Source organism: Stegostoma tigrinum, chromosome 25, assembly GCF_030684315.1.
Source record: "Stegostoma tigrinum isolate sSteTig4 chromosome 25, sSteTig4.hap1, whole genome shotgun sequence".
NCBI lineage: Eukaryota > Metazoa > Chordata > Chondrichthyes > Orectolobiformes > Stegostomatidae > Stegostoma > Stegostoma tigrinum.
The window spans coordinates 34,469,105-34,723,893 of NC_081378.1; the positions used below are offsets into that span (position 1 = coordinate 34,469,105).

Genomic DNA, 254,789 nt, shown 5'->3' on the forward strand with positions numbered 1-254,789 from the left:
TCTCTCTCATACAAACACACCATCACACAGGGAACACCACCCACTACGTGCACGGCAGATACTCATGTGACTCGGTCCACGTTGTCCCGCTCATAAACTGCTGACAAGGATGCCCTGAGGCATGGGATATTGGCGAAACCATGCAGACGCTATGACAATGGATGAATGGAGACTGTTTAACAATTGTCTGACAAGGATGTTCCCTCCCAGTGGGCAAGGTCTGAAATCACATGACACCAGGTTATAGTCCAACAGGCTTATATGAAAACACGAGCTTTTGCAGCCTCAGTCCTTCTTCATGGTGTTGGGTGAACACTTCAGCAGTCAAGGACATTCGGCCTCAGATCTTCAGGTAAACGGTCCTCCAAGGTGGACTTTGGGATACACAACAATGAAGAGATGCCAAGCAGATGCTGATAGCCAAGCTCGGTGACCATGATGATGGCCTCAAACAGGATCTTGGGTTGATGTCGCCCTACAGGTGACCCCACCAAATTATAGACCCTCACACATGCACACACACACACACACACACACACACACACACACATACAAACATACTCACTCATACAAACACACACACACATACTCACACAGATCCTCTCTAATACACACTACCTCTCAAATGCAAACAATACACACACACACATAAATCAATGGGGTGAATTTGTATTTGCAGATACATTCTATTTTGTTTGAATAGCACACAATTTACAGATAGTCAATGTAGCGTTTTATAAATTCCTACTATAGAAATATAACCAGTCTGACACTAAACCAAAATACAAACAGGTTCTAAACAAAGCCTCACAACAAACATGCATTGTCTGAACTAAAATGTCACCCCTTCTTTACACTGATAAAACTTTTTGTTCTCTTAGGACTGTGACTTGAAAGGAATTTGGGGACTTACATATACATATTAATCAATGAAAATCTCCCAACTGATTAAAGATTTAACAGCATTTAACACTCCAATACATTCTCATCAGGAGTGTGACCCTTTGATCTTTAAATTATAAATTCTGTGTCTGATACTACCTCTCTCACTAATTACTGAAGGAGGAGCAAGGCTTTAAAAGCTTGTGTTTTCAAATAAACCTGTCGGATTAGAAGCAGAAGTAACCAGTTCTGGGGAAGGATCACCGGACCCGAAATGTTAACTCTGATTTTTTTCTTCTCTGGATGCTGCCAGACCTGCTTAGCTTTTCCAGCTACTTCTGTCTTTGTTCCTGATTTACAGCATCCACAGTTCTTTCAGTTTTTATCCTGTTGCACGATAACATGGTGTTGTGTGATTTCTGACCTCATCCACCCCAGTCTAACACTGGCAACCCTGCATCATGGCACTGAAGGGTCTGCCTTGACTTTCTGTTCTCAAGCCCTGGGGAGGGACTTGAACCTTACACCTACAGAAATGACAGTGCATCCAACTGAGCCACAGCTGACACCGACGTAACATTTCCCCTAATGTAACCTCAGCCTCTCCCACAGTCTTATCTCCTCTTATCTCCCCTCCCACCACTGCATCCCAAAACCAGCCCAGCTCGTCCCCACCTCCCTAACCTGTTCTTCCTGTCACCTATCCACTCCTCCCACCTCAAGCCGCACCTCCATTTCCCACCTACCAACCTCATCCTGCCCCCTTGACCTGTCCGTCCTCCCCAGACTGACCTAACTCCTCCCTACCTCCCCACCTATACTCTCCTCTATCCATCTTCAGTCCACCTCCCCCTCTCCCTATTTATTTCAGAATTGTCTCCCCATCCCCTTCTCTGATGAAGGGTCGAGGCCCGAAACGTCAGCTTTTGGGGTCCTAAGATGCTGCTTGGCCTGCTGTGTTCATCCAGCTTCACACTTTGTTGTAAGTGAATCAGATGTTTGTCCTGAGAATTGACAATGGATTCACAGTCATCATCCCTAATTCTGGGTCCCCAGAACACTACCTGTGTCTCTGGATTAACAGTCCAGTGATAATATCACTAGGCCATCATGTCCCCTTACCTTCCCATATGTAAGTGCTAAATGCTAAATTGATTACAGCTTTAAAAGTGGTACCTGATAACTGCAGAAGGAAACAGAATATAAAAGATCTGAAAAAATATGAGGTTATTTCAGATTAAAAGCAAAAAATTGAACATGTTAAAACTGCCCCCTTCCCTAACCTCCACCCAACCAACCACCCAGAGCATAAATTCAGTACAAGGACTGAATAAATACCTACAGCATTAAAAATTCCATGACCCAAAATCCAGCCTGCTGGTGAGGTTCTGGCATAAAGCTGAAGTCCTTTTTTAGCACTTTGAATTCTTCCATGGAATCTGAGCATCACTGACAAGGCCAGAATTTGTTGCTCATTCCTAATTTCCGTTGAGATGTTGGTGACATGCTGCCTTCTTAAACCACTGTCATCCATCTGGTACATGAACATCCATAGTGCTATTAGGGGGAAGAGTTCCAGGATTTTCACCCAGTGATAAAACAAATAATAGATCCAAATCAAGACTGGCTTTCAGTAGAGGTAATAGGAACTGCAGATGCTGGAGAATCTGAGATAACAAGGTGTAGAGCTGGATGAACACAGCAGGCCAAGCAGCATCATAGGAGCAGGAAGGCTGACATTTCGGGCCTGGGCCCTTCCTGCTCCTATGATGCTGCTTGGCCTGCTGTGTTCATCCAGCTCTACACCTTGTTATCTCTGGCTTTCAGTAGAAGTTGTGTTATGGTGTTCTTGTGATTTGCTGCTTTGCTTATCCAAGGTAAAGGTAGAGGTGGAAGGCTTGGTTGATTGCTGCAGTGTATCTTGCATATGATACACACTGCTGTACTATGTGCCAATATAATGGGGCAGAGCCTTTACACACTCCTTACTCGGTCAGTGACACCGTGCAGCAAACTATTAGGAAAGCTGATGGCATGTTAGTCTTTACTACAGAAGGATTTAAGTGCAGGAGTAGTGAAGTCTTGCTTCAAATGAGTAGAACCTTGGTTAGACCACACCTGGAGTACTGTACGCAGTTTTGGTCTACTTATCTGAGAAAAGATATTATTGGTATAGAGGGAACGCAACAAAGGTTCATCAGATTTGTTCTCAGGATATTGGGACTATCCTATGGAAAGACTGTGGGCAAACTGGGCTTCTAATCTCAAGACTCAAGAGTGAGGCGATCCCATTGAAACTTACAAAATACTTCAAGAAATAGACAGGGTTGACGTAGGTCAGATATTTTCCCGATTGTGGAATCTAGAAGCAGGGGACACATTTTAAAAATAAAGGGAATGCCACTTCGGTCTGACATGATGAGATTTTTTTTCCCTCAGGAGGGTTGTGAACCTTTGGAATTCTGTACCCTAGACAGCTGTTGAAGTTTAGTCTATGAGTATCTTTAAGATAGGGATTAATAGGTTTCTGATTACCTGTGACACACAGGGTTAAGGAAATGGAGTGGGTAATAGGCATTGAAGTGTTTGATCACCTTGTATCATACTGAATGGTGGGGTAGGCTTGATGGCCTGAACGACATGTTCAAATGTTCCTATGCCTTGTGACCCTTCACCTGGTGTACGTGGGGATTATCCAGGGCACAGGTAAGGGGATTGAGAGGAGGCCACATGCTGCTTCTTAAACTCTGAAGTATTCCAGGAAGTACAGGTGTCTAAGATGGCATCCCCTAATATTAAATAGGACTGCTATCGGCCTGCAAATTAGGTGACCTTTCACTGGCACTGCATATTCCATAGGGACCAGTTGTGGATCTCTGTAACAAATGTAGTCTCAACGTAATTGCTGAGATAACATGCCTGAGGATATTTTTGGCCCTAGATTTTGATATTTGTTAATACTTTGAAGACTTATAGAGGATGTAATGTTTATATAAATTTGATGAATTTGTTTACAGTATCACGTTAGTCCAAAATATGATTGCAAACAAAATAATATTAAAGATTTAAGAGATGATAAATTGGGACTCCTGTTGTTTGGGTCATTGGATTTTATTATTCAGAAAGGTATAAATCAGTGGGCGAAAAGATCAAGGCAGAAGCTATTGCATAGATACATTAGTTTGGGATTCAATATGTAGAACCTACAGTCATTTACACTTTCTGATTGATGTACAAATGATGCATCAATCTCCATTATAGATAACTGTAAAATTAAAACAGCTTTCCTATGTGGCAGTTTTCTCTGATAAAGGAGCAGCTTTACCAGAAGAATCACAATGAGCAGGTCCAACAGGACTACAAGCATAATCTATACAACAGGTGACAGAAATGAGTTGTCCTCTTGACACTTTATTTCTTTAGATGATTCAGATTGAAAACTGTACAATAAGTTGTCCAATGATTTGTTTTTCGGACTTTTCTCAGCAGGCACTTCACAATTGTCATTTGGATTTTCTGTTATATCTTCTTTTGCAGAAGCCCTTTGAGTCCGTGGACACACTGTGAGTGCTGTCTGCTCTTCTAAATGAAGGTTACGCTAATTGCTCGTTTCATGAGAGATTTTGCCTGTTGTAAAATATAAAGTGTAATCTGAAAAATTGGCAAACTATTAGATTATGTTAAATTTACGAAGTTAGCTTTGATGTGATGCGGAGATAGTCATCACAAATCTACATGATGGGTGAAAATGTTCAACTGGTTGAGCAGATTGATGGCTCACCTACAATAGAACCATTCAACTTTTCATTCTATTGGAATGAAAATTGGATGGTTTCTATAATGGACAGGCAGCTATGCAGCCAGATTACTAGCTGGACTTTAAAAATGTTGGGTTGATTTTATCTTCAACAAAGTACTGTGAAGGGTTTTTTTTGGCAGCACTAGATATAATATGACATTACTGGCATATTATTAGATTGGGATGACACTGCCCAGATGTATTCTAATAACCAGCAGTGCCTGATTAATGACTGTAAAATGTTGGGCAACCATTGTCCAGGTCTGTTCAGCTAGCAGGTCCTAAACCTTTCTGATTTAGCTTTATCCAGCTGTGATCCACAAGTATTACATTCTTTCAAAAAGAGTACTTCATCACATGGGAGGGACAAGATTTCCTTCCATTCTGGTGGAATTGGCTTAGCGTAGGTTAATCTGTCCTTAAGCATGTTCCACAATTCAATTAGATAATAGTTCATTTGACCCTTAAGTTCATATATCTGCCTTGGTTCTGTAACTCTTAAGAGGCTTCCCCCAGCAAGGTTATCTGTCAATTAAAATATTGAAAAATTCAGTTATTCTCAAGCTTTTTGTGGGAGAGTCCAGCTTCCACACCCTTTTGAGGAAGAAATGCCCTGACATCACCCTTGAATGGTTTAGCTTTTACTCTGAGGTAATGGATCTCTGTTCTGAGCTCTGAACAGGGGTAAACAGTTTCTCTTTATCTGCCCTACCAACTCTAAAACACCTTTAGATCATCCTTTAATCTTCCTGAAAGGCTTTTCCTAATACCACACATCCACTGGTCTATATGAATAGGACTCCTTCATGTGAAATTGTTATGTGTTTCTATTTGTATTATCAATTCTTTTGTATTTAAATATTATTTAATAGCTGCTAATTTCACGATCTACACATTATTAGGAATAATAGTTACGTATTTCCCACTGGGGACCTGTGAGATTGATGAATCCTTGGAGTGAATTTTCTTGGCCTATTGGACACAGGCTGGGAAAAGGTTTCGGTAACAACAGCTGCTACCACCTCCTGTCCGTCTAATGACTCTGGAATTGCTGTCGCTCCATACAAAAGGAGCAATTATCTGGATGCAGACTTAGTGGCTGTGTAGTTCAGTGATGCATCTCCTCCAGGTTATCCAGGGACAGCAAGATGTCCTATTTCCCAGGAGAGCAGCAGGGGCCCTTCTTCCTGTCTTGTGCACACTTGATCAATAGAGAACTTTATATGTAGCAGTGGCTACAACCTGAAATAAAAACAGAAAATGCTGCACAAACTCAGTAGGCCTGGCAGCATCTGTGGAGAGAGAAACAGTCAAAGCTTCAAGTCCAGTATGACTCTTCCACACCACCTGATATCAATTGTCAATGCCTTCTCACCAACAGTTGATTTAAGGTTCTGACAGAAGAAAAGGCACCTGCTGCTCACTCTAAATCCACATGGAAGACAATCTCACTTGCTGTACACAACGTGTAATCAGTCTTGAATCTGAAGGAATGTTATTTCTCATCGCTGATTACTTGAAATGTACACTTAATTCAGGTAAGATGGCCTTTTAATTGGCATGCACAGCATGAAAATATATTTTAAAAAACAGGTACCTGATGCTTGTTGTCGAGGATTTCGATCTGCTGATGATTTGTCATCAACTTCATCCCCTTCTTTCATCAGAAAGCTGACTTTTGGCCTCCTGCACAATTTAGTGTCCCCACCCCAAGTGTGTCTCACTTCACACTTGTGGGGATTTCCCAAGATTATAGCAATCAGAGTGGATACCCAGTATATTCCCATTGCCATATTACAAGTAGTGGGACCTCTTATTAATATACCATCCTGGGCCTTCTATTCACCAAAGCTTCTTTGCCTCCTGTCACCAATTTGGCATGACTTTCAGGTGAATGATAAAATTCAGCCATTATCCCTTCTGGAAGTTTTTACCTTAAATTCATTAATGGAATGAGGGTGTTGCTGACCAGGCAGCATTTATTGCCCATCCCTAATTGCCCAGAGAATCATAGAATGCCTACATTGTGGAAACAAGCCATTTGGCCCAACAAATCCACACCGCCACACCAAACAGCATCCTACCGAGGCCAATTCCCCTACCGTTCCCGTGTCTAACCCACCTAACCTAAACATCCCTGGGCACTATAGGCAATTTAGCACAGCCAAGCCACCTATCCTGCACATCTTTGGACTGTGGGAGGAAACCAAAGCACCTGGAGGAAACCCATGCAGCACAGGGAGAATGTGCAAACTCACCCAAGGGTGGAATTGAACCCAGGTCCCTGGCATTGTGAGGCAGCAGTGCCTACCATGCTTCTAAACTGAGGGCAATTCAGAGTCAATCACATTGCTGTGGGTCTAGAGTGACACATAGGCCAGACCAGATAAAGATCCCTAAAGGACATTAGTGAACCAGATGGGTTTTTTTTCTGTCAATTAATTCATGGTCATCATTAGATTCTTAATTCCAGATATTTCATTAAACTCAAATTTCGCCATGTGCCATGGTAGGATTTGAACATGGGTCCTCAGAATGTTATCTGGGTGTCTGGATAAACAGTCCAGCAATAATACCACTAAGCCATTGCCTCCCAAAAGTTGATGTGAATTTGCCTCCAGGAAATATTTTACTGGATGCAGCAATACTTTGTTTTATCTCAATAGTACAAAAAGCTGGATAGGAATATTGTGGTATTGAAGAATCCAATAGATGCTATTACATTTAACTATCATGCACAAACATTACATTCAAAGGCACATAAGTCTGGGTTAACATTTAGGCATTAGACTATAAGGACAGCATACTTCCAGTAGTGTCATGCTTCAAGTGATTCCAGAATAAGATGGCATATAAGAAATTTATACTTTTAGGTCATTGGCTATGATATAGTGATGATATAATGAGTGTCTCCCTTTAAAATATACTGACCATGAGACGTAACTCACCCTAGAGGATCCCCCTCGTTCTCACACACCACCCTACCAACCTCCGGATACAACGCATTATCCTCCGACACTTCCGCCATTTACAATCCGACCCCACCACCCAAGACATTTTTCCATCCCCTCCCCTGTCAGCTTTCCGGAGAGACCACTCTCTCCGTGACTCCCTTGTTCGCTCCACACTGCCCTCCAACCCCACCACACCCGGCACCTTCCCCTGCAACCGCAGGAAATGCTACACTTGTCCCCACACCTCCTCCCTCACCCCCATCCCAGGCCCCAAGATGACATTCCACATTAAGCAGAGGTTCACCTGCACATCTGCCAATGTGGTATACTGCATCCACTGTACCCGGTGCGGCTTCCTCTACATTGGGGAAACCAAGCGGAGGCTTGGGGACCGCTTTGCAGAACACCTCCGCTCAGTTCGCAACAAACAACTGCACCTCCCAGTCGCAAACCATTTCCACTCCCCCTCCCATTCTCTAGATGACATGTCCATCATGGGCCTCCTGCAGTGCCACAATGATGCCACCCGAAGGTTGCAGGAACAGCAACTCATATTCCGCCTGGGAACCCTGCAGCCATATGGTATCAATGTGGACTTCACCAGTTTCAAAATCTCCCCTTCCCCTACTGCATCCCTAAACCAGCCCAGTTCGTCCCCTCTCCCCACTGCACCACACAACCAGCCCAGCTCTTCCCCCCCACCCACTGCATCCCAAAACCAGTCCAACCTGTCTCTGCCTCCCTAACCGGTTCTTCCTCTCACCCATCCCTTCCTCCCACCCCAAGCCGCACCCCCAGCTACCTACTAACCTCATCCCACCTCCTTGACCTGTCCGTCTTCCCTGGACTGACCTATCCCCTCCCTACCTACACTCTCTCCACCTATCTTCTTTACTCTCCATCTTCGGTCCGCCTCCCCCTCTCTCCCTATTTATTCCAGTTCCCTCTCCCCATCCCCCTCTCTGATGAAGGGTCTAGGCCCGAAACGTCAGCTTTTGTGCTCCTGAGATGCTGCTTGGCCTGCTGTGTTCATCCAGCCTCACATTTTATTATATTGGAATTCTCCAGCATCTGCAGTTCCCATTATCTCTGTTATATTTATCAGTCTATTTACCAGGCCACCCACATAACACCCAGGAAAACAAATGACATCAGAATCAAAGTCCAAGCAGAGTATTGATACTGAGTAGTAACTTTAATTTTTTGCAAGGCCCATGTGATGTATTCATTTCCATGACCTCCTTAGGGAATTGTAGAGTCTAAAAAGCAGAGTGGTTCAATTTCTGCAAGGATTTGGGATTTAAGGGACATAGTTAGAAATTAACAGAGAAAAATTATAATAAGTTTCAGGAAAGACGTCATTTTTCCAAAGAGTGATAATGTTTTGAATAATTCACAAAGCAAGGTGGTATAGGATAATCGGAATATACATTATGTAAGCTAATATTTTTGCCAAATAGGGCAGCACAGTGGTTAGCATGGCTGCCTCACAGCGCCAGGGACTCAGGTTTGATTCCAGCCTCAGACAAATACCTGTGTGGAGTTTGCACATTCTCCCCACGTCTGTGTGGGTTTCCTCCAGGTGCTCTGGACTGTGAGTGTTCCCACACTCCAAAGATGCGCTAGTTAAGTGGATTTTCCATACTAAATTGCCCTTAGTGTCCAGGGATATGTAGACTAGATAAATTAGCCTTGGGAAATGTGGGGTTAGGGTGGGTCTGGGTGTGATGCTCTTCAGAGGGGCAGTGTGGACTCAATCGGCTGAATAGCCTGCTTCCACACTGTAGGGATTCTATGAGTGCAGGCAGGAATTCAGATGCAAAAGTCATTAAAAATAATAAATGGGAAATCCTGAGAGCTGGGGAGGGTTTTTGACCTTGCCATCTGAATTCCAGTTATGCATTTCTGTCAATCAGATTCCAACTTAGCAGTACAATCTCAAAAAATAGGCTTTTTTCCTATTCCTGAAATCTATAACAAGCTTATTACCTGCCTTTGAGGGCTGTGCTTTTTTACTCGCTTGTTTATTGTTATTTTCAGTCGCAGGCATCACTTTCATTCTGAGACGTGATTTCTGTGTTCTGGATTCCTGAATCCATCTGTGTTTCATTGCTTCATCAGGAGTCAGGCGGTGTTCAGGATTCCACCTTAAAAAAGTATTCAAAATCATAAAGCTTACCTTTGAGTTACCATCAGCATCTTCAGTACCAATTGTAGCATCAATTCCAACCACACAGTCACTACCAATAGCACTTCTGCAGCAGCCACACTAATATTAGGCACTGTCAGTTGGATCAATGCTGTAAGCAAGTTCAGTACCATATGTATTGTCTGTGCTATCAGTAACATCAGTGCGACCAGCACATTACTAATTATCTATTAGGACTATTCTAATCCTAGGAACATCAGTACTCCCAATAATATGAACACCTGCTACATCAAATACACCTCAGTATCATTGGCACTGTCAGCACCAAAAATACAATCTGCACTTTTAGCACCATCAGCAAAGACAAAATGTAATCAGCATCACCAATACTATCAGTATCATTAATAAAGGAAACTATGTAAATATCTCTGCAACCATCTATACCAAAGTATCCATTTTCTGTGATTATAGGCTGAAGATTAGAAGTCAGTACAAAAACAAAGTTGCTGGAAAAGCTCAGCAGGTCTGGCAGCATCTGTGGAGGAGAAAACAGAGTTAATGTTTCGAGTCCAATGACTCTTCCTCAGAACTGAGGACTCAGAACTCACTGCTTGCTCAAAAATCATTTATACCTATTGGGCATAAAAACACAATGTGAGTTTCATGATGGATCAAGTTCCACAATATGAGCATATATTAGTAAATTTACCCTCCCGTGTTCATTTGAACAGATGGTAGATATCACTAAGACAATATTATTGCTAGATGCATGTTAAAATGCTAAACTCACATGAGACATCCTTTCAGGAAGTCTAGGAAGAGGTTATCATTTGTTTTTAATACACTGGCAAGTTCCTTGGAATTTGGACGCCTCTTCTTTCCTTTACTGTTTGTGACACTTTTAGGGAATCCTTTAGAATCTTCAACAGAAAATTAATTGTCAACTAAAATAATACATTAGAAATTTTAAAATAGATCATAAATTAAGAGTATTGTTAAAGAGCAGCCAGAAACAACTCTGCGGTCTTTGTAGCCTTTTATTTTAAAATTTGCAGTATATGAAAACTTAGAAATAGCAAACGAAATATCAAGTTGAACCCCAAATTACTTTTCAGTTAGAAAAACACAAGTGCATAGTAGTAGTGGAGTACATTAAAAACAAACTTAAGGAAAAGATTCTTTAAATGTTGAAGAAATTTTACAGCACAGCAGAAAATTCACCATTAGCTTATTTTCCAAAATTCAACAGAGTATCATAAACCCCACCTTCCATTACAATGTTATCTGGAAGTCACTATAACAGGGGAAATATACCCTTATATTATCTACTCTTTTAAATTTATTCTGCCTCACTGATGTTGCTGGGAAGGGAGGAAGACTAGAAGTTTGCTCCTATTCCAGAAAGCCAGCCAGATGTGAGCTCCTAATGCACATTAGTTATGTGCTGAACCAGCAATCAAGCAAACTGCGTCATCAGCCTGGACGTTCTGCTCTTTATTTGGTTGAGCAGCACGTATCCACCGTCAGAAATAACAACAATCATTTCCCAGCAGAAATTGTGTCAATGGGAAAAATTGGCCACCTTATGTTTCCTGAGGACACCTGGGAGAAAAGTTCATCTTCTCATTCAACATTTGGATTTTCTGAACTGCAGAATTAACTTTTCTCTTTAACTTTTCTACTGTTGATTCAGCAGCTTTTCTCCCGGAACTAGTTATCCCAGTTACCAAGGCTTTTCCTTTGGGAAGAAATTATTATGAAGAACCCAGAGGTCAAGAGCCCAGTACTTGGTTATTTTAAGGAAGGAAAGGGAGGATGCAGAATGCAGTCATTTGGCCCTTGAAACAGAAATTTTTTAGCAAGCTGAAATTGAATGTCTTCTGATCCAATATCTGGCCACAGTATTAATAGTCCTGTCCTTGTCTTCCTCCATGCATACATACATAATAAACACACTCCCAAGGTACATGACTCCTATTTTTACCACAACCAAACTATTTACACACCTAAATAAAAACAATATCTGAGGGCTCAACTGTCCTGACCAAAAATGTTTTGAAAAATTCCACCTGAAAAATTCCAGTGTGCTAGACCTCTGTTCAGTGCCCCCTAAATAAGCAGAGTGAAGTTTGTTCATCTCTGTTTTCATATGAGGCCATTGAGACTGAGATTGCAGAAGCTGAGGAAGAGGGATATGGATCTTCTTCAAGTGCTTGCCACTGCAAGATAAAGGACCAAAAGAGGAGTGGTGAATAGTTGAGCAACACTATACCTATGTAACTTCCATAAAATGGAATGCCAAGCAAATTGGTCAATATTTCTGAATAACAGATATGTACACTTCAGAAGCTTAAGAAAGAACATATGTTGAATATAATGACCAATCTTCAGGAGTCAAGTGCCCTTCGACTTCCACATTTCTTGTACCTCTCTTGTTCATGTGTCCAGTAGCTGATCATATTCATCAGAGTAAAACAATTCATATTGAAGAGAATTTATCTTCTGCATCATCTGTTATTCATAGATTTGTTCTTTAGTAAAAAAAATATAATGACATGTAATCCGATTCTGCTGTCAGAAAACATCCATTATGGGGATGGTAAATGCTTCCTTAACATAAGATTTTCAGAGTAGCAAATCATGTTGGAAAGTGACTGAAGGAAGAATGGACTTAAAAGGCATAAAGAGTCTTGCAATACCTTCAGTATGATGATATTATTTAACGAGCACTTCAATACAACAAAGAGAAATTGCTTGTAAATGTTGGAGATCACAGTGGGTCAGGCAGCATCCATAGAGAGAAAGCAAGCTAACATTTTGAGTGTAGATAACTCCTCAGCAGAGATGTGTAAGCTAGACTTGAAACGTTAACTTGTTTTCTCTCCGATGGATGCTGCCTTTCCCGCTGTGGTCTCCAGCAGTTTTGTTTTCAACTGAGCAATAGAACAATGCTTTTGAATACATGCTACTGAATAGCACCATGAATGTACGGCAAAGTTACACATTTTTCACTGTACTTTTACACTGAATACATGTGATGATAAATGATTTATTTCAATTCCTGAAGCTGTACAAATTATGCTGAGATATCTCCAACTGAATGTCCATCTGCAAAATTGACAATACACTAGCATTTCACTTTATTTGCTTTTATTCCCATTTCAGCTTTTCAACAGTATAGTAAAATATTTATTATATGGCGGGCATGGGAAATGGGTGGTGCCAGTTAATCGAAAGTAGTGGTTAACAGAGGGTTAAATTTACCAATGAAATACTAAACAAGTATTTGTAGCATGACCTTTCAAAGAATAAAATATAAAATATGCATTCAAAGAAAAGAGCAATATTCCTTTTACTTCTAAACCTTAATGATGTGCATTAAAATGTGAATTGTAATAATGCAGGACACAAGTACCAAACAGAACTAATCCTTAGGAAGATATAGAAGGCACGGGGGATGGACCTTGGTCAAAACCCTGAATGCTTTGTTGAACAGGTCCCTGATGTCAAGTTGCCAATGCTCCTTCTGCATTTTCTACGTGAAAGTCATGTGCAGAACGTGCAATTGCATAACTTCTTGTGCAGAGTAGAAAGTTCATCTTTCAGCAAATTTAATCAATTTATCAAAAGCTGAAACAGCATTTGTCAAAGTTAATTTTTCTGAAATCTTTTTTTCAGTGTTCTTCAGTTTTTGAGAATTCATAATGTTTTCCATAATTTCTGCAACAGTATTCTTGCAGTCCCTCAGAACAAGGAGGATGCTTGTATTGAGTCTCAGAATAAATGGTGTGGAGAGAGAGAAAGAAAGAGAAAGAGGAAAAGAGTGCAGCTATAAAAGACATGAGTGAACGAAGTGAAAAATAAAAAAGGTGAAAAAGCGAAAGTAAAAGATATTAAAAAGAGAGGCAAAATACACATTGGCAATTATTCATTCGTCAGCCTGTTGTCAATGAGGGGGTTGTTTATCTTCTTCAGCTTTCTTATTGCTCTCTTTATTCCAGTGTATTGTTTAAGTGTATTCCACACTTTTATCTCACTTTTGCGAAGTTTGTTGATTGTTCATATAGAGAGAGTGTCATTCAATATTTCCATAATTTCAGGAATGTATTTGTTCTAGGTGTTACATTAACTGTTTTAACATCTTCTTGCAAACAGAACACTGGGTAACAGTTTTCCGCAACACCACCTCAATATTGCATATTTCACTGATTTCCAGGAACAGGCCATATATAGAGTGAAAATACAGTATAGTGCCTTCAAAACTGATCAATTTTCTCATTAGGTCTAGGCCCGAAACATGAAGCTTTCCTGCTCCTATGATGCTGCTTGGCCTGCTGTGTCCATTCAGCTCTATACCTTGTTATCTCAGATTCTCCAGCATCTGCAGTTCCTACTATCTCTGAAACAATTTCCTCATTAAATGTCTTCAGCAGTATCATTTCACATTCTGAATGACACCCAGCTCCATAGACTTAATTAGTGAGGTTGTATTGAGAGCAGACTCTTGTTTAAATTGTTACCATTTGGTAATTTATATTCACTAAGGAGAGCTCAACAATTGTCAAGCAACAGAATTTGCTATCTTCAGGCTTTGCCTATTTTCTAAAAAGTTCTTTTATTTCAGGTGCAGTAACACTGAAGAAACCATTCTTGGGAAGTTTAGTTGCATTATTCTGCACATTGTAAATTACAGGTAACTATAGAACACCTTTAAAAGATCTTTGTACTTTCCAATTACCAAAAGCTTTACATTTTGTGAGCTTGTGTATTTGCATACTTAAACACTGTAACTCTAACTCTATCGCTACCTTTATTCCTTTTAGAACCAGTAGAATCAGATTCACTCACGCTGCCAGGACAGCATTTGCAAACATCGCCAACATAAGCCAGTTCCACCTGCGTTTTAAATTTATTCAAGGGACAGATTATGCTCAGCAACTAATTTGTTAATAAAATTAATAATGTTTTTCTGCAGCTTCATAAGGTGAGCTGATTTTTGTCCATCAGATACATATAACCTCCTAATGCCATGACAGATTTTAAAACATGAAATCCACACTTTGGAAAGCGGATATAGGAACACACGACTTTGGACCGCAAGTAGTTTATTTGGGCTTGCTGCACCTTTCAATAAAATCACAGCTGATCTGGTTGTGGTCCCTGCTTCTGTCTGCTCTCCATTACTCTGAAATCCCTTGTCAATTAAAAATCTAATTAACACACTTCTGAATAAAGTTCAAGATCACTGTTTTCAAAGAACAAGAATTTCACACCCCTAATGACACTTTGAGAGAAAACATTTCTCCTTGTCTGTCTTACAAATGAGACTCTTATTCTTAAACTATGTCTAATTTTATTCTCCACCACAAGAGGAATCCTCTGAGTACACTACCTACCCAGTCCCCTTAAGAGCTTTATGTTTATATAACACTACCTCTCAAGCTTCTAAACTCTGATAGATATAGGCCGAGTTTGTTCAACCTTTCTTCATAGTTGAGTTGGGTGAGCCCTCTCTGAACTGCTTCAATACAATTGTATCTTTTTACTCACATATGACAATTGAAACTATGCACCATATTCCACATGTTCTCACCAGTGGCCTGTACAATGTAGCAAGACAATTTTCTACTTCTTTATTTACTTTGTCTTATATTCCATTTGTCTTCCTAATTACTTGCTGTGTCCATTTACTAACTTAATGTGATTCATGCACTTCTTCCTTTCAACATGAACATGAAATTCTCCCTCTGGAGATCACCGAGGCTCCTTCACCATGAAGTCAATCCCTAATTCTGCCTGTTGCACGTTACCTGGACTCAAAAAGCTGTTCTGGTTCCAGTATATAATGCTCTAAGAAACTATCTTTAAAGACATTCTATGAACTAATTTTCCAGGCTACTTTGCTAATCTGATTCTCCAATGTACATGTAGATTAATGTCATCCATGATCCAGTTCGTTTCTAACATGCCCATTTATGCTACTGTTAGGACATCAATAAACTACTCCTTCAAGTGATCTCTTATCTTTACTACTTTTTATCTCTACCCAAATTGACTCTACATCTTGCCCTTTTGAATTAAGTTCATCTCTCAATAGTGTACTGGCGCTATCTTCAATTAACAGAGCTACCCCACCACCTTTTCCTAGCTGTCATTCAGAATTGTTAAATACCTTCAACATTCAGTCCCAACCTTGGCCACCTTTCAAATATTTCTTTGTAATACCTAGCAGTTCATCCATCTTTGTTAAAAAGCTGCACACATTCAAATAGAGGACCTTAAAACTCTGTTCTTTTACCTATTTTTAATAATCTTATCTTATGACTCACTCTTATGTTTATGTTTTATTCTTTCTCACGGCCGTCTGGTAATCATTATCCAAAATTTTGACCTGCTCCGTTCTCTGTTATCTCCCTTTATTTCACCATTTCTCCCCGCACTTGATCCCTTCCCACTGCAATTTTGTCTAAAACCCTATCCACCATGCTGATATACAGTTCACCAAAACACTGTCCTCGTGTGATTCAAATGCACACCATTTCAACATTATGGCTCCAACTTTCCTTAATACAGGTGCCAGTGTGCCAGAAATTTAAACCCATTTCCACCATACAAATCTTTCAGCAATGCATGCACCTTTATAATCTTGTTTACCCAACAGCTATTTGCTCACTGCTGAAATAATAATCCTGGTGTCACCCAAGGTACCTCCAATAGTGCATCCTTTCATTTTAATGAGCTGCTTCTCCTCAGTTTTCCCTGATGACAGAAAGGTGAAGCATGTTGCTAATACTCTTCTTTCAAACTTATTGCAATGCCACAGGTTCTCATCCCACAGAGGCATCTGTTGCAGGCTGAATCACATGCTCTTGCAAAGTAGCCTCAGCATGGCTGCTTTTGTTCAATACAGGTATCAGAGGAGCCTGGTAAAAACACATACTGTTTAGGAAAACTGCCTGATTAATTCTAATCAGATCATGGATGTCCTGAGAGACAAGGATTTGGATTCAAATTCCAGCCAATTAGAGCCTAAACTAGACATGCCTCTCTACTCAGCGCCAAGCCATTATTACTAGCAGTCTTATGTTCCATGCCAGTGCACAACTGGTTTGATGTACTGCTGTAACACTAACAGTCAAAATGAATCATCTTGCTCCCTACTTTCCAAATGATGACCTACCCAATTATGCTAATGTCGCCAATTACATATTGCAGAAATACCCTATTCTCAGCTCTTGACCAAAGATTACTTCAGGTGCTAAGAGCTCACCATCATTATTATATAATTTTGCAAAGGTTCCAAGAGCCCATAATAACCCATGGATCAATGCAAACACAAATAGCTAGAAACGTACCTTTCAATAAATGGAAATGCCATTCTGCTGGTCAAGTCTACTTCTAAAGGATTGTAATGACATCTTAATGGGCAGCTGTCTTCTCAGCTTGTTTTAGAGGGGATGATTCTCTGTGAAAATAAATTCTTCCTGACAGCTAAACTTATATTTACATATTTGACAGAGCGGGATTTCAGCCTGCCAATTATTTCCACCCTGGATCTCATTCTTGTCAAGTTGGGACATTTGCAAATTTTGGCCAAATGTTTTACAGCAAAACTAAGATTTATCTCCTGGAGTCTAGAACAAGGGGGCATAAATTAAAATCTAGAAACAGGGGTTTCAGGAATGAAGTTTAGGAAGTGCTTTGATATAGAAAGGGTGAAAGAAACCTGTAACTCTCCCGCCAACATAGTTAATGCTTGGGGTTTTATTCACTTCAAATCTGATATTTGTAGATTTTTGTTAACCAATGGACCACACGTATATCTGGCAAAGACAGATATTTGGTGTCAGCTCACATATCAAGTATGATCTCGCTGAATGGCACAACAGCTTGAGGGATTAAATGGTCCACATTGGTTTGAATTTTATGTGTTCTTTTGAGGAACTGAGCACTGTGTGATTTGCTGTCTGCAACCAGTTACTGCAATGAGATCTGCCCACCCCAAAGGCTTTGCAGAAATACTGGACCCCAGGGTCATAGATATTTTTAATCAACCTGTTCAGACATATTGTGACACACCTCTGGAGCAGGTCTTCTAGCTTCTAGCAGGTCTTCTGCATTCATTTCCAAAGTGAAGTGTGCCAGATAATATACTTGTCAAGAAGCATATGTGTACCTCCTAAAACAGCTGGTAGCATGCAGGTCTGACATTAATCAGGGTATCACAGCAAATTTGTACCATTGCTGCTATTTTGGAGTTCATGCTTCAACCTGTGCCCTTTCTTAACTTCAATGGCATGAAGTATCTGCCAACAGCATTATGAAAAAGGATCACCAACTATTAGCAGGTTAGTTGCTAGTTTTTTTTGTTTGTTGCTGCAATTTTCCACATTTTGAATGTTGTTCCATGATAATTTAAAACTGGATGGCTGGTGCTGCTGTAGTTTTTTGGTTTATTAAATGCTCATGAGCAAACTATTTCTTCTTTCCAAACACGGGTGGTCTAGTAAGACTTCCATTTAATGTTGAAAATGACTAGAAAGTGAGCAAATGTCATGGACAGCAGAACAAGCTGATAGAGGAGGGAGGAGACAGTTCGGTGCCCGATGGGTGTGCTATCATTTGCAGTATCCTCTCCCCCCAACCCTGGCTCCAATTGTGCCCAGTGTCTCATCACATGTAGAACATGTCCCTTCCCTCGCCTCTAAATTATGCAGCGTTTCAGTGTCTGAACTGGTGGTTGTTACTTTGCAATTGAATATTCCTTCATTTTCACTTCTTACTCTTTGACTGCTGTCTGGGTGGATTCCAGTGCTTGAATATCTGAAATGCTTACAGGGATAAGGGTCAAGTTGCAATGAGGGCAGATAATAGAAGAAAATGGTATACTTAAACCATCTGAAACTTGTCAGAAGTCAAGAGATTGAGGGAAAAGGAAAAATGGAATGGGTAGAGAATTACACATGAAGATACATTTATCTTCAATGGCTTCAGGTCCACTGAATGGCTCTGGCTTCAGCAATGGCCCTTCCTGTGATAATAAGCACCATCCCCTCCTAGGGGTTAGATCAGGCAAATGTACCTCTTCCCTTCCATCAATTACTGTTGCCTCCTGCAGTGTGCTACCTTTTCTTGCAAGAAAGAGGGAAGTGTATCATTCTTCCGAACCTCATTATGCAACATTCAATAATCTTGGTGATTAGACTGTCACAATTTAATGAAGGAAGGGTCACTGGAATCAAAATGTTAACTCTGATTTTTTCGTCACTTTTCCAGCAACTACATTTTTGTTCTTGATTTACAGCATCCGCAGTTCTTTTGGCTTTTATTCATGATTTAATAATTACCAGAGTGTTCAGACTTTGAGATGTGGATCTGAGGTTTGCAGCAGCACTAAGTGTGTGAGGGTGAGGTCAAGAATATGAACTCAGGGTGAGAGGCTATCAGAGTGGAATGAATTGACTGATGAATGAGGCTGGTGGTGCACTGATAGAATATGGTGCCTGAAGATGCAATTACTGACACTGCCCACACATTTGGGTTCAAGAAACTTCTTGCACTTCATCCTGATCCTTGGGGCCACAATCCTAGTATTGATCTCTTCTGCTAATTTTTGCCATTTCAATCTGACTATGTGTTTTGGTGGCCTTCAGCTTTCCTCATGACACATGATATCCGTCTTTGTTTCCAGCACTTCTTATACTAAGTGTAGCATCTGATATGTTTTGGTGCACTGTCTCTGTCATTTCAGCCATTGTTGATTCAGAATGATCACAGCACCCTTCCTTTAATAGATGCAGCTAACTTTAATTAGTGTGGGGTACTAACAACAAAGATGCCAAATTGATACATTCACCTGATGAACAAGCATTTGCCTCGTATAGAAATCATGGAAAAAGACAGCAAGCAAATTTTAAAACATGGACAGTGACAGTGACGCCCAAATCTATGTGTGCAAAGCACCTGTCCTAAAATTCGTAGCTAGGATATCCACGACTATTACAGACAAACAGATACAAATGACAGTAATTTCTAAATTCCACCCTTATTAAGATCATGACCATCAATCAGCAGTGTCTGCTGTATGCTCCTTCCATTACACAAGAGAGTAAACTTCCAAACTTGACCTAGCCGTGATCTTGCTTTTTCTTTTCTTTTTCTTCCTATCTCACCTCAAATTCTCTCTCAGCTCATCTGGTCCATGAGACCCATCTCCTGCTCCCTTGACTCCTCCCACTAAGGTACAGACCCAGAATTGTTAGGAATCTTAACAGGATCTGATCCTCTTTCATTCATCTTTTCTTCATCAAACCAATCCTATGTTGCATGTATGGGCACATCAGTTCACTGCACTGTATAATTTACCACTCATCATGAAGTTGACTGCCACTATTTTCTTCAAATCTAGGAAGCTACAGTTCTGAGGAAGGGTCACTGGACCCGAAACATTAACACTGTTTATTCCTTCACAGATGCTGCCAGACCTGCTGAAAGTTTCCAGCAACTTTGTTTTTATTCCTGATTTACAGCATTGCAGTTCTTTCATTTTGTTTTAAGCTACAGGGCCAGCTTGGTCTAGTGTAGGAAAGGAAAACTTTTTCTTGGTCAACCTTGAAGAGTTTGTTGTAGTTAACAAGATACAGTTTTATTTCATGTTAGCAACTAATTACAGGTTACATTGATATGAGAGAGTGGCCATGCTACATTTCCCATAATGCCCCGGAATGTGCAGCTCAGGTGGATTTGCCAAGAGAAATGCAGGACTACAGGGATTGGGTAGGAAATGGGTCTCATGGGATGCTCTTCGGAGGGTCAGTGTGGACTTAATGGGCTAAATGGCCTGCTTTCACACTGTAAGGATTCTATGATTCTATGCTTAGGGAGCTTATCAGGATTAACCTTTTCAGACACATATACAACACACCACCCAAGCTTTCTTATCTCATTATTAGTTACACATTTCTGTACATAATTGCATTACCAGTAGCCCATCTCCCCAACTAGTCCCTGACTTCTCAGGCAGTCTGGAGATTTCACTATTCTCTTGCAACATGTTCTCTTTAGATTTGGAACACTGTCAGCTTTCTTGCTTGAAGACAGTTGACTTTGATTCTGTTCCTGACAGTCTGAGATCTGTAGGTCCAATGCATTATTGAACTCCCCATTGGGTTCATTCCAGTCGATCATCGATGGGTAATGGGATAATGTTCCTGTAGTTCCTTCATATGATCCCTTGGACAGTACAAAGAACGCACAGTGTTTGAATACAGCTCTTTCGATGACTGTATCTTTTATATTCAGATCCCTGACCCACACCCGTTATCCCTGTCCTAAGCAAGACAACTGTCTCAAATAGTAGATCCTATTGTCATGTGTTTTGTCAAGAGCAATGTAACTGTCCTGACTCCATGCTCAGCTTCCCCATTCAGTTGTGGGTACATCAGCAAGCTTTGGCCTGTTCAAATCCAGTACAGACTGCAAATTGCTGAAGCATTTACTAGTGAACTGTGCCCCATTGACTGAAACAACCAGGGATATTGTGTGAATGTACAAACATATGAATTAGGAACAGAAGTCGGCCATTTGGCCTTTCATGCCAGTGCACCAATAAATAAAATGACGGCTGATATGTTTGCATTTTGACTTCCATATTCCTATTCATCCTTCATAATACTTGATTCTCTTCATATCTCAAGTATCTCATGTAACCCTCATAACTCTATCTATAACCATTTGTTTATTGCTGCTGGTGGAGAATGGGGTAAGGCCCTCCATCAATAAAAAGACAGAACTGTGAGCACACATCCCCACAGTGAGGTTAGATTGGAGTGGCTTTCAGTGGCTGTTGTTGCCCTGGCCTCTGGATGGTGCAGGTCTCCCAATTGGTATTGAGAGCCTCTGAGACATCCCTGGTCCCTCAATTGCTTCTATCAATCTGGCTAAGCCGATTGTAGCTTGATGGCAATGCTGTCACTTTGGATTGAATGTCTGACTCAATTTTGTGAGTTGACTCAATATTATACCTGTTAGGGCTGTCAACTGATGCTCTGGAGAGGGCATCTACCTTCGCCTGCAGTTTTTCCTGCATATATGTTATTAGGCGAATCGCATGAGGTAAAGTTGAATTTTTGCATTCTTGGAGGCATTCTTGCTAGTTCCAGCTCATCCAGAACAGAAAAGTACAACACCTGCCCCTACACCTTCCCCATCACCACCTCCAGGCCCAAAAAAAACCTTCCGTATTAAACAGATGTTCACCTGCATATTTGCTAATGTGGTCTATTGTATCCACTGTTACTGATTTGGCGTCCTCTATATCAGGGAGACCCAAGTGGAGGCTTGGAGACTGCTTTGTGGAGCACCTGCGGTCGGTTCATGACAAACGACAACACCTCCCAGTTGTGAACCAATTCAACTCCCCCTCCCACTCCCTGGACAACATGTCCATCCTGGGCCTCCTCCAGTGTCAGAAGAATGCCACCCAGAAACTGGAGGTACAGCACCTCATATTCTTCCTTGGAAGCCTCCAACCCAATGGTCTCAATGTAGACTTTACTAGCTTCAAAATCTCTCATCCCAAGACCAGCCGTCCCTCTCATCCCCACCTCCTTGACCTGTCTGTCTTCTCTACCACCTATCCGCTCCACTATCCGCCTGCTATCACCACCCCCACCTCTCTCTATTTATTTCAGAACCCCCTTTCCCTTCCCCATTTCTGAAGAAAAGTCCAGACCCAAAACATCAGCTTTCCTGCTCCTCTGATGCTGCCTGGCCTGCTGTGTTCATCCAGCTCCACGCCTTGTTATATCAGCAGAGAAACTAGTTTTGTGATCTGTTTCTATGATCACTTTCAGACCAAGGATATATTCTGAATATCTTTTGCATGCCCATATAACTAAAAGAGCCTCCTTCTCAACCATAGCTGATCATGTCGCTGTGTCTGATAATGATTGTGATGCTCAATAGGCTAGATTGCAGCACCCATCCAGTTGCTTCTGGAGCAGTACTATTCTTAAACCTGTAGCTGAGCATCAGCTGCTATGATAGATGGAAAGGATAGATTTTAGCATGTTAAGACATCCATGGACATTAAGAACCTCCTTGATCGTTTTAAATGCATTATCTTCATATGGATTCCAATTCCATCCTTGTATTTTCTTGAGGAGTTGTCTCAAGGGTTCTGTAGTAGATTCCAGTGAGTCAAAAGTCAAAACTGGATTGCCCATTCCTAAGATCCTCTAGTGATCCTTCACTGATTTTGGAATGGGGACGTGTAAAACATCTTTAGTCTTCAAAGTATCCACCATTATAATTTGTTGACAATGTGTCCCACGAACTGAAGAGTCCTTGGAGATTCACATTTTTCATTAAGGATAAGCCCTGATGCTTGTAAGTGCTGAAAGACTGCATAAACTCTCTGACTCTGCTCCTTAACTGCTTTGCTGTTTTATCCATGTAACAAATAACTGCATGAAGACCCTGTAGTACAGTGGATTCAATCTGTTGAGCAAACCTGAGGCCAAGACTGTCCAAAATTTTTTGGAACAGCATCTCCCAAATGGAGTTATCAATGTATTAAATAATCTTGTTTGCTCGTCCAATGGCACCTGCCAAGATCCATCATTTGCTTTGAGTTTTGTGAAACTCTATTTTTGGATTGTTTAACAAAATTCTTGTCAACTGTAGAAACAGTGTGGACTTCGCTTGCCACCTCAATTTTGAGCTGTGTAAGGTCGTCAGAAATTCAAACAGTACCATAAGGCTTGGGAACAGTAACCATGATGGTCACTACAATACTGTTTTCCTGACTGGGGAATTGATGTCTGTTCTTGTAATTATTTTAAGTTGCTTCTCAGTGTGCTTCCTTAAAGAACGGAGAATCTTTCCAGATGTATTGAAACACAAGGGTCAACGTCTTTCTTCATATTATGTTACATTCAGTATTCAGCTTTCTTAACCCATAATTCAGTGAACCCTTCTAACAACACAATGGGTCCTTGAAGGTGTGGAATTTAAAAAATTCTGACACAGAGAGTGTAAGAACCCTGTACAGGGGCTTCCAGCATAATTTAACTCCCAGGAAGATCTGAGACAACATTGTCAGAGAAGATAACAAAATGTGAGGCTGGATGAACACAGCAGGCCAAGCAGCATCTCAGGAGCACAATCTCATCGTCAGAGAAGAGAAAGGTTTGTTTCAAGATTGAACCACAGTTTTGCTGAAAGAGTCTAGGCAGTTTGCAAAATAATTGCAGCTGCTGAAATCTGACTTCAAGATTTTTTCAATCCCTTCAACTTTGGCAAGCAAGAAATGGGCTGCCGATGATAATGGACTGAACAGATTTAAAATTATTTATCAAGATCTACCTTTATTTTTTGTATCACTATTTTTCCCAGTAAGTGTGTCACACTTTTACTACATAGTGTTGTGAAGTTGGGTAGAATATTTGTGGATTGGAATGTGGGAAGTTAGAGTTTGGTGGAATGCTTTAGAAGATTGTGCTTTTTCTATGCTTACAGATTTAAACAAAATGTCTGTGAGCAGCTTGAAAGTTTGAAAGTACATAGAGAGCACCTGAATTGAAACATTTGTATCAAAAGGCCGTACAGTTAGCAGGCCAAGCAGCAGTTTTGTCTTGTCACCAAGACAAGTTTTGAATTTAGCCAATAAATTTGAACCAAGCACTCAGATACCAAAAACCAATTAAATGTAAATCTGAGATAACAAAGTGTGGAGCAGGATGAACACAGCATGCCAAGCAGCATCTTAGGAGCATAAAAGCTGACGTTTCGGGCCCAGACCCTTCATCAGAAAAACTGTAAATGTAAATCTGATGGTTTTGACAACACAGGACTGATCCTATTCTAAGAAACTGATGTGTCATCAAGAGTGTAAAGGAAGAGGGTAGTTAGACAAAGACAGGAAAGGGAACTGCCTTCTGCCAGAGTTAACTGCTCTCAGCTCTCGAGAGAATCACTGGCTCTCACAGTCTACTCTAAGTTTTAGAGAAAGCACCACCTAAATCAAAGGTACCTACAGCACAACTAGTTCATATTCCTGATAGAAGAATTGATAGAGAAGGCATAGAGCATTCTGGAAGACACGTAACCTGGCTGTAATTTTGAGAGACTGAATTCTAATTTTCATTTGTGTTTTATATTAGTGGAACACAAATTATTGAATTTATTGGAACAGCATACCATTAGAATCTTGTTTTATTCGGAAATATTTAGCAATTAGAAGGAGTTTATTCAGTTTGTTAATAGATTAGTTGATTTGTTCGCTGTTAAAGTTTGATAAATAAATTGTTACTTGTTGATTTTAAAGTGAGTGTCCAGGATTTTTTTTAGTTAACTACTAGGTTGCTGAAAGGCAGGTTACACCACTTTTCACACTCCTTTTATAGATAATACAATACTGACTTCTGCAATATTTCTGCAATAAGCTACCCTTTGATCTTGTATATATTCAAAATTGGAATACTCAAAAATGTAATGAAATAAATTAAAATGCTGAAATTTTCCACTTTCTGACTGGCATTCAATGATTGTGTCATATTACAAATGACTGCCATCAATACTTTGATCAGTTTAAAATCTATTTGCATGGGTTAGCAAGTTCCAGGGATAATTGGAAAGTGGAAAGCTTCAAAAGAAGGTCTAGATCCAAAATGTCAGCTTTCCTGCTCCTCTGATGCTGCGTGGCCTGCTGTGTCCATCCAGCGCTACACCGTGTTATCTCAGATTCTCCAGCATCGGCAGTTCCCACTATCTCTGAATTAAGTCAAATCTGACTCTTTTTCAGAAGAGTCAATGGACTGAATGTTAACTCTGTGTCTCTTTCCACAGATGTTGCCAGACCTGCTATGCCTTTCCTGCACTTTCTATTTTTATTGTTGACTGGTTCAGTATGTAATGATTTAAAAATTCTGCCAATTTCAAACAAATTGTAGTATTCGATGTGCCTCATTTAGTTGGTTGAAGCTATCTAAACCTTACAACTATCTCCAGAACACAGTAAACAGCACAAATAGATGACTTTAAGCTCCTCAAAGTATTGACGACAATCATTTGTAATGACACAATCTTCAATGCCTGTCAGAAAATGGAAATTTTCAGCATTTTGGGCAATTTCATTGCATTTGTTGTACCGTCCACAACATAGTGCACAAATACATTGCTCATTTGCAGTTGCCGTCCCCACCCCTTTTAGTGGTTGCATTAGATGTTAACAATTACACTGTATGAGATCTATGTGCAAACTGTAAAAATTTATTATTAAGTTAAACGATCTTTTCAAAGAATTTGGAAGTTCATGAATTAATTCGGGTATAAGATGCATGCACAGATGATATATGTTCAAATTCAGAAGAACAATGTTTGCTTTATCAAGTTTTTAATATGAAATGCTAAGCATTGAGGATTTAATAATAAAGCTAACTACATTCAAAGAAATTGCAAGGCACTTATTGATTGTTGTGTCTCCTCAAAATAGTTTGCGTACCTGATACATTGTAAATGTCACCTTTATAACTGACCTCAGTGACGCTGAAATTGCTATCTTTAAAAGATATGTGGTGAGTGCTACAGATTGGAGTTAAAAATTCCCAATGATCATATTTGTGTACTTCTATTAATTTCATTTAACATACAGCCTACTTACTTATCTTCTTCACCTCCCACCATTTGGCAACCTATAGTTCACCGTTAACAGTATCACCAATCCCTTCCTAACTTTTGTTTCAAATCAAATGGATACTGCTCCTTTTATTTGTGGGCTATCATATATTTAGAAAAGATGTGGAAAAAGCAAATGGTTGTGGGGTAATTTAATCAGAAAATGGCCATCGTAAAAAAATCGTTAGCGTGGCCTTTTTTACGATGGCCATTTTCTGATTAAATTACCCCACAACCATTTGCTTTTTCCACATCTTTTCTAAATATATGATAGCCCACAAATACAACTGTTGATTCCTATCTGTAGCCATGTTTGTGATATCCTTATTAGATCTGCTTTCTCACTTCCAATTATGATCATCCACTATCTTGTTCTGTTACTAAGTCTTGTACATTGGTTAGCTAGCAATTTAATGTGCCCTTTTTATCATGCTTGATTTTTTAAACAAATATATTGTTATTGCAGTATAATCTTTCCTGTTCCTTAAGTAATTGTGTTACTTTTATTTTGTTATTTTTGCACTCTTAACAACTGTTATCAACATTTATTTTCTTTTTCTTCTCTATTGGCTACTATTGTTTCCACACTTAAATGTCAATAAGTTGTGAAAACTAAATTATTTAAGTAATTTTAAAATATTGTGAACTATTCTCCACCATTATTGAGCTTGAATTTAACAATAAAACTCTTCCTCAATTCAATTCCAACTCTTACCAAAAAATAGACATTTTCTTTGTGAGGTTTGAATGATTTCTGCTGGTGGAACCCCAAATACCTTAAGAAATCAAAATACAAATCCAGTAAGGAGATAATCCAAAAATAAATGTACAATTAAAAAAAGGTGGAAACCTGATTTTTTTCATACCTCCATGATGCAAGCCAATTGCTCCACTTCGTTTTCCCCAGGAAAGAGTGGGTAACCTGTGTAGAGCTCAGCTAAAATGCAGCCAAAGCTCCACATGTCAATTGGTAATCCATATTGGTGGCCAAGAATTACTTCGGGTGAGCGGTAGAATCTGCTCTGGATGTATGTATAAACTGTCGTACAAACATAATAACCTTTTAATAATACAATAAAAGAGTAACAAATAAGGTATACACCTGTAGGTTCAACCTATCACACCTCTTTGCAGATTGCTGCAAACGTGAGTCAGATTTTGTAATAACAACAGTGTGTTATGCCAAATCTTACCAAGGACACTGAATTCTGAGCATTGAGGGTGACATGGAAATTGGTAGAACAAAGGATGGGACAATGGAGAGGCACAACCCAGATAGGATCTTACCACCCAGCACTGTTTGTGGGGCATCCTGTGCAGAATTCTTGGGTAGAATGATGTTGTCATCATTCTGCTTTCCTTGACTGGGTCTAAGGGCCCATTCAGTTTATGGTGGTAAAGGAATAACCATGAGCAAGAGTTAACAAGGAGAGGCTGTTGTCTTAAATAGGTGTTTCTAATAGCTACCTTGACATAAACTGCAATTTACATTCGTTAGTTAGATATTGGGATGAATCTAAACATGTTGATTTGGCTAAAAGTGTCAGTTTCCCCAGCAGATCCATGTTGAAATCGCTCTCACCAGCAGAACATTATAGGAGGTGGATTCAGTACTCATTGTTTTGGTGAGGATGGTGGGTGGGCCACTTAGGCTAGGTGCCCCTATCAGATGGGTTGCCCTCTAGGATTGGTGTGTACTGCCGAAGCAGGCTTTCAATTATGGGGGCACATCAGTTGATAGCAGAAAAGTAATCAAAATAAAAGCCCCAAAGCCAGTAAGGCAGTTAAGACGGTGGAGAAACTCTGCAGGACTAGTGATGATTACCATTTATCCCTGCAACTTCTGTATTGGTACAAGCAGCACTCAGTTCTAACAGCTTCCATTGAAATGACAGTCTTCATATTTGTCAGAGAATCAGCCAGACAATGGGAAGATAATGACATCATAGCAAAATGGCCCCAAAATGGGGCCTCATTTTCTTTGGTTACCTGCTTTGCTCTGTGCAAAAGTCAATAACCTCTTCCCAACCAATCTTGGTAATGACTCTACCTCAGGTGTAAATGCACCAGGAGCTACCCTGAAATGATTTCTCTCTATTTTTCTTGACCCTCTGTGCTGATTCGCCAATCATATCATTACATGGCAGGGAAAATTCTTTGTTTTCTTTGGAAAGTGGAGCACAACAGAAAATGTATGGAGTGAAGATTATTTCATTTGCACAAACCTTTTTGATTCTCAAAGCAGCTTGATCCAAAATCAATCACTTTGATTAATCCTCGGCCTTTGGGGCAAAGTAATATGTTCTCCTGGCAACAAAGAATAAACAAATTATTGCATTGCGTAATGTGTTTTCATAGTAAAGGATAATATACATTTGATTAGTTAGAAGGCCCCAATGTAGTTGACAAGTAATCACAAACAACTGGTTACTGTATGAGAGTAGTATGTATTCTTTATACATGTTTCTTCTGTTGTCAAAATTGTTTTTTGTCAAATAGTCAAAATGTTCTATACTGCCTATATGTGACAGGCTGAATGGATGGGAAGATGGGGTTGTAATAACCATGAGAACTGAGCTGAGGATAACTCCTGCTGAATGGAGGGGAAAGGTGAATATATGGAACAAAGACGGATGTCCACCCACATATTGTCGTTGGAACATGGAATTCACAAGGGCTGCACATCTTCCCAAATTTTTTGTGACATCATAGACAGCATGTGACATTTTGTGATATGTACACTTTGTCTAGGCACTTGGTATAAGAAAATGCTGGTTAGCAATAACTAGGCAGAATTAGCTATCAAGCTACCCCCAATTCTACTGAAGGCTTAATATCACATTTACCCATTCTGCTGCCTCCTTTGATATACTTTTCATTGCTGTCTTCACAGAGGACAGCTTGGTGTGTTAAACAGAGTGTTTCCTCAAGGAGCAGTTCCATTCTCTACTGCGAAGTGCAGAATCATTATTCATTTGGGAATATTTCCAGGCTTCTGGCTAGAGTAATCCTTTTAAAGCTGTAATAACACTGGAAATTCTACCTGTATTAAGTGATCTCCCAGCCTAAGATTCAGTTCTGATTTAGAATGTGACAGGATCTGTACCTAGCACCAAATCTGGGGAATCCGGTGGAGTCAGTTATAAAATGCTTGTGCAAAACTTCTGCTACCACTTGAACAGTACTGCAGAATATCAGCTGTCAGATAATTTTATCTCATTGCCACTAGATGGCAGCCCAGCACAGATGTATTTTATTTCTATGAATGGAAGTCTGCACACACTGTGTTATCTGTGATAAAGCCATTGTTCACATTGTTCACGTTTTGAAAAGCAATACAGAGCAAATTACGCTGCATTTTGTTCCAGATCCAAATATTATTGAATAACTATCTTTGCAGCATTCCATTTATATAGTTAAAAACAATTTACAGAAACGTTTTGCAAATAATCACAAATTGAATCAACACAAGACAATGTTTCCAAATGTAACAGTAGAGACATCAACAAAGTGCGACATAGAACTGTTCTGTGCTCTTTTGGGCCCTCTTATGGCTAAATGGCAATGTCCCAACCCCGGGACCAGGATGTGCAGATTCAAGTCCCACCCACTACAGAGGTATGTAAGAATATCTCTAAGCAGGCCAAATAGAAAAATAGGTTAACAAAAAAAAAGTCTGTGAGCTCATTAATGTTGCAAGTCTATAATGGTATCAGTATATTACAAAGTTGCAAAGAATTTATAGATCAGAAACAGGGCATTTTATTGAACAGGTCAATGCTGGTATTTATACCCCAAACAGGCCTTCTCCCATCCTCTCTTTATTCAATCCCATCAATGTTATCCTTTTATTCATTTTTCCTTCATCAGCTTATACAGCTTCCCCTCAACTGCATCTATGCTCTTCACTCCAACCATTCATTGTGGTGGCGACTTCACAATCTATCCATCTTCTGGGAAAGAAATCTCCCATGAATTGCCTATTGCATTTCTTAGTGATTATCACAATTAACCTAGTTCTGATCTTGCTCACATGTGGAAATTTATTTTTACCTACTCAATTAACGTCTTACATAATTTGGTTTTTTAAAGGAAAAAATCAGATCACCACCCCAGTATTCTCTTTAAAGAAATGATTTCCAGACAGTTTAAACTTTTCTGATACATATAAACTCTCACTTCAAGTATCATTATAGTAGATCATTTTTATCCTTTCTGAGTGGCACTACATGGAACACCACTTCCCATCATTTAGTAATTTGAGTATCTACCCTTTAGTCAGCTACTTGACCCCTAATTGCATGTTCTGAATTAACCATGATGCTACTGATTGTTGTCCAACACACTCAGACCATCTAAGTGAGAAACATGCATTAGTTTTGCTATCTGAAACCTCCAGGTTACTTTGGTTTAATATTTTGATTGATTTCTGTTCTCCTGGGAAATTATCTATTGTTCTGAAAATTGACAGGTAGTAAACAAACTATGGCATCACATGTCAGATGTGTATTTAAACATGAAATTCGGGGCCGTGATTAGTTTTTATGGGAATGCACAAGCACAACACAAATGGTTTACACTGTACTGCCCAGCGCAGTAGAATTGGTGATATTAAGTACACATAAAGCTGCAACATATTTTTTTACTTACAGGTTTCAGGTCACAGTGAATTATTTTTTCTTTAAAGAGCATTTGTAAACTCTTTAGTAAAGTGTGTGCAAATCGGCAAATAAGAGATATAGTAAAACCCTGGAAGTTGTTCCTCTGGATAAGTTCGTACAGATTCATTCTGTGGAAAAAGTAGATTCAATTATCATCTCACATCCTTCATGTATTTAAGGGTGATTTTATTTGATTTTATGCATGTTCACAACTGGGAAGTCCTCATAGTCAGAGCACACATGATTGTTTGATTTATTTATTGTCATTGGGAAATTGTGCACATGCTGCCCATGCTTTTCAATTGCTACCATTGAAAACTATCATTGGTCATCCTCATGCAATGTCCTGGCAGGTCAGTACCGACAGCAGAACACATTAAATTTATCCTAGCAGAAGATGTTGAATATTCAATCAATTCTTAACCAAAAAGTAACTAACAAAGAAAAGAGGTGACAGCATAATTCAGTTTTTGCACGTATATCTTCGGCTGCAGCACTACAGGCCATATCCAGAATAAGTGACTTTGGTGGGGAGTCTCACCCACTGGCATAACATGTACTGAGATCTCTCATGATACAAGGTTTGTGGTTGATGTTTACTATTCCTAACAAATATGCGTAAAATTGAGTTTTAAGCATACTTTTTAGATGGCATAAATGAATTAAAATGTCTACCATGACAGTTGTCATATTAATCTTGAAGTTTTTAGCCAAGCTCTTTGAACCCAACAAGTTCACAACGAGTACACTGGTAGTCTCTCAACGTATTAATAGTCTATTCTATTAATCTGCTGGAGTACAAATGATAATAGTTTATGACATCAGCTTCCTGAGCAGAGGTCCATCCGACTGGATCAATTAACACCATTTGTGAAATACGCACAAGATCACAAGAATTAGGAACAGAAGTAGGCCATTCAAATCTTTTGAGCATGCTCTCTCATTCAATAAGATCATCACTGATCTGATTTTGACCTGAGCACTGCTTTCCTGTCCACACCCACTCCTTGACTCTGTCGATCAAAAATATATCTAACTCAACCTCGAATATCATCAATGACCTAGCCTCAATTGCTCTTTGTGTAAGAGAACTCCACAGGCTAATGAGCCTCTGAGAGGGAAAAATTCTCTTTCCCTCACTCAACCTTAAATGGGAGGGTCCTAAATATAAAGCTGTGTCCCCTCCTTCTGGCCTCCCATTTAAGAGATAATATCATTGCAGCCTGTCACATCCCCAGTCGATGTTGTACATTCCAATAACATCATGACTCATTCTTCTAAATGCCTATAGGTATAGGCCCAATCTACTCAACCTTTCTTTATAAAATAAGCCCTTCATCTGAGGAATCAATTGTGTGAATCTTGTCTGAACGACCAATTATATCCTTTCTCAAGGTCACTAAAACTATGCAGAATACTCCAGATTAAGCCTAACTGAGGCCTTATACAGCTTTGGCAATATTTCTCTACTTATATACTCAATACCCCTCACAAAAATGCCAACATTTCATTTACTCATGCTGCACCCGCACACTAATTTTTAGAACTGCACACACCAGGATGCCCAAAACTCTTTGCACTGTAGACATTTGCAGTCTCCCTCCATTCCAATACTGTTTTTCTATTCTTCCTGTCAAAGTGGACAAGTTCATATTTTAGATAACAAAGTGTAGAGCTGGATGAACACAGCAGGCCAAGCAGCAACTTAGGAGCAGAAAATCTGACCTTTCGGGCCTAGACCCTTGATATTTTTCCCTCATTATACTCCAACTACCAAATTTTTGCCCACTTAGCTCATCTTTTCTTAATCACTCTGTAGGCTCTTCATGTCCTCTTGGCAACTTACTTTCCTGTCTGCATGTCATGAGCAAATGTAGTAACCATACATTTGATCCGTCCATCTAAATCATTGTTATAAATTGCAAATAATTTGGGCCCCAGATATGATCCCTGTGGCACTCCACTAATTAATGCTTGCCAGCATGAAAATGATCCAGTTATCTCTATTTTGTACTTCCAGTTAGTTAACCAATCCTTTCTCTGTTGTGCACTCCTAAGAACATAGAACATTACAGCACAGTACAGGCCCTTCGGCCCTCGATGTTGTGCCGACCTGTCATACTGATCTCAATCCCATCTAACCTACACTATTCCATGTACTTCCATATGCTTATCCAATGACGACTTAAATGTACCTAAAGTTGGCGAATCTACTACCGTTGCAGGCAAAGCGTTCCATTCCCTTACTATTCTCTGAGTAAAGAAACTTCCTCTGACATCTGTCCTATATCTTTCACCACACAATTTAAAGCTATGCCCCCGTGTGCTCGCCGTCACCATCCTAGGAAAAAGGCTCTCCCTATCCACCCTATCTAACCCTCTGATTATTTTATATGTTTCTATTAAGTCACCTCTCAACCTTCTTCTCTCTAACGAAAACAGCCTCAAGTCCCTCAGCCTTTCCTCGTAAGACCTTCCCTCCATACCAGGCAACATCCTAGTAAATCTCCTCTGCACCCTTTCCAAAGCTTCCACATCCTTCTTATAATGCGGTGACCAGAACTGTACACAATACTTCCAGTGCGGCCGCGCCAGAGTTTTGTACAGCTTCACCATAACCTCTTGTTTCCGGAACTCGATCCCTCTATTAATAAAAGCTAAAACACTGTATGCCTTCTTAACAGCCCTGTCAACCTGGGTGGCAACTTTCAAGGATCTGTGTACCTGGACACCGAGATCTCTCTGCTCATCAACACTACTAAGAATCTTACCATTAGCCCTGTACTTTGCCTTCTGGTTACTCCTACCAAAGTGCATCACCTCACACTTGTCTGCATTAAACTCCATTTGCCACCTCTCAGCCCAGCTCTGCAGCTTATCTATGTCTCTCTGCAACCTACAGCATCCTTTGTCACTATCCACAACTCCACCGACCTTAGTGTCGTCTGCAAATTTACTAACCCATCCTTCTATGCCCTCATCCAGGTCATTTATAAAAATGACAAACAGCAGTGGACCCAACACCGACCCTTGCAGTACACCACTAGTAACTGGTCTCCAGGATGAACATTTCCCATCAACTACCACCCTCTGTCTTCTTTCAGCAAGCCAATTTCTGATCCAAACTGCTATATCTCCCACAATTCCATTCCTCCGCATTTTGTACAGTAGCCTATTGTGGGGAACCTTATGGAACGCCTTGCTGAAATCCATATACACCACATCAACCGGTTTACTCTCGTCTACCTGTTTGGTCACATCTTTAATATGAGCTGTTATTTTATGTAGGAACTTTTTGTGTGATATGTGAAACATTTTTTTGATCCAGTCCTACTCAGTTCCCCATATTTATTTCTTTTCCTGATACAATGGTGACTGTATTCTGACATCTTCTGTCTTGCCAATTAATGGAAAATTTCATCAACTTTTCTTCTAAATTAAATCTTCTTTCATCTTCAAATAGACTGACTCTGCTCTTCCTTTTTTGACTGTCGCTGTTCCAGACCATAGACAATGATGTTGGCATTGGATAAGACATTCTAAACCATTCTTTACAAATCTAATTTTGTTTTGTGATTATCATTTAACTGAGATCTACAGTTTAAATTCAAAAGTTGCCTGCCTTTGTAAGGGTTTTAACAAGATTTCTAATGTAAGTACAACTGGGCTTAGTTAACAAAAGAAAAAAACAGAAAATGGTTTATCTGTAACTGGATCCTTTGAATCAGGAATATATTTAACTACCCAAATTAGCGTAACTTAGTACTTGAAGATAATATTTGAAAAAGTGCTGGGATGGAAGAGAAAGAGATACCATCTCTTTGTTTTTGTTTTTTATTTAACTTCTTCTGCCTCCTGGAATTGGTTCGTACACTGCTACAAGAGAAGTTAGTTATTTGATGAGTACGTAGTAAGTAATAACATTTATTCTCTTCCTAAGATACGAAATAATTTAGCAACTTATGGCAAGATTATCAAAATATATAAAAGTAATGTTATGATCCCAGCTGATTGTAATATTGGACAAGTCTCAGCTGACCTGGCTTGGTAGCTCAAATGTTTAACATTTGCAGTTGGTTACTGTGGTGGCTAGTCACTGAAACATAATAAGATTATTTCACAAGATTAGAAAAAGCTATACATGTATATAGCTTATACACAAACAGTAAAATAAAGTTTCAACCTGTTCCCAAACACAATCCTTTTACAAATATTCAATTCTAGAGGAATTTAATTCCCATCTCAAATCTAGGTTTTTATTCAACTAACTCCTGCTAGCTTTGTTTCCTTAAACTGTGAAAATAGTTTACAATTCTCTTCGAAGTTGGCTGGCATGAACGTTTCACAATAGCGATGATCTAATTTTTTCAGTTCTAACAAGTTGGCTGGGAAACCCCATAAACTCAAGAACTTCAACTAGAATGACTGATGGTTCTGAACTAAAACTTTGATTCTCCTGCTAGGACAAACAGCTCTCTCTTCTGAATTGAATTCTTCAATTTACTGAATTGAGGCCATGAACCTTATTTTGTGAAGTGAAAAATCTAACTGGTGTTGAGCAAATCAACAAGTGAGATGGCGGGCTGAAGACTGGTGTAGGGAAAATGGATTCCAGTTCACGGGACATTGGCACCAGAGATGAGGAAAGTGGGAAATGTACTGATGGGATGGTCTCCACCTGTGCTAACAGCAGTATTCTTGCAAGCTTCATAACTAGGGAGGTAGAGATAACTTTAAAGTAAAATGTAGTGGAAAGCAATCAAAGTTGGTTAGATGTGATTAGACTGGCCGTTGATCAGACCAGAGGCCTGGCCTGCTGTGTTCCTCTAGCTCCACACCGTGTTATCTCAGACTCCAGCATCAGCAGTTCTTACTATGCCTGAATTTAAAGAAAGCTAACTTTAATGGTATGAGGCATGCAATGGCCGGGACAAGCTTACCAAGGATACTTAAAGGGTTGAAGGTAGCTAGGCAACGGCAGACATTTAAAGAACACATGGATAAACTTCAAATATTGTACATCGCTGTCTGGTATAAGAGTAGAATAGGGCAGGTGGCTTAACCATGGCTAACAAGGGAAATCAGGGACAGTGTTAAAGCCAAAGGGGAGGCATAGAAATTAGCCAGAAAAAGCAGCAAACCTGAGGACTGGCAGAAATTTAAAATTCAGCAGAGGAGGATAAAGTTTAATTTGGAAGGGGAAAATAGGATATGAAAGTAAGCTTGTGGAAAAACTGGCTACAAAACTTTCCATAGATATGTGAAGAGAAAAAGACTGGTGAAGGCAAAAGTAGGTCCTTTACAGTTAGAGTCAGGTGAATTCATAATGGACAACAAAGAGATGGTAGACCAGCTGAACAAATACTTTGGATCTATCTTCACTGAGGAGGACACAAATAACCTTACAGAAATTCTAAGGGACAGAGGGTAACGCATGAAGGAGGAACTGAAAGAAATCCTCATTAGTCAGGAAATGGTACTGGGAAAATTGATGGGATTAAATCCCGTTATGTCTCTAGAGCCTAGTTCTCTGCATCCAGAGTACTTAAGGAAGTAGCCCCAGAAACAGAGGATGCACTGGTGATCATTTTCCGGTATTCTATAGACTCTGGAAGAGTTCCAACAGATGGAAGATAGCTAATATCAACCTACTTTTTAAAAAATAGAGAGAGAGAAAATGGGGAATTATAGGCCAGTTAGCCTGACATCAGTGATGGGGAAGTGCTGGAATCAATTATTAAGGATGTAGTACCTGAGCATTTGGAAAGTGGTGACAGAGTCGGTCCAAATCAGCATGGATTCATTGAAGAGAAATCATGAATGACACATCTTCTGGAGTTTTTTGAGCATGTGACCAGTAGAGAGGACAAGAGTGAATCAGTAGATGTTGTATATCTGGACTTTCAAAAGGCTTTTGCAAGGTCCCACACAAGAAAAAAAGTAAACAAAAAGTAAAATCCATGGTATTGAAGGTAATGTACAAAAGTGGATAGGGAACTGGTTGGCAGGCAGGAAGCAGAGAGCTGGAATAAATGGGTCCTTTTCAGAGTGGCAGGTGATGATGAGTGTAGGACCACAGGGTTCAGTGCTGGCATATGCAATATAATGTGGACAAATGTGAGGCTTTGGTGGTAAAAATAGGAAGGAAAATTATTACCTGAATGGTGGCAGTTTAGGAAAAGGTGGGCTGCAATGAGACCTAGGTGTATTTTAGAAAGTTAGCATCCAGGTGTTGCAGGCAGTGAGGAAAGCTAATGGCCCACTAGCCTTGAGAGCGAGAAGCTTGGAGTGTCAGAGTAAGGATGTCTTGCTGCAGGTAAACAGGGCCTTAGTGAGGCCATGCCTTTAGTATTGTCTGCAGTTTTGGTCTCCTTGTCTGAGGAAGGACATTCTTGCTATTGAGAGAGTACAGTGAAGGTTCACCAGGCTGATTCCCCAGATGGTAGAACCAAGATACGAAGAAAGACTGCATTGATTGGGTTTGTATTCACCGGAATTTAAATGAATGAGGGGGGGATCTCATAGAAACATATAAAATCCTGAAGGACTGGACAGGCTAGATGCAGGAAGAATTTTCCCAATGCTGGGGATGTCCAGAACTAGGGTAACAGCCTAAGAGTAAGGGATAAGTCATTCTAGACTGACATGGGGAAGAATTTCTTCACTCAGAGAGCTGTGAATCTGTGGAATTCTCTATCACAGAAAGCTGTTGGGGCCAGTTCAGTCGATATATTCTATGGGGGAGCCGGAGGTGGCCAAAGGGGCTGAAGGGATCAAGGGATATGGAGAGAAAATGGGAGCGGGATACTGAGGTTGCATGACCTATGTTCCTCCATGGTAAGGTGAAAAGAAAGACAAGAGAAATGAGAAGAGTATCAATATGGGGAAAGACAGTCCATTACAGGAAAGGATCAAGCACACATACCTCAGAGTAAATAAACATATAAGGGTAGAGGATACAAAAATATTAAAAATAAAGCTAAAGACTCTGTATCAGAGTGCAGGTAGCATTCTAAGCAAAACAGTTGAACAGTGCAAACATAAACTGGTCAGAATCTTCTAGCAGCCATCACAGAGACGTATCAGGATTACCGAAGGTTCAAGAATCCAGGATGTGGAAACATTTTGGGTAGAGATGAGAAATAATATAAGCAAAAATTCACTTTTGGGACTGATTTACAGGCCCCTTAACAGTAATAAGCTCTACAGTGGAGCATAATGGAAAAAATAATGGGAGCTTGTTAGAAAGGCACTGTCATAATCATGGGATATTTTAACCTACAGATCAACTGGAAAAGTTACATGGGATACAGTATCCTAGATGATGAGTTCATAGAATATTTTCTGAATTTTTTTAGAACAATATAGTTCTGGAGCCAACCAGAGAGAAGGCTATGCTGGACTTTTTAAAAAAATTACTCATAGGATGTGGGCATCACTATCTAGGCCAGCATTTATTGCCCATCCCTAATTGTCCAGCGAGGAGTTAAGAATAAACACATTGCTGTGATTCTGGAGTCACATGTAGATGAGACCAGATAAGGATGACACATTTTCTTCCAAATAGGATATTAGTGAAACAGCTGAGTTTTTCTGACAATTGATAGTTTGGCAGATACTGTGAGATCCAAGCAGTGAGTGAACACCAAGAGTACAAACAAGCAGCACAGAGATACAACTTAGTCCAATCCACGAGCTGGCTGCTTGTCCCTGTGAGGAAAGTGTTGTGGCAGCTGCACTACAGTGAAGGGTGCTGGCACACTCCAAAATGCAGCATTGAAGTGCAGAACTATATTGTAAGTGGATTAGAAATGGTGATGCAGTGGCTGGGAAATCACATTTAACCAATCTATTGGAGTTCTTTGAGGAAATAAAGAGTGTGAATGTACTGTACTTAGATTTCCTGACGGCATTTGATAAAGTGCAGCAACAAAGGATGTTGCAGTAAATGACAGCATGTGTATGGGGCATGTGATATTGATGAAAGATTGGCTAGCTCTGTCAGGAAGCATTAATGGGTCTGATTCGGGTTGGCAAGATATAACAAGTGATGTTCCACAGGGATTGGTGTTTACAATTGAGATAAATTATCTGGATAAAAGGATGGAAGATATGGTTGTCAAATTTACTGATTACATAAGGAGAGGTAGGAAAATACTTTTGAAGAGAATGAAAGACCATGAAGTGTAGGAGCAGAAGTAGGCCATTCGACCCATCAAGTCTTCCTCTGCTATTCAATGAGATCATGGCTGGTCTGATAATCCTCAGCCTGTACTATCCTACCTTTTCTCCATTACCCTTGAATCCATTACTGATTAGAAATACATCTCAGCTTTGAATATACTTAATAACCCAGCATCCACAGCTTTCTGCAGTAAAGAATTCCACATATTTATGACAGTCTTAAAAAAATCCTTCGCATCTTTCTTAGATGAGTGATCACTTACTGTGAGATGATACCTTCTGATCCTAGACTCTCCTACAACGGGAAAGAAAAACTCTCCACATCTATCTTGCACTGTCATGATCCCTAGTAATCTTGTATGTTTCAAAAAGGTCATCTTTCATCCTTCCATACTCCAATCTACGGGCACAACTATCTTCATAAGAAAATCCGTTTACACCCAGGATCAACCTGGTGAACGTTCTCTGGACTGCCTCCAATCCTTAGATAAGGAGAGTAAAACTTACATATCAATGTTTCTGATAAGTATCCTGCCAACAAAACCCTCAGCTTCTCGTCAACTGTCATTTTAATTCTCCACCATGCTCCCACTCTGACATTGTTGTTCTCCTGCTACAATGCTCCAATGGAAGGCTACACAAACATGCATCTTTCACTTCAGCACTTTATAGCCTTCTGGACTCAAGATTGGATTTAACAATTCTAGATCATAACGTCTGCCCCATAGTTTTGTATTCTTCTTTGTTCTCTCTCTTACTTCCCTCTCACACAGTTTTCTGACAGCAATTTATTCAGGCTACTGCTATTCATATCTTCTCTAAATAATTCTTTAATTGCCCATTACTACTCCATTTTGCCTTGCATCATGTAATCTTTTGTCATTTGGCTCAGCGGTTAGCACTGCTGCCTCACAGCACCAGGGACCCAGGTTCATTTCCAGCCTCAGGATACTGTTGGTGTGGAGTTTGCACATTCTCCCTGTATCTGCATGTGTTTTACTCTGAGTGGCTCTGCTTTCCTCCCACAGATGTGCAGGTCAGGTGGATTGGCCATGCTAAATTGCCCATTATGTCCAGGGACGTGCAGGCGATGTGGGTTAACCATGTAAAATGTTGGGTTAAGGAACAGAGGGTTGGTGTTGACTAAATGACCTGCTTCTACACTGTAGAGATTCTATGATTTAATGTCTCCTGCCTTACAACCAATCACAGACCAAACTCATTATTCTTCCCGTACTACCCCTTTCACATTCTCAAAACCTATTAAACTTCTAACCAATTCCAGTTTTGATTGAAAGCCACAGACCTTGAAATGTCAACTCTGTTTAACTTTCCTCACAGATTGTCAGATCTGCTGAATATTCCCCTTTTTTTTGTCTTTACTTCATGAACACTGAACTGTTCTGGGAATCTGTGCATTATTTGTCTCCAATGAAAGATGCTTGGATTATTTGTGTTACGAAGTTTGCTGTTTTATGGCTCAACTTGCCGCAGTTTGAAATAAGGTACATTTTCCGAATGTCTTCTCACCATACAGCCTCACTTCCCAGAAGTCTATCTCGAAAAGCTAGTCATGCAGAACTGTGATGTTTAGTTCAATATAGATGGAAAACCATGACTTGGGCTTGTGTGATTTTCCCAATAAGTGCTTCCAAAGGAGGACAGCACATAACTGCAAAGCCGACATTTTTTTATTTCATCATTTTGAAAAGCAAGTTACAAATAAAATAAATAGACGGTCGGTATATTTTAGTTTCTTTACTAAAATTAGGATATAATCAGTTGTACATAGTCTTCCAGATTAAAATTATTTTGGAATTTAGATAATTAGCTTATGTGCAATTCAAAACCTCAAAATTTCCTACCCAGCAAAAGAACAGTTTGTACGTGTATTTCTGAAGTTGTGTTGATGCCATTTGCTGTGGGAACATTTTCAAATAACCTTTAGGGGTCAAATATTTCAAAAACTGGTGACATAAATCATGTAGCCAATCACATGACAGTGCTATTTAATTTCTGTAATGAAACTGCTGAAAGATAAGATAAATTATGGAGATCTTACTGCAAAGAGTGCACGTGCTACCAGGCTTGAGACAGCTGCTATATTATTCTTTTCCTTTCTGTGTTGTTCAGAGTTCCCATAATCTAAGAGTTTGGCTTCCATCACTCTCCAGGGACTGTAATTCTACATCATATCAGTTAGCAAATGCGACAGAGTGCACGTTCTCATATTTACCGTTAAACCTTTCTTCTTGTCAGTATGCTTTTGTCAATGACACTGAGCCAGTGCAGCATATCTTAAGTACGTGAATGAGTAATGATAAAATACCTCCAGAATGGTGCCTCAGCGCAACTAACAAACTCTGAAAATGCATTTCTTTAGGAATTCTCCTGTTTTCCATTGTAACTATCGACCATGCAAGAGTACATCTCTGTTTGTATAATACCTCATCATATCTCTGAATATCTTCTCAAAGCTTTACAAATAAACTAACCTGGCCAGGATGTTGGAATACATGTTCACATTCACTGTCTGGCTTCTAATCTGGCAGAGTGAATCTCCCATCTCTCCTTCCCACACTGCTCTTCCCTCCACAAAAACAACCCTTTGAATTCATGGGAATGAAAATCTGGCAGGTCCTGCAACCAAAGGCTGATTTATTCCATCAAATTATCACCTGCAAGCAGTAAATGGAAAACAGGAGAATTCCTAAAGAAATGCATTTTCAGAGTTTGTTAGTTGCGCTGAGGCACCATTCTGGAGGTATTTTATCATTACTCATTCATGTACTTAAGATATGCTGCACTGGCTCAGTGTCATTGACAAAAGCATACTGACAAGAAGAAAGGTTTACTGCACAAGCAGTAAAGATAAAAATAGACTGCCAGGAGAAGTGAAGTTCTTTTTCCAGAGTGCCATGGAATTATTCAAATCAATCTGAGAAGTCCATTTAAATATTGCATGTGAAGGCTGACACCTCCAAAAGCAGAGCCTTCCTTCAGTGCTGTCTAGATTGTTTACTCAAATGATGTGGGATTTGAATTGAGACATTCTGACTAGAATGCAAAAGTATTATCAACTCATGTCTATTAAAAATCAATTTATAATAAAGAATATTAAAATGTTTTAATTATAAACATACGTAACATATCGGTGAGTACTACATGGTTTCACTTCAGTGCCAAATGCTATGCTTACGTTTGATTTATAAGAGTTCTGATCCAACTAAGTTAGGAACTTGGTTGCACAAGTTAGCAGATTTCTGGCTAAGCGGATAGAATATATTGGTCTTATTTGTATTTGGAAAATTATACAAAATTCTAGAAGTATTAGGTGCAATATTTATAACTTTACATTTACTTTGATCTGTGATAGGCATATAATCATTAGACTGTCTCATTTTTAGGTCCAGTGGGAGCCTCTATACTGTTTATCTTGTATTTATTTTACAGAGACTGGTTTATCATTGCCAAAGACTACAGCAGTGATGCTTTCCTGTCCGAATGAATTATGTCCTCTTCATGGACTATGGTTTATATTAGTCATCAGATACATAAGGCAAACAGAAAACTGCAAAGTGAAATTGATATAAATGAGTGATGAAACCTGTAATCTGCTGTATGGAAAGAACTCATTTGGAGGCAAAAATCCCTTTATTCATAAAGGTTTTTTTTTAGAAAAACTGAAATGGATACTGGTTTAAAAAACTCATAGAGAGAAAATGTTGACAAGCTGACAATACATCCATTTGTAATGTTTCGCTGAAGAATCCTCCAAAATAGATTAATGACATTGGCCAAATATGTGCTTAATCATCAATTACTGAAGTTAATAATGAAATTTATGCAGAACTATACAGTATTCAAGGACTAAAGCAAGTTTGAGTTTCTAAAATGCCCTACAAGAATATTTGCTAATAATTTTAACTCAACACCTCCATTTCACCCATTTGCAACACGTCCACGTTTTATTTCGTCCTCGTGATTTCCTATTACAATGAGCTGACTCTTACTTTGTTGGTTAAGTCAAGAGTTGCATTGTGCTTTTGGAGGATTTTTTGCTGTGAGGCCTAGCATGTTTTCTTGCAGTACCAAATTTGCCTCAATAATTCATTACCACACTCCTATGGCACTCTCACATTCGATTTCTGCCTCATCTTATCAGGTTCCTGAAGTAATTCCCCAGTAGCCAGTATCCTGCCACCGTCACCCTTTATTTAGACATGGAGAATCCCTGACGATGATCCAACTTCTTCAGAGCCAGCTCTCAGAGTGACCAGGATGTCTAACACTCCTGTTCTTATCTGCTAGACAGAGCTCCCTGATTGGACCAAGTCAACAGCCCAAATCAGGGAACTCATACTCTATGAGAGCTGCCTGGCTGACCTTGTTACAATCACTACAGTCCCACTCCCGCAACAACTCGTCAATTAGCAGATATCCACTGAATGACCAGCATCCCTTGGTGCTGGGCCATCTTTGAAAGGGTACTGCACAAGCATGGGCATCCATCACTGCCCCTTTACTGGCATTGTCATGGCACAGCAGCAAATCCTCACTGATCACAGCACATAGTCTACATGGCTAACAAACCTTTACATGTACAAACCCATTTTCTCACCTAGTTATCCTTAAACTACCAGACCACACATTTTATTTATCTGTATCTACACCCCAGCTGAACACCCTCTAAGCCAGCACTACTCTGACCCTGGTGCTCACTGTTAGAATGCACATCCTGTCACTGTCCAGTAGCAGATCATCACACTGGCAAGCAATTGGACAATCACAGAAAGCAAAAGGGAGACAAACAAAGCCAACATGAGCAGAAGTTCATTCTGACCAGATTGTGGCATCATGACTCAAGATTAATTTACAGTTTACAATTGTCCTGCAGCCAACTCTTATCTGCTGGAGCCGGGTATCAATCACATCCCTGTTTGGGCTGGTAGTGCCTGACACAGCTGAGCTCTGTCATGGACAAGGAATGGTTTCTCCTCCCAGTGTGCTCATCTTCCTCCTTGGAAAACTGGACTTGCTCCCCCATGTCCTCTGCACCCAGGATATTGCCTCATTGCTTGCTCCAATTGTTCAGAGTGCAGCTCACTAGGACAACTACAAATTATGTGTTTTTTGAACTAAATAGAATGTACAGTATTTGCAAATAGACAAACATCTTGGATGAAATAATTCACCCCATAGATTTATGTGCATGTACGTGTGTGCACGTGTGTGTATGAGAGATAATGATGAGCATTTCACCAAGATCTTCCTACACCTCCTCTTCTTGCCTTCAAATAACCGCCAGACTTTAAAAAAGGCCATTGTTCACAGCCAACTACCCAGCCTTCAGGACATCTACCACAACACCGTACAACACTGCCATGGCAACCTCTGCAAGACATGTCAGATTATTGACATGCATACTACTGTCACACGTGGAAACACCATCACCATGTTCACGGCAGATATTCATGTGATTCAGTCAATGTTGTTTACCTCATATGTTACGGGCAAGGATGCCCCGAGGCACAGTATATTAGCGAGACCGAGTAGATGCTGTGACAACAGATGAATAGACACGACGCAAACAACGCCAGACAGGAATGTTCCCGGCCAGCAGGGAACACTTCAGCGGTCAAGTCTCTGATCATCAGGTAAGTGTCCTCCAGGGCGGACTTCAGGATAAACAAGAATGTAGAATCACCGGCAGAGACTGACAGTCAAGTTCGGTACGCATGATGACTGCTTCAGCCATGATCTTGGGTTCATATTGCGCTAGGAGACCCCACGACACAGTTCTGTATCTGTAAAATCTTCGTTATTTTCCTGTTTGACAGGATCTCCTCCGTCTCTCTCTCACACACACACAGACACATATAAATCTATGGGGTGAATCATTTCACCCAATATATTTATCTATTTGCAGATACATTCTATTTTGTCCAAGAAACACACGATTTGTAGTCACAGTTAGTCAGTGTACCACTTTATAAATTCCTGTTTTCGGAATAAAACCAGTCTGATTCCAGGTTAGAACTTGGAGACTGATTCTGAACGAGGCCTCACATCTACAAATCAGTATCTGACCTGAGATGTCACCTTTTGTATTTCTGTCTGACTGAAGTTTAGAAAGTTAGGCAGACACTGATAAAATCTTTAATTATCTTGGGGCAGTGACTGGAAACTGATTCTGGAATTTACATCTCAGTCAATCAAAGCGTTTGTCTCCTTTCTAACAGAGTTCTCCATCAGCCATTTTATGTTTGTTCACTCCACTCACACCAGTTGTATGATCCTTTGAGCTCTCTGCCTATAAACTCTGTGTCTGTGTGCCCTCTCTCACTGCACCTGACAAGGGAGCAGTGCTCTGAAAGTTTGAGATTTCAAATAAACCTGTTGGAACATAACCTGGCGTCGTGTGATTTTTGACTTTGTCCACTCCAATCCAGCACCAGCACCTCCACTTCACAGAAAGCTGTTGGGATCAGTTCTTCAGATATATTCAAGAGGGAGCTGGATGTGGCCCTTGTGGCTGAAGGGATCAAGGGGTATGGATAGAAAGCGGGAATGGGACACTGAAATTGCATGATCAGCCATGATCATATTGAATAGTGGTGCTGGCTTGAAGAGCCAAATGGCCAACTCCTGCACCTATTTTCTATGTTTCTATGTCTCAACACATTGGAACATATGAACAAGGAATATGAGTAGGCCATTCAGCCCTTCAGCTTGTTTCACCATTCAATAAGATCACGGTGGATCTGATTGTATCTTCAAATTCACATTTCCACCCAGCTTAATAACTACTTACCTCTCCACTCACCAGGAATATATCAACCTCTGCCTTCAACATATTCAACAGGCAGAATCTTTTCAGTACCTCACAGAGTCACAAAGATATACAGTACCGAAACAGACCCAATATTCCAGCTCATTCATGCCAACCAAATATCCTATATTAATCTAGTCCCATTTGCCAGCATTTGGCCCATATCCCTCTCAATCCTACCTATTCATATACCCATAAAAATGACTTTTTAAATGTTGTAGTCATATCAGGCTCTACCACTTCCTCTGCCAGCTTATTCCATACAGGACCACCCTCTGCATGAAAAAGTTGCATCTTTTTATATCTTTCCCCTCTCATCTTAAAACTACACCTTCTAGTTTTGGACTCCCCTAAACTGAGGAGAAGACCTTGCCTATTCACCCTATCCATGCCCCTCATGATTTTACAAACCACCATATGGTCACCCCCTCAGCCTCTGACACTCTAGGGAAAACAGCCCCAGTCTATTCAGCCTTTACCTGTAGTTCAAATCCTCCAATCCTGGCAACATCCTTGTATATCTTTTCTGAACCCTCTCTAGTTTCACAACATACTTCTTATAGGACAGAGACCAGAATCGCATGCAATACTCCAAAACTGGCTAGAACAATGTCCTGTACAGCCACACCATGATTTCCCAACTCCTATACTCATCGCACTGACCAATAAAGGCAAGCATACCAAATGCCTTCTTCACTATCTATTTGCGATTCAAGGAACTATAAACCTGCACTCCAAGGTCTCTTTGTTCAGCAACACTCCCCAGGACCTTACCATTAAGTGTATAAGTCCTGACCTGAACAACTTGGGCAATGGCAAAAAAGTTGAGTGTTGATCTAGTTCTACATTCTCCCACAGGGGATGATATGCTCTCCAGATTTACCCTGTCAAGACTCAATAGGGTTTTATATGTTTTAGTCAAATCACCTCCTACTGTCCTTAACTTCAGCGGTACAAGCCTAACCTATCCAATCTTTTTTTATAAGGCAACACACCCATTCCAGGTATTAGTCTGGTAAACCTTGGAATCCCTATAGTGTGGAAGCGGGCCATTCAACCCATCAAGTCCACATTGACCCTCCAAAGAGTATCCCCACTTATTCCCATCACTGTTTCCCATTGATATTCCACCCAGCCTGCACATCCCTGGGCGACACTATGGGCAATTTATCATGGCTAATCGACCTAACCTGCACACCTTTGGACTGAGAGAGGAAACCAGAGCACTCAGAGTAAACCAACGTAGATACAGGGAGAATGTGCAAATCCCAGTTAGTCACCTGAGTGTGGAATTGAACCTGGTTCCCTGATACTGCGACGCAGCAATGCAAACCACTGAACCACCATGCCACCCAAAAAAGAAGAGACACCTTATCTGAACTGTTCCAATGCATTTACATACTTCCCCAAATTGTGGGATCAATACTGTACATAGCATTTCAGATGTGATGCCACCTGAGCCCTGTATAACTGATGCATAACATCCCTATTTTTGTATTCAATTCTACTCACAATGAATGATACCACTTCATTAGCTGTCTTAATTACTTTGATGTACAGCTGTACTGTCTCTTATGCAATTCTCATACACTAGGACTCCCAGATTCCACGGCATTGCAAAGCCCTGCAATCTCTCATCACTTAATTAATTTATTTTTATTATACTTACCAAAATGAACAACTGCATTTTTTCCCACATTAGACTCCATTTGCCACAATCCAACCTGCTCCCCCGAGGTGTGCTTGACATTTCAGGCTTAGAGCTGGATTGAGTTCTACAGAGAATTCAAACCTATAAAGGAGAATAGATCTGTGGAACTGTAAGCCTTCTTTCCTTTCCTTCCTGCTCAAAAGGGTTGTTCTGAACAGACTCAATTTAAGTGACATTGCCTAGACATCCAGAGATTCAAATCACCCCAGATGAACAATTCAGTACAGGTTCTGCTCCTTTGCCTGTTTTCTAATTAATTACCTCAACTCCTTCTAAAAGGATTACAGATTTTGCTTGATTAATGGTGAGTGGCAAGTATTCTGCAGTTTAACCATCTTCAGTACAGCAACCAGTCTTTTTTTAGTTCATCACACAATCTCATCAGGTTTTACTCCCAAAGAGTTAAAACACATAAAGGTACACTGAGATTGATAATTTAGTTTGTAACTAAAACCTTTGCTGAGGTAACAAAGGCGATACCAACGCCTGGTTAGTTGAGGCATTCCATCACTGTAACAAGAAATGAATTGTGTTAATTTGTTAAATTTAATAGCTTATCTTTTAGAACTCATTTAACTCGGCTGTAATAGAGATTAAAAGCAATGACAAAGTGAAATGCAACTTACCCTAAAAGTTCAAAGGAAATACATAGATGGTTTCTGAAGTAAAAATATTCTTTCATATGAATAACATTATTACTGCCATCTTTGTCCTTCTTATGCAGAATATCTAATATCTTCAGTTCCACAAAAGCTTGTTGCTGAATCCTATTTTAAAAGTATAAACATGTATACAATGGTTCACAATCATGCATTTTACTGAGCAATAGTTATGTATTATGGTTCTTTATAACTGAAATTTTATCTGCAATTCTCATGCCCAGTACAAGCCCAAAGCTAGCACAAATTTTAAAACTCTATTTTAAAAAGTGAACGTAAAAGCTGACTGCATGTGACTTTTGCAGTATTAGCTCCAGGCATTCCCGATATTCAAGAATATACCCAACAATACATGGCCATTCACAGTCATGTAGGAAATTTACACATCCCTTTGGTTAGAATAGACTGCCAACAAGAATAGTCATATACCAGCCAACTAGTCTTTCTGCTTCATTGTTGACAAATGAACAATCAAAACTCCATGGGTGTTAGAGGAATGTGGATTGGATTCCATTACGATACCCCCTCATTGAAATCCAAACAGGCTGGCTGTGTCAATCTCTTGAAGTGTAAAAAGTAGAATGTTCATCGGCCTAGTGCACCTGCTGATTTGGAAAAGGGCGTCAGACTTCTAGCATGTCACATGGGTAAGACAGCCATGTTTGCACCTGCTTTTAAATTACATCAAAAGCTGCTCTGAGTCAGAGAGACCATCACAGCAAAACAGTTATGCAGCCAAGGTAATAAGCAGCATGACCTTGAAAATAGAAGAATTCTCCAAACAATTCCAACTTCAAGTCATGTGAGTACCATTATCCCAACAATTAAAGTGAAAGAAGCCTAACAACTTACTGAGAGTCTTCAAATTTTCAAGACCTTCACTCAAGCTAAAGCATTAGCTTACCCAAGAAACAACAGGCCTATGACAAATAAAACTGAAATAATTCCAAATTGTTTAATCATATTATTTTTGGCATCATCTGTATCCAATAATTGTGACAGTGATAATGTGTGTGAGTTGAGTGAGTGAGACATTAAGTGTTTTCAACCTTTGGGAAGAGAGTGGGATAGCAAATAACCTTTTTAAATTCACAAAGCTTATACTTCACTGTGGAGGTTAGAATATACACTTATCTTGAATGTAAATATGTTTTGATCACAGGCAGTAAAGCAAAAACATATTCTGTGACTATGTTATAATTGAAGTGCAGTGACAGAATTTAATTGACAATAATTTACTACAGTCTAAAACTCCGCTTTGCAAATTTTGGTTTTGCTTTATCCCACGCATACTCTTTTACTTGAAGATGTTGGTCCTTATTGGGGAACAGTCCAAAAAGTACAGTCGAATAAGAAAAATTGCACTCTTCAGTGTAAGCAGTCTTAAAAGGCGGATTAATGAAGTTCTGGAACAATGCAGGACACATGTAGTAAAGGATAAGTACAGTAGGGAGTGTGGAGTAAAAGGTCAGGAGAGGAACAAAGTAAACGAGGATTGCAGCAAGGAGAGGCTAATGTGAAAATAGAACAGGGGTGGAGGTGGGTAGGCCAGAGGTGGAGACAGGAGAACAGGAGGGTAAGGTGTAAAGGGGTGTTGTTAAGTATTGCAACAAGGACAAACACAGAAACATTGAAAACAAGAAGCAGAAGTAAGCCATTCAACCTGTCATGCCTCCTCTGCCATTCAATATGATCATGGTTGGTCATCCAACTCAGACCCTGTTCCCAATACCCTTTGATCCCTTTACAGCTTCTGATGTAATTTAAAAGCAGGTGGAAATATGTCTAATTCCCTGTTGAAAATATTCAATGTTTTGTCCTAAACTGCATTCCGTGGCAGAGAATTCCATAAACTCAACATTCACTGAGTGGAGAAATCTCTCCTGTCAGTCCTAAATGGCCTATGCTCAGGGAAATGATGGCCTAATGGTATTAACACTAGACTATTAATTCAGGCACCCAGATAATGTTCTGTGATTATGGGTTCAAATCCTGCCATTGCAGATGGTAGAATTTGAATTAATTTTTTTAAAAATCTGTTATTAAAACTCTAATAATGACCACAAAACAATTGCCAATTGTCAGGAAAAGCCCATTCCATTCACTGATGTCTTTTACGGAAGGAAATTTGCTATTCTTCCCTAGTCCAGCCTACATGTGACTACAGACCCACAGCAATGTGGTTGACCCTTAACTGCCCTCTTGAATGAGCAATAAATGCTGGTCTAGCCAGTAACGCCTACATCCCATGAATGAGTAGAAAATACCTGTAACTTTAGACTATAACCCATAGCTCTGGACTCCCTGATCATCAGGAACATTGTGATTTCTCTCTCTGGTGCTGTTAAAAGTTACCCCTCATTCTTCCGAACTCCAGTTAATATAGTCCTAACTGAACCAGTCTCTCTTTAGACATCAGTCTTCCCATCCCAGGAATCAATCTGGTAAACATTTATTGCACTGCCTCCATAGGCAGAACATCCTTCCTCAGATAAGGAGACCAAAACTGAACACAATACTCCAGGTGTGGTCTTATCAAAACCCTCTATAATTGCAACAAAAAAAAACTTGCCCCGTATTCAAATTTTCTCACTATGAAGGTCATACTATTCACCTTCACTGCCAGCTTACTTTCAACAACAGATGTACAAGGACACCCAAGGTCTCACTGCATCTCCCCTTTCCCAATATATATGATAATAACCTGCCTGATTTTGCTACCGAAGTAGATAGATTCACAAGTTTCCATATCATACCTCATCTGCCATGTATTTAGCCAGTCACTCAACTTGTCCAAATCGCCTTGAACCATCTCTGCATCCTCCTCACAGTTCACCCTCCTACCCAATTTTGTGTTGCCTGCAAAGAGGAAGAAGGAAAGTAAGAATGATAAGGAGTAAAGAGAGAACGAAGAATTGAAAACAGTCTGAGAATAAGGAGAGGAAGAAGAGAAAAGAATGGTGCAGCAAAAGAAAGATTTTGTGATCAGATTGAGATGTAAGGTAGTTTGAGCGAGGACAGCAGAGCAATATTGTGTAAGAAAATAACATGGTGTGCCATGAAGGATCCCTACAATAAGGTACACAAGATGCAGAAGATATTAATGGGTTATTTCGAGTGGTATTCAAGCCTGGGACTGCAGCAAGACAGTAAGAAAATAGAAGAACAGTGATAAATTAGAGCAGGGACTAGGTCAGGTAGTCAAAACCTGTCCGTGAATGTACATAGATGGAATTGAAGAATCATCAGCATGATATTTTGCAGCTGCTTCCCCAAGGATACAGAGTGTTGCAAATATCAAAATAATTAAAGGAACGAGTAGTAGTAATACCATACAGAATAAATGTAGATAAAGAGGAGGTTATTAAAAAGTTGGCAGGCCTCAAAATAAAAATATCACCTAGTCAAAATGGGATGCAGTAAAACAGAAGATGCTGCAGAAACACAGCAGGTCTGGCAGCATTTCTGGAATGAGAAGTAGAATTAATATTTTGAAGGGTGGGTCCATTTCTTCAACTCCACATTCTACCCTTTCTGTGTTGGATAGGATTCTCAACTGTATTCCCACCCATTTCCTGCACTTCTCTGCTCAGTCTTTCTTTTCCATTCCAGAACTGCAACAGGGATCCCCTCGTCCTCACTTTCCAACCCACCAGCCTCCATTTTCAAAGAATCATCCTTCACTATTGCTGCTACCTTGAGCATGATGCCACCACCAAACTCATCTTCCCCTCTCCTGCCTATCAGAGCTCTGAAGGAACTTCCTTCCAAAGACAACCAGGCCCATTCCTCTATCACCCCAGTACCTTAATCCCTGCTGGAGGCACCTTCCCATGCAATCAAAGGAAGTGCAACACTTATTTTTATCTATTCCTTCCAGACGGTCAAAGGCACCAAACACTCCTTCCAAGGCAAGCTATAACTTGCCAATATGTCTTTCAATTTTTCTATTATGTTTTTTGCTCACAATGTGATCTCCTTTACATTAGAAAGACCAAAAGTAGATTAAGTGACCAATTTCTAGAACACCTCTGCTTAGTGCATAAGCATGAACCTTATAAGCATGAACCTTATAAGCATGACTCTTGCCATTTCAATACGCCTTTGTGCAGTCATGCACACACATTTTAGTCCCCCTTCCTGTCGCGGTGTTCCAATAAAGCCCAATGCAAGCTGGAGAAATGGCACTTTATTTTTCACTTGGGAACTTCACAGCCTTCTGGACACAATACTGAGTTAACAGCTTCAGAACATGCCATGTCTGTGGATTGTCATAAGTTGTGTGTTAAAGTACCATGTAACAAACCTGTAAAGCAACAGGAGCAGTGTAGATACACAATTGCTTGAAGGATAGAAAGCAGTGGTGTAGGAATTATTCAAAACAGAAGGAAATATACCCTGGTGTTCTTCAGTGGTCCACACCCATTTTGATGTATATATTAATTTCCTGAACCCAAGGCAAAGTTTACAGATGATGTGAAACTTAGAAATATAGAAAATAATTAGAAGCATAGCAACAAACCTCAGGAAGACATAATCTAAAAGCAGAATGCTCTGGATACTGGAAATCTGAGATAAAACCAGAAAATGTTAGAAAGCATTCAGCAGGCTTTACAATCAACCTGTTCAGATGTGTTACACCGCTGATACACCTCTGGAACAGGCGGTCTCAATTCTCGAACTCCTTAACCTGAAACTTTGATTATTTCTCTCTTTACACAGATGCTGCCAAACCTGCTGAGTTTTTTGCAATGTTATTGTTTATCTGAGGAAAATATAGATAGACTGGTAAAATGGTAATATTTGTGGACCCCACAGCCAGATTTCAATGAGAAGGAAATATTAAAATAAAATCATTTTAGTAGTTGCAGGAGCAAAGAGACATATGGATGGAAAGACAAGTTGGGAAGACTATTAAAAAAGCAAATCGATTCATAGCATTATTAATAGAAGCATCAAGTTCAAAAGCAAGGAATACTGATTCTTAACAAAACAATGTTCTGGCAATCAGTTGCGAAACAGATGAGCAGAATTGGCTTGTCCTCCTTCGGAACTTTTGTACTCAGCAGCACCTCTGTAGAGGCAATGGCTGCTGCTAGTACTGCATCACTCACAATCTCAGATCGAGGAGGGACCACTCACAGGTCAGGGATGGCTGGAGGGGTTTTGTGAGGAAAGGACTCAGGTTGGCCAGCAGGAGGGGAAGGGAAGAAGCTTTGAGCAGACCCCACTCCTCTTTCCAATGCTGGGTCCCTTAATGAGGCACAGCCTTTGAACAAAGCAACCTCTGCCCCAGTTCTCCACAAGCAAACAACCCAGTATGCCTGTAGTAACAGCAACGGACTTTCTAATTCCAGGAGCAGCAATGCAGGAACCAATCTGGGGTGCACTGCACTAACGCAAATGACTTGAACCCAAAAAAAACACAGATAAGTTCCAAAAATACGTAGTAAAGTGGGCTTTGGATATTGTCTCCCTCATTACATATCCAGTTCCTGGGAATTAAATAGAAACAATACCATAATGGAAGGACAGATAATGGGACTGTAGAAGCCAAATAAGTAAAAGAAATTTTCTTTGCTGCAAGGTCAAGACAAATGTTAAAAAAATGCAATTTACATTGTTGCAACAGTATTTACCCGTGACAAGTAAAACTTCATTTTATATTTTATAATTAGTTTGATCTTTATGTTTTGTAATGAATTATATTATTATACCAACTGTATTTTGTATTATATTTACTTCAGAACTCAACAGCATCCTGTTTAGCAAAGTTATTAATGTAAGTAGTGGCTTGTCCGTTTATTCAAGCTTGGAGGGAGATCCTAAATTTTTATATCATTTACTGAAATGTATAAGGCTAAAAACATAATAATGAATGTTTTAAATTATTGCATACTAAATTAACTAAATTAAATATAAAACTGCTTCTGTGGGTCATTAACGACTGCTTCATTAATGCTCTCATTTAAAGTCTTTTCCCTTTCAATAGACTGCCATCGCACGTTTTCTTTGGTCCGTCATTTTATCTATGGGAGTTGCAGTTATCTAAGTCCACGTGTGCCCCAGTTTCCAACATCCACCAATTAGTAGAATTAACTGAAAACAAGGTGACAGATGTATCTGAGCATAAAATTCATAAAATGACATGCAACTCACTTCTTTTTATTCCTGATTATCTTGATAGCCACAAGTTCATTTGCTTTATGGTCCATACATTTTACCACTTGTCCAAAGGATCCTTTACCTATCACTTCAAGAATTTCATACCGGTATGCAATATGGTCATTCAATACCTAAACATAAAAGCAAGAGCACTTTTAGTGTCATCGAGAAGTACAGCACAGAAACAGACCTTTCGGTCCAACTCGTCCATGTTGACCACATATCCTATATAAGTCTAGTCCTATTTGCCAGCATTTGGCCCAAATCCCTCTAAACTCTTCCTATTCATATACCCATTCAGACGCCTCTTAAATGTTGTGATCATACTAGCCTCCACCACTTCCTCTGGCAGCTCATTCCATATACACACCATCTTCTGTGTGAGAAAGTTGCGTCGTATGTCGCTTTTCTATCTCTCGCCTATCACCTTAAACCTATGCCCTCTACCTTTGGACGTCCTCACCCCAGGGAAAATACCTTGCGTATTTACCCTACCCATGACCCTCATGATTTTATAAACCTCTATTAGGTTACCCCTCAGCCTCCAACGCTCCAGCAAATATAGTCCCAACCTATTCAGCTCAAACCGTCCAATCTTGGCAACATCCTCCATAAATATTTTCTGAACCCTTTCTAGTTTCACAACATCCTTCCTGTAGGAGGGAGACCAGAACTGCATGCAATACATCAAGAGTGGTCGAACCAATGTCCTGTACAGCTACAACATGACCTCCCAGCTCCTATACACAATGTACTGACTAATAAAGGCAAAATATTACAATGAAAGATCTATACTTTTTTACTCCAATCAATGAACTCACATATAAACAGCCAATTTGATGTGTTAGTTTATACAGAACATTCTGTAACTTCATCTGTGGCCAGTTTCCTTAGCCATTTTTGGTTAATCTGTCCTTTTTTCACATAATTTATTCTAGCATTTAGAGAGTCATTGTTCCAAAATCCTAAACTCCCCACTCTGCTTCTGGATGCATTTTGACAAAAGCTTGCATACTCTTATGCAAAGAAGTCCTACAGTCATGTAAAATGATTATTGGTCAAATGGAAGCAGTTGCAAATCCCATATGCAATCTATTACCTAGTGCAGGAAAGCCCAGGAAGTTACACCAGGGAAGCTGAAGAAAGCAGAGGTCAATTCCCCTGTAAGATTTCAATATCTGCATCAGGTTAAAGGAACAAAGTGACTGAAGAAAAAATAAAATCACCACAATAATAATAGGCAATATGGAAGGGGACAAGTTTTATGGCTACAGGCTAATACTCATGTACAGAATATTGACAACAAAATTACCATGGGAGGGAATTATATTTTTGTTCATGCCGACCAGAATATCTAAGAACAGTCATTTTCAAGAAAATTATACAGAAAAATTGTTAATGAAATTGAGTAAAGAAGAGAAATCATTCTTAGATCTGACAGTGTATAACAGCTATTACAGATGCAAAAGGTCAATGATAGTCAATGCACATCCATAACTCTAAAGACACTTTATAATAGAGTAAAAAGTCTAGTGATCAACATGTCAGCAAGGTAAATAACTTGCTAACTAATTACCACAATCACCATGGAGAGACTTTCAGAGAGAAACCATCATTCCCTGCACTATGGTCATTCACAGAACATACTGTACCACAATAAATCTTTAACCAAGGTCCCCCACTCAACACATTAATACAACTTGAAAACATCTTTGTCATTTTCCTCTCTCCAAGTTCCTTTGTTTTATTTTCCTGCATGTTGTAAAAACAGGTAGTTATTTAGATTGGAGGTCAGAGAATGCTGCTGATATTTATCTTTTTTACAAATAGCCTACAGGAGATATTAATACACAACTAAGAGAAGGGCATTCGATTAGGTTACCATTGTCCAGAAACATAACTTGTCCAGCCATATAACCATTGTGGACAAAAGTCCAGGTCAGAGACTGGACATTCTGCGAAGACTGACCCATCTCCTGACTCCCCAAATCATGCCAACCATCTACAAGGCACAAGAAAGAATGCAATAAATCCTCTCCAATAGTCTGGCTGATTACAGCTCCAGCAATATTCAAGAATGTCAACGCAATTCAGGTCAAAGCAACCTTCTTGACTGGCAATCCATCCACCACCTTAAGTATTCACTCCCCGACTGATGCACAGTGGCAGACTTGAGCACTGTATACAAAATATACTGCAGCAACGTTCCCACGTTTCTTTAATAGCACTTTCAAAACCTGTAATTTCTACCACCAGAAGGACAAAGGCAATTACGCATTGGAACACAACGTCCATTAAGCTCCTGTCCAAACCTAACACAGCTCTGACTTGGAACTATATTGCTGCTCTTTCACAGTCACTGGGTCAAAATTGTAGAATTGTGTTCTGAACAGGACTAAGGGTGTACCCATATCACAGACTGCAGTGATTCAAGAAGGCAGCTCATGAATACCTTCTCAAGGATAACCAGGGTCAGGCAATAAATGCTGACTGGTCAGCAAGCTCCTCATGAGGATTGACTCAAAAAAGAGAGGCGCAAAGTCTCCAATCATCCAGTCCTTAATTAACCAGGAGGAAAAGACAATCAGAATAGTGGGCATTAATGTCTGCTTCCGAAACTGTGAGAATGGAAGAGTTTGAAGGTCCTGGCTCAGAACTGGTTTGTGTTGGCCAAGTAATATATCCAAACTTTGATTATGGAAACAGAAAAATGTTTGCCTAAAGCTGCAAAGTAGGATGAGGATATTATCAGTGACGGGAGACCTCAAATAAGTTTTGCTTTATCTTTTATATCCTCAGAATAAGCAAGCAAAGAAATAGCTGATCAGATACCAGCCGATCTAAATCTGGCACCAGTTGCAGACACTAACTCAGCTGTCGCTCTCATTCTCACGTGCTTACCACCCCAGATAGAATCACTAGAAATTTCTGAAATAGTTTGGATGAGAAAATGTTACTGGGAGGGTCACTAAGTACAAGGAAGGCAGAGCAGTTAAATAGGGAAGGCAAACCAAAAGATCTGGGCCGCACCCAAACTCCTGACCCACTGTAACCTCCCTAATCCCAGGAAGTAAATGTATGTGGAATTTACCCCACAGGAGGAGGCCATTCATATCATCATACCTGTCTCTGTTAATGTTAATAATTGCCATTGAAATTGCCTCTTCTTAATTTCTTTTTCCTCCCTTCTTTCTTTATACTCTCCCCTTTCCTTAACAGGCTGAATTTTCCCATTTTCAAATAAAGCATTTTGTTGAGTGAGAATCATAGCACCTAGCTGGCCACGTCCCAGAGGATATTTTTCACATGCTATTTCCACTTTCAATAATTATGCAACTAGGCTCTTGGGTGCATTTCTTGGAGAATTGTGTGGGAAATGTTCATCACTTCTAAGATGTTCCGGCATTCACACCTTGGGTGTCATATTTAATGCTGAGCTGCATATTATTTCAGGTGCTACAAGCCAGGAATTGTCCTCACATGACTGTTATTAAGGTCATGTCCTGGAGGAAAGGAAAGCTTGCCTCCTGCTCTGCGGACAGGGACCTGGAGATATTGGTGGGCAGCATACTTCTTTGTTTTATGGTCTTGCTTACTCAGGACACCTTACTACCACTCCTGTTCCTGAAACACCACTAACTGCTCTTCCTTCCACTTGTATCACAATCATGACATCCCTTCGTCTCATTTTATGAAAAATTGTCCCATTACCCAAACTAATGTCACCGTAGCAACCTGAGAGATTTAACTCTAATCCCAGGACTAGTTGCACTTGACCTGCAGGACAGATTGTGGTACAATCTCCAGACTGCAAGGTTATGGATCCCCAGACTCTAATTGCATCAAGTGCCTGACTGACTATTGCCAACCCTTGGACTGGAATAGAATGAGCTTTGTTACACACTGTGGCAGTACCTTATGTTAGTCCCCTTCACCCCCTATTGCACGCTCCCCTTTGACTTTTACACATGGATTCTCATGCAATGTGTTTGCCATGTAAGTGGTATGATATTGATTTAGCATGGTACTTTACAGCAATATGCCCACACCCTTAACTTTTCAGTGCTCCCCGCCAGGGCAATTGCTTACCTCTTCTTCTGCACTAAAAAACACACAAGTCACAGATGCTGGCTTCCTGCAGCTGAGCACTAACCCTGCATGTTAAGAAAACAATGTGACCAAGAGAGAAGTAGTGCAAAGTGAATATGTGCTAAAAAAGGAAGCTAACAGTCATAAGATGCATTCTGTGTATGAGATGCACGTTTGCACTTGCAGAGACCTGGCAGAAGCAAGCAAGACATCAATCCCTCTGCTCCAAAATGAAGTGTTTAAGTGCTGAACCTACAGTCTCAGCCACTTATCTGAAAACAGCAAGTAAAATCTTTAAAAAAGAGAAATTATGTAAGTTACACAAGGCCATTTTAAGTATATTTTATTACCTTACTATAAGAACCATGTTCATCATCAAAGCAAAAGTTGCGCTGTTTCTCAGGAGAACATTCAAACTTTTTGGCATTCAAACCAAGGAACCAGATTTCTTCATAATTTAGAATTTCTTTGCATTCATAATTTGTCAATCCATTCTTAAAATGCATCAGAGCTTCTATTTAAATAGGACAAAAAAGACATCATTAGACTTTACAGCTGACTTTCCTCCAAAGTAATTTTTACCCTATAATTTTTGATGAGGTTCTGCATAAGAAATTATCAGAATCTGAGAGCTTGAAGATAACTTTGAGCATGGGTTAATAATTGATTGAGTGGTCAGAGGGAGGGATAAACGAAAAGTTAACATCCATATTTGCAAGTGACAGTAAAGTAGAATAGCAACCTAGGTAGATGGGAGCAGGATGTTACAAAAGCACATAAAAAGATTAACCCAGTGGGCAAAACAGAAAAGCGAAGCTCAAATGTGGAATCAAATAAACCCTTTTCTTTCCTAAGTGGTGAGGGTCTAGAGCCTGCAGAAAAGCAATAGGATTTTCTAGTCCATGCTCACAAATTGCTAAAATCTAGCTCACAAGTACAGAAGGTAACAAAAAATCTTGGAGAATATCTATGATCTGTGATCCATGATTAGGGGTGCAACTTGTGTCTTTTTGGCTAAGTCCAAATTGCATCAGTATATTTTGGAGGGATTCTTGTCATGAAGCCTAGTAAATTTTCTTGCTATAACTGAACAGACTCACTTCATTTCTAATCTACCACACCCCTACGGTGTCATTCACATCCGATTCAATCGCCACCTTATCACAGTGATTTCCTGGGACAACTTGTCACTGCTGGGATATCCTGGAATTGACCAGTACTCCAAGCAGCTAACCAGCCATGTCCAAGCCCCTGGACTGGCATTGGAAGCTCTTTACTTACTGAGCCAAGATCCCATGAGCAGAAGCTATCCCTGTTGACTTGACTGAGGCCTACTGACACCATGCCAAACTTCCTACCTTTGTGTCTGTACTGACTGGTAAGGCAAGACAGCAGGGATGATCTAAGTATCCAGGTAGGGTCCAAGTGAGCGAGGACTATGGAAGTGAGTGAAGAACCTGGAGATATTGTCTGGTCCCGTCCTTGAGTTCAGTGTGTATCCCAGAGTGCACAGCGTCCTGGCTGTTGCATTACATTGGTAATTTTCAATGCAGCACAGAAGCGCAGAAACATTCCATGAGGGGATCAGAAAAGTGCCATGAAGGTTCTTAGAGACTGGAGTGTATCTGTTGCCAATGTTCAAGGAAGTGCAGTGCATGTGCCAGTGCCTATGGAACCTGCCCACAGTCCACCAAGAAGGTCCTTTGAAGCAAGCGGCAAACAGTTTTCGCCAGCTAACTGCACTAATTCCTGTACTCTCAGCATCTAGCTTGTTTGGCACGTTTGTCCAGGTAGGGAGCAAAATGCTTATGAAGCAAGTGGGGCCATTAACAAGGCATTTAGCAAACAAAAAACCCACATAATTGGCAACTCACCTCTGCCTAGCAAGAAACATGCCATGCTGTTTGTCAGGAGCGTTAAAGATGGAGCAAGGTGCTCCTGACGTCAAGTTAGACATCATTATATTTATTGTCCGATTCTGCCACAAATCCCATCATAATCCACGTCAGTCTAATTTAGACTGAGCCACTAATCACTGACCCGTTTTAAGGGTCATTTTAATATCACACTTGAGACAATGTAAATTTTTCTGGTGGGTTGGATGAGCAATTAATGCCAAAAAATTACTGTGGGAAAAATAGAGTTCATTTGACTAGAAGGTAGCTTTGCTTTTGTGGCTAAACTTTCTGCAGTTATCAAATACATAAGAAGGTCAATTTTAACGGCAAGTAGATAATAGGTGGACAATGTGGCCGCACTTGGTGATTGCACATTTTTGATGGTGTCAACCAAGAGCCAAATCAACAGCAACTGCATGATTTTTCATCATGTTGTAATGATAGCTGTTGTAATTCAATTTGTGTGTGTGAAAATTTACTCAAAATTGCAGTTGGGTTCTGTCACAGAAAAGATTAATCGCTTAATAACTGCACACAAGTTAACATAAAGGGGAGACTCTCTTCACCTTTTTCCACACCCCTGCAGCAAACAGAATAAGTCTTGTAATTTTACTGTTAAGTATCGTACCTTCAGGTGTCAATGGCAGCTTGAAACCTTCGAAGATCCTCCCTTTATTAGATTTCTTTGCGTGGACATTACAACTGGTCTGTGGTTGATTCTCCTTTGAGCCACATTGGATTATCTGCTGCAGATCATTGCCATCAGTGTTCACATCCTAGTACAAGGAAAATAATGTTATTTTGCTTTTTTGTCTAAATGTTTTTGTTGACTGGTGCATTATCAGTATTTTTATTGTTGAACACTAAAAAGTGTATCCATTGCTCTGTTCCACTATGTAATAAAGTAAATTAATCTTGTTTGAAATATCATGACACAGCAATGGGACAGGTGGAACTTGAATTTGGAAATTCTAGCCCACTAACATTGCTAAAAAGCCAGAAGGTCAGGGTTCAAGGCCCACCTTTCCCAGACATATGCCATAGCATATCTGAACAGAATAATTGAAATACCTACCTCAAATTTTGTTCTTATGCATTCACAGGATGGGGGCATGGTAAGCTGGACCAAAATTCACTGCCCATGTGACTCAACCACGTTGCTGGGGGTATGGAGCCACATGTAGGCCAGATCACGTAAAGATGGTAGTTTAAGATAATGAAGTGTGGTGCTGGAGGAACACAGCATTCCAGGGAGCATCAGAGGAACAGGCAAGCTGACATTTCGGGTCTGGACCCTTGTTCAGAAAGGACGGTAATTTCCATCCCTAAGGGCATTAGTGAACCAGATGGGGTTTTCCCTGACAATTGACATAATTAGACTTTTAATTCCAGAATTTAACTGTATTCATATTCAAGCATCCGCCATGGCAAGATTCAAACCCAGGTCCTACTATCCCCAGAACATTACCTGGGTCTCCGGATGAATAATCTACCAATTATACCTCTAGGCCATTACCTCCCCTTATAGTAACTAGTAAGACTTTCTTCACATCTGATGGGTATCCAAGCAAATTAGCAAGTTGCAATGGATACATGCTGCCATGCTGCATGAAAAACAAAGAAAACAAACAATCTGATGGAACATTTCAATACTATTTCCATGTGTTGGCATTCACATCCTGTAACTTTCTACTGCCCTCACAACTGCTTTTTCCTTTTACTGCTGCTGTGCTTCAACAGGGTACCTTGTCAAGCTTCCTGACATCCTCAGAAACTTTCAGTTTATGAGGTGAAGCACGCACTAGAGCACTGATGCTCACCTTGCTTGAGAGCTGGCAAACAACCTAAAAGCATCTGTAAGAGCAGGAGGAGATCCTGCGCACTGTGAATTTTGCACTAATGCAGTAGATGTCACAGGCAGAGTGAGGGCATTCAACATCTGAGATTGCCAAGCTGAAACCAGGCACTGTTTGAAGTTTCATCATTTGTCATTTCCATTCTCTAATTCATGGTGCCTACAATAAATTATTCAAAAACCACTTGTGACAGACACTAAGTATCACACTGGAGTTGTAATTAGTGTCTGAACACTTACATAAGTAACAAACATGACAATCTACTTTAAAATCTTTGTGAGCAGAGAATATTCCTGCAGTAGACAGTTCTGGTATGTTTGTTGATACAAGAATCAATGATCACCTTTGGGTGGATGCAGTTTATTGTAAAGTAAAAGGCCCATGGGAGATGTTAGACCTGACGGTTAAAGCAATGTGATGAAATCCATTTCTTGGTGTATCCTATTGTACTGAGAAAGCCAACTATCTGTGAATTGTAACATTCTGAGCAAACCGCACTCAGTCCCAAGAGTTGGTAGGTACCCACATTCAATTCTGCCGATCAATGGGAGACAGGCTTATTGCAAGGTTTTCAAGGGGTCACTCTGGATGATTTGGTGACTAAAGAGGATTTTAAAGGTTGCAGGCAGTGAATGAGGATGTAGGAGAGACACAAAAGCAGATTCCATTTCAGGAGTGCTGCAGTTAACTTCTGGAAAGGTAACTGATCTGTACAGATGTGTGTAAGGGACTCTGTGAGGGGGTCAAGAGCAACTGGGTGGATCTGTGCTGTCAGAACTCAGGAAGAGGATTTAGAAATGATTAAGTTGCTGGGAAGCAGAGAATGTGGGATGGTCACTGGTTTTCTGTTGGTGGGAGTCACGAGGGGTTTGGAAGAAGCCTGCATACTTCAGTGCAGCTGAGAAGGTGAGGTCTGAAAAATCTTACAAGCAAGATTTGCTTGATGCAACTGAGCAAGATTAGAGCTTGGGGAAAAACCCCGAGGAAGATTTGTTTGATGAAGTTAGCTGTCAGTAAAAGCTGGATTTATGCTCTGTGAGAGTACTAGAAAATAGGTTCAGAGAGTAGGGGAACAAACATCCACGAGAGAGGCCAACTAACCAGAATGGGAGCAATTGTCAAGGCAGTCCATTATATAGTAGCTCCTGAGGGGAACCTCAAGGCTAGATTAGCTGAAGAAAAGAATGAAGTGGAATTAGATATTACATAACATTGATGTCTTGGGCATGGAGTGGTTGTTGAGAAATCCATTGGATTTGATTTGGTTGCACTTAATACTTGCCATGTGTTGTGAGGTGTTTGATCACCGTCTATTACCCATATTTACCACATATTTGTTCTGGATGTGTAGTAATTGTAACAAGGTCAACCAGGTGAATCTCATAGGAGTTCCGTGATTGGACCAGATTAACAGCCCCAATCAAGGAACCCTGGCTGACAAATAAGCACAGGAGTGTCAGCCATTCTGTTCACTCTGAAAGCTGGCTCTAAGGGAGCTGGATCAGTGTCAAGGGCTATTCATGTGTGGCAGTTGTTGTGTGGTATTTTGTAAACCACATTGGTTTGGCATGTTGTGGGAATGGGGTCTGTAATCCTTGTAAGTGTTTGCTCGAGGGTGACTGTGGGCCCCCATGATTCCTAGTTTCCTTAGGAGTCTTATTGTCAGTTCTGATATATTCTTGATGTAGGGCAGTGTGGCCAGCGTGTTAGGGTGTACTGTGACCTCCTGTTGTTCATTTAGTTGATACCTGTGGATGAAGTTGCGGGGATATCAAAGCATGGTGATGAAATATCTGAACGAAAATAAGCCAGCTCAGCGAGCACGTCAACAACTGCATGACCATGATATCCTGAGCACGATAGGTGAGGCCAGACCACACATTCAGGATTACCCATATATGCTTTGCAAATTGTAATTTAAACACAACAGCGCTGGTGAAACAACAATTGCAAGGGCTGTAATTTAGATTCTAATTCTACGTTCGTCTCTCTTTCTAGTTTTATTAAAAACTTTTGATTTTCTATATCTATGAAATGGTTACAAGTATTTTGAGAAGTTTGACAGCCAAGAGCTTTTTTTAAAAAACTCATTCCTATCTTTTCAGGTGACACTGGAGAGGCCAGCATTTATTGCCTGTCTTTAAACTTCCTTCAAAGGTGGCTACAATGCATCAAGATCACCTCAAAGGTGGTGAAACAGTGTCTGTGGTTAGCAATGCTGCCTTACAGCATCACGGACCTGAGTTCGATTCCACCCTTGGGCAACTGTCTGTGCGGGGTTTCCATGTTCTCTCCACGTCTGTGTTTGTTTCCTCCCACAGGACAAAGATGTCCAGGTGAGGTGGGTTGCCCATAGTGTCCAGGGATATGCAGGCTAGATAGATTAGCCATAGGGTAAAGGGGATAGGGAGGATCTGGGTGGGTGACAATCACATTGAGCTCAGCACTATTTGGTCTAATTTTGTGGTCCCTTTCTGTCTTTGATATCTGAAGGTTTCTAAGGTATCAAAGGATATAACCCTAACTCAAAATAGCATGCTCTTTTAAGCATGGTATGCTGCTGGGAGCACAGAATAAACTAACTGTAACAAAATTGCATACAATTTCCTTAAAGCTGGAAATAATGATATTAGTGAATGGAAGTCAAGAGCCATCATGCATCATTTGACTGCTACTTTAATAAACAGATTTCCCAAACTAATTTCTAAGTTTTTGAGGATGCCATTTGCCTTTTTGGTTGATTTGGGTCTCCCCTAATATGCCAGCTGGGACTGGAGGAGGAGGGAGAGGAACGAAGGGAGAGCAGGAACAGCTGGGCAATGAGAGAGGGACACAGCACAGAAGGCCATGTTCACAGGGGAATTCAGGGGAATATTCCTCTTCAATTTCACCAAGGAGTATTTTGCTTTGTTTGAGTTAGCACAGAGGTCAGACACTTGGTTAATATTCACAGGAATTGAAGAATTTATTTCAAGTTATGTTGAAAGAAAAGCTATTGAACATGAGAATGAATATTTGGATTTCACTTTTTTTTTCCTGTAGAAAACTCAACAGAAGAAAACATTGCTGCCTTTTGCCATAAAGCAATTATCTTAATTCTGGTGCATAAATAGGCATATTATTTATCAGTGAAGCTACCTCTCATTCATTGATCAGATCCAACCAAATGGACAAAAAGAAAAACTTCCTTTCAGTTTGGAAAGGACCTCAATATTTAAACAACTAACTAACCAACAACTTAGACACTACAACTTTATCACTGCAAAATTAAAATATAATTTAGGAATAAATACTTCTTAAAAATATTAATATACTGTAACACATGACTAAATATACTATCCAAGGAAACTACTTCATTGTTAAATTAGTTTTAAGTATTCAATGAAATTGCTCCCAAAACTACAAATATGATGAAATACCTGTAACCAGGGCAGACTGTACAAGATAAGCCATGTTGGATATCTTATCCTGTTCAGTGATTCTCCAAATTTATTTAGTTAAAACTGCAAGCAGGATTTCAGGAAGAAAGAAGCAGAACTAGAATGACTTTTTTTTAAAACATCAAAGTAATTGAAAAAAAATTAAAACCAATTTATTTGCATTTGGTAAACATTGTTGCTTGAAACAAAAATTAATTTTCAGAGCAATGCTATGGCAATATGAAATGTTTTCTGCAAAGTCCTCAAAGTTCCTGAAATTTGCCTACCAAAATATTAAAGGTCAAAAGTAATAATAATCATCTTGTCATTAGCCACACACCAAAAGTGGCCCTTAAAATTAAAGCAAGTTAAAAGGTTAAAATTCTAAAATGCCTTGTTCATCTATTTTCCTTGTTTGGTGCAAAGTCAGCCTTCCCTTTTAACTGTTTCAAGGGGGAGATTAATACACCACATGCCCTCAAATTACTCATATCATCTATAAATGACTAGGTGACGTTCCAGTGAAGATGAATCATATAATTGTTTGTAGACCTACTCTTAGGATTTTCTTCAGGTCTATATTTTGAGTTTTCAGGGCCAATTTTTGATTTTCAATTACTCTGTTCTCAAAGCCACTAACTCCTTGCTTAGGTGATGCAGTCACATAGTAGATGCAGTCACCCTCTATTCTTATATTGTAAGACTCACACTGATGATTTTTTCAAATTCTACTTCTGTGTCTTCAATTACCTATTAATCTTAAAGCTACAACATTCAGGGAAAGTATCAATTTCCCAGGCAGCACAGTACTTAAGTTGTCACAAGACAACAGACATACATTCATAACAAAATGAATTATTTTAAAGAAAACTGACACATGCTTCTACTAAACTTCACCCTAAACACACTTTCTGCAGATCAGTGAAGTCACACTGCTAAATAGGAGCATGTTTATGTCTAAGACAGTAACTTGATTCAATTAGATAAGATAAATGCCTCAAATTAATATAGACAAATCTTTAAGAAATGGAACTTTAATATTAAATTTTCAATTGACATTATATTCATTATAAAAGCATCCATTGCATTTTCCCCCATTGCAGCTCCTAAACTTCTGCAGCCTTAAGCGAGAGATTCCATATTCTTCTGCAAGGAATTAATTACCTCAGTGCTTTCACATTTTCCTTGGCTCCCAGCCAGTGGAGTATTAGTCTGTTGAAAAGTTTAAATCTGTTCTCTTCTATGTGTAGACACTGCTCTTCTTAGCCTCTTACTCCAACTTTCCACCCTCACATACACCCCCAATCCCACAGTCCCTCTCCACCCTTTGTCGCCTCATTGGCCCTAAATGTCCCATAGCCCACCAGTATCACTCATCTCCAGCCCAGCAGCCTTGCTGCCTGGTCCCAGCCTCACTTCCCACTACCCACTATCCCCTATCCATGGCCTCCGATCTCATTTCTTGCTCCACCATCACCCCTGGTCGCTGGCCTCACTTCCTTTGACCTCAGCAGGCTCGGTTACTTCTGCCACTCACCTTCTACATGCCACTCCAAATTTGCTTTTCTCCCACGTTGGTTACTTATAGGCTCTTGATGCAACCCTAGTGTATTTTGAGTGCCAGCGTGAGAAATGGCAATACATTTAAGTATTTATGGTTTGTAAAAACAATTTTAGGTATTTATTGCTTACTTTTCAATTATTTTATTGCTTTTCTAATTCATCAAGATAAACCTGTAACATTCATGGAATTGTTTAATGCAATGGGTTAGGCAGTGATCTTCCATATAATTTCTAATCAACCTGTTCTGAGATATTATTACACACCTCTGGAGCAAGTAGGGACTTGAACCTAGGTCTCCTAGTTCAAAGGTAGACACCATTGTGCCACAACAGTCCCAATGACCTTTCAACTGTCTGACCAAAATTCAAAACCAGTCCAAAGTAATCTCAAATACATTTGGAAAGACTTTGTTAGGTTACAAGGGGTCGGGCATTAGCACACAAACTGCCCATAACTGGAGCTATCATTAAGAAGGGCCCAAATATGATTGGTGTGAGAAATTAAAATAAAGGTAAATTGACTGGGTGGTTTGCCATGATTGTAGATTGTTAATTGTTTGTTTTGAATAAATATTAGTGAATGGAGTTGATTTGTGAAAACATATTTAGCAAACAGGTATTGAAGTCAATTTGTGAAATTTATTTAACAGACAGTTCTTATTTCAATTTTTTTGCCTTTCTGATGTGCTTACGTTCTGTTAATCACTTTTGATAAATACAGCTTATAAACAAGATTGATTGAAGGAGATAAAAGAAGATCGATGAATCGAAATAGATCAATCGATAAAAAGAATGAGGGTTAGACTAGCCAAATTCACACCATCAAAATCCTGTTGCCTATTTATCTAAAATTAGTGCAACTTAATTAGCTAATGAAATTAAATAATGGGAAAATAAGGGGCAAGTATGCTAACATGTGACCTAGTAGAGGGGCAGTCAATGGCTCAGTGGTATTATTGCTGGACTATTAATCGAGAAACCCAGATAATGTTCTGGGGACCAGGGTTGAAATCCTGCCATGGCAGATGGTGGAATCTGAATTCAATAAACATCTAGAATTAACAATCTAATGGATCCATTGAATCATGAATCCACTGCTGATTATCAGGAAAAACCCATCTGGTTCTCCAATGCCCTTTAGAGAAGGAAACTGCGATACTTACCCGGTCAAGCCTACATGTGACTCCAGACCCACAGCAATGTGGTTGACTCTTAACTGCTCGAAGGGCAATTAGGGATGGGCAATAAATACTGCCTAGTCAGCAATCCCCTCATCCCACGAATGAATAAAGAAATAAAAAGTTAGGTGATTTTGTAAAATTAATTCTTTAAAATCACTAATAAGCTGCTGTTTCCTGAGCTGTAAATCCTGAACAAACATAAAGATGTCCTTTATTCAGTATTGCAGTCAGATCAGAACAAAAATATGCTTCATGTTGGAACAGCTTAATTCTCATAAGCACCACACTGGTGACACAAAACACAATAGCAAGGCTTTTTCCTCATTACAAGTAAAAGGAAAAAGCTGATATGTCACTTTATCCTTTATTGATATTTTTAATAATATTATGAATCAATACTTACAAGTCACTGAATACCTTATGATGAAGGGAAGTTCATTGATGAAGCAACTCAAGATACTTGGGCCTAGATCTCTACCTGAAGTGATGTCCTGGAGTTGAGATGACTGACCTCCAAAAATTTCAATGATCTTCCTTTGTTCTGCATATGACTGCAAATAGCAGAGAGCATTCTTCTGTCTCCCATTCACAAGTTTTACTACCCTTTCTACTAGCTACCCTCTTGCTCCTAAGATGAGTATAAAGTGCTTTGGGATTCTTCTTGATCCTGCTTGCCAAGTACATTTCATGGCCCCTTTCAGTCTTCCGAATTCCTTGTTTACTTTATTTTCCTGCTTCCTTTGTATTCCTCAAGGGCTTGACTGATTTCGTTTTCCTGAATCTTACATATGCTTCCTATTTCTTATTAACTAAACTTTTAATATCTCTTGTCATCCAGCATTCCGGAATCGTGCCATCCTTGTCTTTCACGGTCATAGGATCATGCTGGTCCTGAGAAGTCTCCCACATATCAGATGTACATTTATCGTCAAACAGCCACCCCCAACCTGTGGAGTATCATGTGCAGTGAATCAAATTGCCTCAAGGCTGGCATTTGTGATGTTGGGGTCCAGAGTCAATGTTGATGTCTTGTGGGGGAATTCTCTCCCATCTGTATAGCACTGTGTTATGTGCCCACAATGGGACAGAACATACCCAGGTGATGTGATGGTGGTGTCTGTGACATTGCAAGGTGTAATTCAGTGAGTATGACTATGTCAGGTTTCTGCTTGGCTAGTCTGTGAGCTGGCTCCAAATTTTGACACCAATCTCCCAGGAGCACTTTTCATACAGGACTGAGTTTGCCATTGTTGTTTCTGGTGCCTTAATCACTGCCAAGTGGCCCATCTAGTTCCATTCCTTTTGACACTTTTTAGCAACTTGATACAACTGAGTAGCTTGCTAGACCTTTTCAGAGGACAGTTGAAAGTCAACCATTTTGCTGTGCATCTGAAGTCATCTGTAGGCCGGCCCAGGTAGGGACAGTAGTTTGCATTTTCTAAAGGACATTAATAAACCAGCTGGGTTTTTTTCAACAATTGCTGATGTTAATATGATCATCATTAAACTTTTAATTCCAAGATTTCTTGTGAATTTAAATTTCACCATCTGCTGTGGTGAGATTCAAATCTGGATTCCTCATAGCATTACCTGGGTCTTTAGATTTTTAATCCACTGAAAATACTATGAGACCATCTTCTCCCTCTGGCTTGGGTGGTGTGGCCTGCTCTGCTCCAGCAGCCTGTCCACCAGCATTTCTAGGTCTCCATCAACAAAAGGAGAAACTAACTTGTCTTTCTGGGCCATGTGTTCTATATTGACAATGGAGAGGCACATTTTGAGAGGCAGTTTCTACCTTGCAGCATCTGAAATGGCATGTGGCTGGGCTTTAAATGTATAGCTCCAGTGGTGTGGATTCTGCAAGGCCCCAGAAACAGTGAGCACTTCTGTCTCTGCTGCCATGTGGTTCCACAAAGATGCATAACTAATAAGGCAAGGGGCGTAAATATGCATGAAAAGGGGTAGCTCTAGGCTATAGGAGACTGGCCGCTATGAACCTCATTCAACAACACACAAATTCAAAATGGGAAAATCCAGCCCACTGATGTGAAAAATCATTCCCAGATTGTTTGGGACATCTGGCAGCATATTTCTCTCCCCATGTTCTGCACAATCTCCTGGAGCTGTTTCAATCAGATGAGCTGAGACAAAGATCAATGTATTTGCTATTTGTTATGTGGAGAAATTGGGCCGACAATTAATCTAAGAGTTCCCCTTTTCCTTTTTATTCAGTTGACTGCCGCTTGTCCATGCCAGCTTTTTACAGAGTTTAGCACTACAACTGATCAAACTGCTGCTAATAGACCTCACTGTCCTGGGTCTGAGTTCCAGTAACATCATTCACACAAAGTGTGGGCAGCTGTGCAAGTTGAACATTTCATACAAACAAGTTAAACATCAGCTTCAATGTGTGTCATCTGTAATAATTGATCTGATTTTCTCTTGTGATAAGCTACAGAGCCAGAATTGACTTCCTTCTTTTTACCAAGTGACAGCCATAAACATGGTAGTGTTTATTGATTGGAAGGGGTACATGTGGAATATTTAGAACTCTGGTAGTGCTTTTAAAAGCAAAATGATGGAGGACCCCTGCTGCAAACAACAGATGAAGAATCCACCCTGACATTCCATCAGAACCTACTTATCCACTCTGCTCCTTCATTCTCAGCACACAGTAGCATAACATCATTCTCACGGAAATATTTGAAACCATTATATTACTGTATGGGTAGGATTTAGAATCCATACATTGTGGAAGTAGGCCATTCAGCCCTTGAGTCCACACCACCTCTCTAAAGAGTATCCAACCTAGATCCACTCCCATACCCTATCCCTGTAACCCTGCATTTTCCATGCTTATCCACCCAGCCTGCACATCCTTGGACTGTGGGAGAAAACTGGAGCACCTGGGAAAATGCACACTGAAGTGGTGAGAACATGCAAACTTCACATAGACAGTCACCTGAGGGTGGAATTGACTCCAGCTCCCTGGTGTTGTGAGGCAGCAGCACTAACCACTGAGCCATAATGCTCCTCACACTCTGACTAAATTATATTATATACTATAATGCGTAAAGGTTAACAGGTTAGAGACAATTTTTACGTTATAACCTTAAATTGGTTTTGAACTATTTTAAAAAGTGTACATTTAATTGGTGTTGGGTCTCCAAAGCGCGCACAGACAGCACTGCTGCAAGAGATTTGACAGACGTTTTTTGTTTTTTGTATATTCCTGCTCAGTTTCACATTTAATTCCTGTCATACACAATCATAGAATAGTACAGTGCAGAAGGAGGCATTTGGCCCATCCAGTCTATGTCTGCATTTTTGAAAGATCAATCTATATAGGTCCACTGCCATCCTCCTTTTCCAAATCCCTAAATTATTTTCCTTCAAGGATTTACTCAATTTCCGTTCAAAGGAAATCTATCAGACTGTGAGTTAAAATCCTGACCAGCATTGTGTGTATAATTGTTTCACATCAATGTTTTTGAAAATCATGTTAAATCTGTACCCTGCCCTGTACACATCAGTCATTGAAAAACATTATCTTCCTTTACTTTCTCTGAAGCATTCATGTTTGTAAACTCTTCAATGAAATTTTCTCTTCACCTTCTTTGACCTGAGGACAAGAATTTGAATTGATCCATTTAACTGTAATCCATCATCCCTGGAATAATCCTAAAAATTCTGTTGGGTACTACTTCTGACACCTTAATTTCCTCTGGCTTCAGAATGGGATATGTTACTCCAGCTGGGGTCAAAATAGTGTTAAATGTAGGTTTTCACATCATCCTGCTTTTCGTACTCTGTGCTTCTATATATTTAGTTCAGGATTCCGTACAATTTATTAACTATTTTGTAAACCTGCCCTGCCACCTTCAAATATTTGCATACACACCACAGACATACCAGACTATTCATCATTCTTCCTCAAAAACGTGTCACCTCACGCTTTTCTGCATTGAATTTCATCTGCCATGCATCAATTCAAACCACTAGCCTACTTATATCTTTTTGAAACTTATAGATATCTTCTTCATTGTTTGCTGTATCATTCCCATTATTTCTTCACTGATCTATTTTTTAAAATTGGCTCAAAATTAACTGATAAATCCTAAACAAGAAGATAAGAAAAATTAGAACTACGACTAAAGAACTGCCAATTAATAACTGTTAAGGGCTTATGAAGACTACCAGTGCTGAATGAACAGTCATGAGAGCCTACCCTTAATTTAAAATGAGAAGGACAACTTGAGCACAAAAGATTGTCCAACCTTTTTTCTTAGTAATTGAAGTTTCTATTTTCCAACATACGGTTTAAAAGAATAAAAATATCAGAAAAGGAGGAGTGGGCACTGGCAAGAAATATGTACTGTAATCTTGTCCATCAACTAACCTGAGAAGTTGATGGAAGTTGGTCAGGTGGCCCCAAAATTATTTATTTTGGATGACTTGGAGATTTCTGTAATAAACCAACTATGAATTTTTTAATAAGTGTTACTAGAGTATTTTGGCCAGCTATAATTTTTTGCCATAAATTTCTATAAATTGATTGACACATTGGAAGGGACTTAAACGTACTAATTAACCCTTTCAAAACGAACATTTGGAGTTTGAACTGAAGAATTGTCTTTTAGTAACATTTACAATATAAGAAGGGTCATCATCCCATTTTTCTGAAGTCATTCAAGAGTTAGACTATCAAGACTGAGGAACCATACAGTTGGCCTACCAGTAAGGCAGTTAGGCAAACCAGCTGATGCCCAGACCAGCCAAAGAAAACAACAGAGCAAGTGATCAAAAGATCTGAAATACATTGTAACAAAAATCACCACTGCAATTCGTCTGAGCATGTTGTTAAACCTAGATTGTTGTACTGTACTGAGGAAAGTGTACTTGCTAGTTAGCTGAGCCAGGACAGTCAAGTGATGGAATAGCACAGAGACTCCCCACAGGCATTCCCGAAGAGAAACAGAACATCCAGATTCAGTGAACCATCATAATGTCAGTCCACTGAAGGACCAGGTGATAAATGGAAGTAATTTCAGCTTCTGGTAGTCAAATCAAACAGGTTATATTATGTAGATTGGTCATCCATTATACATTCCACCATTGAAAGTCAAAGTTATTCTAATTGAATAATGACTGGTCAGACAGCAACCTTGGATGAAATATTCTCAACTAGTTTAAAAAAAGCAAGATGTTGACAGCCCAATAATTTTATAGAATATTATGTTTAAGAGTCTCTACTTAAATTTTGAATTGTTATGACTGCTGTACAATTAATTAAAAATATACATCTGATCATAACTTACAGTTAATGGAATATTTGCTCTTAAGTAAATGATGACTGAAATACGTTTTTGCTTTCATATCTTTTATCATTCAGTTCACCATTAGCCTTGACAAAACCGAACTACAAACGATCCAGCAAATACTTGACTTTAAAATTATCTTTGTTTTCAAATATCTCCATGGCCTCGCCCATCTCTGTAACTTCTTTCAGCTTTATGGCACATCATGAATTTTGTATTCTGCCATTTCCGGTCTCTTGCCTATCTCATGTGCACTTCACTTCATTGGTGGCCATGCTTCAGTTTTCCCATCTGCTAGCTCTGGCATTCACTCCTTAAAGCTTTCTACTTCCAAGCTCTCCTTCTACCTTTAAGATACTCATTAAAATCTACTTTTTCTTCCGGTCCTACTATCTACTTATATGACTTGGTCTTATATTTTAGAAACACATAAAATTATGAATAAGTCACTTCACCCATTAACAGTGATCCACCGCCATCCAATGAGATGAAAAATATCAATGGCCCCTCTCCATTGTCCGTCCATGGACCCACATCCCATGCATCCCAATTCTCTTTGGTTTAGTGAGCACCCCGAAATACACGCATTGCAGCATAGGTATTCATCATTATAACAGAAATGATGACGCCACATTGTCCAGCAAGGTTAGAAGTGGAGGATATTGTACCTTTCTGTATATGCCTTCTTAGAAAAATGGGATAAGAATTTTAGTTACTCATGTAGTGTATTGTCTGTACCACATAATAATATGTTTTTATGTTATAAAACTGAATTTTATCATAATTATGTTTTACATGGCATAATGCTCTCAATTATACAATGATTTTTACAAAGTATAATGGTTTTTATTAAATATTAATAGTTTCCTATTCTCTATTAAAATAAAGCAAGATATAAGATGCTCCATCAGACAACATAATAGTGTTACAAGGCATAACGTATCTAAGTGTTATTAGAGCACATTACATATTGTATTAAAATATTCTGGAATTGGGGATCATCAATCACAAATGGTAAGTTTTAATCAAATTGAAAATTCCAGATTTTTCCTAGCTATTAAACTAGCAAAATCTACATTTTTTTCTCTCTGAATTTGAGGGAACTCTCATCTTGCAAGAAAATGCTATTCTTCCTACTAAATGTTTGGTGTGAAGATGGACACACATTAAATCTGTGAAGCTAAGAACTATGCTTTGTACTTGCAGCATTAGTGTGTCCAGTGATATGCAGGCCAGGTGGGTTAGCCATAGGCAATGCACACTTACAGGGATAGGATGGGGGTAGTCTGGGTGGGATTCTCTTTGGAGGATTGGTGTGGACTTGATGGGCCAAATGGCCTCCTTCAGCACTGTGGAGATGCTATGATTCTATTATCATACATATGCTGTACATGCGTCTCTGGATTTAAGTTTTGTGCAATTTGTTTTTTTTTAAAACAGAAATTGGATCATCAAGGTTATTCCTTTAACAACAATATTCATAGAATCACACACACAGAGGACATGCAAAATCAACACATATAGTCAGTAAAGGGTGGAATTGGACCCAGGTTCCTGGTGCTGGCAGGCAGTGGTGCTAACCACTAGGCCACCATGTCACCCCCTTCTTTATGCAATAGAATTGATTCCCAGTTAGCTACAAATTAAGGACATCACAGCAATAAGACCATAAGACATAGGAGTGGAAGTAAGGCCATTCGGCCCATCAGGTCCACTCCGCCATTTAAATCATGGCTGATGGGCATTTCAACATCACTTCCCTGCACTCTCCCCGTAGCCCTTGACTCCTTGTGAGATCAAGAATTTGTCGATCTCTGCCTTGAAGGCATCCAATGTCCCGGCCTCCACTGCACTCTGCGGCAATGAATTCCACAAGCCCACCACTCTCTGGCTGAAGAAATGCCGTCTCATTTCAGTTTTAAATTTACCCCCTCTAATTTTAAGGCTGTGCCCACGGGTCCTAGTCTCCCCACCTAACGGAAACAACTTCCTAGCATCCACCCCTTCTAAACCATACATTATCTTGTAAGTTTCTATTAGATCTCCCCTCAAACTTCTAAACTCTGATGAGTACAATCCCAGGATCCTTAGCTGTTCATCATATGTTAAACCTACCATTCCAGAGATCATCCATGTGAATCTCCACTGGACACGCTCCAGGGCTAGTATGTCCTTCCTGAGGTGTGCGGCCCAAAATTGGACACAGTATTCTAAATGGGGCCTAACTAGAACCTTATAAAGCCTCAGAAGCACATCACTGCTTTTATATTCCAACCCTCTTGAGATAAACGACAACATTACATTTGCTTTCTTAATCATGGACTCTAGCTGCAAGTTAACCTTTAGAGAATCCTGGACCAACACTCCTAGATCCCTTTGCACTTCTGATTTGCGAATTTTCTTACCGTTTAGAAAATAGTCCATGCCTGTATTCTTTTTTACAAAGCGCAAAACCTCACATTTACTCACATTGAATTTCATCAGCCATTTCCTGGACCACTCTCCTAAACTTTCTAAATCTTTCTGCAGCTTCCCCACCTCTTCACTACTACCTGCCTGTCTACCTATCTTCGTATCATCGGCAAACTTCGCCACAATGCCCCCAGTCCCTTCATCCAGATCATTAATATATAAGATGAACAGCTGTGGCCCCAACACTGAACCCTGCGGGACACCACTCGTCACCAGTTGCCATTCCGAAAAAGAGCCTTTTATCCCAACTCTCTGCCTTCTGTCAGACCACCAATCCTCAATCCAAGCCTTTAGCTCACCTCGAACACCATGGGCCCTCACCTTGCTCAGTAGACTCCTGTGAGGCACTGTATCAAAGGCCTTTTGGAAGTCTAGATAGATAACATCCACTGGGTTTCCCTGGTCTAACATACTTGTTACCTCTTCAAAGAATTCTAACAGAACAATAACAGAGCTACTCATGTACCTTAATTAAACACCGACACAGGACACTAACCAGAATGACATTTATAAAATTAAGATAGTAATTGTGCAGGTTAAGTAGATTGACTTTGCTAAATTGCCCACAGTGTACAGGGATGTGCAGGCGAGGTGGTTAGCGGGGAGTGCAGGGTTACAGAGATAGGGTAGGGGATGGGTTTCAGAGGGATGCTCCTCAGAGGGTCGGCGTGGACTCAGTGGGGCCTGTTTCCATGCTGTAGGAGTCTTATGATTTTTGATTTTCATTAACTGGATTGATTCAAATAAAGTTCTATAGCAGAGACAGATCTTAAAGACACAACTCTTGCAGATGGTGTACTCAAGGGCCTTGAATATAAAAGGTGTAAGGTGGGGCAGTAGTTAGAAAGCTAAGTTGATTGTGGAATGTTGAAGGCTTGAAGGATAGCAAGTTAATTTTGAAAGCAGACAAAAGTTATTCAAAGAAAATAGGTAGTCAGAAAGAGTGGAAGTGTTAGGGGATGCAGTAGAATTATGTCTGGCTTCTTACACTGCTCTTGGGGGAGTAAATGCAGTTAGGTGAAAAGTCAAAGATTAGATGGGTAGCAGTGAAAGGAGTGGGTAGGATGATTACAGGGACAAAGTGGGCAACTGAAGGTTAGAGAAGTAGGAGTAATAATGTAGGTGGAAGTACAGTAGCAAGTGGAGTGGAGAGAGTGGTGGGTAGCAAGGCAAGAAACAAAAATATAAGGGTCTGGAAGAAATGAGCGTTTTGGGGAACAGATTAGAAAGGATATGCAGAACCTCATATTTCCCTGCAACCTCCTCCAAAAGTGCAGCCTTTACTTGTTGATGTTTCCTTTCTTGGCCACATTATGCAGTTCAATTGCCACTGCACGTCCTGATGAGAAAAACTAAATGCAACAACAGAAGCAAACAAAATTAAGAAGAAATATAGAGAGAGTTTGAATCAGCTGAGACAGAGAAAGTTGAACAGGGTACCAAGTATGTTTATTGTCTCTGTGGTTATATTCCCTGGCCTTGTACATTATTCGTTGATCTAGATCTTTTAATTCCATTAAAACTCTATTTTATTTAACAATGTACGGTGATTTAATGCATGTGTAGATTAAACAATGTTTACTGGCAGCGGGGCTGTTGCAGTGAAATTGGTCTTGTACATTGGCATTCAGTGTACAGGCAGCTTGGTTTTCTGATTTCTTTGTCATTGAATGTAGCATAGACAATCAACAGGTTATCACCTGTTTTGTATTAAAACCCCAAACTAATTTCTAAAACTAAAACCCCAATTTCTCTGTTAGAGGCCACAACACCATAGCTTTGTCGTTCCTCTAAATCATTGTGACATCTCAAATCTTCCATCCTTAACATGCACCTTTATCTTAGCAAATCTACAGAATATCAAAAGTGCTTTCCCTTACCTGTGCAATTAATGAATTCTTGGAGTTTCCTACTTTCGAGAAGACTGGCAGGATACTTCTTTCTTTTTTAGGTTTCTCTAATTTCCGCAACTGTGACTTCCTGTAAATTAATGTTCACCCGTGTTATTAAAGGTTAACATGTTTTGTTGGTTCTATGCATTTTCACAATATCATTGAATAATATCCCTACAATGTGGAAGGAGGTTAATCGACCCTAAGAGCAACGACCCTCTGAAAATCATCCTTCCCAGACGAGTACCCCCCCCTCCCCCATTTTGTAATCCAACATTTACTATGGTTAGTCCACCTGGTCTACCACATCCCTGAACACTATTGAAAATTTCAGTATGGCTAATCCACTGCGTATCTTTGGACTGAGAGAAGAAACCAAGACAGTCACGGGGTGACTGCACAAAGATAACAAAGTGTGGAGCTGGATGAACACAGCAGGCCAAGTAGCATCTCGGGAGCACAAAAGCTGACGTTTCGGGCCTAGACCCTTCATCAGAGATCATCTTTCTCTACATTGGGGAAACCAAGCGGAGGCTTGGGGACCGCTTTGCAGAACACCTCCGTTCAGTTCGCAACAAACAACTGCACCTCCCAGTCGCAAACCATTTCCACTCCCCCTCCCATTCTCTAGACGACATGTCCATCATGGGCCTCCTGCACTGCCACAATGATGCCACCCGAAGGTTGCAGGAACAGCAACTCATATTCCGCCTGGGAACCCTGCAGCCATATGGTATCAATGTGGACTTCACCAGTTTCAAAATCTCCCCTTCCCCTATTGCATCCCTAAACCAGCCCAGTTCGTCCCCTCCCCCCACTGCACCACACAACCAGCCCAGCTCTTCCCCCCCACCCACTGCATCCCAAAACCAGTCCAATCTGTCTCTGCCTCCCTAACCGGTTCTTCCTCTCACCCATCCCTCCCTCCCACCCCAAGCCGCACCCCCAGCTACCTACTAACCTCATCCCACCTCCTTGACCTGTCCGTCTTCCCTGGACTGACCTATCCCCTCCCTACCTCCCCACCTACACTCTCTCCACCTATCTTCTTTACTCTCCATCTTCGGTCCGCCTCCCCCTCTCTCCCTATTTATTCCAGTTCCCTCTCCCCATCCCCCTCTCTGATGAAGGGTCTAGGCCCGAAACGTCAGCTTTTGTGCTCCTGAGATGCTGCTTGGCCTGCTGTGTTCATCCAGCCTCACATTTTATTATCTTGGAATTCTCCAGCATCTGCAGTTCCCATTATCTCTGATACTATCAAAAGAATAATGTTTTGTTGTGCTGTGTATATTTGGAGGTTGTTAAGAGACACACAACCGTAATTTGTATTGCAAGTTTTAAAACGAAATAAACACTCAAAATTTTCCATACATCGTTAGGTAATATTTCTTGTTGAGCATGAGAGATGCAAATACTACGAGACAACCAAACTGCACTGACAAGTTAAATTGAAACATGCCTGAATGTAAAACGGCCTTATGCCGAAATGATGGGAAAACCATTTACTCAGAATTTTTTGACAAGCCCTACCCTGGACTTGTGGGAAACAAAACTCGATATTTTGTCATGAAAATCGTGGAGAGGTTGTTATCCTAAGGCGGTATCCCGCAGACCAGGGATAGGGTAAATACAGTGGTAAGTACATTTTGAGCACAATTCACCCGCCTTGCTCCTAGTTTACACTGTTTTACCGCCCCCGCCCTCCACCTGTATTAGGGAAATTGAAGGACCGAATTGCTCTGCTCCGATCAAATTTCACATGGTGGTCACCAATAGCTCGTTTTGTTTGTCAGGATGTGACAATCTCCGTGCTGAGCTTTGCCCTGCTGGAGCTAGCTTCAACATTCCTCATCGGACCATTTCTCACGGTCGCGCCACTTGTCAAAAATTACTCGGGAAGTTGTTGAATTCAACTTGAGGTGCAAAGAAGAGCTGTTCCTGTTCTTCTCTCTTGCACGACATTCTAAAACTAACATTTTAATTTAGGAAATGTAATGACAACATTATCAGAATCAGCAAAATAAGTTCTTACTTGCTGCCATGTGACATGTTACTCATTTCTAGTATAGGTGGGGCGGGACGGCGCGCTCCGAACTTCCAACACCGCACCCATGGCAACGTTGGGCCGTAACCATAGCGACAGCGCAATCGTTGTGACATCGGCTCCGTTCCTTCCAATTGGTTCAAAGCGTGGGGCGGCGAGGACCAATCGGTGTGCCCAGAACTCGAGCTTGTGCTTTGTTATCGAGACTCGATACACCCGGTGGCTGGTTTATGCTGGAATCCTGCCGCTATCTGATCCGTTCCTGTCCGTCTCTAGGGTGGCGCAAACTTTGGAAGCATCAACACCACAAAAAGTTAGACCACCAATATTTGAAAGCACCTGAAACGCGCGCAGTTTCTTTCGCCAGAGCGAGAACCAACATAGGTCTCTTCCTCGGTGAGTTCGAAACATATTAATGAAGGTCGCAGATAACAAGGTGCGGAGCTGGATGAACACAGCAGGCCAACCAGCATCTTAGGAGCAGAGAGCTGACGTTTCGGGTCTAGACTCTTCTGATGATGCTCCTTGGCCAGCTGTGTTCATCCAGCTCCACACTTTGTTATCTCGGATTCTCCAGCATCTGCAGTTCCTACTATCTCTTAACGAAGGTCGCAGTTTGGGAACAAGCCTTATTGTGAGTTTAGAGATAACAATGTCTAGAGCTGGATAAACACAGCAGGCCGAGCAGGAGGGCTGACGTTTCGGGCCTAGACCATTCTTCAGAAATGGAGGAGGGGAAGGGGATTCTGAAATAAATAGGGAGAGGGGGGAGGCAGATAGAAGATGGATAGAGGAGAAGATGTGTATAGGAGACAGACAGGTCAAAGAGGTGGGGATGGAGCCAGTAAAGGTGAGTGCAGGTGGGGAGATAGGTCAGTCCAGGCAGGACAGACAGGTCAAGGGGACAGGATGAGGCTAATCGGTAGGAGATGGGAGGGTGGGGCTTGGGGTGGGAGGAAGGACAGGTTTGGCAGGCAGGGACAAGCTGGCTGGTTTTGTGATGCGGTAGGAGGAGGGGAGATTTTGAAGCTTGTGAAATCCACATTGATATCTTTGGACGGCAGGATTCCCAAGCAGAATGAGTTGCTGTTCCTGCAACCTTCAGGTAGCAGTGTTGTGGCACTGCAGGAAGCCCAGGATGGACATGTCATCTGAGGAATGGGAGGGGGAGTTCAAATGGTTCCCGACTGGGAGGTGCAGTTGTTTAGTGTGAGCCAAGCGTAGGTGTTCTGCAAAGCAGTCCCTAAGTCTCTGCTTGGTTTCCCCTATGTAGAGGAGGCCACAATGAGAACAGCAGATACAGTATACCAAATTAGCAGATGTGCAGGTGAACATCTGCTTGATGTGGAAAGTCTTCTTGGGGCCTGGGATGAGGGTGAGGGAGGAGGTGTGGGGGCAGGTGTAGCACTTCCTGTGGCTACAGGGAGAATTGCCTGGTGTGATGAGGCTGGAGGGGAGTGTGGAGCAAACAAGGGAGTCACACAGAGAGTGGTCCTTCCGGAAAGCAGATAAGGGTGGGGAGGGAAAAATGTCTTTGGTGGTGGGGTTGGATTGCAGGTTGCGGAAGTGTCGGAGGATGATGTGTTGAATATGGAGGTTGGTGGGATGGTATGTGAGGATGAGGGGGATGCTGTTTTGGTTGAGGGATGAGTTGCGGGAAATGCGGGAGACACGGTTGAGGGTGTTCTCAACCACTGAGGGGGGTAATTGCGGTCCTTGAAAAACGAGGACATCTGGGATGTCCGGGAGTAGAATGCCTCACCCTGGAAGCAGATGCAGCAGAGGAGAAGGAATTGGGAAGAGGGGATGGCATTTTTGCAGGAAGGTGGGTGGGAGGAGGTGTATTCTAGGCAGCTGTGGGGGTCAGTAGGCTGGAAATGGATATCGATTTCTAGGTGGTTGCCCGAGATGAGACAGAGAGGTCCAGGAAGGTGAGGGAGGTATTAGAGATGGTCCAGATGAACTCAAGGTTAAGGTGGACGGTGTTGAAGTGGATGAACTGTTCAAGCTCCTCGTGGGAGCACAGTCATCAATGAAATGGAGGAAGAGGTGGGGTTTAGGGCCAGTGTAGGCACAGAAGAGGGATTGTTCCACGTAATCTACAAAGAGGCATACATAGCATGGGCCCTTGTGGGTACCCATGGCTACCCCCTTTGTCTGTAGGAAGTGGAAGGAATTGAATGAGAAGTTGTTGAGGGTGAGGACGAGTTTGGCTAAGCAGATGAGGGTGTTAGTGGAGGGGGCCTGGTCGGGCCTGCAGGACAGGAAGAAGCGGAGTGCCTTCAGGGCATCTGTATGGGAAATGCAGGTGTATAGGGACTGGACGTCCCAGACCTCAAGAAGACTTTCCACATCAAGCACATGTTCACCTGCACATCTGCTAATGTGGTATACTACATCCGCTGTTCTCGTTGTGGCCTCCTCTACATCGGGGAAACCAAGTGGAGGCTTGGGGACCGCTTTGCAGAACACCTACACTCGATTCGCAACAAACAACTGCACCTCCGAGTTGCGAACCATTTCAATTCCCCCTCCCATTCCTCAGACGACATGTCTATCCTGGGCCTCCTGCAGTGCCACAACGATGCTACCTGAAGGTTGCAGGGACAGCAACTCATATTCCGCTCATATTCAATGTGGCTTTCACAAGCTTCAAAATCTCCCCTCTCCCTATTGTATCCCAAAACCAGCCCAGCTTGTCCCCGCCTCCCTAACCTGTCCTTCCTCCCACCTATCCCCTCCTCCCACCCTAAGCCCCACCCCCATCTCCTACCTACTAATCTTATCCTGCCCCCTTGACCTGTCAATCTTCCCTGGACTGACCTATCTCCTCTCTACCTCCCCACCTGCACTCCATCCCCACCTCTTTGAACTGTCTGTCTCCTCTCCACCTACCTTCTCCTCTATCAATCTTCTATCCACCTCCCCCTATCTCCCTATTTATTTCAGAACCCCCTTCCCCTCCCCCATTTCTGATGAAGGGTCTGGGCCCAAAACGTTAGCCTTCCTGCTCCTCTAATGCTGCTTGGCCAGCTGAGTTCATCCAGCTCAACACTTTGTGATCTCAGATTCTCCAGCATCTGCAGTTCTTACTGTCTCTTGCTCTTAGTTTATACGGTTTTACACCAACTCCCACCAACCTGTATTAGGGAAATTGAAGAATCCGATTGCTCTGCTCCCATCAGTTTTCACAAATGGAAAATTATCTCAAATTTACTCCTTTATTTTTCCCTTCCTGGAACTCTACAGTGAACAACTAGCAACAATAGCTTCCTTCTTGTTCTTTGCACCAAATAACCAAACTGATTTTAGTCTTTGAATTCAAAGTCTATTGCCTGTCTTCCTTGATTAATATTACCCAGCCCCCACTCCACACCCGGCCATTATCCTTCCCCCACCCCCACACCACATCACTTCTGATACTAATAACCAAGGATGTTTACTCCCAACTTGTGGGCATGTTCAAGTTCAATCTATGTTGCAGCTATGACCACAATCCCATGTGACATAGGTCTGCAACGCATCAGCCTTATCTGTAAAACACCTCATATTTACACAAATGAATCCCAGCACCATACCGGTCTGCTTTCCTTTCTCTGTTCATCTAACTATATCTTTCAGCACAATTTCATTCAGTTGCGGTTGGTCCTTCCCAGTGTTCTATGCACATGATCTTTCTTTCTGTGCTTCATTCTAGTTCCCCTCTTCCAAAACTGCTGAACCATTCCACAATTGGGCATTGATCCTGGTCCTGTTAAAGGGCAACCCCTCTCACTGCTACAGCCTCCTCCTCTCAGAATTTGTCCAAAATATCCAAACATCTGAAGAACTTCTTTCATCACCCCATCTTCAGCCATGCGTTCATTCACTTGCACTCTGTTCATATTTTTGTACTCACTAGCCATAGCATTGGGATTAATCCAATGTTTATTATTTTTGAGGGTATGGATTTTTTTAACCTAGCTCCTCACTTCTGCTGATAGGACTTCAACATTTTTTGTACACTACAGATCACAGCTTTATTTCTGTTCTCTCTTCCCCTTGTAAGATCACCAGAAAATGAACAGCTGTATGTCAGTGAAACTTAGAAGGCAAATATTGAAACTGAATTGTAGCAGAAGAGTAAAAGTGAAGACAGCCAGTGGGAAAAGCAACTGAAATTAGGAACAGAGGTAGAAACATTTTCAAGAGGATAATGAAGATTGTTGATAGAGAGAGTGTGCCAACCATGGGAATGGATAATAAGATTTATCAACAAGATAAATGAGTCCATGAACCTAGATGTAGTTTTGAAATTACTTGGTGTGCAGTGTACTTGGAAGCTCAGTACTGGGTTTACAGCTTGCTGATATGAGTGCAATCCTATATTTTTAAGGAAGAACTTCATGTCAGACTTGATGTCTTCCCAGAGAGAATTGTTGAGGGAATGTTTTTCTCTTCCTCAGAAGCAAGTGCTGTAGATTTGCCTGCCATCTTTGCTGAACACATACAGGGATGGTAAAGGAAGAAAATGCAAGTGCATTATGTCCTTATAGGAACACCTGAATCTGTAGAAATGAGATGAAAGCTTCCTAAAACAGTGGGGAAGTTATTGACATGGGAAAACTGTTTAGTTTTTAATGTTTTAATGTGTTAATAGTGAGGTATGTATATAATCGCTTCAGTACATTAACAAATGGCATTTTACTGTCCATTTTAACGTGTCTATTTTTCATTCAGATGTAGTAATAAGCTTCATGACTACAAGCTCTTTCTATAGGTTTGACAACTTCTGGTGGCATTTTCCACACCATCAACATGAAATGAAGATAAGAAAAGTAGGGTGAGGGGTTTGGCAAGGAGGAATGGAAAGAAGAAGGGAAAAGCAAACAAGGGAGGAAAGTAGATGGGAGAAATGTGGACAAAAGAGAATGTAGTGTTATGTGGAAGTGAAAACAAGAGAATTATGAGGGAAGGAGGGGAATGAGAAGAGAAAGGGCATGAAATGAGGGTGAAAATGGAGAGGGAAAGGAGAAGAATACTGGCAAAAGGAGGGAAGGGGAAATCGAGTGAGTGATAAATGGGAAAAGGGAAGAGTGAGTGTAAGGGAAAAGTTGAGATGGGTAAATAAAAACAAAGAACTGTGGATGCTGGAAATCTGAAACACAACTGATGTCGGGTCACTGAACTCAAAACATAGACTCTGCTTCTCCTTCTACTGAAATTGAAATGAAGGAGAGTGAAAAGGAATGGCCAAGGTCCTGATGAAAGGAATAAAGACTGTAGTTGGTGATAGAGGGGTGGGGAGCAGAAAGAGAGGGAGAACAGTGATGAGGAAGCAAACAGGGAGATATTGCAGTCACATTGGAGTCAATTGGGTTTGGGATTCTTTTGTTGGTGAGGGGTACTTGATAGAGTATGGGGTCTCAGTGGGGAGAACCTGTCTCAGCAGGTTGGAATGTTTTTTTCACACTGTCTGGGGTTTTGGAGTATGGTAAATGAAGCATCAAGTGGCTAATTATATTTCTATATTTGCCCCCCGTAATTGGATCTTCCATCAGCCACAAACAAGACTGAGGTTTTAACTGACCATCTTTATACACAACCCAGGAATCAAACAAAGTAGGCTGTCCCTGCAGGTATCAATTCTTGGATTATAGAGGTTAATAGGTATAATCTTATAACTATTAGAGATTTTGTGCTGAATCTTACTTTTTTGGATAAGTCTGGGTTGTTTTGAGGTTTTTGGAAGGTTTTCAGGATTCTCCATTTGGGCTCAGGCTCATGCTACAAACGAACAGAGAAAATAGGTTCATATTATGTGTCAGTTGATAGCAGTAGAGTCACTAAGTCACAATTCAGTTTGGTGTATGGGAGGGGAGAGATTTACTGTCATTGTCCACGTTGGTACTAATGACAATGGCAAGACTGGATAGGCAGCTCTGTTGAAAGAATCTGAACAGTTAGAAAGCTGATCAAAAAGCAGAACCTCCAAAGTATAGTATTGGGAGTACTACTGGAGCCACTGGCAAACTGGCACAGGGTAAATACGCTCAGGGAGTTAAATGCACAGCTCAGAAAAACTGGTGAGTGGAACTGGTTTCAGTTCATGGGGCACTGACACCAGTTCTGAGGTAGAAGGGAACTGTTCCAGTAGGATAGACTTCAGTTGAACTATGCTGGGATGAGTGTCCTGGTTTATTGAATAACTTGGGCTGTAAAAAGGGCTTTAAACTAAGAGGGAGCAAGGATTTGGGTCAGGAAAAATCTGAGCTCCAAAGCAAAAGCATATGGGGGCATTACAAAGCAGGTGTTAGTACAGTGATATGCAGTGGGGGACAGGAAGGTACAGAATGCACAAACATAGAAAAACAAAGCAAATGGATCAAAGAGGAAAATGTAATAACTCTTTACTTAAATTGATGTAGCATTCAGAACAAAATATAGAGGTTAATAGGTATAATCTTATAACTATTAGAGATTATGTGCTGAATCTTACTTTTTTTGATAAGTCTGAGTTGCTTTGAGGTTTTTGGAAGGCTTTCACCATAAGGTCAAGTAGATTTGTTACTATATCTTACCAAACTCGCAGCACTAACTACTGATCTAACCTTGCAATATAAAGGTCAAGTATTATTGTAATTCCTTTATACTATTGCTGACAGTTGAATTAGCCTACTTGCCTCAAAGGTGCTAATTTAATCCTGTCTAAACCTAGCAGCAAAATGGACCAGTCTCCTGGTTCTTCTTTCTGATTGAGAAAGATCAGACAACATCCCCAGCCAGTGTTTTCTGCAGGCCTTCCCTCCCTTTCCAACTTGCCAGTTGGTCTTCTCTCCCTCACCTAGGACCCACTCTTTTTAGCGCCTGCTGATGTTAATTGTAGTTATCAATTTGTAGTGTATTTCTTCCCCTCCTTTTTACCCATCTTCCAATTCCACTACCACTTTAGTTCGCCCAGTGATTGATTGATTTTATTGTCACGGGTACCTATATACAGTGAAAAGCTTTGTTTACGAGCAGTACAGGCAGATCATTGCAAGCAAGAGATGTACAGATCAGAGACTGCAAGGTGTACAGTTACATTGTTTGAGGCGAGAGTCCTTTCTACTGTCTCATAATGGCTGGAAAAAGCTGTTCCTGAATCTGTTTGTGCGTGTGTTCAGGTGTCTGTGTCTGCTGCCTGACAGAAGAGGTTGTAGGAGATCATTACCAGGGTGTGATGGGTCTTTGATGATGTTGGTTGCCTTTCTGTGGCAGCAAGCTATGTAAATAGAGACCATGGATGGAAGGTTGTCCGTGTTGGTCTGGGTTATGCATGCCTTTTTCTGTAGTTTCTTAGGGTCCTGGGCAGAGCAGTTGCCATCCCAGGCTGTTATGCACCTGGACAGTATGTTTTCAATGGTGCATCTGTAGAAGTTGGTGAGGGGCCTTATGTATATGCCAAATTTCCTGAGCTGCCTGAGGAAGAAGAGGCATCGTTGTGCCTTCTGAACTGTCGCATTTACATGGGAAGTCCTGGCCAGCTCGTCAGTTATCGTCACTCTGAGGAACTTGACGCTCTTCACTCTCTCAACCTCAGTTGATGTAGATGGGGGCGTGGGAAGTCAATGATCAGTTCTTTAGTGCTGCTGAGATTGTTTTCATTGCACCAAGTCACCAAGCCCTGTACCTTCCTTCTGTCGTTTGAATTGTTGTTGTAAGATATCTGTCCCACTACGGTGGTGTCCTCAGCGAACTTGTAGATGGCGTTCATTTAGAATTTGGCAACACAGCCAGAGGTGTACAGGGAGTACAGTAGGGAGCTGAAGATGTATCCTTGGAGTTGGGGGGGGACAATAGTGTTGAGTGTTAATGTGGAGGAAGTGCAGTTACCTGTCCTTACTGAGTGCAGCCCAAAGGTCAGAAAGCTGAGGATCCAATTGCAGAGGGCAGAGCCCTCTGATTTCTCAGGCTCCTGGATTTGTTTTGTATGCATCATGTTTCATGCCATGAAGCTATCAACTCACGTCAACTATCTTCCCCACTTCAGTGCTGAGTTGTGTGTAATCTGCCCATGATCAGGTCACGGATACCAGCTAACTTAGGCTACCTTGAACCACATTCCAATTTCACAGCCTTCAACATTGGAAGAGTGGGAATCTGTGCAGAGGAAGATGCTGAAAGGGGCGATGAGATTTATAGGAATTGAATTGAGTGAAATAAAGAACTAAGGATCAGGAGAGAGAATGGGGATTTTTATTCAAACATGCAGTGCTGCAATTTTGTATGTACAGACTCTCCTCACAGACAGTGGCAGTTTTGAACTGTTAACTTTATTAATGAATGTCCAGACACAGAATTCAATCTATAAAGACACAAATTTATTTGAAAATTGATATGTTGAACCATCTCTGCTTTAGTGTACAATTACCTAGTGTTTCATGTCTGTCCTCTTGACTATGGTTTTCATCCCTGGTGTCACACTAGTAGTTAATCCAAAACTCCAGCGTAATACAGCTGTGGCTTAGCCATAGCCTCGTATGAATTTTATATTATTCTTTCCTGCTGAACTTTTATTCTGTGCTCGTATTTATAAAAGCCAAACTTATGAATGTTTGGGGTCAATCATGTTCTTCCTCATCCTGTGTTTTGCCTGAAGTCTAGTCCTTGGCTCAGAGTAGCCTTTCAATATCTCACTATCCTGCGCCATTCTTTCCATTTGCCAATAACGCCCTTCAATTTTCAAGCTGTATAATACTGATTCTCTTCTCTTTCGCTTTTCCCCTTGAAATCTTCCGTACAAATCAGTTTCTTCTTAAAACTGTGTCCCACCTAACTTCTCTGCCATTTCCAAATTACGTTCAATTAATGTCATTGTTCACATTTCTAATCAGGAGCAGGAGGAGGGTGTTATGTGCTCCAAAGAGACTATGGTTTTGAAATAGTTCTTCAGTAAAGTAGCTGCATCACTCCTCCCCAATCTCTGTCACAAATTCTCTACAAACACAATCCCCCGCAGCATTGTGGAATAATTAAGCAGCTCTGTGCTGCCACCTTATGGTCAGAGTTTATATGTGGTCAGAATTGGCTGTCAGAACAGAGGAAACTATACAGCAACATGATGGTAAATTAAACTAATCCCACTGCCTGCCGTTGGTCCATATCCCTCCGTTCCTTGCTTATTCATTATCTAAAAGTCTCTTATACACCCCTATTGCATTTGACTCCACCACCATCCATGGCGGCGCATTCCACACTCCTACCACTCTGTGTACAAGATTTGCCCCTCACATGTCCTGTGAACTTTCCCCATCTCACCTTAAATACATTCCCCCTAATTTTAGACATTTCAACTGTAGGAAAAAGATTATGACTGTCAACCCTATCTATGTATCTCATAATTTTATAGACTTCTATCAAATCCCACCTCAGCCTCCACCGCTCCAGAGAAAACAACTCCTCCCAGCCTCTCCTTATAGTTGCTACCCTCTAATCCATGCAGCATTGTGGCAAACCTCTTCAGCACCCTCTCCAAAGCCTCCACATCCTTCCAGTAATGTGGCAACCAGAACTGAACACAGTATTCAAAGAGTGGTCTAACCAAAGTCTTGTGAAGCTGCAACATGACATCCTGACTACTGTACTCAGTTCCCCGAACAAAAAGGCAAGCATGCTAGATGTCTTCTTTAGCATCCTATCTACTTGTGTGATCACTTTCAGAGAGCTATGAGCTTGAATCCAAAGATCCCTCTGTACATCAATGCAATTCAGAGACCTGCCATTAACTGTACATTTTTGCTTAACATTTGATCTCCGAAAGTGCAGCACCTCACATCTTAGAAAGATGTCTAATTTCTGATGGTGGCTTTTCCGTTGAAATGAATAGTATTACGGTGTTCATCTCCATTTACTGCTTTTCTCTGTAAGATTTGAATTAATTGATTTGAAAAATTATTTCACTTGGAATAGGTTTTTTAAAAAGTGTTGTAAAAGCAGTAAAATGAAAGCAAGGGCCATAAAAACCCCAGACAAATAATCTTACTATCATTTCTCCCCCATGAACGTAAAATTGACCCAGAGTTAAATGCAGAAGCAGAACTGTGAAAATCTTAGAATGTTCCCCATCTAGGTGAACCTTCCACAGCAAGGTCTCCTCACTGAATAAACAGGTCTTGTATCACCAGTAGTTCATCTCGGATAAACACCAGAGCAGGTAAGGCTAAAGGTGCAGCAATTCCAGGTGGAATATGGTGTTTCCCTTGATTGTAAAAGAAGGTCCCTGGGCTTGTGTAATTGGGTTGAAAGATTGAGTGCAAAGTGTTCAGGACTTAGGTCTAAAACTTTAGGCCTGTTTTGGGCAACATATCAACCATTAGTGTTGGAAATGAGGTAGTTCCTAGCACGGATGTCCTCTCACTCACCAGCCACAAATTCTCTGAAGTGAGGGCGTGTTTGAGGCAGATAAGATTTTATTCCGGATAAGGCCCTGTTGAGACATAGGCAGAGTATTTTCTATCCACCTGTCTAATTTCCATTCCTCCTGCATTCCAATGTGATTGGAAGCACATGTCATAGGCCATGAATTCTCTATTAGAAGCACCATTGATAGTCAGGACCAGAACAACCTTCTGCACCTATGGTTTTGGTACATTTCCCTAGAAGTCCTTTCTGAGTACTGATATCACTACAGTGTGATTGAGAATGTCACTAGTTAATTGACATCATAAAGTACATTTCTGGTACCTCATAGATCTGGAGCATTCACTGAAGAGGTTCTTCTCCCACTGCCCCAACAATCACTTACTTGCCCATGTTTCTCGGGTTTCTTCCTCAAAACAGCTTAGCAGAAGGCGGCTCAGATTCCTCACTTGTTACAGATCTGCCTCATGTTTGGTGATTACTTCCCAATTGATTAGGTAAAGGTAAATTCACCATACTCCCAGAGGACCATAGAGCTGTTCTCTCATTAGAGAGAAAGAGAGAGAGAGAAAGATGACTGGTTTGACCTGAGGATCAGCACACCCTCAGGCAAGACAGACAGGGCCTTCATGTTAACTTCAACGGGTACAGTGACTGAACTTCCCTTGCTGACATCACTCTGCATTGCAAACCAGTCAAGTGAATTAATCAACTCCCCCTGAAGGAGAAAACAAGCTCTCCATTTGCTATCTTTTGGAATGTAACCTTGGTGTTTATTTTGAAGATATCTGTAAAAGCATAAGAAGACGACTTACATTTATTTAGTACCATTCACTATCATTAGCATCTCAAAAATGCTTTACAGCTAAGGTAGTACTTCTGAAGTTAGTCACTATTGTAATGTAAGAAATGCAGCAGCTACATTCTGAACAGAAAGACCACACAAACAACACCCAATAACAACCAGATTATGGTTTTATGATATTGATTGAGGGAGAAATATTGGCTAATACACCAGAAAGAACCTTCCTACTCTTCTTTGTGTAATAGTACTAATGAGATCTTTTATGAGCAGGCAGATAAACCTTGTTTTAACATCTCATCCAAAAGATGGCACCTGCAGCCTTAATTTTTAAGCTCAAGACCTGCAACAGGATTTGCAAAAACAACCCTTGTGATTCAGAGGCATCAGTGCTACCAGGTGAGTTACTGCAGGCAATGTGCGTGGGAGATAAAAGAAGCATTTGTATGGAAGCTTGTTTGTTTGAGTCAATGGAGATAGGGAGGGTAACAGGTGTTTGTGTGTGAGGGAGAGATGATCTGCTTTTCAGTCTATTCAATATGATCAAATTCACAGAAGTAGCTCACTTGGGCTGATTAGGGCAAATAACATTCAGACCATGCACATGCCAGGAAATTACCATCTCCAGAAAGAGATAATCTAACCAAACTACTTTGACATTCAATGGTGTTACCATTACTGAACCCCCACTATCAACATCCTTGACCAGAACCTCAATTGCACTCACCATATAAAAACAAGATTCTTAAGACACTACCTTCCAACACACAACCACTTCCATTGAGATGGACAAGGGCAGCAGATACATGGGAACACCACCACCTGCAAGTTCTACTCCAAGCCACTCATCATCCGGATTTGGAAATATATCCCCATTCCTTCATTGTCGCTGAGTCAAAATCCTGGAATTCTCTCCCTAACAGCCTACAGCAAATGGACTGCAGTGATTCAAGAAGGAAGATCACCACCACCTTCTCAAGGGCAACTAAGGACAGGAAATAAATATTGGCCACCCAGAAACTGCCACGTCCCACATGAATTAAAAAAAATACATTCATCCTCCATCATACCGATGTCTTTTTGGATCAAGAAGCATGTAGACACGAATCCATTTCTGGAACTTGTATTAACAATGTGTTTTTGACAAGTGATGAAACATCTTGAAATACTGATGTTGCTTGAACTAGCTATTCGATTGACGTCAGTGCTGTACAACAGTTGACGAAGTTATGAGTGAATTTCGATTACATTGCTTTTATAGATGTCTGAGTCTTTCTGCATATAAACAATTTATTAATCATGCTACTTTCTGTACAGACAAATATGCAAGTTCTTCACATAATAAACAATGCTCATTATTTATTACTCCCTGTATTGTGAAAAAGTCCTGAGGGAAATTTTGGGAGATTTTGTTTTTACAACAGGATCTCATGGCAATCTCATCATCTACCACGTAAAGACATGCTTTCTATCTTTGTTATTACATTAAATTTATGTTCCCTTGTTATGGTTTTGCCCACCAGTAGAAACAATCCATCATTATTGACTTTAACAGAATCCTTCATAACCTTAGTGACTTCAATTGGGTCAATCTTCTCAGCTTGGAAAAATACATCAACCGTTTAATCTTCATGTCAAGGAGGTAAATAAAAGGGAGATGGTGGTAGTGATAATGTCACTGGATTAGCAATCTAGAGACTCAGGTTAATGCTTTTGGGTTCAAATCCCACCACAACAGCTGGTAGCATTTAAGTTTAATTAATAAATCTTGAATATTAAACTAGTCTCTGGTGGCAATGAGGCTGTATTTGATTGTTGTAGAAACCCATCCGGTTCAGCAACATCCTTTGGGGGAAGGAAGTCTACCATAATTACCAGGTTTGGGCTACGTATGGCTGCAGTCCCACAGCAATGTAGACGCCTCTTTACTTTCTAAATTGGCCTAGTAAGCCTCTCAATTCAAGAGCAATTAGGGATAGGCAACAAATATGAACTTGCCAGCAATACCCATATCGTTTGAAAGAATAAAAAATAATTTTTAGAATGAAGAAGATAAAGTTAAAGCTATTTGGTTAAGCCACCTGCTTGCATTGGGTTAATGTAAAACCATGAGCAGTGCTTCTTAAACGTTTTCCCACCATAATCTTATTTGAAGACTTTAAAGTTCTTGCAAACCCTAGGGTGAACCAAGAGCCTGTTCAAGCAGGAACAGAACTAGTCTAATTTAATTGAAGTTCCAATTAAACTTGTGAGCTCAAAATCCCAAAGTTTTACTTGGCAATTTCCCTTGGGGCCTGGACCCACACCTAGGGAAGATCTGATATAACACAGGAAAGCAGGATTTGGCCTTTCAAGCCTGTGCTGCTATTCAGTGTGATCTTTACCTCAACTTCACCCTTCTTTGTGGGACATCTGGTGAAACATAATGGTATTGTACTGGAATAGTAATCCAGAACCCATGCTATCGGTCTGAGGATGTGGGCCCAGATCACACATTGCCAGATGGGGGAAAGTTGAATTCAATAGAAATCTGGAATTAATCAAAAAACTGCCTAACAGTGACCATGTAACCACAGCCTATTATAGTAAATACCAGTAATATCATAAGAAATAGGAACAGCAGTTGACCTTTCGCCCCCTTGAACCTGCTCCACCATTCAATAGGATCATGACTGATCCGACACCCCTCATATCCACTTCCGTACCCCTTCCCTGTAACCCTTGATTCACGTACTGATCAAGAATCTATCTCAGCATTAAACATGCACGAGAACTCTGCCTCCACAGGTCACTGTGGCAAGGAATTACAAAGACTCTTAATCCACCGAGAGAAGAAATTCCTCCTCGTCTTAATCTGAAATTGGTGCCCCTTTGTTCTGCAACAATGCCCTCTGGTCCTAAATTCTCCCATGAGGAGGAACATCCTTTCAGCATTTACACTGACAAGATAGAGTCATACAACGTGGGAACAGACCCTTCAGTCCAACAAGTCCACACTGACAATGTTCCCAAACTAAACTAGACCCAATGGCCTGCATTTGGCCCATATCGCTCCAAACCATTCCTATTCATGTACTTATCCAAATGTCTTTAAAATGTACCTGCATCCACAACTTCCTCTGGCAGTTCATTCCACACACTAACCGTTCTCTGTGTAAAAAAAAAGTTGCCCCTTGTGGCCTTTTTAAACTTTTTCTCCTCTCAACTAAAAAATTTGTCCCCTAGTTTTGACTCCCCCAACTTAGTGAAAAGACCATTGCTACTCACCTTATCCATGGGTCTCATGATTTTATAAGCCTGTAAGAATTCATCCGTCACCCTCCTATGCTCCAGTGAAAGTCCCAGCCTGTTTTTATAACTCAAATAATTCATTCCCAGCAACATCAGGGTAAATCTTTTCTGAACACTTTCTAGTTTAATAATATCCTTCCTATAACGGGGCGACCAGAACTACACACAGTACTCCTGAAGAGGACTCAGTGTCCTGTGCAACCTCAACATGATGTCCCAACTCTGAAACTCAAAAGTCATACATTTCAATGAGTTCACTTCTCTTTGTTCTAAACTTCATTGAGTAGAATCCCATCCCATGAAGCCTCTGCTCATGAGACAATCCCTCCAGATGAGGGATCATCCTCGTGAACCTTCTCTGAACCACCTCTAATGGAATGACTTCTTTCCTTAAATAATGGGTCCAAAACTGGATGTGAGTTTGCTCACTGAGCTGGGAGCTTAGTTTTCAGACGTTTCGTCACCATTCTAGGTAACATCAGTGAGCCTCCGACGAAGCGTTGGTGTTATGTCCCGCTTTCTATTTATCTGTTTAGGTTTCCTTGAGTTGGTGATGTCATTTCTTGCATTGGTGATGTCATTTCCTGTTCTTTTTCTCAGAGGATGGTTGATGGGTTCCAAATCAATGGGTTTGTTGACGGAGTTCCGGTTGGAATGCCATGCTTCTAGGAATTCTCATGCGTGTCTCTGTTTGGCTTGTCCTAGGATGGATGTGTTGTCCCAATCAAAGTCAAAGTCAATCATTCAACATCAACCAGCCACAAAACGACATGACCCACTATCACTAGTATCCTTACATACAGATGAGAAAGGACACCACTTTGATGGGGACAACACATCCATCCTAGGACAAGCCAAACAGAGACATGCACGAGAATTCCTAGAAGCATGGCATTCCAACCAGAACTCCATCAACAAACACATTGATTTGGAACCCATCTACCATCCTCTGAGAAAAAGAACAGGAAATGACATCACCAACGCAAGAAATGACATCACCAACCCAAGGAAACCTAAACAGATAAATAGAAAGCGGGACATAACATCAGCGCTTTGTCGGAGGCTCACTGTGGATGTTACCTAGAATGGTGACTGATTATCTGGGAACAAACCTTCCAGCTCAGTGAACCAGCTTACATCTGGAACAAAATAAAGACCCACTCTCTTGTGGACCGAGAGGAGGAGAGCGCTGTGTTGGAGGTGGAAGGAAGACGTCGGGTTGGCTGTGTACCCTTGCAACCGGTGGATCTTAATGCTGGCTTCGGCCTAACACTGATTCAGGGGAGCAGCCAACCTGCAACGATGGCTGCGGCGAGTGCTCGTGCCCCAAGTCAGGGGATCCGGAACACCATCCGTGTTTCCGTGAAGAAGGTGGATAAAGGCGCACCTGTGGACCGCACCTTCTTCGTGAAGAGGGTCCTGTTGGACTGTTGTGGGTTTGCTGCTGTGGACATTTACTGCCTGCAGGATTTCCCCGGAGGAGGTTTTTACAATGTAACCTTCAGGAGTGCCAAGCTTTGCGAGCGCTTCCTGGAGGTTTTCAAGGAGAAAGGAGGTGAGGGCCCTCTCTCTGTATTGACCTCTGTCCCGCTGTTCGTGATGCCAGTACAGAGGAGCTGTATGGTGACTGTACACATGTACAACCCGCATGTGCCAGCAGTTGATGTCCTGACTTTCCTTGGAAGGTACGTGAAGGTGGAAGGGGACCTAACTGACATCATGGACCCCTTTGGCATCTGGACCAGTAAGAGGTAGGTCAAGGTGATGCTGAGGATGGGCGCGGACGGGAACATTGTACACTCACCGTCCAGCTTCGCAATCGGCGGGAGTAAGGGCTACCTGACCTGTCTGCCATGCCTGTGGTAGGTCAGGTCACGTGGCGGCCGACTGCAAAGCCACCATCTGCAGGGAGGAGGGACACCTTGCAAAGGATTGCCCACAAGAAAAAAGCTGCAACCTTTGCGGGGAAGCGGGCCACCTCTATAGGGCATGCCCGCGGCAGAGGACCACCTACGCCGGCAGGGGCAATGCAGGGTCAGCCCCCCCCCACCCCCACCGGAGGAGAGGAAGGCACCAGGGCCCTGCAATGACCCCACTAATGTGCAGGAGGGCCAGGTCGTGCAGGAGGGCCCAGCCCTGCAGGATGGGCCCGAGGCCAGCAAAGCGCCCCTCCAGGCTCCGCTCCCCCCCGACAACCCGGAGTCAATGGAGGCAGCAACAGGCAACCCAGGGGAGTGGATGACGGTCTGGAAAGTGAGGAGGAAGGTAAGTCGGCGGGCCCAGGAACCGCAACCATCAGGCGGGAAGAGGCAGCTACAGGAGGGCTATACGAGCTCCTCTGACGAGGGAGATTCGGAGAGGGCCTGCCCAAAGCAGAAGCTAAAGATCTCAAGGGAGAAGGAAAGCAGCATCCCACTTCCAGGTGACGGAAGGCATCCTGAGGCTCCCTCCGACACCCAGTCACGTGCCCCTGGGGCCCTGGAGGGCCCCCCGGAACTTCCAGGCGGGAAGGAGGAAACAGCGCGTCCCCAGCCTGACCCAGAGCCGGACTCTCCTGCCTCTGTACCCCCAATGAGGGGATGCCACCTGGAAGGCAGCACGGACTGTTTCCTGAGCCCGGAGAGCGTCCAGCAGTTAGCCCGGGCATTGGGCATGAAGGGACAGATGGAGGGGCTGGACTTTGGACTTGGGGAGGGTACTGCAGTCACTGCCCACAATGGGGGTACGAGTTGCGAGCATTAATGTGCGCAGCGTCAAGTCGACTGCAAGATGTGTGTCCACGTTGGCCTACCTGACCACCGTCAAGGCGGAACTCCTGCTTCTGCAGGAGTGCGAGATACCGCACCTCAGCAGGTACGGGAAATGGTCCGGCGCCTGGACCTGTGGGTCTTTGATCTGGTCGAGGAGGTAACAACTGTCGCTCCTCGGGCCTGGCTGTTCTGCTGTCGGGGTGCGAATTCACCATCTCGCAAGTTCAGGAGGTGGTGGGGGGGGGGGGCGCCTCCTAGTGGCTGACGTCACCTACAGGAACGCTCCCCTGAGGCTGATCAACGTGTACGCCCCAGCGGTATGGAGTGAGCGGTTGGCCGTCCTGCAGCGGCGTCCACCCCTGCTGGCTACGTCCAGGCCGGTCATCCTAGGCGGAGGCTTTAACTGCATCATCGATGCGGATGGAAGATCCGACGTGGGGAGAGTCAACTGGACGTCACGTCCAGATTCCTGATGGGCACGGTGAAGGACGCCAAGCTGCTCAACGTCTTCAGCGCCCCTGCAGACAGAGCGCAGCGGAGGTACACCTGGTCACGGCCAGACGGGTCTATTCGCTCAAGGATAGACTTCCTGATTGTGTCACAGGCGTTCTCGGTCAGGTCCACCGGCGTCGAGCCGGTGTTCTTCTCTGACCACTGCCTCCTGCTGGCCGACTGTCACTTACAGGACGACCAGCCAGCCGGCAAGGGGACGTGGAAGCGCAACACAACTCTGTTGACCCCAGAGAACGTCGAGGAGCTTAAGAGGGAGTATGCCGGTTGGAGAACTGTGAAACCCCTCTTTGAGTCTCCGGACGACTGGTGGGAGATGGTGAAGGAGAACATCAAGAGGTTCTTTGTCCTCAAGGGTGTTCGGAAGGCGAGAGAGAGGCAGGGAAAGCTGTCGCGACTCCAGAAAAGGGTGCAGAACCTGCTCCTTCTGCAGTTGATGGGGGTCAATGTCACGGAGGACCTCCGCGAGGTGAGGGGGCAGCAAGCCTCGCTCTTCGCCGCGGAGGCCTCCAGGTAATCTTCCGGTCCAGGGTCCGCTCCGTGGAGCAGGACGAGACGTGCTCGCGTTTCTTCTTTCAGAAGGTGCACAAAGACAGCTCTGTGCTTAGCCGGCTGAAGGAGGACAACGGCTCGGTGACGTCGTCTCGGCCCGACATTTTGAGGATCAGCAGATCCTTCTATGCCGGACTGTACGACACGAAGCCCATGAACAGCACGGCCTCCGAGTCGTTCCTGTCGTCTATCACGGAGGTCTTAGACAACGGCACGAGGGAGTGGCTGGACCGGCCGATATCCCTGGATGAGCTGACCAGAGCCCTCAAGTCCTTGGAGAGGAATAAGACTCCTGGGAGCGACGGCTTACCGGTCGAGCTACATTCCGTTCTGTGGGACCTGGTCGGCCAGGACCTGCTGGAGGTGTACGATAGTGCGCTTCGGGCAGGGGAAATGTGCAAGTCCATGAGGAAGGGCATCATCACCCTCATTTACAAGTGGAAGGGGGAGAGGGAAGAAATTAAGAATTGGTGTCCCATTTCACTACTGGACGTGGACTACAAAATCCTGGCCAAGGTCATAGCCAACCGGGTCAGGTCTGTCCTGGAGTCAGTGATTCACCCTGACCAAACCTGTGCTGTGCTGGGCAGGAAGATCGCTGAGAGCCTCGCGCTCATCAGGGATACGATCGCCTACGTGCAGGACAGGCGGGTGGACACCTGCCTCGTCAGCCTGGACCAAGAGAAGGCCTTCGACAGGGTCTCTCATGCTTACATGAGGGACGTCCTCTCCAAATTTGGGTTCGGGGAGGGCATCCGCAATTGGATCTGGCTGCTCTACACCAACATCGTTAGGGCAGTCTCGATCAACGGGTGGGAATCGGACAGTTTTCCCGTCAGATCTGGAGTCAGGCAGGGCTGCCCGCACTCTCCTGCCTTGTTCGTGTGCTGTGTAGAGCCCTTCGCTGCATCCGTCAGGCAGGACGTGAGCCTGAAGGGCATGACTATCCCAGGCAGCGGAAGCCTTCAGGTCAAGACCTCCCTGTACGTGGACAACGTCGCCGTCTTCCTCGCCGATCGTCGGTCGGTGAGTAGGCTGTTGGACATCTGCGGCCAGTTTGAACTGGCTTCGGGTGCCAAAGTCAATAGGGGTAAGAGCGAGGTCATGTTCTTTGGGAACTGGGACGACCTCTCCTTCATCCCCTTCACCGTCAGGACAGACTACCTGAAGGTGCTGGGTGTTTGGTTCGGTGGAGCTGGGGTGTGCACTAAGACTTGGGAGGAGCGTATCACCAAACTGAAGCAGAAGCTGAGCAGGTGGATGCTCCGGTCCCTCTCCATCGCGGGCAAGAACCTGGTTGTCAGGTGCGAGGGGCTTTCGGTACTGTTGTATGTGGCACAGGCCTGGCCTATTCCCTGGACCTGCGCCGCTGCAGTCACCCGGGCCATCTTCCACTTCATTTGGGGGTTGAGGATGGACCGGGTCCGCAGGGACACCATGTACAAAGACCTGGGAAACGGGGGAAAGGGCGTACTGAACGCCACCCTCGCCCTGATGGCTACCTTTGTGTATGGCTGCATCAAGGTGTGCGTAGATCCTCAGTATGCAAACACCAAATGTCACTACTTACTGAGGTTCTACCTGTCCCCAATGTTGCAAAGGATGGGCCTGGCCTCGTTGCCGCGGAAAGCTCCGAGTAGTTGGACCGTCCCGTACCACCTGTCCTTCGTGGAGAAGTTTTTGACCACAAGGCCGTCAGGCAGTGGTCAGCATGTAGTATCCTCGAGACCCTTCGGGGAAAGGAGAGGGTGGATCCTGTCGTGTGGTTCCCCGCGCAGACTGCCAAAGTCGTTTGGCAGAATGCCTCATCGCCAGAACTTTCAAACAAGCACAAGGACATTGCTTGGCTGGCGGTGAGAGGGGCTCTGCCAGTGAGATCTTTTATGCATGCCCGGAATCTCTGCACCACCGCACGCTGCCGTCGGAGGTGGCTGCGTTGGGCGGGGGGGGACAAGACTGTCGATCACCTCCTTCTGGAGTGTGCCTATGCGCAGGAGGTCTGGAGGGGGATGCAGTGGTATTTGTCAAGGTTCGTCCCGAGCAGCTCCGTGACGCGGGACTCCGTGCTCTACGGGCTGTTTCCCGGGACGCACACCGAGACCAACATCAACTGCGCCTGGAGGACCATCAATGCGGTGAAAGACGCTCTTTGGTCTGCCCGCAACTTGCTGGTCTGCCAGCTGAAAGAACTGACCCCAACCGAATGTTGCAGACTGGCGCACTCTAACGTCCAGGACTACGTGCTGAGGGACGCGCTAAAGCTTAGGGCAGCTGCCGCCAAGGCGCGGTGGGGAAAGACCACGGTATGAAACCCCTTGTCCAGAATAGAAAAAAGAGCCCTATCTGGTAACTGGGCCCAGCTGGCGCCTTCCCCAACTGGTCAGGTGGTCAACTGGGACTGTGTGGGGTGACGACTGTCAGGGTATTTTCTTTGTTTTTTTTTCCCTTTAGTTGGGGTATGTACCCCCTGGGTAACCCGGAGTGGCTTGCATGACTGGGTAGGTGTATAAATATGTTTTATTTTTTGTACATCTTATGGATAAAGTATATTTTTTCAAATAAAAAAAAGCTGATGAAACATCTGAAAACTCACCTTCCAGCTCAGTGAGCAAACTCACACCCAGAACTTCAACCTGAGCTACAAATCTTCTCAAAACTCACTAGGGTCCAAAACTGCTCACAGTACTCTAGATGTAGTTTCACCAGTACCATGTATAATTGCAGCAAGTCTTCCATACTTTTGTACTCCAATCTCCTGAAATAAGGGGGCCAACACTCCATTAGCCTTCCTGCTTACCTTCTGTACCTGTTAGCTTTGTGTTTTTTGCACAAGTACCCTCAAGTCCCTTTGTATTATAGTTTTTTCCTATTTAATTAACACCCATTTTTTCTCCCTTTGAAAATGACCTCCCACATTATACTCCATTTGCAAGCTTTTTGCCCAATTACTTATCAAAATCTCTCTAAACTGTTTGTATTCCTCTCACAACTTGCTTTTCCATCTATTTTTGCGTCATCTGCAAGTTTGGCTACACTACATTCGCTTCCTTAAAGTCATTAATTATTGTAAACAATAGCAGTCCCAGTACTGATTGTTGAAGAACCCCACTGGCTATAGATTACCATCCTGAAAAAGAACTCCTTCTCCCCACTCGTTTACTGATCACATTCTCCACACCATTCTAGTGCCTCCAACATGGTGGTTTCTTATCTTATGACTTAACATTTTGTGAGGTACCTTATTGAACATCTTCTAAAAGTCCAAATACAACACATATACTAGTTCCTCTCTTTTCACTCTGGCTGAGACTTCCCCAAAAACCTCAAATAAATTAGTCAGATTGATTTCCCTTTCATGAAGCTATGCTACTTTCATGAAGCTATCTCTACTTGATTTGGTTTTGGTTACCTACTTTGTGTCTCCCTTCCTTTTTGGCATTGTTTCTACACCTCTGGTACTACTTCAGAATCTAGGGATTTTTGGAAAATTACAACCAATGCACCCTCCAGCTCTGTAGCTACTTCTTTTAGGATCCTGGGATGCAGGCCATCAGGGCCAGGGGACTTGTCTGCTTGGCCTGCTGTATTCATCCAGCTCTACACCTTGTTATCTCAAAATATTTCATTTTTGGATGGGAGGTTGCTCGCTGAGTTGGAAGGTTAGTTTTCAGACGTTTCGTTACCATTCTAGGTAACATCATCAGTGAGCCTCCGGTGAAGCGCTGGTGTTATGTCCCACCTGTTTCCATCCTTTATTAATCTATTCTATGACTTTACCCATCTGGTTCACTTCTGGTCAGTATTTTGACCAAACTTACTCAATCACTTAGAGGTAAAGAAAATCATTAGTGCTGGTAAGTTGAAGAAACAAGAAATGGAAACTGATTTCTCATGAATGGTTACATCAGAATGTTAACCTGCCTGTCTTCTTTAGCTGATAATCAAAATTCCAACAGTTCTTTCTTACAGTGGGGAAGGAAGATTATTTTGCCATTTCCCAGCCTTTGAGAATTGCAGTTTCAAGTTTCAATGTAATGCTGATGGAGTACACAATTGTTATAGACACTGTCTTGCCAATGAGATGTTGAACTGAAGCACCATTTCCCTTCAGGCAGATGTAACAGGTCCCTTGACATTATGTGAAGAAGGGAAAGTTCTACAAGTTACCTAGCTAACATTCTTTCCTCAGTGATAACAAAAAACAAAGCATCTGGTTATTTATCTTGTTTGTGGTTTATCCGCCCTTGCCATCTGCAAATTGGTGCTTTTGTTCACTAACGTAACTGGTGGCAGAGAGGAAAAAAAAAATCTATTATGTCATGACTCACTGGGTAGCATGCTGGAAATCAAACGTTGCAATTTCTAGATTCATCACAAAAGTTGAAGATTTTATAGTAAGAGCACAAAATTCCCTAATTCACTTAATTTTCAAAAAGTTTCTTAAAGTGCAGATAAGCTTTTTGCACTCAGCAAGACTTGCTATTCATTACATGTAATACGGGTACAGGTAAACAGCATAACATGACTGATTAGAACTCTAACTCCTCACACATACACACAAACTTCATGGAAAAAACACATGAAGAAAGGGGAAAATCTGGAAAGTCATTCCAGTAGTCTTTGTCTACAAATTCTCTTGAGCTGGTTCTTGCAGATCCGAAAGTTTACTCCTGGCTTCCATTTTCTGATTATTTCCACTGGTTCACTGAAGGAACAGAGTGCTGGTTCACTTGTAAAATGTCTTTGATTTATTAGAAGTCACAACTTAGAACAACTGCTAAAGGTAAGATTAACTTTTTTTTCCAAGTTTCAAGTGAGATTTGATTTTTCAGAACAGAGACACAGCACCTGAGATGGAGGAGATCAAAATTCTTCTCTATAACTTATTCCAAATCCAAGCTATATGGTTAAGAGACTCAATCACATGACTGTTGGCAATCAAAGCTCCCTTATTATCAGTAACTAATCACTAGTCCTTAGACCAATCAACTTCTTATTGCTACTCAGCTGCATCTGTAGAATGAATGTTTTGGCTCCAATTTATCTATAACCATTTTAATTACTGCCTGCTTAAACAGCTGTACAAATACAATGCTTGCCACGGGCATCAGGTTACTTACTTTCGAACCATGCACTATCCTTCCAAAACACTGGTTTTAATACAGTTCTGTCTAATTTCAGGTGACAATAAAAAAAAACACAAAATAGAAAAACACAGTCTTTACAGCAATGAAAGTAATTCTTTAGTTGCAACATAGCTTTATACATTTCTCATATATATTGGGGTACTATAAATTCAGGTACTTGTGCAATATTAAAAAAAACTATATGCCTTGCATTTGTTACAAATGGCTGTTTATTTTTAACTTACAAAAATAATTATTACAAATCCGACCTTTAAATTGCCTTAAATGCATATCAAATCTTAACAACATAGTTAAAAAGTAGTTAGGGATAAATTTAGATCAGGCATGAACAGACTTCTAATGTTATTGAATTTTATTAGCTTATTAAGGACAACCTTATAATACCTACCAATTATGAAGCAACAACAGTCTTTCTTTAGGCATTCAAATTCCTTAGAAATAGAAGGTATAAAATATTGCCAGGCTGTGTGATGCTTTCAGAGCAGCTTTCAAGCTAAGTCAATCTACATGGATAGAAATTCCAACTTGAAGCCAATGTTACCATCACATAGCGCACTGTTTTGGTAAAGGAAAATTTACTGTGTGCACCTAATACTGCACACGTGCCTATAATCAAAGTATTTGCAATTCTATTACACTGAGCGTACAGATGACATTATCATCCAACTACCTTAAAACAGAAGTCATAAGAGCACACCACAAAACATCAACATCCCAACGGTCTCAATAAGTGAGTATTTATATCTCAAGTTTACTTAAAAACATTCTCAAATTGTCAATGTCAATTGAAAGAAATATGGAAAAATAATTTCCTGGGCTCTTTGGGAAGTAACGTTGTCAAAACATTTCCTCCAGTCACTGTTTCTGCCAAGATTGTTAACAGGTTCCAAAAAAAACCTTCTTAAAGAAATGCACAATGTGATTTGAAAAGCAATCTTATGTAATATGAAGTGGATATTAATCCTGAAGCTTAGAGGCAAAGTTTCATCTGTCTTGAAAACAGTTTTAAATTATGTTCAATCATTGTCAGAAATGGGATGCAAAGGTTTTACTCTGGCTAGTCGAGACAGGCCTAACCGAAGGCCTTGATATGGACTTCTGACAGAAATTTGTTCCTGTGGGTTACCACTGCTTTCTTTAGGGGCTGTAAGAGAAGATCAAAATTTTCCCTGTTTTAAAGTGTAAAAACAGAAATGATTGAAAGCAAAATGATAAAAGTATTTCAATCCTTAGGCTTTCCAATTTTAAAACAAAATATTATTTAATAGTATTTTTGACTTAGAAATTCATGACCTCCATCTTTGCTTGATACAGTACACAGGCAAAAACAAAACATGCAATATATCTCATTGAATACAGGACTGACTGATCCAATGAAATAGTGCTGAAAAAGGGTTTGCCACCATTCTAGCACTCATTATTTGTGGGACACTTAAGTATTTTGAATTGTTTAAATCAGTAGATGAGAACTTTATTCAACTAAGTAAGGACCTGTTAGCCCTTGCAGTCAGAAAGATTACAGTAAAGGATGACTGAATATAAATAGGTTAACCCTCAGAGATAACAAAGAGAATGCATTTTTTTCTTTCAAAGAGTTGCACAATACTCATACAAGCTATACAATTCAAAGATTGCATTTTTCTTATTTAATTTCTCTGCACTTTTTGATATAAAAGACATTCGTACACATACGGTCAACTTTTTCCATTACAAATTCCTCTCCCCTCAACTTTAAAGTGAACTGAATCTATCACACTCCTCAGGAACAACAGTGTTATCAAATTTTAGACTGTATTTTCTAGCTTCTTAGAATGATGTGAAAAGAAACTCTTTTGCTGCAAGTTTTCATAATGTGCCACAGTAGTGATTGGGACCAAGAAGATCTTTTGACTGTGAGGTCTTCGATTAGGACACTTAACCTGGGCCAATCAGGAAGCACTGGCTGACCAATATTAACAGGAGATTTAGAATCCCCTCAGTTCAGGGGGCTGACTCTGAGCTAGCGGCCCAGCTAGTGTACTGTGCACAAGTAAATAAAAGGTGGCTTGGTGACAGGATACCGACCTCTGTAACATCTTTTGCTATTTAACCAGCAGTTGATAAGATAATCATTTTAGTTTTGCAAATCTAATTTTCTTTGTATTAATAGTAACTGTAATGTATAATTTATATTCAGAAGTCTGCAGCTGTAAGAAAACTTTCAACATGGACTTCAGTGGAAGAGCAATTAGATTTTGTAATTAAAGCAGCAGCTGAAACTTATTCCTCTGTAACTGGGTCAGCCATTCTCCATTGTGTGAGGAACATAAAACTAGCCAATTTAGTGTCACTTAGCACTCAACTGTGACTTACAGTAGATGCTAGGAATTGAAGAGGAAGGAAACGAGGCTCTCCTTTGATTTTGCTTTACTATGTTGTTCAGCTTTTAGGAATCGATTCTTGCTCTGCTATAAAAGAAGCTAGTTCTTTGATAATGATCTAATAAGTGACCAAGATTTATTCTATTTATAACATTCAAAATAGTGTAACAACTAGTGATAAGTTAATAAAATATACACAAAGGTAGACATATAATGGAATAAATTAGTTACTTAGAACATATTAAAAATTGGTGATGTGTCAAAGCTACAGTATGTAGGAGCCCCTGGATGCCAATGTGATCTAGGACTAATATGTCAACATAAGTGTTTAAGTATGAACAGCTTCTGCTCAGAAATTTTCAGTTGGAGGCTGAATTAAACAAGCACTAAGATACATTTGGGATAGGGGGGTTATCTGGATTCTTTGCATCAGGAAGCAGTCTATTACTTAGGATAGGGTTTTCTGATTTTGTCACTGTTCAGGGACAGAGGTGTTGACTCTGAGTGACACAGAAGAAAACCCAGAGGGAAGAAGGATAGGAGCCTGAACCTTTGCAATGGAGCAAGTTGTATGAGGTTATTGGAGTTCTTTGAGGAAGTAACATGCTGTGAATGAAGCAGAATCAGTAAATGTACTGTAATTGGATTTCCAGAATTCATTTGATAAGGTGCCACATCAAAGGTTATTCTGAAAAATAAAAGATCATGGTGTTGGGGGTAATAATATTGGCATGGATAGAAGTTTGGCAAGCTAACAGGAAACAGAAAGTAGTCATAAATGAGTCATTTATTAGTTGGCAAGGTTAATGAACACTGTGCTACAATGATCAGTGCTGGGAACTCAATATTTTGCAATTTATATAAATAAGATAGATGAAAGGACAAAAACTATGGTTGCTAAATTTGATGATGACACAAAGACAGAAGAAAGCTAGGAAAAAAAGTTGTGAAGAGGACATAAGGAAACTACAAAGGAATACAAATAAGTTAAATGAGTTGAGCAAAGATCTGGGAAATTGAATAAAATGTGGCAGGAACAATAAAAAAAATTATAATATCAAAATAGTGAAAGGTTGCGAACTCTGAGATGCAAAGGGATCTGTGACCTAGTAAAAGAATCACAAGAGGTTAGTATGTAGGTACAGCAAGGAATTAGGAAAGCTACCTGAATATTGTCATTTATTACAAGATGAACTGACTACAAGAGCAAGAAGGTTATGCTTCAATTATACAGGCCACTGGTGAGACCACATGCAAATTACTCTGTACAGTATTGGTCTCCTTATTTAGGAAGGTTGTAAATGCATTGGAAGCAGTTCATAGCAGGCGAACAAGATTAATAGCTGGAATGAGTGGGTTGTCTTATGAGGAAAGGTTGGACAGACTAGATTTGTACCCTCTGGAGTCAATACAGTGTGGAGCTAGGGGAAACGCTGCAGGTCAAGCAGCATCAAAAGAGCAAGAAAGTCGACATTTCAGGTCACCAGTCCTGATGAAGGGTGTAAACCCGAAACATCAACTTTCCTGCTCGTCTGATGCTGCCTGACGTGCTGTGTTCCTGCAGCTCCACACTGTATTGACTCTGACTCCAGTATCTACAATTCTTGCTATTTCCTTTGTACTTTCTGGAACTTAGGTGAGTAAGCAAAGACTTGACTGAAATATATGAAATCCTGAGGGGTCTTGACAAGGTACATGTAGTAAGGATGTTTCTGTCTGTGAGAGAATCTTGAACAGTTGGCCACAGTTTGAACACAAGGGGACAACACATGTAAGACAGTGATGAGAATTCTTTTCACAGAGGCTGGCATGTCTGTGAACTCTCTACCTCAAAAGGCTGTGGAAGCAGAGTTCTTGAATATTTAAAAAAATAGAGGTAGATAGATTCTTGATAAGGGGGTGAAAGGTTAACAGTGGTAGGTGAGAATACATGTTGATCATATCAGTCATGATTTTGTTTAATGGCGGATCCAAATTGAGGGGCCAAATGGCCTACCTTCTTGCTTCTTATCTGTGTGTTAGTAAGTTTTAGAAAAAGCTAGAGTGAAGTCATTGGAAAATGATGCAAAAAATTCATAAGAATGGTTCTCAAGAAAAGGAATTTAAGTTATGTTGATAAAATGGAGAAGCTCAGACAGTTTTATTCAGAGAAGATTGGGGAAGCAATTTGATAGAGGTATTCTACACTATGACAGGTTGAGAAAGAGCAAATGAAGAAAATACGGGAATTGCATTTGCATGGCAAAAGGTTTTGACGAAGAGGACACCAATTTCAGGTGACTGGCAAAAAAAAAAATTTATAATGAGGAAAATGTCTAATGCACCTTGTAGTTTGCAACTGGAATGTACTGCCTGAAGCTGTGTGGAGGCAGAATCCATTGTGACCTTATAAAGGAAATTAGACAAACCACCAGAGGAAAGAAATTTTGCATCTTGTACGGAAATGGTAGGAGAGCGGGTCTAACAATGTTGTCCATGCAGCAATAGGACATGGACATGATAGGCCATTCTGTCCTATCATGTAACCATCCTGTGATTCTGATAGAAATTAAATTATCCTCATCACTGCAATGCCAAAATAAATGTTAATTGTACATAATTATTCTAACTTCACCAATTTTGAATTTTTGGTTGAGAGTCAAGTTTGTCACTTGAAAATTCCTAATGTTACTTATTTCCCTTGAGGCTGTCAAAGTTATTAAAATCCTGAATAAAAGTTAAAGGTAAATGAATTAAAATTGATCTCATTATACATGTGTTTCTAGATATAATTTAGAAATTAAAATCTGTTTTTTGGATAACAGACATACCTGGTGGAGTCCACTGTGGTTTTTTGATTCCAGTGGAAAGACATGATTCCTGTAACGATTTAGGTGGTGAAGCTGCCAGCATCTCTTCCAATAACAAAGGCTTGCTTTTTACCGGAACCACTGCTACAGGGAATAATGTAAAAATATTATAAGTTCCACTGTTCCCTTTTGTTGTTATCCTTTGGATTCATACAATCAAATCACAGAAGTGCACAAAACAGCACCAAATATTGCTGCTTTCTGTCATTGTAAAGAAGTGGCTGGTCCATGCAGAATATACCTGCAACAACATAACTGAAGTTGGTAACTCTATGTAGTAGAGCAGCAAAAATGAACTTCAAACAAACCGCTTAGTGCAGTACATCAAAACCCCGAAAGGTGGATGGTGATTAGAATTAGAAGAACTGATGTTAAAATTTCAAAAAGGGTTCTCTTCTCCTACACACATTTCTCAACACATCAATCAAGGCGTTTCCTTTCAAGATTTCTTTTATACCCTTAAGTATACCACCAGAAAGTTCAGGAACAACAAAGATTGACTTGCCTTTTAAGTATCCTTACTTCTTATCTGTAAAGAATTCTACATTTCACTAGGACTAACTCAAAATGCCCATGATTTATTCTTGGGAGGATTGGGAAGACATCAAATCCGACAAGTGTTCTAACACTTTAAGAAGTTTACATTCATTCAGCAGGTTTACTGTTTGTTCCCTACTCCATAGAAGTGCTCAAACATTTAAATGGAACAAATAACATTTATAAAAGATGTCTGAAGAAATCACCCAAATTTTCCATTACATATTCTAAATATGGTGATATCAGTCAGGCACAATTTCTAAATGTCTCATTTTATCTATACTTTCAGCCATTACTTAATAGTTTGCAGGCCATTCCAAATATAACTTTGATGGAATGAACTCATTGAGCACATGGTCTTCTGTCTATATAGTATAAGTGGCACACTCTAGAATTAGGGTAAACGTGGGATTTACAAGTCGTATTTCTGCAGTCGCAAATATCAGAACGCAGTTTTTAAAGGACTTATTACTAACTTCTAAGCTATTAATTTTACAATAAGGCATTCAAAATTTTTGCTTTTCTAAAATAAATCTGCATTTTACTTAACCCTAAAATGTAATTAAATAGTTTCAGTTAGAAGTGAGGAGTTTTTAAAATCTTAATAGTTTTGACAGGAAACTAATAGATCAAGTCTGAAAATTTTTAAAAGAATTGACTGTAACAAATATACTTTGCTTCATTTTTGCTAAATGTCATTGAAGCAATTAGACAGAATGCTCCAAATAAATGGGATATCTCTGATAGCCTAAAGAAAAATGTTGCACTTCATACTGGAGTCTGTTAATTATTGCTCATGTACAAATATTCCATAATCATTCCACTGTTAACTGCATTACAGAATTCACAATGACCTTGCTCTCTAATTTACAACACAAGTTTTGTAAAACACAATTATTTGCAATGGTCAGTAGAACCTACCTGTAGGAATGTTGTCAAGTTTCAGAGATTTTTTCTCCTTCTTGGTTTGTGCTTTAATTTTATCCTTTTTCTTATTTTTATTTGACATATTTTTAGAAGTAAATTCCTCATCCTCATCTGTACTATTTTCACTGCTTTCTGATTCTTCAGCTACAAAAAAAAGTTGAAAATCTAGAAATATGAAACACAATTAACAAAGCAAATAGCCAAAATAATGCTTAATTGTTCCATTTTTACTCTCTGCCCTTCTGCAGACTATAAATGCATGGCATTTTAATAGAGAATGGGATCACTTAATAGTTCTGATGAGCAGGAATATGCCTGTTCTAACCCCAGTTCCCTGCTCTATCACTATATGCTTTACCACTTTGTCAACTGTTTACCCAATTCCCTTTTCAACAGAGCATCACATGACTATTGAAGCAAAGTCAATGCATTCCATCACTACTTCTTCCACTTGTGTTTTTCTATTAAAGCTTATATTTGAAGTTCTCTGTGTTTCCACTTTTAAATCTCTCTGTTACTTCACTAAATTTCTGTTCAGAATGCCACATTTTCCTTATCCCTTAAAATTGCCAGAATTGAAATGCATTCACCACATATCTGTCCATACCCTTGCTGCATTTCTTGGTTTGTTTATGCAAACTCACCAATCACTGAAGGAATGGTTCAATATAAGTATACTTTATTTATTTGAAGACCAAAATAGATATACATACAGAATAACTCAACAAATGGATCTACTGTAGGGATTCAACAACCATCTTTACTCAGAAATAGCTACACTCATGAAACTCAATGTTGGTCACATGCCACTTCACTGTACAAGTACAAGTACACCATCTGCTTATTCACTTAATGTGACAACCCCACAACCCTATCCTCTCTCTATCTTCTTGAAGTTTCTTGTATTTTCCTTGGTTTGTCATGACACTAGATTGGTATTTTCAGTAAACGTCGTCATCTTCCTATCATGTTCAAATTATTTGTGTGTATAACAGTAGAAGTTCCAACAATAACCTTTTCAGAACAAGTAATAAACTGAAATTCACATTTTCAATGCAATTTTGCAAATGCCAGCACCTTGATTTAAGAACATTTTCATAGGATGTGTTTTCAGTGGTGCAGAAACACAAAATAGGTCAGGTAGTTAGCTCACAACCTTGCCACTCATACCCAAGATGACCCACATTATACAGAGAACTGAGTACTGCCAAAATCAGCAGCCTGCCATATTTTTATACATATAGCTAACATTTAAATAAATAATAATTTAACATATTCAATTGACCCCAATATTATGGTGCCAGTATCATAAAACAGTTGACATACACAAAAAGGCAGGAGTGGAGTGGGCAGCTCATCTAAGAAAAGCTTTTAAAAGGGCAGGAAGAAAAGTAGGTATTATCTTCAGAGGTGTTCTTTGTCCCTCCTCCTTTCTTTCATCCACGCTTGGATTTTACAACTCAATTTACCCTGCCTTGCCTCAGATCTCAAACTCTCCCTGTCCAATTGGCCTGATTTACCTGGCCCAAAATTCATCCAGTGGCACTACCTGCAGTTTTGGCAGCACCCACTATTGTACTTTAGTGCTGCTGGGACTGCAAGAGCTGCCTTGTAAGCTGATTGAACAGTCCACCTTAACCATATAATGTTGCCCACAGATTGTCACAATACAGCTTGTGTGTGAAGGGTATAATGTCTGGAAATAAGACGCAGTAAAGAAAGTCATGCCAAACTGCTTTAAGTGTGTTCTAAAATTCAATTTATTCTTGTGTGGCTATTTCCTGTTTGAGTATTTCCAGACCACAAAACCCCTTGCAATAAAATTTGCAGCTGTTATGCTACCCACACAGTTTTCTGAAACAGCTTATTCATTTAAATAAAGTTTATGGTACTTACACGGAGTGTTGTCACATCACATGGTCTTGTCATATGCCAAAAGGCAACAAGACTAACGTCAGAAAAGAGTTATGGTGAAAGGTCAGAAATTATTTTTCATAGTCTAAAGAAATAAACTTAGCTAATGGATACAAGAACATGAGAAATGGAAGGTGTAGTAAGCCAAATGGTTCATCAAGCCTGCTCTATCACCAAATAAAATTATGACTGATCATCAATCTCACCCCCGCGTTTCCCACCTGATCCCCACGTCCCTTGGTACTCAAAGAATTTTAAAAAAACTATCACTCACAAGGTTGACACACTCAACAACTAAGCATCCTCAGTCCTCTAGAGTAAAGAATTTCAAAGGATTCACAACAATTCTTGGATTGGTCTGGGAGGGCTCTTGTAGTACAAATACAGTCCAGGCAGAGTGTGCTGCATGATCCTTGTACACTGTGCTTATACAACTAGAGTAGGGAAAGAGGGCATGGGATGGGCACTGAAATGTTGAGAGAAGAGCAGCAGTCTTTTGAGGAGGTAGACAAGGACAACGAGCAGGAGAAACCTCATCTGTCGCATGATTGAGCAGTGCGCCAGCAGGAGCAATAAGCTAAGCAGGGTTATCTGATACATGGTTAGAATAGATATGAGTTGGGTGAGTTAGCTGATAGAGAAGTGGTAGATAAAAATAAATCTTCAATATTTATAATATAATTAAAATATTTAAAAATTAGTGAGCTTCTTTGAGAATTGATCGTAATAAAATGTGTTGCAAAGCACACAAAGTGAAGCTCAGGAATTGGGCGTTTTTTTCCACTTTGGGTCAGAAGGAGAGATCTCATGTGGCTTTTCAAAATAATAGAAGGCTTTGAGAGAGAAAAGAGCGAATTCAGCAATATGGAAACAGAGATGGGCTGTCCACAAAAAAGCATATTACAGGAATTGATTTCTAATATTAGTAGAAAATTGAATACTTTACCACAAGTGTCTAATCAATAAGTTTATAATGATTTAAGAAATTGGTCTGAATGTTTAAAGAAAAATGTGAAGGATGCAAATAGGATTAGAGTAGATAATAACAGCTGAAGTGCCAGCACTGGCACAGTTATACAAAATTTCTAAAATTCTTGCTGAATTTAATTAACCATTTCAGAGATGACAGGAATCCAAAAAAATGAATATTGTTCAGTGAGTGAAAACCCATTTAAGAATGCATAGCACAGAAAGGTATATTCAGTGATAATGGGAACTGCAGATGCTGGAGAATCCAAGATAATAAAATGTGAGGCTGGATGAACACAGCAGGCCAAGCAGCATCTCAGAAGCACAAAAGCTGACGTTTCGGGCCTAGACCCTTCATATTCATCTCACTAGACCTGTGACTTCTCTTTGAAGTGCTATCCAATTAGTTCAGCCCTCTAGCTATTTCTCTTTAGCACAACATTTTTTCCACCTCAAGTATTCATCCAATTTCCTTTCAGAGTTTTTATTGAATATACTTGAACCATCAATTGGCAGTGCAAGAAGTCTTCAGCCATGCAGCCCACAGGCAACAAAAACTTCTGCTTGTTTTTGACCCACTTTGCGTTCATGGTCAGCACAATCTGTTTGGGTGGTCCTCTCGCAGGCATAGTGAGGAGGCAACCCAACAACCTAAGTGCAGCACAAAGTCATTTATATAACCAATATATTCATAACAAAATTTCGCACATGAATCTTTAGGTGCCAAATAGATAAATTCATGCATGATATGAATTGCTCCAGTGCAGCATATATAGAAAAAAAGGCTAGGCTTCAAAATTTATATTGCCGTTATAAATAAAATGCCATTTCAAAATGTTATATATCTCCAGAGAAAACATAACTTGTAAAACAAAAATGAATGGAACTATCAGCAGATGCCAGCAACATGACCATTCTGTTGGGAAAATGAATAATACAGTTCTTCAGCTATTTTTATTCCCTCTCACAATGTACACTATTTCTATGGGAATAAAATTCAATTTCAATCAGGGCACAAAAATGTGGTAGTGATTCAGCTACCTGTCATCCATATAGTCCAATATTAAATTTATTGGAAACGAAGACTGTATTTTTTACTCCTGCAACTTATTCTTAATCCAGTTATCTATTCATTTCAATAGTGCATCCAAGTTTTTGGTTTGGTATCAATGTAACAACCAACAGACTTCTGTTAATCTAAAAATCTCTGTAGGGATAACCATTTTTAAGTCGAGCAACATGTAGCTTATACGCACTGGTGAGGCCTGATTACTCAGTTTGGTTCATATAGCTGGGGACAACAGAATTTTTTCGATCAAAGATATTCTCATCCATTTGTAGTGATACTGGTAGATGAACCATGACTATATATTGTTGAGATACAGCATACTTCAAACTTCATAATGCCAGTTTTGAACATGTACCTTGTTAAATTTAAAATGTGGTTCCAACCAACCACCGGCAAACTCCATTTCCATAATGTTTAAAATGGCAAGTTAGACTTTTTATGGCTTTCACATGTAGTCAACTTTTCTATTTTAGGGATAGTGGCATAATGTTTGCTTTTGAGTTAAGATGCGAAAGACTGATTTCTCCAGTTAGTTATTTTGTGAAGGTTTCCTGCAATTCTTCCGCCATGATTTAGAGAAATAATCAATTTAGTACACCTGGATTCAGGTAGTATGTCACATTATGCCAGTCCACTCTTTTGAATAATAGTGTCCGAAAATGTCGCCAGTATTCAAGCCAGAACTTCATTTTTTAAGTGTAATGAGTATTTAAGTTTTGTGGCTGTAACTCAGTATTTTACTGCCTAATCAAAATGTCCACACGGAATATCAGTAGCAAAATTCTCACAGAATCTATGCTTGTAGTGCTCCTTTTAGGAGTCTCGGTTGAAATCTATCCCTGTTATACAGAATTGCTAATGAAGCATTCATCATCCCTTATTGAATTAACAATAACTTGCAACTATAAGATTCATTTAAAGCTTATAACTTTCAGTCAAAAATAACAGATATAAAGCAGATCAGTAGCAAGCTTCCTCTGGTTAGAATCACTGGTATTGCAAGAAGGGCTGTGTTGTTATGCATTAGGGTGATGTCAAAATGGTTTCCAATTTAAATTCCATTTTTTAAGGAACTGTTGATCAAGGTGAAAAAGATTAGTGCAAGGAACAGGAACACCTCTGTTGTTTTATCTGATGAGCAGAACAAAACAAAGTATCATTCTTTCGGTCTTAGAATGAACTTCAGAAAATCATCGTTATTTCTTAACCACAGTAAGTTTTTTACACCTGGGCCCTACACCAAGTCAATGATTATTCTAGGTGAGACCTGTAAGTCAGTTCCAACTTGTGGGTAGTTATGTTTCACAATCAATACAGACTAGGCTTAAAAGTACCTGAAGTTGACTTTCATGTAGTACATTCAGAACAAAATTACGAAGAAAACATTCATCCCTCAACTTGGGGTGAATATAAACCCACGTCCCAGGTTAAAGGGATAATCTTCCAGTATGTAAAAGAAAATACCAGATCAGTAGTTCAACAGTCTTTGTTAAATACTTGTGATACATAAAGTTTCAAGAATACAGATTACTTTTTTTATAGGAAATATTTATTTTATCTCTTATCAATTAAAGATATGGTTTCAAAGCTGTAATAACATATTCACCTTGACCATCCCAGTAAATTTCCGAAATGATTCAATCTTCATTGGAAGTTACCTCTAGAATTATCAAGTGTAACAAACTGATCTTTAATTGCTTCTAAATTTAGTATTGTTATTTGTTCAGGTGATATCTTGAATCAATGGCAACAATGTCACCTTTAGAAGATTATGAATCAACTAATTTCCGGAAACGAGTAAATGATCTATCAATGCAGTGCAGAATATGTACCATATCTTTTAGATGAAACGTTTAAACTAGGGCATTACATTCCTGCTGTATTCAGATATTAAGCTGTTAGAAAATTAAAAACAGTTCTGATGTACAGACCAACATTCTTCCCTCAACTAACATTATTAAAATACTATGGATAAACTCATCTGTAATTGCATTGGCTCTTTGTGGGCAATTGTGTCTGCAAATGATTTGTTGCATTTGCCTGTATAGTCAAACTTCAAAAATAATTAGGATTTGTGAGAAGATAATGTGGTTAGTTTAATATTTTTTATTATTACGATCTTGGCTTTGAAGACTAACCAGTTTAGATAGACAGCATCTTTGCCTGCTACCTTACAGGACTATGTCAACTAGAATCTGCCAAACTTAGGACATATTGCAGATAATAGCCCTGGTCAAAACTAGTTTAATTCTTCTAGAAGCACAAATACAAGCAAGGAACTGCAATTCCAAGTAGGTTGTAATTAGCTCACAGGAGCTCAAGTTGGTTACCAGGAAGAAAAACTGGATTACAACAGGTGAACCCAGCTAGATAACAAAGAGGCCAGGAAGGCTGGTGAGCCACATATGGTTGTTTAAGGTCCAATGGAAGCCTAAAGGTTTGGAAAGAATTTCAATTTTGGGCAGAATCTGCAATTTCTGCACAAATTGTGCCAATTTTCCAAAACAATATTTGCATTCAAACTCCTGCTCTCAAACTTGTTTGCATAATCACCACCTTAAGATAGTCCTTGACATCCAGGGAGAGCCAGCTGACTGGATACAAAACTGGCTCGATGGTAGGAAGTAGACGGTGACGGTTGAAGGTTGTTTCTCGGACTGGAGGCCTGTGACTAGTGGTGTGCCACAGGGGTCGGTGCTGGGACCTTTGTTACTGGTTATTGACAGAAATGATGTGGATGTGAATGTACAAGGCATGATCAGTAAGTTTGCAGATGATACAAAATTAGGAGGTATTGTTGATAGAAAAGAAAGTTATTAAAAGTTACAGAGGGATCTTGATCAGACGGGGAAGTGGGCTGACGATTGGCAAATACAGATAAGTGTGAGGTGTTGCACTTTGGAGAGTCAAACCAAGGTAGGACGTATACAGTAACTGGTGAGGCGCTGAGGAGTGTCTTGGAACAGAGGGACCCAGGAGTACAAGTACATAGTTTGTTGAAAGTGGTGTCACAGGTGGACAGAGTAATGAAGAAGGCGTTTAGCACGCTGGCCTTCATTGTTCGAGGGATTGAGTATCGGAGTTGGGGCGTTATGTTACAGCTGTATATGTTGTTGGTGAGGCTGTACTTGGAGTATTGTGTACAGTTTTAGTCACTCTGTTATAGGAAAGACACAGTTAAACTGGAAAGTGTGCAAAGATTTACAAGGATGTTGCCAGGACTAGTAGGCCTGAGTTATAGGGAGAGGTTGGCCAGGATAGGACTTTATTCCTTGGAGAGTGAGGGGTGAGCTTAGTGAGGAGTATAAAATCACGGAGAGGCATGGATAGGACGAATGCATATAGTCTTTTTCCCGGGGACGGGGACTTGAAAACTAGAGGGCACAGGTTTAAGGTGAGAGGGGAAAGATTTCAGAAGGACCTGAGGGGCTACTTCTGCACACAGAGAGTGGTGCATAGATGGAAGGGGCTGCCAGAGAAAGTGGTGGAGGCAGGTACAATAGCAATATTTAAAACAACATTTGGCTAGATACAGGGATGGGAAGGGTTTAGCGGGATTGGGACCAAATGTGGGCAATTGGGACTGAATGGGCACCATGGACCAGTTTGGGCCGAAGGGCCTGTTTCCATGCTGTATTACTCTACTCTATGACTACAGGCAGCATTTGAGAATGTAATCTCCTTTACAGTGAAAGCTATTCTTTGCTATATTAAGAAGTGTTGACTTAACATAGTTTGATTAATAGAGCTGAAATTGATTTATCATGAAAGATGAGCATTTTAATAATACACCTGTGAAAAATTTAGTTTTAAATAATTAAAACAACTTTAAAACTATAGCTAATCATTTGTTAATTTCACCGGTGTAGTCAGTTTGTTAATAACTCAATTTTTTAAAAAAAAATTAAAAAGTTGCCTGTTCGAGTCCTTGAGCCTAAAAATTCAAGTTTATCAATTTAGATTGATGCTTTCATGCAGTAATGAAGGAATGTGCTCATTTTAATAGGCTTTAAAAGGCACACAAAAAGCACGATTAGCCATGGTGATAAATTCATTTTGGGGCATGACCAGCATTGTGAACAGAGCAGAATTCCAACAGTTCCTTTTTGACAGGCGTAAAAGAGCACACAAACTTCAGCAGTGCTGAACATGACTTGCATATGCAATTCTGCAATCTTTTTTAGGATGAATTGCTGGAGGAAAAAACTTTTATTTGGTCAGTTCCACTTACCATGGATTAATTAGGTAGAGTTTAACTGGAAGGTGATTGAGATGACAATGATGCTTATGATTGCTTCATCTGCATTTGAAAGCACAGGAAAAATAATTGAGAGTGGAATTGAACTATAGCAATCAGAAATTCCTGTAAGAATCAAAAGATTGTGCCTTTCAGCACCACTTTAGGAGCTGTACACATAGTGCCTCAAAGAACAGCTGCATTGTTAAAGAGTCGCTCTTTGGATGACATGTTAAACCAAGATTCTTCCTGCATTAAAGATCTGACAAACATTTTCAAAACAGCAGAGTGCTGCCAGTGTCCTGAACAACATTAATTCTTCAATCAGAAATAGTTAACTACTCATTCATCTAATTTCTGGTCAATTGTCAAAACATGATGTAAATTAGTTAACATCTTCATCTATGTTGCTGCACTTTAAATAATTCTATATGAAAGATTTTGCATTTTCTCATAACTATTCATTTTCCTTTCATTATATTTCCAAGTTATGCCAGGTTTAAGAAACAAAATCTTGCATTTATCGGGCAGTTTTCATGTCAGAATATCCCAAAATGGTTTGAAACCAATGATCTGTAACCAGACTAGGCAGCAGCAAGGCTCCACAAACAGGAACAAACGATGTCCATTTCAAGCCCACCGACTCCCACAACTACCTAGAATACACCTCCTCCCACCCACCTTCCTGCAAAAATTCCATCCCCATTCCCAATTCCTTGGCCTCCGCCGCATCTGCTCCCAGGATGAGGCATTCTACTCCCGTACATCCCAGATGTCCTTGTTCTTCAAGGACTGCAACTTGCCCCCCACAGTGCTCGAGAACGCCCTCGACCGTGCCTCCCGCATTTCCCGCAACTCATCCCTCACACCCCGTCCCTGCAATAACCGCCAAAAGAGAATCCCCCTCGTCCTCACAAATCACCCCACCACCAACCTCCGGATACAATGCATCATCCTCCGGCACTTGCGCCATCTACAATCCGACCCCACCACCAGGGACATTTTTCCATCCCCACCCTGGTCTGCCTTCCGGAGAGGCCACTCTCTCCGGGACTCCGTTATCCGCTCCACACTCCCCTCCAACCCCCCACACCTGGCACTTTCCCCTGCAACCACAGGAAGTGCTACACTTGCCCCCACACCTTCTCCTTCAACCCTGTCCCAGGCCCCCAGATGACTTTCCACATCAAGCAGATGTTCACCTGCACATCTGCCAAAGCTGTACCCACTGGGACTTCCTCTACATTGGGGAAACCAAACAGAGGTTTGGGGACCACTTTGCAGAACACCTATGTTCGGTTCGCAATAAACAACTGCACCTCCCAGTCGCGAACCATTTCAACTCCCCCTCCCATTCTTTATACAATATGTCCATCCTGGGCTAACTGCAGTGCAACAATGATGCCACCTGAAGGTTGCAGGAACAGCAACTCATAATCCGCTTGGGAACCCTGCAGCCCAATGGTTTCAATGTGGATTTCACAAGCTTCAAAATCTCCTCTCCCCACACTGCATCCAAAACCAGCCCAGCTCGTCCCCACCTCGCTAACCTGTTCTTCCTCTCACCTAGCTCCTCCACCCACCTCAAGCCACACCACCATTTCCTACGTACTAACCTCATCCCACCCCCTTGACCTGTCCGTCCTCCCCGGACTGACCTATCCCCTCCCTACCTAAACTCTCCTCTCCACCTATCTTCTCCTTTTATCCATCTTTGATCCACCTCCCTCCCCCCTATTTATTTCAGAACCCTCTCCCCATCCCCCTTTTCTGATGAAGGGTCTAGGCCCAAAACGTCAGCTTTTGTGCTTGTCCAGTTAATATACTTTGGTGACATGGTTAAGAACTGAATCATTGCCTGGTCACTCCTGACTCCCTGCATTAAAATAAAAATATAAATGGATCATTTAGATCCATCTGAAAGGGGAGGCAGGTACTCATTTGGATGTTTGCTTTGGAGTTGAGTGGGATGGGAGGAGAGCAGATGGTGCTACATCTGGGCCTGACCACAAAGTCAGATTGACTCACCTTAGCTACATTGATGAGAAAGAGGAAAATCAGGATTTGTTTCTATTCTTGATTGCTTTGAAATCTCTGCTACAAAGTACCGACATTTACTGTTGAAGGAAGTCCCCTTGGGCAAGCAAGTGGGAACAACTAGCTACTGCAGAACTGCACCAATACAAGATTCAATGCTTTCAGGAAAGGAAGCTGGAAGAAATTGTGCAACAAAAGAAATGAATGGAGGTTTCCTTCAATCTGTAACATATGCAGACTTTCTTATCATTCAATTGTTTTGATTGTTTGGGATTATATACATACTTATACAATGGACAAAATGGCAGATGAATGCACTATTGTGTGCTATATATTTTGAGCAAAACCAATAATATCGGACAACAGACTAAATTGCATCTTGTTTGATAATATACTACAGAATATGGGCTAATTTTAACAGAATTTCAGAACAAATTTACTTTCCCTCTAACCTTCAGGCATGTCATTAAGGAACTCACAATTGAGATGGGTTAAAGGTACATTAATTTTCGAAGAACAGCATCTAGATGATGCAATTTATTGTCAACAGACCTTGGTTACACTACAGAAGAACCACAGTGTGACATGCACCAAGATGCTGTGACAAAGAATCTATATCCTTGTGTACTTCTAGCATCTCAATACTAACGAGCAGTAGAACTGTTGTTTTATATAATGCAATATTAAAAAGATTCCAAATAGAGTCTGAAGACTAGAATCACCTACAGATTTTTGAATGTGTTTTAAAACTGAACTGGAGTTATAATGAAACTGACAAGTATTTGAAGTTGTTTGCCTATGAATTGGTGCCTTCAGGGAATCTGAACTGGGCATAATGCACACAACACTTACAACATTAAATGTACACCTGAAACTGCTACACATTAATGCAACAACGTCTTATAACTGCACATGTCCCATACTGGGAACAGGTTCGTTAATCCCAGATGTACAAATATATTCATATTTAAGGCAATGTGTGGATATAAGCTATTCTACTTGAACATACTTGCATTACTTAATAATGTAAAATTTTAAAAAGCAGGCTATATAGTAGGGCTTTTTTGAATAAATGCTGGGATTTACTGAATGTTAAACACTATAGAAAAAAATACAGAACGCATGAATCTATCAATAATATAAATATTTTAAATAAGTGGTGATCTATTTAAATACCTCTTTTAATTAACTTAGCGAAGGATTATGAGATGACTAAACTATTCAAAAACAATGACTTTATTTTGGACTTTTCCCTCTTGTGTAAGACGCACTGAGGAAATAGGTCAAAGATAGCATTTATTGTTCAAATCAGGTAACTGTATACATTATTAATGATTGGCAGTAATGGCTTTCTGTGAACATTGTTACATGCTTTGTCTAATAACAGTTAGGCAAATGATGTGTCACCATTGCAAATACTAGCTACTAGCACTTCTGAATGTTTGGCAATGTTGAAAATGAAACATAGTAATTTGATTTATGGATGGGGATGATGTGCAATGGCATAAAAAAGCTATGCTGATCAACCTGCTGCTTTTCCTTAATAAATGATTGACCATGTTGACCTTGAGACCATTAAGTGAAGCTACTACATACACACCATCACGATTGTTCCCTCAATATTTTGAACTCCTATTGGAAATACCTACATGTTCCTGTTATAGCTAAACACAGGATGTTAAACATAGAAGGCAGCCTTATTCTGTCTGTACTGAATTATTAGAGCAATTAAAAATTATACTACCTTATTCTCTTCTTATAGCTTTGTGCATGTTTTTGTCTCAGGTATTTATCATCTCTTCATTTAAAAAGAAAAAAACCATCTCAACTATTTCTCATGCAAAGCATTCCACGTTTGAATAATTCTGTGCAAATACATTTCTTTGAAACTCCATTCTCCCACAGTAACTACTTTAAATCAATCAATGTCCTTTTCTCTGCTTAAATCCAATTAGTACTCCTACATCAAGTGACTCTTTGCATCTCACCCCTAGTGATTCTACAGTGGTTCTTTCTATGGCTTAATGTCCTTTGAAATAACATTTACCCAAAAATGCAAAGTGTGCACTAAACTGTACAGCAGAAATGTATCATTAATCTTTGCTCTTGAACTCAGTTTACAAACTACTCAGTGCTTTTGACCTTTGTTGTGCCTTAATAAACATGCAGCGTTTGCATGTTTCAATTCCTGGGTGCCCCTGTTCATTAACATACGTTAGTGCCTGTCCATTCTTATTTTCATCCCAACATGCATTATCTTATACTTCTCTGTATTAAACTGCATCTCTCATTTTGCAACAATCCCAGCAATCCTCCAGAAAACCCAATGGGCTCATCAATGTTTATAAAATCCCTATTGTGTAATAAGAATAAAATTTATTCGTGTTTTCTATGCCAAAGTCTATATTTCATATTTGATTATACAGAATAAAATCAGGCCCAACATTGATCACCAGATTTTGTCATCAAACCTTTCTCTAATTAACCCTATCCAGTCTGTCAACCATATTTCGAACCACTTTGCAAAATTTTCTCTTTCTACACATTTAGATTTAACAAATGCTTTCTAAAAATCTAGAATAAGCACAATAAGAGCTCTAATGCTTTTATCCATTAAAGTGGAGGAATTTTTAATCTCTCTTTAGCTGCTGCATACCCTTCAGAAACTATATTAAACATATTGAACATAGCCTACCTTTAGTGAACCTTCAAACATTATTCTGATTATTCTATAAGTACTACAGGATTTTGGAACACTTGCACCTACTTATATTGAGCAGATTGTACAGGCCATTCAGCCCAAATAATCTATTTTGATGTTTATGTTATACAAGTTTCCCCACACTCCACTTCATATAACCATATCAGCTATCTTAGCATTCCTTCCTCCCTCATACTTATTTATCTCCCCTTGAAATAATTTGTGACATTATCTCAACTATTCCTGGTGGTAGAATGTTCCACATTATTTTCACTCTATAGATAACTAAGTTTTTCATGAATTCTCTATTGGGTAAAATTAGTGACATCTTATATTTGTGGCCCCGAGTTGTGGTCTCCCACTCAAGTGAAAATATCTTCCCAACAGTTTCCCTATCAAAGCCTTTATTTACCTTGAAATACCTCTGCCAGGTCACACCTCAGCTTTGCTTTTCCAAAGAACAAATCCCCACCACGTTCACACATTCCTGATGATTTACATACCTCTTTCAACTCTATTTCATCCTTGTGTCTGTTCTGGCAACAAAGCTGTTATATTCTTTTGATTATGTGCAGTTCAGAACCACGTACAGCACCTGACTGTGATCCAAGCAAGGTTTGACACAATTATTAATCTAATTTCTCAGAATTCCAATCTTAATCCTACAGAATCAATCAGTGCTCAATTTGCATTTAAAAAAACATTAAACTGTCTTACTATCTTTAGTATCTATGATAAGGTTATATGAAGTGAAGTGTGGGGAAACTTGTGTAACACAAACATCGAAATAGATTTATTTGGGCTGAATGGCCTGTACAATTTGCTCAATATAAGTAGGTACAAGTATTCCAAAGATCTTGTTGTACTTACAGAATATAGATTCCTCTGCTCCTCCACTCCATTCAAACACTTATTATCCAAGCAGAATGCATTCTCCAATTTCTTCCTACCCAAATACACCACCTCACGCTTAATTGCATTGAAATTTGTTTGCTATGTTACAGTGAAGCACTGGATGCTGAAACACTTTGTTTAGCATTCTACACCTTTTGTAAATACGGCATGTAAAGTATGGGCTCATAATGTTTTATTCACCATTAACAAAAACATCTTCAGGTACAATGAGAATCAAACAGTTCAGTAGTCTGTCCAATATACTTTGCTCAGATGTCGGATTCAAGTGTGAATTCTGTGAAATCAGACATTTATTTGAAACATTGAACATTTTGATTGCCGCAATGCTGCCAAGACTCACTTGGCTTCAATCCACCTAAAATATTGGTCTTGAACTCCGACCAACTGAGCAAGCTCACAAATATCATTTTGCAATTTATCCAAACTCAGTTAACCCTGTCTTCTACTTTTGGAAGAAGTTTAAAAAAAAGGCAATCTGCAACATAGGCGTAATTATGCATGAATATTCGAACAAATCATTTCTATCTTCACATTGTAAATGAATTACCAGGGTTGTGGTAGGCATTACGCAAAGCCAACGTCAATACATTATTGTTGGTGTGATCAAAACCTTGGTATTGTTATTTTTAAACAACTTTTGCAGCCATGTGAAGACACTTCCAGGCTAAGTGGGATTTGAACCAATGCAACGACGAGGTTGTGTAGTAACCTTGCACAGGCGTAAACAAACACAGTGCAATGGAACAGAAGTTGCCCAGAACCAAGATGTTGCTGCCATTTAATCACATTGCAGGGATGAGTCGAACTCCTGAGTGTTGACGCACTGAAATTAGTTACCATTTCACTTCCAGTTGAGATGATTGTTAAAAATATTTCCTTACGACAGCTGATAATTTGCTATTGTAATTGGAATAAAGCCATAACATCCTCAGGCTAAAAAGACATTGGGGGTAAAGCCTTATTTTTATCCATTAGTCAGGCTATAAAATCTGTGATCAGAGAGACAAGCAACTATAATCTGTGGAAGGAAATGGGTCAAATCTGCTGAACGGCCAATACATTTTACTGCAGCGAAAAATAGAAATGCCAACTGAACACTAAATGAAAATGCAAGCAGAATTTTTGCCTATAGAAATGCCAAAATATTTTGGAGATCATTTTTCTTCACGTCACTGATACCATCTGAGCTACACAGGTATCAGCCATTTCAGTGCTGGCAATAAACAACGTAAAATATTTTACAAATCTCAAACAATACAAACTTAGACATTTAAGTAAACTAAAGAAAAAAATTTAGTTGGTTTGATTATAATAAGTCAATTATTGTAATTTGATAAATTTATTTTTAGGGACATATATTTAGTTACAAAATATTGTAACTCTATGTTGAGTCACCTCATAAACAATATTTGTGTTCCTGAGGAATAATCTGCCTTTTTCTTACTATTGTCTTCTGTGTTAAAAATCTCCCCTAATTCTTCTTTATCCAAGGAAAATTTTCATACACTGGTACTAAACATAACAATTTAGCTCGTTAGTCACACAACATAACAGGTCAATGGGTTGTGAAACTTGAACAAATAATTCAAACTGACACTTCAATGGAAATGCTACAGTGTCTGAGGTGCCATATTTTGGCTAAGACAAACTGAGGAGCCACATGTGTTTCTTGGGAGGATGTAAAATATTCGACGACACTATTTTAACGAAGAACAAGGAAGCATTTCCAGTATCCCGGCTACTATGTATTCCTCAATCAATACCATTATCTAGTTACAAATCTTTGTCATTTTACATAGTTCACCTATTCTTAAAAATAGTTTGACTTTAACTTTTGTTCTGTGCCTCACATTGCTCCCAGTCTTACAACAGCAGCCTAAGAAGTGTTTTGTACCACTGCTTAAAATACTACGAACAACTTATGGGCTTTAAAACAAAGGGAACAAACACATTTCCAATGATCCAAACAAAAATGTATATCAACAATATTAACTACTTTTCAATGGCTATGTAGCTTGATGAATGTGTAGAGGCTATACACTGATAATACATCGGGCATTTAATGTAACATACAGGTCAGCTGCTAAAATATTGTAACTACTAGAATATTCACAAAAGGGGAATTGCTATAGTTTTGACTGATAACAATAATAAAATATTTGAGTTTGCTGGCTGAGTTCATGGCAAAGTTCAATTCCAGCACCACTTTAATGACCTTCCACTCACTGTGTAAATACCTAGTACGTGCGGACACACACGTTCAGAAGTGGATTGACTACATCTTTATTTAAACTTATGCTTAATGCTTTTCCAAGATGTTAGATAGTAATTATCACTTAAAAATAAGCCAGATTTAACAATTTAGGTCAATGTTACTAAATAAGTCATAACATACAATTAGGATTTGAACTGGATAGAGCTGAAAGCCATTTATTTTTCTCATTCCAAAGCACTGTGCAATGAAGTCATCCATCCTTAGAACTAAAACTGTTGACATATTTAAAAACTAATGTTCACACTAAATTAATTCTGATGCTGTACAGGGATCAAATACACGTAATGCGATCGGATTTACGATAGTAGGTCAGCACCAGGAATCTGACGCACTATCTTTGTTTAATAAGTTATCTTGATGGGCAACCAGTTCCTGATTAGAAGTCATGAGTTAAAGCAACATAGGTAAAATATTGCACTTTAAGGTATAATTATCAGGGACATCACCATTAAATGGCAGGAAGTGTATTTAAATCACTAATGTTGCCTACAACATTTAAATTCCTTGAATTCAACAGCTTCCATAGTGCTGTTAAAATATTCAAAAAACCATTTAATATTCTCTGTACTTAGGACATGTTGTAAAATAATTAGCAGGTCAAATGCCTGAATATTAACAGAAATAAATCAATTTTACTTCAATTATTCAAAAAGAAATTTATCAGTTTTAACAAGGCTACTACAAAAAAGACCTCAAGCTGTAGTAAGCAATCCGTCAAAAAATTTATTTTAGGGTTATACTATTTTCTTGGGTTCAGGTAGCTGCAAGGCTGGTTTGCAGAGCAGAGTGACACCAATAGTGAGAGTTTAATTTCCACCCCGGCTGAGGTCACCCTCTCAAACTGTCCCTCACCTGAAGCATGGTGACCCGCAGGTTAAACTCACCACCAGTTAAATCCGCGCCCCCTCCATCTCTCTCTCTGGCTTAAAATGAGGGAACGGTTCTGTGGTCTTCTGGGACTATGACAATCTTACTTTTCCTTCTGAATTCCAGGTCCCAATAAACAGCACGTTATCCTAAAATTTAGATAGTTCACGACTTCTTTCTTCAGAAAAGTTGTTGCTAAATGGGGGTATGGAGAAACACATTCCAAATCTGGAATAATTGCTGAAACTATGCAACATTGTTATTTATATATTGCTATAAAATTGTAACGTAAGGATTATAAATAATTCATTCCATTTAGTGATCTAATATCTGGGAATTTAGTTTGAAAAGAAATAAAAACTTTTAAGTGAGTCAGGGCACTCTTTAAATGGCTGCAGAAGTCACCTATTCTACAAATAAAATCTCTGAAGTGGAATAACAGGAGACATTCTAGGCAGTTCTCCCACAGAAGATCATGTTTGCCATTGTTTCTAATTTCTTTAAAACAAAACTAACAGCAATGTGTAGTATCGCATCTGCAGATGCTGCCAGAGACCAAACAAATTAAACTGGAACACATTATGTCAAAGGGTACAGAAGACTGCCCTACCTCGATAACTTTGACTGAAACTCACGTTAACGTAGATATTCTCCACTGTGTGCCGAAAAAGCAGTATTATATGACAGAAACATGTTACAAAGAGAAATCATGTTCAACCAATTCATTGGAGATCTTTAAGGAAGTAACATATGCTGAGGTTAAAAGGGGAACTAGTGGATGTATTGTACTTTGGTTTCTAGGAGGCATTTAATAAAGTACCACATCATAGGTTATTGCGAAAAATAAGAACTTGTGGTTAAGCAGGTTACATACTGGCACAGTGAGAAGAGTGGCTGACTAACAAGAAGCAGGGAGTAGGCATGAATGAGTCTTTTTTAGATTGGCAGGATATAACAAGTGGTGTACCACAGGAAGTAACGTTAGAGCTTCAACATTTTACAATTTATGCAAACAACTTGGAGGAAAGGATGGTAGGTATGATTGTTACATTTGCTGCTGACACAAAAACAGGTAGGAAAACAAGTTGTAAAGAGGACATAAGGAAGATACAAAGGGATATAAGTTAGTTAAGCAAGTAATCAATGATCTGGAAAATATAGTATAATGTGATTTTGGCAGAATGAAAAAGGAGAGCTCTGCAGTGCAAAGGGATTTGGGTGCTCTGGTGCATGAATCACAAAAAGGTTAGTATGCAGGCATGGCAGTTAATTAGAAAAACTGATGAAATATTGTCATATATTGCAAGGGGAAATTGACCTCAAAAGTAATTGCTTCAGTTATATAAGGCACTTGTGAGATCATATCTGAAGTACTTTGTACTCTTTTTGCCGCTTTATTAAAGAGAATGTGTTGGAAGCAGTTCAGAGAAGGTATACTAGACTATCATCTGGAATGGGAATGTCATCTTGAGGAAACATTGGACAAGTAATCGTTGGACAAAAAAACCCAATGAACTGCAGAGTTCTGAAGAAGGGTCACCAGACATGAAAAGTTAAGAATCACACAATCGCTACTGTGTGGAAACAGGACCTTTGGCCCAAAAAGTCCACACTGAACCTCAGAGCATCCCACCCAGACCCATTCCCCATAACCCACCTAATCTACACCTCCCTGACCACTACAGCAATTTAGCATGGCAAATCCACATAACCTGCACATCTTTGGACTGTGGGAAGAGACCGGAGCACCCAGAGAAAACCCACACAGACATGGGGAGAACGTGCAAACTCCACACAGGCAGTCGCCCAAGGCTAAAATTGAACCCGGATCCTTGGCACTGTAGGCAGCAGTTCTAACCACTATGCCGCCCCAAATTCTTCTTTCTCTCCAGAAATGCTGTTTGGCCTGCTACGTTTTTCCAGCAAATTCTGATTTTGTTTCCGAGTATTCACAGTGTTCTGTATTTCGGAGTAAGCAGCAACTTGACTGAAACAAGCAAGATCCTGGAGGGGTCTTGACAGATAGCCATAGACAGGGTGTTTCTTCCTGTTGCAGAATCAAGAGTAGGATCCCTGTTTAAAACTCAGGAGTTGCCCAGTTAAAACAGAAATGAGATGAAATACATATGAGTGTGTGAGCAAGACTGTGTGTGTTGCAAGATACAGGACAAGTTTTATCTTTTTAATAAGTTTTACACATTATCTAAGTGCGTTTGACATCAAAAGATTTTTCTTGCCCATTTCTTTATACAAATTTACACATATTGTAGCTGGTGCAGGTAGAATTGAAAGGTTACATTTTAAAAAGAAACTCATGTACTACTTTAGCCAACTTCAGCAATGGAAAAGAGGAACTTATTCATTTCTCTGTACTTGATTGTGATTCTATGCCTTGTCTCTTTCCTGTATCTGTGAAGATTAAATTCTGTTAGAATTTTAACAGTATGGTCTATCACTCCTCCTTGTCTTTCTGACTGCATTGTCATGTTCAGAATAGCATGAACTAGGCACTCTTAAAAATAATCCCATAATCTGTGGGATTGCATACATCATTGTAAATAAAAATTATCAAAGATAAAGTTTAGTTGTAAAGTTTCACAGTATTTCTATCACAAAATTTGTATATTTAGGACAGAATATTCCCTTCCTAGCGTGGTCTGAGTAAATGTGAGAAATGTAGGATATATAAACAGAAAATGACAAAAATCAAGTTCTCAACATCGTGAAACATTTTTCCAATTGCCTCTCAAAGCTTAAATGTCAGTATTTTATAATCTTGCCATTGAGCAGTAACTACTTTCTTTCCCTGCATTTATAGCTCATTAAAACCCTGCTCGGCTCATTTATATGCCACTCCTAATTTTCCTCTTTCATCAATGAGCTATGATGTGAAGATGCTGGTGTTGGATTGGGGTGGACAAAGTCAGAGGTCACATAACACCAATATGTTTGTTTATAGTACAACAGATATATTTGCGACCACAAGCTTTTGGAGTGCTCCAAAAAGTAATCACTTCACCTGATGAAGGAGCAGTGCTCAAAATCTTGAGTTTGAATCAATAAATTGGTGGTGCAAATTCCCTACATTAAAATCAGGGCAATTTACTGATGGCTACAGCTTACCGAATGCTTGTTCTGCCCATCACGCAATTGCTTTTCCAGAACAATACCCCTATATGATCCATGGCCACCATCCCTTACAATCTTTGTATCCTCACAGTCAGCAGGAGCAAATCACGGCATCATTATGATCCTGAACTCGGACCAACTTAGACATCATTTCAGTTCTTCAACACTTAGGAGCTTAGGAACACACGACTTTGCATGTTTTTGCCAGGTCACTCTGTGTATACAGACATGTATGTATTTCATGCAGCAACAGGGTAGGCCATTCATCGTTCTGATATCCACTTTTAATGATTCCCAGAACAGCCTTAGACAACGTAATCAGTTCAAAATACCCTTTAAACATAACTTTTATCGCATGCTCATGTTCATTGATCTAAATATTTGTGCCAGAGACCTTCTGAGTCCGCCACTAAACAAAAAAACTACCATTTAGGAACTCTTTCCATTATTGTAGTTTTCTCTGAAATTATAGAACATCAGATTTCTCCACATAGAGCTGTTATTACCATTTACTGGCCTAATCTACATGCCTGCGTGTGCCATTTTTCATTCATTCTCACAGGCTAACAATGTCCCTGATTTTCTATCATCAGCAAAATTAGAGATCTCTTGTGTGCCTCAACCCAAATAATTTATGAGGATGGACAATGAAGAAAACATCCTTTCACAGGTTCCAGGAATATGCCAAAACTGAAAACCTATGGTACAATTTCTGCTGCCGAATATGAAGAATACTTGTTCTCCTTGAGTCAATCGCATGTTAGTTTCAGCAAGTTCAGTTTTGATTAATTTCAAAGTGCGGATAGTCATAGAGTCATAGAGGTGTACAGCACAGAAACCGATCCTATGGACCAACTTGTCCATGCATTTGCCAGCATGGTGAATCAGCTAATTTTGTATTAGTTAATCCCAATAAAAAGTAGATAACAAGTAGAATCTGTTTAGATCTTGGACTGATTTATTTTGGAGATTACCAAATATTAGTTGGACCATTAACACCATTGATGTTAAATATAACAGTACAGAGTTCAGTAAGGTCGGTTGGTACATTAGGAGGAATACTGCTGTCTTAAGATTCAATTAATATAGCTTTCCTTGGAAGAGTTATGCCTGTGATTATTTACATTCCTCAACTGCCCAGAACACAGTAATGAAAGTTGCACATGATCTTCTGAAAGGGATAGACTAAATCAGACAGGCCACCTTGTCTCATTTTGTACTTGGAAATGTACTTGACCATCATTATATTGTCACAGATCTAAAATAAATAGTTTACTTGGAATTGGATTTGGAAAATTACCAAGAACAAAAGTCACCGTTACAGGCAAAATATGCATCTCATATCGTGCACTAAAAATGTACACAACTAGCAAATGGAATTCTATTAACTTTTTAATGAAAGTCAGGTTAAAACTAGTGAATTTTATTTTTTTTGTATATTAGTTGCAAATTTCAAAATGTATCCTTTATTCAAGTAGTGTAAAAATTGCATTCCAACCCTACGATGTGTGAAACTCAATATTCAATTAAATAGGAGTAAAGGAGGAGGTTACTTTTGTTACAAAGCATTACTATAAATACATTGAAAGAGAAAGTAGTTGTACATTAGCAGTTGTTTTGCATTTAATGGTAGAATTCACTTATCCAAACAGGAATGATTTTATAATTATTATTTACCAGTTACTCACCCGCCATGTAGTCCTGTTCACCCGCAGAATCTTCTTCACATTCACCATCACTACCTCTATCATCAAGCAGAATTTGCTTCAATTGAGTTGCAGCTCCAGTTGCTGTTCGCTTTGGTCTAGATCGAACTGCGGAACCTTCATTTTCACCAGAAATATTATCTAAGTGTATAGAAAAACATCTATGGAATTCTACAGTTTCTGTTCTGAATAGCATAAAGAAAATATAGTATTATTAACCCAGAATTTATTGTACATTATGACTGCAATTTCTGCTGAATTTCTGCAATTCCTGCCAGTTGCACTTCAAATGTCACAATCATATTTCAAGGAAATAAACTGTAGCAGTCACTGTGGAATGTGGTAGTTACAGAATCACACATAGAAAATAACAGAGCTACAATATCCACAGTTTAAACAATCATATTTTTCAAATATGAATAATTTGTGATTCCGCCTGAGAGCCCAAACAGCAATCAAATTCTTTTAAAGATTTTTAAAATGCTGCTATTTGCTTCAACAAAGAAATTTATCAAATACAATTAAAATAAGCAGAAGGTCATTAAAATAAAATTTGTAAGAAACATCATGGAGAAAATAACTTGCAAGGACGAAGAACATAAGAACTACGAGCAGGAGTAGGCCGCTCTGCCCTTCAAGCCCGTTCCGCCATTCAGTAAGATCATGGCTGATCTTCTCATGGACTCAGATCCACTTACCCACGTTCTGACCATGTCCCTTAATTCCTTTATTGTTCAAAAGAAAATCTACCTTACCTTTAAAAACATTCACTGAAGTAGTGTCAACTACTTCACTGGGAAAGGAATTCCTTGGATTAACAACCCTCTGAGTGAAGAAGTTCCTTCACAATTCAGTCCTAAATCTGCTCCCTCTAATCTTGAGGCCATGCCCTCTTGTCCTAGCTTCACTTACCAGTGGGAATATCCTCTCTACTTCGATCTCATCTATTCCTTTCATAATTTTATATGTTTCTATAAGATCCCCTCCTCAATCTTCTGAATTCGAATGAGTACAATTCCAATCTACTCAGTCTCTCCTCATAAACCACCCCGTCAACTCCGGAATCAACCTAGTGAACCGCCTCTGCACCCCCTCTAGAAGTGAAAGAAGTGAAAGGAAGATTAATATTAATGTTGGATGGCTTGAAAATTGAAGAAATGTTATTGTCAAGTTAACAAAAATCACAGGATGGAAAGACTGCAATGCATCAAGGGTCTGCCTTCAGGTATAACATATGTAACTATCATAATTTAATTCTACTTTTTTCATGTAACAGGAGCACAGATTAAACCAAGGACTTTTTTCACTGGAGTACAGGAGGTTGAGGGGTGACCTTATCGAGATTTATAAAATTACAAGGAGTATAGACAGGGTGAATGGCAGGCATTTTTTCCTAGGGTGGAGTATTTCAAGACTAGGGGCACAATTTTACGGTGAGAGGAGAGAGATTTAAAAAAGACATGGGAGAATTTTTCTTTTAAATCACAAGAGAATGGTTCGTGTGTGGAATGAACCTCCAGAGGAAGTGGTGGGTGAGGGTAGTTATATCATTTAAAAGACATTTAAAGGAAAGTCCTGGAGAACTGGAAAATGGTTAACGTAACACTGCCATTTAAGTTGAGAGGAGGGCAGAATCTATCAGCCAGTTAGCCAGCTTGACCTCAGTTGCTGGGAAGATTTTAACAGTCCAATTTTAAGGATGAGATTGCAAGTTTACATGGGTGATAGTAAAATGTAGGGTATGCAGGGTAGTTTGATCTTAGTAGGATAATAGGATGGCACAACATCCTGGGCTGGAGAGCCTGTACTGTTCTTTGTTCTATGAAATGTTTGGAGGAATATGGGCCAAGTGTAGGCAAGTGAAATTAGTTTATTTTGGGATTATGGTTGGAATGGACTGGCTGGACTGAAAAGTTTGTTTCCATGCTGTATGACTCTATGACAGACTGCTTCAATGTATAACTTGGGAATTTGTTGAAAATTCAGTGTAGAAGGTTTTGATGCCTTTTATCAGTTTTTAATAGCTGGTAATTGTTCAAAGATATTAAATAGGAGAACAGGCAGATCACTGGTTGGTGTGTTTTAAGATTTCCTTTGCTTAAACCAGAGCAGTAGTTTTGCAGTGAGGAAATGCAACTATTACATTATATTTATAGCTTAAGGAGGTAAACTACTTAACATAACAATAGATAACAATTGAGTTATAATCTCAAACTTGATGGCTCCTTAATTAAATAAATCACAACAATGATGACAGGACAAGGGATTTACTATAGCTACTTGATTGTGTAGCAAGGATACATAGGAACCACATCGGGAGCAATCAAGTAACTTCAACCCCAAGATGATGAGTTGAAGCCTGAGCTTCGGACATAGCTTAGAACAGGGAGGGGACAAGGTGGCTGCAAACTTTGTTCCCTGAGGTACAACACCCCTGAGGATAGATACTTCTGATTTTACTCAAGGTCAGCGAGAGGAGTTTGGGACTGCAATGAAGGGGTAGGTATGTGGACATAGAAGATAGCAATGAAGTAGCCTCAGCTCTTGCAACTATCCATAGCATCAGCACTCTTGCAGCTTGAATGGAGGAAATCAGTGACTGTAGGAAGGATAGGCAAATGGGCTAAGGCATCACAGTGCAAGAAGCCATTCAAACAGTGAGAGTAAAACAAGCTTAATTGTAATTGGGACAGTACAGTTACAGAAATGGACTAGTTTTCTGAAACTAACAGCATGAGTTCCAAAGGCTGCATCTCATCAGGACTGAAGAGGAACTTGATGTGGGAGGCAATGCTCACATCCCAAGAGCTACTAACAGAAAAGATTGCAAGAGGACTTTGAATGCCAGACGAATCCATCAGCATCACCATTTATAAAAAGTGTGTCATACTAAGGGAAATGCTGGCAATTGACAGACATAAGTACATTGAGGATTCTACCCAGTACATCACTGATGAAAATATCAAATAAAACTGGTGACAACATTTGACCTTGGCTCACTCCTCCCATGAAAAAGAAGGTTTCAGAAAGTTTCTTATGAACCTTTCTAAAGAACTTGAAGTGGTAGCAGATGTGTAAAACAAAATTCAAGATTTGATCCTATATTCCCATAGCTCCAAGCTCTTTATGGCACCTGGCTGAGAGATTAATAACTTGAATGTATATGGTATCTGTCACATCCAGTGTATAAATGATACCACAATGTTCCACAATTTAAAAATACCACATCTACCCAATATACTACAAAAGCAAAAAATCTAGCCTGTCCCTTAAAACTTCCTTTGCCGGTCTCAGACATGTAATCAAGTAAATAAATGTAGCATATTAAGAAACTATTATAATTCCCTCCACTTTCCTAAAGCAACTTTTGGAACTTGGCACAAATATTGCATCTGCTGTCCCAGCATTTGCTGGGCAACGAAGGATGAAGTCCACTTCTTCCCATTCAACTAGCTTTTTTCAACGCAATTACTTTTTCCTCCAACCTCCATGTAGATGGGCCTCTTCTACACACAGTCATCACCAAATGTAGTTGTCAGTTTGCTGTAGATCATAATACTCATTAGTTATTTGTTCCAGTCCTGAAAAACAACTTTTATTGGGTGATGACAGGCCTTAGCCAGAGTGAAAATGAAGGATCAATTCTGTTTAATTACACTATCTTGAAAATAATTTAATAAGCACACTCATTATACTAAAGAAGACAGTGAGTCCACCAACTTGAGCGTCCAAGTCACAAAATACCTTTTACATAAAAGAATTGGGGAGCTGTCAGTCCTAACAATATTCCCACCTACAAAATATTGGCAAGCTATAAAATACAAGTACAAAGTACAAATTGCTAATGGTGTGAAAAAATATTTTCTGCTTCAGCCAACAGTAGACATATTAAAATATTTTGAGGTAACAATTTAACTGGGGTAAGAACCGTTACTTATTAAAGAATTGAAATTTCTACCTTGTTTAAAAAGATTCCTCACCTTCACTAGCTGGCTCTTGCACTGATAAGACTAATGCAGCCTTCAGGTTTCTTTGATAAAGTTTTTCATCAAGTGGCAACCTATGTTATGAAACAATCTGACGAATGAGTTGAAAGTATTAAAATTCCAATGCAAACAGCATTAACAGCAAAAGTAGAAGAAAAGGTACATGCAGACATACAAGTTATCCATAATTATTTAACAATACAAAGAAAAAATCTCTCCAGATCTTTACAACTTAAACAATACAAACACTAATGATATTTATCATTGCTACGTCATTCCAATCAAGGGGGCAGTTTTCAATTGCTGATTTTTTTTTTGCTGGCAAGTTTCCAGAATTAATATGAATAGTTGGAATTTTGCTGCAAAGATCAGCCAAGTGGTTGAAACTGTCTACGAGGGTATACTAAAGACTTGAGAATTGAGTTCAGTGAATAAAGGAACATTACTATAATAATAAAACCATAATAATATAAACCGCTCCCCCCCCCCACCAAAAGAACTAGCCACTCATTAAAAGGGAAACATTAGACTTCACTGAAATTGTGACACTGAGGAAAGAAAAACTGATGTCACTAGCTTGGTGTACAAATAAAGACTCCTGCACCAACCAGCAGAAAGTGATTTTCCACTTAAGTGATAGCCAATTAGCTTTTGTCTTCCAAAGTATAGTATTTTTAAGTAAATAGACAAATTGACATACAGCTCTTAAGAAAGAAAATGCTTGCATTTGTTCACATTTACTTGCTTGGAATAATCTGCAAAATTACAAAATGAACAATAATCCTATGAATTTATTCACCTTTCTTTAGGTCGTTCCTTTTCAGCTTTTGCATCTTGACTGCCAGAAATGTTATTTTTTTTCCCTTTTATTTGTTTCTGATCCTTAGTTGTTAGACGGGATTTTTTACTTGGAGGAGCTGATACATACGCAAAATCTTCATCTGTAAGAACACATGTACACATACTGGAGAATATTTATTGCTCCAGTTACAAAGGTACCTTTGCATAGCTCACTGGTTAATGGATTTTTTTATTCAATATTAACTGTAGTTAAAAAGAAACTTATGAAACCAGGAAACTTTAATCAAGGCTAAAGATAATGTGAGTTGGGGTTAATTTAACAAGCTATGAAATCAGATACAAGAGATAATGGGAACTGCAGATGCTGGAGAATCCAAGATAACAAAGTGTGGAGCTGGATGAACAAAGCAGGCCAAGCAGCATCTTAGGAGCACAAAACTGACGTTTCAGGCCTAGACCCTTCATCAGAAACGTCAGCTTTTGTGGTCCTAAGATGCTGCTTGGCCTGCTGTGTTCATCCAGCTCCACACTTCGTTATCTCGAAATCGGATACAAGTTAGCCAAAAAATGATGATGCAGCAAAACAAACAAATGGAAAAGCATCAATTTTTAATTCTAAAAAGGAGTTGATATGGGACTTAACAGATGGTTAGAAGAACGGCTTGGCTTTATTTCTTAAAATATATACTTCTTTTAAGTGGCATAAGAAAGTTAAATTGAGAAAGAGGGAAGGTAAAGGGATGATCAGTCAAATGTAATTATTCAAAAATCAAGCCACAATTTTAGATGGTTGGTGAAAATTTACTTTCACAAATCATTAGATCGGGACAAAATAGGTTAAAAACTCAGGGGTTAGTCACGAAAAAGGAAGAGATTAAAACAAAAAACAACCTTCATGTTTAGAATATGGAATACTTCACCATATCTGCAATAAAAGCCGATTGAATTATACTGAAATTAGAATTCAGAAGATGAAAGAAAAAGGGAAAACTGCATGGAAACAACTTTACATCAGGCAACACGAGTGAGAGTGCAAACTTGCACTTGAATGTTTGAGAGATAGTGGGTACTACAGATGCTGGAGAATCCGTGATAACAAAGTGTGGAGCTAGATGAAGGGTCTAGGCCCGAAACGTCAGCTTTTCTGCTCCTAAGATGCTCCATGAATGTTTAACTTCATTATACACCAAGATTAGTGTATTTCACAAAAAAAATGTTTTAAACTTTACATCAAACTCACCATCATCAAAGTCTCCACCCTGTGAATAATCTACAATTTTCTTGGTCCTAATAACAGAAAATAAATATGTCACAACTTAATAGCAGAAAACATGTTACTAAAAACAACAGAAATATCCTTTGAAGAGTATTTCAAAATTATACTTAACTAAAAGGAATAACATTTCAAAATCTCATAAATAACAGGTGGCTTGACAGGATTAATGTTGAGAAGATTTTTCCACTAGTGGGTGCATCTTAAACTAGGGGACATAGTTACAGTCTAAGAAGACACTCATTTAAAATAGATGTGAAGGAATTTCTTCTCTCATGGAGTAGTGAATGCCTGGAGTTCTCTACTGCAGAGAGTTGTGGAGGGTGGATCACTGGAAGTATTTAAAGAAGAGATAGATCCATTTTGAAATATCAAGGAGTTAAGGGCTTTGAGGAGCTGACATGAGACAAGTTGAGATCTAGGGCAAATCAGCATGGTCTTATTAAATGGTGTGGCAGGCATGAGCTGAAAAGCCTAATCCTGCTCCTATTTCTTACATTCATATATCACATGTTATGGACCAGACCAAACCTTGTGCAACTATATCAAGGAGATAACCTAGGCCATAACTTTTATCTTGCTTAAAGGCATATGTAACGTGATGTGTTCCAGATGTAATTCAATTGGTCACACGACCCGACTCGGCTCGGCTTTAGGCAAAACACACATTCTTCTGACCCTCAGTTAAAATACATACAAAAAGAAAGAAGAATTGGAATAACTTAATTCTATTGGAAAACTTAACAGAATAGAAGATTATTTAACTACTAAACAGCAAATGTTCAATATCATAAAATCCCATTTACACACCCTTGGCAAAGGCAAAGTCAGTTAAACAGATCATCACACATGTGATTCTGGCAATAGAAAGAGAACCTAAGCTTTTAGCTATAACAGAGAAAGGAGTAACCGCTCCCTCAGCCAACTTCAAAACCCAATAACTACTGAAAGCAAAATTAAAACCCTAGTCCTTTGGGACCCGGCTCCCTCTAATCATGCAGTTTCTATGGTTCCAAACCTCGCTCCAAAAAAAACCAACAAAATGCACCACTAAAAGCCATAGTATCGTCACACAGATAGACATCAACATCATATAGAATAGAATAGAACAGAACAGAATAGCCTTTTTGTCACTTATACTCAGTGAGTACAGTGAAAAGTTTATACCACGCCAATTACAGAACTGACTGCGATACCAAAGTACCTAGGCACTGCTTCTTTAGTTAAAAGATCTTAGGCAATAGAAAAATAAAATGCCCAGCATTACAGAAATAAAGTTTAGTACAACACGCCACACTGACATTAGCTTCCAGTCCGAGTGAAATACTCAGGCTTCAGTTGAGGAAAAGTCAACATGTGATTTTTTGGGGTTCTTCAACAATAGCTCTTTCATCTTTAAACTAAAATCCTTCCCTATACTCTCATATTTGAAAGCAATTCTCACACTTCCTGAATGACACACTCACTTTTTCTCATCCTAGTGGTAACATTATTACCACCATAAAACTCTCATTTCATCACAACCAAACTTTTCAACCTATGGGGCGGCACGGTGGCTCAGTGGTTAGCGCTGCAGCCTCACAGTGCCAGGGACCCGGGTTCAGTTCCAGCCTCGGGTAACTGTCTGTGCGGAGTTTGCACATTCTCCCCGTGTCTGCGTGGGTTTCCTCCGGGCGCTCCGGTTTCCTCCCACAGTCCAAAGATATGCAGGCTAGATGGATCGGGCGTGCTAAATTGCCCATAGGGTTCAGGGGTGTGTGGGTTATAGAGGAATGAGTCTGGATGGGATACTGCAAGGGGCAGTGTGGACTTGTTGGGCCGAAGGGCCTGTTTCCACATTGTGAGGAATCTAATCTAATCTAATCTATAACTCTGCTCACGCTGCTAACAATGCCTGATTACCACCCCTAGACTATCTCTTCACTACGCAAATGTCCTCCACACACTTTGCCCACAGTTATAAATCCTTTTACCAAATGCTCTTGTTGTGAAGCCTTTCCAAGAATCATTATACATTTCACTGGATGCTGTCATTTGTACAAATGTGCAAAATCCTGCTCATTTTTCCTGTAGACAACATAAATGGCATCTCCATTCTAGATCAGATAGGCCTGTTTCTTCTCTGCTTAGGATTTCTCAGTGACTGCTCCATTGGTGTTTGTATTTCCTAACAATACGTCACTGATCCAGCACTTTTCAGTTCTTAAATTAACTTTTTATTCATTCTGTGGGCATCCCCGGCTGGCCAGCACTTATCGGCCATTCCTACTTGCCTTTGGGAAGGTGTTGATGAGCAGTTTTCTTGAACATCCTGTCCACGTTCTGTCAGTAGACCCACAATGCCATTAGGAAGTGAGTCCCAGGCTTTCGACTTAGTGACGCTTAAGGAACATAGAACACAGAACATAGAACAGTACGGCACAGAACAGGCGCTTCAGCCCACAATGTTGTGCCGACCATTGATCCTCATGTCTGCACCCTCAAATTTCTGTGACCATATGCATGTCCAGCAGTCTCTTAAATGACCCCAATGACCTTGCTTCCACAACTGCTGCTGGCAACGCATTCCATGCTCTCACAACTCTCTGCGTAAAGAACCCGCCTCTGACATCCCCTCTACACTTTCCACCAACCAGCTTAAAACTATGACCCCTCGTGCTAGCCATTTCTGCCCTGGGAAATAGTCTCTGGCTATCAACTCTATCTATGCCTCTCGTATCTGAGGTCAGGTATAATGAGACGCGCAGTGACCTCCGCACCTTTACATCGTGGGTTCGATTCTCCGATGGGTCCTACCTTCTGCTGTTGTCTTCATGGACGTGAGATCGAGAAATTGCCTGAAATCCATTGGCCTTCAACATCAAGTGGGGAATCAGCAAAGCGGATGGGAGGATGGGGCATCATCTGTTGCCCCAATTCCACCTCCAGTTACCCCATTCCCCCTCAGATATCCTCATTTTCCCTCAGTTACCCCCACTCTCCCTCAGTTACCCCCACTCTCCCTCAGTTACCCCCACTCTCCCTCAGTTATCCCCACTCCCCCTCAGTTACCCCCACAACCCCTCAGTTACCCCATTTCTGCCTGTTACCCAAACAACCCCTCAGTTACCCCATTTCCCCCTCAGTTACCCCCACTCTCCCTCAGTTACCCCATTCCCCCTCAGTTACCCCACAACCCGTTACCCCATTCCCCCTACTACCCCCACAACCCCTGTTACCCCATTCCTCCTCAGTTACCCCCACAACCCCTCAGTTACCCCATTCCTCCTCAGTTACCCCCATAACCCCTGTTACCTCATTCCCCCTCAGTTACCCCATTCCCCCTCAGTTACCCCACTCCCCCTCAGTTACCCCCATAACCCCTCAGTTACCCCCACAACCCGTTACCCCCATTCTCCCTCAGTTACCCCACTCCCCCTCAATTACACCCACAACCCGTCGGTTACCCCCACAACCCCTCAGTTACCCCATAACCCCTCAGTTACCCCACTCCCCCTCAGTTACCTCATTCCCCGTCAGTTACCCCCACAACCCCTCAGTTACCCCATTCCTCCTCAGTTACCCCCACAACCCCTCAGTTACCCCATTTCCCCCTCAGTTACCCCCACTACTCCGCAATTGTCCCATTCCCCCTCTGCTACCCCTGTTCCCCTCGGTTACCCCCAAATCCCCCTCACAAACCCGCCCACCAGTTACTGGGCCTCAATTGCAAGACATTTCCAAGTCAGGATTGTGAATGGCTTGGAGGGCAACTTGCAAGTGTGGTGTTCCCATTTATCTGCCAACATTTGTTTTATCTATTCCCATTTATCTTCCAGATGGAAGTGGACATGGATTTGGATGATGCTGTTTAAGGATTTTGGTAAATTCCTGTAGTGCAGCTTAGATAAGCCACATTAATGCTACTGAGCATCAGAGGTGGAGAGAGTGATATTTGTGGATGTGGTACCATCCACAATGATGTCAAGCTTCTTGAGTGTTCTTGGAGCTGCACCTATTCAGGAAAGTGGGGAGCATTCCATCACACTCCTGACTTAGACAATAGGCGCTGGAGTAGGCCATTCAGCCCTTCGAGCCAGCACCACCATTCATTATGATCATGGCTGATCATCCACAATCAGTATCCTGTTCCTGCCTTATCCCCATAACCCTTGATTCCACTATCTTTGAGAGGTCTATCTATCTCTTTCTTGAAAGTATCCAGAGAGTTGGCCTCCACTGCCTTCTGGGGCAGAGCATTCCATATATCCACCATTCTCTGGGTGAAGAAGTTTTCCTCAACTCTGTTCTAAATGGCCTACTCCTTATTTTTAAACTGTGTCCTCTGGTTCTGGACTCATCCATCAGCGGAAACATGCTTCCTGCCACCAGAGTGTCCAATCCCTTAATCTTATACGCTTGTACTAGATGGCAAAAAGGCTTTGGTGAGTCAGGAGATGAGTTACTCATTGCAGTATCCCTAGCCTCTGCATTGCTCTTGTAGCCACTGCATTGATGTAGTGAAGTCCAGTTGAATTTATGGTCAATGGTAATCCCGAGGATATTGACAGTGGGGGAATTCAGGTGATGGTGATATCAATGAGTGTCAAGGAGCATTGGTTAGATTGTCTCTTATTGGAGATAGTCATGGCCTGGCATTTGTGTGGCACAATGTTCTATGCCACTTGCTAGCCCAATCAAGGATATTGTCCAAATCTTGTTGCATTTGAACAATGGACTGTTTCAGTATCTGAAGAGTCGTGAATGGTGCCGAACATCATCACTTCTAGCCTTTATGATGGAAGGTCATTGATAAACACCTGAAGATGGTTGAACCTAGGACACTATTCTGAGGAACTCCTGAAAACATATCCTGGAGCTGAGATGACTGACCTCCAACATCAAAAATCATCTTCTTGTGTGTCAGGTATGATTTCAACCACTGGAAGATTTGCCCCCTTTACCACTGATTCCAGTTTTGCTAGGGTACCCTGATGCCACATTCAGTCAAATGAGGTCTGGATGTCAAGGCTGTCACTCTCACCTCACCGCTGGTATTCAGCTTTTTTGTCCAGGTTTGAACCACGGCTGTAATGAGGTCAGGAGCTGAGACCCTGACAGAACTCAAATTGGGCATCACTGCCCAGATTATTGCTGAGCGGGCACTGACTGATAGCACTATTGGTGACACCTTCCATCACTTTACTAATGATTGAGTGTAAATCAATGCGGTAGTAAATGGCCAGGTTGAATTTGTCCTGCTTTTTGTATACACCCGTTCCCTGTTCCATTTAGCACCAAGCTAGATTATAACAGATTCTCTTTTCTTTTGTAAAAATAGATTAATATGCATGCAACAACAGTGAAAAACTATCAGAAAAACACAAAACAACAACATATTGAGTAAAATGACATTATTCAATGTTCCTACATTTTTAAATGTACATTAGAGTTTCAAACATCCACTTTTCTCGAATTTCAAATAGTCTCTTGGAGCTTACTTATTTCTTCATAAAGTAGTCAGAAAACAGACTGCTTCTTTTTGCCTATTACAATTTGGAAATTTCCCTGTTTTCTACATCTGTTTTAAAACTGCAATAATGATCTTCAGGCTTACCTCATTCACACATTTTATTGAATGTACATTATGCAATACTGATTTATCATCAATGCAGCAGTCAATGGGTATTGCTGCAAAATCCCTTTTTTCAAATACCTCCAATAATTTCACAAGGGAAAATACTACATCGACTGCCTCAACAAGAGCAAGGAGATTCTGCTAAGGTAATTCTTCTGAACTTTTGAAGCTACCCAAACTAAAAGGGTAATATTTGCCTCCGTCTCCCAAAATAAACATTAAAAAATTTCCTGTGCTTGGAACAGATAGAAACTTGTATAAGAAGCATCAGTAGAAACATTAAGTTTCACATTCCTGGTTTCCACCAAGGATGGAAGTTTGAAAACACTATGCATCATTCTTAATTTTTTTCGATGCTTTGTTCATCCAAATAATATCTTCCACTTTGGGGTTTTTCGCTGTCAACTCCTAGGCCTCAAAATTAGCATATGACCTCATTTAGATGTCCAGCCAATTTAGCGGTCCAATTTGACTTCACAATTCCTCCATTGCATTTGGAAGATTCAGCATCTTTTCCCTACTTTGACTAACTGTGATGGAGTTAACATTTTCTAAATAAGATTGTTATGCAAAGCAACACTCCAATCACTGGGTCTGATTTTCAATCCAAAACTATTTGACCATAGGAACTAGGAGCAGAAGTAGGCAATTCAGCCCTTCGAGCTTCATCCACCATTTGATATGATCATGGCTGATCTCATCTCAGCCTCCACTCCACTCTCCTGCCTGTTCTCCATAACCCTTCATTCTATTAGTATTGAAAGATCTATCTATCTCCTCCCTAAATTTACTCAATGTCCTGTCATCCAGTGCACTCGGGAGTAGTGAATTCCACAGATTCATGACCTCTGAGAGAATTTTACTTCATCTCTGCCACCTAAAACTGTGACCTCTCATTTTAGACTGCCCCACCTAAGCTGTACATGCATGAACTGCTCAATTTTGCTTCATAAGACAAACCTGTCATCTCTGGAATCAATCTAATGAACCTTCTCTGAACTGCCTTCAATGCAATTACATGCACTTCATGTTAAGGGACATAAAATTGTATGTAATACTCCAGGTGCGTTTTCACCAATGCCCTATACAACTGCAGCAACACTTCCCTGCTTTTAAGCTCAATTCTTTTCTCAATGAGTGCCAAAATTCCTTTTGCCTTCTTTATTACCTGCTGTACCCTGCATTCTAGTTTTCTGCGATTCATGCATGAGGACTCCCAGATCCCTTTGCACCGAAGCACTCTGAAGCTTACTTCATTTAAAAAAGTAAGTTGCCTTTCTATTCCTCAGACCAAAACAAGTAACCTCACACTTATCCACATAAAACTTCATCAGCCAAGTTTTGGCTCAATCATATTTAATTGTAAATTTCTTGTTTCTTCATTGCAACTTACTTTCCCACCTATTTTGGTGTCGTCTACAAATTAGGCTATAGGATTTTCTACATTGCATCCAAGTAATTAATATAGATTGTAAATAGTTGGGGCCTGAAGTCCAAACTCTGTGGTACCCCAGTGGTACCCACAAAAAGACCAAGAAGCCTGGCTTCCAATTTTGAATTCTGCTTGAAGCCCAATTATGACGATGTTGTCAAATTCACGGCACTCTTTCCTCCAGACTAAAAAAAATCAACTGCATGCACAGTAAGGATGCCCAAAAATTACCCCCACCACCCACTCCTCCATGGCGCTGGTAAAACAGGGCAGGGCTGGCTTCAACAAGATGGACCTTCCTGAGAAGTACCAAGCTCTAGAGGCATCATTTAGACAATCTACACCTTGATTGAACTTGCGGAGTGTTCCAAAAAGTGTTCTGTTTTGGATGGCAAAGAAACACTCTTTTTAGCTGAACTCCCTGCAGAAATACAACTCTAATAAGAATTGATCTACATTCCCAAGTATTCGCTGCTAACAAATAAAAGAAAATCTTCAAAATTCCTATCCTGAGGTGCATCTACTTTTGCCCCAGTTTTACTCCACAATCTCAATCCACTAGCTTGGCTTGAGTCTTGTAAGTCCCGTTAGAAGACATCTTTTCTAAGCATATTCATCTATGATACAGTGCTGGTGGTCCCCTATCTACCACCTCTGCGTACACGTGAAATTCTCTCAAGACTTTGTAGTGGCTTCTTTATGGCAGATTTTATTAACTCATCTTTCAACTTGTTTGTAGCACAGAGACTTTCTGATCGAATGGGCTTCTGTTCTTGGTAACATTTCTGGTCCTTGACCTTTATAAGCGGTATCCTCTATCTTGCTTACTAAACCTTTCTGAATAGCTACTGTTGTGATCTCTTTGTCTATTAATAGGATTCTTTCCAACAGTTCATGATCTCTTTTTAGGGACAAGTTGACTTCAGAACCACTGCATGAACTTACACAGCCTTTTCTCACCTTCACTTCTTGTACCTCCTGCTCCCAATCCATGGGCTAATGTCTTGTTGGTTATTCTGTACAATCGTAAAGGTGTTATACTCTCCAGTGGCCTTACTCAATCTCCTAATTATAGTCCAGTTTTTCCACTGACTAGCCCCTTGTGGCACAAATATGACTTTCGTACCCACTTTGGTAGCTGTCCTTTTGATAATCTGAATTAGTCCATCCTTCAGTAAACAAATTGTCAATGTTAAAAGTCTGATCCACATAGCTGTGTAATATATGGTCACGAGAAGTATCAGGATCCCCTATCCTGTTCTTTAACTCCTTTAGAATCTATAAATTTGAAATTTACACCAAGCAATTCTTGAACGATGTTCCCAAGCAACCTTGTCCCTTGCTATACAAATATTGTTTCTCCATCCTTACCAATAACCTTTCCTAGGCATCAGTGGCTCAGTGGTTAGCACTGCCATCTCATTGTGCTAGGGATCCCAGGTTCGATTCCATCCTATGGCAACTGTCTGTGTGGAGTTTGCACATTCTTCCCGTGTCTGTGCATGTTTGCTCCCACAGTTCAAAGATATTCAAGTTAGGTGAATTGGCTATGATAAATTGTCCAGGAATGTGTAGGCTCGGATGACTAGCTGTGGGAAAGGTAGGGTTACAAGTATAGGATAGGACAGTGGGTCTGGTTGGGATGGTCTTCAGATGATTGGTGTGGACTCATGGGCCAAATGGCTTGCTTTCACACTCTAGAGATTCTACGATTCCACTACTATTTATGCCCCTCTCTTTCATAATAAACAACATCTCCTTGATTGAAACTGGTTTCCAATAGCTTTACACCATACTTTAAAGATTGCTGGATCCTTTGTGAAACTGTCACTTTATTAAAAGCCTGTCTGCCTGCATGTAGTGCCTTCAAATGTTCAACACAGTAAAGTTAATTGTAGACCCTTCACAAGCTGGGTGCTGATGACTTATAATGGATAGAACTTAACGATATGTAACAACTACTAAATGATTTGGACTATATTTTACGATCATCTGCAGTGAATTCTTGACATTGCCAGCCATGCTCGTGCAGACGATAGAATTTTGGCAGACCAAATCATAAACAATGAATCATTTTGTCTATTACTGCATAGTTCCTTTCACATAGCCTGTCGGTAAAATGGCTTCCTGCTGTCATATTCAGAACTGTTAAGTTCATATTTCTGCATATATCTTGTAATTTATCACGGGCAAATTACCCCCCATTCTCAGATACTCATTCTCAGTCCACGTCCAGTCCCACCCCCATTTTCATTACTTGATCCATAATTATTTTCATATTTTTACTATGTGTTATTGTTGATTGATTCAATCTGGTTGCCAAACCTATATGTAACATTTTTCATTCTTATCCCACATCTTTATGTCCATTACCACTATCTCGATGAAGTACCTTGCTCACAGCAGACCTACTGGAGGCATGACAGCGTCCTTCAATATCTTACATCTATTACTTAACACTTCGACAAACTTGTAACATTCCTCATTCCGTGTTCCTGAATCATTTACTAAAATTTTTAACCTTTTGGCGGAGGCATCAACAAATTGCCCACGTTGTTTTAACACAATTAACTATTAGTCTTTTAAATTTCTATCCCCTGATGTCAATAACACTTCTTCAAAATAATTTACTTAGTAGTATCTGACCAGCATAAATTGCAAAGTTACAGGATTTTCCAAATCCATTGACTTTCTTACTTTCCATATCCAGTTTCATATACACTTATTTTTATCAAAGGCTTACTCAATAACATCAGTATTGAATGGAACACTGAAAAAATGATTTAATTATAGCTATTTTACAAGGAGTAATTACTCTTTTTAAAACAAGATTTTGTACGTTATTTTCTCCAAATGTGAAGCTGGTAGAATCTCAAATTCCTTGCCTTTGGTCCAACCCTTATTTATCAGAGAGTATAGGTACCAATTTAATCATCTACTTCACCCAGTGCAGACCTACAGCCACCATCTAATACTTTGTAGCTCAGTTCTTGTCCACATTCCGGAAATTGTAATTTAATCCTCTTACTAAATCGGCTGTTTCAGTATCTGTTAATGGTCAGTCAGATAAGTTTTTTATCCATGCTTCTGTGTTGTTATTTTGTGTGAGTTTGTCTAGTTTTTTCTGCAGCTGAGCTACAAACCTTCTCAAAACTCACTAGCTGTCTAATACTAATCAACTGAAAGATTCTGCCACCAACACATTCGTCATTGGGCTGAAACTTCTTACGACCATAAAAAGGCCCCTCTTTGATCCATGTATCCACATTCTTCTTCTGAATCTTTGAATATTCTACCATACTTTTCATGCTAATTCATGGTGCAATGTTACTTTGAATCACACCTGAAACATTACTTGACTGAACTCTGTGCATTTATGGGGTTCATTTGTCTAATGTAAGTCCCAAATTCTCTTAGCTTCTAGAATTCAACAAAAGCATTTCTGTCCTTATTTCTCCTCATTCAAATTCTTCTTTCGCACCTACATCTTGATCTTTAATGACATTAAGACTTCCATTTTCTTTTGAATGGCTGATTGCCCCATTTGCAACATGAAAACAGATGGAAAACACTGCTTTCCAAGTATATTTATTTTATCGTGTTTCTGACATTTCTTCTCAGAATGTGTTTATCTGCATATTTAATTTCTGTCAAACCTAGAAGTCTATCTGGATTTGACAATGTGAACTCGTCTAATAGCTGAAATGCCAGCACAGATTAGAGAATTTTCAAATATAATTTCTGCAGTCCTGCACACCATGTACTAAATTCTACGACTGGTCTTTTGTGGAGCAATGTTCCCTCGTCCTGAATGTGAACATACCACCGTCGGGTCTCTCCCCGCCACCAAGCCTCTCCCAAGGTCCACCATTTCCCCCACACCCCAGGATGTCGCCTCCATATTCCGGGCCTATCTCCTCGATCATACCCAGTTAAATCCACTCACCTCACCGGCCTGGCCATCGCTCTCCCACAACAACAGAGCTTGAAGCAAAATGAGAAATAAATCACCCGCCAACACACGTCAGCGCCCAGCCGCACATTCACCACAACTGTAAAATTACATTTACCGTTTAAGGAATTACACAATAAAAGGCAAAAACAAAAAACGTTTAAAAAATACTGAGGCTCGTATGCAGTTAAACAATTCCGCTTCCTAGCGCTCCGTAAATACTCAGACGATATCCTACCGAATCAGCTGCTTGATATTGAAACACGCTTTTTAGAAAAGGTGCTTTGGGTTGCAGCTAGTTCCTGTTTGGGGAAGGCTTTGGCTACAGGTAATGGTCAGATTTATTAATTGTCGCTTCCGAGAAGGAAAAATGCCTTTTGCTCAATATTTGCAGGAGGAGAATATAATGTGTAAAACATATGAAGAGTTTTTAAAAAATATTTCAGTTGTATGTACCATACGTCTGTGCTTTGTTTGTGTACATACATGAGTAGATTGTATCCTAAAGTTCTTCTTCCATTTTCTCTTTCTGTAAAGCATTTATTAATTCAGACACCTCGGTTAAGTTGCAGCTTTCTCTCTCTCTTCTTCGCCCTCCCCATGCATTATAAATACGCTTGATAAGAACAATTGTGGAGGGCGTTTATAGAATCCAAGTTGTTGAAGTCATTGTCATTATGGAACACTTGTAGTTTTTTCTACAACACTTTTCCTGGGCCCATATTATTAACAGCATCTTGCTTGAAGAATACTCAATTATGGAATATTGGTCAGCATCTGCATTTACTGAACCTACAGAATAAGGTCTTCTATTTTCTTCAATATGCTCATTTGGCTAGAACTCAGCAAAAAAATCCACTAAGAAAGAATTTTGGTAACATCCTCTGAATGCTGGTAACTAAATCTATCTGTCAAATGGCATGTTAAAAAGATACCTATTGTACTTTAAAGCTGGATAAACAAGATTAAAGTTCAGTGTTGTCAGGCTAGTAATTTGTGTGAAACTGTGGCACTTCAGAATTAATTATCAAACTGGTGAGATGTAGGTTTTTGTAAGCGCCCTTCAGAATCCACAATCAGTTCTTTCTGTTCCCACTTTTAACATAGCCAGATTGTAACACACAATCCTCATTACATTAGGAACTTATACCAATGATAAATGACATACCTTAGATCAACCTCAGATAGCTGAAAATAATGGTATTGAAATTATAACAGGAAAGGTACTCTGCACAAATGGAAATTGCTGGAGAAACTCAGCAAGTCTGGCAGCATCTGTGGAGGGAAAGCATGGTTAGTATTTTGTGTCCAGAGACCCTTCTTCAGCACTTTCTATTTGAGTTTCAGATTTCCAGCATCCACAGTTCTTTGTTTTATTTCAAAGTATTCTGCTTACATTGTCAACTGCAATAATAAATTTACATCAAACAGCTAGAAAACGTCTGAATGGAGTTATTTTTTATTCATTGATGGAACGTGGGCATTGCTGGCTGGACCAGCATTTATAATGTATCCCTAGTTGCCCTCGAAGGTGGTGGTGAGCTGCTGTCTTGAACTGCTGCAATCCATTTGGTGTAGATACCCTCAAAATGCTATTAGGAAGGAAGCTCCATGATTTTTGACCCTGTGACAGTGAAGGAACAATGATATATTTCCAAGTCAAAACAATGAGTAAGTTTGGAGGAAAGCTTACAGGTGGTGGTGTTTCCACATATCTCTTGCTGTTGTTCTAGTCAGTAGTGGTCATGGGTTTAGAATGTGATGTCTAAGGATCAGTGTTGCAGCTACACTCAAAGGTCTTCACTTGGGATGTGACAAATTCAGTTCTATTCTGGGAACATTACCAGGACCCATAGCTTTAGCAGTATCCAGTGTCTTCTACCATATATTGGTGTCACATGGAGTGAATTGTGACCCTGGGAACCTCAGAAGAAGGCTGAGATGGATCATCCACTTAGCATTTTTGACTAGAGTGTTTCAGGCACTTAAGTCTTACCCTTTTCACCAATGCTGTGGCCTTCCCCATTGTTGATGGGGATACTTGTGGCACCAGCTCCTTCAATGAGTTGTTTAATTGTCTACCACTGTTCACCACTGAACGTGGCAGATATGTGCGCAGTCTATCCCATTTGGTAGTGCCATACAACATGATGGAAGGTATCTTCAGTATGGAGATGGGACTTCATCTCCACAAAGATTTTGCAGTGGTCACTCCTGCTAATTCTGCCGATGACAGATATTTCACACAGGCAGATTGGTAAGGATCAAGGAAAAACAAATATGTTTTTTGGTGCTGGAAGTTGAAGTCTCCTACCAGAGCAGATTCAGCATCCTTTCCACCTTCTTTGCTTCCTCCCAAATTCAACGTGGAGGAATACTGAATCATCGTCTGATGGGGGTGATATTTGGTAATCAATAGGAGATATCCTTGTCCATGTTTTATCAGATGCAATGAGACTTCGTGTGATCCAGAATCAACATTGAGGACTGATGAACGACTAAGGATCCTGGGATTATACTCATTAGAGTTTAGAAGGTTGAGGGGAGATCTAATAGAAACTTACAAGATAATGTATGGCTTAGAAGGGGTGGACACTGGGAAGTTGTTTCCGTTAGGCGAGGAGACCAGGACCCATGGGCACAGCCTTAGAATTAGAGGGGTTAGATTTAAAACGGAAATGGGATGACATTTCTTCAGCCAGAGAGTCGTGGACTTGTGGAATTCATTGCCATGGAGTGCAGTGGAGGCCGGGACGTTAGATGCCTTCAAGGCAGAGATCAACAAATTCTTGATCTCACAAGGAATCAAGGGTTACAGGAAAGTGCAGGGAAGTTGAAATGCCCATCAGCCATGATTTAAATGGCGGAGTGGACTTGATGGGCCAAATGGCCATACTTCCACTCCTATGTCTTATGGTCTTATGGACTCCCAGGGCATGTCACTGTGCCACCACCTCTGCTCTCATTCTGATAAGACAGAATATGCCCAGAGTGGGGATAGTATCTGAGACATTGTCATCAAGGTATGTTTACATGGTTTTGACTTTGTCAAACTGCTGCTTGTAAGTCAGTTCTCCAAGTTTTGAACAAGTGCCCGAATATTGGTAAGAAGGACTTTACAGGGTCAACGGGGCTAACTTTACTGCTGTAATTTCCTATGTTTAGTTCAATGCCAGATGGTTAGTGTGATTTCATTTTCTTTTGAGATTTTTTTAAATGATTTGATACAATTGAAAGGCTTCCTAGGCCAATTCAAAGGACAACTGGGAATCAAACACATTTCTTTTTTGTGGAGTTACATTTTAGATGGATCAAGTAAGGATACCAGATTTCCATTCCTAAAGAAAACTCATGATCCAGAAAGGTTTTTATCTTATGACAATTGAGAATGGAATTGACAATTCCAGATTTCATTGAAATCAAATTCCACCCTCTGTCCTGGAACCTAGAACATTACTTGGGTTTCTGGATTACTAAATCAGAGACAATACCTGTAACATCATTTCTTCCCCCTGTATATTCCTCCTCTCAGAACAGATTTATTCTGATGGATTTTTTAGATTGTCTGTCTTTCTATTTTTAAAAAAATGTCTCTTGAACTATTATCTTGCCTTATGTGAAGTATTTTAAAAGAATGTAAAACATTGCAGTTACTGAAAATCAAAAATTTTTAAAACGCTGGAAATATTTAGCGGGCCTGATATCGGCTGTGGAGAGAGAAACAAAGTTAAAATTTCAGGTCTGTGACCTTGCTTCAGATTTACGATCGTGGTCAAGGAGAAGCTAAAATTCAATTAAGTAAGGTGGAAGCAATAAATGGAAAATCCCTTGGAGTGAGGTGGGGTAAATTTTCAAGAGGAACGTTCCTAGAAGAGAGGTCATAGTGAATTCAACACTGACAGCAAAGAAAAATACTACAGTGCTATATTCCAGGTGAAGCAGGATGCCCAGTGTTGTAGAAATAAGGACAATGATCTTCTGCGGTTTATAAGGTAAGTGCCACTACTTTTGCTCTGCCATCTTGCACTGTCAAGTCCCCAACTTACTTAAACTCTGCCACTGCGCACATGTCTCATCAATGCTAATAGACTACAACTCACCACTGACCTTTCTTCCATCTGCTTTCATCTCGGTCATTCCTCCCTGTCTTATTGTCGGAAAAACTAGCCCATAAATAGAAAAGAAATCCAAGACCAACTGTAGTTGAGTGGTGGCTGACATCAGGTTTCTTGCTTTCTATAAAGAGAAAATTCTAGAGTTAGCTGGGGAAAAGCACAACTGCTTGTGAAGCCAGGAGGCCCTCAATGGCCATCCAGCCCATTAACCTTTATCCTTCTTTGACAACTAATTCTCTCTCTTAGGAGTGAGCTGGTGGTATCCAGCTCACATCCAAACCTGAGAAGGAAGCCATTCAACTCTGAAAATGCATTGGAAAAGCACCCGCCTGCACTCCCCCCACCTGTTCAAAGAGAATACCCTCAGTGGATATTCTATTGAGAATAGACCCAGGATCCCAATCTAGCGAGCAGGTCTTTGCATCTGGTCAAAGAGATGTCCCAGGAGTTAGCAACCAGACAACAGCTGCAGAGCAAGCAGTTGCTAAGTTTTGGGCAGAAGATGTTCAAAAGGGCATGACGATTTAATTATTGTGAAAACGAACAGCAGGATGGATCTTCAGAGGCATTCGCTGAGCTGGATACAGTACACATATATCTGACTGACTGCATGGAAAAGTTGGTGACTATCATGGTTACCAAGTCCTCCATACTCTGTCTGCCAGATGTTTGCAGGGATCTGCATCACATCTCCTTACCTATAGGTCAACATCAATAACAAGGAGAATGGGAGGACAAGGGACCTTAACATAACCTGAAGTGCTGCTTCCTCTCAGAAAGACCAGGCGGTGCCAGTTGGCACACGTCGAAAGAAGTTATCACATACAGGATACAGCAGAGGTGCCTCCCCGACCGCCCCAGCCCAAAAGAAAAACTGTGACCCTAAAGCCTGCAGAAGTTCAAACTGAGGATAGTGAAAGGACACTCTCTCAGCGGACCTGGGCTAATAATGCCAAACAGCACCTACCGTATAACCACTCAAGATATCCATGCCAACTGGACTAGCTACAAAACTGGCTTCCGCTGTCGCGAAGTTACGACTGCTGTTTGCACCCAAAGGAAGAAAAAGAATTAGGGTGCATCATTCACTTTGTTTAACTGGGCAAATGAAAATATATTTACCAATGTACTGCAGTATAATTTTGTATGTCAGACTTGGTTAAGTCTCACATCCATGTGGGAGATGGGTACCCTCTTCAGATATCTCAAGGATGAAAGAAGTTACAATCCCAAGCGTTGACAAAATGAATTCCCAGAGCTTTACCTTGATTCTAAAGAAAACAATACTAATTTATTCCATCCAATTTGTGTGAGGTGAGAGTCATTTTGTGTGGTTATTGTACAGATGGCTTTTGATCCAATGTGGCAAGGTTCCAATTTTCTTTGTGAGACAAACGTGCAGGCTCCACCTGTGATGTAAGATATTTCTCCCCAGCCACCTTGTTCCCTTGAGTGTTGCTTTTCCTGTAGTCCCATAACCCCTCAGCTTCCTCCCATTTCAGTTGAGCCCTTTAATATTACAATTAATGTTCCCACTTTACCTCCAGACCCCATCACTTTTGGAAATTCCCTTCCCTTGGTGGTCCTGCACACTCACATGCAGAGGCCATGGTGATCGTGACCTGTGAGAACCTTGCCACCTCCCAGAACACCCAAACAGTTCCTGCTATCTATGAGGTCCTACTTTTCTATCCAAAATTTCCCTCTATCACTGTGAATGTTCTTTCATCAACCCTGCGCAATGAACCCCATTCCCAGGATTGAGTTGCTCACTACAGCCAGGACTCCATGGACTGCTCCCTGATAAAGTGACTGCGGCAGATCCCTTGGACTGACATGACAGGACAGCCCTGGCAGTTAGACTGATACCTCTACGGCACCCTGACCAATGCATGCTTAATTCTCAGTCTGCTTGTACTTGACCTGCATATTGACTTTAGCCTGATCCACAAAGTCTAAGTATTCTAATCCCTGGAGTCTGCAAGGCTAAGAACCTGACTGACTGACTGTGGCCAGCCCCTTGATTAACAGTGGAGTAGTCCCCCTTGATTCCACTAAGTACTGTTTCACTTTGACTTTCACAGATGGCAATTTGCTTAAAGCAAATGCAGCGTGTTTTCTGTGAGAGCTGCTGATGAATACTGAAGGTGTGATTTTATCTGTAATTTTTGTGTTTTTAGCTTGGCTTATGGTTTTTTTTCTGACCATATATTGTGTAGAGCTGTAATGCTAGTTTTCTTTTGGTTTCTTTTCTTAATTCCAAATATATTCTTTATTCTTTAAAAAAACTTTGTGGATATATACACATTGTACAGAACCGAATTGCATTTGTGACAATTGCATATCAAATGAACGAAACAAAAGCATTGAACTTTGACTCTGTTGAACTCTCTTATAAATACAATATCAATTTTTACATAGATTTGAGACACTGGGAGATTCCAATAACTGAATGGACCCCCATTTACTTTCAGCAGAGACACCTCAGACAGTGGTCTTTCCCCACTGCGCCTTGGTGGCGGCTGCCGCAACTTTAGTGCGACCATCAGCACATAATCTTCATTTCTGTATTCTGCAACTAAGGATTGTACCTAGGTACCTTCGTACCTAAAATGGTGCTGTCAGTGCCGACTCAGTCATTTGAGTACGTGTAACAATAAAGCTAATTCATTTCCAGTCAACATAGCATGATGTAGCGGTGCCCACTTACCCATTCCCTTAACTGTTTAGTACTCCCACCTTCTGTCTCTTTCCGTGGAAAAAGTACTGCAAACCACTTGCAGCCTCGCAGCCTGCGAGTCAGGGCTGAGGTCATTGCTTTCTTAGTGCATGCTCAAAGTGAAATAGGCAGAGGCTGGCAGCCTCCAAAAAAGTGCAAGGTGAGCTTTAAGAAAGTAAGCTAAAAACTATAATATACACATGCATCTGCGCAGGATGTATCTGCTTGAACAGAATAATATGCAGAAGCATGCAAGTCCTAGGTGGCCCTGAATTCCAAAGTAAGCTATTGAAAACCTGAACTGGGGATATGTGAATTGATCTGAGCGCTGATATGATGGTGCGGTGAGTCTGGTGGTTTTTTGATACTGACTGGTATGGATGAAGGATTGAGGGGAATCAGTTTGCAGAACATGTGTTAAAAACACAGCTGGAAAATGAACAGAACAAGCAATTGGAGAGCTAAAGTCACAAGGTACCAGATAGAATTGCATATCGGGAACTTGCACGGTTTGCTTTCCTGGTAAAGGAGAGGTGAATTGGAAATGGCATATAAATATGACAAGATGGGATGTTAATGATATACCAAATCTCGCTTGTACCAAGTTTCCATTTCTTTTCCCACCTTGATAACGAGTTTGTCAACATTGCAAAATTTGGAAGTTTCCATGTAAAGCTTAAGGGAAAAACTGCAGAATTGTTTTAGCGATGTCAAGTTTTAGACTTCTTTTTCATTCTCCATATATTTTCCAAATTTGTCACCATTGCTCATGCCAAACCAGAAAAGGGAAAATTCTGTTTAATATGAACTGTGTGTGTGAAATGTGTTTTCATTTGTGCTAAATTGAGAAGCAGAATGTTTTGTTTGTGGTTTTAAAATATGGTTCCTACAAAGTTAGTGTTTAGTCAGTAATGTTTTTCATCTATTGTTACAGTATAACGCATAAAACATAAAATTTCAGCTATTAAATGGAATTTCTAATTTTGTTTTTAAGTTATAGGCCCTTACACCTATAAGAACAAAATTGATTTTTTTTATCATAACCTAACAAGTAGGTGAGTACAACCACATATCCATGAAATCAGTATACATTGACTGTATACTCCAGAAGGATGTTCACTTTAAAGCATAGTTATTTTTCAAAAATTTCCATCATTTGGAAATATTTTGCACATACCAGCATTTATCTCTGTTGGGAATGTAATATCCATGCCATTTTGGAAATCTTGAAAACAGAATGCTGGAAAGACATCAAAGGACAATCTGCATTTGTAATGGAAAGTATGTTGATTTTGGTTTGTATATGTTATCACAATGTTTATATATAGGTAAATTTTGAAATCGAACTCCAATCTTTAATTAAAAATACCTAAAACACCAACATTTAGATACATGTTTGACATAAGACTTGAACATCATGAGGGTAAAATTCTGCTCTAAGAGGAGAGCTTGTAAATGGAGTATGATGCTATGAACGGAATCATGGAATGTTATGGGTATATATATAAGTCAATGAGATGCATATTGTTTCTGCACACACTTCCGTTTTTACCACAGAAAGCTATTTTGAAGAAAAGCAGCTGAACTATCTCCTATACTTTGGCCAAAACATATCCCGCCACCAAATGGGGAAAAATAGGTTATTATCACATTTGTGTGTGGAATGTTACTATACACAAATTAGCTTGCCTTATTTCCCAATATTACAACTTTATGCCTAAATTTTACAAGTAACGTAATGGGTATTGAGTGCTTTGATGGATTCAGAGGTCATAAAGAGGACTATGTAAATATAAGTCAAGGAATCGATGGAGTAATATGTTATATGCAAAATTCATCTTTCTCCTACCTCAATAACAAATGTAACAAGTCTTCAGCATTGCAAAGGCATTCTTCCTTTTTCTTAAATAAACATCTCTGGCTTGATTTGATTTATTGTAGACCTATTGACCTGAGTACATTGAAAAGTTTAGTTTTGTTTTGCGAGCAGTACAGGCAGATCATGACAAACAAGGACATACAGATCCAGACATAATGGGAACTGCAGATGCTGGAGAATCCAAGATAACAAAGTATGGAGCTGGATGAACACAGCAGGCCAAGCAGCATCTCAGGAGCACAAAAGCTGACGTTTCGGGCCTAGACCCTTCATCAGATCCTCAGCTGCTTGGCCAGCTGTGTTCATCCAGCTCCACACTTTGTTACTTACAGATCCAGGATGCTTAGAGCGAGGAATACAAGGTTACGGCTGTGCAGGGGGTATACAAAGCAAGATCTAAGTTATTTGAAGTTAGAGAGGTCCATTCAGCAGTCTGATACCAGCAGGGAAGAAGCTGTTTGTGAACCTGTTGGTGTGTGTGTTCAAGCTTCTCTATCTTCTGCCTGACAGAAGAGGTTGGAAGAGAGCATTACTGGGGTGGGAGAGGTCTTTTATGTTGGCAGCCTTTTCTGCGACAACAAGAACTGTAAATGGAGTCCATGGATGGGAAGTTGGCCTCTGTGATGGTCTGGACTAAGCACACAACCTTCTGTAGTTTCTTATGGTCCTGGGCAGAGCGGTTGCCGTACTAGGGTATTATGCACCTGGAAAGAATGCTTTCTATGGTGCATCTGTAAAAGTTGGCCAGAGTCCTTACGGACATGCCAAATTTCCTAAGCGACCTAAGGAATAAGCAGTGTTGTTGTGCCGCCTTGACCGTCACATCTACATGGCAGGTTGAGGCCTTTGAATTGACTTGAAACAAAATGTTTTAAATATGAACATTCATACTGCCCTTCTAGTCAACTGAAGATTTTTAATGTCTTTTGAGTTTGTAATTTACATGACGTATTGTAAATGGCAAAAAACAATTCTCTTCTTTATTTGACATCCTTTGCAAACCATACAAAACAATCTGGCCTCATGAATTCTAAAATCTGCATAAAGTTTATTAATACACTACAGCACAGATTGCTAATACCACACGAGGATTCTCTTGTATTGTATAAATCCCTACAACCCGCTTTTTGGATTGCGTGGGACAATTTTTGTGAAGACAAAGGTATTGGGTAAGCATTGCGCTGAGTGGCATCCCTTATGCCTTAAATTTGTGTGCCTCTGAATCTACAAGGATTATAACCCATTGCATAACAAACAAGTGCAATAATCTACTGAAGAAGAGTCATTGGACTCGAAGCGTCAACTCTGCTTTCTCTCCACAGTTGCAGACATCCAATGTTTCTCCTGCAATTCATGTTTTAGCAATAATCTACTGTTTTATAACCTATTTATGTAATAGATCATTGTTATTATTTGTTCCAGATTGGAATAATGTTAGTGAGCACAAGAATTAAAGAAAATCCAGCAAATGTTCGACCATCAGAAAAAACATTTGTCTTTAAGTTCAAGATAGGACAACAGTCATGTGTGCTGACTGCACCCATCCAGATCCCTATGCAAGGAAGTATCACTGATTTACATGGCCGTCTAATGTTCTTACATAATCTTCCTTATTGTGTTGACAATGGTAAGTATGTTGTGTCTCAACTTGCAGGCAGGTCCTGTTCACCTATCATAACTGTGTTGGGTGATCTACAATGATATCCAGTCAGTTCATGTCTTGAATTTAAAATTGACATCCTTGTTTTCAAAACCCACTTTTGCCTTGATCATTCCAATCTCCACAATCTCTTGCAGGTTCGCAACCCTCCAAGATATCTGCCTTACTCTGATTTCCTGTGCATTCTCATTTCAGACTTAATCACTCTTTCATTGGCGGCCTTGCCTATTCTTTACCTTGCCTCTACGCTTTGGAATACCCTCCTACACCTGTCCATCTTGCTTGTCTCCTTTAAGACACTCCTCAAAACGTTTTAACAATCTTTTGATTATTTAACCAAATATTTCCTTATATGGCTCTCGTTCTATTTTGATTTGCAGATTCTTGTGAAGTGTCCTGGCGCGTTTTATTAAGCATCAAGGTGCTGGATAATTTTTGCTTCTATTACTTATATGTTCACAGGATATGGATGTTGCTGGCTAGACCAGTATTCATTGCCCATGCCTAATTTGCTGTTGAGATGGTGGTGATAACCACAATCCGCGAGCTGTGGTATAGATAGATCCGCAGCAGTGTCAGGGAAGAATAGATGAATTTAGGGGAGTTTTATTTGTACTGTAGTTTAAAGACCATGTACGTTTTCCAAATCTGTGGTATGTGATGTGTCTCTCTAAGAAAGCCTACCCTTTGTTTTGGAAATTCAGCACAGCTGTGTTTCTCCTATCACTTCAGTAGTACAAAATCTTCAACTTACCATTTTTAAACTGTCCCGAGTGCTGTGAGCTAGCTGTTTAGCCTCTGCCCATCCCTGAATACACTTCTAACTTGATGAAGTGTGCTGCCTTGCTGCTGTATTCCCTCTACAAGTGCTGTATTGACATTATTCATTGTAACTTGTGTGATGTTAGTGTACAGATTTAAAATTGATTCATTAATTGATTTATTTTAGCTACCTTTCTGCGAAAGAGCAATGAAGAGAAGGAAACTACAAAAGAGCCAGGAAATGGAAAAATTTACATTTTCCAGAGCAAACTTTTGACTTTCTATTTAGAAAAAACATATGGTTTGAAATTTATATGCCATTGAATGCCTAATTATCTGCAAATCTTTTAGTCCATCAGTAAAAACAACTAAGAGTCATAAAGATGTACAGCATGGAAACAGACCCTTCAGTCCAATTCGTCCATGCCAACCAGATATCCTAAACTAATTTAGTCCCATTTGCCAGCATTTGGCCTATATTTATCTAAACCCTTCCTATTGATATACCCATCCAGGTTCTTTTTTAAATGTTGTGAAGGCTAGTACAATTACAATTTCCTCTGGCAATTCGTTCCATTCATGCATCACCCTACACATCAAAATGTTGCTCCTCTGGTTGTTTTTAAAATCTTTCTCCTGTTCACCTTTAAACCTTTGCCTTCTAGTTTTGGACTCCCCTACCCTAGGGAAAAGACATTGTCTATTTACCCTATCCATGCCCCACATGATTTCATAACTTCTGTAAGGTCACCCCTCAACTTGCGACACTGCAGGGAAAATAGCCCAGTGTATTCAGCTTCTCCCTATAACTCAAACCCTCCAACTCTGGCATTGTCCTTGTAAATCTTTTCTGAACTCTTTCAAGTTTCACATCATCTTTCTTATTGCAGGGAGACCAGAATTGAATGCAGTATTCAAAAAGTGGCTGAACAAATGTCCTGCACAGCCACAACGTGATGTCCCAATTCCTATACCTAATGCACTGACCAATAAAGGCAAGCGTACCAAAAGCCTTCCTCACAACCATGTCTACCTGTGATTGTTCTATGCACTTAAAAACAAATATTTGCAGAAATAGGCTGGTTGCCTGTGTCTTCTGACCCAAAATGCAAATTGTATTATCTATATTTAAATTCAATACCAAGAGTATCTCTCTGTGCTTTACACTAAAATGACATTTTGTGCAAATGTCAACTGGCACAGATAATGGGTAATTATTTATTAATAATACCTCAGTGTTTCCGTGGTAGAGAATTTCAAGGAATCATCACTCTATGGGTTAAGAAATTTTTCCTCATTTCAATCTTAAGTAGCCTACTGTATCCTTAGATGGTGACTCCACGTTCTGGACTCCCCAGTCATCTGGAACATCCTTCGTGCATTTACCCTGTCTAATCCTATTCAAATTTTACAGTTTTCTATGAGATTCCTCCTTCATTGTTTTTAAACTCCAGTGAATATAGTCCTATCCAATCCAGTCTTCAGTCCTGCCAACCCAGGAATCTGGTAAACCTTCATTGCACACCCATCCATTGCCAGAATATCCATCCAGTGATAAGCAGACTAAAAATGCACACGATACACTGAGTTCTCACTAAGGCCCAGTACAAATGCAGCAAGACTTCACTGCTCCTGTATTCCAATCTCCTCATTGCCTTCGCTGCCTGCTGCACCTGTATGCTTACTATCAGTGGCTGGTATTCAAAGTTACACAAGTCTCTTGGCACCTCCTTTCCCAATCTGTCGCGATTCAGATAATAAGGTGCCTTCATGTGTTTACTACCAAAGTGGATAACCTCACATTTATCCCCGTTCAGGTTCAGCAAAACTGTGATTAAATTCTCCTCTGTCTCTTGTATAATAAAATCTGTTTAGTACTGATCATACCTCACCTCATCGAATTGGTTTTAATTTCATATTATTTTAGTATTAAGTTGCCGGTTTTCCTTTGGGGCAGTTACAGGATGTGTTGGTGTGGGAAATGGAAAAATGGTGTATTGGTGTATGAGGGACAAACACTTCTAAAGTTGGGACTGAGACATTTTGTAGCTTAGTGGAAACATTTCTCTATTCAGCTGTTCTAAACATGATCTGGGTGCATTTAATACAGGATACCTCCAAATGAAAATATATCCTATTCTCGCCATGATAACAGAAAAACGACAAAAACGTAAATTCTTAAACTCTCTATGATGTAGTTTGAAATCTGAACAATTCTGTACCTTTTTCTGACAAACCTGATATGTCAGTAAGGAATTAATTTGGATCTGCATCTTTCATCCATTAAATTTATTTATTGCTTCTTTTGATAGAAGGCAAAATTTTCTTTTCAGCGCTTTGGTTTAAATATCTTACAGACTTAAAAAACTCTCTTCATCAATTTGTTAATGAAGAAACTAAGAAGGCCTACGATAAAGAAGCAGAAGCTGCTTTAGAGAAACTAAAATCCAGTGACATGCATACTGAGCAACTTGTTAATACTTGGGCTAAAGCTTATCATGAGGTACCTATTTCAAAACTTGTCTACAGCTTTGTAGTTGATAATGTCTGATGTGTCCGATGTTAAAATCTCACAATTCAGAATGTAAAAAAAACTTATTTAGTACAGGAATAAATTGTTAGTTGCAGATATATATTAATTGTAAGGGCAGTACAAAGACCCGAGTGTGAATAGTTTTGACTTTGTTATTTAGCAAGGCTCTGCATTTAATACAGTATCAATGCACAGTTGCTCCATTGTGGTTTACTTAGTGTTCTGGTATTGGTGATTATAGTTAGAGTCATAGAGTCAGTTCATGAGTTTCCACGCAAGTTATTGACAAACTCTTTTTATAATAAACAAAAAGTATAAGTTTGTTGGAGTGTTTTGTTATCATGCTTTGTTTTAACTTGTAAGTTTCTTCCTATCCTTTTGGAATAAGAAAATTAACAACAGCTGTGACAGAATAGTTCATGAAACCAGGTTACATTGCATGACATTTGTTAAATCACATTTTAATGAGAGTAAATACACTTATTTTTTAAAAAAAGAAACAACAACCACATGGGTACAGAGGAAACATCTTTGAAGTAACTTTCTACGCACATGGCCGCTACATTTTCTTCAAAAAAGACCTTTTATTTTGTGCAAGTAATAATTACACTTAGTAACTCAGGCTAAAGTTACTTAATTATTTTTATTATTTTGTAGACAACATTAGAATATGCTAGGCTGGAAGAGCCTAGTTGGGATGAAGATTTTGCAGATGTTTACCATGATTTGATCCATTCTCCCGCCTCTGAAACTTTATTGAATTTGGAACATAATTATTTTGTCAGAGTCTCGGAACTTATTAGTGAAAGAGACATGGAATTGAAGAAGCTGCAGGAAAGGTTTGTAATTACCTTACATACAATTAAATGGATTCACAGAAATTACAGCTTTTCCCAACCATCACCAAGACATCTGTCATTGGGGAAAGTTTCAATTATTATAAAGAATATTGGAGTAGTTCATTAAGAAATGCATAACATAATGAGCACAGCTTCATGAAGGGGAAATCATGCCTGACAATTTGTTACAGCTTTTTCAAAAGGTATCAAGCAAAATAGATGAAATTAAACAAGTAGATGTAACATATATTGCATTTCTAAAAGACGGTCAATAAGATATTGCGCATAAGACAACTTAATATGCAAATAGTGGGAGTAATAAAAGGATAGTAGTTTGGCTAAGTTATAAAAAATAGGGAGTTGAAAATGGTAACCTGTAACAAGGGGAATGCCACAGGGATCAGTGCTAGGTCAACATATATTTCTGTCTGGGATTTGAATACACTGTCTCCAAGTTTGTGGATAGCAAAGTGCTGAAAATAACATAGAGTCAATGGTGGGATATAGACAGGTTATTAGTAAGCATAAAGATGAAGCACAGAGGTGTTTGGGGTCCCCATGGATGAATCACAAAAAGCTAGCATCCAAGTTCAGCAGGTAATAGGGAAGGCAAATTAACTGTTGGCCTTTATTTCAAAGAGAATGGAATGTTGAAATAGTAAGGCCTTGCTAAAATTGTGCAAGTACCTAGTCAACTACACCTGGAATACTGTGTGAGGTACTAGAAAGATGTACTGGCATTTGAGACAGCCCAGAGAAGGTTTACAGGGTGGACTTCAGATATGGAAGAATTTTCTTATGAGGAGGTGTTGAGTGCATTGGGCTTATACTCATTGTAGCTTAGGAGAGTGAACGGACATCTTGTTGCCAAACATGTAGCCCTGATTTCATTGAATGAAGAAAAAAAATTCAATGGGCCAATGGCCTACTTCTTTCTGCATCTTACAGAGGGAATGCCATTCTTATTTAAGAAACTAACTGAATAATGTTGAAGCCATTACAAGTGAGACAACAATTTAATAGCAGTGGATATCCAGACTAGGATTGATTTCAGTTTGATATGGGTTGATCACTTGTGTTGAGTTATTTTTGGAAGTCATTTTGATTATGTATTTACGGAGTGCTGATTAAAACTTAACGCAGTTGACTGAAAGTTACTGCATCCACAAATATGGGGATCTAAACTGACTGCAGTGAGTAGTCTTAATTTTGGGTGCAACTGTATTTCCAACTGGGTCTAATGTTGGCAGACTTGGGAATCACCATTTTATCCAGTCCAGTTCTGCTGGTGTACAGTATCCATACTCTTAAAATATCTTCCAACTCCTTTAAGTTAAAGTGACTGATTTTAACACAAATATTTCAGGGGCTATGTACTGCTCATCATTAATAAGAATTGACTTTGAGAGATTTATACTTGAGGAATGCTAACTCTGACTTGAAACAATCTATATTTTGGAATACTGTATTACATATTTTTTCCCTGTTTTTGCTGATTTAAAATGGTTAGTGTTTTATTCCTGTTTGAGGAAAATATACACAAGTTTAATTTCTTTCAGGCAGTCTGTGGAAATGGATAAAGTGATGCAAGAACTAGGGAAAAGCCTTACCGATCAAGATGTAAACTCCGTTGCTGCTCAGCATTTTGAATCCCAACAGGTATTACAATCAAAGTTTCATTCAATGTAGAAATTTTAATCCTGTAATTTAGTAATGCAAGGAAATGTTGTCAACTAATGTTACAGAATTACCTTAAGAAAAAAAACCTCCCTTTACCCAAAATGCCACTAGTTTTGCACATACTGGGAAAGAAATTGAACTTATTAGATGAAAAATATTTGGGGAAAAATGTTCAATTCTCCACTGAACCTCAACCCATGGTGACTTAGAAGTTAAAAAAACTAAAATTCAGGTTAGGGTGTTGTTCTGTACAAAGATTTCTACAGCTTGTACAAGACACTACACAAGCCTAATGTCTGAACATCTCCATGAGAACATATGAATATATCTGGTCTTGTTTAAGCACTGCCTCAAGTCCAAGAAACAGTTATTTTAATTCAACAATGTGGATAACATTTTTGTGATCAGGTGTTGGAGAACAAATGGGCCCATGAGCTGAAACAATTAATGACTATTCAAAAACAAGAATATCAAGAATGGGTAATAAAACTACATCAGGACATGCAAAATCCTAACAACAGCACAGTCAGGTAGGGTATTTGTGAATTTGTTTTTGGTCGGTGATGTTTAAATTGCTGTGATTAAAATATACACTTTTTTAAAAATGCACTTGCCTTGTCAAAGCAAGGCATTTTTGTTATTTACTATTTTGGGGCATTAAGGCATTATACTGTACCTATATCTGAGCAACAGCTTATATTTACATTTCACCTTTAGCACAATGAAAGGTGTCAAGGTTCTCCACAAGACATTTTATTTTAAAAATGTACAATGCCGAGCCAGGTAAGGAGATCTTTGATCAGAAGATCAAAAGTGTTGTGAAAGAGATTGGATATAAAGAGTGTCTTGAAAGAGTAAAGAAAGGTAAAGAGGCAGAGAGATTCATGGAAGGAATTCCAGAGCTTAGGGCCTAGGCAACTGAAGTCATGGCCAGCAATGGAGGGGCAGTTATGACTGGCAAATGCAAGAGGCCAGAATGAAAGAAAGTTAGAAATGTTGAACTGCCTCTCCTCCACTTTCTAAAAGTAAGAAAGGAGTCAGTTTTTTTGTTCATAATTGTTTATTAAGATTTCTTAGTTCTGTACAGATTCCAGCCTCCGCTTTTCCCTTCCTAATCCACAACACTTTCTGAAGGAAACTGTTCCTTTAATATGTACTCCATTGAGTTTTGGCTGCTCTCATTTACTCCAGAATTTCCCTAAAGGGACCATTATTTTACAATATTGTCAGATTCCTTTAAGGGAAATGGGAATTACACTGTCTCTCGCGCGTTCTCTACTTCCGCTGTACTTTTACTGACACCCATTTACATCCTGGCCACAAGATAAGCCAGCTGTCATTTGGACATTGACTTACAAACTGATACCACGATCCTTGATTGTTTTTCAAGAAAATTTATAAGGTTAAATTCCTTCCTTTGCTTTCTTTTTCTGTCAATTGTGTATGCTTTTGTGCGAAAGAGGCAGTGAAGCAATATCCCTGAGTTTTGAATGATTTGTTAAATAAAACATACCTTTGATTTCACCTAAAGGGAATTTGCTGTGTGCTTATTTCTCAGATTGAAACTTAATAAAAGGGGGCTTTGGGAGCACACTTCAGTAAGCAATGGGAGTTTAAAAAGTGAAAGAAATAAATCAAACAATTCCTTGCCATTTCGAATCTAAATGGAGGAAAAATAATCCTAATTTAAATCCACCCACTGTCCCCTTTTCTCCATGACAGGCTTGATTTCACATATTACTAAAGCTTTCCGATCACATTGTATTTTTTTTTTGCCAGACCCCTCCATTCCCTGTGCCCCGTGTCTTCTAGTAAACCAGATTACCAGAATAGAGTTCTTCCCCCAGGTGGTCTTATGTAATGCCTTGAAGCTGTCCAATTTTTTTTTCTGATACTTTGGACTTCCTTTCACTTTCCTGCTAGCATGTAACCTATTTAGATGGGTGGAAAACATAGATATAGTAGTTATTCCCTCTAGGGCTGGGTAACATCATAGTAAGGAAGGCAATTTTGGGTTATGACTGTTTACCCACTGGTATAGGCTATACCTGCCAAGTGTTTGCAAAGAACTTTTGATGTGTACTGTCTATGCTGGAGACATGTGCAATTTGCAATTTGGCTGATTTTCCAATATCTTGTATAACATTTCAACTATTGCATGCTTTTCTTTTACACAAGCCTTGCTGAATAGAGTCTCGGCAGCAGTATTCATAGTTATTTTACTTAAGTTTATGGACACTAGTGAGAACTTGTCATTTGCTAATTTCTCCTCTCGGTTAAAATTAAGTTGATATTCCAAGACTCGTGCAAGGACATATTTCCATAACCTTGTCCACTCTCGTGTGCTTGTTCTTTTTGTTTATTAAGGCAGATAAGCTGAAGCTAGTACATAAATTCCAGGGCTTATGGGGCCAGGAGTCTTCCAGTATTTGATATGTTGCACTGAAGCATTATTTGCTCAATAAGAGGTTCAAATTCTTTATTCATAATTTCAACATCCTGAACAGTAGTTTTAATTTTTATGATGAATATAAATTCCAGACAGTTCTCCTCTTGCTAGCCAGATGCTTATCTCCAGAGATCAATGACACTGGATGAGGAAAATTTGGTTTCTACAACACAATGCAATACTGTCCTGATCCTAATAAATTTATAGCGTAACCACAGTCAAATGCTTTGTTGTTCAATTAATTTGTTATTAATTACTTGCTTTCATTGCTTAGACCTTTGAGTATATGCGTAGGGATATTTTATTGAGGCTGTACAGGATATTGGCAAGGCCTCTTCTGAAATACTGTGTCCAGTTCTGGTTATCCTGTTATTAGGAAGGATATTATTAAACTGGAGAGGGTTCAGAAGAGATTTACCGGGATGTTGCCAGAAATAGAGGGTTTAAATTTTAAGGAGAGGCTGGATAGGCTGGGACTTATTTCACTTGAGCATAGGAGATTGAGGGGTGACCTTCTAGAGGTGTAAAAAATCATGTGGGGCTTAGATAAGGTAAATGGCAGGTGTCTTTTCCCAACGGTTGGGCATTTCAAGACTCAGGGCCACGTCAAAGTCGATGAAACCAAATAACAGTCTTGCTATTTTGCATGGGAGCAACATTCTTTCTAAAGGTATTAATAATGTATTAGTGTCCCGAGCAGGTCACAATTTCATATCCTGTACCTTTTTATGTTTAATTGACTTTTCAAGGGTTTCAAGGCAACCATTTCGTTAGCTGACTCCACAAGCAATTGAGGTGCAACCACTAAATGTGGCACAATCGAATGAATTACCTCGTAGGATAATTGTGGTTAGACTTAAGTTTTCAGCAAGTATTTTCATGCCATTCATTCTCTTCATGCACATCTTCAAAACCATTCCATATCATGAGTCCACTTCAGATATTTGATTCCTGTTTTTTGGGCATTATTGCTTGCATAATGATACTTTGACTCACGCCAAAGTACCTATGAGTCATTCCCGTGTACAGCTGCCATCAGAATCTGGTGTTTTGTCTTAGTATGCAAATAAGATCTACCTTTAGAACTTCTTTCAGCAACTTCCTCCTTGTAGAGGCATTTCCCCATGTGATGTTGCAAGTCAGTAATTATAGAGCCCTCCATTCTCTGTGTCTCAGCAGAGTTTCCAATTTGTGACAGGAACGTACCTAGAAATAATTGTTTTCCAAACATTTCTTTAGGACAGAAGTCACTTGTTCAAAAAGAGCATCTTTACTGTAAAATTGAACCCCTTTTGGATTCAAAACTCTCCCCACCTGTGAGATTGGCACATGATCTAATAATTTTGAATGCAAGCACATACTTGAGAATTTCTAACTTTGTATAATCATTTACATAACTTATCAAATCCATGGGCTGACTGTCTTTTTGAATTTATCAAAGGTGAGTTATTCCCCGAGTTATCCAACTTGTGAATCTTGACCATAAATTGTAACAGAGCAGGTGAGCCTCCTTCAGTATCCAAGTTAGTTACATTCAGTTTTGAAAATACCTTGCTTCTAATCTTTGTCATTCCTGGTAAAGACAAAGCCAGGGCCGTACCTCGCTTTCTGTCAGCTAATGAAGTAACCCGAGTCCACGTTTCCACCTTTGTTCTTCCATTGGTCACATGGTTCAGATTCTGAAATTAACAAGTAATTATAGTTAGAGAGCTTTCAGTGTCACTTGGCTATTTTGCATTAGGATATTCCAGAAGTGGTACTTCTGTCAGAAAGAAAAATATTTGTTTATCTTCTTACCTGAAGAGATGGAAATGAATCCTCTATTACCATTTGAACCGTGACTCCCCTCCAATTACAGAAGCATAAAATAATCTGTGCACAGCTGCTTTTGGATTTCTTAGTTTTCTTCAAATACCAGTCTCCTCCTCGTCAAATGCAGCATCCCTCCCTGACCCTGAAAAATCCTCACCCCTAAATGGGACATAGCCAGCAGCGTTTTGAATGACCTCGTGTTTATAGAAGTCAGAATGCAAAAGATCAATGGACCATCATTGGACTGGTCAGGTCTAGAGGCACAAATGAGGGTTTCAGTGACAGATGAGCTAAGAAGTTGAGTGACTTTATACAGGTCAGAAAGAGCAATAACACAATTATGATGTCAGAAGCCAATCTTAGGGTTGTTGATGCTGAGATTGCAAACAGACTGGCTCAGTTTCACACTTTTAATAGATAGAAGGATCTCAACCAAAAGTCATTTTCTTCTCCCCAGGCATTCTGTATATTGCTTCTTTTTCTCTCGGATTCATTCATCCATAGTAATTGGCATAGCACAATGATTGTGCACTGATAAAATTTAATGGCTCCAGGCTTTGTAAGAATGTGAAAGTTCATTCATTTTGAGTATAACATGCATTTTGACCTTTCAAACCCAATACATATGCAAGTGCAAACACGTGAATTGTGCTTGTTTTGAAAATGGTGGTTTTATTTCCCAGTAGCTTTTACATCAATAGTGTGGTTACATTTTCTAATCTGTTTGCCAGTGTATGAATAATTTGGTCAAAATCCTAAGTAAAGAAAACTGGATTTTTCACTTAACAACCGATGTGAGGAAAAAATAGATAGCAGTGATTCAATTTGATTTTATGTGCTTAAATGTGTTTGCAAATTGTTACTTCCTTCTTGCCTTTGAAGCGAGGAAATCAAAGTAACACAAAGTCAGTCCACTGTAGCAAATGAACGAATGATTGAAGAACGACCTCTGTTGGAAGAAAGCTTTACAATACACCTAGGTAGGGTATGATTTCACAGTTTATGTAATATAAACTTTGACACTTTTGATATTGAGAGCTATTAACCCGTTTAGCTGGCAACTAAAATATCTATTTTCTTGTACTTTTTACAGGGGCCCAGTTGAAAACTATGCACAACTTACGGCTAATGCGAGCTGATGTTCTTGATTTCTGTAAACATAAGCGCGATCAACAAAGTGGAGTTAAACTTCAGAGATTACAAACTGCACTGTCGCTGTACTCAACCTCTCTCTGTGGGCTGGTCTTATTAGTTGATAACCGTATCAATTCCTATAGTGGCATCAAACGAGGTACTTCAAAGCAATTATTAAATTTTGTGTTTCTTATTTCTGATAATTGGCAAGATTACTTCAGTTTACTTGGTTTTGTACAACTAATACAAAAAAGTTTATTGTAAGCTTATTAGTAAATGTATAAACACACTTTGGAATATATACTTATGTGCTTGAGGTAAAAATGTCCAGGATAGGTTTCCCAAAAATTTGACCTTGGTGGCTGCTAAGAGGATAGGTCAAGTAAGTTTTCATGTTGTCAGTTGCATGTCTCTGCAATTGGAAGAGACACAATAATGATAATTTGAATTCATATCGTGCATTTGATGGAACACGTCCCAAAATATTTCACAGGAGCATTATCAGACAAACTATTTAACAAACTACATAAAGAGTTTTAAGGGCAGATGACCTGAAGCTTAGTTGAAGGAGTTATGTTTTAAAGAATATCTTAACAGTAGAAATAGTGGTGGAGAAGTTTGGGGATGAACTGAGTTGCTGAATGCATGGCCACCAGAGATGGAGCAGTTAAAATCTGAATGTTCAAGAGGCCAGAGTTTGAGCAATGCCGCTAACTTGCAGCGTTGTAGAGCTACAGACGTTTATAGAGATGGACCAAACCATAGAGGAATTTGAAAACACAGACGAAAATCGAGGTGTTGCTTAACTGGGAACCGGTTTAGGTCACTGATCGAGGGTCTGATGGGTGAATGGGACTTGGTATGCATTAAGGCATGAGCAGTAGAATTTTAAATAACCTCTGGTTTACAGAGGGTAGAATGCAGGAGGTTGACCAAGCACACAGTAGAACAGTAACAAAGGTGTGATTGATGGTCTCAGCAGCAGATGAACTTAGGCATAAGTAGAATTGGAAATGTTACAAAGGTAGAAATGGACAGTCTTAGGATGGCTAGAATATGAGGTTGTAAGCTCATCTTGGGGTCAAATATGACACCACAGTTGAAACCAATCTGATTGACCCTCAGACACTTGCCAGGAAGAGGAGTAAAATCAGTGGGTAGGGTATGAAATCTGTAATGAGGACCAAAGGCAATATCCTTGGCCTTTTCTATATTCATTTGGAACAGGAGGTTAGAGAAGCCGTCTGATCATTTGAAGTCACTGAAATGATCAAAAGAAGTGGTGTTGAGGTAAAGTTAGATATCGTCAATGCTTATGTAAAAACTAGCTTGTTTTTGAATGTAGTTGCTGAGGTGCAGAATGTGCAAGCAAAATAGAGGATAGATTCTTGAAGGTCATCAGGTAACTGCAGGAACCAGGAAGAGAAGGGTGCAGTCATTATGGTCTGCAAATATTGAACTCCAACATTGTATTATTGGATTTGAACTGTCCTGAAGCAGCTAATTATATGATGCATTGTTTTTCCTCATACCCCTATTTGAGTTTCATTGGAAATGAATGAGACAAAGGTGGAGCATGAGTGTGACTGAGAATTAAATTGGCAGATGTTTAGAAGCTCAGGGTGAAGCATTGGACTGCTTTTTAAACAAGTCACATAAAAATCACATGTCTTTTACTGCTTGCTATACTGTAGACCCTTACTGGGCCTGTTTTAGATCAGTGACTAACTTGAAAAGGTTCTTTTTTTCTGGTTCAGTTAAACCAAATAAGAATATGCTGAGTTGGAGGAAAACCTGCTGAGTTGGAGAAAAGTCTGATAAGAACAAACTACCCAACTAATCTCTCATTTCTGGAAAGAAAACCATCTTGTTGTGTTCATAGTGAAACGTGTGTGTTCCTTTGAAAGAATGATTGAAGAAGTATTCAAGATTATATTTCCTGAATAAGTTGTGTCTGCAAGATTTCAGACAACACTGTGCATGAGTGGTGCCTTGATCACTCCTACTAGAACATCAGAGTAACAGACTGTGGAATATCCTAAGCTTTATCCTTTTTTCTGAAATACCATCCCATTGACCAAAGTGTTCCTTTCCTGCTGAAAGCCAGTCTGTACAGTCTCTACTTTGCCTGAAGAATATGTTTGTGTATGCCTGTCTTTTTTAGGGATATTTAGAGGAAAAAGTATTTATGCTTCAACATTAAAGATAACAAGGTGTAGAGCTGGATGAACACAGCAGGCCAAGCAGCATCAGAGGAACAGGAAAGCTAGACCCTTCTTCAGAAAATTATGCTTCAGCATTCCTATGTGTGATAACTAATTATGGCATCTTCACTGAATAAGTTATTTTTATTGTTGAAGTTGGGAGTAAAAGGAATTCTTTTGTGCCTCTTTGAGGGAGAATTCCAGGACATAAAATGTTATTGTTGAGGGCATTGTCAATCATGGTAGAGAGGAAACAACAGTTGTGAGAAAAAGAAGATTTGTAGGAAAGAGTGGTAAGAAAGATGATACAGTCAAAACAGATTTGGTCACATTACTCCATGGAGAATAACATAAAATAAAGATACTTTTTCCAGATACTAAGATTGTCAATTATATTACCTTATTGACGTCAAGCTGTATCATAAATAAGGTATTCAATTAGCCGTCTTGGTAACTGAAAAAAAAAAGTTAATTATATTTTATGACCCATGCAGTAGTGGGAAAGTGGCAATGATCTCCTCCAACCACAGTCATAACAAATTGAAAGAAGTATAAATAATCACTGTTTAACCTAGAAGAAGTATTTTGGCTCTTGGACTGTGGGTTGGGTAGAATTGGAAGGGCAGGTGTTGTACCTCTTCTGCTGCTATGAAAGTAGAACAGTTTTGGCAGTGGTAGAAGACCAGGCCAGGGTGTCACAGAGGAATGGTTCCGTCAGAATTGCAGCAGATCGGGTGATGGGTTTGATGGCGTTGTATTGGAGCTGCCAGATTTGGAGAATGATAATCTGTTGATTGCGGAAGATAAAGATACGTGCAGGAGTAGGCCATTCAAGCCTGTACCACCATTCAATACGATCGTGCAATTTCAGTATCCCATTCCTCGTTTCTTTCCATACCCCTTGATCCCTTTGGCTACAAGGACCACATCCAGCTCCCTCTTGAATATATCGAATGAACTGGCCCCAACAGCTTCCTGTGGTAGAGAATTCCCCAGTTTCAAACTCTGAATTTAAAAATTCTTTCTCCTCTCAGTCCTGAGTGGCTTACCCCTTATTCTTGGACTGTGACCCCTAGTTCTGAATCTCCCCCACATCGGGAATATTCTTCCTGCATCTAGCTTGTTGAATCCCATCAGGAATTTATGTTTCTATGAGATCCTCCCCTCATTCTTCTAAATCCCAGTGAGTACAAGCCCAGTAGGTCCAGTCTTTCTTCATAAATCTGTCCTGTCATCCTGGGAATTAGTCTGGTGAACCTTAGCTGGACTCCCTCACTAGCAAGAATATTCTTCCTCAGACTACAAGATTGAAACTACACATTAATACTCAAGATGTGGCCCCTCACCAAGGCCCTGTATAACTGCAGCAAGACATCCCTACTCCTATACTCTACTTGCTCTCGCTGTGCAGGCCAGCATGCCATTAGCTTTCCACACCAGCTGCATGCCAAGCTTCAACAATTGTTCTACCATGACAATTCATATGTCTCATCCCACCTCACCTTGTCCTAAATTGTCACTACTCAGATAATAATCTGTCTTGGTTTTTTGCCACCACTGTGGATAACCAAACATTTATCGACATCATGTTGCATTTGCCAAGTGTTTGCCCACTCAGCCAGCCTGTCAAGTCACCCTTCAGCCTCTTATAATCCCCCTCACTGCCACCCAGCTTCATGTTATCTGCAAATTTGGAGATATTTCATTCAATTCCTTTGTCCACATTGTTAACATATATTGTGAATAGCTGGGGTCCCAGCACTGAACCTTGCACTACCCCACTTATGACTGCCTGTCACTCTGGAAAGAACCAATTTATTCCAATTTTCTGCTTCCTGCCTGCCAGACAGTTCTCTATCCCCATTAATGCAACGCCAGGGAGGTTACAAAAAAGTATCACATTGAAAGTTGCTAATAACAGCTCAAATGTATCTTGGTAAATGAATTTATATTTTGAATTTACAGCTGTATCACAATTCCATACAAATATTTACAGTTATTGTGCATATTTTCTTGCACGAAAGATGAGCTGAAGAGGTGGGAACTTTATGCCATGAATTTTAACTTTGCTTACTTATCTCTTGTGTGGGACATTGTCAAAAGCCTTTTTGAAAGTCACTTATGGTTATAGTTGCTGCAAACATTTCTGCTAGCGGCCCCTCAATTTCTTCCATAACTTCTGACAACATCCTGGGAAACACTTGATCGGGTCCTGGAGATTCTGATTCTTGCTTTCCTCCTTTAGGATGCTTCTTAAAACCCAATTCTTTGACCAACTAATCTGTTTCTGTGGCTCATGTTTTGATTTATGATGCTGCCATAAAGCACCTTGGGATTTTAACATGTTAAAAATGTCACAGGTGTTGCTGCTGTTCTTCATCCTTTCACTTCATCTTCTGTAAAGACTATTTCATTCTCCCAATTCAATAATTCTGTTCTCAAAATGTCACTATCCAAAGCTGTCCTTCCGGTAAGCTTTTCTCAAATAATTGTTTCTTATCCACCATGATTGACAAGGCTGTCGACCATATCCATCCTGTATCCTACATTTCTACCCTCACCTTCCCCTCCCTCCCAGAACCACAATAGAGTCCCTTTTATCTCTCTTAAAACTGCAACACCCAGGTGCTTCACACACAGCAGATTGCCTGTATCGTCAATCCAGCAAGAGGATTTTTTTTTTAAGGACAGCTGTAATTTGCTTTTGAAAAGTTGAACGAGCAGGGCATTTTAAAAATCTATGATTACAACTGTTGTACAGACTTTACATGCTGTTCAGGAGCACTTGCATCTCCTCTAGTAAATCGTGATTCCCATACTGTGGGTTAAATCACTTGCAACGACCAAAATGGGGTCTTTTTGAACTCAGCACTAAATTTCAAAGGTTCTGCTGAGTTCAGGTTGTGCTCCTTCACATCCATCTCCTTTCCCCTTCTAGCACTTATTCAGTTTTGTTGGAAGTAGGAGTGAAACCTCTGCACCCAGATCTGTGGAGTCTTTCTGAGTCCGTGACAATCTGGCCCAAAGTTCCCCACCTTTTCAGCTCATCTTTCGTGCAAGAAAATATGCACAATAATTGTAAATATTTGTATGGAATTGTGATACAGCTGTAAATTCAAAATATAAGTTCATTTACCAACATACATTTGGGTTGTCGTTAGCAACTTTCAATGTGATACCCTGCAACGCCAGGGAGGTCACAAAAAAGTATGCGCAGTTGTAAATCTTCATAGTGCAAAACTATATTTTAGATCACACTCACATGTAGCCAGAGTTTTAAGTCGATGACGTAGATGTTGGTGAAACCATTACCTGCAGCTCCTATTTCAGGGATATTGATACTGAGCTTGAAAAATAACTTTTCAGTCTATTTTGTGTTTTTTTTTAAATGCCAGATTTTGCAACGGTTTGCCAAGAGTGTACGGATTTCCATTTTCCTAGAGTAGAACAACAACTTGAAATTGTCCAGCAAGTTGTACTTTATGCAAGTGCTCAGCGTAACAAGAAGACAAAGGAAAGAGCTGGTAAAGTTCAAAAGTGTACTTTACAGTTACTATCACTTCTGGTTGCATTTCAAATTGTACCCAGGTTTGTTTCTGAAAGGAATGAAGTGAAATGTGCCAAACAATATCTCAAATAAACAATAACCTATTATCTCAGTAACTTTAGATTTGTCTTTAAGTTGTAGTGTTCATCTTTTTCTGAATTAATTTGTGATTGCTGACTTACAATATCTTAGTCCTCAAAAAACAAAATTCATGCTCCCTTGTAATTAATACCATAGTCTTGCAAGTGTTTTGAAGTACTCTACTCCACCCGCAATATTTTGGATAGATGATTTACACTAATTGTCAGTTTGCTGATGCTGGTCTGACCTTCTTAGCTGTTTTATGTGGAGTCATGCTATTCTTCTTATACTACAATTGCAATGTTTTCAGTTTTGTAGAATGTATACAACAATTGTTTTAAATGTGTGGTCTGTTGCTCACAAACTTTGTGGTTAGATGTATAAGACGTAAGTTATTTTGTGGCCAATAAAGTAATTAATGCCAGAATCTATTGTTTTGCTAAGAGCTACCAAATGGAAATGGAGGAAGTGAAGATAAATTAAAGGTTGGAGAAAGAAATCCATCAAATATTTTGCCAGGTAAGTGGAAATGCAAGTTGTAATTATGGAGGAAGTCATTATATTAATCTTGCTGCTCAATTTTAACCGTCACATCTGATGAGCATCAGATGGATGGGTGAGGTGTATTAAAAATCTTAGCTGTGTTCTTACCTCAATCTGTGCTGCACTCTCAGTAACTGTAATTTTAACTTCTAGATTTTAGGAGCTCATGTACCCCCAGCCAAAGATGAAGGGATAACTTGTTACAATTCAATCCTTGAACTGTTCCATTCGTTAGCACTGCACATTCCAAGAGTTTAACTGCCAGTGGCCTTTTTTTTTCTGTACCAGTTTATTTGGAATTGATGACCCTGTTGTAGCTCCTTAGTGAATATTCTAACCTTGGACATTGAACAAAAACACAAACTATTAGAAAATCAAAAATGCATAATGCTGTTCTGTTTCTTTGTAATACTAATGCACTTAGGAAAATGACTTATTTTTAATACACTTCCTTTTTCCTTAAGATCAGAACTGTCAATCCATGGCCAGTTCATGTAATTTGAAGTGATTGTCATCTGACCACAAAATAAACTGCCATCAGCAAATTATACAAGTACCCACCTAATTAATCAAGTGCCACCATTTTTATTTTACACTATAATCAGTGGATCAAATCTTATAATTATGTGCATTAGCAACATTCTAAATACTATGAATAATAAATTAAATTGCATGAGATTATTCAAATGAACAATGTCCACAGGACATTTAGAAAAAAAAACTACACAACCAGACTAAACCAATTGCTAAAATCTCACTATTTTTTCCAGCAATTACCTCTCTGCCTGCACTACATTTTACCATAAGAGACAGTTTGGTACAGTCGTTAGTCTGACCTAGATTTAACGTTGATCCTTGTCCCTGTATGATGAGGTGAGGAACATATATTAAAAGCAAGAATTTTAAGTGGAGTATTTAGAGTTTGATGTGAACGGCTAACACCTAAAAGCAAAGAACATTTCATGGCAGTCATTAAAACTAACAGGAAATGGGTCTGGAGTCTTTGGAATTCTCTTCCTAAAAACACAGTGGAACCCATCTTTGAATATTTTTAAGGAACATTGCAAAGATCATTGTGAAACTCTCATCTTCAACTTTTAATACCTGGATTAAAAACAATTTCTGAAAAGGACACCACTGACCAAAAATGCATGCTCAGATCACCTGACAAGCAGAAGAAACTTGCATCAATTATGTGAACTCGCTGCATCAGAACTACTGTTTTAATCTAGAGTCACTGACAATTATTGAGACTAAAAGAAATTCAAATCTCTTGTATTGCTGACATTTGCATGGTAACCTCACATATTGAGAGATGAAAAATTGCTCACAACTATCCAGTTTGGAATGAAACAATGATGCAGATACCAGAATTTACAAAAGAACTGCTTGTCAACACTGACGTTTGAGAAGCAAAAGAGTGAGAATCAATTGTGAACTGAAAACTTTCATCCCTCTCTCTTTCAAACTCAAATCAGCCCCAGTGGAAAAAATAAATTTGATAAAACCACCATTCACTGAGAAATCAAAGCTTTCTGCAACTATCATACTGCTCCTGAGGAAACAGAACAACAGCTACGCAGTTGGATCGTGTGTTTGACTCTCGCAACCAGGAATGTCTCAAAACTTTAAACTGGAACTCTGTTTATCTTACTGTCTGTACAGGTACCCTACTGCCCCCATCCTCTATTTAAAACAGTAGTAGTTGTGTTTGAGTCTGTGTATGATGCCCTATTTTTTGTTTTTATTTTCCTTGGGTTTAATAGATAATAAAACTCCACTACCTTTTACTCAAGAAAACCTTGGAATTGCCTCTTGTTGTTGGATCTGGTGAACAAAGTGTAATTTGAAGTGTAATAGCTGTATGCTAAAAAAGAAATTAAATCTGTTCCATAATAAACCAAACTGAAGAACTTCAGATGCTAGAAATCTGAAACAAAAATCAAAATTCTGGAGGAACTCTAGAAGTCTCTGAGCAAGTCTGACAGCATCTGTAGGGAGAGAAACAGAGTTAATGCTTTGAGTCCAGTGACTTCTTTGCTAAAACCAAACAACATAATTGTTTGGCCAAGACGAGATTAAAAACAAGGGAGCCAGTCATTCCACCTTACCTGGTAACAACAAATCTGATGCACAGCCTGTGATATTCCCATGGGTGAATGAACAGATTTGAGTGGGGCAACCAAATTGTTCCTTCAAAAAGTTCTTCAAAGAAGAGAAACTGCGGAAGGGTCTGGAGTCTCGAAGATTTAAGAATTGCTGACATGCGTACATTTGATGTTATTGCTTTCATAGAGCAGAATGAAATAACGTATGAATACCTTTATGTCTTGTTCTTGGGAGAATTAAAAGGGATAGTTAAGCACTTAGATGTGCAGTTCTGACAGAAGCTAGGAAACAGTAATTGCAAAATAACTAAACTGGAGACTGAAGATATTGAAACAAATAAGTTTAAGATTGTGCAACTAAGGTTACAACTGGAATTTCATTAAGAAAGGCAACAAGAATGGCTAGGAAAAAGAGAAATCAGAGAGACAGGAATCAAGTGAAGAAAGAAAATTTCAAGAAAGAATACAGAAGAGAAAAATGAATTTAGATTAAGAGAGTTCAAGCTGAGAAGGAAGTTAGAAAGCAACTCTGGTGAATGAACAACACTGAACTCCAACGCAGGGCTAATGTTTCCCCAAAATTTGATGAGGAGCAGGTGGGCACAATCTATATCTCTTCTGAAAGGTTAGCAGAAGTTTAAGTGGCTAGTCCATTGATGGGGATCCCTGGTTGGGCATTGCTGTTGCAGAGCAGTCTGGCTCAGAGAAAGTTCTCAAAATTTACTTTATTACCTGAGGAGAGTGGCACTGACGATGAGGCTGAAATAAGGGCTGTCTTTAGTGCCAGAGGTGTATAATCAAAAGTTCCATAACCTAAAGAAAAGGCCTGACCAGACTTATCCTGTTTATGAATGGCTTAAGCAGTTTGCTTTTGATCAGTGCATTTGGGCACTTAGATTTAAGGCCCCTCAAAAAATTTCATGACGTCATTTTCAAGAGTTTCAAGAAAATACCTTTTCCAGTTCAGATTCATGTTAGTGAACAGAGAATTGCAGGGCCTAGTTAGACAACAATTCTGACAGATGACTGAGTTTATACACAGACTAGTAAACTCAGGGAAGCTAAGTTTTGAAGTTGTCACGCACCAGATAAGGATATGGATGAGGTAATTACCGTGGAGACAGCAGGAGAGTCAAGGAAAGCCAGACAACGAAGACAGAACTCAACCAGTCAAACAAGTTGATGCAATATGCAGGATGCAGCCCAGGTCCTGCAGGAGATACACCTATTGTGACCAAGTGCAGCATTGAGGAGTCGTATCAAATCTGGAGTCACTGGGAATATCTCTGGCTGGAGTCAAACCTGGACAAAGGAAGACGATCACAATGTTGGAAGTCAGTGATGTCGGAGGAGGCGATGGCCTTGTGGTATTATCGCTAGACTGTTAATCCAGAGACACAGAGACTGTTCTGGGAACCCAGGTTCATGGCAGATGGTCGAATTTGAATTCAATAAATATCTGGAATTGAGAATCTAATGATGACTGTGAATCCATAGCCGATTGTAAGAAAAACCCATCTAGTTCGCTAATGCCCTTTAGGGAAGGAAACTACCATTCTTACCTGGTCTGGCCTACATGTGACTCTAGTCCCACAGCAATGTGGTTGACTCTTAACTGCTATGTGGGCAATTAGGGATGGGCAATAAATGCTGCATAGCCAGCAACGCCCTCATCCTATGAATAAATAAAGAGAAAAAAAAGTTCTCAGGTGTCTCTGCAAACATTGCTTCGAGTAGTGTCCCAGGCCCAACTTCAGTGGCTCATTAATGAGCTTCCCTTTGTCATAAGGTCGGAAGTACTGATGTTCTCTGACGATTGCTCTGTACAGTGAAGTGAAAGCAGGCCATCCTTCGGAAAGACAATAGACCACTTACCCTCCAGGTTTTCTTGGAAAATGTAGTGACATGAGATGATAACTGAAAAACTTAATTTTATTTAGATTAAATTCCCTACAGTGTGGAAACAGGCCCTTCGGCCCAACAAGTCCACACCGCCCCATGCAGCATCCCGCCCAGACCCATCCCCCTATAACCCACACACCCCTGAACGCTACGGGCAATTTAGCATGGCCAATCCACCTAGCCTGCACGTCTTTGGACGGTGGGAGGAAACTGGAGCACCCAGAGGAAACCCACATAAACACGGGGAGAATGTACAAACTCCGCACAGACAGTCTCCCGAGGTTGGAATTGAACTCTGGCCCCTGGCGCTGTGAGGCTGCAGTGCTAACCACTGTGCCACCGTGCCGGTAACTGGTTACTTTCACAACAGTTGCTGCATGCATCAAAGAAAAACACTGTTTAGCTGCCTCTGAGATTTGAAATGTGCAACTTTGACGATTGACATAGTGCAACAATAACCCACTATATCTGCAACAATAACCATTTGTGTCTAGCCTTCAACTTTCCAAAGCAGACAAATTACAGGATGATGGCTGTGAGCCAAAGGTCCGTGTACTGTGTTCATAAATAACGGGTAACAAACCAGAAACTAGGCCACAGCAACAGAGTCATAGCAGATGCCGAATAAATGTTGAAATTCTACCAGCCTCTGGCAACCCATTCAAAACACAAAATACAGTATGTCAGTTTTGTAATTCCTTTTTTCAATCCCTGAATTTCCCAATATAGTAATTTGGGAAAAATGAAAACCGGCTTGCTTGTGGAACAATTCAGTTGCAAAACTAGGATTCTTTGCTTTGGCCAACTACTGATAATTTAAAACGTTAAACTATTTCACAAGATTACGCATTTGTCTTATTAACTACATGTGTCATGTGGTGAATAGTTGTGACCACAATCACTACAAGTTTGGTAAGTACCAAAATCCTCTTGGGCGTTCCTGGTTTGTATGAGAGTGTCAGACAATTTAAGGATGAAGCTGGATATCACTACCTGCAAAGGTGTTAGAAGCTGTAACTTTCTTTTGGAATTAGAAATTGTTGCTGGATCGTTTGTTACACTTGAGCCTGAAATTTGTATATTTTTGTTAACCAGATGTATTATGGGATCTGGAACAAAGGTAAACATATGGACTATATCACAGATTAACAGTGATTTTATCAAATGGTGACACGTGGTCAAAGATCTAAATTAGCTGTTCCAGTAACTATTTTCCAAAAATCTATCTTGTTGTCGGTTCAGATATTTTTTCCAAATTAATTCTGTAGATATGCTTTGTCTCGTGATTAAGATATATAATTAAACAAGTATAACTTTACTGCAAGATTTTTTTTCCTTACAGGAGAATTCTATACTACAAGACATTCTAATCTTTCTGAGGTACATGTTGTCTTTCACTTGTGTGTGGATGACAATGTGAGATCAAGCAATATTACGGCACGTGATCCTGCAATTATGGGCTTGCGGAACATTCTGAAAGTCTGCTGCACTCATGACGTTACTACAATAACTATCCCACTCTTATTGGTGCATGATATGTCTGAGGTAAAGAGCAAAACATTCAGACAAAACAGATGTAGAAATATCTTGGCAGTAAAAAGAAAGCAGTTGAGTATATTATGGATCCTATTGCAGATAGAAGTCTTGTCTGTAGGCATTTGCAAGTATAATACAGTCGTCTTATTGTGCAATAAGTCTGTTAAACGCATACTGTCTCAAGTAGAGTCATATGTTAAAACTAAAACTTTATAAGTCGCAATAAAATGCAAATAAACATGACTGATGAAATGTGATAGTGAAATTGCAGAATAATTTCAAGAGATTAAAACAAGGCTTTTGTCTGCTCACATGATGATAAGCATTTCTCCACTTTTATATGCTGCCACCTTTCTTCCTCATTGCCACTTCAGTTCAGGGATCAAACTGATCTGGGCCACATATTTTATAACCATATTTGGTGCTGCTTATTTATTGGCAAGTGGTATTTTAACGGTGCAATACAAATCTTGCAGCTAACTCTATCTTCTTAGCTGAAGTGATCAATTGTTGTGTAGTGGCCAAGATCTGATTAAGAGCATTACTGACTATGGGTTCATAGCATAGGAATTCATTTACACACCAACTCCTCTTCAGCATTTCATTGTGAACACTACATGAATTCTAATTTAAATTTTAAAAAGTCCACTTCTCTATTTATGTCTGTATAATTCATTATATTTTAACTAAAGTTAATTGATAACTGTATTTATACAATGTAATAAACAATGGAAATTAATCAGAAATAATTCTATTATAGTTTCTAAACGATTATGTTTAATGACAAAAAGCTAAGTACCAGCAAAGTGTTATCAGATCCACAATATTGCACAATGCCAAAACATTCCTTCACCTTTTTTATTATTTAATACTGTTTACTCATCATATTTTACCTCCGTTCCCACGGCGTACCAGAGACCTTGGATAAAAGTGCCTATTTTTGTTCAACTGAAGTGCTGAATGACTAACTTCAAGAAGAACAGCTTCAACAGTCAGTGGAAGTTGTTTTATGAAACAACCTTTTAGATCCACTTGCTTATAAATAGAAAAAAATAATCTGATATCTTAGCACTGAAAGAGTTAGTGTGTACTATTTGTTATTTAGATTTGCTCTTGTTGTGTTAAAAGCAAAACCCTTGCAGAAGTGCGAGTTTTTTTCTCTCATGTCCCAAATCATTCAAAATGTACCCACGCTCCGGAATCTAACTACTGTATTCTGTTATATTACAGTCTCTAAGAGGCTGTACAACCTCCCTACTTTTATTCCATACGTAGTCGAATAGTTCAATGAAAGAATTCTATTTGTCATTGATTCAGTTTTACAGTTTTGCTTACAATTAAAATGCAACCACAAAGTAATTTTTCAAACAAGGAAATTCAACTGTAATTAACTTAAGTTGAAGAAAAGGTATTGACTTTTGCATCTGATCAGTGTTAAATTTAAATTAAAACAAACTTTTTGCGGAAGTGTAGATCACCAATTTAATATCACAGATGACTATGTAGTTTGACTACAGCATAGTTATGTTTTGAGTCTTCTGTTATTGAGTTATACATTCTATCTGAGCTGTTAAAATTTCATGTTGGTTCCATATCTACTAGGGTCATGAACAGTATTGTGCAAACTGAAAATGATCACCTCATCAATTCCTGGGAAGCTCATAAAATGTAAAATTACTTTTCCAGCTTGAACCATTGAGGAAAGATGCCAGAGTGTTAACAATTTTAAAGTGTTTAACTCTTAGTGAATATATGTAAAGCCCGTAAGAACCATTTCACATAGCCAGGGATACTGTGCCGTTTGATCAGACAAATTAAAATGTGAAAGGAATAAAAATTATGACACAATTTGCAAATGACAAGATCAAGAAAAGTACTCAATGTTGAACTTCTTTATTTTCTTATCATAAAACTTATTGGATCTGTTCCTGCTAATTTATTTTTGAAATCCATTGTGAATATATCAGGTACATGGAAATTTGAATAATGTTTTATATGCTTTAACAGGAGATGACTATACCTTGGTGCCTGAAAAGAGCAGAGCTAGTCTTTAAATGTATAAAAGGTTAGTAATTTTTTAGGGTTAACTTGTTTTGGTTAATGTTAATTTTTGGGAGAAAATTAATGGTTTTAACACTTGTCAATCATGGCAGTTACTCACAGAAATAGTTTTCTGCATACCAAAGCTCAGAGGTTTATTCTACTGAGCCATGACTTTCTTTTCTGGTTGTGTGGAATAAAGACATCCGCTTTCCTCCATTCTAGAAAACTACCTTGCATCCCACTGCCCAATTCTTCTCATCAGATTTGTGGGAAGTGGAATTAAATTATTAAAGTCTGGCCACCGGAGAAGAATTGTTTGCAAAAATTTAAAATTTATTTCTGTAGTAAACATACTTCCAGCACGGCTAAAACCCATGGTGCACAGTTTCTATTCATAAAATTAAGTTTCCTGTTTTCTTGAAACCCACTGATTTGTGATGTAATTAATAATACACACCAGGATTGTAAATTCTCTCTTCACACTGTGACTTAATTTGCTGTGTCAGGCAAAATTGCTGCATTATTTATCAGAGCTTGGTTTTTAGCTTTCATCATATTAATGCAAACTTTGATAATTTCTTTACAATAGATTTGATTAATACTGCATGAATTTAAATGAATTCTGTTGTGAAATTTATATATGAAACAAACTTGAAAATGATTATTGAATAATTATGCTAGTTAAATAATTAAAGACAAATTTAACTGAAGTTAGAAGCCACGGGCCAAATTTTCTGAGTAGCAACAACATCAGGCCGATGCCATTCTGCTGTTATATTTTTCTGGTAAGAAATGTTTCCACATTTGCAGAAGATTCTGATTACAGTTCCTTCGGAATTGCAGAGCGTCCCTTAAATTTGACAGGTCCATCTTAATGCAGGATGTTTGGCAGAAGTCAAACCATGTCCCCTTTACATGTCCAACAGCACAGACTGCCACTTCCTCAGCTCATGTGGAATTATATGGAATGTAAAGTAATTTTGGAGTTAGGATGCCAGGTGGATAGAGTACTAGGTAAATGATGAAATGAAATGTTCAGGTTGGAACAGGCAGGTGTATTGAGTCCAGCAAGGACGAGAGGAGTGTCAGATCTGGAAGCGGGTGAGGGGGTGGAGAGTGAGAGGGAAATGTTGGGAGGTGGGGGGAAATGTTCAGGTCCTAGTGTTGGGATGTCTCTTCGTGAGAAGTGAGTGTCATTTCAGAGGCTGGATGTTGGGGCGGGGGTTGTTTGCTGTAGGGGTTCTCGAAGTTGAAAGAAGTTGTAAATGGGATATGAATGTTAATTTGGGGGTCAATTTAATAGTTACCCAGGAATTGACTACAGCAGAATCTGCTGAAATCACTGATATAAACGGATACCTCAGAGAGTTCCCAGCACAGGGGGAATTACCCAACAGAATCTACAGTTTCCTGGACAATTCCCTTAGACTGCTTTATCAAGGATTTCATAGGGTTGTGACATGTGACTCCCACTAATACTACAGAGGCAACTATCTGGCCATTGGAAAACTCAGACCTATATTTTCAAACACCAGTTTATGCTTCTTTTTAATTGTTTAACATTCCATAAATTATCCGTAATAGTAAACAGCAAAAGAAAATCCAACTTGAAATTGTCTAATTCTTTGCTTTTCTTTATACACGCTTCAAGCTCTAACTTATACTTCAGTTTATATTTGGAATGTTTGTGCTTGATTGCAAAATTTAAAAAGAAATGCATTGGACAGCTACAGGTGTTACTAAATTCCAACATGTAGAAAAAAATCCATATTTGCTCTACATCTGTGTTTTCACATTAGTTTTTTGAGACACGTATTTATAAAGTCTTGGGGAAATACTTGGTAGCATGGGGAAAGATTTGGTAGCAAGAAAAAAATTTAATAAACCCTGAATTGTCCACCTGGACAAACAGTATGGTATCATCATTAGAAATTTCCTAACAAGCAATTCAATGTTTAAAAAACACTATCACTGCTTATACAGCATTATTTACTATGAAAACAAAATTGCTGGAAATACACAGTATGAGTAAAGAGGAGCATTTGAATAACATTTCGAATATAGGCTATCTTGAAAATTGAAAGGTTGGATGAGGAGGTAAAAAGTACAAACTGAGTAAAATTGTGATTTTTGTTTAAATTTCACTCTCCTTTATTTATTGTTTCTTTAGGTTTTATGATGGAAATGGCATCCTGGGATGGGGGAACATCTCGCACAGTTCAGTTCCTTGTGCCACAGGTACATCAGTAAATATTCCTAAATAAGTGTTTCCTTTTTTTATATCTATAACTAACCTGTCCCCATTCAGTTCACTGTTGTAATTATTTGTTTGATAGAGTAAAAGAGAAATTTAGCCTCAGTGTTTACGTGTTGCAACAACAATACTAGATATCTGAAAAAGAAGTGAAAAATGCTGCAAGCAGGTCAGTCAGCAGCTATGAAGCGACCTTTACATTTTAAACTTCACAATTTTGTCCCTATCTTAAATTCTTCTCTAGAGTTTGGACAGAAAGCCACATATTGAAGATTTCTAATACTGCTCTCCCCTGTCAAAGATTTGTATATATTTTCAGAAGAAGAGTCGGATACAGTCTTTTCTGTAGTAACGGGTTTTCTGAAATTGTTGAAGCTGCCTCACAATGCAGGCACCCAGGTTCAAATCCGACCTTAGGTGACTGTATGGAGTTTGCGCATTCTCCCCATGTCTGGATGGGTTTCTGCCAGATGTTCCATTTTCTTCCCACATTCTAAAGATGTGCAGATTATATGATTGGCCATCGTAAATTGCCCTGTAGGATCCAAAAATGTGCAGGGGTCATCCATGGTAAATGCGGGCTCATGGCAATAGGGCCTGTGTGGGATGCTCTTCAAAGGGTCAGCTGAATGGCCTCTTCTGCACTGTAGTGATTCTGTGAATTCTCTGTGTAGAAGTGATGTGGCTTTTTGGCAGTTTACTATACTGTTAATTAACTTTATGTTAAATAGCATCTGATGTGGCTCAGAAACTTAACTTTGAAAAGGCAGTTTTGGATTGCACTTGCTGTGAATGAACACAATGGGCTGAGAGAGTGCAACTTTCATTAGTTTCTGTTTTCTCTCGGCAGACATTGCTGGCTTGGCAAGGCGTGTATGCTGATGGAATTAGCATGCTTCAAGATCTCTGAGGCAAAGATCTGATCCCAACAATTTACTGTATTTTTTACCGTAGAGAAGTGCATGAAGGACTGACTATTTGGTGTTCTCCATCAGGTTGTTAGTGTTCCACACTGTCATCTCTACATAACAGCTGCAATTACACAAAGGTCATTTTAATTACGGCATCAAGTGACAGATAGCTGGCAATTGTGGGATCTAGTTATGTGGAGCTACCTCCAATGTTGCTTTGTCCAGGACTTTGCCATTCTGCTGATGATGTTTATCTTTTCGCTACTGATATCACACTGTACACTTTATACATGTAAACTGAACATGTTTCTCAGCATTGGAATGCAGTTGTGATTTTATTTGTGAGAGCAATTGAGAACTTGCTGTACTTTTGTCTTGGATGTCAGGCAGGCAAAACTGAACAGTTTAAGGTGTCTTCTGTAGATTAACAGAAGGCATATGATAAAGAATGTCAGCACCAAAGTGCAACCCTGTTTGACCCTGCTGCACATCTCAAAGCATTCCATTGTAACTGCTTATTATCACACAGTTACCATCCAAGTAGAAGCCCAGGATAAAATTGTTACTTCTTGCTTTGTCATGGAAGTATCTATAGTCAGTGACTTCTGATCTACTTCTTTTCCAAAATCATCTTGATTAAGCAGTAGTTGACAAGTAAACCTGATACACAGTGCTGGATTTGGACATCAGCAAAAGTAGCTGGCGGACACAAGCCGTAGTTTCTGTCACTGTAGTAAAGGTGTATTTCCATTAATGAAAAAGCTAAAACTGGGATGGTAGTTACACAGAATTGTCATTTAGAGGCCAGATATGAGAGTCATTTTTGCAGGGCTCAGTATCTTTTGACTGCCTTACAGCAAGGCAAACAGTGACCTGTATCTCCAGAGTGGAACGGAAGCTTAATCGGATGAGTCCATTATCAGACAGAGAGACAGTGCACTCGCACATCTTATAGTGAAATATGCTGCTTATAATGCCATGCGAAAGCAGCTTCACTCATGAGATCCTGGTACCAACTTTCCACTTGGAAAAGGCTCAAACATGATCCTTTCAGTGTTCTGATAAAATTATGACTATCTGTCTTATGTCAAAATACCTCCAGAAATAATGCTTCTGATGATTAGAAGCTCAAAATGAAGTGAAGTCACAAAGGGACTTGAAAATCTGATCCGAACCAAGTGGGTTCAAAGTACTCCATTGTCAATGGCTGAACAATTTACATATAATGTTAGTCCAGAATGGAGCTCTTTCTGTGTACTGTGTATTTATTTTCTTGTTGGAAGTTGCTAGTTCACTAAACAAAAAGTGCCTAACTTTTTCAGCAGTAGTATCAACTGGAAATATTGAGTCTTAACAAGTAAAGGAGTTATTTGAGAATTTAATGTTCGGTCAGAAAGTTAAAGTGCTTAGTCAGTTCCTGTTGGCTACTAGTAATGCACTTGGCTGAAAGTTTACACAAGTATTGCCAAAGCAATAACACACAAGTTTGGAAAAATAGTAAATCCACTAGGAGTTAGCTTATCCATTCAGTCATATACAAGTTGCGGCTGTGGCAAATAATGACACAAAAGTTACTGTTTCATAAACTTAATCAGCATTACTTCCTGTTGCACTGAGTAATGGAAAGTCTATAGTACGCAACATGTCCAGAAGTCATGTGGAAAAGGAAAAAAGTAAGGTTTGATTTTGAGAATGTTATTCATGAGTAAATTCTTTGATTAAAGCTTGGATCATAAGCTGTTTGGTATGATAAACAAAGCCATAACTCTGGATAAAAATTTGCTTAATCCTTCTACAGTTTCGTAACCATTTTCACTTTATGACAATCAAAACTTATGTTAGTTTACATTCTTGTTTCCTTTCAACTGTATCAGCAGATCAAATGACTTGTAACATCATGAACTGCTGCCTTATTTAAGTTAAGAAAGAGAGTAAAATGTACAAAATTTGATATGTTTTGTAAACAGTACGTCTTGGGATGAGTTAGGTAGGGTGTCTGTACAGCTGTTATAACCTACCACTTAGTCTATGGCTGAGAGACTTTTGCTTTGTGCTTTGAGGTGCATGCCAGAGAGAACCTAGAAGAATTTGAAAAAGGTATAGCAGGGCAACATAGCCTTCTAAAAGAAATTTCAGTGGTAAAATAAACTATGATTTAATCTACATAATTGTAGAATCTTCAACTAAAATCCATCTGTTAGCATTTACTCCATTACTCTTTACACTAAATCTGAGATTGTATCTACACAGCCATAGTCCTGTCCCACTTAATTATAATGGAAAATTGCAATCTGAAACTCAATTTAGAAGAGTGTAACGTATCTCTATAAGATGCTTTTGACAACTAATTTCAACAGGTTAACAACATTGGTTAAATAGCAGAAAAAAGCATTTCATGCCAACTAATATTTACACAGATTACATTCCTGATCTGAATCAGCATTGTTGCTAATGTCAGAAGGAAAATGTAATGAAACAAGTAGAATGTGGAACACTATGGAATTCAGGATAGAACTTGATAGCCAAACCTTTCTCACATAGAGCATAAAGCATTACAGCACAGTACAGGCCCTTTGGCCCTCAGTATTGTGCCGACCTGTCATACCAATCTGAAGCCCATCTAACCTACACTATTCCATATACGTCCATATGCTTGTCCAATGATGACTTAAATGTACTTAAAGTTGGCGAATCTACTACCGTTGCAGGCAAAGCGTTCCATTCCCTTACTACTCTCTGAGTAAAGAAACTACCTCTGACATCTGTCCTATATCTTTCACCCCTCAATTTAAAGCTATGCCTCCTTGTGCTCACTGTCACCATCCTAGGAAAAAGGCTCTCCCTATCACCCTATCTAACCCTCTACTTTTTTTTTGGACCGGAAGTCACTGCCACAATTGGCAAACTGGCAATAATCACCGTGCGTGAAACCTTGGAGCAGCTGAGCATGTGCAGCTAAGCGGGAATGTTACTAGAAAATGAGAATGTCAGAAGGCAAAGCTACTTGGTTGCAGTTGAAATACAATGAATTGGTACACTACTTCGTCTACTTTCAAGCGCATCAAATATGGTAAGCAGATAGAGAAGCACAGAATTCTATGATGATCTCATTCCAATTACCACAGTTACAGAGCACAACTTCAAAATCTGCAGATAGCAAGAAAGTTGAAAATGCAATGAATAGCAACGAAGATAGCAACAAACTTCATGAACACAGATTGGTGGAATAGAAAGACGAATAACATGCAATGCAGAAATGTTTGAGGTGATACACATTGATTGGAAGAATGAGAAGAGACAAAACAAATGGGAACCTGGAATAAGACAGGCATGTGCGGTTAGACTGCAGATCATTCATGATCTGATTTAATTATTCAAGACTGTTCTACCATTCAATCAGATCGTGGATGATCTGCAGTCTAACCTGCACATGCCTGTCTTACTCCAGGTTCCCAATACTTTTGATTTTGTTTTGTCTCTTCTCATTCTTCCAATCAATGTGTATCACCTCAAACATTTCTGCATTGCATGTTATTCGTCTTTCTATTCCACCAATCTGTGTTCATGAAGTTTGTTGCTATCTTCGTTGCTGTTCATTGCATTTTCAACTTTCTTGCTATCTGCAGATTTTGAAGTTGTGCTCTGTAACTGTGGTAATTGGAATGAGATCATCATAGAATTCTGTGCTTCTCTATCTGCTTACCATATTTGATGCGCTTGAAAGTAGACGAAGTAGTGTACCAATTCATTGTATTTCAACTGCAACCAAGTAGCTTTGCCTTCTGACATTCTCATTTTCTAGTAACATTCCCGCTTAGCTGCACATGCTCAGCTGCTCCAAGGTTTCATGCACGGTGATTATTGCCAGTTTGCCAATTGTGGCAGTGACTTCCAGCCCAGGAGTCACTGCCATGTATGGAACCTGGAGATCTGTGAAGCCATAAAAAAATGGCAATGCTGCTTTCTAGCACAGTCATATTTCTTTGCTCAAAAGTGCTGCTCCTTTTAGACTATAAGATATAGGAGCAGAATTAAGCCATTTGGCTCATCAAGTCTGCTCCATCATACAATCATGGCTAAAATAGGTTTCTCATCTCTATTTCCTGTCTTCTCCCTGTAACCCTCAATCCCCTTATTCATCAAGAATCTATCTATCTATCTTTGTCTGAAAGACACTCAGTGACTTGACTTGACCTCCACTACTTTCTAGGGTATTGAGTTCTACAAATTCATCACTTCTGGCTCAAGAAATTCCTCCCCATCTCAGATCTAAAGGTTGGTACCTTCATTTTGGGGCTGTGCTTTCATGTCCAAGTCTCTTCTTCTAGTAGGAGCATCTTCTCTGTGTCCGCTGGGGAGTGGATGGTCTAGTGGTATTAGCACTGGACTGTCAATCCAGAGACCCAGTTAACGTTCTGGGGACCAGGGTTTGAATCCTACCATGGCAAATGGTGGAATTTGAATTAGATAAATATCTGGAATTAAGAGTCTGTTGATGAACGTGAATTCATTGTTGATTGTTGAGGAAAAACCCATCTGGTTCACTAGTGTCCTTCACGCAAGGAAACTGCATTCCTTTACTGGCCTACATGTGAATCTTGACCCACAGCAATGTGATTGACTCTTAACTGCCCTCCGGGCAATTAGGCATGGGCAATAAATGCTGCCTAGCCAGTGACGTTCTCATCCTGTGAATGAATTTTAAATAAGCTGTGCAGACTTCTTGGTATTCTGAAAGTTTTGATGAGATTCCCCCCTCATTCTTTTAAACTCCATCAAGTACAGACCCAGAGTGCTCAACCACTTTCCTCTTCCCTGACTTTTCTGAATACTTTGTATCAAAGAAGCACCCAATCTTCCTTTTTTTTAAAAAAGTGTAGGGCTTAGTTTTCACCACAACATCATATTCTATGTGGCTATTTGCCCTTACAGCTTACCAACATTATGAATCACACTTAATGCAAATATGCACATATCTCCAAACCTTAAACCTCTGAGTTTTGCTAAAAAAAAATGATAGTGTAAGTTTTGTGATTCTATCCAGATTAGTGCAAAGGAAAACAAAAGGCTTCAGCAGACACTTTTTCTTCATCTCATGACAATTGAATTTTGTTTTACAATTATGTTCCTAAAGTTTGCAATGCCCTATGCCTCACAGTGTGAGACTGTTTACTCCTGCCATATCCTTAAGAGGTATCATCCTCACTGATATGTGTTGAATGTTGAATAGAAGTTTTGACAGTGTGTATCATGGAGGATTCCTGTATTGGCTGCTATCCTCCTCTTTCCGGCCGGCTACTCATTTGCAGCTTTAACTCTTGGTCTGTAGTGTAACTACCTAGCAGAACCTGTGATCCAGGAAATATTCAGTCATCTGTGTGCCCTGGCGACCATCGAAGTGTCCCTCAAGCTCAGAAGTCCTCTGCATAAGTTTGAGCAGCTCGTGGCATTTCCTTTAAACATGGAGTTTGGTGCCACATGTAGGGCCCTGAATTTCTCCATTGATCCAAAAATTTCAAGCTCTGGGTCATGGCTGTCCCTGCATTCTGATTAGATACTTAAAATCAACTCCTTAGGTACAAAGTAATTATTCATATAATTGTTAACCAGGCTAAAAATATAATTAATACATTTATTTTAATTCACTCCTGAAAATGAACTAAGGGGTGACTCAATTATGTCGTCAAGTTAACCAGCCACTGAGATACTAAACAAAAAGAACCTAAATGTTTGATGTCTAGCTACTTATGCTAGATATTTGCATTAAAATCCCCGATTCTGCAGGTATTTTTCATTTCAGTACGAGGAACTATCTATCATCCTCACCCCTAAATTCCTAACATTGCCTTTGCACTGTTTGTCTTATTATTTTAACAGTATATTTGTTTTACATGTTATTTCCTCAGTGAAAAATACTCCTAAGGTATACTGCTATTAATTGTTTTTACGTAGCCGTAGACTTCTTGCCATTTGTACAAGAAAAATGGAACTTTGGTTAATTAATAACTAAGTGAACTTGATTTTGCTTACAGAACGTTTTAGGTTTTTGATATACAAAAGTTTGATGTTACCATTCAACCTTGATATCTTTAACATCACACTTCATCAATACCTATCAATTGATAACTCAGCAGTGTGTCATTGCTGTTTTCTATTTTCAGATTTGAAATGATAGTATGTACATACACCTTACTATTGAAAATAATTATTTTTAAATGTCTACCTTTACATACTTCAATTACTATTGAGGGGAAAATCATTGCGATAATTTTCTACTGTCAGCAAAAGTGAATTTTCTTTTGCTTGTGTAACTCAGTATAAACTAATACCTTTTAAAACTCTCCATTATCAAGTGGTTAAAAGAACTGCAATATTGAACTAGAGATAAGGTGTAGAGCTGGATGAACACAGCAGGCCAAGCAGCATCAGAGAAGCAGGAAGGCTGACGTTTCGGACCTAGAACCTTCTGCAGAAATTATTGAACTGTTGACTCTCTCAATCTCTCATTTCACCTTGAATCCCACTGGATTTTAAACAGGAGAGCAAAGCGCTGCTCGTACCCTGAGTTGTCTTAATTTAACTTTAATTATGAACATTAATGTATCTAGTTTGGGTAGCTTTTGAAACAAATGTAGTCAGAAGTACTCTTAACCTGAAAAAGCAAATAATATTTTTGTCACAGATGTATCTTGACCTTCTCGGTATTTCTATCTTTCATATTTCCAGCACTTGCAATGTTTTATCTTTTCATTTTCTGGACTGCAACAAATGTCAATTACTAGGGAGGATTTCAAGGAGAATTGTAGAACATTTTGAAATTAACTTCTGTTATTTTGCTGTTAGCAGCAGTGAAGACTCCACAGTATGATATTTGAGGTGTGCCTCATGCAGTTACTTGTCTTTTCTCTATTTTCAGGATTTCATAATGCAATTGATCCCTTAAAACACATCTTTGAACTTATTGAGCCTTGGTACTCTAGCTTTGTAATCATCATGAGAGATATGTTAGGTCAGATATTTACTACGTAAGCAAGTGACTTTGAGCTGTATGATTCCATATATTTTAGCGAAATGTAACCTTGTAACAATGGTAAACATAGAGTTATCAATAGAAGCTTTCACATCTTCTCTACTGTAGTGGAGATAGAACCGTGGCTGCTGGAGTTAGTCAATACAGTGTGGAACTGGAGAAACGTAGTAGGTCAGGCAGCATCAGAGGAGCAGGAAAGTCGACATTTTGGGTTTACACCCTTCAGCCCTGATGAAGGGTGTCAACCCAAAACATCAACTTTCCTGCTCCTCTGCTGCCTGACCTGCTGTGTTCCTCCAACTTCACACTGTATTGACTCTTCCTCATTCTAGTGCCAACTAGAAATCCTTGGGAAGGGGCCAACGGCACAATCTAATGAGGGGAAGGTTCGTGATGGATTCTGGTCAGGTGTGGATGTAGTGACTGGGCAAGGAGAGGGGTTTCTTTGTAAAAGGGTGTTACACAAGATAATTTCAAACTTCAGTAACAGTCAGATGACAACAGAAGTGCGGGGTTTAAATGTGATTCCAAAAATGACTAATGGAGTCAGCAATAGTAAATGTTTATTCTTACGGGGCGGCACGGTGGCTCAGTGGTCAGCACTGCAGCCTCACAGCACCAGGGACCCAGGTTCGATTCCAACCTCGGGCCACTGTCTATGTGGAGTTTGCACATTCTCCCCGTGTCTGCGCGGGTTTCCTTTGGGTACCCCGGTTTCCTCCCACAGTCCAAAGATGTGCAGGCTAGGTGGATCAGCCATGCTAAATTTCCCATAGTGTTCAGGGGTGTGTGGGTTATAGGGGGATGGGTCTGGGTGAGATGCTTCAAGGGGTGAAGTGGACTTGTTATGCCGAAGAGCCTGTTTCCACACTGTAGGGAATCTAATCTAATCTTCCACTGTAAAACCACTTTATCTCTTTATTGCGTTAGAAATGGATTAGATCAGGTGCATCACAACAAGAAACATGGCAGGACAAATGCTGATATGCCTGAAATGTACAACTGGCATTGTTACTTATACATGGCTGACACTTTAATATCAAACCTGGTTTGCCATCAAAAGAATGGGTTATTGCCAGAATTAAACAGGTTTGGAATTTACAGTTGGAAAATCCCAGAAATATCTAGGGAGGTGAAAGCCTACTCTGCAATTTTGTGTGCAGTTTAAATAAAAAAAATAAAAATCCTAGTGAAAACATTGGAAAATGAGAACAACTCTATTGTAGATTCTTACAATAACATCCTGCACTTATATAGCACCTTTAGTGTAGTAAAATGTCCAGTACACTTTGCAGAGTTACCATCTAGGACAGGTGACCAACACAGTGGCTGAAGATGCCTTGAGGAGAGAAGTGTCAAGAAGTCTAGGGATGATATTTTCTAGTTTATGGCCGAGACATCTGAGAATAAGGCCATCCATGGATGGCCGAAGGAAATTGGACATGCATAAAGGCAATTTGGAGCTGGAGTAGTTCACAGAGATTGGTAATCTAGCTATGTGCAGAGATGGGGAATATTAGATAACTTTGGTGATGAAGGGGGTATGGGCTCACCTCAGGGATATAAAGGATAAAGGTAGAAATAGATGTCATTTGTAGCAGGGATGGAGACACTGGCTTCAATTTATTCCAATATTTATTTGTAGAAATATTCTATCATCGAACACTGGATGTTGGACAAGCAGTGAGACATTTCCGATGCTGTGCAAGGATCTAAACTGCTAATGGCAAAGTAGAGCTTGGTGATGTTGGGAAACTTGCATGTGGGATTTTATGCTGTGCTTTTACATGTTATTGCTGATGGGTAGCATGTAAATGAGGAAGGAGTGTGAAATATGTCAAAATGTGAAGTCTAGTTTATGAGGAATTCTAAATTCTGCCTAAAAACCATTCTCTTTGTGTCAATTTACCACACTTCCTCAGGTAAGCTGCTAAGATTCCTTGAACTCCTCACCAAGTGCAGTATACTCCAGTACAGAATTAAACTATATCTTAAAGAAAATGCTCTGGTGCAATAAGTATCCTGAGCACTTTGGGAAAACATGCATTGCTGTTCAGGTTAATAGCTTTTAACTGACCAGGAAAAGCATCTGCAATTGCGAATTTAGGCCTGTGCAAAGCTTAGTTCTGGCAAGTAGAGTGTAAATTGCAGCCGAGAGTTATTGGAAAGACCTTGCAGACCGTCCTTCACACTCTGTAACTGCTGCACTCTTAGCCATCATGCAATGTAACTGCAATCTGAGTATGCATGCCGCTGTTAATGAATGCTGTGTACTATGCAACTTAAATTATAATTTTGTATTAACAGAGTATTTCAGAGGAAATGTTCTACCAGTTGAGCAATATGCTACCTCAGATTTTTAGAGTTTCATCTACCTTGACCCTGACCTCCAGACGATGAGCAAACACAATTATCCAGGGAACAGTGAGTGAGGTATGCTGACAGGTCACTTTTCTATGCCCTTTGGACAATTTTTTTTAATCAAAATTGTGTGATGTTTTCCATGGAATGACAGAACAAAATTTTTGCTCACTGCAATAGAATATTAAGCAGTTGCAATTGTGTTTTAAGTTGAAATAACAATCCTAACTAATGTACCATTTGTGCTCTTAGGGTAATTGTTGATAGGTTGTAATAATGACATTTGTCTCCTTTCATTAACTGAGGATTTACTGAGCACTGTTATTCATAACTAAATTTAACGAGCTTGTATCAAATTCCTCTTTCAGCAATTCCAACAAATTTGATAGATGATACCCTGTTTATTTTAAACAAGTTAACTCTTCCACTAAAATAACAGAGAGGGATTCAGTATTAAACACACTCAGCTTTTGGAAAGTCTCATCTTTAATAATGTACATAATGTTGAGAAAATATTAAAAATAATTTCAGTTTTTGTGCATTGGTCATCTGTATATCTGAACTGATGCTGCAAGCCCAAGAATAATTAAATTTGTGAAATTGCTTACCATGCTGATAATTTTCATACTTTTATAGACATTGGTATTTAATTATATAACTACTTGAACTGTATTCCCACAGATCCTTTGTTATCATCATGACAGCTGGTTGTATCAATCTGCTGCTTCTCCCCACTGAAGTATTCATTTTAACCATTCTTAACTCCATGACTCAAAGTACAAAAAGTTATCTTGTTACAGACATGTGTATGCTGAAGTAGTTTTAAAATCCTGTAGTAATGGAAGAAGAAACACTTATGAGAGGATTAAGGCAGGTTTATTTCAATTGAGCTACAAATTTGAACTGCTGCCCTGGTGCTCCAGCCTAAATTTAAATCCTAGCCCGTGATTTATGGGATATTTGGAAATTGCTGCTTAGAGGAGACATGGATACAGTTTGCAATCAGACTCTGCATGTATCACATCAAAAATTAAAACTTATAACTGGAAAGTAATGTTTTAAAGACAGCATAAGGAATGAAGCAGTCAATATTAATTTGAAGCATTATTGCTCATTTATTTGACTGACATTGAAATAGTTCTTACATCACCCAATCTATTATTCATTATTTTATTTATGTTTGCCACGTGATTGAAAGGAAATTGTAATGTTCTACTGTGCTTAGTTTGGAGATTTAGAAACCTTTTTAAATGATCCTAAGTTGGGATTTAATATTTATTAGAATCATACAGCACGGAAACAGACTCTTCATTCCAACCTATCCGTGCTGACCAAGTTTCCCAAACTGAAGCTCGTTCCTTTTGCCTGCATTTTAGCTCGTATCCCTCTTAAACCTTTCCTATTCATATACCTATCTAAATGTTGTAATTTTATCTGCATGTACCACTTCCTCTGGCAGTTTATTCCACGTACGAATACCCTCTGTTTAAAAAAAACATAAGTTGCCCCTCCAGTCCTTTTTTAAATCTTTCTCCTCTTCCCCCTAAAATTACGCCCTCTAGTTTTGAATTCTGCAACCCTAAGGAAAAGACTTATCCATGCCCTTCCTGATTTTCTAAACCTCTATAAAGTCTCCCCTCAACCTCCTATGCTCCAGTTTAAAAAGTCCCAGTCTTTCAAGCTTCTCATAAGCTCTCCAGTCTTGCTATGACCTTGTAAATTTTTTCTGCACACTGCCCAAATTAATGATATCCTTCCTGTAGTAGGGCAACCACAACTGTACACAGTACTACAAAAGTGGCCTCGCCAACGTCTTGTACAACCAACAACATGACGTCCCAACTGCTATACTTGGTGGTCTGATCAATGAAAGCAAGTGTGCCAAATGCTTTCTTTACCACCCTATCTACCTGTGATGCAGCTTTCAAAGAACAATGTGCCTTCAATAGTTATTTCCATGGCCAGTCAGTACAGAATGATTTGCCTCTGTAATCCATATTGAGTATATTGAAGAAACTAACATACTGTATTTGAAAAAAAAATCCATGGTTTTGGTTCATTCCACATTCTGTTAATGTATCTAATATGTGTATTTGATGATGGAGTTGCATCACGTGAGGCTCACCATTCTTTGGCATTATATCAATTACAGTTATGGAAATTACCAGAAGCACAACTCACAAGTTTACCAAAATGAGCCCTTTTGAATTCAGTAATAAAAATAATTTATTAAAAGTAAATTTTTGAGAGACTTGTATGAAAAATCCTAGCGCCTTCACCTACAGCTTTTGTTTAGAATTCAAAACAATGGTGCAATTAATTCATTTTTGACAATTTAGAAACAAAGTGCACCTTATATTCATTGTGAATATTTTGTTCAAAGTAGTGACTGCTGCAAAGACCACACATTTTGTTTTTCTTTATTTTGGATTGTGGAGCATTATGGGAAAAGGATACTACTGTAAACCAAGGACTGTGGAAGGCATTGCCACACTTTAAAGAAATAAGTTATGGGTGCGTAGCTTCTTAGTGAGCAATACAGAGGCAGAACGTATCAAGACTGCAAGAAACACCATCTCTTTTTATCTGCCTCTGCAGTGAAAGATGGCAAATCTATCCCACCATTTGCTATAAGCTGGTGCCGCTAAGAAGTGACGACAAGACTGAATGATTAATGTAGCAACCGTCAAAAAACCGAAGAAGAAAAAGGGACACCTCATCAAATCCTATGGACTAGTGCAAATGAGCTATGTTTCGCCAGTATTTTTCCCTCCTCCTGTAACATCTGTTTGTTTGACCATTTTTGTCTGCATGTATGTATAGGCTTTAAGAAGGGGATAGAGCTTTACCCAGCAAAGTTTTAGAAGATAATTCATATTTTGTTTTCCAGTGTTTAGAACTGATTTCTCTATAATAACTAGTTGTTTCTTGTTTAAAGAAACCTGGTCACTGTTTTCTATTAACCAGATTCCATCAGACAGGTATGCTGGGGCATTTTGAGTAATTTGATTAAGTCTTTAATTCTTGTAATGATCACAGAATAGAGAGGTTCAAGTATCAGCGTACTTTCTCGTGACACTACTGAGTACAAATTGTTCGCTTTATTTACAGCAACAAGCGCAGTACTTTGTTTTCTGCAAAACATTAAATGCTGTTGTATCAAAGCAGCTCTGTACATTGAAATCCACCAAGCTCCTCTGAGTAATAACTTTGAAGAATATTTTGTCCACACTGTTCATCATTTTTGTAAACTTCTTATTAAAGAAAAGGTTTAAAATATTGTTACATGAAAAAAATCTTGATTCTCCAGTCATTTGCCTTCGGATGTTGATTTTACTAATGGACATCTGAACTGTTTCAGTACAATAATGTTCTACTTAAGGGTCTATTTTATAGTTACAAACACTTGTTCGTATTTGATCACCTGTGCGCAGCCCAAGAAGATTATGTGGGAGCACCCTAGTCTATTCAATGATCCTCAGAACCGTAGCAATGGGAGCAGGAGCAGGAACAGGAGCAGCCCATTTGAGCCTGCTTGGCCTTCAATTGTGGCTAAATATCCAACTCAGTACTCTGTTCTCACTTTCTCCCTATACCCTTCAATCCCTTTAGTCCTAACAACTATATCCAGTTCCTTCTTGAAAACATTCATTGTTTTGGCCTTCATCACATTCTGTAGTAGAGAGTTTCACAGGTTCATCACTCAAGTTGAATGAATTTCTCTTTATCTGAGGCCTAAATGGGCTACCTCTGATCCCTAACCTGTGACCTTTGGTTCTGAACTCCAGTCATGGGAAATATCCTTCCTGTGTTGACTCTGACTAGCCCTGTGAGAATTTTACCAGTTTATATGGTATCTCCCCACCCCCCAACCACCACCAACCCCAACATCCTTCTAAGTTCCAATTATATAGTCATAAACAATCCTGTCTTTCTTCATACATCAATCCTGCTGTCCCAGGAATTAGCCAAATAAACTTTTGTTCTACTCTGTCTACAGTCTGAGCAGCCTTCCTCAGATAAGGAGAGCAAACTGCAACAGTATTCCAAGTGTGGTCTCACCAAGGCATTTTACAATTGCAGGAAGATGTCCCTGATGTCCAACATACTATTTGCGTTTTTCACCACTTGCTGCACCTGCATGCTTAATTTTAGTGACTTGTATGAGGACACCTAGTATCATTGCACCGTTCCCCATCTATCACCATTTAGGTAACAATCTGCTTCCTGTTTTTACTACCAAAGTGGATACCTCACATTTATCCACATTATACTTCATCTGCCATGCACTTGTGCAGTCACTGAATTTGTCTAAATCACACTGAAATATCTTTGCATCTTCCTCACAATCCATCCTCCCACCGTGCTTTGCATCGTCTGCAGAATATAACATATTACATTTAGTTCCTTCGTCTATAAACCATTAATAAATATAACTAGCTGGGAACCAAGCACAGATATCTGTCTCCCCAACCAGTCACTTGCTGCCACTTGGAGGAAAAAAAATCCTAATTATTCTAACTCTTTATTTCCAGGCTGTCAGCCATTTTGTCTATCTGCAATCCCAATTCCATACACTTAATTTTACCTAATATTCCTTTATGTGGCAACTTATCAAAAGCGTTCTGAAAGTAAGCCACATTCATTGGCTCCCCTTAATCAGCTCTGCATTAGAAACTCCTCAACATGCCACGTCTGATTCATTTCCAAGGTTCTGAAAATAAAAATTGCACATGTTCAGCAAAATGCGTTATCAAAAACTTCCTTAATTAACTTATTTGGGTGCCTGTTCAGGCTTTTTAGGTTACGGTGTCACCTCTGAGATGTAAGATTCTGGATCCAAGTCCCACTCCAGACTTTTTGGACTTGAGCACAAAAAGCTAGGTTGACATTCCAGCAACTGGCATAGGCTGCTGTACCGCTGAAGGTGGCATCTTTTGGACATGATGTAAAACCGTGACCCCACTTGTCTGTTTAGATTGATGTGTAAGATTTTTGTTTAAGAAGTGGAAGAAGATTATTCTGTCCACATTTTTCTTCAATTAATATCACAAAAAAATTAACAAATGACTTTTGGACAATGCATTTCTGTGTGCAAGCCAGCTGCTAAGCTTCCTGAGTTACATAGTGATTGTAGCTCAAAAAGTACTAAAGTGGTTGTAAAAGGCACTGACGCAGCTGTTAGTTGTGAAAAATGCTATATAAATGCAAATCTGTCTTCTTGTTGACCACCTGCTGTTTCCAGGTGGTTCACCAATATCGTTAAGACATCTGATCCAGAAAATCTAATGGAGATGATAAACATTGTGCAATTTGTGCACCGCTCTGCCTCTGGCAAAATTCTGTCCGTGTAACAGATCGAGTGCCTGAACTGGGAAAATGTTACAGACGTTCAACTACCATCAAATTCACGCCTGTTCTCCTCAGTGTGTAGAGGACAATGTTGTAAGCGAATATTGCAACTGAAAGCAAAAATACGATTATCATTTCCCTCCTTTTGACCCTGAACAATAGGAGTGGAGGATTTTAAAGGGTAGATGTTGCATCTGCTGTGCTTGCTTGGAAACAGTGATAGAGTGAGCAGAGGTTGGGCATGACAGAATAATAGAAAACCTGTGCAAAATGAAGGTCACTGCATTTTGGGTATCAAAGATAATTCTTCAATTTCCACCCAAACCTGACTCCGTCCTTCTTGCAGAAACTGCTATTTTCCCAACCATTGTTAATTTTTGGCACTCACAACCCATGCAGTTATCTCTGTCAGTTGACCTATTAGGAGTTCAGTGGTACCACTTACAGATGTCCACAAATCTCTCAGCTGAGAGAGATGGTCCAATCAAAACACTTTCATAGCAAGTAAAGAGTTGAACTGCAAGTGTAGCAAGAGTTTTCTACTCTTCTTCACAATAACTTTGAGGATAAGAGACCTCAAATTCTGAAATGGAAAGCAAGTCCCCTTCTTTTAAGTAAAGTGGGTGTTTTTATCATGAACTGTCTCCAGAATGTGAAGAGCTTATCCCACTGGGCAGGGTCTTCTCAGCTCCTGCACAATATGGATTATGATGACCAATGGGGGAAGATCAAATTAGATATTGAGCAAGAATCTTTCCAATTAAATCCTGGACATCAAGGTGAGATTCTCACTAGTGTCTTGTGAGAGATTTATTAGAATGGATAATTGCTCATTCACAACTTGATTATTACCTGATCCTACTTCATTAAGTTGTCCATTTTGCCACCCACTGGATAGAAACTAGATATTGAGAATTCCTGACATGAAGTTGGAGCCAGTGCCTGGTAACTCCAGCTCACTGCTTGCTTCTTGAAACATCCATCTTGGACATCTGGCACCAACACCTCAGGGCACAATCCATGGACAGCAGCTGCATGCACCTCACAGAAAGAGGTTTCAACACATACCAACCTCCTGAAGCTAAAGGTTCACAATTTTGTTGTGATTTGTCTTTCAGAACTATACAAATCCAGGTTGTCAGGAGTTCTCAGTCAAGGTGTGAACATGTTTTATGGCACTGTGCAATGTTAACACTGTACCTGCACCATATGTCTCTGCATTTGTGATAAACACACTGCATGTGCATGAACCAAAAGGCCATGTCTCAAAGACTACAGGGAGTAGTCAATTCAGTGAAGTCTAGGGAGACATCCTTGAAGCAGAGGTTCATGGCACAATATGCCAAAGAAAGCCACTTCACTTCAAGGGCTTAAGCACATTCAGTCAGCCATTCAGTGCAGTGAGGTTCAGCAAGTCCCTGTTTGTATAGCCCTATCACAGTCCATGATACAGTCAGACAACTGGTCATTCATCATTCTGCACTGTCTGGCTGATTCATTCGAGGTGGTGGGCCATTGTTAGTCTTGGCAATTCATCTGCTAAAATCAAGGGAGGATTACCAGGGGTATGAGAAGGAAGTGGAGGACCTTAATTGTGGGAATTGGAGGCAACATGCTGGGCTGCAGAGGGGAATACAACAGTGAAGGGGGTAGTTCAGTGTTTTGGGGGAAGCATTGATTAATTTTGCAAAAATCTCTCAGTTTGTTGCCTGAAGACTTGTCTGTCTCACAAGAAGTTGTGAAGTACTGTAATCATTTGTACTGCCTACGACAGTGTGATAATTGATCCCTGGAATGATAGGTTTAACGTACGATGAACAGCTGAGGATCCTGGGATTGTATTCATTAGAGTTTAGAAGGTTGAGGGGAGATGTAATAGAAATTTACAAGATAATGTATGGCTTAGAAAGGGTGGACGCTGGGAAGCCTTAGAATTGGAGGGGTAAATTTAAAACTGAGATGAGGAGACATTTCTTCAGCCAGGGAGCGGTGGCCCTGTGGAATTCATTGCCACGGAGCGCAGTGGAGGCCGGGACGTTAAATGTCTTCAAAGCAGAGATTGATTAATTCTTGATCTCACAAGGAATCAAGGGCTGCGGGGAGAGTGCAGGGAAGTGGAGTTGAAATGCCCATCAGCCATGATTAAATGGTGGAGTGGACTTGATGGGCCAAATGGCCTTACTTCCACTCCTATGTCTTATGATCTTATATTTGGAATATCTACGAAACCCAAAGTAGATTCAGGGAGCCAGGGCCGTGCGTTCTGTTTGCTTACGTGTAGTAAACTTATTGTCCTGTGTAGGATTGGTACACGTATCAATACAGAAGAGCTTAGGAACTAAGAGCGGTCTATTAAGTTCTTTGAGTCCACTCTGTCATTCAATTAGATTATTGGCTGATCTTTGAATCAACACAATTTTCCTGCACTAGCCCTATATCCCTTGATGTTCTTAATACACTGAAATCTATTAATCTCAATCTTGAACATACTCAACAACTGATCCTCCCATGCTCACTAGGATTGAGGATCCCAAAGATTTCTCCTCATTTCAGTCCTAAATCACCCGCCCCCTTTTCTGAAACTGTGTCCCACGGTTCTAGAAAACCCTCTTCCCAGGAAGCTGAAAACATCTGTATCAACTCTGCCAAGTTCTTATACATTTGAATGAGATCACCTCTCATTCTTCTAAACTTCAGACAATAAAGGCCTAGTTTACTTGGCCTTTCATCATAAGACAGTCCCTCTGTCCGTGGAATTAGCTTAATATACTGTTGTTGCTCGCCCTCTATGGCAAGTAATATTTCCCCTAAGCTGCAGAGCAGCACAGCTCCTCCAAGGTTCTGCATCTGTCAATCAGCATGCTAATGATTTGCTTTGGGTTTGGTAAATCTCTGCCACAGATAGACCTCTGAGGTTTGTGCACTGGAGAAAACAATTAAGAGTGTATCTTTCCATAAAGAGTCTAAAACGACACACAGTAGTCAAGATGTGGTGTTTCTAAGGCTCAATGTAATTGCAGTAAGGCATCTTTACTACTATATTTGAATCCTTTTGTGAGGAAAAACCAATATACCATTTGCCTTCATAATTGCTAGCTGTACTTGCACATTAATTTTCAGTGATTCATGAACAAGGTTTCCAGTCCAGCACAATCTGTAACCTCATGACTTGGCATATCTCTCACTCCATAACCATCAAGGCAGGGAATCAACCGAGGTTTAATGGAGAGTGCAGGAGGGCATGCCAGGAGTAGCATCAGGCATACCTAAAAATGAGGTGTCAACCTGGTGAAGCCACAAAGCAGGACTATTTGCACACCAAACAGCAGAAGCAGCAAGTGATGGACAGAGCTAAGTGATCCCACAACCGACAGATGAATCTGCAGTACTGCTACATCCAATCGTGAATGGTGATGGTTGATTAAACAACTCTCTGATGGAGGAGAGTTCACACATATCCCCATTCTCATTGATTGAAAGGCCCAGCACACCAGGGCAAAAGATAAGGCTGAAGCTTTCACAGCAATCTTTAGTCATCTTGGCCTCCTCCATTGGTCCCCAGCATTGCAGATACCAATCTTCAGTCAATTCAATTCACTCCTCATGATATCAAGAACCCATTGGAGACACTGGATACTGTAAAAGCTATGTATCCTGATGGCATTCTGGCAATAGTACTGAAGATTTGTGCTCCATCATAAGGTCAGAAGTGGGGATGTTTACCAATGACTGAACAACGTCCAGCATCACTCGCAACTCCTCAGATACAGAAACAGTCTGTGTTAAAATGCACCAAGATCTGGACAATATTGAGGCTTGGGCTGACAAGTGGCAAGTGACATTCACACCACACAAATGCCAGCCTATGACCATCACCAATAAGAGAAAATCTAACCACTGCCACTTAATATTCAATGGTGTTACCAAAACTCTCTACATGCTAGGGGGTAACATTGACCAGAAACTCAACTGAACTCATCACACAAATGCAGTGGCTACAAGAGTAGTTCAGAGACTAGGAACACTGTGGTGAGTAATACACATCCCGACTCTCCAAAGCCTGCACACCAGCTACAAGGCATAAGTCAGGAGTATGATGGAATACCCCCAGTTGCCTGGATGGGTGCAGGCCCAGCAGCACTCAAGGATCTTGATGCCATACAGGACAAAGCAGCCCGCTTAATTGGCATTACATCCACAAGCATCCATTCCCTCCACCACCAACTGCAGGATTTCACCAAAGATCCTCAGACAGTACCTTCCAAACCCATGACCACTTCCCTTGAGAAGGGCAAAGGCAGCAGATACATGGACCAGGAATTCCCTACCTATGTACGTGACTCCACCCACACTCTCCACCTCCTCCAGAACTTCTAATTCCCCGGTCCCCAACACCTCATTTTTACTATGGACATCCAGTCCCTATACACCTGCATTCCCCATGCTGATGACCTAAAAGCCCTCCGCTTCTTCCTGTCCCGCAGACCCAACCAGTCCCCCTCCACTGACACCCTCATCCGCTTATCCGACCTCGTCCTCACTCTCAACAACATCTCCTTTAATTTCTTCAGCTTCTTACAAACAAAGGGAGTGGCCATGGGTACCTGCATGGGCCTAAGCTATGCTTGCCTCGTTGTAGGGTATGTGGAACAATCCCTCTTCCAAAGCTATGCTGCCCGTATCCTCCATCTCTTCCTCCGTTACATTGACGATTGTTTCAGTGCCGCCTCATGTTCTCACGAGGAGCTTGAACAGTTCATCCACTTCACCAACACCTTCCACCCCAACCTTAAATTTACCTGGACCACCTCTGACACCTGTCTCTCCTTCCTGGACCTTTCTGTCTCCATCTCTGGCATCCACCGCATTTCCCGCAACTCATCCCTCACACACCCTATCCATAATAATAACCAAAACAGAATCCCCCTCGTCCTCACATACCACTCCCACCAACCTCCAAATCCAACGCATCGTGCTCCGACACTTCCGCCATCTGCAATCTGACCCCACTACCAAGGACATTTTTCCCTACCCACCCTTGTGTGCTTTCCAGAGGGACCACTCTCTCCGTGACTCCCTTGTCTGCTCCAGACTCCCCTCCAGCCCCACCACCCCTGGCACTTTTCCCTGCAACCGAAGCAAGTGCTACTCCGCCCTCACCCCCATCCCAGGTTCTAAGGAGACTTTTCACACCAAACAGATGTTCACCTGCACATCTGTTAAGGTGATATACTGCATCCGCTGTTCCCATTGTGGCTTCCTGTACATCAGGGAAACCAAATGGAGGCTTGGGGACCACTTTGCAGAACACCTACGCTCAGTTCTTAACAAACAACTACACCTCCCAGTCATGGACCATTTCAATTCCCCCCACGCTACTCCTCAGACGACATGTCCATCATGGGCCTCCTGCATTGCCACAATGATGCCACCTGAAAGATGCAGGAACAGCATCTCATATTTTGCTTGGGAACCCTGCAGCCCAAGGGTATCAATGTGGACTTCACAAGCTTCAAACTCTCCCCTCCCCCGACCACATGCCAAAACCAGCCCAGCTAGTCCCCGCCTCCCCAACCTGTCCTTCCTCCCATCTCCTACCCACTCACCTCATCCCGCCCCCTTGACCTGTCCATCCTCCCTGGACTGACCTATCCCCTCCCTAACTCACCACCTACATTCACATTCACTGGCTCTAACCCTGCCTCTTTGGCCTGTCTGTCTCCTCTCACCCTACCTTCTCCTTTATCCATCTTCTATCCACCTCCCCCGTCTCCCTATTTATTTCAAAATCCCCTTCCCCTCCCCCATTTCTGAATAAGGGTCCCAACCCGAAACGTCGAGCATTCCTGCTCCTCTGATGCTGCTTGGCCTGCTGTGTTCATCCAGCTTCACACCGTGTTATCTCAGATTCTCCAGCCTCAGCAGTTCCTACTATCTCAAATACATGGGAACACCACCACCTCCAAGTTCCCCTCCAAACCACTCACTATCCTGACTTGGAAATGTATTGCCATTCCTTCACTATTGCTGGGTCAAAATCCTGAAATTCCCTCCCTAATGGCATTGTGGGTCAATTCACAGCAGGTGGACTGCAGCACTTCAAGAAGGCAGCTCACCACCACCTTCTCAAGGGCAACTAGGGATGGGCAAGAAATGTCGGCCAGCCAGCGACGCCCACATCCCACAAATGAATATAAAAACAAGCCTTTTAATGTTGAAAATTAACTGGCCTTTCACCATTTAAGAAATACTCTACTTATTCTTTACCAACCAAACTTGATAACCTTACATTTTTCCACATTGTATATCATCAGCCAAATTTTACTCATTTATTTATCGTCTCCAAATCCCTTTAAAGCGTCTTTGCACCCCCTCATAACTCAAATATCCACCTAGTTTTGTGTCATCTAAGAGCTTGGAAATATTATAATCGGTCCCCACATCCATAACTGGGCCCCATGCATTGATTTCTGCAGTACCCTACTGGTCGCAGCTTGCCAACCTAGAAATTGCTTCTTTATTCTTACTATCTGTGTAACAACCATTAACCAGTTCTTAATCTATGTCATTCCCATGTGTTCTAATTTTGTTTTCTAAACTCCTTTGCAGGAACTTATCAAAAGCTTTCCGAACATTTAAGTATACTGTGTCCACTGGTTTTCTTCAACCCTGCTGATTATATCCTCAGAAAACTAAAACAGATTTGTTTAACATGATTTCACTTCATAAATCCACATTGACTCTGCCTAAGACTATAATTTGTTTCTAAGTAGTTATCGCATCCTTTGTAATAGATTCCAGCATTTTCTCTGACTGGTATTAAGCTAATTAGTCTGTAGTTGCCTACTTTTTACAAGTCAATAGTTTTGAAGAATGAGAGGAGACCTCATGGAAAGTTACATTGAAAATTCTTAAAAGGGTGTGACAAGGAGGATGTAGATATAATGTATCCCCTGGCTGGTGAATTTTAGAACAGATGTAATTTCAGGGTAAGAGACACGCTATTTCTAACTGAAATGAGGAGGAAGTTCCTCACTCAAAGGACAGTAAATCTTTGGAATTCTCTACCTCGGAACACCATAGAAGCTCAATCATTGAACATGGTAAAGACAGAAATTGATACATTTCAGGAGACTAATAACATTAAGGGAACACAAATATCAAGGCATCAATGCATTAAGGGAATAAGACATATATGAGACATGGCCTTTTGAACGGTGGTGCAACTTTGACAATTTGTGCAAACCACACTGACATCTATACCTCCAGCTTCAATTTTTTTTACTTTAGCGCAGTGGGGGGGCGATGGCCTAGCACTATTATTGCTGGGCTGTTAATCCAGAGACCCAGAAAATGTTCTGGGGTCCCAGGTTTGAATCCTGCCATGACAGGTGGTGAAATTTGAATTCAAGAAAGTATCGGAATTAAGAATTTAATGATGACCATGAATCCATTGCCAATTGTCAGAAAAACCCATCTGGTTCACTAATGTCCTTTAAGGAAGGAAGCTGCCATCCTTACCTGGTCTGCCCTACATGTGAGTCCAGACCCACGGCAGTGTGGTTGACTCTGAACTGCCCTCTGGGCAATTAGGCATGGGCAATAAATGCTGCCTGGTCAGTGACACCCTCATCCCGTTATAAGTAAAGGGAAAAAAAGTAACTGGGCAGCTCTGAACAAACAAAGGTTAATGTACAATAGATTGCAATCTGCATAGAGAGAAATGTTTTAGCCATTTGTACTGGGTCAGTTATAGTCCTTTGCACTTTCTGCTGCCATTGCCATTATTTTGAATGCTGTTTCTGTTCTTAGTATGAAAACAAATACAGGATTTTTTTTTGTTTCTTAGTAATTCATTCCAAAGGCATCAAAATCACCACATTTTCACTTAAAATTGGGTACTAAATTAGTTAATGAATTGAATTCCTAATTGTTACAAAGGTACTAAATAGACTTGAGCTATTGTTTACTCCCACTGTATATACCATACATTTGACATTTGCGCAATGTGATATTTTCTGTTCCGAAGGATCTGTCTGTACCTCTAATATTATGTTTTTCAAAAAAATAATTTAGATGATACATTGCTGTCTAGCCTTTCAGCTGTGCCAACATCTCTTTTGTAGAACAATGCCAGGTGAAGACAGAAAGCGACTCAGGGGTGTGCATTGTCCATTGCTTCAGAAATCAGTTACCTCAGTTGACTGGACAGCTGGATTGCAATGCAGAGTGGAGCCAACAATGCAGGTTCAATTCCCATATTGGCTGAGGTTACTATGAAGGTCTCTCCTCACCTGACAAATCGTGATCCTCAGGTTAAACCACCACTTGTCACCTCTCTCTAAAGAGAGAGCACATCAATCATCAGCTGAACTGTGGTAATGTTACCTTTATTTCAGTGCTTTATGTGGGGAGGTCCATTGCAGAAACAACATTTGCCAATGATACATGTAAATGCAGGATACACAATGCCTTCTGTGTTCTTGGCCATGTACATTGCAATGATGTGGGATGAAACAGCCTCATTTGGACCCTGATGCTTGTCTTCAATCTACATGTGCTACAGTTTAAGCAAAGTCTGTAACACTGACATTCCTTGTAACCCACCTGTCAATGTTTGTTACTATTCATTAATCTCTGTAAAGATGTATAGAACATAAGAACATAAGGTGACAAGGTGCCACACCAAAGGCTGCTACATAAGGTAAAGTTGCACGGAACTACAGATAATGTATTGGCATGGACAGAGGATTGGTTGACCAGTAGGAAGCAAAGAGTAGGGGTAAATGGGTGTTTTCTGGTTGGTGGTCAGTGGCTAGTGGTGTGCCTCAGGGATCAGTGTTGGGACGCAATTGTTCACAATTCACATAGATGATTTAGAGTTGGGGATTAAGTGTGGTTTGTCAAAATTTGCAGATGACACTAAGGTGTATGGTAGAGCAAAGTGTGCAGAAGACACTGAAAGTCTGCAGAGGGATATAGATAGTCTAAGTGAGTGGGCAAAGGTCTGGCTGATGGAGTACAATGTTGATAAGTGTGAGGAATAATAGCAAAATGGAATATGTTTTAAATGGTAAAAAATTGCAGCACGCTGCTGTGCAGAGGGACTTGGGTGTCCTTGTGCATGAATCGCTAAAAGTAGGATTGCAGGTACAGCAGGTAATTAAAAAGGCAAATGGAATTTCTGCCATTGCTAGAGGGATGGAGTTTAAAAATAGGGAGGCTATGCTAAAGCTTTATAGGGTCCTGGTGAGGCCACACCTAGAGTAAACTGTGTGCAGTTTTGGTCTCCTTACTTGAGAATAGATATACTAGCACTGGAGGGGGTGCAGAGGAGATTCACTGGGTTGAAAAAGAAAGTAAGATGGATATTGATGTTAAAAATAATAAATGGGACAAATAAAAACAGTAAAAGAGTGCGGTGTGCCTGGAAATCAGAAGTGGAAGGGGCCAGGAGCAGTTGCTACCCTGCTGTGGCCATCTTGTATCGTGATATTTTTCTCCACATTAGTGGGTCATCTTTCTTGACTTAAATAAGATGGCTGCTATGCTCTGTCAGCTTTGAATCAGCAAACATTTTCACAGCCCTTCATCTTTCAAACCTGACTGCTAACTTGTGAGATAATAAAATGTGAGGCTGGATGAACACAGCAGGCCAAGCAGCATCTCAGGAGCACAAAAAGTGCTCCTGAGATGCTGCTTGGCCTGCTGTGTTCATCCAGCCTCACATTTTATTATCTTGGAATCTCCAGCATCTGCAGTTCCCATTATCTCTGATGCTAACTTGTGAGCTTTGTTTATCACCTTCCTGACCTCGCAGATGTTCAGATCTTTTGCCAACCCTATCCAGAAGTTGGCTGAAATATTTGATCATGAAACCTGCAACCAAATCCATACCTTTAAAACTAACATACTGACACACTTAACAGGTGGGGACAAAAGGAGCATTCAGTTTCCAGGAGGTCTGTTAGGTCAGTTGGCTGGTTTGCATTACAGAATAATGCCAACAGCATTGGTTCAATTTTCGCATTGGCTGATGTTAGCATGAAGGTCCTTTCTTCTCAACCTCTCCCCTTGCATGAGGTGTGGTGACCCTCAGCTTAAACTACCACCAGTCGTCTCAAAGAGCAACCCAGTGGTCCAGTAGGACTATGGTGACTATACCTTTATTTTACCTGCTGGGCATTTATTTGAATCATGTGCCTTCTTGTAAATGATATCTGCAGCTCACTGTTTGAAATGCTTTTCTGACATCTTGAAAAAACAGTTTCCTTAACAGAACTAAAACCACAAATTTTTTACATCTACTTTAAGAACCAAATTCCATACAAAAGTAATATTTTATACACCTTCATTACTACCATATACTCTCTTTTTATAACAGAAACAATTAGCAGTTCCAGTATTTTTCATAAGGTTCTGAATTCAGAAGTCCAATAAAAAAAAATTACAGTAAATGGCAGGGATTCTATTTCCAGTACCTTTCGCCCAAGCACACATCTGATTATACGAATTGATTCAAAGGGTGGAAATACATGATTGTAAATAAACCATGGACCACAATGTGAATTATGCCTGCCTGGAAATAGTGTCTTTACGGGATAACTGATGAATTACGCATACATTAGCGTAGATTGTTGCCAAGTATTCACTTAATTATCACAGTTGCTCTTTCTGTTTTATGGGTACACAAATTTACAAATTCACTTTTATCTCTATACTCAATATTACATATAACGATTAAGGACAGGTGAACTAGCTGATTTCAAATTTCATTGATGCTTTCCTATTTATCATAATCAAAAAACTTAATACTACCTGCATTCTGAGCTTTTTACATGGGTGGTCTCAGTACAAAAACAAGGTCTTTTAGGATATTGATTAGAACATTCTTGGATACCCACATGCAGCAAACGTTCAATAAAATTCAGGAGGAATTGAACAGCTCAAAAGGAATCAGAGTCCAACATTCTGAGGGCAAATGGTGATAAACAGTAAAAGGCACCTTTGTCAAGGCTCCATGTAACCCTGTAGCTTAACAAAAATGCTTTTGGGAGTGAGAAATTATATTTATGAAGGAAGTTCAAGTGTTTTGAAGAGATATTTCTAACGGGGTTTTGAAAGGAACTAGGAATTACTTTGTTTCCAGATGCAGAGAAAATGGAAGTGGACATCTTACTGCATTAGATCTTGCCACATCATGCTCTCTAAGGATTTCATGAGATTTCCAAATGGAGGGATGTCCCACTAAACCAGCAATGATTCCCTGTAGAGCTGTGGAATACCTGAAACATCTTGAAAACCCAAGGAAGCAGCAGGTCACGAGTTTCCCTCCAGCTTTGATCAAAATCTTTCTGCCTTTGTCAGTCGCAAACTGACTTTCAGATGTGCAGTGAAATTATTGTTTATCATCACCATTCCTTGTGTGAAACCTCTGGAAGAGAGGACATGGCAATGAAACAGTGTAAAATTGTAGGCAAAGACACATCCCTCCTTGATGTGTTCAATGCTTTCTATGCTCAGTTTGAGCAGAACACCACCGGTCTGGCAACGCCTGCCCAACAGCCCCAGATACACCAGTTCCTCCTGTCACTGCTTCAGAAGTTAGATTGGTCTTCCTGAGAGTCACCCCAAGGAAAGCTACAGGCCCGGATGGTGTATCCAGCTAAGCACTCAGATCTTGTGCGGACCAACTAGCAGAGGTTTTCACCGATATCTTCAACCTCTCCCTCCTACAAGCCGAAGTCCCTAGCTGCTTCAGGAAGACCACAATCATCCCTTACCCAAGAAAATACATGCAGTGTGCCTGAATGATGATGCCCAATAGTTCTGACTTCAATAGCCCACGTCAGCTCCAATCTCCCAACCAGCCTTGATCCCTTACAGTTTGCCTGCTGACATAACAGGTCCACACAGGATGCCATATTCCTAGCCCTGCACTCATCCCTGGAATTTCTGGACAACAAAGACACCTACAACAGACTCCTGCTCATTGACTACAGCTCCGCCTTCAACATCATTATCCCCTCCAGGCTGATATCAAATCTGCATGACCTTGGTCTCAGCTCTGCCCTCTGCAACTGGATCCTCAGCTTTCTGACCCATAGGCCACAATCAGTGAGAAGAGGTAACTGCATCTCCTCCACAATAACACTCAACATTGAAGCCCCCCCCCCCCACTTCCCAGGATGTGTCCTCAGCCCCCTACTGTACTCCCTGCACACCTGCAACTTTGCTACCAAATTCCAAAAGAACAGCATCTGCAAGTTTGCTGATGACACCACCTAGCGGGATGGATATCTAACAACTACGATTCAAAATACAGAAGGGAGTTAGAGGGCTTGGTGACTTGGTGCAATGAAAACAACGTATCCCTCGACATTGACAAAATTAAAGAACTGATCATTGACTTCAGAAGGAGGACACATTCCCATCTACATCATTGGAACTGAGGTTGAGAAAGTGAAGAGCATCAAGTTCCTCGGAGTGACAATAACCAATGACCTGTCCTGGATTTCCCACATAAATGCGACAGTTAAGAAGGCACAACGATGCCTCTTCTTCCTCAGGCAGCTCAGGAGATTTGGCATGTCCATAAGGTCCCTCACCAACTTCTACAGATACATGCTGTCCAGGTGCATACCAGCCTGGGATGGTAACTGCTCTGCCCAGAACTGTAAGAAACTACAGAAGGTGGTGTGCATAGCCCAGACCGTTACTGAAACCAACCTTTCCTCCATAGAGTAGAAGTAAAGGCTACAAAGTCAGAAATTTCCAGAAAAACTCATTGGGTCTGGCAGCATCTGTGGATAGAAAGTAGAGTTAACATTCTGATCCAATGGCCCCTCTTCAGAACTGATTGCAGCAAGGAAAAGCTTGGTACATATGCTGGAGAAGGGGTGGCATGAGGGGAAAGGAGTAAATAATAGATGGAAATGGAGCCCAGAGACAGAGAAAAATAGTTGGGCAGATAAAGGAATGGATAAAGGTGGGCCTGGGAGAATGAATAGCCGCTAATTGGGACGTTCAGGGTTGGCAATGGGATGGTTGTAGTAGCAGCCTGTATGATGACGAGGGCTGATGTATGGGGATTGGGGTAAGGACATGGCATAAGATTTTCAGGCTTTAAAACTGCTATTGAGTCTAGAAGGTTGTAGAGTTCTCAAGCAGAAAATGAGGTATTGTTCTTTCAGCTTGCGTTGAGCTATGCTGGAGTACCACAACAAGCCTGAGACAGGGATTTTGGCCAGAGAACACAGTGCTGCATTGAAATGGCAGGCAACCCGATGCTCATGGTCATTTTTGCAGACAGAGCATAGGTGTTCTGCAAAGCAGTCACCCAGTCTACACTTCATCTCCCAAATATAGAGAAGACCACATTGCAAGACTCGAATGAAGTGATTGTGTGAAATGCAGAGAATGAGCTGCTTCACCCGTAAGGTGTATTTCGGCACTTGGGTACTGAGGAGGGAGGAAGTAAAGGGGCAGGTGTTACACCTGCAGTTGCAGGGGAAGAAGATGTGGGGCTGTGGGGAGATGTTGGAAGTGGAGGAGGGGAATGTGTTTCTAGTGGTAGCATCTGACTGGAGGTGGTGGAAATGGCACTAATGATCCTATGGATGTGGGTGCTGCGGTGGGAGGGAAGGGAGAGAGTGAGGGTGAAAGTGCAGGAGATGGGTTGGATACAGCTGAGGGCCCTGTCGACCATGGTGGTAGGGAATCCTTGACTGTGGACATTTCAGAGGCCTCCTTGTCAAACTGTGAAGTTTGTCAAACAGGTGAAGTGCTACACCTGCCCCTACACCTCCCCCCTTACCTGCATTCAAGGTCCAAAACAAACTTTTTATATCAAACAGGGGTTCACCTGCAAATCCACTAATGTGGTCTACAGCATCTGCTGCTCCTGATGTGGCCTCCTCTACATCAGTGATTCCGAGCATGGACTTGGAGACTGTTTGGTAGAGCATCGGCATTCTGTACGCAACATCACCTTCTGGTCGCCAACCATTTTAACTCCTCCTCCCACTCCCTGGGTGACATATCCATCCTGGGCCTCCTCTAGTGCCACAATGACACCACCTGCAAACTGGAGGAGCAATACCTCATATTGCACCTTGGGAGCCTGCAGCCCGATGGCCTAAACATGAAAATCACCAGTTTTAAAATCTCTCCACCCCCAGTCTCATCCCATGACCAACCCTCCCTCTCATCCCTGCCTCCTCAACCTGACACAACCTGTCCATCTTCTCTCCCACCTATCCACCCCTCCCACCTCACTGACCAATCCCCAACACTGCCTACCTGCACTCACCTATCACCATCCAACCTACCTTCCCCAGCCCCACCCCTCCTCTCTCTCTTTATTTCTGATCTCCCTTCCCTCCTCCCCATTTCTGACAAACGGTCCCAACCTGAAACATCAGCTTTCCTGCTCCTCTCATACTGCCTGGCCTGCTGTGTTCCTCCAGTTCCATCTGATCCAGCTGAACAGTTCTTTAATTTTGTCAATGTCGAGGGATACGTTGTTTTCATTGCACCAAGTCACCAAGCCCTCTATCTCCCTTCTGTGTAAAAAATATCTTTATTTTTCAACTTGTTCACAGTTGTGTTCACCTTTTGTACGAAGAGGCATTTAAAAAGTTTAGGAGTTAGCTCTGTAAAACTCAGTGATCCTTTTTTTCTGTTTAGTTTGAATCAGCCATGTCATCAATTCATTCGAAGATGCCCTCTGTGTTTTACTTTTACAGTGTGAAATCCTGGAGCACCTCCATAACCTTGCTGCTTCAATTAATGAGCAAGCAGACATTAATCACATTCTTCAGGGCCATAAGGATGATAACTGTCCTTTTCTTCCATTGGTTCATTTTGTTCAGTTTCCTGATCCAGACCTCAAAAATACGGGAGATCATCCAAGCAGTTTTGTTGGCCTCATTGTGGTATGGGTTACAACTTGACATTTGCAAAGCTATGTGGTTTCTTGAACTTACCTAACACGAGAAGTGGCAGCTGTTAGGTGCCATCCATGTTGGCACATTCCTTCGCAGTAACACATTCCTTACTTCATTTTCTATAATTATGCATTTCATCTCCAAACATTGTAGGACAATCTAGTAAAAGATAGTGAAACAGTCCAGTTTCATTCGCATTCAAAATATCTTTTGGTACATATTGGTCCTGCAAGTTGTTGCACTGCATTACAGGAAATGCAATAATGTCTTTCAATGCTGTTCTCATTTGGACATGAGCAATAAATGCTTGCTAGTGACCCCCAGAACTCATTCAAGAGTTTTTAAGAATGACCAGAATCTTATAGGTGATATACAGTACTTTCATTCATATTTAATGCATAAAGGTTGACCACTTTAAAATTAGACTTCGAGACATTAAAGCCTAAGTGTTCTTGAGTTTTCAAATGAAAGAATTCAATGTTCATATACAATTTAAAAATTATAAATTGGATACACCACAGGAGGAAATCATTTGTTCCTTTGAACCCATGCTGGATCACTGGAAAAGTTTGACCGTCTCCACCCTTTCCCTGTAGCCCTGCAATTTCTTGCCCTTCAGATTCCCTTATCCAAAGCCCATCTCTGACATGATTGAATCTGTTTCCATGTAACTTTCAGGCAGTGCATTCTAGATCATCGCTTGTTGTGTGAAAATATTTACTCAATTTCACCTTGTGTCTTGCCAATTTATTAGCAATCCCCTTAAATCTGTACCTTTGGTTTTCAACCCTTCTGCCACTGGGAAGCATTCATCCCAACTACTCTATCTAAAGTCCTAACAATTTTGCTTACCTCATTTAAAATAGCGTCATAGAGTAATATAGCGTGGAAACTGGCCCTTTGGCCCAAACTGGTCCATGCTGACCATGGTAACAACTCAGCTAGTTCCAATTGCCCGCATTTAGTACATATCCCTCTAAACCTTTCCCATCCCTGTACTTATCCAAATGCTCTTTTTTAAAATGTTGCTACTGTATTTGCCTCAATCACTTTCTCTGGCAGCCTGTTCTTTGTACGCCCCACTGTCTGATGAAGAAGTTGCCGCACTGGGCCTTCTTAAATCTTTCCCCTCTCACCTTAAACCTATGCCCTCTAGTTTTCAATTCCCCACCCCTCAGAAAAAGATGAGATGCATTCATCCTATCTGTGCCCCTCATGATTTTATACACCTCAATAAGGTCACCTCTCATTCTCCTACATTCTATGGAATAAAGTCCTATCCTGACCAATTTCTCCCTATGACTCGGGCCTACTAGTCCTGGCAACATCCTTGTAAATCTTCTTTGCACACTTTCTAATTTGACTATGTCTTTCCTATAACAGGGCAACCAAAACTCTACACAATACTCCAAGTGCGACCTCACCAATGACTTATACAACTGTAATATAACATCCTAAGTCCTATATTCAATGCCTCACCCAATGAAGGCCAGCATGTTAAAAGCCTTTTTCACCAGCCTGTCTGCCTATGGCACTGCTTTCAACGAACTATGCACTTGTACCCTCCGTTCCACAACACTCCTCAAGACCTTGCCTTTTTAAGTATTAGTCCTACCTTGGTTTGACTTTCCAAAGTGCTACACCTCCCACTTATCTGAATTGAATTGCATTTGCCAATCTTGAGCCCACATCCCCATCTGATCAAGATCCCTCTGTAATTTTTGATAACCTTCCTCACTGTCAATGATAACTCGTAATCCTGAAATAGTTATGGAAAAGGATAAACCTTATCTAAAAGTCAAAGTTCTAAATTGGAGTAAGGGCAATTGTAACAGTATTATGACAGTCCAGAGGCAATATGGTCCTGCTAGTGTAAAGGGTAAGGTTGGTAGGTGTAGGGAATGCTAGATGACTAAAGAAATTGTGGTTTTGGTCAAGAAAAAGGAGGCACATGTCAGGTATAGACAGCAAAGATCAAGTGAACCTCTTGAAGAGTATAAAGGCAATACAAGTATACTTAAGAGGGATGTCAGGAGGCCAAGAAGGGGTCATGAGATATCTTTAGCAATTATGGTTAAGGAGAATCCAAAGAGATTCTACAAATACATTAAGGACAAAAGAGCAAGTAGGGAGAGAATAGGGCTACTTTAAGATCAACAAACAACCACAGGAGATGGTGAGATACTAAACAAATATTTTGCATCACTGTTTACTGTGGAAAATAATATGGAAGCTAGACAGCTTGAAGAAATAAAAAGTGATATCTTGAAAAGTGTTTGTATTACAGAAGAGGAAGTGCTGGACATCTTAAAATGATAAATGTGGATAAATCCCCAGGACCTGATCAGGTATGTCCCAGAACTTTACAGGAAGCTAGCGAAGTGATCGCTGGGTCTCTTGTTGTACTATTTGTATCATCAATAACCATGGGTGATGAGCTGGAAGACTACGGTGTAGCTAATGGGTGCCATTAAGAAAGGTGAGAAAAAGCCAGCGAACTATAGACTGGTGAGCTTGATGTCAGTGTTGGGTAGGTTGTTGGAGGGGATTCTGAGGGATCGGATCTACATAGATTTGGAAAGGCAAGGACTGATTAGGGATTATCAACATGACTTTGTATGAGAGAAATCATAACTCAACAACTTGAATGAGTTTTTTTGAAGATGTGAGAAAGAAGATTGATGAAGGCGGAGCAGTGGACTTTGTGTATATGTACTTCAGCAAGGTGTTCAACAAAATCTTCATGGTACTCTGATTAGCAAGGTTAGATCACATGGAATCCATGGAGAATTAGCCATCTGGATGCAACATTAGCTTGAAGGCAGGAGACAAAGGGCAGTGCAGGAGAGTGGCTTTTGGTCTGGAGACCTGTGACAAGCAGTGTGCCACAAGGATCACTGCTGTGTCTACTACTTTTTGTCATTTATATAGATGATTTGGATGTGAATATAGGAGAAATGATTAGTAAGTTTGCAGATGACACCAAAGTTGGTGATGTTGAGAACAGTGAAGAAGGTTACCTCAGACTAAAACAGGACCTTGATCAAATAGGTTAATTTAGATAATTGTGAAGTGTTGCATTTTGGTAGGGCAAATCTGGGCAGGACTTATAAACTTAATGGTAATGTCCTGGGGAGTGTTACCGAATAAAGAGACCTTGGAATGCAGGTTCATAGTTCCTTGAAGTTGGAGTCTCAGGTAGAAGGTATTTGGTATGCTTGCCTTTATTGATCAGTGCATTGAGAATAAATGTTGTGACATTGGTAATGCCACTTTTGGAATACTGCATTCAATTCTGGTCTCCCTGCTATAGGAAATGTTGTTAAACTTGAAAGAGTTCAGTAAAGATTTATAAGAATGTTGCCAGGTTTGAGCTGCAGGGAGAAGTTGAATAGGCTGTGGCTACTTTCCCTGGAACATCGGAGGCTGAGGGATGACCTGACAAAAGTTTACAAAATCATGAGGGTCTAGGATAGGGTGAATAGCCAAGGTCTTTTTCCTAACGTGAGGAAGTCCAAAGCGAGAGGGCTTAGGTTTAAGGTAAGAGGGGAAAAATTTAAAAAGGACCTGAGGGGCGGCTTCTTCAGGCAGAGGGTGGGGCAAGTAGGAAATAAGCTGCCAGCCAGAGGAGGTTGGGCTGATTGAATTGCAACATTTAAAAAGAATTTCGATGGATACATGAATAGGAAGTATTTCTAGGGATACAGGCCAAATGCTGGCAAATGGGACTAGATTACTTTAGGATATTTGGTCAGATGGATGAGTTGGACCAAAGGGTCTGTTAAATGTTGTACATCTCTATGACTCTATTTAAACCTCTCAGTTTGGTAAATCTTTACTGCGTTCATCCTAAAATCTTTCCATCCTTCCTCAAGTGTGATACCCAGAAATAGGCTTTCCCGACACTGAGGTTAAACTGTAGTTGCTAGGTTTATCCTTCCACTGTTGTGTAAGAAGGAAGTGACAGTGGAAACTGTGCGACATTAAAATTAATCTTTCCATCTTCCCTAAACTTAGGAGAGGTGCCAGAAGACTGGAGAATTGCAAACATTACATCATTGTTCGAAAAAATGTTGTAAAGATAATCCCAGCAATTACAGACCAATCAGTTTAACTTCAGTAGTGGGGAATCCTTTTTAAACAATTATTGGTGTGGTACAGTATCAAATGAAGTACACTGCATATAACAGTACTGGTTCCCCTTTGTCCACAATGAATGATACCTTCTCAAGGAACTCCAATGTGTTGATCAAACATGATTTCCCTTCTACAGAACTATGTTGATAATACCTGATTAGCTTGAATTTATCTAAGTGCCCTGCTATAAGCTTCTTTAATAATAGCTTCTGATATTTTACCATCATTATAGTCACTACTGTTTTTGTTAATTCTAAAGATACTCTCGTACTCTTAATTTTATATTTGTTACTATTAGCTGTTTCAACAACTCATGTGGAATTCTAATCCTAGACACTTTATTGAAAAAGAAGTTTTTTAAAAAGTAGAGCAATGTACCCACTGTTTAGTAAATAGTAGTGCTATATGAAGGAAAAATGACTCTTACTCAAAACTATTTTATTAGAAAATGGCAATCAGCAATATCACATATGGAAACATAAATTAGCTGACTAGTGTTGTACTGAATAGAAGTTCATGAAGCTTTAAAATGTTATTAATAATACCTGCTAAAATAATCAGAAACTCTAATTTCTGAATATTATAGCGTAAAAGCTGAAGAATTTAAGTTAATAAAAATGGCTTAATCAAGTGGTGCCATAAAAAATGTAGTGGGGTCCTGAAAGGGTTGATGTGATAGAACAAATACATAGCATCATTCATATTTCTATGCATTATTCTTGATATAGTGAAGTTGAATATTGGCGACACAATGTAGTGATTCTGTCAAAGTTTAACTCTTAATAGATATTATTGTCACAATGAACAATCAGTAAAGCTAGACTGAGTTTTGTAAGTCCAAATTTTATTGTATCAGGACATCTAATAGTTTTTCTTTGCTAGTTAGACTTATCCTTTTATGTTGATTTTTAAAAAAATATTTTTACATTACAAACTTTTGAAGGTGTGCATTAATAGCATTGCAACAAGAATGTCAGAATCATTTAAGTAGTTTAAATGGTTAATACATACCTGCATGCATTGCATTTGCACTTTGACCAGAAAATGAATGCTGAAGATAGGAAAAATGTATGAAGTGCAGAGTGGGACATAAAGTACAAAGAATGATATTAGCACTGCAGCTTCACAGCACCAGGGACCCGGGTTCAATTCCAGCCTTGGGTGACTGTCTGTGTGGAGTTTGCACATTCTCTACGTGTCTACATGGGTTTCCTCCTACAGTCCAAGGATGTGCAGACTAGGTGAATTGGCCATGCTAAATTGCCCGTGTTCAGGGGTGTGTGGGTTACGGGTGGATGGGTCTGGGTGGGATGCTTCAAGGGTCGTTGTGGACTTATTGGGCTGAAGGGCCTGTTTTCATACTGTAGGGATTCTATGATTCTATTTGACAAACTTGTTGGAATCTTTTGAAGTGGTAACAGAAAAGGTAACGGTGAGGGCAATACTGTTGGTGTGGCACACATGCATTTCCAAAAAGCATTTGATACAATGATACACAACAAACTTGTGAGAACAGTTATAATTCATGGGATAAAAGGGACAGTGTCAATATGGATACAGTATAGGCTGTATAATAGAAAACAAGTAATTCAGGATGCTGGAATATTTGTAGTGGAGTTCCCCAGAGGTTGATACTGGGATCCTTGTTTTTCCTGATATGTATTAACAATGTATATCATAGTGTATGGGGAACAATTACAGAGTTTGTGGATGATATGAAACTTGGAAATAGTGTAACCTGAGAACTTTAAGAGAGAAAAGACAAATTGCTGGAATGGGTGGATAGGTAGCAGATGGGGTTCAATAGGGAAAAGTGGGAGGTGATGTATTTTGGTAGGGAAAAACTAGACAGAAAATATAAAGTGAGAAGTAAAAACAGAAGGACCTGGTTATATATGTGCACAGTTCATTGAATTTTGTAGGACAAATGGAAAGCAGCTAACAAAGCATACAGTAACCTGGGATCAGAGATAATGGGAACTGCAGATGCTGGAGAATCCAAGACAACAAAATGTGAGGCTGGATGAACACAGCAGGCCAAGCAGCATCTCAGGAGCACAAAAGCTGACGTTTCGGGCCTAGACCCTTCATCAGAGGGTCATCAGCTCTGATGAAGGGTCTAGGCCCGAAACGTCAGCTTTTGTGCTCCTGAGATGCTGCTTGGCCTGCTGTGTTCATACAGTAACCTGGGTTTTATTAAAAGGGGCCTCGAGCACAAGAACAACGAGCACTTGTATCTGACTTTTGCAAGATCTCAGCTGGAATATTGTATGTAGTTCTTGAACTACACTACCAAAAGATGTGAATGCATTGGTAATAGTGTGGAACAGATTTACAACAATAGTTCCAGGGATAAGACACTTCAGTTAGGATAGATTGGAGAGGCTCAGACTGTTCTCCTTGTAGACAGGAAACTAAGAGGAAATCTGATGCAAGTTTTCAAAATCATGAGCGTGCTGATGTGTAAATAGGAAGAACCTGTTCCTATTGATAAAAGGATCAAGAATGAGAGAGCGCAAATTTAAAATGATTTAAAGAAGAACCAAATGTGATGTCAGGAAAAATATTTTCACACTATGAAGGATTCTGCTCTGGAAAGCAATGCCTGGAAGTGTGATGGAGCCAGGTCCAATTGAGGCATTCAAGACGGCATTGAATGTTTATTTGCAGGAAAAGACAGAAGAGTGATTCTAAATCATAATACTCATTTGGAGAGCCAGTTCAGACAAGTTGGGCTGAATCACTTCTTTCTGCACTGTAACTCTTCTATGATTCTTCCATCCTCAGGCAATACCCCCATGGCTAAAAAACAATGGAGAATTATGGCCTGTACCTTTGCAATTTTCACTGTCTTCCTTCATCATTCTTGGTTGTGTCTCACTTTGACCTGATGACTTATAAACTTTTAAATACAATTTTGCTGATACCTTCCCTTTATCAATTCAACCAATTCAATCTCTCAAATTTTTCCTCCCTTTCATTCTGATTTTGATAGCATCTTCTTTCTTGATAAAAACAATCGCAGAGTAGGCTGACTTCATGTTTAGATCCCCATTGTGGTCCTAATTGGCTCACTCCTACTTTTACTACCCTTTTGTTATGTCAGCTGCCAGTCTGCAAACTCTATCATTAGCCTCTGTACATTCTACATGTACTAACATAGTATCAATCAAGCAGCTGTTGTTCAAACACTTTTACCGCTCCACCTTACCCGCTATCCTTTTCACCATTCAACAACCTTTGGCTTTAATTATTCTCTCTTCGGGTTATATCTCAACTTTTACCCAAACATCTCTCTAACACAGCCTATCATTCCATTTGTTTAGTCCACCAATTTTTGTTTCCAATTTGTCTGGGGCAGATCTGTTCTTTATCTATTTAAGCTTATCCCTCTGAATTTTTTTTGTTCATTCACAAGATATGGGTATCTCTGGCTAGGCTAACATTTATTGCCCATCCCTAATTGCCCAGAGGGCAGTTAAGAGTCAACCACATGTAGGCTAGACCGAGTGAAGAAAACAGTTTTCTTCCTGAAAGGACAGTAGTGAACTAGATGGGTTTTTCCAACAATCAACAATGGATTCATGGTTATTATTAGACTCTTAATTCCAGATTTTGATTATTATTTCCACCATCCTCCGTGGTGGGATTTGAACCCAGGTCGCTAGATCACTCCTTGGGTCACTGGAATAGCAATCTAGCAATAATACTACTAGGTCATCACCTCCAACATTAAGGATTTTTATTCCAAATTGGACTTTGCCCTTTTCTGTGGCTAATTTTGTGTAGCTAAGGGTGACATGGTGGCTCACTGCTGCCTCACAGTGCCAGGAACCCAGGTTCAATTCCACCCTTGTGCGACTGTGTGGAGTTTGCACATTCTTTCTGTGTCTGCTTGGGTTCCCTCTGGGTGCTCCAGTTTCCTCCCACAGTCCAAAGCTGTGTAGTTTAGGTGGATTGGCCATGCTAAATTGCCCGTAGTGTTCAGATTAGAGGGATGGTTCTGGGTGCCATGCTCTGAGGGTCTGTGTGGGCTTCTTGGGCTAAAGGACCTGTTTCCACACTGTAGGTATCTATGAATTTAAGCCCTTTGATATTATAGTCATTTTTTTTGCTGAAACTTGATCCACTAGTCGATATTAACCCCCAGAAATCCACTTCTTTGTTCAGCTTGAATGTGTTCAATCAAGAAAACTCTCCTGAACACTTTTCAAAAAAAATTTCCCTTTCAAACTAAAGTCCCAATCTATGTCAAGATGATTGAATGTTCCCCTTTTGGTATAGTACACTATAGTTCCTACACTATGGTCCCCTTCGTAATTTCCCGGCTTGTTTTGCTCTTTATATCTTTCCTACTAATTAGTGACCTGTAGAAGACACGGAATAATGTAAGGGTACCATATGGTTTTCAGCTTTAACTGAATGTGTTTGGTTTCTGTAGGAAATCGTTTCTCTCCAACATTGCAATATTCTCCTTAACCAATATTTCCATCACTCCTTCTTTCGTTCCTTATCTTTCCCGAACACCTTGTATTAGCAATATTTCTTACCAGGACCTCTCCTTGTCTCAGCTACTTCTCTGTTATTCCCACAACTTCATATTCCTATGGGGCTATGTGCAATTACAGCTCGCCACTCTAACTTACCAAAATGGACTTCTGTACAAGAGCATTTATTTTAAAATCTTCGTAACAATATCACGGTTTGTCTGTTTTAGTGTCGAGGTTGGGGTGAGTTGTGGAATAGACATGTAGGTATTGCACAGAAAGATGCGGAGGATTTGGGCTTTTCGGAAGGTCAGTGGAGCTGTGCCTTACAAAGGTCGAAGCCTGCCCCCTTGTGGAGCTTTCAAAGATATGCGTCACTAGAATTGTAAAGAAACCGCTTGGTTTAAGAGCAAATTACCTCTCACAACAACTGAGAGGCTTGCTCAGTTTTCAAAATGCTCAAATAATTGGCAATAATCCAGCTAAAAGTGATGTCCTGCCGTAGCTGGGGTAAAACCAACAGTAATAATTGCAAATCTTGATTGATAGCACCCAATAAGCCTGAAATGAACGACACTGGTTGAATCGGTTTGGGATTGTGGCAGAAAAGGTGGACTGCATTTTGATCCGGTCATGAAACAGTGTTCCGCTTAGCTCCATTAATGTTAATGTGACAACCATCTCAAATTTGCGCAGCAAAACGCATGAAATCATCAGAATCTACCCTCAGAAACTGATTAAATGTTGCAATTATAAACGATGTGAAATGGAAACAATAGGAATTCTATCTGAGTTACGTGCCATGGAATGCATTCGGGTCAAAGTAAATTTCACGGCTAAAGACCTCATTACACTGTTGATCCAGTTACTTTCCCGGAATCCCTGCCCTTCTTATCAGGTTTCTGGAAATGACAGTGCATTAATTGGCTGTTTCCCCTGCATTCACATGTAGAATGTCAGCGCGGAGACGCGAATTAGGAAGGACCTGAACATGTGTTGGGCGCTACAAGGAAATATGAAATGAGCCCTTGGTCTGGCAATGATTTCTTTAGTTTCGATTATTGTGGATTGTGAATTTAACAGGAAATTGAGAGGAGGCGATTTTTGCTCCGGAAACCTTAATAAAACAACTCGAACCGGACCCTACACTGAACATCAAATAAACAGACAGCAGCTATTTTCGCGCCTGATAATAAGAACTCACCTCAGCAGGTCATTAACTGAACTTTGAAAAATGAAATTATGCTCGGCTTTTGGCAACTTCTTAAAAAATCTTTGTATACGACTGCTGTCTGTTTATCAAATGCAGCAACTTTTAAAACAGTCCATATTATTTCATGAAGAACCCCAAATCTTCCTGTCTCGGAGTTGTGTAAATAATTGCAAGCCACGTAGAAACAGCGAGTGTGAATGTAACTGGAGAAATGGGAAAAGGTCTGTTTCAGGTGTGGGTGGAAAGAGAACCCCTCATATTTGTAAGGAGCAATGTTTAGTTCCAACGAAGACGAATAAAGCGGATGGGAAAGGTGTGATGGAGAGGCACAGACACCCAAAGGCAATCAAATTAATAAAACCAAACAACGGAAAAGAAATGGGGAGGGGGGGGGGGAATCTGGTGAATAAAGGACATCTCCCCAGGTTGAGCTATGTTCCAGGAAGAGAAATCAATTTCTACTGAAGGGAGTTAACAAGGGAACCGGTCTCGTGCTATGAAATAGTTGGGGTAAAGTTCGCATTTTGAACTCTGGTTGAAGTCTGTCCTGTTTGTAGTGTGTGCGTGTGTGTGTGAAAGGCACCGCACGAATCCCCATCATTGATTCCAACTGTGGCCATATCCCCCTCCCCCTCCCAATACTAGTTTTCCTCGGGATCCAGTGCAGAAACCCAGGACCTGTCACATCACTGGCTTCCTGCCGGCGCTTTAAGGTGATTCTGATGTCATTTGCTACATTGAGTTTAAAAGCAGCGCAATGGGTTCAGAGGCGGGAGAGCGATCCCGCTGATTTCCAGGAGAAGCTCCCAGCTCCAGCCCCCGGGTTAGGGATGGGCACCAACATTCTCAGCTGCGTCGCCGTGTACTTCGCCGTCTCCCTCGGGGCTTCACTGGTCAGGTCAACTCCTCTGGTGAGGACGGATTCAGGAGCTCAGCTGGAACGGGACTGGGGTCAGCAGATCCGACTTAAGCACCTGTACATGGAAGGCAACAGCAGGCACTTACAGATCAATCCTGATGGACATATTGACAGCTCGAACTCCCAGAACTTTTACAGTAAGTCTCATTTCTCTCAAGTCTGCATGCGGCATGGCCCTGGCAAAGAAAATTCTTTCTTTTCTTCTACATTTCATTCTATTTACATCATGTCATGATGCAATATCAGAGTATTATGTTTGGAATTATTTGATGGGTATAGTTTTATAATAGCACGTGGCTATAATCTGTAATCATGAGGTTTCTGGTCTCCTTTTCTCTAACAAACAAAACCCATGACAGTCCCAAAAGCTGGTTCAGTTTCAGCTCCCAACTTTCAACTATGTCATTTTGCTTGTAAAGGTGAATCTGCGTTCTTTCATTTTTCTTACTGTATCGAACAATTCTAATAACTGCAACGAATTGAGCGGATCGTTTGAACGTTTCCTTTTAGAACTGCTGTCCTTGAAAAGTGATGAATCACTGATGGGATGATAGCGTGGCGTGCACTCACTTTGCAGGATGTTACAGGATAAAAGTTGGGTCGCGGCCACTCGTTACTGAGCTCCCTCCCTCCGTGCTTTCACGATGCCGCGCAGAAAGAGGCAGTTCGGCCCGTCGTGACCATGACAGCCCTTTGAAAAAGAACTTGCCAAACAGACACCCCTTTTCCAGAGCTCAGCGAATGCCCCATTTTAAAGAAAAGATTACCTCCCTTCATTTGTTTTCCCCGAAACCAAACAGCGGCCTGGGAATAGTGTGGCAGGTCGGTGGTATGTAACTTTTGTGTGTGTGTGTGGATTACAGCTCTGTTGGAGATCAAAGCAGTGGAACCAGGACACGTGGTGATCCGAGGGGTGAGGACGGGACGGTACCTCTGCATGGATACGGAAGGCAGCATTTTCGGATCAGTGAGTATCCCATACCTGGTTACTCAAAAGTAGCAAGGCTGCTCTACTGAACAAATTTCTCAAAAACAAATCTCCTCCTCGCGGCGGACGTCTCTAAGACCATAACTTTAAATTGAGGAGCAAGCAGTTTAGAGAAGATCTGAGGAAAAAGTGGTAGAAATATGGAAGGTGCTGCCTGAGGAGGTGGAGGATGCAGACACACTCCCAACATTTAAAAATCATCTGGATGAGCACTTAAAATATCGGGGCATGGAAAGCTATGGGCCAAGTGCATGTTAAAAAGAATTAGTGTAGTGGTATTTGTTGGTCAGCATAGGGCCGATGGGCCGGTTTCTATGCTGTGTGACTCTATGACTTCATTCCCAACCATCATTTACTGTCGGTCATGAATTTAAGATATTGTGAATAGAGGACGATGATCTCTCTCGGATTAAACTTGTTAAGTTTTTTTTTATTTCTAAACTCTTTTGCAATAGATGACCTACCGTGAGGATGATTGCAATTTCAAAGAGGAACAGTTACAAACATTTTACAACGTGTACCACTCCCCAAGACACAAGATGGTGTTGAGTCTGAGCCTAGACAAGCGCCCATTCATCCCTAACAGAGAACTGCCTCCGCTCTCAATGTTCTTGCCGCGAGAAAATGAGTTGCCAACCACGATGCACAGCCGGAGGAATCCCGAGCGAGACACCAACGACACAGACCCCTTCGAGATGAGAACCGGACAACTAGCGAGTCCCAAACTCTCCAGAATTGGCCGAGGGTAATGCTGCAGGCCCATGTTATACCGACTTTGAGAATCCAATGGCTATGATTAACAACATTGACCCAAAAGTACTCTCACCAGGACCCGATTTGACCTATGTATCGTAACTGTGTAATCCAACAAAGGGACTTAGAGCAGATAAAACCAGTTGATGACCCACTGGCGGGACTCGTCACACAATGATGATGTAAGGGTCACTCAGCTCATTCACCCTAAATGACTCTAACGTTTTGTATTACAGTGGTAAGCCGATTTTCCAAAGGCTTCCATTATTCTTCCTTGGTGCCTATTCCATACTCTTCACTTATAACGTGAAGAAAATGACCCTGATGTCAGTTCTGAATTTGCCTTTGGCTGGTTGAACTAACTTCCCCTGTACTTAACCTTGGCAACTTCATTTTAAATGACATTTAGGATATATCTTCAATTCCTTTACTGTCGATGACTCCTTTTTGTGATAGACGCTTTCTGCAGTCTTATCTCATATCTCTGACCTAGTATTTCAATGACCACCTTTTCTATCGCTGCACCTTTTGCATTTTTCAAAACTCAGTGCAGAATGCAATACAGTAGATACAGTCATACCAAAGCATGGGACAATCTGACCAGTACATTCTCTGACTTGCATTCTACTGTTTTTGCATTCTGCCATTTTTTTCTGATGGTTTCTGTATTAGGTGGGCATACTCAACATCTAGTGCTGTCCACAAAGACCGCTAGCCATTTTTGGCTTTATTTCAACACCATTCATGGATTATGCATTTCACCTATTTTTGTCTGCCATACCCCAAATGCACTACTTTCCATTTCTCCTCTTTACATTGCTCACTTGTATATTTGTTTCAACTCATTCCAACCCTACAATTTGGTATCATCCTCACATTTCACTATCATGCCTGAAGCCAGGCCATTGGGCGGTATGGTGGCTCAGTGGTTAGCACTGCAGCCTCACAGCACCAGGGACCTGAGTTCAAATCCAACCTCGGGTGACTGTGGATTTTGTACATTTCCCCCAGTGTCTGCGTGGGCTTCCTCCCACAGTCCAAAGATGTGCAGGTTAGGTGGATCGGCCATGCTAAATTGCCCGTGGTGTTCAGGGGTGTGTGGGTTATAGGGGAATGGGTCAGGATGGGATGCTACAAGGGGCGTTGTGGACTTGTTGGGCCGAAGGGCCTGTTTCCACACTGTAGGGAATCTAATCTAAATTTGAAATAATAACGCTCCCAACTCTGAAGCTTGGGGTTTAGTATTTCATATACCCTGACATAACTCCTTTAACCATTACTGGTTGCCTTGTTACTCTTAACCAGTTCCTTTTCCACTTCCAAAATTTACCTTAAAATTTGAATTTAACTATTCATCTTTTGTGCAGTGGTTTTGACAAATTCCATTCTGGAGTTTATGCAGACCATATTTAGGGCCGACTACAGTCCACTTGAATTGTTATTACCTTGAAGAGTTTGAAGAGACTGATGAAGCCAGAACTTTCTCTTCAAAGTCCAGACTTAATGAATAGCCCCTTTCTGTATTGTAAACTCCATGAATGATACTTCCCAGTGCTTATTTCCTTGGAAAGGAAATCACACACACAAAATTTATATATATAAAGAGCAGAAGGCAATGTAAATGCTTTCTATTTCACTTATGTAAAAGACTTGAATCACTCCCTCGCCATATATATGAAATTAATCTTGTCTGTGAAATTGTATGGTCTGTTCTGAATTATCTATTTATTTAAATTATTGCTCTCAATATTTATATTTATATATATATGCCAATACATTTTATAAATATGTTTTTTAATGGCAATTTGTACAACTTAGATAATATAACAGAAGTAGAAAATAAATGGCACTTTGTTCCCTATGAAGTTTTGTATTTATTTGAAAAATTATTCAAGAATCTTTCAGATGAGCTATTATGATAGAGCAGATTATTAAATGGTCAGATTGTAGTCCTTAAAACTTGATTGCTGTACTTGGGTACACTTCAATCAAGTATATTCCCACTAAGTTCCATGAGCTTCCATGTTGTCATTTATTTCCTTGGGGCAAAAATTTTGAATTCCCTTCTCTACTAACATAATCAGTGTGCAACTGATATATTTGATACCCATACAACTGCAGTTTGAAGCCAAGAGAATCAGTGTTGGCAGCTCGCAGTGTAATTCATTTAACCTACGATTAATGGGTGTGTAATTTTATGGGATAATTTATTACATCAAACAGTATTTCATTCAGTTCTAATCTCCTGATGTTAAGGATGTTGTTAACTTTACAGGAAAGGGTTAGAAGGAACTTAAAACTTATTTTGTCTGTTTGTTAAGTTGGAACTGCCCAGCATTACTGAGGAATGACGTTAGTTACCAAAACTTGAGACATGTAAGCTAAGATAACAATGTGTAGAGCTGGATGAACACAGCAGGCCAAGCAGCATCAGAAGAGCAGGAAGGCAGATGTTTCGGGCCTACACCCTTCTTCAGAAATGGGGGATGGGAAGGGGGTTCTGAAATAAATAGGGAGAGAGGCGGAGGCAGATAGAAGATGGATAGAGGAGAAGATAGGCCAAAGAGGTGGGGATGAAGTCAGTAAAGGTGAGTGTAGGTGGGGAGGTAGAGAGGAGATAGGTCAGTCCAGGGAGGATGGACAAGTCAAGGGGACATGATGAGGTTAGTAGGTAGGAGATGGGGGTGGGGCTTGGGGGTGGGAGGAAGGACAGGTTAGGGAGGCGGGGACGAGCTGGGCTGATTTTGGGCTGTGGTGGGGGGAGGGGAGATTTTGAACCTTGTGAAATCCACATTGATACCATTGGTCTCTAGGGTTCCCAAGTGGAATATGAGTTGCTGTTCCTGCAACTTTCGGGTGGCATCAATGTGGCACTGCAGGAGGCGCAGGCTGGATATGTTGTCTGAGGAATGGGAGGGGGAGTTCAAATGGTTAGAGACTGGGAGGTGCAGTTGTTTATTGTGAACCGAGCATAGGTATTCTGCAAAGTGGTCCCCTAGTCACTGCTTGGTTTCCCCGATGTAGAGGAGGCCACAACGGGAACAGCGAATGCAGTATACCAAATTAGCAGATGTGCAGGTGAACATCTGCTTGATGTGGAAAGTGTTCTTGGGGCCTGGGATGGGGATGAGTGGGGAGGTGTACGGGCAGGTGTAGCACTTTCTGCGGTTGCAGGAAAAAGTGTCTGGTGTGGTGGTGCTGGAGGGGAGTGTGGAGAGGACAAAGGAGTCCTGGAGAGAGTGGTCCCTCCGGAAAGCAGATAAGGATAGGGAGGGAAAATTGTCTTTGGTGATGGGGTCAGATTGCAGATGGCAGAAGTGTTGTAGGATGATGCGTTCGATCCGGAGGTTGGTGGAGTGGTATGTGAGGACGAGGTGGATTCTGTTTTGGTTGTTATTGCGGGGAGGGGGTATGAGGGATGAGTTGCGGGAAATGCAGGAGGCACGGTCAAGGGCGTTGTCGACTACTGCCGGGGCGGGGGGACGTTGTGGCCCTTGAAAATTTAGGACATCTGAGCTGTACGGGAGTGGAATGCCTCATCCTCGGAGCAGATGTGGTAGAGGTGAAGGAATTGGGAAGTGGGGATGGCATTTTTCCAGGAAGGTGGGTGGGAGGAGGTGTATTCTAGGTAGCTGTGGGAGTCGGTAGGCTTGAAAAGGATATCAACTTCTAGGTGGTTGCCTGAGATGGAGACACAGAGGTCCAGGAAGGAGAGAGAGGTATTGGAGATGGTCCAGGTGAACTTAAGGTTGGGGTTGATGGTGTTGGTGAAGTGGATGAACTGTTTGAGCTCCTCGTGGGAACGAGGCAGTGCCGATACAGTCATCAATGTAACAGAGGAAGAGATGGCGTTTAGGGCCAGTGTAGGTACGGAAGACGGACTGTTCCATGTAACCTACAAAGAGACAAGCACAGCTTGGGCCCATGCGGGTACGCATGGCCACCCCCTTTGTCTGTCGGAAATGGCAGGAATTGAAAAAGAAATTGTTAAGGATGAGGACTAGTTTGGCTAGGCGGATGAGGGTGTCAGTGGAGGCGGACTGGTCAGGCCTGCGGGACTGGAAGAAGCGGAGGGCCTTTTTTCCATCTGTATTGGGAATGCAGGTGTATGGGGACCGGACATCTATGGTAAAGATGAGGTATTAGGGACCAGGGAATTGGAAGTTCTGCACAAGATGGAGGGCATGGGGGGCGTCACGGATGCAGGTAGGGAGTTCCTGGACCAGGGGAAAGAAAATGGAGTTGAGATAGGTGGAGATAAGTTCGGTGGGACTGGAGCAGGTGGAGGCAATGGGTCGACCAGAGTAGCCAGGTTTTTGGATTTTGGGAAGGAGATAGAAGCAGGCGGCGCAGGGTTGGGGAACGTTAAGGTTGGAGGCTGTGAGTGGTAAGTCACCTGAGGTGTTGATGTGGTGGATGTTTTGGGAGATGATGGTTTGGTGGCTGGGGTTGGGGTCATGATCAAGGGGACAGTATGAGGAGGTGTCGGAGAGTTGCCGCCTGGCCTCGGCAATGTTGAGGTCAGTGCACCATACTACAACTGCGCCTCCTTGTCTGCAGGTTTTGTAGTGAGGTTGGGGTTGAAGCAGAGGGAGCGGAGGGCTGCATGTCCTGTGGGGGAGAGGTTGAAGTGGGTGAGAGGGGTGGAGAAGTTGAGGCGATTGATGTCATGACGGCAGTTGGAGATGAAGAGGTCGAGGGAGGGTAGGAGGCCTTGGGGTGGTGTCCAGGGTGTGTTGGAGGTGGGAGAAGGGGTCAGTAGAGGGAGGGTTAGGCTCACGGTTAAAGAAGTAAGTGCGAAGGCGGAAAAACTGCTCAATGTTCAAACATGACTGGTATTTGTTGATGTGTGGGTGGAGAAGGACAAAGGTGAGCCCTTTACTGAGGACTGACTGTTCGTCCTCAGTCGGGGGGCGTTCTGGGGGTGGTGGTGAAGACTTGGCAGGGCTGGGTACTGCGGCCTCCTCTGGAGCTGCTGGCTGTGGAGGTGGTGGGAACGATGTTGGCGTCAGTGATGGGCGGAGTTGCGTCGGCAGTGGTAGGCGGAGTTACGCGGCATTGGTGGTGGGCAGAGTTGCATCGGCACTGGCGGCGGGCGGAGTTGCGTCGGTGGTGGGCGGTGTTATGTGCGCTAATGCAGATTTTTACAGTAAAACTCACTTTATAATTCCTTTAAATGTAACGTTATATTTATGAATTCTTTGGTGCCAGTGACTGGATTTTTACCCGTATATTTCGCAAAGAGTTGTTTGCTGATTGTAATGCCAAAGTAAACAAGGATGGTGTCACAATTTTCTTGCTATAAGTGGCATGGCTGAGATAAGCGGCAAGGCTTTGGAGTTAGGATAAAGATATGTTTCCACTTTCATTTAGTTGCTAGTTTTTGATTGGCTCTGGTCAAGGTTATACATTGTATTTCTGAAACTGATGTAATAAATTATAATGTGCCTTCGGTTGACAACGGGCATGGCTATTGTTATACTGGAACCACACACGGCAAAATCAGTAGCCTCATTCCCTAATATAGTGTGACCAACTACTGGAGTCAGTTTCGTTGGTTTTATTATCAATGTGGAAAGGGATATTGTTGTCAGGGAAAGAAAGCTTTTGCTATCACATGCAGGCTGGCAAGAGATCATGTTGTGCTGTGACTCTATTGCTCACAAACTTGCCAATGCAGTTTTAGATGTTGGTTTTTAGCCACCCAGCACATTAGGAGAACTCCCTGCTCTGTGAAATAGCACTGTGGGATCTTTCATAATAATCTCCTCCTCGTTGGCAGTCACTCACTACAGAGTAGACAGTGTACCCAGGAAATTGTGTGTTTAGGTGTGTTGAATTCCTTTAGGTAGACACCTTGTGTGGGGCATTTTTTAATGTAGGAAAGCTGTGGCAAATCATGGTCCATGACAGAAGGTAGATTCAGTTCTGGTGGTAATGAAACCTCAACAGTGGGGTCTGTCCCTACTGCTGCAGCCTTAATTCATAGTTTACGAATACCTTCCACCTGAACTGCTCATGAAGATTTGTTTTAAGAATATTCTAATCCAAAGGGCAACGGTAGCTTCAGTTTAAAGTAACATTCGAAAGATGGTTTCACTCAAGTTTACATCTTTCTTAGTTGAAAAAGCAAAGATAAAAGCTCTACCGGGGACTAACAGGAATAGGAGACATTCTAGTCTTGGCAAGGCATTAAAGTATCAAAAGTAGAGGAAGAAAAGTGAATAAGTTGCCACAGATTGGAATCTGGGTGAACAGTGCAAAAAGGTTAAGCAGTTTGGGAGATAGAATGTACAGTTACAAACAAATATTGTTAAAACTCAGGAGGACAAAAATAAATATGTCTTTTTAAATATTACTCAGTAACTGAAACACATTTATTGTTATATTTTCAGTCTTGTTAGAGAAAGATTTCCATATATATAGAACCTTTTGTGACCTCAGGAAGTTCAAAAGCATTCCACTAAATGTGGCTTAACTTTATTTAATCTCTTAGTGTCAATTAAATAAAGATTTCAGTCACTGCGCTCAGTAGTAATAGTTTTATGATCTTACTTAAACTTACATGTCACCACCAGTGCATAATAAAACATTCTTCTTTGTAACATTACAAACAACACACTAAAGCATAAATGTTATTTTTTGCCTGAGAGAGAAAGATGATCAATCCTCTTCTTATACCTGCACAGACACCACAGATTGTCCTAAGAGATTTGATTCAATGAGGGTTTAGTTTTTATGTTTGGATTTTTCTGTACAATTACCCATGCACTCACGCAACAGGTCCCTCTGATCCTATACAGGGTTATTCTTCAGCATGGTGGTATTTGTCTTATCTGGAATACTGAGCAGTTCGTCTGGGCACCTCAGCCACCAGAATAATTAATCCTTGTGGCCACATAGCCTTGTTAAAAATGCAGTAATTAAGTTAAAGTGAACAGACCCTGGACTGATAACACACAAGGACTTCTTTTTACCTTATGTGAACCATTCATCAAGCAACTAAAAATTGTTCTACTAACAGTTTTAATTGGAAAAATGCCCAATCATCTAAGAGCCTTTGCTATCCAATTTACCCATAACCATATCAGGGAAATACAATGGATTCCCGTCTCACTAAAGCAAGTTGAGCACTTTTGAAGTGCAACTACTATTATAATGTAGAAAATACAACAATTAATATCCTCTCACCCAAGCCCAACAACAGCAATGTAATACTGCACAGATAAAGTGTATTGATAGTGTTGTTTGGTGAGGAATTAATAGACACTAGAGTGAACTCTTCTTTTGTCTTCAATAAAGTATCCTGGGACTTCTTACAACTTTAGAGAATAGCTAGAAGTTAGGTGTACTGCCTCATCCAGAAGATAGCACTCCTGACAATGCGGCACTCCCTCAATACAGCATTTGGGTGGCAACTTGGATTATATGATTAGGTCTCTAGAGAGAGACACAAACATACAACCTGAGAGATTAGGGTGCTATGAATGAACAATACCTGACACTTTACTGAGGACTTGTATTATCCTGAAGGATCTCTAAAGGAAATAAAAGGCGTTATAGAGTCATAGAGATGTACAGCATGGAAACAGACCCTTCAATCTAACTCATTATGCTGTAAATTAATCCCATCCCATTTGCCAGCATTTGGCCCATATGCCTCTAAACTCTTCCTACTCATGTACCATCCAGATGCCTTTTAAATGTTGTGATTGTACCAGTCTGTACCACTTCCTTCGGTAGCTAATCCCACACACACACCACTTCTGCATGAAGAAATTGCCCCTTAAGTTCCTTATAAATCTTTCCCTCTCACCTTAAAGCTATGCTCTCTAGTTTTGAACTCCCCTGCCCTGTAGAAAAGAGCGTGTTTTGTTATATTGCCATTAATTATACACTTGTTATCTCCTGATAAACTGGAAAACATTATGCTAAGGAGAGGGAAGAACACTTTCTGATATGGGCTCAGAAAAATGATTTAATCAATGTATCTCCAGTTCAGGAATGAAAATATTCTGAGTCTGTTTCTGGAAAATGAAGTGTAGTACACTATTGTAAGAAATAATCTAGCGAATCGTGATGACAATATATTGCTCTGTTTAAGTTAATTTGGAAAGAGACCAGAAAATAACAAAGGTACAAATGCTGAACTGGAGCACTGAAATGGGTGATGTCAAGAGCAGAGTTGGAAAAAAAACTATCTGTGAAGGGTAATGGGGATAAGAACACAGAGTGGTATTGCAGATATGGATTTGATATATGTCAATATTTACTCTAAATTGCCATAAATTGGATCAAATAATTAGTTTAAAAAATTTAAAATGCTAAATACATTACATACTTGAAGTTGAATCAATTAAATAAATAAAACACACTTATCTGGGGCAACAAGAAGAGAAATTGCTGGAAAAGCACAGAACAGAAAGGGCCACTGGACCTGAAATGTTAACTCTGATTTCTCTTGATGTGGAGGTGTCGGTGTTGGACTGGGGTGGACAAAATCAGAATTTATGTGACACCAGGTTATAGCCCAACAGATTTATTTCAAAACACAAGTTTTCGGAGCGCAACCCCTTTGTCAAGTGAAGTGAGAGAGAAGAGCACACAGACACAGAATTTATAGGCAGAGAGATCAAGGGCAGAGTGATCAAAAGATCATACAACTGTGTGAGTGGAGTGTCCAATAATAAGTCATTGCAGGGATGTCAGACAATGTGAGTAAAGTATCAACAACTGAATAACAAATGAAAGGATGACCTATAATCTAATTAAATGAGGCAGAAAGATAATTACAAAAATTTTAAAATAAGGTGGTGCTGGACACGAACCAAATGACTGGATTAACATGATAGGTATAAGAGTCACATGCTGAGGGTCTAACCAAAGTAACAAGTAATCTAAAGCTGTACAAATTAATTAAGGTAGAAAGATCAAAACAATTTATCAAGGTGAAGGTGTCAAAACAGGACAGTAAGGAAGGTTTTACACATACAGAACACTGTGGTGTACTACCACATGAACCCAAGATCGCGGTTGAGGGCGTCTTCATGGGTACGGAACTTGGCTATCAGTTGCTGCTAAACGATTCTGCGTTGTTGTTTATCTCAAAGTCTGCCTCGTAGGACACTTAGTTGAAAACCAGAGGCTGAATATCCTTGACTTCTCTTGACATCTGCTGAGCTTTTCCAGCAACTTCTGATTTATAGCATCTGCAGTTCTTTCAGTTTTTATATCGTTATATGGGGCTTGTTTATTGAAATGAATTTGTAAATAGTTTATAGACTGCCACACAATTGTCATGTGACTTCTAGCTCTGAACTCTTCTTTCACTTTGGAGTTGTAGCCATTAAGTACAATAAAGCATGATGTAACTAATATGAGATTGAACTTTCTCAAGTGTGCGAGAACCAGCTGTTGTAAACGAAAAGGAAGAATTAAATCAGTCTGCAACTTTGAAAGCTGAATGGCTGATTTTTACCACCCCATGCTGCTGTGTTAATGAAGGAGATTTGAGACAGAATTAGATTTTCCAACTCTCAGTAACAGAAGTATGAAATAGCTACAGAACTCAATAAAAAGCCTAAACAATGAACCCTGTTTGTGTTAGGATAAAAGTGTTACAAGCTGCATTGACTGTTACTAAACTCTGCTGAGGAGCAGAGGACTTTCATAGGAGGGATCTTGAAGGCTTTGAATAAAAAATGTTAAAATAATGGTAATGCTACTTCTGGAGAGCATGTGTTCAATGTTAGAACTCGGAGTGAGAAAACTATTGATTAATAAGTGATAGCGCTGACACATCAAGATGAACCCTGAGATTTTGGGCAAGTGAAAGATCCTGCTGTGAAAGCACATCTGCTGAGAGGAGAAAAAGAGGAGAAAGGAAAATATACAATTAACAATGCTTGAAATCAAGTCTCTAGGGGTTATGTACTGACAGGAAAATGACTTTGCATGGATCCTGACAAGACGAGAAAGGGAGCAGAAATACAGCAACCAACTGTTCTGAAAGCAGTGAAATTATTTTTTAGATTTGTGAATTACCTAGCAAAATTCTTATTTGATTTGTCACCACAGTGTGAGCTATGCAAATTCACTGCTGAGGATGTACAATGGTAGCGAGTTTTGAGAAGATTTGTAGCTCAGGTTGAGGTTCTGGATATGAGTTTGCTCGCTGAGCTGGAAGGTTCATTTTCAGATGTTTCGTCACCATTCTAGGTAACATCATCAGCGCTTCACCGGAGGCTCACTGGTGATGTTACCTAGAATGGTGACGAAACGTCTGAAAACGAACCTTCCAGCTCAGCGAGCAAACTCACATCCATGTACAATGGTATTGGGGCACAGAGCAAGAAACAGTTTTCACTAGAATCAAAGAAATTAGCAGCAACCCCTCAACGTGCTCTGGAATTCGGCACCTCGGCACAGACATCTGAAAGATTGGAGTCTTGTTGTGACCTAGCTCTTACCATGATATTAACACTCCCAAGGGAAGGACCAACAGCTTGGGAATGGGCAGATAGCAGGAAAAGTGACAACAACAACTCAGGATACATAACCTTAATACACCCGAATATTTTAGAGATAATGGCTGGCAAAATGCATGTCCAGAGATTGATGAGGGTGGGATAGACTATAAAATCAGTTTTGTTCATGAATGATACTATTTCTTTACATCCAGTCTCTATATTGGATAACTTGGTTCACTTGCGACTTCCAATGGTGGGGCACATAATTTTTTTACAAAAAGGGGAAAGTTGGAAAAATGCATTTGCACTATAATGTACTTGCTATAGTCACATGACCTCCACTCCTGCCCTTTCAATTTAGTAACAGTAGCTGTTCAGAACAGAATATTTAATATGAGAGTAGTTGATAGGTCTTCAAACAAATAAAGGGGTGCAGAGATGGTAGGAATCAGGAGAAAGCAACCATAAAATCAGAGAGAAAATGAGAAGGTTGTAGGGTGGAGTAGCAATATCAGTAAAAAGTAAGCAGAGTGGTTTACGAAGTAGCCAAGAATTTATTAAATGTGACAAGGTGTTAGTCCCAATTGGGAGAATAGAAAAGAAGTTAAAGCTCAAGGTATCATATGTGAACGTGCAAAGTATTTGTCACAAAATAAATGAACAACTAATGCACATATTAAAAATGGGTTTGATCTATTAGGCATTATGAGGACCTGATGATAGAATGACTAAGCTCAGGAACTAAATGTTCCAAAATACTTTTAGAAAAGGCAAGCAACATGGAAAAAAGGTGGTTCTGTAGTCCTATGGAAGGGCCACTGAATCTGAGACGTTAACTCTGATTTCTCTCCACAGATGCTGCCAGACTTGCTGAGATTTTCCAGCAATTTCTGTTTATAAGAGACGTTTGGGCCAAGGTAAATATAGCCTTGACAACAAAGGATGAGAGAATGGTGGTAGAGAGAAAGCACCTTTAAACGAATAAATTAAAATGGAGAATAAGTCTGAGTGGAACTAAGAAACAATAAGAAACAGAAAGCCTTGGTGGGAGTAATCTATATGTCCCCTGTGGTTTTAGGCAGAAGACAAATTTTTAAAAATTGGAGGCTCATGTAATAAGGAGGATTGTCAATTCTCAAAGGATTGGAAGTCTTTGCACTTCTCCAGCCCAGGGAGCTATGTTGTTCGCTTGTTGTGCGTAATCTAGACATAAGTCAATAGTTTATTAGTACTGGAGGAATTAAAAGTATCAGGGATAGTGCCAGAATGTGACATTGTGGTCAAAGAACAGTCATGATCTTGTTGACTTGGTATCTGCCTTCACAAAAGAAGCCCCAAAACATTCTGGAAATAGCAGAAAACTAAGATTCTGGTGATACTGATGAATGGAAATAAATTAATGTTAATAAAGGAATCATACCAAATAAACAAAGGATAAAAAGTAAACAACTCCACTTAACTTGATCATCCAAATCTTAGAGTTTTATTAAAATATATGGTTAAGAGATGGTGGATGATTGGCTTTGATGTTCTAAAATTAAAAGATGGAGGGACAAATAAAGCAGGGAACTAGAAGCCTATTAACATGATACGAAGTAGTGGGAAAAGTGTAAGGAAGCACATCATGAGTGAAATGGAGGCATCTAATGTCTCATTGCCTAATGAGGTGGAGGTTATAGAATTACTCCCTGAAGATATTAGCTGGATATGACTTCCTGCTGCTTCTCTTCATCTCACTTCAAGCAGCTTAGCCTCTTTTGTGTCAACTTTGCTCATTCTCCCTGTCATGCTGCAAACCATACAAGACAGAAACTGTAGCTGGTGATCTGCATGGATGCCTCTGGATTCCAAGCCACGTGCCACAGCCGACCCTGTAGACTTCACTAGTTTATAATGAGAGAACGCACCATCGGACACATCTGCTACCGTAGCAGCGGCCCCATGGAAACCACAAACCAACTTGAGGAAACATTCTCGTGAGCAAGCCATCCTGCTGCTGAGCGCATTGGTCCAGTGTGAGATGTTAAGACAGATCAGCAACTAGAACTTTGAAATTGAACATGTGTGCTATTTATAAGATGCACTGCAGAAATTCGCCACAGATCCTTAGATCCAAGCCCACGACCACATCCATCTAGAAGGACAAGGACAGCAGATACATGGGAACACCACCACTGCTAGTTGCCCTCCAAGCCACTTATCATTATGATGAGAAAATATATTGCTGTTCCTTCAGCGTGGTTGGGTTAAAATCCTGGAATTCTGACCTTACGGGCATTGTGGGTCAACCTACAACCTACAACATATGGACTGCAGTGGTTCAAGAAGGCAGTTCTCCATCACCGTCTCAAGGGCAACTAGGACAGCCAATAAATGATGGTCCAGCCAGCAATACCAACATCTCGTGAGTGAATTAAAGAAACACTTAATACAAGTACTACAGGTACGGACATTATCTTTGTTATCACTTGCATCCTACCATTGAAGGTAAGAAGCAGTATGCTTTGCCTTGATTCCAATGATGGTCTTTTGTCAGATTTGTTTTACTTTCTTGGGGTGCTTTCATGGCTTCTTTCCCCTCCTTTTTGGACCATGAGCACCAGGAGCCTTTTGTTTGATCAGCTTTGGAGCAAAATCTGGACAACTATTTACCCAATTGGGATCAATGAATGACAGAGTGGATTGTTTACTTGAACTATGAGTCATAGGCAAACTCCTCACAGAATCAACAATTTTAAAATACTGCTAATTGAAAATAATGAATGCAGGACTAGGTAACAGTTATACAACAAAGACATTGCTAACTGGTGAAAAAGTAAAACCTTATGAGAAAATATAACCACATAAATTAAAACACATAAAAAGTCAAAGGTATCAGCCATTCTGACAATAGAAGATATTGATTGCAATAGTGTAAGTGCCAAAAGTCAGAATTAGGTAAAAGTCACAACCTTGAATAAAATACAGAGATGAACAAAAGTAAAAAGATACGGAGCACTGTGCATGTAAGTGCATGCAAGGTGAGCCAAGAGTGACAAAACATTGCAGCATTATGAATACCCCAGATAACATACAGGGATGTTGGGTGAGAGTGCAGAATGATCAAATCTGATACAAATCTGAGATTCTGCAACATTGAGGACCAAAGTCCACATAAAAATGAGTTATATGGCCAAATTCTAGAAAATAAGCCTTAGCAAATTGATGAGGCTGAATTTCAACACTTCAGCAGACACTTCTATGGACATGCACAAGAAATATTTAATAAGAACAATCTAGATAAGTTTCAACGAACCAATGAAATAAGGAATGAAAATAGACTCTACAAATCAAATAGAAAACTTAAGTATGAGAAACCACGGTGTTTTATATGATAACACACAGAAACAGGTAAAAGAACAATCAGAAGGACAAAGAGAAGTCTGAAATCAAGAAATCTCAAATCAAGAAAATAAATCTCAATAATAATACAAGAAGAAGGGAACGCAAGAAAAGATGAGAAGATTAAATCCTAACCAAGGCAAACTGAGGAGAAGAATCATCATTATTTTAATTACTCCTTCTAACTAATAGAATGCCTTCAAATAATGGATAATTGAATTATGGCACAGGCACACTATCATGAAGGAAGGTAAAGGAAGGGCATCCAAAACTATAGCTCCATAAATGACCAACCATGTAAAGATGAAAATGGAGGAGGAAAATGACAAACATCAGGTTCATAACAAAGTACAGAACCAGCAAAATCAAAGCAAAATAGGAAACCAGTGAGTCAAAGAGAGTATTTGAGAATGGATAAGCAGGCAACACAAAGTAGAATTCAAAATCTTTTGCAAGCATAAATACAGGTAGTTCTTATATTACACAATAGTTCTGTTCTTGAGTGAACTTGTGCTATAGTAGATTGTGCTTTAGAAAATCGCCAGCAAAATTGTCATAAGGAAATTGCTATACTGTGCAGTAGAAAGGTCATGTTATTCAAACAGTGTCCACTATTCATCAATCGCATTATAACCAATTTGTATATAGCAGAACTAGCTGCACTAGGAAGGATATTTTGGCCTTGGAGGAAGTACAACATAGGTTTACAAGAATGATATATGGATTTCAGGGGTTAAGTTATGAGGAGAGATTACACAAACTAGGCCTGTTTTCTCTAGAATTTAGAAAGTTAAGAGGTGATGTGATCAAAGTCTTCATGATATTCACAGGAAAAGACAAGGCAGATAAAGACAAACTATTTCCATTGGTTGAGAATCCTGGAACTACACAGCATAGTCTGAGAATTAGGGCCAAATCATTCAGGTGAGTTATTAGGAAGCACTTTTACTGAAAGGGTGGTAGAAGTTTGGGACTCTTTTCCACAAATAGCAGCTGATGCTAGATCAGTTGTTACTTCTAAAACTGCAATAGGTAAATTTTTATTGAGAAAAGTATCAAGGGATACGGGCCAAAGGCAAGCAAATGGAGTTAAGCCACAGATCAGCCATGATGTCTTTGAATAGCGGAACAGGCTTGACGGGCTGAATGGTCTACCTATGTTCCTATGTTTCCTGAAAAGGAGTCAAATGAAAGGTGGCACAGAGAACAGACCCAAATTTCTAAATGAATACTTAGATCTTGTTTCGCTGAGGTGGAGGATGCTGCCAGCATCACTGGAAAGGAACTGGTGGTTGAAAGACTTATAGGTCAGCAACATTTGATGTACGGACATGCAAGGTGGGCCAAGAGTGACAAAACATTGCAGCATTATGAATACCCCAGATAACATACAGGGATGTTGGGTGTGAGTAACCCAGTCTAGATGAGATCCATTCTAGGATGCTGAGGGAAGTAATGCTGAAAATTGCAAACGTTTTTCCAAAACCTTCTAAACATTGTTAGATGTAAGAGCAGTTTCATGGGTATGTGCGAACGAGTGCAGGCCAATTAGTCATCAAGCCTTGTGAGCTATTCAGAAAGATCATAGCTGATCTGAAAAATTAACTCTGTATATCCATCTTTGCCCCATGACCCTTCATAATGTTGGTTAGCGAAACCTATCAATTTCAGTTTCAAAATTAACAAATGATCTAGTATATGGCGTCCAATTCTTTGTGCTTGTTGATTGCATTATGGGTGGAGAACCATACCTCTCAGAATTCCTGTGCTTGTCTGTGTTTGGTTTGGGCTACTATGGTTACGTTACACAGTACTATGGTTACTATGGTTAAACTGATGGCCTTCATTGCCTGAGTGTTCTGATATTAAGGAGAGATCTTTGTGCTGTTTTGCTGCTAACTGATGCTCATGTATTCTGATGGCTAGTTTCCTTCCTATCTGCCCGATGTAATGTTTGTATCAGTCATTGCATGGCATTTTGTAAACCATGCTGGTTCTCCATTGTGTGGGAATGGGGTCTTTAAGCTTTGAAAGAGTTTATCATGGAGTGGCTGTGCGCCTGTGGGCTACAATGATTCCTAGTGGTCTTATGACTCTTGTTGTCAGTTCTGATATGTCCCTGATGTAGGGCAGTGTGTCAGGGCATACTGTGTCCTCCTGTTGTTATCTGTTTAGTAGGCACCTGAAGATGAAATTGTGGTGATATCCATTTATAGCGAAGATTTTGTACAGATGCTCCTTCTCTTTCCTTCTTAGTTCTGGAGTGTTGCAATGTGGCCTGTTTAAATAGTGCCCTGATGCAGTTTTGTTTGTGGACATTGGGGTGGTTGCTGTGAAAGATGAGGATTTGATCAGTGTGTGTTGCTTTTCTGTAGACTGAAGTTTGGAACTCCCTGTTGGTCATATGCTCAACTTCAAAACCCAGAAACGGAAGTTGATTGTTGTTTTCTTCTTCGCTTGTGAATTCAATCCCGTGAATATGTTGTTGATGAGGTGGTGGGTCTATTCTAACTTGTTGTTTTTAATAATGACAAATGTGTTGGCTATGTACCAGATCTCAGTTTAAGTTGAATGCGGGGGAGGGTGGTGTGTTCTCATCTTCGTATGACTGCCTCCGTGATGAGTCCTGAGATTGGTGATCCCATTGGTGTACTGTTGATCTGTTTGTATACTTGACCATTAAAGACAAAGTGTGTGGTGAGGCATAGGTCTAGTAGTTTAAGGATGTTGCCCTTACTAATGGTCTGCATTGCTGCTTCCTCTAGTAATGTGGCCAGTGTTTATTTGGCTAGTGGGATGTCGATTGATCTGAGTAAAACTGTGACATCAAAGGATACCATAATCTCGTCATCACTGATTTTTAGGTTCTTGAGGGTTTTGAGGAATTCTTGGGTTGAGTGGATGGAATGGTGTGATCCATCAACTAAGTGTTTCAATTTCGGTTGTAGGTCCTTGGTCAGTTTGTGTGAAGATGTGCCTGGTAGGGAAGCAATGGGTCTGGGGGGCGGGATGTCTGGTTTCTGGATTTTAGGAAGTCCCTAGAAGCAGGGGGGTGTTTATGCCCTTTGGTTTCATTCTTATGCAGTCTGTCTTGGTTGTGTGCCCTGCAGCCTTTAGTCTCTTCAGTGTCTGGGTGATCCTATTGCCTGGTTGCAGTGCTGGGTCTACCGCCACCCGTTGGTAAGTGTTTGTATCTGCGAGCAATGCTTGTGCTTTCTCAAAGTAAGATAACAAGGTGTAGAGCTGGATGAACACAGCAGGCCAAGCAGCATCAGAGGAGCAGGAAGGCTGACGTTTTGGGCCTAGATGCTTCTTCAAAAAATGAAACGTCAGCCTTCCTGCTCCTCTGCTGCTTGGCCTGCTGTGTTCATCCAGCTCCACACCTTGTTATCTCAGAGTCTCCAAAATCTGCAGTTCCTACTATCTCTGAAACTTTCTCAATGTAGTCAGGTTTGTTCAAAATGACGGTCATGTGCCCTTTGTCTGCTGGCAGGATTATGATGTTCTCGTCTTTCTTGAGTTTATCTACTGCTTTTCTGTCTGATGTGTTCAGGCTGTCCCCTTTGTTCCTTCTGTGTAGTGTGGGGATTATAGTCTGTCAGATGGCTTGTTGTGTTTCATCTGTGAGTGTGTCATCTTTCAATGTAGTCTCCAGGGCGGCCATGAAGTCCGTTCTGTTTGCATCTTTGTGGTTGTAGTTCAGCCCGCGTAATAGGACAGCTTTCTCCATTTCTGAGAGTTGTCTGTTAGATAGGTTTCTTATCCATGTGGCCTGTTTGTTGTCTTTGTGGTGGATCAGTTTTGTGAGTTTCTCCTGCAGCTTGTGTCTCTTCTTAGTTTTGGTTTGTGATGATTGATGGTGATGGCCTGTTCTAGGATTGTGGCCCATTGCTGGCCCGTAGTGTTTGGATATGGTGATTTTTGGTGCAAAATTTCCCATTCGTACTTGTGGAGTCGGTTATGTGCATCATTAATCATTACTCATAGCATCTGCATCCATTCTGTTCAGCTTTTTTATAGCCTGTGGGATGTTGAGTGGAGGTTTGTAGTTCATCTGCGGGACAGTACCTTGTTCCTGAGGCAATTGTGCAGAAAGTGAAGTTGTTCACGGGTAAACCTCAATCGGTTGGCAAAGGTTTCCCATAGCCTGGCAATTTTTAACGTGTTACACCCGTAATTGTTTAAAGTTTTGGTAAAGACCTGTAGCTTGGGTTGTGGATGAAGTTGTTGACTTGCTCACCGAGCTAGCTTGTTTTTGTTCAGACATTTTGTCTGACCCTTATTTAAGGAAAGATATAATTTCAGTGGAGTCAGTACAGTGAAGGTTCACTGGGATGATCCTTGGAATGGAGGGATTGTCTTGTGAGCTAAACCTAAACAGGTTGTATATTAATAACTGGTGTTTAGAAGAATGAGGGATGATCTTATTGAGACACATTGGATTCTTAAGGGACTTGACAGAGTAAAGACTGAGAGAACGTTTCCTCTCATGGGACAGTCTAGGAACAAGAGGGCATAATCTCAGAAAAATTTAGTGCTAATTTAAGACTGAAATGAGGAGGAATTACATCTCTCAGAGGGTTGTAAATTTTTTGCAACTCCTTGCTGCAGAGAATAGTGGGACCAGACTCCTTGTGTATTATTAAGGTAGAGATAGATAGATTCTTGATCAGTAGGGGAATCGAGGGTTACAGGTAAAAGAGCAGGAAAGTGGACATGAGGAATGTCGGATCAGCCATGGTCCTATTGAATGGTGGAGCAGGCTTGAAAGGCTAGTGGCCTACTCCTCTTCCCATTTCCAATTGTCCGTCTGTTCCTCTTCATGTCTTGCAAATTGCAAATTACCCCTTTCCCTCTAAAGTAAATCTGTACTACACTCCCTTCAAAACTAACATGTCCTACATAAGTTGTAGAGTCCAGAACAGCTTGTGGTTTGTCAAATGTGATCTAACTAGTGTTTGACTACCATTCTTTTCTCTAAATATATAATCCAGCATTCCAGAAGTCTTTTTGTTTATCTTTTCTTTTTGTTCATGATATTTTAATGATCTGTATATCTGAATCTTTAAGTTACTATTGACTTATATTTTCACCAATTAGAAAGTGCTTGTTTCACACTTTATCGGTACAAAGTGGAAAACCTCACAACTGCCTACCTTGGAATCCATCTGCCACAGTTTTATCCATTCTCAATAAGTTCTTGCTTCCATCGACACTGCTTACATTATTATTTCACTATCCCATCATACAATGAATAATTGAGACTTCAACACAGAAATTTGAAGGACTCTAGGCATAAACTGCCATATAGAGTTTATGAGGAGGTGATGGCCCAGTGGTATTATTGCTGCTTTGTTAATGTAGAAACCCCAGATAATGTTCTGGGAACCTGGGCTCAAATTCTGCCATGGTAGATGCTGGCATTTGAATGCAATAAAAAAAATCTGGCATTAGAGTCTGATGATGATCATGAAAAAATTCTTGATTGTCAGGGAAAAAAAAAATTGTTCGCCAATGTCCTTTAGGGAAGGAAACTGCCATCCTTACCTGGTCTGGATGACAAGCAATGCCAGACTTACAGCAGTGTGGTCAGCTCTTAACTGCATTCTGGGATGGAAAATAAATGCCGGCCTAGACAGCGATGCCCTCATCCGGTGGATGAATAAAAAATAAGACAATTATCCATTCACTTTTTCTTCCCTTTCAGTCAGCTAAGTTCCTAACAAGATTTGCTCAGTAAGGGGCTGTATCAAATCCCCTTCCGAACTCTGTATAAATAACAACCATAAATAATCCCCTGTCCACTATTTTAGTCACTGCATCATAAAAAAATCAATTAGGATCTTCAAGGATAATCAAATCTTTGCAAACCCTTGCTGTCTATCTTTGATCAGCTGAACATTTTGAGATGGTCAGTCACCCAGCCTTTAATTATAGACTGTAGCAGTTTCCTGATAACAGATGTTAGCAAGCTGGTCTGTAATTCCCTCACTCCCTGTCTTAAATCGAGGGGTGAGAATTATAAATTTCTAATCTAGAGGAATTTTGAGAAGTTAGAGCATCTACAGTCTTCTCATCTACAGACCTGGGCAGGAGATTGGTCACTTAAATTTAGTGTAAAGAGGTATGAAGTAAATAATTTTGGTTGGAAGGACAAGGAGGGGCAATACAGTTTCTAGAAGATCTCAAGGTATACATACACAAATCTTTGAAGGCGGCAGGACTATTTACAGAGAGTCCTTGATCTTGTGTTTCATCGGATAAAATACAAAAGCAAGAAAATTACTGCAAACTTTTTTTATAAAGCGCTGGTTAGGTCCCAGCTGGAACACTCTGGCCAGTTTAAAACATTTCCCTTTAGGAAGAATATCAAGGTTTCAGAATGGATGAAAGACAGATCAATTAAATTGGCATCAAGGAATGAAAACTTTGTTTATGTTGAAAATCTACTGGAAGAGAGGCCATTCACCTTAAAACAGAAAATATTAAGGCAAGTTTTGACAGAAGTGTTCCAATTCATAGTTGGTTACCCTAAGGCATAAGTCTACAAGCAGCATGGAGGTTCAGCGGTTAGCACTGCGGCCTCACAGTGCCAGGGAGCTGGGTTTGTTTCTGACCTGTGTTTGATTCCACCCTGTGGTGACTGTGTGGAGTTTGCACATTCTCCCCGTGTCTGCATTGGTTTTCTCCACGTGCTCCAGTTTCATCCTCCAATCAAAATAGGTGCAGGCTCAGTGGATTGGCCATGCTAAATTGCCCATAGTGTCCAGGAATGTGCAGGCTAGAAGGGTTAGCCATTGGAGTTACAATGTTAGGGTAGGGAGGTAGGTCTGGTTGGAATGCTGTTCAGAGGGTTAGCATGGACATGTTGGGCTGAGTAGCCTGCCTCCACATTGAACAGATTCTATGAATAAGAGGCAATATGAGAGGGAACAGATCAAGCTGCTATGGTCTAGAATGTATAACCTGAAAGGCTGGTGGAATCAGACACGATAATAACATTCAAAAGGAAATTGTAGAAGTATTTGAATAAAAGTTAAAGGGCTCATAGGAGAATGATTAATTGGATGGGATTGCAAGAGCTGAATTTTGTGTTGTTTCAAATATATATATCCCATAACCTTTGCTGCCTAAGTGGAATAACCCCTGTTTGTCTAAATGAATTTTTGTAATCTATTTCACTTAAGCATCTAAAGAAAAGTTCAATGATGACATAACAAGATGTAGAGCTGGAGGAACACAGCAGGCCAAGCAGCATTAGAGGAGCAGAATTTAACCATTTCTGATAAAACTTGCTGATTCACAGCTCCCTTTCCTTCTGGTTGCTTTCAACTTCATATCAGCACAAAGTGATGAGACAATGTGATGCTCTCCCTTCCTGGATTTGTTACGATTTTACATTTTTGCAACATTTATGATTGAACAGTGTAACCTCTTCGTTATTATAAATTGGTGAATGGCAGCTGGTATCATGGTGTGGATGTGATGTTGACAGCTAGGATCTTTTACTACAGGTACATTGTTGACCTAGAATTAATTTTAGGTGACTGGCATTGATATGCCAAAAAGCAAAAAAAAAACAAAGAACTGTGCATGCTGAGAATATGAAGCAGTAACAGAAAGTGGTGGAGAAACTCAGCTGGTATGGCAGCCTCTGTGGAGAGAAAGTAGAGTTAAAATTTCGAGCCTGGTGACGGTTCTGAAGAAGGGTGCTGGACTCAAGACACTAATTCTGCCTCCTCTCCACAAACGCCACACCAGACCTGCCGAATTTCTCCAGTACTTTCACCCTTGTTGATACTATGGCTGAAAGGACAACACCATGTAATGTTCAGGTGGTGTCTAAAGGTTACAGGATAGCTATGATATGTTTTATAAACCTAATTACTAATGCTCGTAAATATATAAGTTCACCAAAGGTGTAGATTGCCCGCACTTCAATTTATCCTGATCTATTAATACTAAATCGTGTATTCTGTGTATCCCATTAATGAGACTGGTGTTACACTGAGTGCCTCATTTTTAGATAATGCTGCCTCAGTTGTACCCAATTTATTTGCTATTTTTACTGCACTATCACCAGTTTAATCAATTTAATCTAATGATTTTTGTGCATAATTACAGTTACTTCCTGGGCAGCCACTGTTACCTTGCACTGTTTCTGACTTGTCATTAGCAGTACCGTTTATAACCACATGATGGCAGGCTTTTCCAGCTAATCTTTAAATTATGATCAACGCATTGAATGTGTTCTCCATTAGTTACATATGTATAAAAGGATTTGTTTCAATAAAATATTAAATGAAACATGTAAGAAATTTATTCACAGTGGCTGTAAATAAAGTTTTCTCACTTGCTTATGGATATGCTTGAACAACTAAGTTCAATTTCTAAAACGAGCCCATATTAGCGAGCAGGTTAATGCTAAACATGCTGCTTGATAGTGCTGCTGATGACACCTTCATCATTTTACTGATTTTGAAAATGCTTTCTCAAAATATTCCACTTTCAGAACATCTTCTTCGTAATGAAATGGGCATTTGGATTTTCATATTACAAAATCGTAGCTTTAACCAAAATGGTCAGTAAGACAGCCAACAAGAAGGCTCAGCCTGTAATTTGGTGTCTATTTGCATCCTGTCTCTGACTAAGTCCCAACCTTTGGCCCGGAAAAGTATGATAAACAACATCACTGTTGGAACTCAGATAGCCAGGGGATGAAGAATAGAACACCGAAACTTAGTCTTTACCTAGCCTTCAGGAATCCATTGTCGATTGTCAGAAAAACAGAAATGATTCATGAATACCCTTTAGGGTAGGAAACTGTCAATCTTATGTGGTCTGACCTATGTGTAACTCCAGACACATAGAAAAATGGTTGACTCTTAAACTGCTTTCTGGGCAATCAGGGATGGGCAATGAATGCTGGGTCTTGCCAGTGACACCCTTGTCCTATGGATGAATAAAAGAGATTGCTTTACACTTCTCATTAGAGACACACGTTGAATATTGCTTACATCCCACCAAAAACATACCTCTGTTCCAGTCCCATATTATATGTAAGTTCCAATTAATACCCATCAATTAAATGTAGCACCCTAGCAATAGAAAAGTAACAGTGCAACTAAACTGAAACACAGGAAGATCTGCTGGCGAAAGGAAATGTTATTGAATTTTGTCAGGCCTGTTGGTACTGATGTGAATAGTCGTGACCCTGTCACAGGCCATAAGAAAATTATTGCTCTGTTTGATCTTATTTTTTAAGTCAATCATGTGACGTGGGCATCTCTGGATCTGGGCCCCCAGATTTTTAGATGAGTTGCTGGATTAGTGGTCTAGTGACAATGCCACTTAGGCTATTGCCTCTCCAATATCAGAGCAAACAGATCTCAGTCAGAGAGAATATGAAATTTATAAATACTGTACAAAGAAGAGGGATAGAGATAGCTAGAAAACCTTCCAGAGATACTGATTAGGATCAACATAGCTGCATAAAATTGTACAGATCCAGATAGAAACATTTAAACTAAATACAGACATGCTCAGCGAAATTGAGATTGTTTGGCACTGAGACTCAGGTAGATAGTTGCCCTCGGCAACTGTTGGAGATAACCAATGTTAACCTTTGTTTTATAAATGAAAAGTTGACACAGTACAGAAAATAAAATTGATAATTTAATAAACAGAGTAGCCTCATAGTCTTCTTGTGAAATATGTTAGCTCTGAAACTTTGATTTCTAGATCTCCTCAGAGCACAGTGCAATCTGTACCAACATTAGATTATTTGCATAAATAAGAACTGTAGGGACTGTGGACGTTGTAAATCAGAAACAAAAGCAGAAATTGCTGGAAAAGCAGGATCTGTGAAGAGAAATCAGAAACAACATTTCGGGTCCCGTGACCCTTTCTCAAAACTTGAGGAGGTTGCTACTGAGATTGGAAGTTCAAAATGAAGCATTAGCAACAACTTTGTTGTTAATTGGTTGCAAAACATTAACAAAGCATTTGGTGAAGCCCCTTCTCAGAAACCTGTGATAAACTGCAAACCTGTCATTTGTCTAAGGCTTACCACTACCTTCTCAAGGGCAAGTAGGCTGAGCAATCAATGTTGAACAAACCATCAATGGTCAATCTAAAAAAAAATTACACTGGCATATTCCAGATCTTCGCCCCTGGGTATTCACTAGCAGGTTCTCTTCTTGCCTTTTAGCACATTTTGTCTGAAAGATGGATTAGATATTGACAGTTTAAACTTACAAGCCCCACATCAGTGCTTCAGCATATCATCTGGGCAGTTCTGAGAGAATACTCCATTTGTGGAAATGCTGTTGTTTGAATCAGATATTAGCACAAGACCCAGTCTGCCCAGGTGAGGTGGATTTTAAAGATCCCCTGATGTTATTCAAAGGAGACCAGGAAATCTTCTGGATGTTTACTGGCTGACATGTCTCCCGATCCAACAGCGCAACAAGTTCACATTTCACTTGTTAATTGTGAGAGTTTGCAGCATACAAATTGGCAGCTGTGTGTAGCCTTCATTACAAAAGTGATTGTCATTCAAAGAACAACTAATGGCCCATGAAGAATTTGGAATATCTTAACAATCCTATGACTGTTATCCATCTGCAATGATCATTGTTATAATATTTA

General features: G+C 40.2%; 4 protein-coding genes and 1 long non-coding RNA gene across 8 annotated transcripts; 3 read left to right on the top strand and 2 right to left on the bottom strand.

Moving 5' to 3' along the window:
* Positions 1–4,071: 4,071 nt before the first annotated feature.
* dyrk4 (dual-specificity tyrosine-(Y)-phosphorylation regulated kinase 4) lies at positions 4,072–80,574 on the bottom strand. The gene is made up of 13 exons (XM_059654631.1): positions 80,394–80,574; positions 78,350–78,449; positions 61,289–61,436; positions 59,113–59,276; positions 54,668–54,804; positions 48,476–48,616; positions 31,112–31,250; positions 28,687–28,768; positions 27,328–27,500; positions 27,177–27,237; positions 10,575–10,704; positions 9,625–9,782; positions 4,072–4,509 (listed from the first exon to the last, which is right to left on the bottom strand). Exons 1-13 carry the CDS (start codon positions 80,519–80,521, stop codon positions 4,481–4,483), a joined length of 1,590 nt encoding a protein of 529 aa, XP_059510614.1. The 5' UTR covers positions 80,522–80,574; the 3' UTR covers positions 4,072–4,480.
* A 10-nt stretch (positions 80,575–80,584) lies between these two features.
* LOC125463062 (uncharacterized) lies at positions 80,585–92,883 on the top strand. The gene is made up of 3 exons (XR_007249748.1): positions 80,585–80,801; positions 91,896–91,986; positions 92,511–92,883. It is a non-coding gene; the product is annotated as an uncharacterized LOC125463062 (long non-coding RNA).
* A 10,342-nt stretch (positions 92,884–103,225) lies between these two features.
* On the bottom strand, positions 103,226–149,488 carry rad51ap1 (RAD51 associated protein 1). Of its 3 annotated transcripts, none has more exons than XM_048553672.2 (8): positions 149,385–149,488; positions 138,357–138,403; positions 137,115–137,256; positions 136,310–136,389; positions 132,312–132,470; positions 110,505–110,675; positions 109,008–109,127; positions 103,226–104,981 (listed from the first exon to the last, which is right to left on the bottom strand). In XM_048553672.2, the coding sequence occupies exons 1-8, from the start codon at positions 149,399–149,401 to the stop codon at positions 104,854–104,856; spliced, it is 864 nt and encodes a 287-aa protein (XP_048409629.1). In that variant the 5' UTR covers positions 149,402–149,488; the 3' UTR covers positions 103,226–104,853. The 3 variants fall into 3 exon arrangements, with proteins under 3 accessions (XP_048409629.1, XP_048409628.1, XP_048409630.1); XM_048553671.2 differs by having other exon boundaries at positions 103,228–104,981; positions 109,008–109,130; positions 149,385–149,483; XM_048553673.2 differs by having other exon boundaries at positions 103,231–104,981; positions 109,008–109,130; positions 110,505–110,654; positions 149,385–149,476.
* A 166-nt stretch (positions 149,489–149,654) lies between these two features.
* Positions 149,655–200,762, top strand: c25h12orf4 (chromosome 25 C12orf4 homolog). Of its 2 annotated transcripts, XM_048554321.2 has the most exons (15): positions 149,655–149,718; positions 159,526–159,730; positions 162,883–163,028; positions 163,716–163,897; positions 165,457–165,556; positions 165,986–166,107; positions 170,721–170,818; positions 170,932–171,129; positions 176,572–176,700; positions 177,249–177,323; positions 182,700–182,902; positions 184,901–184,958; positions 187,107–187,174; positions 197,439–197,564; positions 200,091–200,762. In XM_048554321.2, the coding sequence occupies exons 2-14, from the start codon at positions 159,535–159,537 to the stop codon at positions 197,529–197,531; spliced, it is 1,668 nt and encodes a 555-aa protein (XP_048410278.1). In that variant the 5' UTR covers positions 149,655–149,718; positions 159,526–159,534; the 3' UTR covers positions 197,532–197,564; positions 200,091–200,762. The 2 variants fall into 2 exon arrangements, with proteins under 2 accessions (XP_048410278.1, XP_048410280.1); XM_048554323.2 differs by lacking the exons at positions 149,655–149,718; positions 162,883–163,028 and having other exon boundaries at positions 159,697–159,730; positions 200,091–200,761.
* Positions 200,763–226,698: 25,936 nt separating this feature from the next.
* On the top strand, positions 226,699–231,986 carry LOC125463358 (fibroblast growth factor 19-like). Its single transcript, XM_048554564.2, has 4 exons — positions 226,699–226,725; positions 228,187–228,685; positions 229,412–229,515; positions 229,992–231,986. Exons 1-4 carry the CDS (start codon positions 226,699–226,701, stop codon positions 230,283–230,285), a joined length of 924 nt encoding a protein of 307 aa, XP_048410521.2. The 3' UTR covers positions 230,286–231,986.
* Positions 231,987–254,789: the final 22,803 nt, after the last annotated feature.

Coding starts and splice junctions, on each gene's coding strand:
- dyrk4 (XM_059654631.1), bottom strand. CDS start 80,521: ATGTCACAACGATTGCGCTGTCGCTATGGTTACGGCCCAACGTTGCCA. Junction 59,277..61,288: donor GCTGCCATTGACACCTGAAG/GTACGATACTTA, acceptor CTATTTAAATAG/AAGCTCTGATGCATTTTAAG. Junction 27,501..28,686: donor CTGCTTTGAGAATCAAAAAG/GTTTGTGCAAAT, acceptor TTTGTACGACAG/TTTATACATACATCCAGAGC.
- rad51ap1 (XM_048553671.2), bottom strand. Junction 109,131..110,504: donor ACTTGACAACATTCCTACAG/GTAGGTTCTACT, acceptor TATTCCCTGTAG/CAGTGGTTCCGGTAAAAAGC. Junction 104,982..109,007: donor ACCACAGTGGACTCCACCAG/GTATGTCTGTTA, acceptor CTTCTCTTACAG/CCCCTAAAGAAAGCAGTGGT.
- c25h12orf4 (XM_048554321.2), top strand. CDS start 159,535: ATGTTAGTGAGCACAAGAATTAAAGAAAATCCAGCAAATGTTCGACCA. Junction 165,557..165,985: donor AGCATTTTGAATCCCAACAG/GTATTACAATCA, acceptor TTTTGTGATCAG/GTGTTGGAGAACAAATGGGC. Junction 177,324..182,699: donor TCCATCAAATATTTTGCCAG/GTAAGTGGAAAT, acceptor TTTTCCTTACAG/GAGAATTCTATACTACAAGA.
- LOC125463358 (XM_048554564.2), top strand. CDS start 226,699: ATGCGGAGGATTTGGGCTTTTCGGAAG. Junction 226,726..228,186: donor GGATTTGGGCTTTTCGGAAG/GTCAGTGGAGCT, acceptor TCCTGTTTGTAG/TGTGTGCGTGTGTGTGTGAA. Junction 228,686..229,411: donor GAACTCCCAGAACTTTTACA/GTAAGTCTCATT, acceptor TGTGGATTACAG/CTCTGTTGGAGATCAAAGCA.